The following is a 288,358-nucleotide window of genomic DNA, read 5'->3' as shown; positions in this document are numbered from 1 at the left end:
GGCTGTCCTCCAGTCTTTTCAGAATGATTCAGTGATGAGAGGAGGATTAAATATGACAGAGGCAGTGAATGATAACACTTTTACTGACAATTTGAACAGTTACTATAAAAACCCTCTTGGCAAGATCAGGTGCTGGCTATGTTTTATCTGACTAAGAAACAAATAGAACAGAAAGCAATTGTCTTATTAAATTCTACATGAACCATTGCCCAGTTTTGTCATGAATTACTGTTTATAATAAGTACTGTTTTTTCTGTCTCCATAGTCAACACTAGCTTTGTTAATTAGCACTGACTGCAGTTTAAAAAGTGGCATACATTCAAATGGAAACATTTCCAATATGGCACTGGTTCTTTCCTCTCGAATTACAAGTAACAATGAAGCACCAACATGTAAGCACAGTGTTTAAAACTGAAGAAATACTGTACTAAATTTGTCATGAGTTTTTGAGTAGAAGAACAGTACACATATTTTACAACTTCTTACAGTAATATATTTTCACAAGGTTTCATTTCATATTTTATTTTGTCTATTAAATGACTTTGTAATTTATTTACACTGAGTGGCCATTTTTAAAGGTGCAATTAAATAAGCCACCAGAACAGTCTGACATCTCAGGGTTTGATTTCTACTTTCTGTTGGGATCCAGCTGTAAAATGAGCGACATGAATTTCAGACAGGGTGCTTCTTTTGTCAATAAATGAGTATAAATATTGTGGCAGAAAGACTAGTCCTTTGAACATTTTTTTTTATTGAAATCTATTTTCTTTTCTCCCCTTAGGAGACAGATAAAAGGCAAAGACAAACTGACTGCTTGTGATTATTGATGAGTGTTTTTAACATCTTAATAACCTTGTCACTGTCATTTGGGTCACATATGTCAACAGAGCAGATAGGTTTACTCAAGGTTATATAACTTTATCAACCACAATTAATCCAATTCAGGGTTGCCTATTCTGGCAACACTGGGTGCAAGGCAGAAGTCAACATTGGCTAGAGTGTCACTCCATGGGAAGATTTGCTAGGCCTCACATTCACATTTACATTCAACTGATACGGAATCACTAGTTTGCCTATGCTGGTTATCTTTGGAGATGTGGGAGACACATCTACGTAGACCCAAGGAGTAAATTCCACATAGACAATGAAGCATTAGTGCTAATCACTGTGCCATAATGACACCAACTGTAGATTTTACTAATACAAAATTGAAGCATGACAGTCTCTATAATTATATCCAAAATTGTCTTTTTAATAGCAGGTGCTACTTCTTGCTGGGATTTAAACAGGGAAATTTTAAGTGGATGAATCTAGCAATTGAGCTGTTACTGTAGTAATGTCTCATTTTGTCCAATAAGCGGGATGGCTGTGGCACACTGAGGCCTGACTGGGCTGAACACCTACATCTGTGCCAGTCTGAGGCATAATTAAGTATAGTTTGGTATATGCCAATTTACTGAGCTCATTAGCATATCAACAAGACAATAGTAGGAGCTTTGTCTGCATAAACGATGACATTAATGATGTCTACTAAACCTGACTGGTCTTTTAAAATTGAATGTCCACTCACCTAGCCATTCTAGCCTGTTCTGTAGAATGTTTAAAGCATTGATTTAATCTGCTGGATCAGACTCCTTGGATTCTGAGCAAAGTGACTGTAAGCAAATTTTATTTTAGAATTAACTCACATTCTCAGATGTGTACATTGTGATGGACAGCATGCATATGATTGCATCCCGGTTGGGATGGATTCTGGTGCCTTATCTACCTTCTGGTAGGATGGAAGGACAGGGGGAGACAACCTGGCAAGACTACGGACTCCCCTGACACAATAGATGGCAGCCTCACTTTGCGATGCTACAAGTGTGGACACCTGCAAGGCATGCTAGAGTCCAATAGAGTAGCCTTGTTGTGTCCTGTGGATGCCACCAAGGGTTGCTGTAGGGATACGTGATCTCTACTCTCAGTGACTTCTGATGGACCTAGAAATACTTCCATCATGCTATGCTCTGACACACGGAAGTACCCCCAAGTCCAAGATAAAAGGAACCACCCTGCCACATAAATGCAAAACTAAGTCAGGAGGAAGGAGGACAAAGCTAACCTGAAGGTATGGAGGAGAGGAAGAAAAGAAGGAAAAAAAGGTATTGTGTGTATTGGAGACCCATTGTGAAGGCTTTATTAAATCATTTATTTGAACTGGAGACTTGTGTCTGTGTGGTGATGTCTGAGGTTGAGGTGCTCCAATGCTTCCTACTGGTCACAATATTTATTCATTTTACCTGATGGTGCTTTGCAAACCATATTAATATCTACAGTGTGTCCACAATTCTTTATGAGAACACAGGCAGTTTAAATGACTCATGTTTGCAATGTGAGTTAATGGGGGGGGGAGGTGGGGGGATGGTTGTGGTTGGGTCACAATTGGCCATCTCTTGGTGTACAATTCATTGCATGAGGTGATTTTCAACTGGCAAAATCTTACCAGGCAGCACGGTTTCCTTAAGGATGTTATAGGGTAGTCCTGCAAACAATGTCTAGCAAAAAGGGTGCAGTGCCAGTGTTTTGCAGAAGGTATGGGCTGAGTCAATGAGAGAGAGAAAGGTAAAGCTCAGCTGACATCACCTGCAAGCAGTCTGCATGCAGTTGTTGCAGGTTCTTAGCTAACTATGGTACAGTTACCACAGTCCAACATGTGTAAACTAGAACAGATTATGCCAGACAAGGGGGCTCTGCCCCCTGCTCGCTTCGCTCGCCTACCCCCGGCGTTGGGTATCCCGAAATACATTAGTCGAACTCGTTCGTTTTGGAGCCGTGCCCGCTTTGCCCGTGGCATTTCAGACGTGCATTGTAGGGGCCTGCGTTCATTGATTTTATCCAGGCGGTCTCGTGTTTGTATATCCGTCAGTCGAGCTCGTTTGTTTTGAACCCGTGCCTGCTTTGCTTCCGCGTTCATTTTGAACCCGTGCCTGCTTTGCTTCCGCAGTCTCAGACGCGCGCTGAAGGCGCCTGCGTACATTGATCTTATCCAGGTGGGCTCATGTTTGTATCGTTGAGCTGTATTGTGTTTGAATTTGGTGTAAAGCGTTCAGCGGTTTGTACAATCAAAAGCAGCACATTATTCCTAACTTCTCTCTGCAGTAGTGCCACTCACAATATGGTGGTGACGCCTGCGCCTTCACTCCGCAGTAGTGCCACTCACAATATGGCGGTGACGCTTGCGCCTTCCATACTATGTCGGGTTTCACTATGCCGTGTAGGTGCCTTTGCCTTTCGTACTTTCCCGCGCCTTCCGTACTATCTTTGTGGACCTGTGGGGCCTCCGTAGCCTCTTCCGTTTGAATCTGGGCTGCAGCGCAGAATCCTCTTTTTTGTGTGGCCATGTCGGTAGTCGTTAGCTATGGGTGCGTTCTTGCTTCATTTCTCATTCACGTCAGTTGAGCTCTTTCATTTTTGGGCCGTGACTCCTTCGTGCGCAGTGGATACGACTTTGCTTGCGGTGTATGAGACGTGCGCTGTACGCGCCTGTGCAGTACATCTCATGGTCCCATCGCCGTGTACCTGCGTCCATGCCATCCGGTTTACCATTCTCGGTTAGTAATATGGATATTACAGGTTCATGGCTGACTCCTGGAAGTTAGTAAAAAATGTGTGAATAGTAATGGATCAGTTGGCATAGTCATCAACATTTGCATATTTTAACTGGAAGGGAAAAAAGTTAGGACACTGTAAAAATCCTCCCAAAAGATGCATTATGGATATTAGCCAAGTACTCCTAATTTTCATCTTGCAACATATCTCAATATCCAGGTAATTTTAAATATGTTCCTTATATGCTCATTATGAAAATTAAATTCAAGTGGAAAGTGAAAATTACATTGGCAGTACCAGCAATCTTTTTAAATTCTTATTATGTTTATACATGAATGGCAAACATGTATAATAAAACACAGTGGTTTTTATTATGCTGTGAAAACCTATGTTTCTTTTACTCTAAGAAAAAAGTAAAAGAACACCCATATTAATAAGCAATGGAAAATGGGAATAATGAAAACGAGTTACTGTATAAAATATCAAAACAAATATTGTATTTATCTTTGTGAAAATTTAGCATAATTTGTGTCATACATCACACAGAATTATAATGATATCAATTTACGCATAAATACTTGAATCCTAATTTACAAGAACAGCATCCCTGCTGTGAAGTAATAATGTTATTTTGCCAACCACGAAACACACGTGCTTTTATTTTGCTTTATTATTCTACAAATGTAAAGTGAACAAGCAATACTATGTAAAAATTCATCTCTAATGGCTTTTGCCCAATGTGCTTCACAGAACTCCCTGTTGTTTGGCAGCATTATCTTTAAGGAAGACGTTGCTTAATAAATAACTGTAGCAAAGCACATCATAATAAACCTTCAGTTATATGGTGATATTGATAATCCTGCTTTGATCATAATAAAATTAACAGAAAAGCATACTAGTAAAGCATACTAAAATTTGACAAACTAGCATTTTTTTTATTTCAAAGATTATTACTGATGCACAATGTGTTGCATTGGAACGTTTTTTAAATTCAACACTGTGAGTAGAGGGGAGTCTGTTATGAGTGATACATTTACATTATTTTCCCCACTTTGAGGTGTGACTTAAATGTTGTGCTCTAAAGTAATGCACTGTAAAGTGGCTTGTGTGTTCTAACTAGGCTATAATAGACAGTGTGGCAAAGGTGCTATATAGGCATTGACACGACACAGACTGACAACTGAGGCACAGGTACGAATAAAAAAAAAGATTTTATTGTCTTCAGCTGTGTGACATGTCTTCCCCGTGTCCCAGTGGCCCTACACAGTCCCCAAAAGAAAACACCAACACACCACAAGATTACTCTTCCTTCTCCTCCACTCCTCCTAGGCAGCTTTGTCATCGTCGTCGTCATTGCTGTCATTGTCATTGTTGTCGTCGTCGTCCTCCTCCCGACTCTGGTGACCTGAGTAGTGGCTGCAGGCTCCTTCTATAGCCCTCCCAGAAGTGCTCCAGGTGGTAATTAGGCTGCACTTTCAGGTGTGGCTGCATTCCAACCTACATCAGCTCATTAAGCCATGCAGCTCCTCCGGGTGGTAGCCACAGAGCCCAACAGGTCTGAGCCATGAAGTCCCATGTCTGTGGCCCCGATGTAACCCAGGAGGCCTGCCACCATGTAGTGTACGTCCCATGGCTGTTCCCCTGGCCCCAGTGTTAAAGGGGCGTCCCGGCCGGGCACGAATCCCGGCAGTCCGCCACAAAAGGCAACAGAAAAATGATTCCTGGATCTGCAATATGACCATAAATTCAGAAGACCCCTCTAGATCCTTTTTCTGTTGTTACAGACAACTGAAGACTGGAATTTATTGTTCAGAGAACAATCTCGACAAGAATGTAATCGATAATCTGGTTAAGTCTGTAGATGATCAGAAACTAGGAGGAAGGACAAATAATGTAGAATCAGAGGGATTTGGGTAGCGTACTTGCCTTGGCAGATGGGGGACACATGAAAATGAATGTGAGTAAATGTCAGATATTATACATAGGATGTTGAAATATTAGAGTTCAGTACACAATGGGAGATCTGAAATGTAGTACACCTCATGAGAAGGACTTGGGAGTTATATATCATGATGTAAGTCAGTCAGTCATTATCCAACCTGCTATATTCTAAGACAGGGTCACGGGGTTTGCTGGAGCCAATCCCAGCCAACACAGGGCGCAAGGCAGGAACAAATCCCGGGGCAGGGCACCAGCCCACCGCAGTATATCATGATGTGTGGTGTACAATTCAAGGGAAGTTATGCTTAAAATATATAATGCATCATTGAGGTTTCACCTGGAATACTGTGTGCAGAAATGGCACAGCAGCACTAGAGAAAATCTAGAAAAGAGTAAGTAGGTTGATTCCAGAACTTAAAGGATGTGCCATATTGTACTCAGCCTGGTATCCTTATGCAAAACTAGCAAAATACCCATGCTTCGCAGCGGAGAAGTAGTGTGTTAAAGAAGTTATGAAAAAGAAAAGGAAACATTTTAAAAATAACGTAACATGATTGTCAATGTAATTGTTGTAGGCTTATTTTAATATCGAGAGTGAATTTAATGATTGTAAAGAGTTTCATTTATGATTGTAAATGTTGTGTATGAGAAATACACATTTTTAGGCAGGGAGCCAACCACGTGGTAGGTGCGTGGACAGCGGCCATGCAGAAGAAGGAAGAGGGACCGGGGGCGGCCCTTGTGCGTCTTTGTCATGAAATAAATCATCTGTTAATGAAAATAAGGAATGAAACTGCCATAAGGAGAGGTCAGTTCCGAAAGTTCCTTACGGCATAATGGTGAGAACCACCTAAAAGAAGTAGTTATTTTCGAAAGTTTGTTATGGGGCACAGTTCGAAATGAAACATACTTAACATTTGTAAGTACAGTGTAAAGGATGAGCTTGGGAAATTTGGGCTTCCTACGTATATTAGAAGTCACAGAAATAGTGAGGAAGGGTTTCCCCTATCTATATATACAGTTTAGGGGGTACACCCTTTTTCTCTCCTTGGGTGTTGCAATAGGACATGAAACATACCTAATGTTTGTAAGTACACTGCAAGGAATGAGCATGCAAAATTTCAGCTTCCCACCTATATGGAAAGTTGGAGAATTAGTGATGAGTCAGTGAGGGCTTTGCCTTTAATATTTATAGATGTGTGTGTTGCTGTTATAGATTGTGTGCTCATCAGCTGTGTACACTTAGTGAGCTGTTCTTCTTACATCATGTAATTAACTCTGGTTTGACAGTTTCCATGTCTCTCAGTGGCTACTTGTGTGATGCTGACCTTTCCAAAAGTGCATCTGCTGTTGTTGAATTCGCTAGTAGATGTCCACATTTCTATGTTTTATTGCATTTATTTGTCCCTGATTATGTTAAATCTTTTATTACTGGGAATGTAGCTTCTTTGTGGTGCCTTCATGTTAGTTTTTCTTTGCAGACACCACAATTTTGTGTTGTTGATGGTTAGTTCATGCCATTGCCATCATGTGATGAGACTTTGTTCTGACTTCTTACATCTGAGCATCCCCTTATTTAAAGTAGACAGTATGTGGTTTCTAGTATCCATTTGTGGGAAAAAGAGGCATGTCTTTCTATAATGTCTTTACGGAAGGTCTAATGGACCAGTGTATTTTTTCACTCGCTCATTTTTGACTTATGGAATTTTTCCATATATACACTTTTATGTGTTAATGCTATGTAGCCAGGATAGGTAAATTGTTTGACTTGGAGCCTATGGTTATCTTTAATTGCGTTAGTGATGACAAATCTCCCCTGGGGACAAATAAAGATCTATCTATCTATCTATCTATCTATCTATCTATCTATCTATCTATCTATCTATCTATCTATCTATCTATCTATCTATCTATCTATCTATCGGATAGCTGGGCGTAACCACAAATGATTAATACTGGCAGGTGCAGTTAGCTGTGAAGGGGGAGCAGTTCACACTGGGAACAGAAGGCAGAGGCACTGTCTCTAAAAATCTCTGAAGACTTCCACCTAGACTTGTGTTTATAGAGTAAGAGAGAGAATTTGAGAGAATTACCAGTGATCCTAACACGACTGTTTATTATGCCGGTGAAAGTGGCTACTGTTTGTAACAGTGCAGGCGGAGAAGCAGAAGATGATGAAACAAAGAATACAAAAATATGAATTTATGAACACTGAATGAGTTTAGCTTTGTAACGAAAAAATATGCTGATATCCCTTTTAATGATTTTAATGATGATTCCTGTTCTTAGTTCATACTTGAGATTGATGTCAAAGATGATCCATAAAACTCCCCTCTGGAAGGGCATCCAAGTTTATCTAAGCGACATTCCTATTAAATTATGTCATCGTTTTATTAGGTAATACAATAACTAAGTTTTTGAGTCAGGAATTCACATAGACAAAGCTGAAAGAAAGATATATTTAACAACAAAGTCATTGTTATGGACAGTCTTACATTTATTCATTTACAATATATGGTGATTTCAAAGAGGGTGGGAGAGTACATATGCAGGTATTTAGGCAAGTGTGTTAAACTTCAAACCACAGCTGCCAGTTCAGAACTAATGTTTGTCTCTCATTATGACTCAAGTCATTTAACCTTCTCATGGTTGTAAAAATGTATATAAACCCCTGATTTTCTACATGTTTAAGGTTGGTGAAAGTAATTGCATCTAACAAATAAATAAAAATAAGCATAATATAATATGTATATGATAGGATTGCCATTGTGAAATATTCTTTGTTGTTTATCAGTTAAAAAAGAAACATCAATAAAATGACCATGTGGCCAGAGCTGAAATAAGCATCCATTCTCCTGGTGGTCAAAAGCATGCTGACATGGTTCCTGTATATTATCAAGAGGTCCTCACACAGTGCTCCACTACTTCCAAGTGTCTGTGTTGGTTGTCAAGCAGGAACAGTTTTGCATCAGCGACTTCTCTCTTAGAGCAAAATGTGGAAGTCTATGGGTCCAAAGCGGCATCTGTCTAAGACACAACATGAAAATTCATCAGATTCCCAGAAGAGAGGTAAAGCAATTGGTTTGTAGTCAATGAAGTAGTGTGGCTTGTCATTTCTTTGAATAGTGGAGGATGTTTGAGGTTTTCCAATGCAGTGGGACTTGGCAATCGTCCAGAGAGCACTCTCACAGATGTAGTAGAACCCATATTGACCTGTTCAGCCAGAGGTACTATCTTCTGGGATTTATTGGTTGGGATGGATTTAAGCAGCTTAGCACATCATGGTCTTGAAAGATAACGATAAGAGAAGGACTTAGACTTTTTAAAATTCTCTTTTGTTAGATACAAGATCATATCTCTCAAGTACACAAAGAACCTGTTTAGCTCACTGGGCAAAACGAGATCACTGACCCTGTTTAAACTCACATGCTTCATTCCAGTCTTCTTCACAGCGGCAAAGATTTTAATTCCTTACTATGATGAATGAATTCTCTTGCTTAGTTTTCCATTCAGTCTTATTTTTTCATAAGGTATAGCTTGTGTAATTGCAAGTTTAGCACTGATTTTAACCTGCTTTTATATTTCAATTTTTCTGCAAAATATACTTTTTTCTTATTTTTCAACTTACTATATATATTCTTTATGTGACTGCTTAAACATTTATGACTGAATTAAACATGTAACTAATGAAATTAACATTAAACATATAAATTAAATGGTAATCAAAATGTTTTGACCCTGGCCTATTCAGAGAAACATCAGTAAATCCAAGAAAGTTATCTATGTGAACACCAATATACTTATTATAACAACATTCACAAAGCTTTTTTATACCTCACAAGAAAAGTGTTGTAACGTCTGTACTACAGATCATCTGACATCTTCATCCTTGGCATAGTCCATACCTTGGTGCTTGGTGGTAGCCCTTCAGATTGGGAATAGGTGGGAGTCAAATAGGGTGAGGTCTTAAGTATAAGATGAGTGTTGCAGCACTTTAAATCCACAGTTTTTGTAGATCAGGCTTTGAAGCCTACCTTGTGTGTGAGGAAAAATACCGTGAAGAAGTGGGATAGTGAATAGCTTTCTTCACTACTTTGACCTGATTGACTGTAGTAAATGCACATCAGTTTATCATCGATCTATTATATGGACCTTTTGAGGCATGTAATTAATATGAACTACACCCCCCGCGTTAAGCCAGCACTGGCTTGAACCTTGTATTTCTTTTGGTGTAGGAGATTTACCACACTTCCATTATTTTGATTGTTATTTCAAATCTGGGTCATAGTATTTAATCCAAATTACATCCTTAGTTATGCAACACTTCTTAAATTTCTCCAAGTTTGAATTAATTATCTTGAAATGCTAAATGCAGTGATGTTTCATTTCAGGAGTCAACTGACTCTTAACTAACCCCTATAGTTATCTCATGCACCATCAATCTTCAATTTTCCATTACAATTGGTTAATAATTTTACCTGACATCTTCAGGGATCTGTATTAAATTTCCAGACTTGGAACTATCTATGTGGAGTTTCCAGACTCCAATTCCCATGCCACCCTGCGAGTGTCCTAACTAGGTTCAGCCCTGAGGAACACCAACACCTGCTGTAGGGCCTCCTGGCCAAGCAAGAAATCATCCAGGATGTCTGTCTTTCCTCCATGGCACTTACATTAGGTATGTTAATGTGTGCAAAAGTTTGTATTGTAATGAACTAGCCTCCCTTCTAAGGTACTAGCATTTCAGTTTAAACATCTAAAATGCTGACATATGTACTCTGGGTTTTATGATAAACTGAGTTTATGGTCAGTCAAATACAGTGAAAAGTCCAAAGGAAATGGAATGTACAGTTTATTATGCTGTAAATGTTTGTGATACAACTCCATCACTCAGTTGAGCCTGGAATACATTTTCAAAACGTTTTCAGCAACCTGTTTTCTAAGGGGAATCAAACTGACATCAACCGTGTTTAAGTTTTTATATACCACCCACTGAAGAAAAATGCAGACTGTTAAATATGATTTGGAGTCCAAGCACTGTGACTGTGTCATTATTGTGCTACTTGATTGTTGTTATAGTTCACTAACTTCACAAAAGTCTCGCTTACCAGCTTAGACCTTGCAATGATTAGTTCTGATCAATAAACAAAGTGTCACTACATCAAAAAAGAACACAGTAATAACAAAAACATGATAACAATTCACTGGAATATTTGGGAGAATGTTTTCAATGTAATGAGTGAATATTTTGCAGAGACATCTGCAACATTAGATACATACACAGCTTATGAAGGGAGAACTGCGGACCTCCTAAGATCTTAATAATATACTGTAATAACATTGCTATATTTTTATATAAATTGTAACTGCTGAGTTGAAATTACAAAGATTCATTTATGAATGGAGAGGTTGAAAAATGCAAAGCAATGAAATATGAACTTATGATAATAATTACAGACTTAATTTTATTGAGTCATTCAAGGCCCTTACAGACACTAAGGAACATAACTGCTTGTTCCACAATGTGATATTCTGCACACTTGGGCTGAGCAGAACAAAATTTCAAAACTGGATCCAATTTCCTCTGCATTTCTTGACCTTGGAAGTAAGATCTATCACAATCATGACATATGCTGATGATACCACAATTATAAGACTTATCTCATATTAGCATTAAAAGTCATATTACCAGGAGATTAACAAGAAAAAACACTATAGATTATAGACCTAAGAGAGAAGTGAACACAACACAGCACAAAATTAAATCCTTCAGTTTTTACAAAATGTACAATGGCTGTAAATGTAAAAGAATATTTCTTATGCCGAATGCTCTTTCAAAATCTGTAGTTTAATAATTACTTATAATAAGTCTATTTATGGACATTATTATGTAATATTATAGACATGGGGTACTCAATTACGGTCCTGGGTGTCCACAGTAACTGCAGGTTTTCGTTTTCACCAGTTTCTTAATTAGAACCCATTTGTCTATCTGCTATATAATAAAACACTAAGGCCTGTGTGGCCAGTCCCTCTGAGTAATCCAATTGGTCAGTTTGTCTTTGGTGTGATTGGTCAGTTTGACTCTGGTGGCGCAACAAAAGAAGAAGTGCAAATGTGACATACATGAATAACAGTTAAGGAGTTAGGAGGCGTGCTGAGAGAGTTGCATTCAAAGACAAGTATAAAACCAGACTGGAGGTGAGAAAGAATTCTTCAAAATAATGGCAGAGTCTGAGAAGCAGGCTTTAGATCAACATGCTCAAGAGGTAAGAGACATTCACACACACAAATACAGAGGAAAGATACTGAAGGTACATGTGGGGCAAATATTTTTAAATTATTCTATTACTTGACTTTAATAGATACTATAGCTAGTTTGCCAATAAAACAACATTTTCTTGGGTTTAGTTTTAGTTAACTTGCTTGTTATAATTCAAAACTCTTAATTGCCTATTTTAGTTTTAATATGCTTCATTAAGGTTTTAATTGCTGCTTGTCTTCTTAACCAGTCATTAGTTGATAATGAGGTGCAAATGACAAAGGAGCCACCAACACTCTGGCTAAACTGCTTCCATTTAAACCTGTGTACATGCATCATGAAGTACCTGTGTTAACAAAATCTTTTGAAAAAAATGAGAGAAAAGGAAAGGATCACAAAACATTTGGATAAAGTTCTCAGAAAACAAACAATATACAATTTTAAGTTTGGAATAATGGAACCACTAACAAGCCATATCATTTAATGCCAAGTTTCATTATCTTTTATGCCTAGCTCCTAATTAAAAATTTGGTTGGAATGAAAACCTGCAGCTACTGCAGATCACCACTAACATACTGTGTGTTAACATGCACACACATAAGGTGAATAACCCAATTAAGACATAAACCTCGTTTCTAAATAATCCATATTTACATGCTCAAGTAATCTTCTGGGGTTCTCTTTTTGTCAAAACGCTCCAACATCATTAAACTGTGCAAATAAGGGTTAAATGTCATCATCGTGAATCAGAAAATAAGTATTAAGCCTGTGATAATTTTCTTGTATTTTATAAATATGTTTAGTCAAATTGATGCTTTATTTATAGGTTTCTGTTACCAAACTATGTGCAGCACACTCTTTTCTGCTTGGCTGTCCAATTGAGCCCTGCAAAGGACCCACTACGTGTATTTCTTGTCTTACACCTAGAAGACATAAGTCTTCAGCAAGCTGAAAACATTCTCAACTGCTACTGGAATAATAATAACACAGGTATTTTAACTTCAATAAGGCAAGTATTGGGTTAGGTTACTCGTTACTTTAAAACATAATCAGACAACTTAACACACACTACTTTTAATGTGTAACCTTACTGGTCTTGAGATTATGTTATAGAGTTTAGCACTGTACATTCAATTCAACAACACAAATTGAGCAGTTTCTGAAATATTGAGACAGTTTATTTTATCCAGGAAAAGGAAAAATGCAATTGCCCAAACATTTGCATCTGGACATTTATTTTTGTAAGCTTCTACCCACGGCTGCTGAAGACATGTGTGGATGGCAGAAAGACACAAATACACAGACTACAAAATCCTTATTAGTATCCTGGATAAGGGTTTACATAGCCACATAATCGGGTTATTCACAGAGAAATTTACCTCTGTTAATCCGATTTCTCAGAGGCCAATAATCATAATTCTCTAATCAGAATAAGGTTTTACAAGGCATTTTAGAAATAAGGTTTCTGTGAATAATTGGGTTATTGAAGTACAAGTAAACTCACTAATTGTCAAGGCTATATATATCTTATATCTTTATATATAATACGCTACCGTGGTTGTTCGTTTGTTTGTCCAGGATTTTAAATCACCTGTAGCTCGCAAACCGTTTCACCTATTGACCTGAAATTTGGTACACATATACTACGTGATATCTACTACCTGCTTTCAGGGTGATGATTTTTATTACTCTTTTTATTTTTATTTAACTTTATTGTAGAATCAACTCTCGGCAGCATGCAGCAAGGCAGCCATGCGGCGCATGCGTATGTGCATCGTTCTCATTCCCTAAATCGCAGGTGTCGAACTCCAGTCCTGGACGGCCGCAGTGGCTGCAGGTTTTCATTCTATCCTTCTTCTTCATTTGTGACCAGTTTTTGCTGTTAATTAACTTTGTTTTAATTAACTTGACTCAGACCCCTTAGTCGTCTCTTTTTCCTTAATTAGCGGCCAAACAATAATGAGACACAAAACAAGCAGCCACATGACCAGCTCACTTGTACCCAGCACATAATATCTGACAATAATGAAAGGTGAAGGTCTCAGTAAGTTTGATCTCTCAGGTCACCAAAACATTTTGATGATGTTCTTAGAAAAAACAGAAAATTAAAAGTTTTAGAAATGTCTGCCGTGGTAGAATGAGAGCAGCATTAATGAGGAGGTCTGCAGCTTTTGCATGTCCTGCATGTCCTGTTATATATATATATATATATATATATATATATATATATATATATATATATATATATATATATATATATATATATATATATATATATCCTAATAAACAGGTAAGGTGTTAAAAAGTCACAATGAAGAACATTTAGAAAGATTGCATTTTCAGAAAATTAATTGCCTTTTACTATGCAAATGGTTTATGATGTGGTAGTGTAATCCTGTAGTCTGGTGAGTACCTATCAAAATACAATTGAAAAAATTGTACTATAGCTTCGTACTTTCATTTTGCCTAGAGATGATATTCACTACAGATAGGCACTAAAAAAAATACAGATTTCCTGTTGCCTACTTGAAATTTACCTCCACACATACATAGACATAAGTCTTCAGAAAACTCAAAAAATTCTCAGACTTGGTTAATCCATTCATGATAGATGGGTGCCAAAGCATATCCTAGTAGTATTTAGTGAGAGTCAGGAAAAAGCCCTGGAAGAGCTGCCAGTCCATAACACGATTCACTTTCCCTTACACTCAGGTGAATCCAGAGTCACATAATAACCTTCACACACATAATTTTGTGGATGTGAGAGAAAAACCTATGTAGACAATGACAGAGTGGAGGACTGGAGCCCAGTAGGTGACAGGGTGCCAGTGAGATGGCAGTACTACCTATTTTTATTACGGTATTATTATTTTTATAAATTAATTGGTTGTGCATATGGGTTTTTCTACTATGTTGTGAAAGCATGAATAAACAAATAGGGTGGGAAAAATATTATTTTTTACAAAATTTTTAATGATTTAATTGTGGCAAGGCAACACTATATTTCCAAAGTGTAACATACTGAAGAATTAATAATAATAATTCATTACATTTATATAGCGCTTTTCTCAGTACTCAAAGCGCTATCCACACAGGGAGGAACCGGGAAGCGAACCCACAATCTTCCACAGTCTCCTTACAGCACTACCACTGCGCCACCTGTGAGGACAATTATGGAAAGCCTGTTGCCATTTTCACAGACTATAAATAGTAGCTTATCAAAGACTGTAGATTTTTATTGCTTATTTCATTTAACTACTCAAATTTCAAATGTATTATGAATCAAGTGTACAGTACTTTTAAATCATATAAACACCATTGAGGTACAAGTTCAATACTAACGCATTTTATTGTGTGAAAAATATTTTTATTGTAATATTTCTTGTTATAGATATATTACAGTTAGAGTGAAGAATGCTATTAATATATATATATATATATATATATACAGTATATATATATATATATATACACACACATACTGTATATATATATATATATATATATGCATTCATATATATACTGTATATATAATCAAGCTTTTTGATACTTTGTATTCTTTGTAGCATTTTTAATTTCAATTATGTAACATTTCATGGATGCCAATATATTTGAAAGTCACTTCCATCTGCCACAAACACATTTTAAATGAGAACCATTAGGTACAGAGAATGGTCAAAGGTTAACAAAAGTAGGAGAAAACAGAAGTGCTTGATATTCCAAGTAGAGTTAGACACTTAACCCTTCAAATTAGGGACATATGAGTGTCAGGCAGACCGGTCTTATTGCTCTGACCCACTGAGATCAGTGAGCTTCTCTGATAGAGTGATGGCTGATAATCAACAAACATGAGGAATGGACAGGGAACCAAAAATAATTTTTGTTCAACTGCTAATGCAGCAGAATTAAGAAAAAAAAAACATGCAGTTTATCTCATAGCTGCCACACATAGCATGCAACCATTGATTACAGTGATATATAGGGATGGTCTATATAATCATAAATTACAACAACAATCTCATTAAATAAAATCATTAATCGTACCTTATCGGTAGACCAGCTCACAAGCACAACTATTCAGTGCTGAAGTCAGCCATGTGGTAGATCAGTTCAAATTGAAGCAAAAGATTTGCAACTGTATTCAGTCTGCCCAATCCATTGTGTTACCAAAGAAAGCAGCTGATTGTCTTCTGCTTACTGAAAGAGCTCCATGACTCTGCCTTAGCTCAGCAGGCTTTTCTGTCCTTTTGAGCTCTGTGGAGACGAATGGAATGTGGGTCATAGAAGATTTGCGTCTCAGATTTTTATACTTTTTTCCAGTCACTAAACTAAAACATACCATTAATGTTGTAAATTAAAACATATGGTAAGTGCATTTAATAGAAAGACAAAACACTTCTATACTGTGGAAAAAGGAACAAACCTGGCAAAAAGCAGTTTCTTAAGACACATCTGGATGTGATAAACTTCACTAAATATATTTAGGAATTTATCAATGATCAAGAAAGAAGCTGGATTTTTTTTTCTTTTCATCTGTCCATATAGCCCTTACTGTTTGAATGTCATCCCTTAGACTGCAGGATTCTCTCTTAATCTTGCTTTAATTATTTTAATTAGGTGTTTTGGATGGTTGTTATTTTATAAAATCAAATGTAAACAATTAAGTGTTCTACCACTGGGAATAGAATAAAATATGACAGTACACTGGCACAACAAATGGATCAGCCATTGTCTTCAAACATAAAGTATTTAAGAGTTTATGATGAACAAATTTTAATTGTGTCCTCTCCAAAGCAAACAAACTTTTACAAAAATATTTTTGCTTTCCTTCTATGCTATGTTGTTTCATGTGATTCCTTTAATTAGACCCTAATATAATACATCAGAATTTGAGTATGTTAGGCTTTCTCTTTATTGTATTTACTTTACTGCCCAAGCCTTCATATCTATATTTCAAGACTAATGTTAAAATTATAATAGTTTTGTCATCAGTATACATTTTTTATTTTTTTAAAGAATATATCTCCTGCATTTTTTCCTTGATTATCATTTGATTATTTCAGTTATGCATTCATATACAGTATTGCAGTTTCCTATATGTTTATCTGTATGGTCAATGACCATGATTTGGAGGTTCTGGCTCCTATTCTTTGTTTTATGTTCAATCCGGCATTTTTAAAAAAATTTTTTTTTTATCATTTTCAAGTTATTTCTTTGAAGACAATGAAATACACTGTAGTCAAAAATTTTCCAGAAAAATGAACAATGCATTAAACATCTGACTGAATTAGCATTTTTTTCATGTCTTTCAATATTAATCTTATTTGTTTGAGGAATATACAGTAATTGCAATTTACAATGAATTAATTTTTTTGTTTGGTTGGTATAATTTTTCTTATGTGTCCTCATTTCATTGACGATCAAAGCCTAAATGGAGTCCTAGGTGAGCATGGGGGAGAATTTGGGTCCTCTGTGTTTACAGAGTGTGCCGCTTGAGTTACCAAAAAAACATAGAACTCCCTGTCCATTGCGTGGATGTTGGGAGAGAGTTGTGAGGACAAGAAGTTCCAGAGTATATGCCTCTTAACTTTCATAAATGGCACCTCTAGGGTGACGGCTCCCTACGTGGCCACTGTGTCACCTAATGGGTTGACCAGCTCTGCCTCATTTAACAGAAGACAAAGTACAATGCTGGGTATTCTTCAGGATTTATCCACCCACTAGAAAGTGCATGAGATGCACTTCAGTTTTTGAATTAATTTCCGCAACAATGCAGCTTTACAGTGTTTGCATACATGCCTTCTTGGCTTATCAAGAATGATTTCTTTTTGCTTTTATTTATGTTGATTTTCAGGGACAAGTATAGTAAAAACACTTTTTTGTAGATTTTTAGATAAAAATATTGATGTATGACTGGTGTCATTTCAAAGATTGGTGTCTCCACCCAGTACTGCAAGGATGTAGCTCCAGGAAATAGACTGAGGGAACATTTATATCTGGCATTTGTTTTCAGATCACCGTATTGTAGTCCTCAAATTACAAAAAGACATCACGCCTACTATACATCAATAAGAACTTTTATGGACGGTTGAAACTGAGAGATTATCATTGCTGTGTCTGTCAAGAACTTTGGGAAAAAAGTCATAACTGAAATCCTTCATAAAATAATTGCAATACATTCTTCAGCTAGAATGTTCCTTTATTTCACAAAAACTTTTGGATATGACTTTAACTGCACTGACATCTAATAGAGCTTGACTGCCATGATGATATGTGCCTAGCAGTCACATAGTATTAGACATAAAATGGAGCCACCCATAAAAACCAGAAACACAAAATAGCTAAATTCATAAAAAATAAATACATGAAATGGCCGTGACTATGGAAAAATAATTTTATAAAATGCACCCTCAAAATGACATCACCATCATAACAGTAAAAGTATAAACAAATGAGAAGAAATGAAAAGTTTATTACAAGCTCCTGACAAACGTCTGTAATATTTTTCATATAAATATTTATATGTTAACCAGGGAGATGGGATCAAGTTTCCAGATTATTATGTTTCTTGTGCTAAAGTTTAAACATTGGAGAGTACAAGCAAACACTTTTCAGTTTTCCTTTGAAATTACAGTCTTGTTTATACAGTATTACCAGAGAATCTGTTTAGTCTTTAGGTGGACAAGATCATTGTTGGATCGCATGGTGAAACAAAGCATAGCCACAATGGCTCACCACTTCAGGAATCTGGATTAGATTCTAAACCTGGCCAATGTATGTGTTGATCTTATATTTTCTTCCCCCAGTTTGCACAGGTTTTTTCTAGGCACATTTTATCCTGCATCCCAAAGTCATATTCCTCAGGTTATACTCTCTGAGTGACTATGGATGAGTGTGTGAAATAAAGTCTGTGATAGACTGACTTCTCTTTGTCAGCCAACTCTTATCTTGTACCCTAAGCTGCCAGGATAGGCTTTGACGCTCAATAATAGTGAAATGCACTTGGGAGGTTTAGTTAATGAATGGATGGATGGATGAAAAATGATTGAAAACATTTATTGAAAGTGTCAAATCATTTTTAACAGTGTTTGATTGTCATGTGAGTATAATCTTTGATAATAGATGCAGTAGTACTAGGGTGTTGTGCCATGTTAGCCATTATGAATGTAGTGAGAAATCAAGCAAAATGACACCTTTTACCTTTTTAAAGATTACAATATGCAAGCTTTCGAGGCAACTCAGTGCACTCATCAGAAACATCAAAAGACTTTGTTGGACAGTTATCTTATCCAAAGATCTTGACCATAGATTGTTCTCCTCTCTTGCTAAACGAATCTTAGCCTGGAGAGGTCTATTCATTTTTTACATTAAGTGAGATGTCTCACTTAAAGGTTTTCCAATGTGTATCTGTCCTAGTGTCTATATAAACATGGAGAACTGCAGTTTCTTTATTACATCTTGCCTGAAGAAGGGGCCTGAGTTGCCTCGACAGTTTGCATATTGAAATCTTTTTAGTTAACCAATAAAAGGTGTCATTTTGCTTGACTGTTGCAGTAAAGACAGCAGCTGTTTCCAAGAAAAATTTTTATGGTTTATGTTCATTTTTATATATTACTACTTAAAGTTTTCTCTGTCTGCAAAATTCTCAAACCTTGAATTCTGACAGATTTTTCTCTGGGTGGCTAAGGTAGAAGAGTTTTTCAGGATCCATTGCTTGAAGTTGGCCAATTTGCCATCGTGAAGAGAAAACAAAATCTCTGTCTGGCTTCTTAAGAAACTCTGTCTCCTTTTGTATCTCAATGACATCTTATCTCTGAAGACACCATAGAATGCTAAGAGGTATTCATGCTGATGGTTAAGTATATTTGGTTATGGCAATACAATATACTGTTTGTTCATTTTCAAGACACTCTTTCCTGTTTTGTTTCCTGGCGAACTGTGTCATTCTAGTATATCTTGAAGAATACTAACGTACAGCTTTAATAAACCAGAAACCAAGTCAAGTAGTACATTAGCATTAAGGCTTTTGCATTTCAAGGAAAGCACAGTCCGTTAACCAGAACATACCATCCTAATTAAAGCTGTGACTCATTCACTTAAAATGGGACTTCACCTCCATCAGCATGCAAAGCATGCTTCTGCCTGTTAAGTTACGCCTACTTATTAAAACCTGGAAGGATATATGTTTTAATTAGCAGCACCTCTTGTGAATTACACCCAGGAGACAACGGCATTTAGTAAAATTTAATTAAAGTGACAAAAAATCCTAATTGTTTTCACACCACTACTCCTTTGTGGGTCTAAAAATAATAATTCCTTTATACTTGCCATAACCTTACATTCTGTTTGGCCTATTTTACAACCTTTCAGAGACATTTTTCTCTTGTACTTTTAGCTTCTGACTTGATTAGTGTGATTTCTAAGTAGAAACTTTCAATTCTGTTCTAATGAAGGCTGTTACATTTAAAACCAGTTATTTACCTGCCCTTGTAATAAGTTAGCTGACACTTTCAAGATGCTTGATCTATTTGATATTGCATGTACAGAACCAATTTCCTTTGAATCGAAGAGTAACTGCAGTATGTGATTACCAGTGGTGGACGGATGCTTCATTCTTTTTACAGCATATAATGATGCTTTATTTAAAATCATGCTATACTTATTTTAAGATTGATGCTTATTATTTTTTCTCTTTTGTAGACTAGATCTAGATGCACATTATCTGTGTATAAAGACTTGCATAATTTGTCTTATAATTTACGTATTAAAAAACATTGTAATCACCATTGTAATTATTTCTTATTACTTTAATGGTTTAGGGAGTTATTGTCTTGCATCAATGCAGTATCTACCAGGACACATGTACTTTGTCCAGGAAAAAACATGTTTAGAAAAAAGATGGACAAAGGGATATATATATATATGCAGTATATATATATATATATATATATATATATATATATATATATATATATATATATATATATATATATATATAATATACAGTATATATATAATCATAATAATAATTACGAACACTTCTAAAAAATGTTTTATTTTGTCTTGCTAACTCTGCAGCAGCAGATTTACAGTGTATCTGAAAGCATTTGTAACAATTAGGATACTTCTTATTATGTCTGCATATGGATTGCACTGCAAGTATGAAATCAACAAAAAAAGAATAATACTAATGTAGATGGCTGCTGGATTTATTTAAAACATTTTAAAAAATAAATATAAAGAATATGATGGGTACCATAACAAATCAAAGTAATCTTCTTTATTTTACTATGAAATATTAGTTTAATGCAGTTTTTTTCTCATCTTATTAGAACAAACTGTTCTACAAGGTAGATGAAACTTGTAGGTATCCATGTCTTCAACTAAATTTTACTCTAGCTTATTTTGCATATACTGCATTTCAAGCCAAGCGAAAAAAATCATTTTGTTTTTATACAAGCAGAAAATGTGCTACTTATTATTAGAATTATCCAAATGTATACTTTTGTATTTTTTAATTACATTCAGTATATTTAGAAACAGAATGATATATAATAAATTGCTAAGGTCTGTCCATATATCACGCAATTGCTCACAAACTACAGGGGCAGGAACCTTGATCTTTGTCTTAATTAAAAGCTTATGATCTGATACATTCTGGAAATTCAAAACATTTTAGATAGCAACAATCTCGGCAAAGTAACCTGTGGTCATGTGTTTATTACAGCAAAATGACCACAAAACCAGGTGACATGGAAGAAAGAAGAAGAGCAGTGGTATCTTCTGAGCGCCAAACAAACTGCAGGAGCTGATTATTTGACAAAGAACATCATAATAAGAAAAAGAACAAAAAAGCAGTGATATCTTTTGAGTATCAAGTGCAGAATACAAGAATTACAACAAACTGAAAAAAGTGCAAAATTTTACAAAGCAGAAGCCTAGTTGCCATGACCTGTTGTTGTGTCTTAATGACAAAATGATCCAGAAACCAAGTGATAGTGTCTCTAACCGATCTGCTTTACCTCCCTGATTTGCTCAGAGCATGAGTGAAACTTTCTTGCATGCGTACAGCTTATTACCTTTCATAATACTGCACAAGAAAGATCAAGAAAACAATCTGCTGAAACACATGGATATGCAAGAAGTAATCCTGAAAATAAAATTTTAGGTAGCGGCAACCTGGTGGCCATAAATTATGGGAAAGTGACCTGTGGTAATGTGTATACAGCAAATGTATATAGCCTGATATGTTCTGGAAATTCAGAATGCAGTGACATGGTGGCCACTTGACTGATGCCCAGAAAAGTTTATTATAATAAAAGCATGGTCATCACAAGCCCATCTATTGATAATTTTTTAGGACATGGTATATATGTATTCAGAATTCATAATCAAGTCTATGTGTTTTGTTTATTGCTCATTGAACATTAAATTTTGTTACACATAAATAAAGGACAGCAAGGTAACCTGTAGTTGTGTGTTTACAGCAAACAGTCACACCAGGGGCATTTTAAAGCTGGCAAATGTTATGTACCTTTGTTTGGGCAGTGATCATATTGTTCTGGAGGGTATGGCTTGGCAGCACTGCATTTTCCAAAATTTTCCTCTGAGAAAAAAAGCAATGCTTCAAAGTCACAGTCCACAAACGTTTTCCATTTCCAACAGCTGGCAGAAACTGACCCCGTTTTAACTCTATCTAGGTAGCCCATTTAAAGATGTAATTAAATTGCCCTGCAATACACACTCTCTCATTGATTTAGGATATAATGTTTTCAATGTTAAAATCTCAGTATTTTAAAAATGCATTGCTGTGACTTACAGAAAGTGAAATATAAAAATGAAAGAACATGAAATGTCAAAAGTCAATAAGCATTCTGCATCAAGCACTGTCTGTAAGCACAAAAGGTCAGTTGCAGTGTACCTGAGATAGATAGTACTGTACTTAGCTGTGGATAAAGACCAGACTATGTAGTACGATATTAAGAGGAGACGATTCCCTGGTCTAAGTGCTGATTCAATAAACAGTGGAGCAAGATCAATGCCAAGCTTAACTAATTCAAAGGCAGTCTTGTTTTCGATTCATGCTTCTCCTTGGTGTGCTCAGTTGGCCATCTGATTACTGATTAATGGCAGTGTGTTGGCAATTTCCTTCTTGTCCTCTCTCAGTTAATGACAGGCTGCTACACAGTCCTCTCAGTTTAAAGTGACAGAGTACAAGGAATAGGTACAACCTCATGCAAACATTAAAAATTAATTTCAATTGTTAAGCTACATTAGAACGAAATGAGTGTCACTGTTGCTATTGCAAATGCTATTTACTTTCAGCATATAAAAAAGGCCCTGAAATCCCTTTATGGGGAGTAACGATGATGAAAAGTAAATGTTTGTGGAATCATATCTGAAGCAGAATTGTCTCTCTCTAACACATAGGAAGATCTACCATCAGGGTGAGCTGGGTGCACACTTTGGGGCCCTGGAATATACAAGAAAAAAGTAAAGCCAGCTTTTTTCTGTTTCAGTGCTACCTTGTGCTCTTCCATGCAACACAATTGCATGCTTACTATTATATCACTTTGCTGCCCCCCAATCTAACGTACAAGTGACAATTGGCTCAAATCTCCAATGAAGACCATCCCCCTGGCTCATTTTATTTTTATATATGATGTTCCTTGAGAGTAAATATATATGTGTGTCATCTTGAGGTCTGTGGGGGTCTTAATATGGTCTTGCTGTAACTATTCCACAATTACATAGATAATACAGAAATACTGATACATGTTATTAATTATGTGCCCAGCTTTTACTAATAACTTAATTATTTCAACAGTCACCAAAGTATATAAAATACTTAGTCAGAGGTGGGACAATATTTGTAAAGAATGGCTCATCACAGCACAAACTTCACAGTAGAGCTTAAGCTCTATATAACACATACTGTGAGAGATCTGGACAACACTTGCAAAGATACAAGTGCATCCGGAAAGTATTCACAGCGCATCACTTTTTCCACATTTTGTTATGTTACAGCCTTATTCCAAAATGGATTAAATTCATTTTTATCCTCAGAATTCTACACACAACACCCCATAATGACAACATGAAAAAGGTTTACTTGAGGTTTTTGCAAATTTATTAAAAATAAAAAAAATGAGAAAGCACATGTACATAAGTATTCACAGCCTGTGAATGCGCTGTGAATACTTTCCAGATGCACTGTATCTCCACAATACTCAAAAAGAATTTAGCATTAGAAGAAACTAGCAGCCTCTTTTAACTCACACTTTCCAAACTCGCAGCCAAGTGATTTCTTAATTAGGGACACATACTCTGTGTCTTTCTTCTGAAGATTTAATGGGTAAATGTAGGGTGATCTGTATTTTTCTACTGCCTATATTACACAATAAAAATATTTCCATGCATCACTTGTATTTTTCTACGGCACTGAGTTAGAATATATTTCATTCAGTTTAACTCTATACTTCTGTTCAAATATAAATACAAATATAAAATATGTTTCCAGCTTCATCAGCCATCATTTCATGTACAGTATCAGAGGCGTTGTAATGCCTGGTTGCATCTTAAGATTAGGTTGTTGTATGATTGTATGATTTAATCCTAGCCTTAAAGACTGAAGAACAGTCGTAGACTACTAAGCACTGTTGTAAGTCGCTCTGGATAAGAGCGTCTGCTAAATGATGTAAATGTAAATGATTGGAAGAATTTCTGTCATGTCAGAAATTTCAGTGAGCTGTCTTATAGTGTGAGCAGTCTCGACTTTCTGATGTTGCTATAAAATTTCATTTTGCATCAATCACAGTATTCTGTGAACTGGGTATTGCCATTCACGTCATCTAAAATCTAAATTTCACACGGCAACACACATACAACTAAATGGCCAATAACAAAAGCATCTTAGAAAGCCTTTACTGGAAGAACCCAAAATAAACACACACAACGATAAAGTATTACGTACCTCCAATTCGCCCTGTAAAAAAGACAGACAGCGCCTCAACAATCCTTGTGTCCAGTTATACCTTTTTCTTTTTTATTTACTTTCAGTGCACAGTGTGCCAAGAGTCAGGAATGCAACTCATTTCTTTTTTGACATTTGAAAAGCCTGTGGCCATCATGTTTTTTTTAAATGGGTAAAAATGTCTGTTAGAGCCATGTACAGGTTTAGTCTGAGCACCCACAGCATGGCAAGTAAATAGGACTGAAGGTGTCTGTATTTTGAACACATATGCAACAGGCGACTCAATCGTGCAGTATGAGTAGTTATTTGACCAGGACTTGGACAGGTAGAAAGGTGAAGTTCATGTGTTTTTTTCTTATGGAGATACAGGATTCTTATAGCTTCTTACATTAACTTACAATGCAGGTAAAAAGGTAACAAACCACCCTATTTTTAACAGCAATTTTAGAGAGATTAAGATGATGTAACTGTGCAACTCCTTGTTTAATGTAGTCTAACCCTGAATAGAAGCAGCTGTGAAAGCCTGGTAAAATCAGCTCTTATGATGTTTTTTGGAAGGTAAACTATTTCCATTTTGAAAGTTATTCTTTCAGTATTTCCTCTTTATTTAGCTTGTGTTTTATTTTTTTTTTAATACTTTTATGAGCTAAATTTAGTACCTTATTTAAAGTAGACTCTGATTTTAATCCAGCAGTGAGTCTTGTGTACTACTAATAAATATTGTTCTTTTTTATTTTGTACCAAATGGGTCATAACATACAGTGCTACTGTTAGTTGTTATGCAGTAAGTTTTATGCTGATATAAACTGCAAATATGTGTATTTAAATATTTTTCAATTGTCCATTTAATGTTTACAAAGAGATTGGCACAAGTTAAAACTGAGTCTTGGTTATGGTCAAAGCTAATTAATTTTTATGAATGTTGCCAAATACTGCAGCCAGTCTGCTGAGATTGGCCAGTGCCTCCACACTAAAAGGTGATTTATAATATTCTCACTGGCATGAGTTCAACGTTGTTTGCAGACTATTGTGAAACTCACCCTTGTTCGTTTTGTTTGTCTTGTACTAGGACATTGTAGGATATCCAGTACAATTGTGGTCACTATACAAAATATTTTTTTGAATATAAAATTATGAATGTCTTACAGCTGGGCTACATTAGCTAAACTCAAGTTTTATTTATTGATCTGTATAAGTTATGCTAATTTATATATCTATATAATTGAAATTCTAGATTTGTTTCCTCTATTTAAGGTGGATACAGCAGTACAGTTAAATATCAGATATGGCTTAAACTTATTACACCACAACATAAGTGAACTTTTGTGTGGTTAAATCATTTTAACCACTTTTCCAATGGTTTTAGTAGCAGACACTTTAGTGTTAAACTGTAGATAGGTTCCATGACAAGCAAAGCTAGTTTTTATGTTAGGCGACATCTATGCCTCATCCAAGGACAAGCCCTCAAATTTAATTGGGTTTTTCTATAACAGACTTCAGTGATAAATTTTAGGTGCCTTCATGGCTAGTGATGAGCGAACCCCTTGGAATTTGCTTTGCCTTAGGTTTGGTGAAATTACAGCAATGTACTTTTTAGGTTGTGATAGCAACGATTTTACAGTAGGCCTGTGTGATAGTTCTGTGCAAAGCTGCTACAGCTCTCTTATGCCATGCTGGCTACACAAAGCATCATGGGGCACTGGTAATAAAAAATGTTTGTCTAAGCCAACCCAAGGTGAATTTCCAGGAAAATATTTGACGAATAAGATCACCGGCGATCACAGCGTATTTGCTGCAAAAAACACTCTGACGAATTTTGCCGCTTAACTTTTATGGTTTTCCAACAAAGAGCAGTGTATCTAAAATAAACAACAAATGTGTCACATGTTCACAGCTATGAATCCAACACCACTCTTCATCGTTACTATGACTGCAAATAAAGACAGTGACTTAATAAGCATGCATTCAATTATTTGTGTAATTTACCTTTACTTTGATATATCAATAATCTTACATTATATTACACTGTTTGGGTCCCATGGTATAATTGCATATGAAATTTGACTACTAATTTTCCTCTTTTTACTTAGATGCCAATCAAATTATGACCTAAAATTAAGGTACAAGCCAAGCAATCTATATTTATGGACTGTTACATTCTCTTATTATATAAAATTCTGCACTCCTTTTATAAGAAACATTTATAGATATTCTTTATTTGATGTTAAACACACACATTACTCTAAGTTAATTTTAAAAGCTGTAAATAATCTGTTTAAAAAGTGTCTGATAAGTATCACTTTTTATACACACGTTTTCTTTTATTTGTTTGCTTTTCTAAGTTTGTGATATATATGTTCTGTTAATTAATTACACCTATTTCTCAGCATGGGTGAATTTTTGGTACAAGGTGTTTAAGTCAACATGCGGTATGTGTTTAAATGCAATTTAAGGAAAGAGCAGAAACTCCAGCTTCTAGGTTCTCATCCAATCTATCAACTAAATTGCTTCACTGTTGTGTCTAAATTTCAAAATCAGATACAATCATGCTAAAGGCTCTTCAGTGAAGAGAGCTCTGAAGCTCAGATAATTAATCATTCACTTCAAATAGATGATGAGTGCTTCATAAATATCCTTTAGGTTCAGACTGTGCCTAGAATTAATGTTGCCATATTTTCTATCCTTTTATTGGCTTCTGGAAGTTTTTACAGAAAATTATATGTATGAGAATGGCACCATGGGTGGCACAGTGGTGTAAGAGTAACTGCTTCTGTCTTACAAATTACAAACTCACAAGAGCCCAGTCACTGTCTGCAATACATCTGCAGTCTCCCTGACTGCATGGGTGTTCTCTGGGTTTGCTGGCTTCCTCCCATAACCCCAGCATGTGCATCTTACATTTATTGGCGACTTTGCACATTGAGTCTGGCCTGTGAACAACTGCTATCCTGTTAAAAGCGGCTACTGCTCTCTGTAACCTAGGAAAGAATAAAGCAGACTAAGTGGAGGTATTGATGAAGTGTCTGATTTTTAATATCCGATAGTGTGCACGATAATTCCCATCACATGTTTATCCAGGCAAATAAAGGGAGTTATACCATGGTAGGAATAGGTGCTATATGATTTATTAATATTACAGATGTAGGATATACAGTGGAATATACAAATATTTTTAATTTATTTGTAATTCCTGATACCTGCTGACATAGAAAGAATACAGTTAGGTCCATAAATATTTGAACAGAAACAACTTTTTTCTAATTTTGGTTCTGTACATTACCACAATGAATTTGAAATGAAACAACTCAGATGCAGTTGAAGTGCAGACCTTCAGCTTTAATTCAGTGGGGTGAACAAAACGATTGCATAAAAATGTGAGGCAACTAAAGAATTTTTTTAACACAATCCATTCATTTCAGGGGCTCAAAAGTAATTGGACAAGTGACTCAAAGGCTATTTCATGGGCAGGTGTGGGCAAGTCCGGCGTTATGTCATTATCAATTAAGAAGATAAAAGGCCTGGAGTTGATTTGAGGTGTGGTGCTTGCATGTGGAAGATTTTGCTGTGGTGGATGATCGCAGAATCATTTCCATGGTGAAGAGAAACCCCTTCACAACAGCCAACCAAGTGAACAACACTCTCCAGGGGGTAGGCGTATCGATATCCAAGTCTACCATAAAGAGAAGACTGCATGAAAGTAAATACAGAGGGTGCACTGCAAGGTGCAAGCCACTCATAAGCCTCAAGAATAGAAAGACTAGATTGGACTTTGCTAAAGAACATCTAAAAAAGCCAGCACAGTTCTGGAAAAACATTCCTTGGACAGATGAAACCAAGATCAATCTCTACCAGAATGATGGCAAGAAAAAAGTATGGAGAAGGCGTGGAACAGCTCATTATTCAATGCATCATATACTACATCATCTGTAAAACACGGTGGAGGCAGTGTGATGACTTGGGCGTGCATGGCTGCCAGTGGCACTGGGACACTAGTGTTTATTGATGATTTGACGCAGGACAGAAGCAGCCGAATGAATTCTGAGGTGTTCAGAGACATACTGTCTGCTCAAATCCAACTAAATGCAGTCAAATTGATTGGGCGGCATTTCATGATACAGATGGACAATGACCCAAAACATACAGCCAAAGCAACCCAGGAGTTTATTAAAGCAAAGAAGTGGAAAATTTTTGAATGGCCAAGTCAGTCACCTGATCTTAACCCAATTGAGCATGCATTTCACTTGTTGAAGACTAAACTTCAGACAGAAAGGCCCACAAACAAACAGCAACTGAAAGCCGCTGCAGTAAAGGCCTGGCAGAGCATTAAAAAGGAGGAAACCCAACATCTGGTGATGTCCATGAGTTCAAGACTTCAGGCTGTCATTGCCAGCAAAGGGTTTTCAACCAAGTATTAGAAATGAACATTTTATTTCCAGTTATTTAATTTGTCCAATGACTTTTGAGCCCCTGAAATGAAGGGATTGTGTTAAAAAAATGCTTTAGTTGCCTCACATTTCTATGCAATCGTTTTGTTCACCCCACTGAATTAAAGCTGAAAGTCTGCACTTTAACTGGCATCTGAGTTGTTCCATTTAAAATTCATTGTGGTAATGTACAGAACCAAAATTAGAAAAAAGTTGTCTCTGTCCAAATATTTATGGACCTAACTGTACGTTTTCAAATGTTTTGGCATTGACGATATCTTCAGTACTTGAAGTTTTATTTCTGAAATTTCCTTGTTAGCATTTCCAATTATAGTTTTCAAGTGCTTGCCTTTACCATTACTGCCTTCTTTAGTGAGCTTTTCCAAGGTGCAGTCAGGTATGTCCTGATTTACAGAGTGACCAAGCCATCTTTCCTTCAATGATATTATGTACTGTGCATGCAGTAATCTTCCCCACCAACCGAGTCTGAAAGCATTGAATTTGGAAAGAAAATGAATCAACCACAGACTTGAAACACCTCTGGATTTCATTATCCTGTCTGGCATTATTAAATCTAGTTCAGGTTCATGGTGGCCCGAGCTTGTCCTAGCAGTACTGGGTACAATGCAGAAACAAATTCATCACACAACACACTCATGTACACATGTGCATTCACACTCCACCAGTTTTCAGAAACCAATTAATATGTGTGTCTTTTATGATATGGGAGGAAAAACAGAGCATCTGAAGGGAAACTTACATGGAGAACATCTGAAGACTCCACATAGAGAATGGCCACTGGGGTTTAAACACAAAATTATAGAGCTGTGAGGCAGCCGTGCTAACCAATGCACTAATGTGCCATCCCTTGTCATGACCACCTTTTCCTAGACAAGGAACATCTTTTAATGTAACAACAATCTTTATTAATGAGGATATTTGAGTCCTAGAAAATCAAATATTAAAGAATTTTAGAATTTCTTACAGTATTTTGTTTAATTGGTGTAAAAAGACATTTGGCCTATTGTTAATGAAGTAATGTAACATTCTCAAACTTGTTTACACAGCACATGGACCCAGGCAGCCAGCACCAATTCTGACAGCATCAGGCACAAGTTATGAACTAACCAACGACAAGTTGTCAGTCCATTACAAGACCCATACTGAGCTAATTTATAATATGCAATTGACCTAACTCTTTGGAGAAAAGCAGGGTACCCCAAAAACCCCCACACAGGCATATGGACTACATACAGACTCCACACAGACATCAAAAGGGTCCAGCACCTAAAACATAGGATGCTGGATCTCTCAGGCATCATACCATGCTGCATTCCCTTAACTAAGAAGTATTGATGAACTCAATTTTCTGAATGGATATTTTTGAATAAACTTTTTCCAGAAGTCCCCAGCGTATCCTAAGTCTGAAGTTAAAACTCTTCTAATGCTCGAAATGAAATCCTTGGCTCAGATTATTATCCCGTGCATAATGAGCTGCTATAAAACCCTTCAATCTACAAGCATTCCTTTTGGCATATTGAAGAAAACGTAAGAGAAACACAAAAGTCAAACTGCCCACAAATGGCACAGCACAGGTCAGGATTCAAGTGATGTGAAGAAGGAACGCTAACCAACAACTGCTTCTTTGTAGTCTGCATGTATAGTGAGCTATCTATTAAAAGGAGGCATAATGAATGTTATTCAGCAAAGTCCAAAAGGACAACACACTTTTAGCAGATTCAACATAAACAATGTTATTTCTCCTATCCAAAAGTTAGAGGTTTTCAGTTTTAATTAAGTCTTGTAAAAGATCAACTAATGCATATTTTGCATTTTCCTATTGAATATCAACTGTGCCCCAATCATTAATTGAATTCCTTGAATTTAAAAAGAACAAAACATTAAATTTGCTATAACCCTGTATTGTCCTGATGCCCCATCCATGTGTAGTTTCTGCTTTATGGGACCTCCATGTCATTGAATTGGATTAAGCAGGTTTGGGATGGCAAAGTTACTGTATGCTATGTTTTTGCTCTATTTATGTTAGTATAGCTATGAGTATATGCAGTAATTAATTTTAATTGGTTAGGTTTAAACATTTATTGCTCTAAAAGACAAAACATTTGTAATGCCATGAGAATTTCCTAAAGCATTACCAAAAATACTATTAAATTAGATACAAGCATACCGGTATTTACACAGAGACACCCAAGTTAAACAACAAATTCAGAATTTGCATAAATGTACAAGGGTGGGCCACCAAAGGAGAAAATAGTAACCAAAAATGGATTTCAATACTTCTCAATAAAAAAAAGCTGGAAAGCTAGAATGCTTTGCTGTATTTTCTACTCAAAGTCATTCCACCCAGTGTGCAACACTGATATGAATACCTAAACAATCTTGGCCACTACTACCAGCCTGATAGACAACCACTGTATCCTGCCTGCCATAACTGTGCTGTGTGTCTAGAGGCAGTTTTCCTAAACTCTGAATCTCAGAAACTTCCAAAGACAGAACGTACACCATTATAGAGCTTTGCTCTAGTTGTATTGTTCATGTGAAGTCTGCTCCTGTATGCAGTGTGAGAGGTGGCTGGCAGTTTATCCTGGCCAGCTCCCCCAGGCCACTGGATGGAGTCCTCCCTGCAGCATGGAGATGCCACAAATTCCCGCAGGGCATCATGGACAATGGAGTTCGGATTCACAACCCTGCTGGATACCATGGGGGCTGCCAGGGGACGCTGCAGGGAGGCACAGGGATTTCTATTCTCCCTCTAGCCTGGAAGTACTTCCAAGTCACAGGGACAGAAGAACTGAAGTACTTCCGGGCTGAAGAAAAAGAAGAGTTTTCGTCTGATCCGGAAGTGCTATGGAAACACATGGACTGAAGGACAGAAGCACTTCTGGGTCAAGGACTATAAAAAGGACTGTGGGAAACCCAGCAGACAGAGTGGAGTTGGAAGGACGTGCAACAGAGCTGCTGGGTGGAGTGGAGGATTTGAGTATTGATTTATTGATTATTATTAATTGATGATTGAGTATTGCTTTGTGCACAATTTTGTAATAATAAATTCATTATTGGGACTTTTACCTGGTGTTTGGGCGTGTTGTCTGTGGGTTTGGAGGTGCGCCAACGCCCCCTACTGTCACAGCAGCCTTGTTTATGTTAAATGCTGGTGGTTGGAACAGTATAGTGAAATAATTAACAGTACTGTGCTACAGTGCTATGGGGCTGATGATTGGTAGTTAAGCCAATATTTTTTTATTTTTTAAGTAGAACATCTTTAAAATTACTAACCATATTTGTAAGAGAAATGCTAAAATGAATATTAGACCATTTATGACTAGAACAATTTTGTCCACTGCTCTGTTCGCCTAAGCCTTGAATTAAAACATTAGAATAATTACAAAAAATGGTAGACATAGTTTATATTTCCTAAAATGTTTACTAAGTTTATTTTAATAATTAGGAGTATTGCTATTAATCATTAAATTGCTGACAATAAGCCTATTGAGCCAAGTAAGTATTTATTGGCTCATTCATGTGAAACTGTTAAGATATATCTATTTCCATTGAGAATGCATTTGAGGTGAAGAATCCTAAACATGTGCCGATAGGTTTGGTTGTAGAGTTTATGTTATGACACATGGAATTGGAATGATAGACATGCCATTCAAAAAGTTACCTAATTCAGGTTAGGTGAGACTTCAGGATAAAATATTAATTATATTTCTCTTCATTGACACCAATAACAGGGAATTCCAGATGTCTAGGAACAAATATTATGGTCATCATTAGCAGTGGAAATGCCTTGTGTGCAGTTTAATAAAGAGAGATACTGTAAACTTCATCAGCATTTCAATGAAACTTCATATGTCTCTCATATGATTGTAAACTGTGTTTTGAGAATTTTCAGGTAAGGAAGACACATATTTTGAGGTAAGGTAGTTCTTTACACAGTTGCGCCAGAGAATGGCTATGTGTTACAGGTTGATTTGGCACATGAATATAATGACCCAAAAAATCTATCATTCACTCCACACAGTTCAGCTGCAATTGCTAAGTGAAGTTTGAAATGATTTATTTACTTGTTACTTCCTCAGTATGCAGTATATTTCCTCCTGCTGTATTAGCTACAAATTTCATATAATGTCGCTGTCTACATGGTAATGCAACAAGACCATGGGGAGACAGTTTTAAACTTGTCTTTCATCATGCAAAGAACCACAGACACATGGAATAAATTACTAAGTAGGGTGGTGGAGAGACGGGCTTTAGAAACCTATTTTGGACAATATTGGTGAATAGGATGGATTCATTTATTGATCTGAGTACCCTGTTTTGTTCACAATTGTTTTAATGTTCTAATATTAATTAAAAAGAGTACTGGTCAGGACACTAGGAGACCTTCTTCAAAGGATATTCATCTTTGTAGTCTATTTCCAGTACATTAACTACACTGCAATCCAGCTTTGTATGTTGCATGATATAGACGATCAGAGGTGTAAATAGGCATTAAAGATCTTAACAATAATTGCTTCACCTTTTTCGGTTGATTGAAAGAGATTAAAATTAAAATTTTCTAAAAAATTACCTAAGTTTTTATTATAACACATATATGCTGCTTAATACCTGGAAGCACTAATCATGCTACAGTCACATGAGAAATTGGACATTGATCCTCAAAAATATCACACTGCTATAAAAAGAGAGCTATATTTTATTCCATATCCTACTTCATTCAAGGTTGGTTTCTGACTTCTGTCCAGTGCTATCTAGAAAGGTTAAGTAATTAGCTGGAAGGGTTCCATTTGCCCACCTAGAAAGTTTTTTTCCATAGAATCTTTGTTTTCCAAGTTTCAGGTAGTGGGGGCATAAAAACAGGATTAAGGAGTACACCAGGTAAGCTGATTTGTGCTTTAATTAAAATAAAGGTATGCATTTTAAATACATTCTTTCTTATCATAACTACAAAATGTACCAACATTTTGCATGATGGTAGTACATGCAAGTAAGAAATTTGCTGTACTCTGTACCCAGGACAGTACTGTATTACTACTACTTTACTTTCACACGGTACACAAAAATTATCATACTGGTTCAGAGAATTGCAATTGACAGTTTTATTATTTTTACTAGTTTGTCCCCTTGACAATGTTTTTATACAGTTTTTATATATCTAAAAATGGCAAGAATAGTCACTAATTTATTTTCACAAAAAAAAAAAATAAAGTTTCAAAATCATCTATTGCATATATTCCAAAGGGAATGTAAGAATACCAATGTAGGAATATTTCATTATATGTAATGTTAGGTTTAAGTTCTATATACAGTATATGTTCTTGATGTTTTATCAGATTGTCAAAAACACTTTAATTACACTATTATAACCTCTAAGTCAAATGTGACATTTAAGATTCAGAATCAATGAACTGATTGAGTGGAATTGTTGACATTTACTTTACATGCATTAAGCTACAATTGTAGGATATATATTGTAGTGTCTACAATATACAATGCTTGCAGTTAAAATGCAAAGTTAAGACTTGAAACTGTCTGCAATTCCCAATATGGGAGATTTCAACTCTGTCATCCAAATCTTGTTCTTGTAATTGAAAAAGCACACAATCAACAAGAACTAATGAAGAAAGACTGGTTCATTACTTGTCCATCTGAGCTGTTGTCTTTGCTTATTTAGAAAAGTAATAAAGCATGTGAAACCTCATCCCTTACAGTGCCACAAGCAATCAATTAACAGATGAGCAATAATCGAAAGTTGGGCATCCTGAGAGAGCCATATGCTTTAATAGTGTAGTTGGTATGAACTTGCTCTGGCTGTCACACCTCTAAAATACTAATGTCATTTTTACTGAATGATTTCATCATATTCTGATTGAAAAAGTGAATATTTACGTATTACTGGCTCAAAGGGCAGAGACTTTCCCTTATAAGAGCAGTTCTATTAGCAGCAAGTTTCCTTGGAATTGTTAAATTATTTAGTCTCTGCTATATTATTCTAGTGTTTTATAAATAGAATGTATGCTGTTGTATAAAACTCAATTATGAGAGTTACACATGAGACATTTAAACAGCCAAAAAGACAAGAAAGAAAATAATTTTGCTTCTAATTTCAGTGTATATTATATACTGAAATAAAACATTTTAAAACCTACCTAATACAATTTGTGGTAATAGCAGACCCAAGCCAATAATGGCAGCATTGAGCACTAGTTCATCATATTGCCCACTCAAGTACCTAGGGCCAGTTCACAACTAACCATTATCCTAAACTGCATGTCTTTGGGCATATGTATTAAAAACCCTCTCAGACAAGTGAAGAATGTAGATACTCCACAAGGACAGGCAAACTCAGGACACCTGATCCATGTGGCATCATCACTGCCTACTGCACCATTTCCCCACTTAATATTTATTGAAGACATAGGACATTAAAATTCCTGAACACATGCAACAAATTATACCTGTCACTATTAAAGAATTGTTTAATGAGTAACAGCAGAGACCATTTACTCACCCATATTCACAGATGTTTTTTTGACACTTTAGAGTATTTGTATACCCCACCTCTTCTTAAATCAATTCACTTGGCTTTTCTATTCACAAAGCAGATGGAGACTTAATGAAATACTGGAATAAATACTTGGGATTGGCCTGAATGTATATATGATATTTGTGCAACTTTGTGTTCACTACTTGATATTATACTACGTCTGGGCATCATTCTATATAAATTTAATATATATTAATGTGTAAAGTCCAAAACAAAAAACGAGCAACTTAAAACCATATTTCTTCCAGAAAACAATAATTGTTTGCTTTTTAAAAATATGCAATGCTGAGGGAGGAGGTTAAAACAAAAATGATAGCTGGAGCAGATGCTATAAAACAAATACTAAGGATTTCCAGGTTTGAAAGACTTGGCATTTTACATTAAATAAATGTGTTAAAGTTATAGTCATTGAAAATACTTAGTAGATAAAGAAGGGTCTTGGGACTTCGTTATAAATGTACTGTATATAATTTCAACATGTATGTCCTTTATTTAAATCTGCTGGTGGAGGGGAGAAAGACCCCTCTATACTACTCTCAAAAATTTTACTCTGGCTGTTGGCCTTTCTCATGGGTGGGATTGAATTGAATTTAGTTTTGTTAAGTTTGACTTAATTGTATGGAATGCTATATGCTTTAAATAAATTCAATAAAGGTTAAAAAATAAATAAATCTGCTGGCGGAGCCCCATGTGCTTTCTTCAATGTGGCAGACTGAAGAAATTTAATAGAATAGCTTCCTTTAATCAACTAGGTTCATTTACATATAACAACTACAAAGTAATTTAAGCACAGCATTCAGCATACATATAAATGGTATATTTTTGAAACACCCATCTGCATTAAGAATTGTGTAAAATCCTGAACAGTTATTTATTAGGAGAAATGGGTAAATATCTGGTTAAAAGAAATAAAACTTCTTAATGTAAGCTGTTATCAGAGAACAAAATATAAGGTTTAATGTTATGTATGATCTCATTTTCTAATTTAAATGTACTGGTACAAATGAGGTAGCATGTCCTAGTTTAACAGGCAGGCAGTTTCAAGCACTTTGTTCTTTTCCCTTACAATTATTCATTAATATCTAGATATGCTCCAGTGTCCTAGAATGTTTGATGTAGCAGGTATCATCACAGTTGTGGCATCGTTCTTCCTTTTAATGAATGTATAAATAAATAAATGCAATGTTTAATATATAGGGTATGTGATGATACAGAAAGTCTTACAGTATCAATGTGCTATACTGTAAATAAACTATATTCATACTGTAAATAATTGTGAAAATGTCAAATAAAAAATGCTTTCAGAAGTTGTTTTAAAAGTTCAAGTGCACTAGCACAACATATTTATATTGGTAAAATATTACAGGTTTTTGGTTTATAAAAGCAAAAAGCTGTCTCAAGAATTCTTTTAAGGTTCACTTTTACAGCATTGAGAAAGCCAGATGTTCAAAGTTCTGCAGTTACAATTAGGGAAGTATGGGAACTGACATTGTGAAATATTGCAAGGTGCAAGATTTTTGGGAGTCTTGTAAATTACTAAAAATATTTTAAAATCAATGGAGCTAATACAGGTATTTTTTTTTCTTTTTGGTTCAGATTTCTCTGCTGCATTTTGAACAACACAATATATTTTTCTAAAAAATTCGTAATAATAGTGTATTACAATTGTGAAGTTGGCTCAGAACAAAAGTGGTACCAGCAGCACTATTTAAAGTTTTTTTCTGAGTTTTCCTTGGGCTTTAAATACAAAGCTGTGGCAAGCGGCTGGGGGTGGCACCCATCCGGGATGCCCGGAAGGACCGGAGGAGGGATTACGCCTCCTCCAGGCCACGAAGGGTGCGACTGCCCTGGTGGCTTTGGGGTCCACGGGAACTGAGCTTGGAAGCTCAACCCTATAGGGGCCCGTGGTTACCGCTGGGGAACACCCCAATGCCTGGAGAGCCCTGGTCCTCAGCACTTCCGCCACACCTGGAAGTGCTGTGGGGAAGACAACCAAGGACACCCGGAGTGCTTCCGGGTGCGCAGCCGGTACTTCCGCCACACTGGGGAGTGCCGGTGGAAGATTATCGGGAGGCACCTGGAGCACATCCGGGTGATTATAAAAGGGGCCGTCTCCCTCCGTTCAGTGGCTGGAGTAGGGAGGACGAGAGACAAAGTCTTGGAGGAGAGGAGTGGAGGAGGACATAAGAGAGAGAAGGGCATCATTGAGAAGGCCTGGACTTTGGGGAAGTTTTGGGGATGTATGCACCTGTGTAAATATTAATTTGTATAATAAACATGTTGTGGGTGATTATACGATGTTTGCCTGTCAGTGTCTGGGCCAGGTTCCACAAAGCGTAGATTTAAAGTAGAGCTTTGAAATATAATAAATTCATATTTAACATTTATATTTGTTTCTCAGTTATTTTTAACAATGTAAAGAAATGAATCACCTTCTCCTTGGAAGCCATTTTGTTTTTGGGATGGCACCACCATTTTGTGATCATTTGTTTTCTGTTCCTATGTTGTCACTAGGTAGGGTCAATTAGAATTGTGTGACGCATGACCTTACTTGTTCAAAGATACATGGTAGTTAGCCGTGTGAATTTCCTGGTTGTCCAAAATTGGATTGCCTAAACGTTTCTCACATGTTTCTTTGTTGTTTGACTTCATGCTTTACACTTTTATTCAGAATCTGCTTGATTATGAATTAGGGTTTTGAGTTTGACTCTTTGATCGCTAGACTTTCTCATTATGAATCTGGCCCATTTCTGGCTATGTTTCGTCTTCTGATCCTGTACTTTAAAATCAGTGCCACTTCTATCATTGCAGGACTGACACAAAGTATTTTCTTTCTTTTCTTCAACGGAAAGTATCTTGTTTGGCATTTTGTTTTTTAAAAAGAGTAACCACTAAAGTAGGGGTCTCCAACCTTTTTTCCCCTGAGAGCTACTTTTACAAAATGAAAATGGCAGAGAGCTACTCATGTTTTCTTACATTTATTCTGATAGCTTATTTTGAATATTGAATTAAAACATTAATGCTGTCAAAACAAAACAATGTGATTACAAATACACAGATATTACTTATTCATTTGTCATTTTGTTACATGTCACTGTTTCACTTCACAAGAGTATTCACATGTCCAGTTGCACGTGTGATGTGTTTTTTAGTTAGTGAGATGATTGGCACTGCATGGAGTCAACAAGAGAGGTGATTGGTGGAGTGTGGCCACTTAGGTTCACTCTTATGGACTCATTTAAATTTTCATCTGTCAGTCTTGTTCTGAACTTTGATTTCATGACATTCATGTCAGAAAAGTCAGACTCACAGAGGTATGTAAATCCAAACAAAGCAGACATTTTCGAGCTGCTTGGTGAAGATTCTTATAGTTATCTGGCTCTACTAAGCTCCAGAAATGCTGAGAATGCTGTTGAGACTTTAACTGAACATTATTTTGAAGGTTTACTAATATATAATATATAAAATCCAATGTCTGTCTGTCTGTATGTCTGTCTGCTTTTCACGGCATAACTACTTAACGGATTTAGATCGGGTTTTTTTCTATAATTTGCTTGAACATTCCGGTTGATTTTGCGACTTTCTCATTACGCTATGTATCATAGTCGGCTTGAGGTACCGATTTATTTGTGCGAATCCGAGAAACACATAGCAGGCTGAGGGGAGGGGCCTTCCTCACTCACTCGCCAGCTTTGGGGCATGGTCCTTAACTCCGCTTACCTAGCAAACGAGAGAACAATTGAATTAAACTTAGGTTTAATTAGGTATTGATGAGTTTGATTCCAGATATTCTCTTAAGTGTATGCCACATTGAAAAGATAGCCTGCAATTCAGATTGTAGATCGTAATTTTGTGTTAAAAGGATCGTGATATGATTTTTTGTAAAGATAGCCCACCCCTAATTTGACTAATCAAGTTTTCAAATTTATGTAGGATTCATTAACCCTTTGGCGAGCTACTTGGAAAGGGGTTGCGAGCTACTGGTAGCTTGCGAGCGACGTGTTGGAGACCCCTGCCCTAAAGTAACCCAAACATTTAAATTATTTAATATTAATGACACTTCCTGACATTTTCTAATAAAATTAGAAATTTTTTTTTTTGTGTGTTTGTGTGTTTTTTCTCTAAATAAATATTGATGAGCTTGGCCTTTAACTGTCTTGCAGTGTACTTCAGGGATGGACTGACTATCAGGACATTTCCTAGTGGACCTCTCACTGTGCAGCTGTGCTTTTTGGCCACAAACTAAAATTGTGGAAGTGAATGTGAGAGAGAGATGTGACCTTACAGGCCCACACTGCCATCTCAGTGCACCTGTCCAATCTAATGTTCCCAAGCTATCCCCTACAGTCCTAACCAAACCACCTAACTGAAGCAGAAATTAGTAAAGCTCAAGAAATTTTGCTTAAAAATTAGAAAGGTGGCAGAGAAATAAACAAAAGGAACAAAGAAATTAAATCATCTCAACAAGAAGCAGTGACACATAATAAAACGATCAATTTATGTTTGGGGACAGCAGCACAGTTATTGCAAAGCAAAATAACCAGCATTAAGCCAACTCTTGTAGTGTAAACAAAACCCTTACAGAAAGTGTGTTTCCATACACTGTATACATTCCAGATGTTAGCACTGGTAAGTATGCTGTGTGTGTTAAAGTGGTCAGCTCAGCAGCCTGTTTACTGTCACTACTTATGAGAGTTTGTGAGCCAATGCAGTTCATCAGAACACTCAAACTAATTGTCATTTTAAATTATTTATTATAAGCAGCCATCGCTGTGCTAAAGAGTGAATTGGAAGCTTAGGAATATGTTGTCAAAGTGTGGTGTTAAACAAGAGAATGTCATAGCTATCTGACTTCTGTTTGATTGTATTTGCTCTACTGTAATGTACCTAATGATCTAAAACTCTTCCATGCTTTAATTTACTAGGATATCATCCTTCAGACATATATGGAATGTTGTTAACATTAGCTAGCAGGCAGTTAACAGAAGTTTAAGTAGGACTGAAAGTTACTTCTATACAGGTGTTAGACCTTTGCACATGCATAATCTTTGTTAAGATTCAGGAAAGTATGGCATCTGCAAAGGAGGAAAGCTTGGTTGGTGAGCGGCAGGAGAACAAAGCTGCTGCAGGCTTTTTAGAGAGCCTGTGCTTTTATGTATGTCAGTATACAAAATCTACTTTATCTAGAAGTCAATAAGGAATTTTACACATACAATATATCCACTGAAGGGAAGGAGCAAGAATGGTTAACATCTCTCTAATTGTGGTAGGCTAGTCTGGAGAAAAGTCCAGGAGCAATTTTAGATCCCAGTCTGTTTAATTTCTTATGGCAAAAAGGAAGACCAAACACGTGATGCATGTTACTTGTTTTTATTATGGTGCATTTTATATCATTTTCTTTATTTAATCATTTTAAATATGCTAATCAAAAACCATAAGTATCACAACATAATGACATAATAAATTAGGATCACAGTTCATTATACTAATCATTAACAATGAATATAAATAAACAGAATACAAAATTAAGGTAGCTCTTCTATCTTCTTGTTTGGGTTGAGCACTGTGACTGGTGTTTAAACAAATTAAAAAAAATATTTAAATACTTGTTTAATTCAATATTTTATTTTTCTCTTTTTTTAGTAATTCAGTATAGGAATGCTTGCAATGTACTTCACTTAAGTATGCATGTCTCATTCATAACACTACATTAGCTTTCATGGACGTAACTAAAAGTTTGGTTTAATTTATTCTTAAAAGTAATGGCTTCACGAAGTACATACATACTGTACACATACATGTAAAAGAAAACAGCTAAATTAGGCTTCCAGACTGTTCATAATTATTTAAGCCATCATTTGAGCCTACAATCCAGGATTAATTAAGTCAGCATTCCCAACCTGTGGGCAACAGCGGCATTACAGGTAGGCCACGGCTGAAACTCTAGGCTTATCTTGGACGACCTCCCCAACCCCACTCTGATGATTTTGGTTGATTGACTAAGGAGGACGAGCATTGGCAATCATGCTTGATTCATTTAATGTCCTAATGCTCTGGTGATCCCCCTGGACCATCACCCCCCTCACACTTTGAGGATCGCACTGAATTAACAGAAGTGAGACCACCACACTCCCCCCTGCTCAGACAATTGTGCTAAATTCACCTCTGTGGGGTCACAAACACAAAACACCACAAAGGTTGGGAATCACTGAATGAAGTAATTCTGAAATGAAGAAAGGTAAGGTATGAGTTTTTGCACAATCGTTAGAATAGAAAAATAAATAATTGTGTATTTCTGAATTTACAGGCTAAATTTACACAATAATATCCACATTTTTCATTGTACAGAAATTTTGATGATGGCAGATAACCATTTCTGCCTGGTTTGATACATTTAATGTTAACACTAAATCATGAATTTTTCACCTGACATGCTACACTACAAAAGTCATTTACAATGTGGGATAACTGAGGATTCTGCATCCTGGTCCATATTAGGGACTAGATTCACTATGAACAACATATAGTTTCTAGTTATCCTAATAACAATCCCCAGAGGAACATTATACAAACACTGGGAGCTCTTGTCAACTTCAGATACTTAAATACTCAAGTATTAAGTGAATGATTTTTTTTTACATTACCATTGCTTAAAGGCATTTCAAATACTTGTATTTGTATTATTGTGTTAAAATGCTTTCCTTTATATTATCTGATATTGACCAGCTTTCAGTAAAGACCAAAGCAGATTCCCCTACCTCTTCTCTTTTAATAATAGTTTAGTATTTCAGTGCTCAGGAAGCCTATCCCAATTTCTTTTCTTGACAGTGTAAACAAACAGCAAAAACGAAGCACAAAGATTTAGTGTTCTCTGTTTATTTGTTGAAGGCCATAAGAAAGGGAAATACAATGGTGCAATTGCACAGTGCCGGCAGCCATTAAGGCACGATCAATAGTCCCAAAGCACTTTAAAATTTTCTTATTGCTCTCTGTTACTTTCACTCTATATTTTAAAAAGTTTGCCCCTTCTACCTTCCTGCGTTTAGTAACTTCCTGCTTTGTCACTCTGTGTCAATTCTATTTTTCTCCCATGCTGCATCTCACATTTGACAACATTTTTACTGACATTTTATTATTCACTTCTACCCTTACTGATGGACCAAATAGTTATGTTGTATATTAAGAAGCAGTAACCTTCCAAAACTCTTAACTCTGTGTATGTTCTTTCCCAGTGATGGAATGTTCTCTTTGTATTAGCCATAACACATAATATGAACCCCTGGAACAGCCCCCCAAAACTTAACCTGTTTCCAAGTTTTTTTTTCCTTACAATAACAACATTTATTTATATAGCACATTTTCAAACAAATGATGTAGGTCAAAGTGCTTTACATGATGAAGAAAGATATAAGAAAATAAAATTAGGGAACACTAATTAACATAGGATAAAAGTAAGGTCTGATGGCCAGGGAGGACAGAAAAAACAAAAAACAAACTTCAGACGGCTGGAGAAAAAAAAAAAATCTGCTGGGTTTCCAGGCCACGAGACCACCCAGCCCACTCTAGGCATTCTACCTAACAACAGTGATCTCAATCAGTCCTCATGGTTTTCAGGCTTCACTTGGAAGAACTTGTTGATGAAAGTCATGTGGACTTCTGGCCTTTAATCCATCAATGGAGGGACATCACAGTTCTTTGATCAGGTGGTGGTGGTGCAGATCGCCACCACAGAAAACCAGAAAAAGAACAGAAGAGAAAGTAGGGGTTAGTACGGATTTCAGAGCCACCATGAATGATAATGATAATTAATTGAATATACAGAGTATCAGGATTTAATTAAAATGAAGCTATGAGAAAGCCATGTTAAAGTAATGTGTTTTTTAGCAGTTTTTTAAAGTGTTCCACTATATTAGCCTGGTGAATTCCTATTGGTAAACTATTCCAGATTTTAGGTGCATAACAGCAGAAGGCTGCCTCACCATTTCTTTTAAGTTTAGCTCTTGGAATAATAAGCACACATTCATTTGAAGATCTAAGGTTACGATTTGGAGTGTAAGGTGAAAGACATTCTGAAATATAGGATTATTTAAGGCTTTGTAAACCATAAGCAGAATTTTAAAGTCAATTCTAAATGACACAGGTAACCAATGTAGTGACATCATAACTGGAGAGATGTGGTTGGATTTTCTTTTCCTAGTTAAGATTCTAGCAGCTGCATTCTGCACTCATTGCAATCGATTGATGTCTTTTTTGGATAGTCCAGAGAGAAGAGCGTTACAGTAATCTAGCCGACTGAAAACAAAAGCATGATCTAATTTCTCAGCATCTTGCAATGTAATAAGAGATATAACTTTTGCTATATTTCTTAAGTGAAAAAATGCTGCCTAGTAATCTGATTAATATGTGATTTAAAATTCAGTTCAGAGTCAATAGTTACCCCTAAATTGTTTTCCTCTGTCTTTAAGTTTATTTGTAATAATCTCATTATATCCATTTTTGCCAATCACTAAAATTTCTGTTTTCTTCTTATTTAGTTTGAGAAAATTACTACTCATCCATTCAGAAACACAAGTAAGACATTGTTGTCAGTGAATCAAGAGTATCAGGGTCATCAGGTGCTATTGATAAATACAGCTGTGTGTCATCAGTATAGCTGTGGTACCTCACGTTTTGCCCCAAGATAATCTGGCCTAACGGAAGCATGTAAATCAAAAAGAGCAGTGGACCCAGCATAGTGGAACACTATATAGAATATCATGGGTCTTTGAAGTATAATTACCACAACTTACAAAGAATTTTCTACCTGCCAGGTAGGACTCAAACCAATTTAAGACATTGCCAGAGAGGCCAACCCATTGACTAAGGTGATTTCTAAGAATATTCTTATCAGTGGTATCAAATGCGGCACTCAGATCTAAGAGGATGAGAACAGATAAACAGCTTCTGTCTGCATTTACTACTTTAAGGAGTGCAGTTTCTGTACTGTGATTTGTTCTGAAACCCGACTGAAACCTTATCAAGAATAGCATGTTTATTGAGGTGGTCATTTAGCTGCATAATGACTGCTTTCTCTAGGATTTTACTTAAGAAAGGCATGTTAGAAATAGGTCTAAAATTTTCAAAAGCAGAGGAGTCAAGATTATTTTTCTTGAGCAGGGGTTTAACTACAGCAGCCTTAAGACACTCTTACAGCAATAATTATATATATGCTTTATGTAAACTATGTTCTTCCTCTGAATCTATGTCTGTATGTTTTTGTTGTGCATAGTAGATTATTTAGTGACTCTGCACAGGCCTGGTTTGTGTGTTAGAGCCTCCTTGACAAAAAGTTCCTGCATTGCATTCTGCATGGGATAGACTCTGCCCCAATGCGACTATAAAAATGGGTTTACAAAACAGTGTATGTCTTAGCTTTAATAGATTTCTGCATCTTCTGTAGTGTGAATACGCTAAGCCAGTTTTTTATTATTTTAAGGACTTTGTTTTGTAGGCATGTAGTTTCTCAATATCTAATTGAATTACTGTATTTCTGAGTTTGTGAACAAGTACTACTGCCCAACTTTTGGCTGAACTAATTAAAAAACAGTTTTGAGTGGAGAGCACACTATTTAAATATTTAATGCCCAATATTAAAAACAGAGTGAAGATCATTTTTCTGTTTTGATAGCACTACAGTTAAATTACTTTAATGCTGGATTTCAGAAATTTGGCATCACATTCTGCATACAAAGCTGGAGATAATCAACCCATTGTGATAGTTTGACACAAATACATATTATTCATTGTGGTAATGAAATCTCTGGCAAAGTACTGTGTCTCTGTGTTAAGGTGTCGTTATATTTTATTACAGTTAATGGATTATGATGAAAAGGACTAATTAGTAGCCACTTAAGCAAAATGGACAGAGGACTGTGTGTCCCCGTGATTTTTTCCCTGGGTGCCTTCAAATCTTGCAGTCTGTCAGTTGCTAATGATAGAATGAACTTTAACATTGCGTATTAGCCCCTGAGGAATGAGGCAGCCGAGGCCTACTTAGACTGTTACTAAGATGAGTGATCTATTGATTGTTAGGAATTATAATGTGTTTTAAAAGTTTTTTTAAAGAAGTATCAATGGCAGTACTGTAATTTTGATTATCATTCTAGAAATTATTTTTATTAGTTCACATTAACACAAAAACATATAAGGGAAATGTTGTATTTCTCTAAGGTTGTTGTCTACTATAAAAAGGGACATTACATTAAAGTCACATTTATTGACCAAGTATACTCACATATAAGGAATTGTGATGCCCATGTGCCTTCTGCCTTGGCATTACCCATATCCAGAGACATCAATAGTCATGTACTAGTGCAAAAAAGACACAAACAACAAGACTGGAGTGAAATGTTTAGTGTAGTTTTTTTCACCAAAGAAAGCAGTATCCAATAGAAAGTGCAGTGCAATTCATAATTTGTAAAAATTAATGGTCTTGTTTGAGATAAAATTAATAAAGAAATAAACCCAAAAGATTGTTAAAGTCAAAATTTAAAAAATCATGTTGTCTGTCTCTCTCTCTGAGCCCCAGTGCATTTCTCTATCCTGTCTCATTTGTTCACCCCTTCAGTCTGCTCAGCAGACAGAGACACCAGCAAGCATGGTCAACAATCTTTCGGCTATTATCCCAGCCACCTCAGCTGCTAACCTGCTGGACACTCAAAGCCCAGCTCTGTCATCCTACAACCATCTCATGGTGTCCGAGGTGAAGCTTTTGGCCAATTCTGCTAGCTTCCTACGCACAGCAGGAGTGATCCATCCCTGGAGTAGTGTTCCTCTTGCTTCTTTGCCTCTTGTCCACTGCATTGGCACAATCTCCTGATTTTTCTCCTTGATCACGTCAATCATTCATCCTTGATTTTCTTCCTTTCTTTTTTCTTTCATCAGGTTTTCTTCCCTTGTTTTTCTTTCTTTTTTGTCTTTTCCTCTCTCCTGTCTGTCTTTCTCAGATTCCTTATATACTCTGAGAGTATATGTGCTTGCCTTAACAATCTGCTGAGGGTCAATGAGGAGTGGCTGGGCTCACCGCATTTGCATGTGAACAAGCGATCAGCCAATTTCTCCATTGTCAACTCTGCAACTGCATGACTTTCCACGCACACATCCACATCCTAAGCCACACTGTTTTTGTTTAAAAAAAATCATTCACCACCATGAACCCATGAAGCTCCTAACCACACGAATCTGACTCCAGTTTTTTTTTTTTTTTTTTTGATAACTCCCTAAGTATAGTTATACTGCTTGAGAGTTTCTGAGCATGTATATCCTGAACAGTTTCAAATATTCTCACTAGAAGGGTAAATCCTGTGAAAAAAACTCCTGCTAGTAACACAAATGGCCATGTAGAATCTTTATAAAATAAAGGATTTATTCTTAAGAAAATGCTCTGAAATAACATGAAGCTCCATAGCGCACAAAAAGGTAAAAAGAGGAATTGCCTGAAGAGAGAAAGGCAATCCAAGGTGAACAAAAACCCAATACAAAGTTGAAGGCGAAGTCAAGACACAGAGTGCAGGTTGAAAACCAGAAAATCACAAAAGCACAAGAAAATAATCACAAAATCCAAAACTCACAACACCAAGAGTGAATTCAGATGAACTGCCAGGAACTGTGGGAAACTCTCACCTTAATAGGGTTGAGGGCAGTCTCTGGCAGTGATGGGCAAGTGGTTCCACCTCTTGGGTACCACCTACAAAACACATTGAACATAACATAAGATACGTAAATACACAGAAACGAAGAAAATAATATTAACATATTTCAGGAGTTTGACAGTTGGGTCCTTAGAGGAACAGTCATTAGGACTGAGGAAGAACAGCAGGGGGCAGCAGTACTGAATGTATAGGAGCTAGATGTGAGTTTCCCCAGTTTCCGCTGCTGTTTTCTATTTTTCAGGAAGTTGGTAAATGTTTTTTTTTCTTTAGAAGAATATTAAATGCAACAAATACAGCCTGCTAAAACAGCCCAATTCATGCTTGTTTACCGAAATGTCACCCCTCAAAAGAGTATTTCCATTAGACAGTCGTACAAACACAGTTGCTATAAGTAATCAACCACCCCCCCCTCGTCATTCTCAAACTGTAAATTCACTGTTTTGTATCCACATTCTTCATACTTCGCTGTCTCCAGTCCTGGCTCCAGGTTTCAATTTACATATCTGGCACTGATGATTTCACTGAAAGCAAAGGGAGTATTGGGGTGACATTTACAACTTCACCTAGGGCAACAAAAATGCTAGAGCTGGCTTTGCTCAGTAGGCAAACTGAAGGGGGTCCAACATATGGAACTAAGGCATCCCTCAGCACCACACAGCTAACACCAGTCTCTCAAAGGTTTTCATGACCACAGATGCCAAAGCAATAGGCCTGTAGTCATTCAGTCCTGTTAAGTGGGTTCTTCGGGATTAGTATGACTGTGGCTTGTTTGAAGCATAAGGGATCTTCTTACAACACTAATGATTGAATTTATTGAAAATCTGTGTAAAAACTGGGGCCAATTGATCAAAACAGATTTTCAAGTAGAAGAGTGAGATGCAACCTGGACCTGCTGCTTTCTTAGTATTTTGTCTCTTGAAGACCCAGGACTCATCCTGTTCACAAATATTTAGTGGTAGGTGAATCGCAGAAGGTATGGGGGAAATGGTCATGTTTGTTTGTATGCTGCGAGGGCTGGAGTCAGTGTGGGGTGTGACTTGGACTTTTCAAACCAGCAGTAAAACACATTCAGGTAATCAGCCAGTTGATATGATATAATGTATTTCATTATGTTTCTAAAAATGAAAACTGAAAGGATAATGTATAAATTCAGCCAAGTATTTTTACAGTTGAAATCACGTGAAAAAGCTAATGAAACCAATGAAACTATTTGAACATAAAATGTAATATACTGTATTATAATTTTTAGAGGAAATATAAGCATGGAATGTTCTTATAGGAAATATGCAGGCATAATAAATGCTTCCAGAAAACTGGTATCTTATATCAAGGCCCTAGAGAACCATGACAAAAATAATAACAAAACAATTTTCTATAATGCTAAAGTAAACTCAACATGAACCTTTGCTTCCTGAACTTGGTGAATTTATGCTAATTCAGGTTCAAACATCAATATTTTTTGAACAACATTTGGTTTCCTCCCTGAAATCAGTTCCTTATCATTTCTCCACAAAAACCATCATGAACCTACTGTGGTGAAGGCAAAGCCATAGGGCATAAAATTCACATAAAAGGACAGCAACAAGTAAACTATCTACTTACCTACATAATAAAAATAATAATCAGTTACCAGAGGCTTGTGGATTTAGTGGATGAATGCACTGTTGATTCAGGTGGAGTATTCTGTGTCAACATGGTCTTGTGGTGTATATTCACTGCTTCAAGAGATTTAAAAATTAAGAATCATTTTGCCAGCCAGATATAGTAACTGATTATCCTGCTTTTGAAACAAAAGAAAATATCATTTTTTATCAGCCAACGAAAACGCATTTTTAACAAAAGAGAAGTGTCGCTAAGTGGAAACAGGTGTGATTCCAAAGCAAATGAATAAAAATACTAGGGGCAGAGAGAAAGAGCATAGCAGGCACAGCAAAGTGGATCAGGAGCAACATCCATCTTTTCATAATTACAGAGATAAAATCTGCAGATCTGAGCAATAATTGGATAAATTATTAGTTGGTATTCTAGGGGAATGTAAGTGCAATACAAAATGGTTTCCCAGCATTTTTGCAGCAGGATCTATCCTGAGCCCACAATTATGTGATGTACATATATCTACATGTGGGTTTAAAGATGTGTATGAAGACATGGTTACTGTTATTAAAAACAGAGTAAGAGACAGAGACAGACAGTCAGAGATATTACCAAAGGAAACAGAGTGTAAAGAGTTTTATAGCAGAACACATTAAAGATTAAAAGCAAGCCAATTCACATACAATAAGCCATACTTCAGTCACTCTAGTTAGTCACACATCACTGTTCTATAGTTCAATTTATGAATAATAAAACCCACATCAGTGCCATCTTGACTACCAGATATTTCATTTGCAAAGAGATACCTTCATATGTAAATCAATCAAGAAGCTATGGTCAAATGTTTGAGCTTGCTGCAGTGCTTTCTTCAATAATACTTAGATTGTAAAAATAACTTTTTCTGAACGCTATGTTCTGTGATGTAAGTTTATAAAATAAATAGGACTGAGTTTAACACAATGAAGAAGGAATCGATTTATCTCATATTAGCAGAGAGTGAGTAACATAAAGTGATTGACGATCAGTAGATGTGACAAGTAAGGACCAAAAGTGTGTGACTAAATTGAAGAAGGGGTAAGTGCTTCAGATTTGGTCTCTAAACATTCCAGTTTACATTTTAGATAGAATTTAAGAAATTTTGTAAGTCTGCCAGTATTCGAAGGGGGGGGGGGGGGGGGGGGGGCATGTTTAATAGCTCTAATCAGATTAATATATGGGATTAGTATATGGAATTGTATTAATCTTGAAAACAGGAAGAAGAAGGAATAAACTGACAGGATGCTTTATCTGGATATGTAAATATGTTGGTAGTAGGAATATTCGGAGGTGCTCTAAATCTGTGGCTGGATGTTAGGAGTTTAAATATTTCTTTGTAACAAGGTATGTTTGCAATGTTTGAAAATATTCAGAGCATGTAGAATTCATAGGGGTATTAATTTAAGATAAGTGTTATCATTATATAATAAGCTTTTATAGGAAAAATCGTAAAATAATTTCTCTAGTAAAAACCTTCAGCCATTTACTTCAGTGAGTAATGTTATATAGTGTGAGTGGTAAGAGAGTACTGCCTTGATAAAAGGCTTTCTGGATGGGAAAATGATGAGGAGACAAAGCTGTGTTGGTTGAAATTATAGCTAAAAATAAGTAATACATTGTTTCAGGTTTTATTTTACAAAGTTCACATCAAAATTCACAATGTCAGTAAACTTTCATAAAAACTCCTTCTTTAAACAATCCACTGTTTTCTCTGTCTTAATAAAAAAATTGCAGAACATTAGTCAGGGTGTTTAATTAACTAAATTACTGCTCATCAGTTAGGAGACAGTAGTAAGTATCATAACAAGAAATAGAAAAGTACAGCTATTCTAAATTTCTACATCAACATCTAACCTAGTTGAGAACCAATTTTAAAAACCTACTTTTATGACACATGAAGTCATAAATTGCTTCGAACATGTATCTTTTCTATTTCTTGTTCAAAAAGTATTCTGAGAAAAATAACACAGCTTCAATGTCTTAAGCGATGACAGCTTGCTCCAAGCAAATCATCATTGTATAGGCTAAAGTTGACTTACACTACAGCTGAAATTCTCTTCTAATCCCCTGTCTTGCAAGGAATAAGCATTTTCTTGTCAGGTATAGAAAATCTTTAGGAATGTTATTAGACGTGTTTCAGTGTTTGTGGGAATTGGATTTGAGCTGAGCCTTATTTGGTTTGATTGTTGTTTCTTAATTAGTGAAATATTTTAATCACCCCTTATATAAGTTATAGCCTAAAGTGAAATAATAGCGGCATAACAGCTGAAATTATCTGCAGTATATTTGCACAAGTAGTGAAATCATTATAGACAAATAAAACTGAAATATTAAAAGCTTGTCTTTAAAACTACATAATTCAAATTAGATCTTGGTAATAAGTTGTACACAGCCAGAAATGCATTAAGATTAATGTCATATTTTAGGATCATGAAAACAAAATCAAATGGACAACAGTGTGTAATGGTATCCAGTGTTAAAATTGACAAAATCTTCTTCTTCTTTCGACTTCACCTATTAGGGGTTGCCACAGCGGATCATTTTTTTCCAAATCTTCCTGTCCTCTGCATCTTCCTCTGTTACACCCATCGCCTGCATGTCCTCTCTCACCACATCCATAAGCCTTCTCTTAGGCCTTCCTCTTTTCCTCTTACCTGGCAGCTCTATCCTTAGCATCCTTTTCCCAATATACCCAGGATCTCTCTTCTGTACATGTCCAAATCAACGCAATCTCGCCTCTCTGACTTCGTCTCCAAACCACCCAACCTGAGCTGACCCTGTAATGTATTTTCTAATCCTGTCCATCCTCATCACACCCAATACAAATCTTAGCATCTTTAACTCTGCCATCCCCATTTCTGTCTCCTGTTTTTTGGTCAGTGCCACTGTCTCAAACCCATATAACATAGCTGGTCTCACTACCATCCTGAAGACCTTCCCTTTCACTTTTGCTGATACCCGTCTGTCACAAATTACTCCTGACACTATTCTCCACCCATTCCACACCACCTGCACTCTCTTTTTCATGTTTCTTTCACAATCCCTATTTCTCTGTACTGTTGATCCCAAATATTTAAACTCATCCAGCTTTGCCAACTCTACTCCCTCCATCCTCACCATTCCACTGACCTCCCTCTTATTTATACACATGTATTCTGTCTTGTTCCTACTGACCTTCTTTCCTCTCCTCTCTAGAGCAAATCTCAACTTCTACAGGGTCTCCTTAACCTGCTACCTACTCTCGCTACAGATTACAATGTCATCAGCTTGTCTAATCTCATCTGTCAACCTGTCTATCACCATTGCAAATAAGGAAAGGCTTAGAGCCGATCCCTGATGTAATCCCACCTCCACGTTGAATGCATCTGTCACTCCTACCACAGACCTCACCACTGTCACACTTCCCTCATACATATCCTGTACAATTCTTACATACTTCTCTGTCAGTCCTGACTTCCTCATGCAACACCAGAACTCCTCTCGAGGCACCCTGTCATATGTTTTCTCTAGGTCCACAAAGACGCAATGCCACGCCTTCTGGCCTTGTCTATACTTCTCCATCAACACCCTCAGAGTAAACATCACATCTGTGGTGATCGTTCCTGGCATGAAACCATAGTGCTGCTCACTAATCATCACCCCACTTCTTACACTAGTTTCCACTACTCTTTCCCATAACTTCATGCTGTGGCTCATCAATTTTATCCCCGTCATTACTACAGCTCTGCACATCCCCCTTATTCTTAAAAATCAGCACCTGTACACTGCTTCTCCACTCCTCGGGCATCCACTCACTTTCCAAGATTCCATTAAACAATCTGGTTAAAAACTCCACTGCTATCTCTCCTAAACACCTCCATGCTTCCACAGGTATGTCATCTGGACCAAAGGACTTTCCATTCTTCATGCTCTTCATAGATGTCCTTACTTCCTTCTTGCTAATCCATTGCACTTCCTGATTCACTATCACCACGTCATCCAACCTTCTCTCTCATTTTCTTCATTCATCAGCCTCTCAAAGTACTCTTCCCATCTGCTCAACACACCCTTCTCGCTTGTGAGTATGTTTATATCTTTATTTTTTATCACCCTAATCTGCTGATTTTCGTTCCTGCTCGGTCCCTCTGTCTAGCCAATTGGTACAGCTCCTTTTCTCACTCTCCTCATACAACTCTCTCTCACCTTACAGCTTATCTCCTTGTACTCTTGTCTACTTTCTGCATCTCTCTGACTATCCCACTTCTTCTTCGCCAACCTCTTCCTCTGTATACTCTCCTGTACTTCCCCATTGCACCGCCAAGTTTCCTTTTCCTCCTTCCTCTGTCCAGATGTCACACCAAGCACCGTTCTTGCTGTCATCCTTACTAATTCTGCTGTAGTTGTTCAGCTGTCTAGTAATTCTTCACTGCCACCCAGTGTCTGTCTTACCTCCTCCCTGAACTCAACCTTCCACTCTTCATTTTTCATTTGATCCTTGGTTCTGTCCTTACTCTCCTCCTTGATCTTCAATGTCATCCTACAGACCACCATCCTATGTTGTCTAACAACACTTTCCCCTCCCACCATTTTGCAGTCTTCAATCTCCTTAAGATTGACTCTCCATCATAAGATATAACTATCTGTGTGCATCTTCCTCCACTCTTGTATGTCACCCTATGTTCCTGCCTGTTCTTAAAATACGTATTCACCACTACCATGTACATCTTTCTTGCAAAATCCACTATCATCTGACCGTCTTCATTCCTTTTCTTAATGCCACACCTTTCCAACACCTCCTCATCTCCGCTGTTTCCTTCATCAACATGTCCATTGAAATCCATTCCAATCACCACTCTGTGTCCCTTTGGTACACTGTCCATCACTTCATCCAACTTACTCCAGAAATCTTCTTTCTCATCCAACACACACCCAACTTGCAGGGCATATGCATTAACAACATTCATCATCACACCTGCAATTTAAAGCTTCATAATCTTCACTCTGTCTGAGACTCTTTTCACCTCCAAAACACTCTTGACATACTGTTCCTTTAGAATAACCCCTATCCCATTTCTCCTCCCATCAACACCATAATAGAACAATTTGAATCCACCTCCGAACCACCTGGCCGTACTCCCCTTCCATTTAGTCTCTTGCATGCACAATATATCAACCTTCCTTCTCTCCATCATATCAGTTCTCTCTCCCCTTACCAGTCATACTGCCAACATTCAAAGTTTCTACCCTCAGTTCTACTTTTTTTACCTTCCTCTACTCCTCCTGCCTCCAGACACGTCTCCCCCCTCTTCTTTTCCTTCGTCAGCCAACAGTAGCCCAATTGCCGCCAGCACCCTGTCAGCTAACAGTACTGGTGCGGGCGTTGTTAACCCGGGCCTCAACTGATCCAGTATGGAAATCAGTATTGTTGTCTGCATATTGATCTGGCAAAATTTTACACCAGATGCCTTTCCCACCTTAACCCTCCTTATTTTTCTGGTCTTGGGACTGGCATGAAGAAACACACTGGTTTATTAAAAATGATAAAATGATGAAAGAAATAAAATGTGAAACATTTACTTAAAAAATATATCAAACATATATAAGTAATTGCTTTTAGACAGAGAGAATTCAAAATAGTGGCATGCACCACTTCAGGATTAGTTAGACAATTCAACCTGCATGATTAATTTAACTGAACAGCTTCATTTACATTAAAAACACATAATTTTCCTTATTCATGGGTTGCTATTGATTAATGAATTAATGACAACATTTCTTTTGTTGCAATTAAAAAAAACTTATTGGCTTCAATTAAAGTAATTAAAAATATTAGCTATTTTAAACACTGCTAGTGTGTGCTGGTATGCCAAAAAGAACTTGGAAGAGACTTTTTTGAGGAAATAAGAACTTTACTAAATGTATTCAAAGAAATATGCATAAAATGGAACATATTAAGGTGGTATTCTAAATACAGGAAGCTACAAAAAATATATTTTATCTGTGAGTGAATATTGAAGTGGTACAGTGCTATCTCACATCTTCAGAGGATTAGTTTGACATGCTGACCAGTTTTCTACTTGCGTGCAGTTTACACATTTGCAGTGATTTTTCCTCCCAGGCACCAAAGATGTATATGACTCTAAACTGGCCTTGTGCGAATGTATGCATCTAATCTGGACCCTAACTTGCATCCAATAATTCAAGAGAGATCATCACACCTTCTATCCCAAAAACTGAATTAAACAAGTTCTGCAAAGTAAGGGATGGAAAAATGTTTTTTATTTTCTTCAATAAAATAATGTTTTTTGCTGTTGGGGTCTTAATAGACCTATAAAACAGAAAATTGTAATGGATCTTTGCATTGCTTACTTCAGTGATGCAGCCCATGGTTTGCCATCATTTGTTTTGTAGTAATTTTCCTCTGTTGTCAAGAACTGACACTGTCCCAAGTCCTTAGGGCTGCATTCTTGTACTTGCTCAGATCTGTTTCAGTGGTGTCCAGACTGCAAAAGACAGTAATATAGAATATTTAATAAGCTGTACTAACTATTTAAAGATGAATCTCCACAGAAAACAAAAGTAACATAAAAGAATTCCTCAGTGCTGACCCTACTAAGCGTCAGCGAGCATCTAAACAACAAAGTGTCTATACTCTGCTCAGCTGTTTCTATACAGGATATGGGAGTGACTCACTCAAAGCAACTAATTAACATGGCTGCATTAAAACAAAGAAAAATTGTTGAATCGTGTCCACATAGCAAACTCAAGTGCAGGCTCAATCTCTGGCATTTGCCTGATAATGAATAAGCGTGAAATCTCTTCTCTTTCTTGGAGTTGAAGGCCTTTGATAAATATATGGTATTTAACTAAAAGAATTCTGCTGAATCAGTTTAATCAATGACTTTAAGACATTGAGGATTTGGATTAGGCCTCCACAATGCCTTCTCTGTTCAAGCCTAAAGTGGCTTAACTCTCTTAGTCTAACAGTGTAGGACTATGGATGTTATTGGTGGGGGTTCTCCTACTTTTGTAGTATGTGACCAGAACTGCACAATACTCCAGCATATTAAAGAGTTTTAACCTAATGGCCCTGGATCATATTGAAGTTTTTTTTTCTGTTTGTTTGTTTATGAAAGCCTATTATTTCATTTTTAATGAATTCTCATTATATAAAGAAATACAATTACGCAGATTTATGTAGAACATTTTCATACAACATTTAATTCTAAGTTCTTTGTTATTAATTAAAAAAGAACATTTACAAAAAAAAGTAGAAATGGAAGAAACCCTGACAAGTCAAGTCAAGTCAAGTTGGGGAGCATGCACCAGTGCATTGCTGCACCCACTACATGACGAAACAACTCCCAGTTGGCAAACCCCAGGCAGACACATGGTCCAGTCCCACCCTCCGGAAGTGACCCTCTATCTGGATAGCGTCCATGTCTCGCAACCATATAGCAAGACAGGAAGCACCAAGACTCTAAAGACTTTGACCTTTCTCCTTTTGCATAGATATCGGGAGCGCCACACACCCCTTTCCAGCGACTTCGTGACCCTCCAAGCTCTCCCAATCCGTCTACTGACTTCATAGGAAGAGTCACCAGAGACATGAATGTCACTGCCAAGGTAAGTAAACCTCTCAACAAGGTTGACACTCTCTCCACAGACAGACACATTGCTGATGGCTGTGCCCAAGAGGTCATTAAAGGCCTAGATCTTGGTTTTTATCCAGGACACTCGCAAGCCCAGACACTCAGATTCCTCGCTCAGTCTCTCGAGTGCCCCGATCAGAGCCTTCATTGACTCTGCGAAGATCACAGCATGATCAGCAAAGTCAAGATCTGTGAATCTTTCTTCACCAACAGATGCCCCGCAGCCACTGGACCCCACAACCTTGCCCAACACCCAATCCATACAAGCATTGAACAGAGTAGGAGCAAGAACACACCCCTGACAAACCCTAGAATCAACTGGGAAAAACCTAGAGGTTCTGCCTCCACTCTGCACAGCACTCACAGTTCCAGTGTACAGGCCGGCAATGATATCCAGCAAGCTCGAGGGGATCCCGCAAATCCTCAGGATGTCCCACAGGGCAGCTCGATCAACTGAGTCGAACATTTTACGAAAATTGACAAAGGCTGCAAAGAAACTCTGCTGATATTCGCGTTTGCGCTCCATGAGAACCCTCAGTGCCAGGATGCGGTCGATGGTAGACATCTTAGTTATGCCTGTACCCGTCACTAGTAGGTGAGCAAGTGATCACTTATCCTTTTGAGGATGACCCTAGCAAGGATCATACCCGGCACCGAGAGCAGTGTTATTCCCCTGTAGTTGCTACAATCCAGGCGATCACCCTTCCCTCTCCAGATATGGACAACAAGTCCCGTTTTCCAGTCAGTTGGGATGATGCCAGTCTCCCAAATCGAAGAAAATATTGCTTGCAATGCCAGGAGGACAGCCTTACCACCAGCCTGGAAAAGTTCACCCCGGATACCACAGATCCCTGCAGCCTTTCCTCCCCTCAGCTGGTTCACCACCTGTACAATCTCAGTGAGAATGGGTGATTCACAGCTAATTGGAGGATCAGCCTCAAGAACCGTGGACCCAGAGATATCCAATGTCCTAGCCGGAAAATCAGATTTGAACAACTACTCAAAGTAGCCAGCCAAGCGGGTCACAACTGCAGTGTAATCCGTAAAGACCATTCCATCAGCCGCCCTGACTGCAACTCTCCATGGAACATATTCGGATGTGTGTAATGCTTCGACTCTGTAAGTAGGACGTGGGTCGCTAGACCACAGATGGTGTGTCACTTGCTCACAGATTCCTCTCCTGTGGTTATGGGTGACTTCAATGCAGCCACTGGGACTGACAGGGCTGGCAATGAGGATTGTCTCAGTCCCCATGAGGCTGGTGACCATGGTGAAAGTGGCTCCATATTCCTTGACTTTGCAAAAGGTCAGGGGCTGCAAATTGCTGTATCCTGATTCCGGCGCCCAGAACTGTATCGTTGAACTTGGTACTCCAATACTGGTAGTGCGATGAAGGAGATCGATCACATCCTCATGGGCAGACGCTGGCGGATCTTGCATAACTACAGGGTCTACAGAAGTGCCCAGTTTGTGAATTCTGACCACAGACTTGTTGTTGCTACTCTTAGGATCCAGCTTAGGTCCAGTAGGTTACCACCTACTAGGAAAATGAGCCTGGACTTGGCCAGACTCCAGGACCAGGCTGTTTCTAATGAGTTTGCATGCAGTTTGTGTGAGGAACTTGCAGATTTGGGTGCAACTGCCGATCCTAATGTGATGTGGGGGATGTTCTGTAACAAGACCCTGTAGGTTGCTGTGGGTTGTGTTGGTGTTACCGGTGTTCCCAGAGGGAGGTATTTCATCTCGCAGGGCACCCTGAATATCATTGAGAGGAATTGCAGCGCATAGCTCAATGGCAACTCTGGTCTGTACCAGGAACTGAGAGGCCTGTATCTGACACAGATGTAAACTAAATTAATTTGAATATGGATAGTTCTAAAGTCTGTAATGGCTGAAATGGCCAAAGTCAGCCTCTGATTTGATAAAATACTGTATGCAATGGTCAGATGTCCAGCTGGTGTTAAGGCTGAAGAAAGTAAACTTCTAGCGGTTCTAAGGCTAAAAGAAAACACAGCATCACTTTGGCAATCTACAGTATTTAAAAATTATTCACTATTTTCTACATATGATGAAAAGTCCCAAAACAATAATGTCTAAGAATAGCCGAAAATTATTTCATATGCTGTTAGGTTCTTACTTGGCATTCAGAGTGGCACAATGGTTAGTGCTGCTTCCTCGCAACTCAGAGAGATGGAATTAAAGTCAAGGGAAAAATTACTTTTTCTGTGGAATTTGTCTGTTTTTCGAATTTTGTTCCCACTTCACAAAGACATGTATGTGAGCTCAAATGGCAGCTGTGGCATTTCTGATTATGAGGTTGTATGTGGGTATGTCCTCTGATGGACTGGCACCTCTTCTATAGCTGGTTTTTACCTTTCACTTTGTTACATGATTAGTTGCAAACTCCTTCAACCTTGACTATTATGAGAGTGTACAGAAAATGGATGAATGGAAAGGTATGTGTTACAGCTATGTGGATATGAAGAGTGACTTTTAAACACATTTTTGCTTTTACAGAAAAGTAATGCTTAAGAAAACACGTCTAAAACATGTATACTTTGACAATTTGCTCTTCACCTGAGAAATATCTAGTGAGAAGTTTGTACCTGCATTACATATATCAAAGGAATAGTGAAAGAGTTAAAGGGATATCTCCAAGTTATGTACAATTAATAGACAGACATCATTTTCATATGTATATTGAATTACATTTCTGCTAATTAATGCTAATTAAATAGCGCAATTCACTTTATTTATGTTGAATTAATGTTTAAATGGCATATTAGCAAAGCAGCTACATTTTACTTTTACACTACTCAAGCAAACAAGCTTATATATTACAGTATATATTGTAAAGTTCTAAACTTTAACAAAAACTAAAGGGAATTTCTTAATCATTTTTGCCTACAGTAGTGAGACAAAGAGATTTAAATGTCTTGCTTGCTACAGTACTCCATAATGGCAGTCCCTTATTTCTTGTTCAGTCCTCAGAGCAAGCACTCCTGTGTAGAACAGTTGAAATGAAATTCAATATTTCCTACTGGATTCAAACAGTACAGGACCTTTTGAACCGAATACCACTGTACTACTATTATTTCTCTCTCCTCCTGTCCACCGAAATAAGCCAAAAATAACTGTTCCATGGAAAAATATTTGAATATTAGAATGAATAAAGCACGTATTATATAAATATTTTAATCAATTGTGGTTACATATTGTGCTCCTTAACCAAGGCATACATAATTAAATGAGGAATATAAACTTTGTTTTCCTCTGCTAGATAGGTTTCCATTAGATATAAATTAGCATACAACTGGTGTAGTCAGATTGTCAGTTTGGTGTACTCAGCTTTTGCTTGTATATCTTCCACCATGGAACAGCTCTTTTCAGGATGAATATGATTAACTGCAACACAACTATGTTTGGCATATCACTCTTTACAACTAGCAGCAGCCTGAGCACTGTTTGATTTATTTCCATATCTCAAAAGTATGCATGTTAGATTACTTAGTGACCTTCAATATGGCTATTTATGAACATGTGCCCTGTTGAGCTGGCATCCCATCCAGGACTGGTTTCTGCCTCAGGCCTGGTATTAGCAATTTAGATTCTGAATTCCCACAAAAACAAAAAAAGAGTTTCAGAAAAACGGATGGATAATCAAAAGACAATGTGGTACAATATTAAGCCAAAGACATATGGAAACATTCTTAAAATCATCTTAATATAATGTAGTCTCATGGAACTGCCAAGCACTGAGATGATTACAAGACATTTAGGCATGTAAATGGAGAAAAACTATTGGAATTACCAGCCAATTGCTTTTGCTTATCTTTCATCTTGAAGAAGTGTTCACTGTTTCCTGATGGCTCCACTTATACAGAGACAGCCACATGGGGATGACAGTAATATCATTTTGTAGCTTAAGTAGCCACATCTGGAGTGTTTTATGGTCCCATTTCTTCAGGAGTGGTGGGTTTTCCTCATCAGAAATGCAAAGTTTTGTGAGGGGTATGCTAGAGACTGCCCAGTTTTAGTCTTCAGGCAATCTGCTAATGAGCACAACACTCCTCTGAGACAGTCTTTGGAACCTAATACACTGGTAGTAATACAAGCTTTGTCAATTATCAGAAACTCAGACTGAATAGATAGGTCTTTAGACATGCTTCAAACGCTGAGACAGATGGAGCCTGTTTGATGTAAGCTGATGGATTGTTTTGCAGCTTAGAGGCTCTTTCAGAAAATACTCTTTCTCTTTTAAAGTGACAAGCATGACAAGACCTAAATGATCAATCTGGCTTTTATGAAATTAGATGGAGGTTATCCAGCGTAAGGTTTTATTAGTTATTCATGTCATTTTAAAATCAATACAGTAATTAACTTGGATCATTTGGAGTGATGCTAAGACTGGGGTTACATGAGTTATATTTTATAATTTTAAGGTTCATGGAACTGTATTGTAAATTAAATAAATGTTAAATAAATTATAGAGAAAGCCTGTGTGGTGCCTTGTACCTGTTGTTGGCAGGATAGGCTGTGTATTCCCTCGACCTTGAACTGGATTAAGAGGGTTTGAAAGTGGGCCTGAAAACAGATGAATGGTTAGGTAAATGGCCTAGATTTGGAGTACCTAATGATGAAACATTACAGTATTCGATTCCCACTGTAGTACTGCATATATTACCTTTTCAAGTGGAAATAAAGGTGATGTTGTCTTTATTGTCTTTTGGTTTTATTATATTAAAATTGAAGTTTTTTTTTAGTTAATATTAGTGATAACTGAAAATACACATAAAACTATAATACTGGGGGCTGGTTATCCTATCTATAGAGGGATCTATAGAGTAATGTGCTAACATACTAAAGTTTCTGCTGTTTCAAATCCATAGAGTTTCCTTCTGGAATTCTTTTTTTTTTCTCATTTTGTCTTCTTTTACTACACATATATACCATCACAGAAGGAGGTCACTCAAAACCTGGGTTTGAGATTGCCCAGGCCAGTAAGGTGCAATGTGTTATATCCTCACAAGAATACTGCAGCGCAAACCTCTGATGTGAGGCAGGAATATGTGGCGCCGCTATTGGGAGTTCCAAATGTATGGGTGAATACAAAAGAACATATTCACGACTAGAGGCTGCCTGAACACAGTCAGATTTCTTTCCACGTCCCAAATATACAGTATGCATGTAATGGTTAACTGGCAACCTTAGATATGGCTGTCTGTTTGTATGAGCTTGTGCCCTGTTGAACTGGCATGCTATCACATTAATCTCAGTGGTATCCCATCCCATTCAGCATCACTGCCGAGTTACCATCCATGAGCTCTGCAAAGAGGCTAATGTGCAGGAACACCTTGTGCTACTGCGATGAATAATACCTATACAACATCAGAGATGATATTGGGGGGACTCTAGAAGTGCTTAGGGTGCAGTATAAAAGAGCTTTGATTCAATTGGTCCACAGAACTTAGAGCTGGGGAGTGGCTGGTGACCAGGGCTCATCTGTTTAAAGGGAGACATTCACTGGTTTGATGAGACAAATATTGATTTCTTTGGGCTGAACTCTATGCTCTATATCTTGTGAAGACCAGATACTGCCCATCAGCGGTATTATACCATCCCTACAGTGAAATATGGTAGTGGCAGCATCTTGCGTTTCAGTTGCCGGGACAGGGAGACTGGTCAGAATTGAGAGAAAGAAGAATGAAACCAAATGCAGTGAGGTTCTTGAAGGTACTTACACTAAAGTGCATTCAACCTCAGACTAGGGTGATGGTCTGTCAACACAACAATTAACCAAAGCAGTGGAAGAGAGGTGAAAAAGAGAGTGCAGGCAGAGTGGAATGGGTAGAGAAGAGTGTCAGGAGTAATTAGTGACAGATGGGTATCAGCAAGAGTGAAAGGGAAGGTCTACAGGACGGTAGTGAGACCAGCTATGATACATGGTTTGGAGATGGTGGCACTGACTAGAAAGCAGTAGACAGAGATGGAGGTAGCAGAGTTAAAGATGCTAAGATTTGCACTGGGTGTGACAAGGATTGATAGGATTAGAAATGAGGACATTAGAGGGTCAGCTCAAGTTGGACAGTTGGGAGACAAAGTCGGAGAGGCGAGATTTCGTTGGTTTTGACATGTGCAGAGGAGAGATACTGAGTATATTGGGAAAAGAATGTTAAGGATAGAGCTGCCAGGTAAGAGGAAAAGAGGAAGGCCTAAGAGGAGATTTATGGATGTGGTGAGAGAGGACATGCAGGTGATGGGTGTAACAGAACAAGATGCAGAAGACAGGAAGATATGGAAGAAGATGATCGGCTGTGGCAACCCGTAATGGGAGCAGCTGAAAGAAGAAGAAGATACAGCCAAGACAACGCTGGAGTGACTTTGGGACAAGTCTCAGACTGTCCTTGAGTGGCCTTGCCAAAGCCCAGTGGTAAACTCCAAGAACATTTGTGCGGAGACCTGAAGATGGCAATTTACAGATGCTTCTCATTCAGTCTAATACAGCTTGAGAGGATCTGCCAGGAAGAATGGGATAAACTCCTCAAAACCAGGTATGCAAAGCTTTTAGAGACTGACCCAAACAGATCTGAAAGTACAATTGCTGCCAAAGGGGCTTCTATACAGTATTGAATTAAGGGTCTGAATAGATAGATAGATAGATAGATAGATAGATAGATAGATAGATAGATAGATAGATAGATAGATAGATAGATAGATAGATAGATAGATAGATAGATAGATAGATAGATAGATAGATAGATAGATAGATAGATAGATAGATAGATAGATAGATAGATACTTTATTAATCCCAAGGGGAAATTCACATACTCCAGCAGCAGCATACTGATACAAAAAACAATATTAAATTAAAGAGTAATAAAAATGCAGGTAAAAATAGACAATAACTTTGAATAATGTTAACGTTTACGAATATATTACATGAAAAAGATTTCTGTTTTTTATTTTTAATAAATTGGCAAACCTTTCTGAAACACATTTTCATTTTGTCACTATGGCTTATTGAGTGTAGATTGATAGCAAAAAATGGGAAATTAATTTATTTAAATTTAAATCTAAAACACAACAAAGAGTACAACACGTGAGGGGTTCTGGATAATTTCTGAATACATTGTATATTGAATAGCCTTGTGGGCTTTCTTTCTCACTGTAATCCAAAACTCTTACTTTGGGTTCTGGTCATGTCTATTACTATGTGTCACTCTATGAAAGGATTTTATCCAATTAACTGGAATTGCACTCTTTCAGAGATTTGTCTGCATTTAAAAGAATACATATTTTTTCCATCATGATATTTCAATCACAGAGTCATCATTTCTAAATTCTTGTCTTATATGAGAGTGTTTGAAACATCAGTCCTTGTTTTACAATTAAAAGATCTGTTTTAAAGATATGATGATTTGCTTGAGGACATTAAAATCTAAAGCTGCTGAATATGAAATGTCAAAAATCTTCTTTACTGCTTAATTAAAGAATGTTAAATAGTGAAACTAAGTAATGCCCCAACAATTTATAATACCTAATAACAGATATTATATCTGCCTTGAAGGTTTCTAATTTTAATTAATTTAAGTATTTTCATAAAAATTTCTTCAGGCATACTTCTTAAATATTTTTTAGTAAAAAATCAAATATTGCAATTCCATTTTGAATGCAACATGTTTACAGCATTACATACCATACGTTCAGAAAGATTATTGTAAATATGATTAGTTTGACAAAAGACACTTTATGGAACTCATTAAGAAAAATTAAAACAAAGATATTCATATGACATGAGTGCCTAGCATTATTTCAGTAATAAAGAGCATTCTGTTTTTATTGTTGCGGGCATGTTTCAGTACGTAATTTACAGTTTAATTTCAGATAGACATAACAATGTGATCACATAATATTCACTTATCCTGCTTATTTTAAGGTCATGTAAGTGTATAGCTGATGCAATGGGCTATCAAGACTCTCTGGTGGCTTATATTCATGTTTCCTGTAAGATGTTAATGCTCCAATTGTTTATACTCTCAGTTTCAACATTGACATAAATTATATGAGTTCATATCCAGCACTCTTAACTTGAAAGGTAGTTCAAAGAAAACAAAATAAGACACCTCTAAAATAGGTGAGAGTGTTTCCCACACTGTTAGCTATAATACAGAGTGGGTTAATGCACTAACATTTCACCTCTGGATTGTAAAACTACAATCTACCATCTTCCAAGTGAGCTCCAGGTGCAAACGAATTCTGTCTACTCCACCACCACCAGTTATATTGATAGCAGAAAAGGCCTATTGATTAATGGCTTCTAGGGATGCATTTGACACTTTTTTATGGATCAGAGAAGTAAGACGCAATTTGTGTCTGCTAGAGTACATCCCTTCTTAGCAAAAGAAAAAAAAAAAGCAGAGGTCATAGACATTATAGAAATCCATGGAGAAACATTAGATTAAAATTATTCTCGTGGGCATTATAATAGTCTGTTTGGATTCTCTAATAGAGTGAAAGATCAGTTACCAGTGATCAGGCTGAATAAAAGAAAGGACACCACAACTGGGATAATGTGAAGAGAAATCTGTGCTTTTAGAGAGTAACTTGTACCAGCTGTGCTTCAATTTCATCGAGAAAGAGTATCTCTCTGACAAGACAAATGAGCTGGCCATGCCTACACTCAATACCATTTGTTGCTGTTGTTTGGGACTTTTTCGGCCATTTTGCAGTGTTCAGTAATGAATTCTCCACTGTACCTCTGCTGCCCAAAAGCTGTCAGGAAATAGCTAATGATGAGTAAAAAGACATTCATCATCACCATCCTCCAGCAACGTTTTTCTGCTTCACCAAACCCTGAAACTTTTTTTTTTGGTGTCCTTTGTCTGTAGGATTTCTTATGTGTTTAAAGTATGAGTTTCCTCATTCTTCCCATTACAGAACTAGAAGGGCTAGTCATTTCACACCTGTTAAATGATTATTGCTAACAGCAGTTTGTTTATGAGCAATATTTCCAAATAAACTTTAATTGCTCATGTTATTTTGGGTACTTCTCATGATCTGTCTGCTTTGTGGACATCTAGCTTTAGATTTCAACATGAACCTCATTGTAAGGCATCTTCAGCTAAGCTAATTCAAATGTTTAAAAGCATATAACATTACAATTTTTTTTAAATGCACTTCAGTAGTGACAGACGTCAAGCATAGTACCACCTAAAAACACCATTTGGTGCTGTTTGCTCAGCTTATTTTTTTATACTTTGCTTTTAGATCATTCATTTATTGTTTTGTAAGTGGCCTAAATTTACTTGTACACCAATATGCACAGCTTGCTTTTACATCATTCATGTATTGTTTTGTAAGTGGCCTGAATTTATTTATGCATCAATATGCACAGCTATGGTACCAATCTGGTGAAGCCATTCTTGTAAAAGCTTAATAAATGGGCACCACAACTTCCTTACATTTAACACATCAGCACCTATTGGTCCTCAAGCAGCTGCTATGTAATTATTACACCACATTAATAAAAAATGTATAATAAATGTGGTAATCAAAATCTTTTCAAATATGTACAGTTAAATTAGAGCATTTAATCATACACTAATATTAAACACGATTGTAGTAGGGGTTTTACATTTTAATTAACTAAAACATTTCAATAAAGCCCTGCGGTGGGCTGGCGCCCTGCCCGGGGTTTGCTTCTTGCCTTGCGCCCTGTATTGGCTGAGATTGGCTCCAGCAGACCCCCGTGACCCTGTGTTAGGATATACTGTAGCAGGTTGGATAATGTATGGATGGATATATTTCAATAAACCATAATTGTTGTTATACCCCAACATCACATTTCCAAGAATAAGAACTGACACCAAAATACTGTTTGTATAAAACAGTTATGTAGTACTTGTCTGTAGGTTAACAAATATATTTTGGAGACATTATGAACGATTTACATGGGGCACCTTTTCCTTGGTGTGGAATCGTGTCCACCTAGAATCTGTAACAAATTGATGAGCATATTTTGCGTAAGGTAGCACGTATTATAACAATCCAGAATCTATTCTACCACATGTCAATCATATCAGAGAGACTAAGAAACACTTCACTAAAGCCGACGTGGTCATTTCACCAGTATATGTGCAAGACACTCCTCATTAAACGTTTTTAATATTCAGTGATTCCCAGATCTGTTGCTGATTTGTATAATTGATTTCCAAAAAGCAATGTGAGTAAAAGCGTGTGCTGCATAACTACTCACAACTGTCTTTCAGCGCCATCAACAGTGTCTTCTGCAATTTAAGGAAAGCATCGGGATTTCTGCGTTACAGAGACAAAAAAGTTGTAAAGAAACTTTGTGAATTCATCCAGAGGTGGACATAAAGATCACTCAAGAACTGACAAGAAGGAGCAGCTGGATAAGCATATCTGGAGCCAAACTTTCAAAAAAGCACCTGACTTTGTCAGCAACATCCTTTCCTTGTGAATGCATCTTATCAAAGGCTGCGGTGGGGGGTAAATAAGTAATCTACTGAACTGCAGCACAACAGAGTAAATCATTGATGTAAATAGAATTATTGAAAGACTAAGCTTTTGTCGTTTCTGTATTCTTAAACCATCTTCCAGTTACACAATCCCCCGCAGTCACTGTCACATTTAACATTCCCTGCTCCTTAACCTTTTTGTTACCCAAAGCATCAACACTCAGTTTCATTCAAGGCTTTACCATCCTTCCTTTCATAGACATAAAATAAGACACACATTTCCTCTACATACGTGTCCAATAATAATAGTAAACTGGCAGGAACAAGAAAAAGCACAAGATAGGAATATTCATGACAAGGGTGAGGATGTGCCTTGTCACCCATTACGTGAGCTCGTCTGCCACCCCTCTGTTGCACTGGCACATGTTACCCTGGGGGCAAATGCAATGGAGAATACTGACAATGTATACCTTCAGAAGTGGAATAAATCGACTGTATAAGTAGAACATTTCAGATAAATGAGGAATTTTGTTAATCACAAACAATGCAACATAACTATTATATGTGTTGTTACTTTTTTATTTATTATTTATTCTCACCAAACATTACATATCTACATGGGAAATGAACATGGGTAATATGTTTATAATCATTCTCATTAAAATACACTGTCAAAATATATTAATGAGCAAATTGAGACACATTGGCCTTTAGGAAATATAAAAAAGCGTGTGTGCTGTCATTTAGGACAGAATGCATTGTTAACGTGAGGCACTCTCTACTGACACGATGTCCCGAAAAAAAGAAACAGCACAGTCCATGCAAACTCATATCCTCCTTGATTTTTGACCTTTTGATTAATTGTCAATATCAAATCAATAAAGTCATTTTAAGAAGATGACAAGTCTGCTATAGTCGGTTCAATTAACGCTCCTTTTAAAAAGTTTGCTTATACAGAATATAAGACAGAATCTCAATGATGTGGGACTCGGGAATAGTAACGAATAATATGTGACACTGAGAAATTATAATTCCTAATAACGGGAACAAGTAAAAACTACGACTTCCTAAAACGGACACTGTAAACGTAGGCATTTCAATAAATAATTTAGGAGGCTTATGTGTGCATTTCAATATCGATTTAAGAACTAGGTAGGCCACTTGTTGTACTATAAATGGTAGCTCAAGCAGTACTTAACATGTAAACAGTCTAACAGGACAATGACTGACTGAAACGAAGATGCTGCGCCGCTACAATAAAGGTTCACACTGTCATTCTGCATGTTTTAAAGGCGCTGATTGGCTGAAACTGTTTATAGCGAATTGTCCCAAGTTGGAAGTGCTGTATAGCGATCAGAAACGAAAAGTCACATTTAGGCATGTTGGACAGTAGTTTGTTTTTCTACAATACAAATTCAGTACGACACCAGGGTCTCCAAACACACAAATATGAAGCTTATTACATTTTACAGTGAAACTCTTTACATACACAATATAATTAGGGATGTGTGACCCCTGGCTGACTACAGCAGCCCAACCTTCCCTCGATAGCTTGATTCGCTCACTGTCAGTCCAAGTTCGAAATTTTTGTTAAATGGAGGAATTGAAAAAAAAAACCTTTCACAAGAGGAGGATCAACGACGCGAACCCCTGGTGTTTTTACTGAGAAACAGTTGCGATAGCATTGAGCCACCTAATCGGGATAATTAACAAGCTCCACACAACTGACATATGCACGTTAAATTGGTTTAATTGACATGAGAGTATCATTATTGTATTCTCCTAATGAAGACAAAAAATTATATTTATAGATACAGTATATACTATATGACGTACGGTTTTGAACAAAATTAAGCGTTCCATAAAAAGGTTGCACGATTTACCTAATCTTTTTATATATATAAAGTTGATACAGTAATCCCTCCTCCATTGCGGGGGTTACGTTCCAGAGCCACCCGCGAAATAAGAAAATCCGCGAAGTAGAAACCATATGTTTATATGGTTATTTTTATATTGTCATGCTTGGGTCACAGATTTGCGCAGAAACACAGGAGGTTGTAGAGAGACAGGAACGTTATTCAAACACTGCAAACAAACATTTGTCTCTTTTTCAAAAGTTTAAACTGTGCTCCATGACAAGACAGAGATGACAGTTCTGTCTCACAATTAAAAGAATGCAAACATATCTTCCTTTTCAAAGGAGTGCGTGTCAGGAGCACAGAATGTCACATAGATAGAGAAAACAATCTCTAGCAAACAAATCAATAGGGCTGTTTGGCTGTTAAGTATGCGAAACACCTCGGCACAAAGCTGTTGAAGGCGGCAGCTCACACCCCCTCCGTCAGGAGCAGGGAGAGATAGAGAGAGACAGAGTTTGTTTTTCAGTCAAAAATCAATACGTGCCCTTCGAGCTTTTAAGTATGCGAAGCACTGTGCAGCATGTCATTTCAGGAAGCAGCTGCACAAAAGATAGCAACGTGAAGATAATCTTTCAGCATTTTTAGACGAGCGTCCGTATCGTCTAGGTGTGCGAACAGCCCCCCTGCTCAATCCCCATACGTCAGGATCAGAGAAAGTCAGCGCAAGAGAGAGAGAGAAGAGTAAGCAATCTAGCTTCTCAGCCATCTGCCAATAGCGTCCCTTGTATGAAATCAACTGGGCAAACCAACTGAGGAAGCATGTACCAGAAATTAAAAGACCCATTGTCCGCAGAAATCCGCGAACCAGCAAAAAATCCGCGATATACAGTATATTTAAATATGCTTACATATAAAATCCGCGATGGAGTGAAGCCGCGAAAGGCGAAGCGCGATATAGCGAGGGATCACTGTATATCACAATATATCGTTGACACTATGTATCAGACAAAGGAAATCACAGCAATCCACAAGAACAATAATGAATTCTCAGCAACTACCTGAATTGTAGTTTCAGGCTATCACTTAACTATATCAACTGAAGTGTGTAATGTCAGTATGAATTACAAAATATAACTAGAGAGTATCAGATAGACTCTCAAAAATATAGAGGTCAATGCCTTTGAGTGTGTTGAGGCTTCACAAAGATTCAGTAACCAGTTCGCATGTCTGCTCGAGGCTTCAAAGCCTCTGTTAACCCAGTGCGCATGTCTGCTCGAGCTTTGAAGCCCTGTCATGATGAAATCTCAGTACGCATGTCTGCTCGAGGTTTCGAAGCCCTGTCATGATGCAATCCCAGTACTCATGTCTGCTCAGTGCTTCTAACCAAGCTTGACGATTCCAGTGCACATGTCTGCTTAGTGCTTTGAAGCTCCCGTTTGATGTTCATACTGTATGGCATCAACAGAGTTCAAAAACTCGACAGAATTCCCAGGTAAAATGAATGTTTGTGGATGATCAATACATTTTAAATGATTGTGCCCAATAATACTTTGTGGCAAAAAATAAAACTGTAAATTATACATCATACAAATGCCGGCTTGTAGAATACATAATGCTGCAAAGAAGAGCTTTAGTAATACAGTTGATGACACATCTCTCACTATAATACTCTCATAAATATCCATTCTTCGCCTCATGCAACATTTTCATGCAACACTGAACGTGTGTCATATAGTATACATCTATATATAATTGTTTTCGTCTTCATTACATACATACATACATAAAAAAAACATACATTATATACATCAAAGCTGCAGAAAACAGTAGTGGTGCAGTGGTAGCGTTGCTGCACCATATTAAGGCATGCATGGGTTCGGGTCCCACATCCACCCACTGTGAATTGTGACCCAAAAGAGTCTGTTTTTCTTTTTTTTTTTCATTTCACCTCTATAACTGGAAGATTGCTTAGGAATGATACAGACTGGACAACTCTCATATGTGTTTCAGGAAATGTTTTATTATTGCACTATGCTGTGACTAAGACAACTTTTTGCTGATCGCCTATCTGGACCATGAAGATGTGTTCACGAGGGAAGGATGCTGCTGTTAAAAGCAAATGCTTTTTCGTCAGCAGGTCCAGATGTGTTTATCCCGCTGCTTTTTGTTGCCTCAGCACTCAAAAGGATCTTTAATGCCGACCTTGATAAATGCAATGCTCACTTGATTCATGCACTGCTCACCTTGGAGTGTCCCGTGTGTGTCTGTGTGTCGGTGTGCCGGTGACTGATCTGCGCCATGTCTCTCAGCCTCTCTGATGTGCTCCAGATTGACACCTTCGAATGTTTGGTGCAGCAGAGCAAATTCAACCTGATCTACCACAGTGGGTTTGTTATCACCTTATTCAATGGAGGGGTTCATGGACGTCAAATGGCAATGAATAGAAGATGGGTTAATGTAAATACTTGAGCAGCCTTACGCAATTAGTCATCGCATTTTGATGGCGATTCTAAGTGGGGATGATTCCCGAACAGATCTCTTATGCGATCCTTCCACAGTATCTCTCAAAATTATTTAGTTCAAATTGGCTATAAAGATTTCACTCCAGATCATTTTTTTTATAATTAATTTTGATGAGTCTTTAATTTGGATCGAACTCGGGCTAGCACTATGCTCAGAATTTGAAAAGCAACCAGCTTAGTCAGTTGAGCCACTGAGGGCGTCTTTTCTTCGTAGTGAACTCGTTACTTTTGTGCTCCACAAAATATTCTAAAGTATTAATAAATGAAATATTTCAATACTTTATCGAATAATAACATCTGTGATTTAAGGAGTTCACCTTTTCTTTCCCAAATGTGCTTACCTATATCATTGCAAAATACAGGGATAAACCTTTATTTTCCGCCTATTCCGTTTTAATTGTCAGAACAAAGAAAACATTTAAGGCTATTAAATGTGATCTCAAGAAAAGATGAGGGTTAATTATAATACGAATAACAGGAATGATTATAATGATACAGTGCAAAAGTAAATATTAATTGAAAGAGCCGGGATCCATGAGTGAGGCATCTTATTTTGTTTAACTCTTGCTATCGTATAGTGCATTCTGCCTGTTGGTGTTAGTTATATATATATATATATATATATATATATATATATATATATATTTATATATATATATATATATATATATATGGTTGAAAATAGTTTACTGTCAAATAAATGCAAAGAGTACACGACATGTGTTTCGCCCTCATTCTGGGCTCGTCAGGTGTACACACTCCACTGCACTCCCTCTCGGGAATCGAACCTCGGCGCCAGAGGCGATGCCCCTAACGTTGCGCCACGGCGTGTGGTTCGTTTATTTGACAGCATGTAGATCGGGGTAATTACATTCACGGCATTCGAAGTCTGTGTCACAATCTGATTGTATGGGTGGTTACCTACCAGGTAACGCTTTGTGGTTGGCCAGCAACCTGCTAACATCCGCCACGATGCCCACAGTTTGTGAAGAGCAGATCATAGAATGGTTGAAAATAGTTTACTGTCAAATAAATGCAAAGAGTACACGACACGTGTTTCGCCCTCATTCTGGGCTCCGAGAGGGAGTGCAGTGGAGTGTGTACACCTGACGAGCCCAGAATGAGGGCGAAACACGTGTCGTGTACTCTTTGCATTTATTTGACAGTAAACTATTTTCAACCATTCTATGATCTGCTCTTCACAAACTGTGGGCATCGTGGCGGATGTTAGCAGGTTGCTGGCCAACCACAAAGCGTTACCTGGTAGGTAACCACCCATACAATCAGATTGTGACACAGACTTCGAATGCCGTGAATATATATATATATATATATATATATATATATATATATATATATATATATATATATATATATATATATATATTTTACACATCAGACACTAGAAACTGCTGACGAACCCTTCTCTTCGTTGTTAGTCTGTAGCAGCGAAAAAGTAAAAGCAATAAGAGTTTTAACAGATGTCATTGGAGTGGATCATGAGTTTGTGTAACGTTAATGAAAATGGTCAGGTGTCACTAGAGAGGTGAGTGTCAAATGCTTTGAAGCTTCGATACGATTTCCGACACAATTGCTTCAAACGTTTAGATGCTTCGTGAGGCTTCACTCCGCCCATCACTACCTGTAGGCCTCCAGGTAGCCGTTTGAGCGTGAAAAGTTTGTGCAGCTGCCAACTTGGCTTATGACACTCATATTATTTATTTATTTATTCTAAAAACAGCTTGAAATGTATTATACTTCTAGTTTATGCAATTTCCAAGATCAGCTGTTTGAATATGCAAGTTCAGAGATTTTGGAGGCTTATTTGTTATTTTTATAGTGTTGTTTCCATATTTTAGTTATTACCTATTTTTTCTTTTATATAATTTTTGAACACTTACAGCACTGCACATTTAAGTCATCATTAGAATCCACTGCAGCCATGTTTCCAAAGTGCCACCATGCCATTGCATCAGCCCACATCACATCTTCACTGTCTTGCATGTCCTGTGTGTAAATACATTTACAAGTGTGATATTGTGGATTTTCTTGTTTTGGCCCAGTCAAGTTCCAAATTAAATTATCCAGGTTTTCCTTTGATAAAAATACCCTTTTACTAGGTAAGTTCACATGTTGCCAGTAGCAGCTCCTGATATTGATCACTGAGTGCAAACCTGTCTAAAACCCAGATGGACATAAAAGTAAAAAAAAATTATTTTTGAAACATTTTCTATTTGGATCATTACATTTAGCATAGTGTTTATTCACTTCCATCCATCCATTATCCAACCTGCTATATCCTAACTACAGGGTCACTTTATTTTATCAAATTACCGTTAAGTTTTGAAATAAAACTAACAATGATAATGAAAAAGAAATTCCTTAAATTAGTGCATATGTTTCACATTAAGAAAATGTTTTGATATTTATGATATGCATATTTCTTTTCACATTTGAATCACTCACTGGCAGGTTATATCTTTTATTGAAGGTCACACAGTGAGTTTATGGTGGGTATATGAATATTATATATTTCATGATATAATGGTATTGAGATATTTCAAATGTGAGTTAACAGCTGATATTTGATTGCAATGCACATGACTTAAAATAATTTGATATCCAATCCAACAAAATTTCAACCCGAAACTTGTAAAAAAATGTATTCCTAAAGATTTATCATAATAAAATGTACAATAGCATTACATAAAAAATTTCTAACATATAGAATTTAATCCTAGCATATTTTATTTCTTAGGTGATTATATAGATCAATTGCATGTGTTGGTCACACAAATACTGTAATTCAGTCTGCTCTTCTCAATCAAAGAATGTTTACTCATAATAGGAATATAATTTAAATTTCATAATAGATAGTCTCACATGTAGAAAATTATTCTGATATGAGTGAATGTGTGTGCATGACTGTGCCCTGATATGAACTGGAACCTTACCAATGTTGGTTTTCACCTTGAGCTTAATGTTTTGGAAATGAGCTTCAGCTCCCTGCAACCCTGACATTGGAATAAGCAGGTTCAGTAAAAGAATGACTAGACAGATCTAGCCACTCAGTCTAATGAGGCTAAAGGCCTGTTTATACTTTGCATGTTTGTTTGATGTAAATTTCATCAGCAGTCATGTTGTGCAGACATGCGTGTCTGTGAGCACATGCTTCAGATTTTTGTGTTCAAAAGGTCTTTTGCTCGCCTGTGTGAGCTGACTGCACATGTGCTATAAAACAAAATCTAGATGTGTTTGAAATGTGTATGTAAGGAACAATTCTGCATTGGTGCATGATCACACACTCACACACATACACACGATTGTACTGTAAACAAAACATGGTGCGCATCTTCTGTCTGCAATCACATCCGCAGCTATCTGTGTCCATTTAGTTTTGAAGTATAAGCATTCCTTAAGAGGGCAACATCTTTGATAATAAGTTGTCACACACGTGTGCATGGGAGCCAGCCACAGGGACCAAAAGAAAGGAATTCCATGCCCAGCCAGAGGGTGCATTCAGCCCTCTTATTTTGTCCCCGCAGACCAGACACGAGAAATTCCCACATGAATATGAAAATGTCACTTCCGCCTCAGTTCTGAAGACATCACTTCCTGTCCCAGCCCCGAGGACCTCATCACTGCCCCAAACCTTTGTCTTGTGTCAAGGCGTCTTATTTCACAAAGTACATTCCAAAACTAGATATTTTATAAGTGTCTTGATATCCTGTCCATGAGTGTAGGAACAGGAGAACAGATAAGATGAAAATGCACTCAAGACAGAGTTCCATGTTTTCATAGAATGGAATCGGTTTAAATTCATGTATGTGAACACAACTCTCATGCAGCAGTGGCCCCAGAACCTCACATGTTTGAGTGCCTGTTACAAGATACTGTGGAGTGTACTGTTGAAAGTTTTTTCTAAGTACTTAAAACATCTGTTGACAGCATTGGCAAAGTGATGTGCCCCCTCCAATATCAAAGACAAAAAGATTTTCCATTTTTCAATGGCCTGGACAAAATGTTCATTTCACCTCATTGGTCTAAGATACAGCAGTTGGATGGAGTTTCTGTTCCAGTACCCATTTTCTCCAAGGTTTCACACACAATGGGCTTTTTTTGCTGGCATGCAATTTATGTCTGCTGGGTAGATGGCGATCAGTTGACTCACATCTTTAGCAAGACAAAGTGTGGCTTTTGTACAATGTAAGGGAAAAGAAAAAAAAAAAAAGAATTTAAACTGCCTGCCTATTAAACTAGGACATCCTGACTTCATTTGTACCAGCATATTAAAATTAGGAAATTAGAGTATATAAAACATTCAACTTGATAGTTTTTCTCTGATAACAGTTTACATATAAGATGTCCCATTTCTTTGAACCAGATATTTACTTAAGATTTTTAATATGTTTAACTAATTTAGAACTTTATATATACTTGATGACATAAACGGTGTTACTAGAATATACCATTTATCTGTATGCCGATTGGTGTAAATTTTAAATTTATTTAAATGGGTCATGTCAATGCATCTAAATAACATTTCTTCAGTCTAGCATGTTGCATTGAACAAGAGCACATGGGAACCCAGCTGTTGGTATAAATTAAGGATATCAATTTTGTAGTTCATTTGTAACGATGACTCAAGACTCTTTATCTGCTAAGTATTTTATGCAACATATGATCTCAATGTTGCTTATGTGACTTACTTTAGGAAGGTTTGGAATTGTGGAACCCTTGTCCAACTGCATTAAAGATGGTCTTGCACTCTTTGAGTCTAGCACCATGTTGCTCTTCGAAGTAAAAGGGATCACTCTAGCCTTTGTTGTGGCCACACCCCACGCAATAAATGTCCTTCTAAACAAAACAGTGTTATGAGTTGGTTTAGAGCAGGGAAAACATATAAAGAGAGCAGATCTGGTGCTTGCATGGGTTATAAGGAAGGAGTAGGTGTTTTGCCATTAGTTTCTCAGATGCACAAACGCTCAACCTTTTAGTTAACGATAGGTGCAAAGTTTTGTCCATCAAGGTTACCAATCATTGATTTATGGCTTGGCCTATGATTGATCAGTCTAATCAGATAATCACAGAATCCATATTCCAAAAAGGCCCTGTGGGGAGAAAACTGAAACTGGATCTAACATGAAGAGAGTCTGGCAGCTGCCTCTTAAGCAAATAAAAGCACCGAAGAAAAAAAAAATGGGTAACGCCAGTCCGTTGAAACAATTGTGAGAGGTGGACACACCACTTTGGGGAAGAGTGGCAGGGAGAGGGCATAGAAAGAGAAGGAGGAGCATAGAATTCAGGGAGATGGAAAGTCAGGAGATTAAAGAGGGGAGACAGCAATTAGCAGTAATTACAGTAATGTACATCATAGGAAAAGACTCCATATAAATGAAGAAGGGCAAGTTAATAGGGAGACAAAGCTCATCGTATTGTTTTAGAGGTGCACGCCTTAGCCCAGGGTAACAGAGGCACCATTTGTTACAGAGGTCCAATTAATAGTAAAACAATGAAGCCCTCTAGGAAATGATAGTCCTGTGTAGCTTATATACACACTGGTCACAATGACAAAAGTATTATCAAATGGACAGCTTAATATGATTTTTTTATATTTATCAAAAATAGGCAGACAGTAATAAAGAGAATGCAATAGCTTTAAAAGTATTCACTTTCTTCATTAAATCTGCAAGTAACATTCTTTCATATAGTCCTTCTGTTGTTTAATATTTCATACTGAACATTTAGGGGATGTTAAATAATCCAGTACAATCTTGGCTTTTACTACGGTATATATGAATTAAGTAATATATTCCAGTTTAGTAGAAAAAGTTGCTGCCAAAAATGTCATCTGTTACACATATGGCAGACAGGAGCTAGGGGTTTATGATATAAAAAACAGAATAGTTATTTCAGGTTTTGGAATGGAAAAATACAGCCAACATCTAATGGGCCAATGTAGTAATGCTGTTTTAGGTAGATTATCTTATTTAATAGCTACAATCAATCTAGAGAGTGTCATTACTTTTCATGTTTTTCTTTTTTCGTTGAAATATTATCAAACTGTTATTCCTTAAGAAAGAAAGCTCCTCAAAAACAAATTAGTGCCTAATTTACTATACGGGAGAGTTCAGTGCTTTCAGTGTATGTAAACTTTGCTAGTTTATCTGCAACACAACATTCTAGAACAAGCTCACTGACACAGTTCACTTTGCCTTCTCCTGTTGGACACTCCTAAGCTACAAGGAAAAGCACTTGAAAGGTTTTAAAACATTGAATACCTCCTAGCATCACCTCAAGAGCAGGCCTTAAAGACATCCCCAAGACAAAATCATTTAAGTCTGCAATAAATTAGGAAAAAATTAATGGTGCATAAGAAGGGTTAGAATATTTCACTACCTCTATTTTGTCGTGGGGTGGTTGTGTGTCACACACCACAATCCATTCAATGAAGACACTTGCACTATGGTAACTGGCAGATGACATCCACAAACCTAGATTATAAATGATGCCATAAGCTATAGAAGAACTCCTATGGTCTTGTGTAGAGACTGCCTCCAAACACTGAAAGTGGTGTGTGTCCTGGTGACATGAACTGAGCTCTCCTTCACTCAGCTCCCACCATTTCATGCAGCACCAGCGAGCCATTGCAGCTTATTTAAGCAGACTCATCAGAACCAATTCCAGTTTAATATCTTTTTGACTAAGACAAGAACTCATTCCACGAGTAGAAACACAAGGAGGAAACAAAAAAGGGTTTTGGAAATATCTAAGTGTCAGTGTACTTTATGGAAGAAGGAATGAGGTTTGGCACTATGCTGGCAAGGTGCATGTGATCCTTATTGTTCTACTTGTTGCAAAATAGTCTGTCCTATCTACCACTGGGATTTTCAGACTATACATACATAGAAGTGTGTCTTTGTATTTGTAGTCTCTCTTGGAGTGATTGAGTGGTCATTTTGAAGACAATCTATTCTCATAAACAGCTGTGATAATCTGGAATTAACAAGAGTTATGACATTGGAGATGAGATTCTCAGTAAATTAAAAAAAATGTCTAATTCAGATGAGATATTAAGGCAACTTAAGGCCATGTCTCATTACATGAATTTTCCAGCAATCTTTATTTAGATACAGTAATCTTAGCGAGTCGAGAGCTCCCTTGAAGTTAGTTGCCTAATGTGACATGCTCATCAGTTCATTCCAACTAGTCATTGGGGTGGGCTCTGTGTGCATCAGGACTGGCAAACAACGAATACTCATCTGGAAATACAATACAGTGCAGCAACCTCACAAACTGAAGGGAAGCTCATCTATCTGATGTCTTGTGTTTTACATATCTCTGCAGAAAAAAAACAGAAAGCAGAAGGCCTAAGATTACGGCTGAACTCACTGTAGCTGTTAGCCCCAAGAACAGACTCAGTCAAGCAGCACACAATTGGATGTCACAAAAATGAGACATGGGCAGTGATTTTCAATTATTTAAATTGTCACAGTCTGGCAATGAGATCAGCATCTGCTTTTGGCAAACCTGGCGTACCCCATGACATCATCTTTATACATTACCTAGCCAGGTAAGTCCAATGGGCTGAATGACAGTATTTCATGTGTTAAATATCTTACTCTTTTTTTATTAAACTCCAGATTGTACTTATTTTGTAACAGGCAGTACCTCAGTCCCCTAGATCAACCATCAGCTTCAGAAACAATTTTTGCTCAAAAAAAGGTGCATTTTAATGACCACCATCTGTTAAGGGTGACTGACCAACATCTGTTAGCATAATAACAGTGGAATATTCTGCTTTTAAATAAATTGTGAAAACCGGATGTCATTATCTTCATTTCATGTTGTCCTAAGTACACACTAAGCTTACTTTGGATTAAGCGTGTTAGGAAATTTATGGACCGATTGCCTAATGTAAATTAGTTGACAAAACTTTTATTTTTTAGAGATATTAAGGAACATATTGCAAGACACAATATTCTGTATATCCATGAATATCAAACCATTACCAACCATAAATGGTGTGAGTCATGCCATGACAGTGTTAAGTAATTGCAAGTAACATGTCTCTGTAAAGAATGCTGATTTAAGGGAGATGCTGTATTGTACAATGGAAATGTCAAGTAACATTTAAGTTAAAGAAATAATTTATCATTATGACTTTACCTCGATTTTAGAGTTTTGCAATCTACACAGTAACTTATATAATAGTCTCCTGATGCCTTCTTTTATGTATGTCAGCATTTTTTCACCTGTGCAGACATCCCCAGCTATTCTCTTCTAAAGTGACTGGATTTTTAGAAGACAAGCATCTCCTAATCCAAGTTATTTCAAGAATAAAGTGAATCAAAAATCAGGTAGCATAACTGTCTGGAACAAATGTTATTTGTTATTCCAAACTATTAAGTGATGTACACTAACTATAATAAAGACTACTGGCAGGGGTGCCTGATGAAGGCCGGAGTAGAATAAAGTGCAGACGAGGCCACTAAATAAATTCCCCAGTCAGAACAATTTTAGCCCCAAGTCAAAATTTCACTGATTAAACTCACTGTGGGGAACACACTTTGCAGTCCTCAAAATGCCTTCTAAGGGTACTTACAATGAGCAGGTGTAGTCAAATTTTGGAATAAAACACAGCCTGTGGTCTTACCCTGTACACATGGAATATGTGCATAACTTGTGTGAGAGAGGTGTGTTACAAAAATGTTTAGTAAACAAATGTGACAACTAAAAAATGTAAAACGTTTGTAAAAATATCACTAAGTCACCAAACGTATCTGAATGTTACATCATTTAAACAGTGTAATTTTGTCCAAATAATGCTGTAGAAGGTGTATCAACACAGTTTGTTCCAAAAAAATGAAACTGAATGAAGTAATCAACAAAAATGGGACACCTGAAGGAATTATTTGTTTCAAGATGTAATTAACTAAGTTCTTCGACACGTTACTTGTTTCTTGATGATCTTTTTGTATAACTCTGAAAATGACATTATTTTTCACTTTTTTAAATAACAGTTGGAGCCTCAATCAAGGCTGTTAACCTGAAAATTGCTCCAGGGGCACTGTACAAAGGTTGACTCTGCGCTGTGACCCCGAAAGTTAATGTGAAAGATAGTTTCCCTTTGGGGATTAAGAAAGTATATCAAATAACCTCTGGCTGTTTACTGCTTACCTTTGTACCATTTCAGGTTATTCTTTAGACGTGAATCATTTAAATTTAAACAAAAAGTGGAAAAATGGGGTGTTCTGAAACATTTGACCAGTAGCAGAGGTCTAGTGACAAGATAAGCAAGGCAGGCAATTGCCTGTCTCCCTGAACTGGCAGGGGACCAAAAGGGCACCCATTTACATAGGTACACATTACAATGGCAAATCTTTTGGAAAACCTACACTACAATGACACAGTCAGAAACCTCCTTGGGCAGTATCCGTGGCTAGAGTGTTTGTGATGAACATTACCAATTGTAATGTTAAGTGTAGGCAGTGCTGTTTTCATGATTTATGAAGAGGATTTACATGTCTGGAAGTGAAAAGCAGAAAAAAAGAGCAAGAACATGAGGAATAGAAAAGCAGAACAGTGGTAAATAGTGGAGAATCTGTAATTTTAATTTTATTAAGTAAGCCATTCTTGATTCAACTTCAGTTTCTCCAGGACTGACTGTAGTCAGTGCATGGCTAAAATCAGCAGCACCAGTTCAGCCACAGGGTATGTGGGTAACAGTGAGACAGGGGACAAAATTTAGTCCCTAGGCACCCAAGTCACCAATTTGGACCCAGAACAGACAGTCAGCACTTTTATTTACTTTTTTACTTATTTAGATTTTTAAAATGTACTTTATTCTATTTTTTGTTTTTTGTTTTCTATACAAATGTCATATTTATTATACTGTTTTATTTATACAATGTGTTTTTCACAAAATTAAAATACTTACTAATTTACAATTTATGGTAAAATAATGGTACTAAATTTTATTGTGTCAGGACTCGGGAGGGTGAGATGGAGAGCCCCATGGAGTTTTTTGCCTAGTGCTCCCAGAGTCCTTAGAGCCACCTCTGTCCTTTAGTGTATTTGTGTGTGTGTGTGAAGCAGAACTATAGTGTAACCCCAGGGTTTATGTGCGCTGACTTGTATAGATAAGTATGGGTATATGTATGAGTATGCCTTGCGATTAGGATTAACATCGCATAAAGGAGCATTTTCCACTTTGCACCTGATTCTTTTAGGACAGGCTTATCTTTACACCCTGTTATAGAACAGTTGCATTTAGGGGACAAAGTGTATGCAGTGCTGGTGTTAATGTGCAGCTTTAAGAATACTCAATAGCTAAAAGCTATGGGGGACTCTGTCCGTATTGGTTTTTTAATCGGAGGTATTTATTTGAATTATATGCTTAGTTATTACCTTATTTATTCTCCCTTGGTCTTTTTCTTGAATAAAAAAATAATAATAATAAAACAACAGGCACACAGGCACAGTGCTTCATAGATGCAACTCAGAACCCTGAGATCAAATATCCCACAGGGAAAATCTGCATTTATCATCCCAAACTCAAAAATAATTAAAGTTCTCTGCCAAGCTTGAGGTGATAAAAAGTGTCATTTTTTGTTTATGCAGGTTCTTGGATGTGTATGCATTGCATATGAGACCTTTCCAACAATGGCAGTGATTTTACAAAGCCTGAGTTTTATTAAATGTTCCTCCATTATTTTATTATTGCACCAGCTGTTTGATTAAATTTCATGAAAACAGTTAATCTCAGTTTTCTTTTTTTGGACATTATTCTGGGTTTTAATAAATTAAATTTTAGGAATTGGGTTTAAATGGAAGTGGCTAAATATGACACAGTGTTACAGTATGACTAACCTACATGTGACATTTACAACGATCTTATCTATTAGGGTCGATACTACTTCATATCACTATTTGACAATAAATTATAAATTGGTCCAACTGTAAAATGCATTCCTTAACATTTTAAATAGTGATTTACAAAATGTGTAAGTAAATAAATCATTCTTGAAAAGAAAATTCTATACAAAAGAAGAAATTGATTACAATTTTTAAAACTTTCTTTTATAAAAAGGGCATTTATTTCAAAGTCATTGCTTCTTGGACTGAAGCACTTAATAAAGCAACAGTACAATGCTCATAAAATATAAGTGTGATGTCATAACAATTTCTTACATGTTGAAATACTGATATCTGCATGTATACTAAAATAAGAACTTTTAAAATTGTACAAATAGGTACCATAAAATTGACATAGAAATTAGGTGCCTTTCACATGACAGAACATTTGTTTTTCTTACTGGAATATATTATTTAATGAAATTTACTCCAGTGAGAAAAAGTTGAAACTGAAAGGAAAAAAAAAAGAAAAAATCCCATAATAATAATAATAATAATAATTATAATAATAATAATAATAATAAAAAAAAGATTTACAGGAATCAAGAATTGCAAGTTCAATCTTTTGTGGACATACTTGCACACTGTACTGTACATGTGTTACATGGATTTTAGTTTGCTTCAAGATATATATTTGTATTTCAAGTTAAAAAATGCACTGCGCTGCAGGAGTGTCCGTTAATTAAGGCGATATTTGAGCTCACAGCTTTCTCTTTGTGATTGATAACTCATTTGGTGGGAGAAAGGATTTTGTCTTCTGAAATTTGAAAATAGAGAGGATAATCTCTTTTTCTGTCCTTCATATTAACAAAGAGCTATTGAAAGGAAGGATAGTTAATTTAGATGAAAGGAATACTGCAGAAATAGTCCAGCTTGTTCTCTTTTTAATGTAAGGCAACCATTTTTTCCTTTTGTGAGCTCCTTCACAGTATAGAGAACATTTCTTTTCTTCCTGTGTTCTGATTCCCAGCACCCACAAGGCTTTAATAAATAAAGCCACCCCTTATAATAAAAATCATTACTGTAATAGTCAATATCATAAAAAAAGAAAATACAGAGCTGTTCTTTGTCACAATGTCTCACACACATTTTTCTTTTTTATCAATACATCCATCCAAGATTTGTCTTTTGGCTTGTCCCTAGAACCTCTCTCCTTTCAAGTTCAGTCCCCTTAAGAGATCAGTATGCCAACAGGATGCTGAAGCCACACTAGTATACTATAATTTTACTAATAGTATATTTGTTGTACACTCCATGTACTACATTTTCTTAAGGGTTCAAAAAGAAAGAGTTCCGAGCGTTAAGAATCTTCATTGTCAGCCGTGTCTTTGGAACCATACAGGTCGGCCAGTTTCTTGAACCGTGGCCCCCAGTTTTGGAGGTAGTCATAATCCAAATCAGAGTCTGTGGTGGTAGACTCAAGAGAGCTTAGGGAGCCTGCAACTGAGCCACGACCTTCATAGCCATAGATCTGAATGGAATCGTAAGGTGGTGCAGTGGGATCATTGTCTGCTTCAGAGATGCGTGTCTTGATGAAGTCATCTACATCAACACTGTTTGGCACAGGTCTAAGGCCAGGCCGGAGTGGATATTGCATTTCTGGCTTAATATCTTTGCGTGGAAGGAAACCATTAGCACCATCCGGGTTTTGCAATGTTGCAATGTCAAAAGCCTCCGTGTCTTCTTCACCACCCCCTTCATCATCGTAAGTTATGATGTTTTCTCGTATATCCTCCTCCTCAAACACAATCAGTGGCTCTTTCTTCTGACGCCTCAGTGCAACAAACAGGACCACAATTACTGTTGAGAGACACAAGTAGCAGAACAAAGTGAAATAGGATGCTTTTATAGTATTCATTTACATATGTTGCTTGCAGTATAATACATTTAGTATTTTTTTTATTTCTATGTTCTTTCTTTGTATTTTAGACCTATTGCCACAAAGTAATCACTTTTTCTTTAGGTTTTATTAGGTTATCATTGTCTACTGTGTGTTCTAAGAGTATTTAAGTGCTTCTCAAAAAATCAAAACAACTGCCTTCACCAAGAAACACATCTTCTGAGTTACACCTATAAACCTATTGAATGACTTCTTCATTTTCCTGAGATCCACATATACTTCCATCTGTTTCATTTTACAGTTACCAGCTGTTTCAGCTTGGGTTTCTTATGGTATTGTACCAATTAATGTAGATGGCATCAAACAAAATGTACAGTCTGTTATAAGTTAACTTTCTAATAAGAATCAAAGTGCAAAAATTACCTAGCAAGATCACAATACAGGCCAGAATAGCAATGAGAGCTCCAGTGCTCAGCCCTGCAGGTAGGACATAGGGTTCCGCATTGCAGGACTGCAATGTGCCATCACTGTCACATCCACATACTCGCACTGTTAGTGTGTTAGTGCTGCTCAGGGGAGGGATTCCATTATCATTTATCTCAATAGGCAAGTAGAAAATGTCATCCTTTTGACGGCTGAATCCTCCACGACGCACATAGATCCCAGCTGTATTATCTGTAAAGAGAAAATTTTTTTTAACCCTACTAAACTTCTCATTTCAAAGTGATTTTAGGATAATTATCTGGTCACTTTATTCCAAGAATGTTTTTACTTTAACTAAATAGGTTGTCTCCACATTTTCATGTCTTAAGACAAAATCTTCCTTTAAAGTAATATATACAATCATTCTTCCATGCCTCACACTTTCCATATTCTATATAAATTGATTACAACCTTTTTATATCTATTCTAGCTCTTGTTTAAAACATACAGTACATCCAAAGAAAATGACTATAATAAAGAAAACATTATGTATTATCAAAGCACACACATTCAATACTGTTTCTAAAACTTTGAAATATATTTCAAATAAACTTATAAATAGTTTTTACATTGTGCTTTTGTGAATCCTGATTAAACAGCAAGCATACTGCTACTTGTATGCTAAGGTCATCAGAACTGTAACTTTTGACATTTTGTTTTAACCAACTGTGGACCACCCCGAGGCTTCTTTTGTTCAGAGATGCTACAGGCTGGAGTTTTAAGTCTCTGGCAGTATCCTAATTATATAATATCAATGCAACCTTATATTGCCATAATTCATTTTTCTTAAATAACTGAGATTCAAGTCATGTTTACCGTGTGTAGCGCAATTTGCACTCAACCTCAATTGTCACTTCATTTTTATTAATCATTCAGATTCAGTTCTGTTTTATTGTATGTTTAATGTAATCTGTGAGTTTATGTATATAAATGTCATATGGTTCAGCAAGTTAGTAGTAATAAATTATTAATCACAGCAAAATTACCTGTATTAATCAACTATTCCACTTTTAAAGTATCAGTTAATAGTATACATATGTAAAAGAGAGTTTCCATATTTAAACTTTCAGTGTTAATGTAACACTGACAGCTTTGTTGGAAAGTTGTACAGATTTGAAAATACTCAGCCTGTACTCAGTGATGAGCCCTATACAAAAATTAAACTAATTTAGAAATATGTCCATTTTCAAAGTATGCTGGAAAGCCTACTGTATTAGATGGTACTTTGACATACCCTGAAACGTTTCATGTATCATTACATTCTTCATCCCTTTTAATCCAATTCAGGATCCTATGCTGAAACCGATCTCTGTTGTTATTAATAATATATTATTACTATTATTCATCCATCCATTGTTAAACCTGCTTAATTAAGTTCAGGTTTGTTAGAGCAACAGAAACACTGTGTGCTTGGCAGTAACCACCCCTGAAATAGAGTACAGAGTATGCATTGAAACATGCAAACTTTTATTTGGAGTCTTTTTAAAGTCTCCAGAGTAAAAACCCAAAGCAATGCACCACTCTGATTGGCTCATTATTAAAATTGCTTTATACGTCAAGGAAACTGTTAGTCTTGAAGTCTTGAAAGCAGAAAACTGTGTGGTAACCTAATAAAGGTCTTCTAAACTGTGGAAGGTATAAATAAATTTGATTCAGCACAATTCTTAACAAACGGATTGTACTTTTAAGTCAGAAACATCAAAACATTCTTTCATGGATACTTGCAATGTGCGACAAACTGTGAGCACATTTACTTGAAGCAAATACATATACATACACTATCTTTATAAAAGTATGTCATATAATAATTTGGACAAAACACCTTTTAGATAACAGAAAGAGCCTTATGGTTTGAGGAGTCTCTCCAAATTTAAAAATAAGTTTTCTTTTTTTTTTGTTACGATTGCACTTGAACTATAAATGCAAATTTAGAAATCAGGCAATTAATAATGAAAGTCAATGCCAGCTGAAGATATAGCTAAGTATATGCTATACTTGCTAAAAAACAACAGTGAAAAATGTTAAACATTAAAAAGCATTTCACTTTTATTAACATGACATTTCATTTCACTGGACCAAATAATGTTTCTTATATTTCATTTCCACTGGGAAAAGAAACAATTTTTAGGCATCATTTTTGATATGCCAAAGGCTAAATTTAACACAATAAAATACTTTTAAGCATTATAGTTTTTCTGTTGAATAAAGCACATAGTAACTGACTTATTTGCATGTAGGAGTGACTACCCCATTATGAAATGTCATTGCTAACACTATACAGTATGGCAAAGCAGCCCAAAATCTTAACCATAAAAAATATCATATACTGTAAATGTAAAAATATCAATTTTGTTAAATGGCTCAGATTGCTAATAATTTAATATGGCAGCCATTTTCAGAGGAGAAGGTATTATTAAATATACAATTGTCATAAAATAGAGCATATTTTTTCAAGTGAATGGCACACTATGATTATGTAAAAATTAGTACTTTCATTTAAAGAGATGTAACTTAAATTATTCTGTTATGCTGGGGCTGATATTGCTCTGTTCTGTAGCAACACCATAGCTATATCTATGGGTTGCCAGACTAGAATTTTAATAAGATAGTGTGAAACAAATGTTTACAGCAAGCAGTTTTTATACATACTTCTGTGCTATAAAACCATCACTATTTTTATTTTATTATAATAAAATAAGATACTGTCCTGATAAACTGTACCCGCTTGTTGACTGCTATGTGAATTTCCCCCTGGGATTAATAAAGTATCTATCTATCTATCTATCTATCTATCTATCTATCTATCTATCTATCTATCTATCTATCTATCTATCTATCTATCTATCTATCTATCTATCTATCTATCTATCTATCTATCTATGACTAAATGTTCACAACATGATATCAGGCTGTTACTCTGAAATACAATTTTTTTGCCCCGGCTCTCCCAGCATTTTGAGCAAGTGGCTATATTATTATTCTTTCATGATTAAACAAAAAATAGTATTTTCACAATTCTTTCAAAGAAAGAAAAATCATTCAAATTATTTTCTTAATATGTAAGTACCATCAAATCTTGGTTAGTCAGGTTGAATATTAACATTCTAAAAGAATTAACCATACAAGAACAAAAAACAAGATAGAGGTGAGAAATTAGATTTGTAGGTTTGTGTACAGAGTTGGATAAAATTCCCTTAAGGCTGAACACAAAGCCAGATGAGCAGTGCATTGCGCACTAATCCTTTAAGTGCTAAGACAATGCACTGGAAGATGAACATCTCTTGGATTTGTAGTGCAATAAAAAAGAGTGCAAAATACACAAAGATGCTGGAGATTTCTCACATGTTGTAGTATCATCTGATATAAAATGAGAAAAATCAAATATTTGAGATCTTTTTCTATCTAAATCAAACAAAAAATCTACCCTGAGCTGGCTATCTGATAAAAAAATGTATTAAAGAATGCACTGAAGCCCATCCAACTGCCAATTCTGACTGGAGCTCATCTTTAAACTACCATATAAGCTCTTCAAAAGAGAAAATGAACAGATCTTGAATCTCACTTAATCTGGTAGTGTATTCCTATGTAGTTTTATTCTAATGTAATTGTATTAAATATTTAGCTGAAATGAAAAGTGCACAGTTTATGCACAGCAGGCTCAAAACTTATTATCTCTCAGTTTCTTCTCTCAAGACGGCTTCATTTGATCAACTTTGTTATAAAGATAGGCTATTAAGAGGCCGGCTGTAATTACTAACTTGGAGTCTCAGTGTGTAATTACTTTTAGCAGCTATTAGATGGGATCTCCATTAAATAGTAATAGTTGGAACTTGTTCATTTTGAAGTTCAATAATAGCACTCAACACATCTTTCAACTTAATAATAGTTAATAGGAACTAGCTATTGTGCTTTGTGTGACTTGACCCTAGCATCGATAATCCAGGAGAAATATTTAGGACCTCTACAACTGTAGAGTGAGACTGGCTTGATTAGAATTGCAAATCAGCTTTCTTTACTCTGTGACTTTCAACAATAGAAGTAATTATTACAAAATTTAGTAAAAGAGACTGCATGAAAAGCCTAATATGTGTGCAGATAGTTAGAGGACTTGCTAATTTTCACATTTGCTGTAAAGTACTTTTCCATAAAGACAACAATGCATCTATCTGAATGTACACTCCTTATTCCAACTGCAAATAACCACTCTCCCTCCAGAAAGCCTATATTTTTCAAAATTGTATTTTCAACATACGGTAAATAGAAATTCTTGAAAATCAGCTACATCACATAGGAAACCTTGTTCCACCGACAACCCCATTTTTTGCATCTGATTTTCTGGATCATGAAATTGTAAGAGTTGTGCAATCATGCACCTTATTAAGGCAAAGCTCTTTCCTATCATCTCTAGATGACAAGAAGCACTCGTAGTGTCATTGTAATTATACAACCTTGTCGTGATTTAGCAAATGCTAATCACAAACAAGTATGCCATTCTGCTTTCCTAAATAGTCAAACATATTACAGTTTTAACCCAGATAAAACCTTGAAAGTCCATGCACTGCTGTCTTCTTAGATGTTCAGCCTACAAGAACTCAACTCATTGTGACTTGCTGCACAATCAGTAGTGTACATATAACTAACACACATGTATATTCTGTCAGACTGTACATATACTGGACTATTTATGTCTCTTTGTATAAGCAGTGTGAAAAATTGCAATGCAAATTTCAGCACAGCTCTTTAGTTTTTAATTGCTATCAGCAAACCTCCACGTTCATTCATTGTGCTGATAGGGCAAAAGTAGATTTGGTCCTGTTTTAGGGTCAAGGAAATTTGCAGATTGCTGTTCATTTTTTCCATTCACCATAAATTAATTTAAGACTTAGCAGCAGGGCAGACTTTTCGCTTAGCAGGGTTTTAAACATCTGAAGAACCATAAAACATTTTCTCTGGTAGTTTTTTTTAATTAATATTATCTGTGGTAGGCCATGAAAGGAAAGACAAAATTTTTTCACCAGCTTTTTTATTATTTTATTTGGTGTCATCAAATCAATACATTATTAGAGAGACTTTTTTCCATGTTTAGATTCTTCCTTTTTTCCATTCTTGGTACTTTATTATTTTGTTGCCTTCGTCAGTGTTTAATTTTGTGTACTTTATCACCTCTACCTTCTCATGTATTTAGATAAACTTAACATTTTCTTTTATTTGCATTGTAATAATTTCACATTGTAAGTTTACAAGGTAGCATTTAAGGACTAGTACACATAGGCATTGAATTACTCTACACAGAAAAGCTAACAGAAATGTAGCAAAAATATAAGGATGGAGTACCTAGGAAGAAATTCAGGGGATTGAGAAAACTGGACAAATTGTACAGCTAAATATTTTTCAACAATTCAAATGGCAGCTAACTCACTAACCCTTCTTATAAAAAAACTGATCAAAGTAACATCACCAAACTCAAAATTCCCTTTTCTCTGGTCCATTGATGATTTTAATACTTAAGTGATGAAACATTTGGTATCAAGTGTTTAACTCAAACAGTGTTACTTATATGGTGTCTAGTTGCCCATCCATCACAACAATATTTGGGGCTATAGAACAGGTAATTTTACTCTATTACATGCCCTAGAGAGAAACGTCTTCTCCTCCCAGAGGGCAATGCAGGATTTCCCAGGGCTTTACATTAGTTTCTCTCAGTTCAAGGACCAGTATAATGGAAATAGTCCTCACAGTGTAATTGCCTTCTAAATACTGAGAGTTTAAACTCAGCTGCCTAGTTATCTTGTCGGAGATGGTATGGTGCCTGTCTTTGAATGATTGACTGAAATAGAAACTGGGTCACTTTAGCAATTAACTAGTCCAAAAAGAAAAAAAAAGAAAGATAGATACAAAGGTCTCTATTAATAAATGTTCTAATGTTCTTACATTTTTCATTGTACTCACTATGAGGGGGTTAATACAGATAGAATGACTGACAGAGAAGATGCTTTTAGGAACATTTTCACACAGATACAGAAAATGTTTGCATTCATTTCGGTTTATTTATTTGATGAACCTGACTGAGTATCAAGTATTGTAAAGGACCGCACACATTGACTGGAGTCCTAGCCAGAACAGGTCCTATTCCCTTAAATGTCCAGGAGGCCAATGTAACAAAACATGCCTCCCCGACCCACTAGATGGCAGCATCCCTGGGCTTCGGGATCAATCTGGATACCCGCAGGGAATCTTGGAACTTGTAGTGCAGTGAGGCAACCCTACTGGGATACATGGGTGCCACGAGAGGGAGCTGCAGGGAGTTGCTCTCCCTACATTGGGTAATTTCCAGTTGACTTCCATCAGGATATGTCTTGGCACCAGAAGGGCTCCCAGGTCAGGATAAAAGAAGCCGCTCAACCTCATTTAGTATGTCGAAGTCTGGAAGAAGACGGCAACACTTGCAGGAGGAAGTGGAGTTAGAGGAAGAAGAAGAGAACAGAGAGAACAAAGAGAATTCATTGTCTAGTTGTAGCAAGGTATTTGGAAGAATAAATATCATTTATTTGAACCCGTGACTGTGTGCATGTCAGTTGTGTCTGGGGTTTGGGGCTCGATTGTGCCCCCTGTCTTCCACAGTATGCAACACAAGCTGACAGAGATGGGAGTAGATTCATACCTAGTTATGCGACTCTTCAATTCCACCCGGGGGTGTAAACATTAACATTATACAAAGTTATTGTCTGTTTTTTACCTGCATTATTATCAATCTTTAATTTAATATTGTTTTTTGTATCAGTAAGGTGCTGCTGGAGTATGTGAATTTCCCCTTGGGATTAATAATCTATCTATCTATCTATCTATCTATCTATCTATCTATCTATCTATCTATCTATCTATCTATCTATCTATCTATCTATCTATCTATCTAACACAAGACACTGAGGTGTACAGTGTTACAGTGGGTGTGTACACAAAATTAGAAAAGAAATGTGCAGTTCTCTAGTTTCAGTTACACCTGTTCACATGCTAATCTTAAATTATTTAGCCGTTTAATATAGTTGTTTACGGTGGATATATTGTAGTTTTTTTCTGATCAAGGTCATGGGTGGGAGATCTTGACTCGGCAGCAGCAGGATAAAGGTTAGAGTCAGCCAGAGACATCATTCCACTGCAAGGCACAGTCGTTATTCAATAATCACACACCAGGCTTTTTGTAGAGTGGAAAGCATTTTAAGTATTATCGAGTGTTAAGAAACAAGGCAGTTAATTGTTAAGTGTAAATGAACAAAAATGTAGAATAATAAGCAAGAGTGAATTGTCAAGTCTCTATAAAAATCTTCGTTCCTCAGTTTTCTGTTCCTTGCAAAGACAATTTGGTTAAGACAATTAGAGTGTTTACAAACCATGGAAACATATTTGATGCACTGCTCATACCTGGAGAGTTTTTTTACTATGAGCAGAACAGTAGACTGGAAGCTGCAGGACATTTCAAGAAAATACTGTTATTAGAATATAATTGTCTGACATTGGATCAGCTTAGAGAAGTTTCATTTTATGTCTGCAGGTATGCCTGTATCAGGCTACCATCTTAATTGATGAAGTTATTCACCGAGGAGGATGCACAAAGTTTGTTTCTATTAGTCTTGTACATTCACAAATGAGAAGTTAAACATTTAGCACATGACAGAATGAAATGTTATTTTTAGTAGACCTTATTATGTTAATTTAAGGCAATACAGTTTGCCATTTTTCTCAGATAATTTTTTAAGATACATTTATTTCAAAATTTATGTTTAGCTTGTCACTTGGTAGAACACTATTACTTTTACTAAAACAACTATAAAAACTTGTAAGGAATTAAAGATCTTTTAAATACCTAAGGATCACCAATAAAATAAGTGTTTACTCTCAATATAAGTAAAGCATAGCTTTATTTTGGTATGTCTTTTGTGTTCAGTTTGCCTATCACATAAAGATTGGAATGGAATGCATTATCACCTGGACAAAGCTGGCAGCACTTTAAGGATTATGGTTTTTGATTTTCCATGTGCCTTCAATGCCATTGAGTCATTCCTTTAATGGGGTAAGCTCAGAGATATGCAGGATGGGTGAGTATTGTGTCCTGAATAATGGACTATGTGTTGGACAGACTGTGGTTTTTGAGACTCAAAAGAATGTGTTTCTGATATGGATGTGAGCAACACTGGAGCATCACAAGGAACAGTCCTGTTTCCTTTTCTCTTCACTCTGTACACCTCTGACTATAAATATAATACCAGGTCATGTCTCTTAAAGAAATTCTCAGATGATTCTGCACTAATGGGGTATATCGATATAGGGAATGAGACAGAGTATAGGAGTCAAGTGGAGAACTTTGTTTCTTGCTGCAAACATAATTGTCTGCATCTTAACATCAGCAAAACCAAGGAACTGGTTATTGACTTTCACCACACCAAACAGGCAATAGCTGTTCAGGGAGTGTATGTGGAGGTGGTGCACTCCTACAAGTACTCGGGGGTCCACATCAGTGACAGGTTTAACTAGTCTCATAATACAACAGGAACTGTATAAGAAAGAGCAGAGCAGAATACACTTGTACCTTGACTGACATCTTTAATCTCTATTGGTATTAGTATCTGCACACACAGAAATGAACTGGCAGCCACTGACATATTTTTGGTCTGCTTAGATCCATAACAGCAAAATGGACAGTTTAATAAATTAAATAATAATCAAAATGCATAGCATCAATACATTCATAGAAACAATTTACTCCCATTTGGAAATTAAATACACTGCAATATATTGAAAAATATGATGAACAGTTAAAATACTGAAAAATGTTATTTGCTTTTTTATACTTTTTCTTTACATTTATTTCAAAGGTATCAGACATTTTTTTGATGTGTTTTACTAGTTCAAGCTTTTTCCAATGAATAGTATGCAGCACAAGCTAGCAGAGAGGTATAAAAATTGCACCACCATTTGCCCTGCCCTAAAGGTAACCACAACTATTTGAGAAAGGCAAAAGCACAAATCAATATTAGGAATGCCTCAAACACAAGACATTATGCTGATCAGAATGAGCTGATCAGCATCTTGATCTTCATGCACACTGAGAAGGACCAAGAGTCTTGTGTAATGTATGTGGCATACATGTTCTTTCCATGTTATTGTGACTTATCCTTTGTCACATATGGCCAGGGACCCTGCCTGGCCGGGATGCCAAGTTTACAGAAGGAATGAGGGAGAGAGAGTGGTTAGGGCATTATCTCCCCCGGGTTGCTAGGAAGCAGCCCCACTTAGTTGCTGTGGTGCCATGGATTCCTGCAGGACTCCATGGGAGTTGGAGTTTGGGACAGCCCTGTTGGGTTCTGGGAGTGCTGCCAGGGGGTGCTGCAGGGGCTGTGGAGCCCTAGTTCATTGGGGTTCTGCCTTACTCAGAAGTGCACTGGAAGTACTCCTATGCACTTGGATAAAAGGAGCCAGCAGCCACTACTCTGGGAGCAAGAGTCGGGAGGTGTGGGACGAAGCTTGCCAGGAGGAGTGGAGGCAGACCAAGAGAGAGAGAGGAAAAGGGAAGAAAAGACATTGGTGTGTATCATGTTTGGTGCTTTGGAACTGTGTTCGTGTTATACAAGTCTGCACAAACAAAGAATAACTCTGGTATGTCCCTTCCCCAACGTTCATACCAAAAACATCACTTAGTGTAACCAGTATCTGCAATTACTGCTTGGATTTCTGGAGTTGCAGACAGGCTCTATTACTGTAAACATGGCACTGTCCTGCTGAGCATTTCAAATTAAAGTTCTTGTCATGGCAGCATCATGGTCTACATACTCCCTCAGCTATGCAGTTTTACAGTTAAGTATTGTTGGTAGTGCTATTGTCCCATGTTATAGAAAAGCTTATTGTATCCTGCCTTTCATGGTGAAGTTGTTTATACCGTAAAAGGTTAACATTTGCAGTTATGATATAGTTATTTCTACCAGTCACTGGAGATTGTTAGACTCTAGACATTTAAATGCAATCATCCATACTTAACATTTGCCATCTGTCAGTGAAAGCAGCTCTTTCTAAGGAGTTTCTAGGTTGTAAATGGAGTCAAAGTTTTCAATTGCATCAAAATGTAGATAACTGTCAGATTACTTTTTGGGGCCCCAGATTGTAGCAGAAACCAAGAAAATTTTGCAATGCTGTCTTATTGTCAAAAAGCCTATTTGCCTATATATTGATAGTGTATGATCTAGTCCTATGGTCTAAATGTAGAACTAAGCACTTTGTGCTATACTTTTATTTAATATTATTTCTTTTATGACCTATGAAGTTTCTAATGTCTTACCAAATGGCTAAGTGTATTGTTATGTATTTTGATTTTTGTATGTTGCTTTGGGTAAAGATATCTGCTAAATAATATTAAGAATAAAATAATAAATAACTTCATATCTTGAGAATAGGCAAGGAAAACAAAAATTCTGCAAACTCTGCACACAAAGTATCTAAGGTATCAGTCACTTTGGATGTATGTTTCATTTAGTATCCTAAGTATTTTTTAATGCATATCCTTTTCACCTCCTGTTTGATTTTTTAAATATCATTTCTTTGCAGGTCTAAGCATAAATAAGATGAAGGAGCCTAAATGAGCAATGTTCAAGAGGCAGGTATCTAAGTCAGGCTAGTTCGATAATATTTATTCAGCTATTATTGCTTACCTCTGTTGTCTCTGAGGGTGAAGTTGGGGTTGTTAAGAACCTCTTGTGCCAGTCCAAAAATGAAACGTGGTCCATTGGCAGTTTCATCTTTATCCACTGCACTGATTATTATAATAAGCTTTGAAACAAAAACGAACAACAAAATAACGACACCAAAATTAGTTTGTGAAAGGTGCCTCAGCTTTGTACAATTTTGCATTTTTTACCAAACTTCATTTTTAAACATTAACTATTCCTTTTAAACACACAAAATATGATATATTTTCAAATACAAAACATATTCTCAAATTGGAATATAAATATGAAAGTTTGGAAAATTTTGTAATTGGCTGCTTAAATTATTAATAGTAAATACAACCTATAATCATCCTTTTTCTTTGCAAATTATTTAATAGATTATAACTGATGATAAAACAAAAACAAGCTTAAGTTGTAAGTAAGCTGAAACTAAGGCATAACGGAATTTGCTGTTATCGTACCTTACCAGGCTGGGAATTTTCACAAACAAATGCTTCATATTGCTCAGCAAATTCTGGTGCATTATCATTGACATCCAGAACTTTGATGGAAACATGAACACTGGCCTTTTGGTGGGTGTTTTCTGTACCAAAAAATAATAATTTTAGTTAATATATGCAACCTTTTTCAGTTTTCAAAAAACATAAAAATGGTGTATTGCTACTTAATGTTAGACTGTATTGTTACCTAAAAACAATTTTAGTTAGAAAATGAAAATTGATCAGGGAAAACTGTAAAAATGGATCTTAAGGTTTGAAAACCTACTATGAAACTAATAATATATCATGTAAAACTTCTTGAATGGCTGAATTATACAGAAATTAACTACAATATCAAAATTTTTAGCCTGAACCTGAAAGTAGTAATGTTAGCCTCTTGTTTTGTAAGTGGCCAAAAACTAGTTTGTTTGCACTAAAATATGTGACTTACATGTTTCTACCAATTGTGGATTATAGTTTCATGTTTCAACTTATGCTGAAAAAAGCACTATTAAGTATCATACTATCATTAACTGTAGCAGTAAAAGGGGTCTGTCCAGGTTTGTTTTGAACTGGTAAGAATGAGTCTCCAAAGGAATATTGCTTAGGGTCTAGAAATTTAATAACAGCATGATGCCAGGCTCAAAATCCTTTATGGATGACTAACAAACTGTACAGCCAATCTAACATTATTTCCATGTTTAAATTATTTAATTTGCTCAAATAGAGAAGTCAGGAATTCACTAGCCAACTCTGAAATATGAGACCACGTTCATGCAGTACTATTGCCACGTAAAATTCTCGTCAACAACTGTTCTCATCATTAGAAATCACTCCTTGTGTATACTGGACTAAATGATCTAAAAAACAAAGTGCTTAAGATACACATACGGTTTTCTTCAGCAATGATGGTGATGTTGTGCCATGCCATGGCTTCACGGTCCAGTGGTTTGGTTGTCTTGATAATACCCTCTTCAGGATGGATATTAAAAAAACGATCTAGGTTTGTGTGCTGATTAATGGTATACCTGGTGAGAAAAAAAAAGCATCATATCGTTTCTTATTTCACTTTAGATAGTACTGAAAAATGTGGCATATCTGTATACAATTAACAGATTATAATATATTAAGGAATTAACTGATATTAGTAAATTTGCCTATTTAAACATTTATCTGAACAATGTATTGCTATTATATTGAGTTGCCATCTTATTAGTTACACATAACTACTTGCAGGCTGGTCACCCATTTTTCCTTTGAATAGCTTGAATTTGTTGGTGCAAGATCTCAAAAAGATGCCAAGAATAAGTTGCGGCGATGCTGGACTTCTAGGCTTATTGTGGCATATAGTGTTTGAATATTATCTGTTGGAAGGTCTCTTCTCCAAATATCTTGTACACCAGAACTCACACATTTGATTAGATTGAGATGTGGTGATTGAAATGGTGAATGAATGTATTAAACTGAATTCACTGTGTTATTTCTGGTCCTTCCTGGCCTTGTGACATGTAGTGTTATCATGTTGAACACGCTCATTTTTAAATTAGTACAGTGCTGCCAGAAGGGAGGTGTCAAATTACTAAAAACGTTCACACATAATGTTGCATTGAAATGTTGCTCTATCTGTAATAAGGTCAAATCAAAAACACCTTTACACCTGCGGGCACTGGTTTTTATTTTCCACAGTAGGGAAGATTGATTCATTGACTCATTTAGATTTTAGTATATCTAAGCCCTTTAATCATTTTGCATTAGTAGGATATTCAGACCAATACATTTTTTGCTGTCTTCCAGTGCCCAGTGTTTGTCTACTCAATGGCAGGAGTGGAACCTGGTAGACTGATTAGCTACCATAGTCCCCATAACAAGGTAAGATGAGTTGTTAGGCCAGTTTTGACACCATTGTTGGAGCCAATTGTTACTTGGGTGACTGTAGTCTGTCTGCTACTCCCCGCAAGACAAGTGCACTTTGTCAATGGCTATCATTACTGCTCTGCTTTCATTTAGAAGACCAGATGTTGTCTGGATGTTTTAGGTGATGACCTTTTCTTCAGTCCCCTGTGGCACTGTCACATTTGTTGCAGGGCTGTTCATGAGAACTTAATGCTGGCATGCCCAGCTCCTCTTAACCTTATTGTCTTTAAAATATTTTAAATATTTAGATTCACCATTTGTTTTTTCAAATTGCACACACCACTAATTCATTGGTACTCTAAGTGAGAAAAACTAGTATATGTAATAAAATGAAAACTGTGAGAATTTCAGATTACAATTTTATTTTATGCCATTTCAAAAGTTGAATTAGGCAAGAAAGAAAGAAAGAAAGAAAGAAAGAAAGAAAGAAAGAAAGAAAGAAAGAAAGAAAGAAAGAAAGAAAGCATCATAGTATTATGCAATACAATAAAAAACACTGTTTAATATTCTGTAGTTAGTTGAATGCCATATTATAATGGGATACATCTCAACAATCTTTTATATTGTTGTGGTCTAATTTTAATCACCTACTTTATTGGGTTGTTGGAGGAATCTGTATCTTTGGCATGGACTCGTCCCACCACTGTTCCTGCAGGCGCGTTTTCCTGTACTTCCAGACTGTAGCGTGGTGATGAGAACACTGGTGGCTCATCTGCATCTTCAATTGCAATTTTCACGGTTGCAGTGTCCCTAAAAGGCCCCCAGCTGTCAAATCGTTTGTCTATATAAGCATTATACGCCTCCACCTTCAGACTATAGGCTTTTTTGGTCTCAAAGTCCACATGCTATAAAACAGAACCATATACTCAATTAATCATGGTTTTCTGAAAAATTTCATAATTTCCTACAACAAAAAATAAAAAAAAATAAATTTCAGCAAAAATGATGTTTTTTACACTTTTGTTCTGTACTCATAATTAACACATGTTGAAATGACTACATTTTTTTCAGACAATCAATACATCTACTATTTATAAAATGAATAATTTTCCTAAGATAAGGAAATTCACTACTAATTTTACACTTTTTCTTTTGAAACACTGGCATATATTACAGTCAGTTTAACATTAAGACTATGAGCAAATAAAAAACAGAAAAAAAACCAATGGACACATAAATAGACACACAACAAATGCTAAGAGTTGTCTTTTAGCTAGGGTAGAAATAGAGAAATGGAGTGTTGATAAATGAAGGTGTAGGATGACTCTTTGATGGATGATAATGGAGCCACTTATATATTGATTGTAAAAGGGGAGAGGGAGAAGGTGGTGAAATTGCACTCTCTGCCAGAAAGAGGCAGTTGACTCTGTGTGTCTATTAGTTTGAAGAATTAAATGAGCATACAAGTGGGGTGTGTGCCTAATAATGCAGGACAATTTCTCTAATATATTTTTGCTTTCATAATAAATATATCGATAATTTTCAGATAGGTTAATAGGCAGGAACACTTGTGGGGGCAAACACAAAAGGAGAATAGACAAAAACAGAGATGCACACCCATTTAAACATGCACAGCATATAAATATCCATTCATTTTCTGTATCACAGGCTTCTACACAGTTACTCACTGTTTATAGTCTTTAGTACTAAACAAATATTTGTAAGCAGAGAAATTTTAAAACAAGGTTCAGATGCTCTCTGTTTTACCTGGAGACAATAATTTTCTAACAATGTTCAAAGCGTGCTGTCTGGTTATTTGGTACTTAATGTTTTATGATGTTTAATCACGAGAAGAGGAGCCTGGGTGGGAAACCTAATCCAGGCATTTAAATTCCTCAAAGGCATTGCTAAAGTAGATCCAACAACATTCTTTCAGATTAAGGGTGAATCACATACTTGAAAACCAGTGGAAATGAAGGGGAAGTGGATTTAAGACTGAAGATAGGAAGCACATCTTTACTCAAAGAGTTGTGGGGCTCTGGAACAACCTCGACAACCTTTAAGAGGAATCTGGATGAGATATTGGGACAGCTTAGCTAATCAAACGGTCTTGATGACCTGAATGGTTGCCTCTCATTTGTCAAATTTGTATGGTTTTTATGTTTCTAATTACCTGTGTGTTAGTACAGTATGTTTAGCCTGCTCTGGGACTGACTGTGGAAACATAATACAGAAAATGAATCAAAATATGGCAAATCTAGCCTGGAAACAAACTCTAATTAAAAGAGACACTGTTTTGTGATTAACATTTTTAATATGAAAATGATCTTTTACTTGGTAAAAGTTGTAATTATTTTCTGTATTTTAGTTGTGAATGGGGGTTCCCTCATCTGTGTTACAAAATACCTACAGACAGGTAAAAAGTCATTTTTACTTAAGGTTATGGACACAATGAACACACAATACATGCTTCTGAGCTCACTATGCAAGCTATCATCAAAGAATTAATCTTCTATGGTGCCATGGCTGAAACTCTGTCCTAATTATGAGAGTCACTATCCTATTCTTTGCCCTACCTACTGTCATGCTGACTCTATCTTTAAAGACTCCTGCTGTCCTGATGTCTTCCTGTCTGCACATTTCCAAGCTATATGAGCCAATAATAAAATTAAATTACCCCCATTCACCTGGATGCCACTTGCACATGGCAATTTACAAAATCTGCCGACTCTGCAAGCTCCTGAGACATAAAGTATATATAGCAGTCTCTACCATATACCCATGATGAGACCCTCTTTTTTCCTCTCTATAAAAGCTTGCTGAATAAAAATAAAATGATGTCACATGCCATATTTTACAAATTAGCACATGACAATTAGCGACCTTATGGAAGTCTAGAAAAGGTCGACTTTTATACTCTGGATACCTTTACTTTTTAAATGATATCACAATATACACACTTATAATTTTCATTAAAAAGGATATCCTTTGAGGTTCTTAAAAATTATTTCACCTTATGAACATTTGCTGAGTTCACCTTAATAGTGTAACAATATGTACTGATTTGTTTTAATAGTTTTTCTTCTGCCAATATTATAAATCTACACAATAAAGAATCCTGAAATACAGAAGACAAGAATGACCTAATTATTTCATTCGGCAGGTCTAATGGTGCTCTCCACAATGTCCCTCGATAAAAAAACTGGTCCCCTTCAATCCTTTATTTTGGCATCTAATAAGTTGGTTGCTGAAACTAATCAGCACCAGATAATAGCCACAATAATACGAAGCTGTCTCTTAATATTCAAACAGCACTGCCTGCCTGGAGTTGAAACGGAATACTTGATTAAAACCCCAGCAATTCTGTCAGTAATTTCGACTTTAATTTTCAACATGCTTTGAAGAGCAAAAGGTGATGATTTCCCAAGGGATATATCAGGGAGGCATTATGTTATTGAGTGCAGCAGCTTGGCATCAAAGTGATTGTTGCTGGCAGTCTGCATTGTCTGTGTCATCGCCATCATCAGTTGAAAAATTGTACAGTATATCCTGGGATAGCCTTTCCTGCACTAGGCCTCTTATTTGCACTGATTTCTCATTATGCCATTTCTGAGTCATCATTTTAAGAAGTCATGATGTTATTTTGTTGAAACTTTAAAATTAACCAATTGATTTAACTGTTTAGCTGTCATACTTCTCACAGTGAAAGGTAAACAGTGCATGTTTCAATTTATACAAATTACTGTTTCTTGCTGAAATAACCTTTGAAGGTTTTGTGATTTCTTTTTATGAGTTGTAAATAATAGGGGTCCTGTTATACACAATTCTCAAACTCAACACTAATGCAAAAAAGGGCAAAAGTATTGAGAAATAATTATTGAGAGGGACAAGCAAGGGGAAGCCAAGTCACATACTACTAAACCAAAGTGGCTCCCTGCTCAGATGGGGCATGGGTGAAAGTGTGCACGGCATGTCCCTCCTGCTCTCCAGCAGACAGAAAGAGACAAGAGAACCGCTGTGGAATGCATTGCTCTGAAAAGCACAGATGACTGTGCATACCATAATAATGCAGATCTGAGTGAGACAGAGAAGAAGGCATGTTGGTAAAATTTTGACTGTTTTAATTTACACCTGTCTGTGATCCAAAACAAAAAAAGATCATAAACCCGAATTGGAAAAAAAAAAAAAAAAACTAAGAATCAGAAGGCAAAGTAAACTTGATAATTAGGCTGACTGCATTTAAATATTTCCAAAATGGGACACAACTCATTCAGTGAGTGAATTAGATTAAGATTCTTTCTTCTTATTAAAAACTAGGGGGCTTTTCCCCCTGCTTGCTTCGCTCGCCAACCTCCCAGCCTGTGCTACGCGTCAGCCAATTTGCATCTCTGCCGCTCACGTTTGTGGATTTCACTTTCACCAAACAACAAATCTTTTAATTCTCACAGATACGCCTCTTCATTGGGAAGAAACACTACTTTTCTCTGATGGCAACACGAATTGGACGATCTACAAGTCTCCGACTTAAAGTTTAAATTGGAACAATATATTCAATCTCTTTTCAATATTCTGTTATTTCACCGAGTAATAATTTCCGTTTGTTTGAGCTAATGCGATCTTTACTATCATTTTTTTGAGACTTTCGAATTTTAGTACTTCCATTATCTCTAACCTGCTCTGCATGTGTATCGCGCCAACATTTAGAAACCTCTTTACGACGTTCTACTTTGTCATCTACTATTTGTCTTTTATTTCCGGCCTCGGGCATGGTTAAATCTCTTGGCACAAAGTCACGTTTCGCGGGACTTGAAAGTATCTCTCTGTAAAAGTCACATCTTGTCCCAGGCTAAAAAGTCCCGTCCCGTCCCAGGATTTTTTTATATAATAGAGAGATGTATATTAATTTGAAGAGTGATTTGTGGTGTAACTCTGAGTGTTTTGTGAATGTAGTAAAAACGCATATTTAATCGAAGACAAGGGGGTCGTCATCAGTTTTGTGGTTTTGTGTGCATTGTACAATTATGTGTATTAAGCCGAATAGTAAATTTATTCAATAAGTGGTTGATTAAAAATGGGAAATCTTGTTAAATCTTATGATGCATTGGATAAAGTGGAACTAAAAGGCACCCAATTGACTATCTAATAAATGAAGTAAAACTTAAAAATACACAAAGCACAAACCATAAAATAATGGGAGTAACACAATGTTCAAGTAAAACTCCCACAATTGACTGCTATAAAATAAGCACAGCATAGTAACTGATAAGTAAACTGATATACAGAATGAAGGGCCGAGTAGGTGGGCCAGATTATTCCTAACAATACCCCACCTGCAAGTAAAATACCTTGAGTACTAAACACTTCCATTCCATTCTGTCTGTGTCAAGAAGAGCCACAAATACACATGCATAATGCCTCACTGTGACAACCAAGTCAGAAGTTTTCTTGTTTTCCATAATGTGTGTCTATATTTATTTAATCATCTATTTATGTAGTTATTTAAAGAGCTTCTGTAAAAATATACATTTCCCCCTTGGGAGAAATAAAATTCTAATGTTCTAAGTTCTAAACTTCACTTCACCCCCTTCCTCTTACTGCTCTACTACTTGCCCAGAACATCTCACAAAGTTTAAAGTTTACACTCTGGACACAACGAGGTTTTAAACCACACACTGGGGTCACTGGATATTCCAGGCTTCCCTTCATTTCTGAGGCCCTGCTCACTTATTAGTAGCCAAGACTACTTGATAATCTGCTCCCTTTAATATACAGTACAGCAGGTGTGTATATTTTCTCCAACAAATCACAATGATATTGATATTCGTAATCCTCCTATACTTTCACCCATCCTCCAGCCATCCTTTTAGTCTTGTGGTCTTTAAATGATTAGTTTGGTGACACTCTCATAATATAAATATACTACACAGGCTCCTGGCCTCGTTCCACATTGTCATTAAGCATGAATATTTCTGCAAGTATAGGATTCTTTCTGTGAATAAAAGAGCTTCTGAAACCTGCCTCTCTTCAGCCCCTTAATGCCCCATTCACCATTCATCATTTTAAAATATCTCAGATAAACACATTTACAGATGGTAGTGTGAGTTTCATCTTGCCATTTTACACAAAAAAAAACTTAAATAAGGGAATGTCAAATGATAGTAATCAACCAAAATGATATTAATAGTGATTGATCCTAGGCTTTCCTCTTTCACCTTTGCAATTACAATGAAGTATGTGTAGTTTATTATATTAAATAAAACAACACCAGTTAAATGCTGTATTACAGTTCATAATATATTCATAATACTTGTGTAGCTGTCTTTTCAGATGCCATTCAAGCATGCCAGTTAGAGTATACCACGGGAATTAAGAAAATATAGTTGAATGAGTACAACAATATGTATTCGTATAGCAATTCCAACATTGCTCTGGGCCAGGAGTCTGCACAAAGAAGGCACATAACAACAATCCACTCAGTGTTTACATGTGTAATGTTCACTTTTATGAAAGCCTAGATTGGTGATACACTTTGGTTCCCATGACACGTCTTTACAGGTGACACTAATGACCACTTTAATGCCTAAATGTATGTATCCAGGAGTGTATATGAATTGCAAATATTTCCAGGTGACTGAATATTTGAGTCACACATATTTCCAAGTGACTGATGTTGACAGGCAAATGTTCTTACACTCACCTGCTGCCAGTCGTTTGTATTTTTATTAGTACCATGCAGGAGAAAAAATAAAAGAATACTGTGTTCCTCAGCACTTAGGCATCAGTCATTTTGTTATCTCTTTTCTCTGTCCAAACAATGTGTTTTCAGCATTACAACAATGCAAACAGACTTTCTGTTATTTAAAGAAGTGCTTATCATAATTAGTGCTTTTCTGCCCTGATTTTTACATCCATAGACTACTATACTCGTCCTTATGCCACAATTGTAAAACAAAAAATCATGGAATTTGTCTTTTAATTTTTTATGTGTGCATTTTCAAAACTGAAAAATTTCACCATTAGCCCTCACTTCACAGTATGGCATAACAGTCATTATGTAAAGAAGACCAATGCTCAATGACTGCTTGTCATTATTTCTATTATATTATAATTACTAGTACCTATCCTATAATCTTACCGTAAAGCCTGCTGTGCTGCACAAATTTAAGTTTAATTTATACATGGTTTAAACATTTCATAAAGATTTTATCCTCAGGGTATAAATATATGAGCATTATACAATTAAAATCAGAAATTTTAAAGAGCCACTAATTGTCGCAGCTGTGCCACATTACTAAAGTAAATTTGATTTTCTATCCAAAATGTATTCAAAGCCCCAAAATGATTGCGTAACATTTTTCAAATTATCTTTGTTTTCTTCTACAAAGGATGCCAATAAAAAATGGTATTATAATGAGACCTACCCTCCAAATCATGATTTTAATTTTTTAAACTGCATCATCTTTCACTTATTGCAAATAAGCACTGCAAAAGCTTTCAAAATGTAATCTTATTTTCAAAGCTTAGTGAGACCACCAATGTGAATCCTCCTTTAAATCTTGACTTTAAAATTATTTCTGTGCTATATTTAACATTATTTTAATTTATGAATGTTTTCAGTTATTTATAGTGCCTTTCGTAGCTAACAGTATGACTACTAGACCAGGTTTTGATGCAGATATTTTCAGTTTGCTGTAATGTGTCTGTTACAGCAAATCTACACAAAACAGGCCCTGTTTTCATCAGTTCATGTATTCAAATGAACTACACAAAATTAAAATAAAAAAGTTGAAATTATAGAAACTACTTAAATAGTACAAGAAATGTGGCTTGCTGCTGTTGCTGCCGAGCTGTATGTTCTGCTTGTTGCACTGCGTGTTGATCATTTAAAAGCCTGTACAACAGTTGTCCTTTTGTTTCACTGCCTTGTCTCGTGGGTCTGAACGCACACCAGAATGACAAAAAATTATGAAAATTAAAAAGAAAGAAAACTTCTGATTTGACAATCACAGTTAACCCCAGTAGAGTTTCTTGACACACTTCTACTAAAGAATTTGAATAATCTTCAGACTTTGGCTGAAAGTCCTCAGTGTTAATGTGTCAGAGAGAGGATGTGCAGTATTGTTCATAATGGCACACAATTTTGTTTTAATTATCCCTTCGCTACTACCTCCATGGGGTCCAGAGTGCATCCTATAGCTGAGCCTGTCCTTTTTAATTAGCTTGTTGAGGTGATGTTACCACCCCCAGCATAGAAAATCGCAGTGGCTATCGCGGAGTTGTGGAAGATGTGAAGGATGTCATTACCCACATTAAAGGAATACAGTGTCCTAAGGAAAAAAGAGCCTGCTGTGCCCTTTCTTTTGAATCATACGTCTTATACTGCCAGAATGTCCTTTGTGGGCAGTACCTAGCTAACTGTTTCTTCTGCAAGCAATAAGAATCTTGACTACATGCCGCAAACCACATCAGCTGGCTCTTGTTAATCAGGATATGCAGTGTTCTTATTTCAAGGTCCTCTTGTACTGAAGACTGTCTCACCTTTTAATGGAGTATTAGTCCGGTAAACATGTGCAATAAACTCATTTCAAGTCAATAGATTCCTACAAGCACTTAGATTTCACTTTACCAGTTTACCAGCTTGATTTTAGAATGTTGATAATACATCCTAGAAATTAACATACTGCCTTGTGCAGGTTAGATTGAATCTATTATTGCCTGCACGTCACTACAGTTTTTGGGGTCTGCAACCTGGTAACATTTTAGAATGAATACAATTCTAAAAAAAAAAGTGCCAGTTAATTGTGGGTTTGCTCAAATTGTTAGAATTATAAAGCATCAAGTTGTTGTGTTAAAGTGTTTTGTTTGAAGGCTTAAGTATTTCAGTAAGCATGCTGAGAGTTAATGCAGACCTTTCACGTACTTGGTGCACATAGAATACTATAATCCAAACACAAAACAACCAAAAACCAGACAAAACTAGACAAAAACCAAAAATATTCATTACATTCTTATTGTGCATCTTTTAATTTTGCAAGATGAGGTATATTGTTAATCTATCATTTATATTTCTTTCATCGCCTTTGTATATGATTGTTTTCCATCCATTGATCAAATGGTTTTACTCAGACTCAGACATAGCCAAATACTTGCTTACATTGGGTATATTTTGAGATTTGGAAAAGTAGGAAGAAATTTTGCTCCTCAGAAGAATGAAAAACAGAAGGTAGAAAAAAAGAATTGTAGGGCGAAGAGTGCATTCACTTGACAGAGTTCGAGTGGGAAGGAAACTGCAAAAAAAAGCCGTGGAATCAAAGTTAAAAACCCTAACCTTAACTAAAACCTTTATCCATCATTATGCTCTAGTACAGCACCCATTCTTGTTTCTACATTATTTCAATACTGTTAATACACATATTCAAGTATACCAATGCAAAGTTAACAAATGTTAACAATTTACAAAGACCTACATAGCCAGTTATATAATTAATTACAAATCTTGACAAAATAAAAAACTAAATTGTATGCCAAGTAACTGCAAATCATCCTGGAACCGTTTATGGCAACTGCATACAGATAAAAGAAAACATCACAACATGAAACAAGATTATCTGCTTGGAGACAGTCAGAGGAATTTAAATAGGAGAATTATCATGGCTGGATATTCTAATATTATTTAGGCCTGCAGCGAGTGAGAATCACATAACAATACACAAAAAAATTAGCCCATCTTTTTTTCATATCCATCTGTAATATGTTTTGTAATTTGCAATCTATTCATTTTAAGAGCTATACTATCAATATCTTCAGTTTGGAAAATTATTTCAAATTCCTGGCAAACATTGCTCAGTTTTGATAAACATATTGTGAATTATTTTGTTCTATCCTACTATATGCCTAATAATAGAAAAAATAAAAACTGAATTTTCAGCTTCCACAGTTAGTACTAGGGTATGACTATAACTGATCTTATTTCATAATGAAAATTAGTGCATTCATTAAACAATATTAATGCATGTTCACCCCTTATTTTGATTCCAACTGATCTACTAGTTTTCAACTCATCAATATAATATATATGTATATGTATGTACAGTAGATAGATTTTAATTAACTTATTTTCATTACCTTTGAGTTTACATATTATAAATAAGCAATTGAATTATTTTAGTTGACAAAACAGAAATAGAACCCCAGTCTTATGCAGGAAATCTGCTAGACCAAAGCAAAAAAACATTATCTTAGTAAACTGCACATTACAATGTTCGATGATCTCATATCAGAAAAAAAACACAGTTTTACCTTTCTAAGCTTTATGACCCCTTCTTGAGTCTGGGAATCTGTAGTAACTTCAAATATTTCCACCCCATCACCTTCAAGGACACGGTATGAAACAAGGCCATTTTCCCCTAAATCTGGATCTTTTGCTTTAATCCGGCCAACCACTTCACCAGGAACTGAAGCTTCAGAGATGGACATTGTGTAGACACCTAGTTAAAAAAAATAACCACAGTTAGTAAGAAACAATTTATTTTTTACAGGAAGAAAATGAAGATTGTATATCCAATGTTAATAATGATGGGTCATCTTTTAAGTAAGTTAGGTTAGCACATCATGCATTAAGCAAGAGGCTCATTAAAGTCCGTTTACAAAAACATCAAAGCATTAGAAGGTGCATGCTTCAGCAGTGACTTTCCCAGATATTCAGTCTAATCTATGGTGAAGAACCTGTTCTATGCTTTCTTTGTTGTTGTCTGAAGCTTAAATACCATCCATCTGCCAAAAAATATTACACAAAATAAAAGCACATTTTTCCCCCAAACTGCTTGATTATCCTAGAATCAGAGTCACATGCCATGAAGCAGCTATCAGATTATAATGAGAAAGATAAAATAAGTTTAAATGTGCCATAGATTTCTACCACTACCAATTCTACCACTTCAAATAAAATACCAATGTCACTGATCATATTTTAAAAAAACTTGGATGGAACACATAAAAATTAAAAAGCCAGTACTTAAATTAAGCAAGAAATTACTTCTTAAGATAAACCACAAATGGGTAGCCAAACCAAGGGTCTTGAGTCATACTTTGGGGTACTTAACTCATTTGTTTACATCACTATGAGTGTTCTTCATGTCAAATTTCTCTAAGCATACCCACTCTTGCACTCATTTGAAAAATACATATTTGTAATAAAGTATTTCTGACAAGATGTACAAGTCGGCACACATTATCTGCAGGTACTGTATATGGTTCCAGGACCCCCTGCGGATGTGCAAAAGCCACAGATGCTCAGAACTTGTAAGAAAGCATAAAGATGATGGCACGCATGAAGTGAACCGAAGGGTAATACAGTGGGACTGGGGGTTGGCTGTGCTTGGATACACTATCACTGAGCAGCATCCTGAGCAGAATCAACCTACGCATGTTATTTCCTATGCATATTTTGTGGGCAGCACTGCACACAGGAATTTCAAATGTTCATTTTAGAGAGTATTCTGGATTTTGCTTTTAATAATTTCAAAATGCAGTTGCTTGTCATTGATTTAGTTAACTGAAAAGTGAAGTTTGGTCTCTCTTGGTATTTCAAGCGTTACAATATTTTACATTCGATCAAAGTGTGGGGAGCAGAGCTGGGTGGCCATGCAATAAAGTAACATTATAAACAAAGACTGGGAGAGGACCAATGTCATTTCAAGTGCCACAAAAGTTAACATTACATCAAAAAATGGGGAGAGGAGGGTGGAGAGACTTTGAAAATTCATGATGCATGCATTCTTGAAAACAATGCTGGTATACACCAAACAATGACGGTATACAATGTATAAAAACTACAAATTGCTGGTTCTCAGTACAGATGTGTACCGGCCCACTATACACTATGTCTTGGTATATGCTTAGAAGATGCTCAAGTAATAAACTGACTGACAAACAAGCATCTCATACCATTCCTAATTAATAAAATACACATCCGTAATGAAGAAATATATCCATTTCTTTATAATAATTTTGCGATCAAAATGTTTTTTGATTGTTTAAAGAAATGCTCCAATTATCAGATTTCCTACAACGCTGCTCAGAAAAAAAACAGCTTTGGAAGATAGATGGATAGATAAATGGATACTCTGAAACCAAAATAAAGATCATTCTTATAAAAACTCACACCTACACTAGCATTTAGTCACCAGACCCAATAAAAAAAATAATTTTTATTTAGGTTAGAAAACTGAAAAAAGATAGGCATCATAGTGTTACTTTAAGTAACATCAGACAGTCAAATGTGAAAATTTCTTGATTTCTTTTTGACATGTATCTTAGTATATTTTACAGTATCTTATACATGGTGCACATGGACTAAGTAAAAAACTGGGGCATACCACCCTTAAAAAGTAGTCAGTGACAAAATAAATGTAGACGGTGGACAAATTCCATTATTAGATGTATTGTAAATGAGTGCACATTGGGATTTTGCACTTCTGTGCACATCACTACAAACAAATTACAACTATGTATTTAAAATTGTTCTCTACATTTTGACTTAGACTCAGATATCATTTAATGGCCTGCAGACATCTTGCAGTAATACAATTTTCTTGCTCCATCATTAAGGTTTCATACGAAAACTTGTTAGAAAATGATTTCCAAACATCTTGAAACTTTTAGGAAATACATGCCAAACAATGGGAATGTTTACCTAACTCTTATTATAATTTCTACTGTATGTACTGCAGCCTTTTTATGAGATTACTGTGGTTAAGTAAACTATATTAATTCAGAAGTGGCATTTACTGACATTTGGCAGCTTTGTTTATTGACACCTTCATTTTAGATTAATTGGTGACTTTAAATTGTCCCTGTGTGTGTGTGTGCATATGTAGCCCCTGCCATGGACTGTTGCCCTGTCCAGGGATGATTCCTGCCATGCATCTGATACAACAAGGACAGAATAAAGTCCCTTTCAATTCTGAAATAGATTAAGCAGATCTGAGATTATGATGTTACACTTTATTTATGATAGAACTAGCTAAATTAACCAGGCTACAAAATCTTTTAGCATTAAAGCTGTCAATCTACTTTTATCCTACACAATGTACAATAATAATGACTTCACATTTAGTTTATGCCAAACTGCAAAGAATTTAGTCTTTTCTCTTAAATGCTCTCTGTTAAAATGTGGAATCATTGCATTAAATAAATTAAAAAAACAGATTTCTTGTCATTTTCCAACCTGCTTCATCCAGGCCAGGGTCACGTTGGGGGCTGGAGCCTTTCCGTGCTAAGCATAGGGCACAAAGCAGGAATAAACCCTGGACAGGGCTCCAGTCCATTGCAGGATGAATATACACACACCAAAGCATACTAGGGCCAATTTAGCGTTCGCCAGTTCATCTACCATGCATGTCTTTGGACAGGGGGAGGAAACCCATGCAGACACCAGGGAGGACATGCAGACTTCATGCAGGGAGAAGCCAGGACACAAACCCAGGTCTCCTTACTGTGAGGCAGCAGTGCTACCATCCCAAAAGACAGATATGTATATTCAATACTTTGCTAACAGTACCTATAAAGACAGCAAACTCTTAAATGTTTCTTTTCTTTTTTTAGATGGATCATGGAACAGAAACCTGAATTACTTCTAAAATGACAAAAGAGGGGGCTATCTGATAGCTACAGTATATTCATAATAGATTGTAGTTCCTCCCCTTTGCTTTCAGACAATTAATATTATTATGTGTTAAACTTTTACATTTTTATAGTTACAAAGGTACAGGGTTTATTTTCCTGTCTCTCTGTCCCCTGTCAAAGTCTCCCTGTCAAATTCAATTACCTGGTCCTAATGAGGATAAGTTTTTTTTTGGGCTGTTCTAAACTATGATAACATCAGTCCTCTTTTTCATTATAAAAGTGTGAATTATACCATCTGTGTGGTTTAATCGATGGAGACTTTCAATTAAAAAAAACAGCCCACATCAATCCTTTAACAAACAGGGAGGGAGGGCAATCCACTGCCATGCATACCTGTAACCACACTCGAGAAACTACAGTTTAGAGTCCTAAGTTAACCCAATATCAGTTTGGGTTGCGTCAAGATGGAGAGTATCTTAAAAATGTACATAGGGCAAGATTGAAAACTTCACAGACTTGGAGTCAAACCTAGTTCCATGGGGTTGTGGGGGCAGCAATGCTAACCACCATACCATCCCACAGCATGATGTGACAATATAAGGTTATTCTATGTGCACATCTCCACACAAAGCGTGATGGTGGGTGGATCACAATGCCTATCTGTAGTAGCACAATAACTTCGCACTTTACATGTCTTACTATGATTTAACTGATTTATTTGGCATTTCTGCCTTTCGTTGCTTTTTGTCTGACCTATGCACAAAGGGCCTGTGACTTTTCCCCTCCATTCACAACTAATGTTCCATGTGAATGTTACTTTTTTGCTGCTAGAAGATCGACAGGGTAGATTTAGGGTATCATCATCTAACTGAAAAGAAAGAGATACTTTACATATTTAAAAGTTCCTGACGTGCAATAAGTATTATCCATTATCAACAACTGATAGGACAGAAAATCAGTTTGCTTGTGATAGCGTGTAGAGTATAATAAATACACAGGCACACACATGGGATTACTCAGTCTTTTTCAAATCTGCTTAATTGAATTTTAGGTTATGGGGGTGGGGGGTGTCAGAACCTATCTTGGCAGTAGTGGGTGCAAAGCAAGAAACAAAAATCTGGAAAGGATACAAGTCCAATTCAGAAGGATATGTTTCACAACTCAGATTTAAAAAAGGTGTCAAAATTGACTAATTCGCTCTTTACTGATGCTGCATTGGCCACCTTAATAGCCTTTGCATTTACCACTCAGCCAAATACAAAGTCAGAAACCCTGCCAAAAAAATCTTCCTTGGAATGAGATCATTTAAAAATGTATAAAGGATGACATGATTTCCATGTTTGTGCTAAGCATCAGTGGCTCATTCCTGCAAACTACCAAAATACAAGATAGGAGCCTGCTTTCACCACTCAAAGCTTTGTACCCTATATAGCTAATCTGCATAAACTGTTCACAAGCTATTCTTCTGAATTACATTCAGTATGACTCACTCTGAGGAAATTTGGGAGGGTTGTCATTGACATCAGTTAGTTTGATTGTCACTTTAGTTGTTCCAGATAATCCTCCCATGTGGCCTCCCATGTCCTTGGCTTGAATGACAACATTGTATTCCTCCTTGGCTTCTCGGTCCATGTTAGGCAAAGCAGTCCTGATAATACCTAAAAGAGGAAAGACACTTGAACATGTTAGATAAGAACTTTGAAAAATGTCAAAAAAAATTTTATTTTACAATGTTTAAAGTCATATTTATAAGTTATATCTGCATGTAAGCAATGATGAAACTGTTACCTGTGTGGATACCTGTATGTTGCCTCAATAAAGAGTTGTCCATATATTAATACAATATTCAGCATTGTAACTTACTTGAAAAAACAAAATCCTCACATTATATCTGCATTGTATGTTTTGCAGAATATTTAGGCATGATTTGTAAACTGTACAAACGTCTTGGAAAAATGTAATAAAATTTCTTCTTTTGCACACTTAAAATAATGTAAGACACTACTTTGCCCATTTCACAAAAACATTGAGATTAGTTTGAAAAACTCAAGCACTTGTTTGGTGCAAGAGTTATAAATATTTCAGACACTTTCAGTAAAATAGACTAAAGGAAAGCTTGCTACCAGATAATGTTTTCATGCTGAATAAATTAAAATAAATTTAGTGATTTAGTTGATATCCAAGATAAAGGTGAGAATCTATGAAAGAAAGGTTCAGCATCTGTTGTTTTTCTTGTATAAGAAGTGGTACGTGTGTGTTCTTGATTTTTATTAATTATGGATCTGCACCATGCTTTGCACACTGGTAGTTTTACTTAGGTCTTGAACAAAACAAACAAAAAAAAGCTACATCTTCATGAGTTCTGAGCAGAAAACACTGATGTTATCAATTCTGATATAAGAAGAAATGCAGTAACAAAAAATCAGGACTTTTACAGGATTTCACTTTAGCTTGTGACCTAAAATATTTGCCTAAATATTAATGCAAGGTTATACTCAGCATTGAAGTAAACTGTGTACCGTGCACAAACACTAAAAGAAGGAAGATTATTTTAAAATTGAAGTTTAAATAAACTTCTGAGCAGCCACCAAATTTAATAGCATTAAAAACAGCCATTTTCTGAACTTTTCTAAACTGGTTTCACTCATCAAGTTGTTTAATGTAAGCAGTACAATTTTGCGCATCTCACTATATCTAAAGCAAGCATTTTTCTTTCAATTAATGTATTCTTTGTAATTCATTAACAGTTTTCATGAAAAATGAGCAAAGAGTGTCATCTAGTGGAACAACAACCAAAAATGTGAAACCTTAATTTTAGCACTTTTCTCTAACAAAATATTCTCACTTCCCAGCATTTTTTGGTAATTCTCCACAGTGCTGACACATTTTTACACTCAGAAAGGAACAACTGTAACTTTAAACTTCACCAACATCAACAAAAAATAGCACAATGAGAGTAATCTACCAAAAAAGGAAAAAAGAGAAAAATTGAACAGATGGGAATAAGTTGAATAAATCCTTATGTGAGCCTTAAACAGATGCTCTGCTATAAAAGGATTTAATAAAACAGACGCAGACTGTAGACATTATTGAGTACAGCGGAAAACGATTGCCTCTTGGGTAATAAAAGTGAGTGACACTTAGAAATTAGAACTCACAATCAATCAAGCCTTTGACATTTGGTGAGGTAGTTTTTCATTACAAACTCAACCACAGTCCAATGTACTTGTACAATATGAGGTTCTCGACTGTATTTCAGAGTTTTAATTTACTTGTGATACCTTTCACCACTATTATTGTTTAGTCTGGATTGGCAGATAAACAACAATCACTCTTTACAAATATTAGACTCTTAAAATGATACACTTCCTTAATTTACAATACATTGTACACCAAAAAAATTAAAATAAATAGTAAATAAATAATGCAAATTAAAATAAAAGTAAAATAAATAATGTTAACCATGACCACTCTGGTGACCCAACTAATGAGTTGAAGGGCATCAGGTCAAAATGCAAATCAGTGAATCAGCAGAACTGGCATACATTAAGGTCCTGAATCTCAAGCCATCTGGGGTCAATGCCTAATTCAATGCCTAATTCAATGCCTAATTCAATGCCTAATTCCAGGAATGTATTTTGCTCCTATCAGGATTTTTTCTCTCATTAGTTACTGCTGATTTAATGCCAGGAGAATGACATTTAACTGCTTATTCTCCTTTGTAACACATTGTGCTCAAGCATATTAAATACATTTAAAATAAATGTTTAATAATCTATTTTAACAAAAAGAACCATTATGTACAGTGTGTATATTTACTAGGATGACAGTTATCTGATAAGAATGGAAGAAAAGTTCTGCTCTACGACTGCATATATCTATATACAGTATATATATATCTGTAGCGATGCAGATATTCTTCTGTAACACTTAAAGAAGTACAAATATACCCTGCCCTACCCTAAAATTATTATTTTATGGTGTAGGAAACTGTAGGTAAGTGCTCCATATAGGGAGGTGCCAAGAATTCTACTTTCCATCTATAATGGTGCAGTGTATAAATGATTTGTTTTTTGATGGCACATGGGGACTTCATTTAAATGTTAAAAGTGTTAGGATAGCTTGGATTTGATGCAGAGATTGATCAAAAAGGTTATTTTTGCTAAAACAGTTTAATTTCTACAAGATCTGTAGTAGATTATTTTATATTTGTTATGGTGCCAGAAGAGAATAATAATACTGTTCAGTAAGAAGGGAATAACAATGCACAATTAGGTTATCTCTGCCAGAGATGCAAGCTACTTTTAATACCATTAAAACAAGGAAAAAAACAGCAAAACACCTTAACATTTGTGAAATGCTTAACACATTATGCACATTTAAAATTTAATTATTATGCGTATTTATAATTTCATAGCATTGAGAACATATTTCATATTTAGATTGATTTACAAGTAATTTTAATTGTAAAAGGAACAAGTCTGAGTGTCACATTTGACTTAATCCATCGATATATTTAATATGGATTTATAATATTTCATTACACATAATATTTATAATAAAATCTCTCATTATTTCTTAGAAAGTTAAAAACAAGTCATTTTAGAAAAAAAATACCTGTTTGGGGTTCTACTGAGAAGTAAGGCTGCCCTTCCAAAATACTGTATACCAGCTTTGCACTGTTCCCGTAAGTGGGGTCATCAGCATCAGAGGCTGTCACTTGCATGACCGATGTACCTGCAAGAAAAGAAAAGAAAGCTTAGTAATTTTCTAAAGAAACAACAAGTCAACTCTTGCACTTGTTAGTGTAGCCTTAGAGCCATTATTCAGTATTGGGCAGTATAAATAAGACTGTCTATGAGCATTTTATAGTACTGTAAGCATACCTGAAACAGAAGTCCATCTTGTTCAACAAATAGTGTGATACATTAATGATTATGTTCCATGCTTTTTCCTTCAGCTTGACAAAATTAGATTACTTAGAGACTGTCTAATAAATATCATACCTTTGGGTCACCCATTTTGACCTTCTGTAATATGTAGTTATTAATATTCACAGCCTCACGCAAGTAAAGTTATAAATCTGTCTCATGAATACCCACAAATTTTGTTGATTTCCAAGTCAAGGTAATAGTTTTATTAAAAAGTGGAAATGATTTGCCCAGCACTAGTGTATTAAACATTCATTAATTTTCAGTTGCCCTATTTTTAAATAAGCCAGGTCACAGAAACAAAATGAGATGCAGTTTGGTCTCAGCTGCAATCCAGCTTTTGCCATCAGGGCGATAATAGTGGCCAGAAATCACTTTCTACATGTTTTGTCAGCAGTGGCTTCTAAATGCACTAAGAAAAGCAACAGACAATGTTTTTGACTGCACAACTGTATATTCAGCATTTGATTTGAGTTTTCAAAATGCAATGATATTGGAAAAAGAAGACACTTCTCCTGAGTCTACTTCCACCAGATAAGTTATTCTTAAATGCCATCTAAAGTGTTTTTTCTTTCTTTTTTTAACAAATAAATCTACTAATATTGCAGTTCCTGAACATCACAGTTTTATCTTCCATTTAATATTTGAATGCATTTACTTTGTCTTGTATGGCACGAATAATTTAATATTACTTTAAGGAAAGTAACTTTAAAAAAAGATTATTTTTAACTGTATTTCTTATGATTTATGACCATTTGTAACAGGACAGTGTTGCCCAAGTATCTCTCCAAAATAGAAACATTTCAAGACAATTACAAAGTTTTAAAAGTAAATGATGTTACTACATGCAAATGAGGTAGGAAACAAAAACATATTTTACAGCATAAAAACGATGAACAAAGCACTATTCACTTGGTCTCTGGGTTGGGTTGATTCCCCTTTGCCTTGAAACTTTGTTGGTTTCTTATCATTCAGCCTTCCTCTTTATTGCATGGTTAACCATTGAAATTATTCTTCCAGAACAGGATTAATCGTACTTGAGATAGCTGTGCAAAAATCTCTGTTGTGTACCCTCAGGTGACAATTGGTGACCCTGTACACAAGGTAAATTACTATTCAGTAATGGCCAGGCAGCCTGACTTGCCTTTCTTTCAAAATCTGTAGGACAACCCTTCTTATCAGCTTCTAGAGGTGTCTATAACACAGGCCCCCCTGCTTGCAATGGCATCTGTTTACTGCTCCCATTGCATGTGGAAATTTTCAAATTTCCCCATGGTCTGTGCCATTTTTCTAATACCTTTGCCACTTTGAAAACTATTACAGATGAATTTCCAAAAATGAAACATTCATAACTCTGCATTATACACTAGTAACTGTGTGATCTATTTTTCATGGAATAAGTGAATTGTGAATTTCATCTATCTATCTATCTATCTATCTATCTATCTATCTATCTATCTATCTATCTATCTATCTATCTATCTATCTAATGCTTCTAATTACTGTATGTGCTAACGATTGTGAAAAAGTCAATTTCAACATGGCTTAAATATTTACAGTTATGAAGATTAAGGTTTCTATAGAAATTAAAAAGTTTTTAAAAGATTTTGATTTTGCTGGATATGTAACAAAGTACTGCCAATCATGTCTGTTTTTATAATTTTAATTTAACAACATATATATCTAGGATCTTCCTAATCAATCGATGTAGCATGTTACTTTTCACAACACTGATTTTTTGTTGGCTGTTCTGTTTCATAGAGATAAATCACATTAAAATGACAATTCAAGTCAAAAATATAATGAAACCTATATTCCAGACATTTATGTTTTAAATGAAATTAAGGCAAATTTGCCAACCCTTCTTCTACCAAATTTGGAGACCTAGATGAACAAAGCACCCAATATGAAGCAGTTCCTTGTATATACTGAGGCACTGAAAAGGTCAAGCAGAGTCCCAGTGTGTTTATTTTAGAACAGAATGAATGCTTGGCAAATTCTGAAGAAGCTTTGTTCTGTTCCTAGTAGAGAAACTTTTATTTTTCCTAGCATTAGCTAAGCTATCACTTTCCCACTGAGTTATGGATTGTGTGTTAGGATTTTTCCAGTTGAGTAAAACAATACAGTGCTAGCAATATAGTATAGGATAGATACCCAATGAATGTTTCATTGCATAATGTTATTTTACCTAGCGTTAATCCAAAAGGGCTGGTGGTAATTGTACCTCCAGCACTATTCCTCAAATCATTCCCAAAACTTTTGACTCAGTGAGACTTACACTTGATGATATTATTTATAATTTGAAATAATTTCAAAATAGAGTTTAGCCAATTTGAGTTGAGATTGATGTGTGAGATATTTATTTGAGGTCTTTCATCACAAAAGCTATATATCCTTTTTGGACAAATTGAGAAAGATGACAACCACTGTTGTGAACAAATACAGCGGAGACTACTAACAATCTAAAGCCTGTTATCTAGATGTACGATTATTCAGTTATTCCATCTTGGTGATCACTACAGTATGCTCAAATACAAATTCAGGAACAGGATATTGTTAGGGAGTTTTATTTTGGCCTTCTTTACTCTTGAAATGTCAGTCTTGTGTCTTCAGTTTCAGCTGCAGTGTATGAAGTAGACATTTTAATGCTTGTGTCTAAATGCACGTGTCATGAAAACCTGCTGTTCTGCATGTGAAAGCCTGTCAAAAATTCAAGGTGGTGTGGTTTCCGTTTGCAGATTGCATACCCATGCATGAGGTGACTTATCTACTTAAAGATATTTTAAAATATTCACATTCTAAATAACTGACTGCACAAGTATCTAAGTGGTATCATTTACATAGCTAATTTATTGTACATACCTAATTAACACAATAAGATTTCAGCCAACACTGGAAAACTCATGAGACCCCCTGAATACTATGGGGTATTTTAGGCCCTGTTTGTTAGTATAAATAAATCTTAACAAGTAGCTTATAAAATATATCAATACAGAAACAAACCCCTAATAGGATGCCAGTCTATCTACATATCTATCTACATAACACATTCATGCACACACCCACACATGTTATATTTCTACTAAGACGTCTATGCACATGTTTGAAATGACAGCGGTATATTCACAGACAAGGCCATAAAGACACAGGAATAACATGCCAACTTTACACTTGCAATATAGGCTGAAGTAAAAGAATGTTACTTATAAAATTACAACTTTCTGAAAGGTATTTCAAAAGAAAAATAGCACAAACAGAATTCTTAGTTACAAACAGCACTACCTTGTCACCATAGACAGAGTTTGACATTTAAGCTGTCAGTGTCATGCACAAAACTGTGAAATTTGATAGATAGATAGATAGATAGATAGATAGATAGATAGATAGATAGATAGATAGATAGATAGATAGATAGATAGATAGATAGATAGATAGATAGATAGATAGATAGATAGATACTTTATTAATGTAGGCCTATGTGTGAATAATGGTTAGACACACATGCACACAATGACAAAAATAATGCACAGCTTGTTACATTAATTCACAAATGTCCTACGTAGTTTAGAAATAAACATCTTTTCTTTCGACTTGCCATGTAATTGTCTGCTATCCTATTGAGTGACAGCTTTGCTTCAATGTGAAGTACTGCGAGAAATAAAAACCTTGCTTGGCTCATAGTTGACCACAGCCAGGTCCAAATCCTTCTCATTGCTGTAAAACGTTTTTTTGATGAAACTAATCTGATTGGTAGAGTCAATGGGGTTTACAGATTTGGAAAGGTATCCTTCACCACATTTTGTAATTATTTAAGTGAAACGGTTTTGGCTGTGGCCTTAACAAAGTATTATTTCTGCTTGAACAAGCAGGCGTCACAGGCTCAGCGTACTTCTGTACCAGAGGTACAATTCCTTATTATCCATATCTAAACACTGCAGCACATACCCATGTAAGTTCTACCACTTTTCCAGTGAATCACTAATCCAGTTTGGAAATAAGGATATCCAGTAAAGGGAAACAGATGTATGGCTGAAACTTCATTGACAAATTCTCGGATTTAATCGGGTTTTCTGTCACTTTTTGAGTGCAACTTTCATTTATTTCTCTGGACCTGAAGTAGTCTGGCCAGAATTTGACAAGCAACCTTCTTTAATTCAATAACCTTATGATGGTTTGACACAAAAACTAAAAACTAAATACAGCTTGTCAAGTACATTTAAGAATGCTTTAACAATATGGTTGATTGTAAGTGTTTAACAAGCACCTGCTCAAATTTGTGTGCCATGCAGTATATGTACACTGAGTATGGATGGGCCTACTTTCTGGGAGACTGCACCCCTGAAATATGCCCAGACATTACAGAGGTGGCATTGTAATTCTGGGCAACAATTGGCAAGTTCTTAGGTCCTTGGATTTCCAGTCACTTATTAACTGCATTTACAAACCTAGCAGGATTGTGGGTGTCAGAACTATAGATAAAACACAAAAAATATTCTTTGATTCTCAAGTTTGTCCATGTACCTGGGTAAACTTTTAACTGCTGGGTTTTGGATGACTTGGCCTCATCTGTGATTAATGTAAAAAATCCAATGTCCTGAACTTTTTCTGCAATTAGCTGTGCATATCACTTCATTCAGAAAATCTTTGTTGGTAGTATCGGAATACACGGACAGCATAATTTAAAATTCTGTGTCATGCTTAGAAAAGCAGCTGCTTACTTCATGTTTGAATATTTCTGTCCCAGTGCCCATGGAATGGCAACCCAAGATGACACATTAGAATCACTATATCATCACTTTGCACAGACATGATTTTTTGTAAAAGTTTCTGTCTGATAGTTTTGCTACAATAGATGCTCTAAAGTTTTCCCATTTACACAGGCAGAGGCAGAGATGAGCCTGTGAGGTAGCATGGTTTGACAAGTCTAGTGCTCAGTTTCTTTCCAGTCATTCAGACTTTCTTAAATGGATCCTTCCCAACCTTGTTTGCAGTCCAGAAAAGGTAGGTGAAACAAAAAACTCCTTCTCAAAAGGGTAGCACATCCAAACATATTGTAAAAAAAAAAAAGTGTCAAAGTGTCAGTATTGTTTTTGACTAGTGCTGCAAGGACTAGTGGATGCACTCTGGGGTCTTTATTCATGGTTGCTACTCCTCTATGTGGGACTTAGTAACTTTACCAGCTTTGGATTGTTCAGAGGCTAGTGTGAGTTCTATAGCACATACGTCTCACATTTAGCTGGCTGTTATGTTGATTTGCAGTTGTGGTCATTGGATGTAGTCATCTCACTCAATAGTGGATATTTATGATGGCCTGAATGTCAGCAGTTTCTTAAAGTCAACCACCAGCTTATCCTAACACTGTTAACGACTTGAGAAAAAGGTCTAAACGCCATGATATGTTGATACAACTATTAGTGAATAAACATGCTAAATTTTTTCATCTAGCCAACATCAAAAGGGGTGGCCTCAACAAACAGATTTTGGTTAATAATTTTTAAATGATAGTAAATGTTCCATGTTACTTCATAGATTGACTATAATTGTAGCAATAAAGTACACCCCCAAAATTTGCGGGGGCTACGTTCCTAGAGCAGCCGCAAACTGTGAAAAACGTGAATTTTGGATGTGGTTAAAAAAATGCATATTTTTATAGTTTAAACCCTAAATATGCCCCCAAAACACTTTAATTTAATTTCAAACTCAGCTTAATACATCGCCTAAAAAAAAGAATGTAAAAGTAAACCTGTATACTGTACTGCTATGTCTCCCGCAGTGCTAGAATGTAAAAAACCGATGTTACCGCTATATGTACTGTAATTCATGCAAGCGCGTTGTCATTGCCAGAAGCCTTAGAAGGTGCAGGATGTTTCGGTGGCATCTTGGGGCTTTAACCCTTAAACTGCCACATACTTGGGGGTTAATGCATCCCCGGACGCCAAATACTTTTTTTGCTGCAGAAATGTCACAATTCACAAAGAAAAAGTGAAATTTTTATAGAACACATTTTTTTTCATGCAAAGAGCATCACAATTACTGCAACACTGATCATTTTACACACTGCTAATGAACTGTAAAAATTATTTTAAAAAACTACTGGAACAACATGTACAAGATGCAACTGACGCCATGGATGAAATTAAGTAAATCACAGAGCCAACTGCTCTTGAACTGGCAGCATGCAAACACACAGAGGTAAACGCTGACGCTGTCTCAATCCCAGAGACAGTCAGGCAGCAGTGTGTCACACTTGGGTCACAGAATTTCACACAAACACAGGAGATTGTAGAGACAGGAACTTTATTCAGACACTTCAAACAAACATGTCTCTTTTAGGAAGTAAAACAAGCTCATTATGTAGTTAGTTCTCGATTAAAGAATAGACAAACATCATAGGGGAGCACAACGGGAGCGGGACCTCCAACAAGAGCAGAGGATATCTGGGGGAGGAGAGAGAAACAAAGCAATCAGTCAAAAAGGACAAGTGCTGTTCAGGCTTTTAAGTATGCGTAGCGTCGCGCGCCAAGCGTATCACGCGACAGAGCAGCTGCAAGTAAGCCCAGCAAGTAAGGGAGCAATGTGAAAGTAGTCAATTGGCATTTTTAAGAGGGTTTTTTTGAGGAGCATCCATGTCTTCTAGGGGTGCGTTCAGCCCCCCTGCTCACAAGGGGCTGGCAGTGGTCATGAGCTGACTGCTCAATGAATGTACAGCACTGACTGATCAGCTCCTGCATGCTCGCAAATGGCACTGGGAAATGACTATAGCTGGTTGTGGCAGTTTAAGGGTTAAGAGGAACAAAATGGAAAACACAAGAACACTCAGCTGGAGATGCATCACAGTCAATCAGCAGCAAAAAGAAACGAATAACGCTGTAGCGGTCTGGTGCCGCTAACATTCATACCGTCGAGAAGACGGCAATTTATTTATTTTAATGGTGGAGATTCCAGGGACGCACCCAGCCTTGACCCGACCCGCAGGCACTCACAGAGACAAAAACAAAGCAATCTGGTAATCAAAAAGCAAATAAAGAATGTAATGAAAACAAATGAAATAAATGAAAACAACGATACCACCCCTGTTCTCCTTACAGCGATTACACATTAAATACAACAAAGCACCAACAAAACACAGTAAATCATGAAAAACGTTCATGAAAAACAGCAATGGATGAAATGTAATGATGAAAATAGACAGTCCAGAGATCCGCACGTTGAATGGGAATGTAAACATAGTCCTAATGCTAGTTCCTGAAATGGTGAAGACGGGTTCAGGAGTGCTTCTTTCTTTGCAGGATGGCCATGAATCCATTTAAAGTCCTCATGTGCACAGGCTGACGGCAGATAATGCAGACACTAAACACGAGACGATCCAGGACAAAACGAATAATTACAGGTAACCCAACAGAAGGCAGGCAGAGAGACAGGAACTTGAAACACAAATTACAAAAACTTTTTTTTTTTTTGCTTTTGGTCACCGGCCCCCTTTTTAAAAGCCGTCTGACATCCTTTGACCCCAGCACCCTCAGCAGAAGACCAATCAGAGCCACTGCAGGGACTGCTGGGAGTTGCAGTTTCAAATTCTATTGGCAACTTCCACCATCCCAAGCCGCATTTCCTCTACAGTTGCTTCCTGTTCTCTGTACAGTACTTTATTGCCACAAAAAAAGGCAAAAAAATTGTGGAGGATGTTTGCGGTTTCTGCTAACAATTATTAGATAGGTTCTAAGGAAAAATCCACGAATGACTGAGGCCGCGAACTCTGAACCGTGACTTTGCGGGGGTCTACTGTATATGCATTTTCTTGCACATGCTTAGTTTGAATTTCTGGCAACAAATATAAGCTTAATGTTTATTGACTCTGAAATTTGTTTCATGTATTAATGTCGACCAAAGATTGGCTTGATTTTTAGCTTTAACTCTTTGCTACTTTACTGGTTATATTTCTTCTCCTATTTCGTTCCGCTCTTCTGCAGTCTGCCTCAAAAAACTCTGAGGCTGCACATTATACCTGTCATTCATCAACACAGTGGATCAAATAAAAACACTGCATAGCACCTGAAACTGCTAAAAACTATTGGAGATATAGTGAAATGGTATTTGTAAATGAAGGCATCACACTCCACCTTGGTTCTAACTGGCAAGCTGTATTTGGAGCTTAGGAACAGTGTGTGTAATAGGTGCCCTTTGTAATAATTATATTTTAAATTTAGGTTTCTAAAACTGCTCAATATGAATTATGAATTCTGATTGTTTACTTTGTAAAGTAGACTTTTATCACACATATAAAGGAAAACCCGATTTGTTTTTTTTTGTACATTTAATCTATACCCCTCTGTACTGCCATACATTACAGTCTTACACCTTGATACTAAAAGAAAGGAATGTTACTCAGGTAAGTAAATCAAAATCTCTGAATCTTGCTCTGTTCATCATTTTAATAACCACATCTCAAATTTAGAAGCATCATAAAATTATCTTAATTGAATGTTGTTTTAATTTTTTATGATAATGTTATGTTAAGCTGCTAAAAATGTAAACGTTAAGGTCATCATATAAATTTCAACAAGCTTACAGTATGCAAGAACATATACAGTCGTTGTTCATTACAATAAAAGGCATCATTCTTTCTTTTATTTGTGTAATTGTGGCATGAGGTCATAAACATCCAGAAGTTCATGTATCTGTACAGTATAGCAAAAAAAGTTTTACTAAGTTTTGGCAGCAATTGTTTTGATTTGCCAGGTGAAGTTCTTTTACTACATGACAAAGTCTTTCTTTATCTTGCTATCTACATTCCAAAATTCATGCAACTGTAAAACATTGGAAACACATTCCAAACAAAAATGGATTACAAAGATGCATTGTGCAATTGTGCATATATATAATACTAATGCACTTTACCTGTTCTGGATATTTTATATACTGGTTTGTCATTTGGAGTCAATGAGTGCTTGTTTCCTTTATGCATATTACTTTTTTTCTGTTATATTTAATATACAATATGGTAAAACAAAGTCATAAACTGTCTAGTACTAAATTGAATACACTTGTCAGGGAAATTCTATAGTCAGAATATTTTTTCTTATACAAGTATTTTTGCCTGGAATATTTAATCTATAAAAGCCTTATTTTAATTATAATGCAATGCGTTCATCTAACACGTAAGAAATATACTTCACACCATTTTACAAATCTTCTGCTTCTAACTAAGGATCACAGTGTAACAGACAATTTCCTAACAGCAGAAACCAGACATAGACATGATGGTAATGGTGGTAATAATGCAGGGGACACACACCGACACTCATACATGTTAGGCCATTATGGAAATTAAACTATGAGGATGTAGGCTGTTTGATGAAAACCAACAGAAAAATGTCCAGTGTAAAAACAGGTAGTAACCTAGTCAGGAATAAAGCCCAAGTTTCTGGAGCTGTGAAGCACTGCATCACCCTTGTTAGATGTTATTTAAAAAGTTTAAATACAGTTAACGTTAAATGGAAAAGGTAAATAAAACAAAAGGAAAAATAAACAATTATAATACTTTCTTTAAAGCAGTTTTCTATGAGCATCAATGATTTTATTTGTTGTCTGTATAAACATGAAAAAAACCTACCACTTCTGATTATGCCACATATATTTACCATCATTGTTGACAGCAATCAGAAAATTTAAATATGCTGAAATTGTCCTGTTCTGAAATCCTACCCTGAACCCCCACAAGCATTATTTACATTGTCAGCTAGCAGAATCGCACTGTAACAGATCGTTACACTGTGACAAGGCTGCATTAAGGATGATATATGACTAGGAGATCTGTGCATCGGGACACAGTAAAAGCTGCAGGAGAACAGATTTGACTAGACTAGTGACTGACTTTGGTGAAATAAAATACTATGGCACATAAAAACTGCCACATTACTGGGAGAATGGTGCAGCTCTTATATGTCTTGTGAAAAACCCAGGAATCATATTACAGAAGAGAATAAGATATTACAACCTTGTGTTTTACCTATGATATTATTTTGACTCATTCAGTCTGGTTTAGGAGTACTGTCAGCCAGAAGCTAAACAGAGCAACAAGTGGTGCACAGCAGGACCAAAGCTTAATTGAGATGCCTTTACATAAAACAACTGGAGATACCCTTGCTGGCGCAGTCCTATGGTGCTAATAAAGATGATAGCATTTTTCTGGATGTGGAAGGAAACTGGATAGCACAGAGATAATCCAAGTGAACACAAAGAAAAGCTGCAGGCAACGCAAATTAGTGCTTGCATTTTTGCTTATTTACTTAGAAACTTAATAATGTTCTTAAATACATACCAACATTGGACATTTCAGGAACCATAGCATGATAAGGGCCATGTAGGAACTCAGGTGGGTTGTCGTTGATGTCTTGCACTTTGACAATGAACTCTGATGGTGGTTCTAATGGCTTGTTGGTCTCACGATCCACAGCTTGTGCCATCAGGGTGTACTGAGCTCGTTCCTCACGGTCTAGGGTCTTTTTTGCATGAATATTTCCTGTCTTGTCATCAATGACAAAAATGGAACCTGCTCCTTCCCCTGAGAGAATATATCTTATTTTTCCATCTCCAGAATCAACATCTGAATGGAGCTTGTGGAAGAAATAACACAGCTAATGTTAGGAAAACAGGTAACAGGTAGTTGACAAAGTCTGAAAGAATATTAGTTTGCTAGCAGGAGTGTTAAGAAAATATCTAAGTAGTCCCCAGTGGCACAATCAGTCAAAAAATAAAAATGTTTCACAATGCATAACTGTGAAATGCTATTTGGTATATAAATTTAGTTTGTTCTCTTGCTTTCTAAAACAGTAAAAGCTTCAGACTTAAATAAAAGTTGGCATACTACTGTTCAGGTGGAAGAACTGTAGGAAGCAACCCGGTGGCATTCAGTAACCTGGCAACAACGAGCATGTAAGAATGGAAAACCATTCAAACTTCCCAGTTCACAGGAATAGCAGCAATGTGCCTCAGTATCTCATCCACTAGGATCTTACATTAATATTCTTTAGCTGGTAAGTTGCATTTCTGCTATAAACTGAAAATCTACTGTACACTATTTAACACAAATCTACTTGTGTAAATGTACAAAATGTATGATATACACACAAGAAAAATACAAAATTAAAATTGTGCCATACACTATTTAGTCTAAATCTACATCTTCATTTGTAAAAGTTTTAAAGTACATTTACAATTTGATAAAAATCGCACATTTTCCTGAAGTAAACATAAAATGACATGCTCAAACAATCATGAAGATTCTAATGAAATACACTGATTTGTCTTACCCTGCCAACCAGCACTGGATCAGGCCCTGTGTATTCTTCAATGACAAAAAATTGGTTCCAGACCCAGCCTCTTTTGGAGCGGTGGAGGACTTGACCTTCTTTGCCTTTCTCATGGTGTCCATGAAGTGAAGGCCATCGACGATGACCGTGCTTCAGAGTAGAAGAGGCATGGCTGCAGAGCACCATACTCAGGCACAACAAAAAGATCTGCAAAGTCAAAACTTCCGACATCTTTCTGTTTGCTCTTTGTGAGTGTACCAAGTAAACACAGCTCTGCAGTCACGCTGATAGGAGCCTTCACTGTCCCTGTCACATGAAAGTCAGTATCCACCTTATTCTTGCATTTGATAGGTAACTGTATCACTCATTGCTGCTTTCACTCTTGTGGTTTATTTCAGCACTTTGCTCAGTTATAGTTCTGAAATGAAAAAAAATGACATGCACTTAGGCAGTATGCATTAAATATGCCATATAAAGCATACATTGAAACATTGATAATGTTTATGAAATGTTACTCTTACTTAAACATGCTGTAAGAAATTGTTTTTGTTAGAAAAAAGTAGTATTTCAAGAACGGTGTGCAAGTTTTGGTTTGATTTTCAAACACTGGAAAATAGAATACAACTTTTCTGGACAGGATTGTTCATATTGCTGAATATGGGGTGTCAGAGATTCTCCAGCAGTAAGTTCAAAGCAGTAAAAATGTAAAGAAAAAATTAATTATACACACCCACACTCACTCACAATTTAGAGACGCCAAATTAGAGACGTCAAATTAGAGGTGTCAAATGTGCACAGCCTTTGAGAAGGAAAGGAGTGTATCTGAAGAATAGCAGGGAACAATGTGCAAACTCCACACACAGCGGCAATGGCAGAGCTAAAAGGATAGGGCAGAATTGTTAACCACCTAATATTTATGCAAATAAAACCGTAAGCTGTTTGGATGTCTTTTGGTTTATCTGTTTGTTCACCCATCACATAAAAAGAGAAGAAATGATTTTTATCAACTTTTGCATGTGTGTTGCTATTAGTCCAACTTAAAATATAGACCATATGAGGGAGAGGGATGTGAGGAGAATAACCAAAAAGCCAGTACAGACGTGGAGACTACAGTTCCCATCAGGCACCAGGAGCATGCTGGGGATAATGGGAGGATGCCTTCAGCACACAGAAAGATTGCATTGACCAAAGCACAGTCTTAAACACCACAGGTACCTATCACATTGTCTTCTCAAATAATTAAGATAAGAATTTCATTATAGCATTTGTATAATAGTCTGTCCTTTTGTTTAAAAGTGGGTTGTGTTTAGCCATGCTGAAATTTCCAAATTTATTTATTAATGCACATGCAAGACCATATCCTTTGGCTAATAATTTATAAATGCAGAAATGCACATCTGTCATTTTTCTGAATCTGTTTGATTCAGTTGAGGACTGCAGTGAGCTGGGGGTTTTCCTAGGACCACTGAATACAAAAGAGGGATTAACCCAGAACAGTGTCACATGCAAATGCAAATACACATATACAATAATCAAATAAATAGTAGTTTGGTTGCGATTTCACATTGCAAATCCTACCTATATGAAACACAACTTACATTAAAAATTCTATTGCAGCAAACAAAAGCATCATTGCAAGAAAAAAGTAAATTGATCGTAAAATATGTTCTGGGTGGCAGAAGATTACAGCACAGAAGCTGCGATTTTGGGACAAGTGAGGACCAATTGATTGAGTGAACCTTTATAAAAAGAGAGGACCAGAGTTCATACTTAAGAGTGCTTACTTGGTAACTGGAAATTCTACTTAAATAAGTTGTTTCAGCTCAACAAAGCTCTAATCATCTTAACCGTTATGTATTTTGGTAAGTGGTTTGCAAATGCAATAGGTAACATTTTTGTTCACCTATTCTCAGCAAGTGAATACATTCCTTTTTTGAAATCTTTTAAAACTCATTCATTTGTCCAATTCAATAATAACTTTAGAGTTGGGATGAAGACAATGTTCAGTAATGTTATTTTTCCTTGTGCTTTCCACATTCCACAAAACAGCCTGTTCCACTTTGATACCCCTTGGAGAATTGCTGCTAATTGTTATATGGGGGGTTTGCTCCCCCCTTGCAAGCGGCGACCCATTACAAGTCTTTCCACAAACCGTTTGTGACCTTTTCTCATTGTTATTCCCAACTCACCCTTTCTCATTGTTATTCCCAACTCAGTGTGACCCAATTTTAGACATGATGTGACCCAAAATGAGCCATTGGGTCACAATCCATAGTTTTAGAAACGCTGGTATATATAATTAATTGCTGAATTAGTGTTGCTTATACGCGTTTCTCACGTACAGTAGTTACACACAGAAAAATGCTAAGAGAATCAGTTCTAACAGGAGGAAAGAAAATACTTCATATTTCATAATTTTGAATTCAGATTTTATAAATGCATATACACTATAGTGCTACTATGTGACATAAGTGCGTCCAAAGGTCCCTTTTAACAGTCCTCAGATTATTACATTTGCCTGGAAAAATTCTTCAGCTTTTAGTAAGTCTTATTTATGCACATGAATACTGTTTGTTTCTGAAAAGTATGTCTGTATGCCAAACATAATTACATTAAAAGGGCTCAGGCTTACTGATCACAGTGACCCATTTTTCTACTATGTTTACAAGTTACAAGTTGATCAAATTAGAGAGGCATAAGTAACAATTTGTTTTATGTTTCCACTATTCACTGGTTCAAGACCTACAGTAAAGCTTCCCTATGAAAGAAGAGGAGCAAGAACTGATGGGATAGCAAACCCATTAATGGAAGACCACAAGACAGAAGCAAGCAGAAAAGTAGACTGCTTTTGCTTCAAATGGGTTTCACTTAAAAGAAACTTGTACAGCTCTGCTGTACTTAGAAAAAATGGATAATGCATTCTGTTCAGAGTGCATTAGTAGGCTGTAAGGTTATTGCCATGTTTTTAGACTGTGGTGTGTAGTTGTTTTACATGTAACATGTAAATAAAAAAGATTTACTTAACAGTTACAGTCTATGTGAAGCTTGTTATAAGCTTAATTACTTTTGGAGATGGTTATGTCGCCAAAAAGTCTTATCCAAAACATTCTGGTAGAAATACATTATTAGGCATGACAACAGATATACAGTAAATAAATCTACTATACTGAATATGTGAGACGCATTAGAGGGTTTTATAAAATAGAAATCTTGTCTGCATGTCTATGTGAGAAACTATTCTAAGGATGTAAAAATATATAGGAAAGTACTGTATGATAATACTAAAATGCCTTCCTTTTTAAAGAGTTTATTTTTACTTTGAAACAGATTCAACATTAACTGATTAACAGCTAACATAGATAGATAGATAGATAGATAGATAGATAGATAGATAGATAGATAGATAGATAGATAGATAGATAGATAGATAGATAGATAGATAGATAGATAGATAGATAGATAGATAGATAGATAGATAGATAGATAGATAGATAGATAGATAGAATACTTTATTAATCCCAAGGGGAAATTCACATACTCCAGCAGCAGCATACTGATACAAAAAACAATATTAAAGATTGATAATAATGCAGGTAAAAACAGACAGTAACTTTGTATAATGTTAACGTTTACCCCCCCGGGTGGAATTGAAGAGTCGCATAGTTTGGGGGAGGAACGATCTTCTCAGTCTGTCAGTGGAGCAGGACAGTGACAGCAGTCTGTCACTGAAGCTGCTCCTCTGTCTGGAGATGACACTGTTTAGTGGACGCAGTGGATTCTCCATAATTGATAGGAGCCTGCTTAGCGCCCGTCGCTCTGCCAAAGATGTCAAACTGTCCAGCTCCATGCCAACAATAGAGCCTGCCTTCCTCACCAGTTTGTCCAGGCGTGAGGCGTCTTTCTTTTTAATGTAGAAACATGTAGCACTCTGGGTAGGTTTATTGCTTCAAATCATTATGCAGGCTTGGATGCCTCATGGAAGGAGTTTGTATTTCTATTAATATTAATGTGGCTTTCTCCAGGAATTCAGATTATCCCATAGTAGAAGTACAAAGGTTGTTGGACAAATCTAAATTGGCTAATATGAGTGACTCTGTACCTATATATTCTCTGAAGAATTATCATCAGATAAAAGCTCTAAGTTAAAAATAATTTGAAACTAGAAAAAAGGAGGTTTAGAAAATGGATTGCTGGTAGGTAGTTGAAGTAGAGTGGGATAAAGATGGAAAATTCTGTGATGGTTGATGTGCATTGAAAAAAAATAGAAATGGTACTTAGGAACATTATAATGTACATATTAATATGAATTGTTTTCTTTGAAATTTAAGTTTATCACTTTGATGCATTCTGTTTTTGACAAACAAGAATGAACACTACTCAAGTTATTAAAGTTTAATGAACATTTCATTGTAGAATTCAACATGATCAATTCCTATTTATCTTTTAGATTTTTAAAACTTTAGTTAATTTATAATGAAACTCATTCTGTAATCACCACTTAAGCCTAATTAATGTTCTTATGCAAACATAAAGTAAATGTGGAGTCTGAGCAAAGAGTCAGAGCTACCTGACCTTGATGTGATGGAATTATCACTAATTGCAGTAACAGATTTTTACACTACCTCCCAAGAGGCTTGATGTATGTTTTAATCTTATCATCAATAATAACTTGTTCCCAAAGCCTAAGCCAGGCGTACCAACATAAAATACATTAAAGACAAACTAAAAGATTAATTTTGCAGAATTCCTCAGCTCAGTTTGTTTATGAGCTCTAATGTACAAGTTAGTTTTGAAATGGGAACAATATATCAAGATATCCAGATAGATAATGCTAAGCATGAGTTAAATGCAATTATTAATTTACACCTTTTTCCACACAATACAGAGTTATTATATACTTCAAGTATATAGTAGACTTTGTGAGCAATATACAAAGTTATTAATGATTGTAAGGCATGAATAAGGTGCTGCATACCTCGCTATTGACTGTGTGACACTAAGCATGTTGTTTAAACTGCCTGTGGTGTTGACTGTATGAGATAAGGGATATAATAAAATAGAGCCATCAAAATGTACCTCACCTGTAGACAGCTTAAAACATTGTGTTTCCAAGTCTTTATATTTTTAGCCATGGAATTTCCAGCTTTCACATGTTGATTTCTTATGGCATGTCTGCCAGGGCTGGTTCTTGCCTTGTCCTCAGTACTGCATGGGTAAACCGCACTTCCCTATGACTCGGTAAATGGGCAACAAAATGGACAACTGGACGGATACTCCCTCGATGAACATGATTGAGGAGACTTGATATATGTATTTGTTCTTTTTCAGATGCTTGTGGATTAGGCCCTTTACTAATTCTGCTGTGTATGTTATGGGAATAGAACATTGATATTAATATTGTTGCCGTATAAAATAAAGATTTAAAATGAGCAGCCAAATTTGATACTGGTGCTGGCAAAAACATACCAAACTGATAGCATCTGACTAATTTTGGAGGGCAGTATCAGTTGACCACATAAAACTGAATCTAGTAATTAATTGCCACAACCAGAAGTTTGCAAGATTGCCCATTGTCTGGGTGGGTATTCCCAACTACTCCAATTTCCGTTATCATCAGAAAACATGTGATAGTCTTATTAAATGGTGACTTCTGTTTGGAAATGTATGAATGAGTGTGGCTTTGCACATGAATAATTTATGTGATGGAATGGTGTACTGACCAAGTGTCATCAGTGCACATATGGCCAGTGCTGAAATGATAGGTTCTGGTTCCCTTTGAGAGTATATTGGATTAAACCATTTAAGAAAAAGAAAGAATAAACTGATTAAAAGAATGCTGGGGGCAGTCTCCTGCTGAGTATTCTCTAAATATATGAAACTGAGTAGCTACAAATATACAAGTAACACAGTATGGCTGGTATAGTGTGGGTAATCGTTCACTGTTACATGCACATTTGATTGTAGAATTGTTTCTCTTTTTTAATGTTCACATACTGTGTTTGATATAGTGAAAAAAGCAGAATAGCTTTTCTGTAGGCATGTGAGGAAGTCATTAGTTTTGCTCTTGTTGTTTGTCTTGTGGAGAGTTGGTGACCATTCGCTTTTATTTTTATCTTCACCAGCCTACTCACCTGCTGTAATGCTGCATTTGCACTAAGTGATCTGCAAGTTTAAAAACAAACTTACTACCATACAGTTATTTAAGTCACTTGTTACAACTATATTCTTCTAAGTAATCAGAGTCTGCATCTCTTAAGAATTACAATGACAAAATAATCACAAAAATTAAGGACTGATTTTCTTGAATGTTAAAAGCATACACCCATCCATCTTCCCTTTTTCTAAACTGCCCATTCCAATACACAGTCATGGGAAGCCACAGGCTATCTTTAGCAGCACTGGGTTCACACCACAAAGAGACATTCATCTTTTAATATATATAGTAGATATGTGGATAAAGGGTTTCCATCATCCATTTGCTGAAAAGTAGATGAAATTCACTAAACATTAGTTTCACAGTTTATTAATTAGTGCATAGATCCATTCAACCATTTTCTATGTAGCTTATCTGTTAAGGATCATAAGGTGCAGCATTCTGTCAGCATCCCAGCTATGATTAGTACCCTGCCCATGCTTTAGGCTTTGGGTATAAGGCATGAACCCCAGTCTGTTGGGTGCACATAAGTCCCGTTGAACCAAAAGCATAATCATACTTATACCACAAGTCACTCACATGCTGGCAATTTAGAGTTGGCTGGAGTTTCTAGAATAACCTTAAACACTGGAGCTATAAAGCAGCAAGCTAGCCACAGCTCTTAACGACAGGATGTGAATTTATATTTATCATGTAGTCTAATGGATATAAAGCCTAAAAGTGTACTATACCTCTCCCTAACTGTATATGTCGAGCTATCAAGGTGTTCTCTTATCAAGAACTACTGAGAATCTAAAAATACTATTACTGTTACATTCCTCACAGCAGAGAAGGAAGGTATAAATTCTTTTTATTATATACAAAACCATTTGCAGGATTCAAGAGGAAAAGTGGCAGGGTCTGTGTTTATTATTGTGAAGTACTTATGCTTAAAAGGTTTAGTGACAGTGAAATACTTTACTTCTGTTTAATATCTGGAGACAGAGCTAAATTAAGTTTAAGTTTCATACTGAGTTTTATAACATAAGCAAGAAAAAACAAAAATACTGTATGTAACCAGCCTTCATTTTGATGACAAAGCATTTCCAAGTCCATGCACTAAAAAAAAAGCGTATCATGGTTATGAACTAAAGAAAATAAAATGAAAATTCTTCTCCTTACATTGAATATTGCTACTAGTTACATTTAGGTGGTAGTAATATTTTACCAATGAATGCTAACTGAGGTATATGCCTGAGACATCACAAGTGTTTTTTCAGTGGATATGAGAATTAAAATTTGTAAGGTTCTCTGACCTCTGAAAAATCAGACATGGAATATTTAATTCTTATTGTGCTCTTCCATTGAACCTATGTTATTACTCCATTTAAAGTTATCAGGAGGGGTAATATGACAGATATGTTTAAAATTATGTAAGTAGGGGATATAGAGGCTGGCTTGTCTGGGGTCATACAAAAGCTGGGCTGTCAGAAAGTAGCACATCATTGAAAAGTCTGAGGTATTTAAGGCAGTCACTGATCCTAAGCTATATGAAGAATGTGGTTCCATGCATATAATCATATTGATGAAAAACCAAAATCCTTCCATCCATTTTCATAACCTGCTAATCCAGGGCAGTGTTGCAAGGCAGTTGGAGCCTAATAATTCGGTGAATCTATTATAACGTTGGCTCCAACCACATATTTTGCAAAAAGAAATGTGACTTTGCTCTTTGTAAAATTATTACACACCGAGACCCTGTCTACGCAGTCTAGGCAACTGCTTAAGGTCATGATACGTATGAACAAATCCCGCAGCCATTCACTGACAATGAATAATTCATGAGACTCCTCCTTTGGACAAAAAATTGAAATCCCAGCCCACACAAACAGAGCAAGAAGTAAATAGAGCTGTTTTACGGGGCCTATGAAGGACCGTCAAGAGCATTCAGTACAATGTAGATGCTTTATTTGGTATTTTAGTTATTTCATTTACAAGTTGCTCAATAAAATTTTCTGTTCAAGAAATGTTTGAATTTACAGGACCTATTTAATTGAACTATATGTATATATCATAATTTATGAATACACACTTACAATACATCTTAATTATCCATTATATCTCTCATTGAAATATCTATTAGTATGATTATTGTTATAATTATTATTACAATCATTGTCATCATCATCAGCATCCAAAAGTGTGCAAGTTAAATTGCTTAGTGTCTTAATGTTGAATATGAGCATTCAAGTTATTGTGCCATACTTATGATGGGTTGGTATCCTGTCAAAGGTGGCTCCTGCCATGTGCTAGATGCTGCTGTAATAGATTTTGTATCCCCACAACACTGTATAGGAATCTTCCAGTTTTTAAAATGAATTAATGAATAATTATGCATTCCTTTTAGGGTTACTAATATTAAAATCTATAAAAATAATGTAATAACTGTAGCTCCTAATTGTAATATACAGTAAGCATTTTATCTTTACAAGTAATGTCTGTTAGTTCATATAAGGCTTATCAACTTTTATTTTCCAATTTAATGTCTTGACAAGCTTAAGCTAGCATGCACATGAAAGGTTACTCTGTAAGTGTAAAACAAAACTGCTGTGAACTTAGAACGAGTTAGAAGAATACCCAGTTTCAAAGGTTTGCTTCAGTGCTTGTTACTAAATGAGCATCAAAGCAAGCATCTGCTTGTCACAATGATTAAGTCATGTCTTGACTTAAGCTTGTGCTTTAACAGAATGAAATGCTAATGTTTGAGTCACCGAGGTCACAGTTCATGATGCAAACAATACTGGAAATGGATGGAAGGATAAGATGGGGATTTGTTTCTGTCATGTTTGACTGAAAAGAATTATTTAGGAAGTTTGACTGTTGAGCCCTAAATCAGTACAAGAATTAGAAAAAAACAGAAAGATGACAGCATCAAATACATCCCTGAATTGCAGATATGCTGTATAAATAAAGGTTACATAAATATTATATATACAAATTTGATACAAAAAGGTGTCAAAATACATTATAAATCTGTTAAAAATCATTGTAATTTAAAGTTTCAAAATATACTACTTCTTTATCTACAAAGTCTTTATTAAGAGCAAGAACACTGAACATTCAGCATACTCATTAGTTATTAAATTAAATACCTAAGAGGCTCATTTTAATTGTTTAGTATTGATGCACTATAAGCTTAAAACAGCAATGTAAAATATGATCATTTTATTGTACAATTTTAAAAGATAAGCATTTTTCAGAGAAGATGAAAGCACCTTGTCCCAAAGCGTATGCAGATAATCGTTTTGGATCATGTAGTTTCATTTTTTGAAGTTTAGCATCTTACATGGCGCAAAAAATGTTTCACGGAAACCCCTATAAAGTTGAAAAATTTCTCATGTGCATCAGGCAAGTGTGTATTGTACAGGTGTGAGATTTACTGACTCGTGTCTTGATTTTTCTTCTCACCATTGTGCTGCACCTTGTTATTGGAATTGACTCATGAAAATAAATTGAGTCATTGTTGACAAATGGAACAATTCTGCTAGAAAGACTGAACTGATAAAACACTCCTGGATAATGTAAACTTGATTGCATAAAATATCCTAACTAACGAAACTTAAAATTTGAATGGTTTTATTTCTAAAGAATGTTTTATATCTATTCCTAATTACAACTACAGTAATCCCTCGCTATATCGCGGTTTGCCTTTCGCGGCTTCACTCTATCGCGGATTTTATATGTAAGCATATTTAAATATATATCGTGGATTTTTTGCTGGTTCGCGGATTTCTGCGGACAATGGGTCTTTTAATTTCTGGTACATGCTTCCTCAGTTGGTTTGCCCAGTTGATTTCATACAAGGGACGCTATTGGCAGATGGCTGAGAAGCTACCCAACTTACTTTTCTCTCTCTCTCTCTTGCGCTGACATTCTCTGATCCTGATGTAGGGGGATTGAGCAGGGGGGCTGTTCGCACACCTAGACAATACGGACGCTTGTCTAAAAATGCTGAAAGATTATCTTCATGTTTCACCTTTCTGTGCAGCTGCTTCGTGAAGCGACATGCTGCACGGTGCTTCGCATACTTAAAAGCTCGAAGGGCACGTATTGATTTTTGATTGTTTTTTTTTCTCTGTCTCTCTCTCTCTCTCTCTCGCTCTCTCTTTCTCTGCTCCTGACGGAGGGGGTGTGAGCTGCCGCCTTCAACAGCTTTGTGCCTTGCTGGTGCTTCGCATACTTAAAAGCCAAACAGCCCTATTGATTTGTTTGCTTTTCTCTCTCTTTCTGACATTCTGTGCTCCTGATGCGCACTCCTTTGAAGAGGAAGATATGTTTGCATTCTTTTAATTGTGAGACGGAACTGTCATCTCTGCCTTGTCATGGAGCACAGTTTAAACTTTTGAAAAAGAGACAAATGTTTGTTTGCAGTGTTTGAGTAAAGCTCCTGTCTCTCTACAACCTCCTGTGTTTCTGTGCAAATCTGTGACCCAAGCATGACAATATAAAAATAACCATATAAACATATGGTTTCTACTTCGCGGATTTTCACCTTTCGAGGGGGGGTCTGGAACGCAACCCCCGCAATGGAGGAGGGATTACTGTACTTTTACTTCTCAGGATTGTATTGCTTTAGTCATCATTCCCACAACTTATGTAAAATAATGCTGCTTAAGTATTACAAAAACACAGAAAACACAGCTTTATTTTCATTTTGTACATTCTAGCTTTATTTTAATTTTGCACAAAATGTGAAGATTATATTATGTCAAACTAATGGTATTAAACCTCTGTAAAAAAACATGTTGGGTAAATAATTTTTTATGGTCCAATTGAAAGCAGACAGTATCCTTTATTTATTCAGTCAAATCCAGAAAATTCCCATATCACACAAGGCAATTTTAATGGAAAAAAATCTATCTATCTATCTATCTATCTATCTATCTATCTATCTATCTATCTATCTATCTATCTATCTATCTATCTATCTATCTATCTATCTGTCTGTCTGTCTGTCTGTCTGTCTGTCTGTCTAGCTATAAGTTGTTTGTATGTCATGAACCCCTTGTCCTTGAAACTTGATGTTGGTTTAAATCATCAGCTTATGATACGCGCAACACAACCCATAAATTTGACATGTGGGCTACAGATTCAAATTCTTCTCATGGCAACTACAGACACAAACATGCTCCTTGGCTGATAGGAAAAGTATGGCTGCACATGCTCAGGTTTTTCTCATGGCAGGCAGTGGCATGTCTGCATGCGTTACTGCAAGCAGCAATAATGTGCAGAAACAGCACAGCTGAAGTTTGCCATGGTTGACAGGAAAAGCACAGCGGTGAATGCCAGTGATAGGAACTGCACAGCTTGGTCTTGTGATTCTTCTCATGGCAGTCAGCAATGTAGCCATGTATCTCACAGCAAGCTGTGACATGGACACGCACTATTGCTGTGAGGAAAAGTTCAGCAATGCACACCATGGTGACAGTGAGGCACATTGTACAGGCCAGCTGAAAGTTACACTCTGAGCAAAACAGGAAAGGTCCTAGGAGCACACAATGTGTCTGTCAGGAAAAGAGCTGTGGCAATATCAGATGGCAGTGAAAGACATTGCAACATGCTTGGCAGAATAACCTGGGCTGCATTGCTTTGTGAGATGTGCATGCACCTCCTTTCTTTGAGGAACATAGGTCTTAGTATCTAGTATAAGATTATTTTACTAACATATTTTTGATGGACATGGCATGACCAGAAATGAAAGGGCAGGATTTAAGCTCAGGTTGAGCAAATGCCCTCAATACAGAACAGATATAACTAGTCAGTAAAAAATATTTGTCCCTTGTTGGATAGGCTAGAAGGAGGGAAGCTGACAGAGAATGTGCCCTTGAATGTACTGTTGTATGACTGAGATCATGTCAGGGTGTTTCCTAGTAACTGGCCATAAACACAGAGCTATTAGGCATGCTAGACCTTTTATAGAAAAGATTATGATTATAGTGGACCCTAGACATTTAGGAATATTTGTGCAAGATAAGGTCTAGGGCTTGAAGTGTCTACCAAGACAAACAAATTGTTAAAGGGAGTCTAAAGAGTAGTACTTGACCCCTGAGTAGTATTACTAGGTTCTTTCTGCAAATAAGATATTCCAGTCAGGAAGGAAAAAGAACCAAATAAATGTAAATGTTTAGGTGTGTGCATTATATTACATAGACAAACAGGCAAACTGTTCCCTGTTTCTGTTAACTTCAAGTATACGCTTGTGGGATAGATTTTTAATTTTTCCTATTGTTGTTCCTATGAGAACTTTCTTTTCATTATAATGCGGCTGATTAAATATTTTTTCGAGTTTCTTATCTGTGTTCTGGAATACTTGTGATTCTAATGGAGAAGTGCCATGACAGAAAATGTCATAAAGAATAAAAAGATGTATCAAAAAACATAACTGTGCAAACATGCACTGCTGACATTGTATATGAATTTTTAATTTAAAAATATGTAATGCACAAGGTGTTTTCAAGACAGATTAAATTTTATACCAAATCACATTTTGCATTCATTCATTTTCTGAACATGTTTTTTCCATTACAGAGCTGTACTGAGCTGGAGTCTATCACAATATCATCTAGGGCAAAGCAAAGACCATTCAAACACACATCCATACCAGCACACCCTGGGACCATCTCAACATTTAGATCTTTGCGGTGGTATGCTGTATGTAAAACTGTATATGTACAGAGTGAGAGAATGCAATCTCGACACACACATTTGCCACTTAAAAACACAGTAGCATATAGACAACTGTCTGAATTCCAAGAATTCACTTTTTCATATCAATGAATTATTCACTTAATGCATGCACTTCCAAAATTTTTAAGCCAAGCCCATCCCAAAATGTTCTACCATCTGGTTAGCACCTCCCACTAATATTAACCTTAATGCAGTGAAGTGGAGCATAACCATGGATATTGGTTACTGGTTAAAGTAGTCACATACCATGATATTGGATAATAGCTGATCTACTATTCAAAGCAAATACTTAACTACAACAGAATATTGACCCATGTGATAAAAAGATGTGTGGTACCAGTAGACCAGGGGTTCTCATAAAAAATAGAAAGCCTAAATGTCTGTACTTTTAATTCACAAAAATTATACAGCTAGATAAGAATTCAGATTAAAAGATGTAGCAGAATAACTCTCAACCTGCATACGACTTCAAGTAAAAAAAAATAAGGAAAATAATAGTCAATGTGAAAGTTGAGCCCTCTTCATGGCTGCAAAGTTCTGCTTATATGTTTAGCCTGCTCCTTTATTTATCTTTTAAAGAAATGATGAAAGTTACTTTATATTGTTGATCACTATTATTAAGCACTAAAACAACATGTTAGTTTTATTTTATAATTAATAGTTGTTAACCTATTTCTTTGTTCCTTACTCTATGTTGTTCTATATTTGCCTGGGAATATTTTAAAGTGTTGTAAAAATGGTACACAAAATAATTTTACCAATCTAAAAATACTCTGACCTGGGACAGAGAGAGAGAAGAGAGCTGGTGCTATGAGCGACTAATACAGCATTAATCTATAAAGACAATTTCTTTCACAAAAATCCATTGGTCTTGCTGCGATTCTGGTATAGATTAGAACAAACAGGGAAGGGGGCAAGAGAGAGCTGTTATCTCAGGTCTCATGTTAGCAATGGGACTTCAAATTGATGCAAGCATGTTGGAGTCTTGAGGCAGTATTGTTAAGACAGTGCAGTGGAACTGAAATGCAGCCTATTGTGGAACCAATGGCCCTGTTAAACACAGTTTTTCCCAAGCTGCTTGTTTATGTGTTGTGTTTCCCCATGTAACACATGAAACTTGCTCACATACCGCACAGATTGAGAGCCACAGCTGTACTCTAATACAGGACTAGTCTTATGCAACAGGTGAACATTTTGAGTTATATTTATTTAAAATCTTCATAAGGCAATTTAAAGAAAATGTTTAAAACTTGACTTTTGTTTTTTAAGAACATTAGCATTACCAGGACTACTGCAGCCCCCCTAAGCACAGCTTCTCAAACATCAGTTTAAAAACCACTGATTTAATGGAGGACATTCCAAAAGACAGTCAGGTTGAAAGTCAAAAAGGAGGAGAGCCTGGAAATTGTGTTGAGTATATTTGATCCCTGTTGTTCAAAGGGTTTTGGCACATTTATTACCAGAGCCCTATGTCTCAGTACATCAATACAATAAGAAAACCCCAACATATGACATACTGCTCAACACATATTGATGTCTAGTTATGCAAGATATACAGCTTTTCGGGGTTCCCTCCTATTTTTGGCTTTCTAGTAACAAAGGGCCATTTTTGGACCATACTTTGTGAAGGAAATCACACCTTTATAATAAACAGTAACCAATATGTGTCTTTGACACAAATAATCACAAGGACTTGAAGTCCTGCAAGACACATCGAGCAACACCAGGATTTCACCAGATAACGTGATAAGAGAGGTCAAAGTTACTCCTTTTCACAAAAAATTGAAAAATGGGGATCGGTAGTATAGGCACGTGGACTGTTGTTTCATGGTATTTCGAAATTGCTGATTGCAAATATAATATTTTTAATATTTCATTCTTTACCGGTGGTTATGGCCGTTTCAGGAACACTACCTGTAGGTTAGAAATGACAAATTTAAAACATAAACATGTGGGGTATAATTTTAGACTATTTCACTGTCATTAATTACAAATATGATGTTATTTTTGATTCTTTATTAGGGATCTTAACTTATATGGACCTCAATCAGAGGGTGAAAAATGACAAGTTTCTGTTACAATTTAAACTTTTAACATCTAAATTGAAGCACACTTTTAATATTTCAAATATCTGATGCAACTATTGTTTATTATGTACTTCTTCCTTATGAAGTATTTTATTACATTTGTTATGCACACCTCAAATTAAGGCAGCTTATGCTACTTCAGACTTTTTAAATGTTGCAGCTTTCCTTGAAATCAATCCTTGATAATAAAAACTAGAAATTTTGAAACCATGTAAGAGAAGTTTATCAAGCACTTAGGCATATTTGTCCCATCAAAAAAAATACAGTTGATGGAGGTGATTTGACTTTTACACAACTGATTTACCTTTTTATTCCATAAAAAATGATTACATCAAGAAAAATATGGATCTGTTCAAGCCTATAAAGGATAACCTTCTCCTTTCTTATCTGACAGTTCTAATGGCCTGTAAGTTCACTTGATTAAAAGAATTCAGAGAACATGGAGTTAAAGTAATTTCTGGTTAATTTGCACTGTATTAATAGTTCAACAACCAATAACGTAATAACGTATGCAAGCAAAAAAGGCTTGTGGATTCTCATTATTAGTATTTTCTTTACCAGTGGCTTTTAATAGAAATTGTATTGATCGGGAATATAGGAAGGAATCCAAACCTTAATTGGTATTCAATTACAAAGACTAATCGGTGTAGGTGTTAGAGAGAGAAGAATAATGGGAGTTTGGTTTTATGCACTGCAGACATGGAGAGCTAATTTGTATTCAAACAGGTAACTGATGTAAACTGTCTCCAAGTGAGAAGGATTCATAAATATGCAAATTAACTGATCATTGTCTGCACAAGCAAGCTACAGGTGAAAATACAATGCTGTTGTTGCTTTGGGTAACAGACTTACTGCAACCCAGGAACCAAGAAGTGGTTAACTTAAAAAGAGAATAACAGTAGTGACATGTAGTGAGCTAGAGGCAGGGAAGTGACATGCTCAACAGTTGAAGGCCAAGCACTATAGGGAGGCATAGGCCACCTGACAAAAGCATTCTTTTGACTATAGCCACTCAGGTGTGGGGGCTGCACAGGAGTCAGGACATAATGCTGATAAAGTAATCTGATCATAAGCATACATACTGGCAGGATGAAAAGTTCTGACAATTGGCATAAAAATAATGTTAAACAAATGCACTATTTCCAAAGAAAGACTATCAAGCATCATAGTCAGGTTTACCAATACACCATATGAGATAGAGGCAGCCAACAGTACACCATGAAATGACTCAGTTACACATGTGTCTCACTTGCCTTTACTTCCTGCCTTAAGATGCTTGTGTTGAAATTAATGGTGCTGGAAGGCAGCTTTTATTCAGGGCTACAAGGTCGCAAAACCAAACATCAAAAAGAAAGCTGCTTACTCTGTTTCGAAGCAATATGTTTATTTTTCTAAATTAATTTCCGCCATCCATGTATCTTGGCATGAAATACAGCTGAGCTCAATAAAATACTCACAGGGTCACAACAAAAAATGTCTTGCATCCATTGCAGCTGTTCTACAGATGGCAAAACAGTTTGATTCATCCGTTTTCCTGAACACACTTTTTTCACTTGAGTTTCAAGTGTACCAGAATCTATCCCAGCAGCACTGGTCACAATTCAGGAAACAGCACTACCTTATATGGCAAATCCCTGATGCACACTACCATCCACTTGCACTCATCAACCAAAAATGCATGTCTTTGGGGTATAAGGCTGCATCCATGTAACCACCCAAAGCACTATGTAGCTCATCTCTGTAAAACATTTACAGAGACAATATTTACAATCTGTCCTAAATTTTTACAGAAAAAATTGTTTAGATAAGTAGAGCTTATCCAACTAGGATTATGAGTTAAACAAAATGCTCCTTCTACCTCTTAATGATATCCCAAGCTGAGACCAATGTTTCCCCACCCTCTCTAGTATTAGGGTGTTGTACCGTGTTAGCCATTATGAATGTAGAGAAAAGCCAAGCAAAATGACACCTTTTATTGGCTAACTAAAAAGATTACAATATGCAAGCTTTCGAGGCAACTCAGGCCCCTTCTTCAGGCAAGATGTAATCAATCTTACAATTAATCTCCCCACCCTCTCTGAACACAGTCTAGGCCACATTCCACTAACACTTCTTGAGTCAGCAAATGGTTTACCAGAATTTTTTAAGGCCATCTGTAAGCCATTCTCAATAGCCTGACCAAACTCCACCCTAACAACCCCCTATTGCTATGGCCACTGCCACAGCTTCCAGATTTTTAAGTTGTCACGACTTCTCAGTTAAATCTAGAAACCTGTAGCATTACACAGAATGCCTATTTCTTCAACTTGATATTTCTTGCAGCTTGTGTCCACTGATGGTTCCTATTTTTCCTGCCTTGACAAAACCAACAATGTTTAGGCCACAGATACTTGCAGCATCCACTACTGGAATTTTGAGCTGGGTACACATTGTATAGCTTGTACCTGACTGACCTCTCCTGAGATGTAGTAGCAGTTCTCTGTAGGCAGGCGTTTGAACTTATACTGAATGCATCTCCAGCTCAACCACATACTTGTTTCACTCTTCCTGGTCTGTCCAATGCACACTTCATCTGAGCCAGCTCACCACCAAGTCATGATCAGTTCAGGGGTCAGCACCTCTCTTTACCTCAGAACATAGGGCCTCAGATTAGATGACATAACTACCACCTTGCTTGTTGACCTTTGTGCTGTGATTATAATTCATACAGACATTTCACATTAAATAAAGAAAGAAAGTGGTTAGTTAAGAGGGTATTGTGGGAACAGGAAGGGTTTGTATCTAGAATGCAACTGATCTAGCTGCTCCACAAAATAAACACCAAAAATCAGTGAGTGATATATGATCTAGAAAACAAAAAACAAAAGAACAAAGTTTTTCTAACCAAAGTAACACACCAAGCATGCAACTATGATTTTCAAATTATCTCCCAGCAAGGATACTGACCCTGCTTTATGGGTGTCGTATTTTTTCAATGTCAAATGACTGGTGACAGTCATAGCGATGTTCAAACAACAAGCCAACATAGTCAGAAAATGTTGGCAACAACAACAAAAAAAAAAAACCACAAAATGTGTTTGTCAGTATAATGATACAATTATATACAGTAAATGTTTAAAAAACAAAATAACATTAAAAATACAGAAGTAAACTTAAGAGGCAATCATTTAGAAAACAAGAATACAGAAGGTGCAGTGGTACCAGGTACACTTACTAGCAATCTTACGTTCAACCATGGTGTTTTTTATGGGGAGGAGAATGAGGTTTCAGGGCTACTGCTGTATGTCATTTGGTCTCTATAAATGTGGAGTGAGAGTTGCTTTTGCATACTTGGTATTAAGTCTAATCCATTAGATGTGGAATTTGGGATTCTTGCATGAGTTCATCTGGTCTCCTCTACTGTTTATCATTTTCATGGACAGAATATCAATGCACAGCTAAAACTTGGGTGTCATGCAATTTGGGAACCTAATGGTTGTATCTTTATTTGTTTGCATATGATTTTGGCCTCTTGACCTCAACAGATTATGATCTCCAATACAAACTTAAGCAGATTGCAGTTTAGTGCAATATGGCTGAAAACAAAATTAGCACATCCAGATTTGAGTTTAAGGTCTTCTTCCAGTAAAGAGTGGTATGCTCCCTGCAGGTAAGAGGTCAGTAGTTGCCCCAAGTGGATGAGTTAAAATATCTTGGGGTTCTTGTTTACAAATGAGGGTAGATTGTGAGACTGACCAATGAATCGATGCAGAAGCAACATTTTTATGTTGTAGTACACCATTCTGATGAAGTGGGAGTAGGAGTCAGGTGGGAGTCAGGTTCATGGAGAAAGCTGTCTATTTAATGGTCATCCTCAAATATAGTCACGTGATCACACAAATATGATTTTGAGTATAAGTAGCTGAAATTAGGTGCTTGCACATGGTCACTGGGTTCACTGTCCATAATAGTCTAACAGACTGAGAAGCTCAGCAGATATGCACAGAACTGCTGTTTTTCTGGAATGTGGGTAGCCAGGTAGTCTGCATGTAGTTAGGATTCACCTATGGCACCTCTAATTTGATGTCTACAAGGCACTATGTGAGAGAAGACCAAGAGGCAAATCCCTGACACAATGTAGTGATTCAATATCTAGATTGTCGGAGGGCATGTGGATATTCCCCAGTAGGTTTTGGTCAAAAAAGATAGAGATTTTGGGGGGGTTGAGGGATTGGAGGGGTATGGGTTTGCAAAGTTTGGAATTGGGGTTGGGGTGGTTTGTTGGACAGCAAGATCATTCCGCATGTAACCAGAATGACTTTACACCAGAAAATGACAATGATGATAATGAATTAGTCTGCAGTTCTTTTATTTTGCTTTATAGAAAATTCTCAGCCAGTTCTCATAAGCAAATAATATGAAAATAATAGTAAGATTGTTTACAAATGATTTTAAAGTATCATAATCTAAGGCTCTCAAAACCCCTAACGTGGATATTACACATTAAGAACATTATAACATACTAAGTGATTGGCAGCAATGAAAGACCGCTTGTGAGAAAAAAATTGATTGGGTGAATTCTGTGAATACTGTAGACATTACTGGATATTTAGTAAAAGAAAAAAAAGAAAAACTGATATTCCAAATATATTGTAAATGTTTTAACATACTTTATATTTTCATAACATGATGAAATTTAATGTTCCTTTTTTGGATCTTTTGATAGCAACATGAAAGTCTCCATTCATTACTCCTTTGCCACAGCTAAATTAAAATAGTGGTGCAACAGCATTTACACACTTTTGTTTTGGACTCTGAAAAGAACTACTCAAGGAACATTTTTACAAGAACTACTTGTTCAACGACTCAGCTTCATTTTCAAAAAGATAGCTCTACAAGTCACTTGGCAACAACAAACAGCAGAAAGGGTCTTGGGGTTGTCTTCGTTTCTAAGTGATGGGAGTACACAAGAGGTTTTGTTGTGGGTACATAAGAGAGAAGTTAAAAAATCCAGTAATCTTTCAAAAGCAATTTACTGGTGACTTTGCAAACGATTAACATGAACAAGGAGGTCATTTCCAAGGGCCAGTACTCTTAATCTCCCATAATTCACTAGTTACTGCTAATCTGTATGCAGAAAGCCTATCAGCGCTTTGTGGCAATCTTCTACTTCAACAGAAAACTTTTTTGTGAGAAAGAAAAAAAAAAACTTAAAAAAAATAGTAAGATAAGAAATGTTGACAAAACAAGCCATTCAGCGCAAACTAGCTATATTCACCCCACTCTTTGAAAAAAATCTGTTCAGATTTAACTGTCGCCTAGGTCTGCTGTCTACTATACTGTTTTGTACCACATCCTATTCTATTATTTTCTTTGAGAATAATGTCTCACCCTAATGCAAAATCTACCTCAAATGCCAATTTAAATGTCCTTATGTTCTTGCTGAAGAACTAATTTTAAGACAGATAATGTTTGAATTGTGATATAAAACAATCAACTGTAGGCGAGTAGAGTGGTTAGAAAAGCTGTCTCACAGTCCAATCAGACTGGGTTTGAATGCTAGACACGTCACTGTCCCTGAGGAGTTGGCACATTGTTGCTATATTTCCAATGCCCATTGAGAGACATCCTTATTTAATATTGCCGGGATAGGCTCTGGCTCGCAGAACCCTGAAAAAATGAATTAGCAGTTTCAGAAAACTGATTGAAGAATGAATGAGTATGGGATCAGGGAATTGTGCTCTGCATTGGAATTGCATGGCAATCCATTCAAGGTTGATTGGTGCCATGTACGTATTGTTGCAGAAAGAGAGTGTGGCTCCCATCAACCCTAAAAACAGATTAAGCTGGATCAGAAAATTAACAGATGAATTGACAGTCTACTTCAAGATTTTCCAAAGTTTGTTTGCACTGTGACTAAATAAAACCTGTTAAGATATTTCTCATCTTTATTGAATGTGCCTTACTAATTGGAAAAATGTCAAAACTCAGCCTAATAAAACCACATTCAAATATTCAGGCAATTTTACTGTACATACTGCCGCTTGTTATTAAAATATATCATTCAGACAGAAAGTAATTAACTTCCCTGAGCTCTACAAATCTATTTTATCAGGCTGGAATTTTTCTCTTAAGGATAGGAAATGAGAGCATTTGTTTTCCAACGACATAAAAAGATGTGCATACCACTAACTATAGTATAGTTACATATCTCTTTGCCTGTAAAATCCAAACCTGGACAGCTCTCAAAACAGCCATCATTCCCAAAGGGAACGTGAATGACAGGAAGTACTGAGAATTATGTTTAAATCAAAGCATAGAAAAAATAAAATTATTGTAATGTTTAAGCAGGCAAGAGGGGACAAAGGGCAACACTGGAGAATGGAAAAATATTTCTGAAGCTAAACCATTCACGCTGCAGGAAAATCATAGTTAGTCAAGTTAGAGTAAAATTCAGAAAGTCTGTTGTGATTAATACAGGAATATCTTATTCTATTAATTTAACATGCTCCCTACTAGATAAACTATTTTTGTTTGTTATAAAATCTATCTGCATTATTTATTAGTTATTGAATTAGAAAAGGAAAGGTCAGTTAGGCACCCTGTGATTAAATTCTTGAAGACGTGTACAGAGTGGTGGTAGGAGAGGTCAGAGGATGTGAACCACAAGTGGTCTGGAGAAGCAAACATAAGAAACAAGTTAGAAACAAGGCTCTCTGTCAAGAAAATCCATTTATATTTAAACACTTGGAAGCTGCTTCACTTTAGTTTTGCCATGGTCATTTGTTGCAAATATTTAAAATAAGCAGACACTTGTTTTTTCTGCTTTTATAAGGTTTATTCCTCCATCTAGTTTTGAAAAAAATGCTGCTTAGTCATAAAAAAATAAATGTAAGCTAAGGCTCAAATGTCTCATTCTAACAGGTTAACCATGATTGTATAGCTCTCCTCAATCTGTCCATAATATACATTGTTGTATTAATTTGAGTTGTTTTTACAATACTTGTAGAAGTTATGTGTGTTGAGAATGTATGCCTCATAACAGACTGGGGAAACAATGGGCTTTGTGCTTTGCTTCTGGGAAAGGCTTTCACTCTACTTACAGTATAAGAAGTTTAATAAAATGGTAAACTCCTCTATCTATGCATAGTAAACGTGCAATTTTTTTCAGATACATTTATTGTAAAACAGATTATTCTGATGTGTTTTATATGTGTAATTTAATTAAAAACGATATAGAAATGAGATTGAACCAATTACATACAGTATAACTGGATATAATAGCAAATGTTGTATGCACTCCTGCAGGAATTTTTGCTTCACTTTGAAACCCAACGGACACTTCTCCCTCACTCTCTGACATGTAAAACATTCACTATATTATTCATATAAAAGCTCAGATGGAAATTATTAAATCAAAGAGGAAACAGTTTGTTGGCAGGATGTATCACATTCATGCACACTTCAAAAATTTTGCATTTGCTTTTGGCATAAAATACCTCTAGAAAAAAAAAATGCTCCCTGGCACTGTATTAAAAGTGTTGGCTCTTAACATGCTTTTTATTAGCTTGAGCTGGGTAGACTCTTTGCAGTGCTTCAAAATGGATCAAAATTTTTCCTAACAGTGTGGTCCATTCATACAGTTTCATACTGATGTCACTGTCCTGAGAGGTAATAATCCACGTCCCAAAAAGTCACTTTACTGTTTTTCGTGAGTTGAAAAGGTGCCAGGGCATGTGTCAAGTTAAGGTACTTTCACCCTTGTTGTGAATTATAAGCATACGTTAAGAAAGCATTCAGTTTTAGTTTTTATTTTGACATCATTATTTTTAATTATTTTATATATAAAGATGCAGATTAACATACTAGTACAAGCAGGCAGCATACATGGCAGCATCATCACACGTGGATCTGAAGTGAAATTCCAGAGGATGTGCTCTCTGTTGGAGGTCTAGTAAAGCTGCTGTCCAAAGACTTAAAGAGTCCAAAGCAAAACTATGTAGTTTGGTCATTTGTACTACCCACAAACGTGGTTAACAAAAAGCCCACACCCATGTTGGTATTTCCATGTTTTGATAAAGTTTCTGCTGAAGGAGGTGGTGGATCTCAAGCATGTCATGAGAAAAAGATGTAAATATTGGATACAGAAAGTTTAGAGAAATGTTTCTGGTGTTTCATTTTCCTAACCTTGATATACCAAAGATAGACATATCCTAACACTTCAAAAATGTGTGATGTTTGATAGTGCAGTGTAGTTACTGAGGCACTGGGCTTTTACACTTTCCTGTGAACTGTGAACAAGTATGTGAACAATAAGTAATCAATACAGATTTTGTAAGATGTCTTAGGTAAAGGTGTCAGCCAAATAATTTAAAATGTAATGAGCAGCATCAGTCATTCATAATTTGAAAGATGCATGGGACATTTATCGTGGACCCTTCACATAGACACTGTGGTTAAGAAAGCTCGCTAGCGGCTCTACTTCCTAAGGAGGCTGAGGAAGTTTGGCATGAATGCCAATATCACCTCAAACTTTTACAGGAGTGTGGTCGAGAGTCTGCTAACGGGCTGCATTACCGTCTGGTATTGGAGCTGCTCTGCCAGCAGCCAGAAATCACTACAGAGAGTGGTGAAGGCAGCAGAGCACATCACGGGCAAGAGTCTCCTTGCCATTGAAGACTTTACCTCCATCGGTGCTTGCGTAAGACAAGCAGCATCATAAAGGACCACAGCCATCCATCACACCAGCTGTTCTCCTTGTTACCATCTGGCAGACGATACAGGAGTCTGGCTGCTCGGACTACAAGACTTAAGAACAGTTTTTAATACCAGGCCGTTCGACTCCTCAACAGCAACACCTGAACACTTACATACACTTACATTACACCTACATTATATTACATCTACATTGCACTACTCACAGACAAACTGTATATGCACACACTCTGAACACTGACTGGAACATGCATCTGTACTTATAAAACATTATCTGTGCAATAACTGTCATTTGTACTTGCTGCTCATTCAACTCATATTGCTCTGTAACTTCCTTTAAAACGTACACATTTTATTTTATATGACTTGTCTATTTTTAACTTGTAATTTTTTTAAAAATTATTTTTTAGCTTTATTGGATCTAGGCTGAGTGACTTGTTTTTCTCGTCATACACATTTCATTGTATGTTGACCCTGTGTTAACCTATATATGACAAATACTGTAAACCTAAACCTAACCTAACATTTTGTGTTTATGATGGCAGTGACTGTTAGACATGTGGTCTCTTAAACTTTAGCATTTATATTATATTTTTGGATCAATGGCTTGCCTTTAGCACCCTTATTTATTTACATGCTGTACAAGTGTTTTTATATGTCCTTTGAGTTATATTTGAAATATGGCAGCTTGGACATCACCACAGCATGCACGTTAAACAACCACTATGTGGAACTCTCTGACCTTATACAAAAAAGTTTAAAATATTTAACTCTCTGACCCTTTACAAAAAAAGCTCAAAATATTCCACAAACGCCTTTATTAGAAACATTTGAAAAAATGGCAACTAAACTGGGTCAGCCGAAATAGAGTTCTGTTCTGCCTATTCTAGTGGGATATTGTCTCCATTTATTCAGCTCAAATCTATACGCTTCTGGTATGAGTTACAGACTACATTCAGGACAGCTCTTTTAGCACTGAACTTTCCCTGCTTTGTTTTAGCTTTTTTGCCCCTCTTGATGAACTTTGCTCAATGCGGAGTTCATCATGATATACATAGTATTAATAGAAAAACTATGATGTACAGCAGGAGATCTAAAACAAATTAATCTATGCTGTAGAATTTGAAGAGATATTCAGTATTTTCTTCTTTTGAGAATAATGCTTTTGGGAAAAATATGGGTGCAACTACTTCTCTTACTTGCTGTTCAGTAATATACAAAAATAAAGCACAGAAGGAGTACAACTGCTTCTTACAGTTAATATACTGTAACAAATAAACACATATACAAATAAAAGGAGTACTTCTACACTTACTTGCAGATACACAATAGTAAAAAATAAGTAAACTACTACTCTTACTTCCAGATAAGTAACATATGTTTCTGAAGTGATTAATTATGTATTATTTCAGGTGGTAATATACTATTTATACAAATAAACAAGACTTTGACAGTTTTGACTGTCAGTGATGGGTGTAATTCTGAGTGATGGCTCTCTGCAAATACTGCATTCAACACACAGTATATTCAGCAGTAAGAAACTGTCCAACATACCTGATCTGAACAGAAGGTAAACTTAGAATTAGATGCTTACTAATTCCTCATCCTGTTTAATACCTGCGGATCTGAGTGATTCTCTCCATGTATAGCAGAGAACCGACACAGAGGGGAAAAATTCTGTGTACTCATTAATTATGTAGGGATTTACATGACATCTGTATGGGGATGCTTTAACTTTTCAAATGACATATTTCAGGTAAATGGCTGAGGCCTAAAAAGCTTACAAAACTGAAAAGATTGACATACATTCTGTGGAAGCTAAAAGGCAATGCAGGACCTTAGAATGTTTTTATAGCCAGTCTTTATATAGCTTTTTGCAACATTTGATTTGTATGGCAATCAAACTTGAGCTTGTGTAAAAACATGCCTGTGTTTTGAGAGAGGGGTTGGGTTTGAGAAAATGTAAAAATGGTGTGTGTGCTTAATTAGGATGAGATGGGGAAGACAGTGGCTGTCTTTCTATTAGAACTTTTTTCAGAAACAGTTTCAGTTCAGTTTTTAATTTTAGTTCAGCTAGTGCTTTGTTGTAAAAGAGTAATGCTTGCTTCATTTGTTGCTTTGGTAAGAATCTTTCTGTTCACTTTTGATTAAAGCTATATAATCTATAAACTAAAGAACTGGGCCATCTGAGAATGTATGAAGACTGCAAGAACACACTCAGGTGGTATAATTCTTTATATTGCTTATACAGTATTTTCTGCTATTGGTTATTTTGCACATAAATATTATTTTTAAGCTTAAACTCAAGGTCTCCCTCTGATTATTGATTACCAAGTGTTGGATTGTCATTCCTTGTCTAGTTAGAGTCACTTAAGGTAAAAATTGACACTTTGTAATGTCCTCTATTGGTGGTAAACTGGGTTGATGTTAAGGAGTGAAAATAGACCAATTCCAGTCAGTGAGCAGTCACTTAGGGTTTAATATAAGGGATTCAATGATGAAAGTTTGACAAGTAATAAGTTGCAGGATACAGTTATATAGCTGATTTTGACATTTCTTTCTATCTCCCATTAAGAAGAGAACCTAAGAGATTAAAGTTATACCTTTGACGTTAGAGACACTTCACAAGAGACCTGATAACATGATGAAACAACTCCCCATGCTATCCTTACGTATCCCGTTGCCTATGTATACATAATAAGGATGTTTTGAGTTTCTTATATTCCCTTTTGCTATATTACAAGTATGACAGCTTGGCTATGACCAGAGAATGCTTATTACAATTACACATATATACATTATACTGTAATATAACACAGGGACCATCACCATGTGTTACACTGAGTCAGTACAAAAGTTCATAATAATTAGAGTATTTTTAGTAGTCCTACCAAAATACAGTTTTGTTCTCAAAGTTCTGGTGAGGGGATCAACAATATATAGAAGTCCAAATGCATTTACAAATACCTGCTTTAGAGCTGCTAGCACTCCTACTAATTGAATTACATTCCGGGAAACAGTTGCTACTTCTCACATCCTGAGTGCATAGTCAGGTGAGATGTGTATGTCATTTTTAGTAGTTTGTCTCAGGGTGAACAGAAGTAATGTAGTAATGTTATACTAGTAGTAATAGTAAAACAAATTGTTACAAGAACAGAGTAGATAAGTTATCTATCTATCTATCTATCTATCTATCTATCTATCTATCTATCTATCTATCTATCTATCTATCTATCTATCTATCTATCTATCTATCTATCTATCTATCTATCTATCTATCTATCTATCTATAGTGAAATTCTTTTTGAATATTTGATCAACATTCAACAAGACACCATTCACTAGCACCAGGTATGTGTTAAAGCATATTTATACAAGAATTTCATAAGACAGATAGCATTAACATATGTGGAAACTTTAAATGCAACTGTATATCCCATTAAATAGGCATTTGATATTATAATGCTGTAAAGCAAAAAAGTGCAATAACTGGTCATGTGGCACATTCATTGTTTATTTTTAAAAGTATGAAATCCATCCGTCTACCTGTTTTCTGATTGTTTGAGTGAGGGTCAAATTGAATATGTGAAATATCCACTCATCCATCCTTCGATGTACCCAACTCCATTTAAAATCAGATCAAGGTCAAGGAGACTTTATCTAATCCCAACAGCAATGGACACATGGTAGGAACCCAACAATACTTATGCATATACCTACACTAACTTGTACAGAGGCAATCTGGAGTCAGCAGTTAATGTAACATACATATCTTTAGGATATGGTTAAAAACTATTTGTATTTCTAATTTAATAAAATAATCTTTGTATAGGTACAGTTTTAATTAAAGACATGATCAATTATTCAGACAAAGACAAAAAATATATCTTCCCATGTTGTATAAAGCTTTTAAAAAACATGTTAACTGATCTGTATATTTTACAGATAGAGTATAAAATACATCATGAGGCTTAGTCAGCTATTTCAAACATAACCTGTGCTCTAAAGTCAGTAAATCAAAAAATACACTGACTGTACATTTGTGTTTAAGTAATGATACCATAGATCACATAACATCAACAGCTAAAGACACAAGTTGATGAACCATGTTATTAAGTCAATTAAATCCACCTTGAAACCTGAGGAATCTTTTTGGAGGAAATAATCTATCATACACTACCTTTCATACATTCTGTAACAACTAATTGGACACAAATTACTTATCGGTTCTTGTAAATGGCTTTTATAAAGATAGCATTTATTTAACCAAGTCCTGTTAACACCTGTGCCACCAGTCATAAAAAAGAAATATATATATATATATATATATATATATATATATATATATATATATATATATATATATACAGAAAAATGAAACCTTGGTGCAAAAATTTCTAATACATATCATTGAGGGCATCCATCATGCCATTTATTATGCAGTAGGCGAGTATATTTTTGGAGATACGAGTGTATGAGTTTGCAAATTATAATCAGTCATCCTATTTGCTTCCTTATTTTTTATAGAACACATCTGTCATAATATGGCATCATACAGTGGAAAAATGATGAATGAAAGGTTTTACCAACAAAAATGTCTCCATTATTTGTCGTCCTTTAGTCTCTTGTTCCGCAGTATAGCAGAATCTGAATGTTGGTTATTTTACTGGAGCATGGCAAGTTTAATGCTTCTTCTTCTTCATTTCATCTATTGTCCACATCAAAAGATTTTTTTTTAAAGTCAAACTTCCTTTTTTCAAACTAAAATGATCCCTTAGAACAGGGGCGGAGTGGCAATCAGGAATACTGGGAGATTATATGGTGGTCCTGTCAAGTGCATACCTTTACAAAATTAACATAAATAAATGCACAAGCATTTAGTAAATCAATAAAAAGATGGCTCCTCCCAAAGTGGTATAACCCTGCTTGGGTCACAGGCATTAATTCTAGGGTAAAAGGAGGTGACTCCTCCTCAAATAGTACAATCCTGCACACGTATCTTCTTAATCCGGGTCACTGCATTTAATCATTTTACAATGGACATGAAAGATAAAATAAAAAAGAAAGGTGGTGCTGAGAAAGCAAGTATCAAGTGAAAAAAAATAAGCATGGGAGGAAGATGCAGTGTAATGTACTAAAATATCAGATTCAGTTAGAACAGGTAACAAAAGTTGTCATCCATTAACTTTACTACACTGCATTAGTTTATGACTTCAGTGGCACTAGGTGACAGCAAAATAGGATAGGCTAGCTACAGCATTAGATATGATTGGCCTTATAGTTTGTCATATTGTCTAAAAAGGACACAGTTTCTAGCATTATTAACACGCTGTGTCCAGCTGACATCGATATGCGGTGCTTCATTTGACAAAACGGTTAATGTTAGGTCACTAAATAATTTAGAGGCCAAGTAAAGTTGTGACTAGGTGCCACTACCTAGCTTTCATTGGTAGCTTTAGGATTTAGAATTTAGGCTATGTGCAGCCTATTAAGAAAAGAAAAATGTTTGGTGAATTTACATATGCCAAGTCTTAAGCAACTGAAATGCTACCTGCTATGAATGCTCATGGAGAACAAATCGCTGTCTGTGTTTCATAGTTCTGCTCCAGCTAGAAGCTACAAAGAGTCAGTCCAGTGATGCTTTTGAGGCAGGGGAGAAGGTCACAAATAAAGAACAGCAACGGTTATGTGCAACATGGTGGTGTTGTGGTGTAATAGCAGGATGTAGGTTTGCAGGTATTTTTCAGTATTACAGAAAATTATATTATCAGTGTGAAATATTATTGAAACTGCAGGATATGAATAAATTATTCATGAAAGAATATGCAAAAATGTATTATACCAAAACAGTCATCATGTATTATGTATAGCAAAGTTATAATTAGCCATGGTACACAGTAGTGCACACTGCATAGTAGTATTCCTATTAATTGCTTATTTTATTTGTTACTAAAGAAAAGGCTGGCCCTGTGGAAAGTGAGTAAGTTAGTTCAACTGCAGGACCTATACTATAGACATGAGGAGATTATACTTTTAGGTACATAACAGAGGCAAAAACAGCTGAGGAGGACAAAGAAGGAGATACCCAGGCAGATGAAAGCAATGCAGTGAAGGCTGCTAAAAGCTTTGTGACTTTGGACATTAACAGTCCAAAGATCTTGATCTGTTTTTCTGCTACCACCTTCAATCCACAAGGACAGAGATTGTTTTTATAATAATAAAATCTATAATCTACAATCTCTTGACCATGGCAACTTGTTGCCCCAGCATCTACATTAGTTAATTGAAAAAGCAAGGAACTGCTGATTTGGGAATATGTATGTCTCTTTTCTTTAGTTGTCAATTACCATGGCCATCTAGCAATTATGCCCCACTTCAACCCTCTGGAGTTGGGGTTAGCTGGCCTGGATCATGTTACATCAGGACTGAAAGACAGATCCACTCCGAACCTGCTTTGAAGGGTTATACTGTTTAAGAAATAATTAATACACTTTGTGCAACTTTTTATTTAGATTTCTTAAAAAACATAGCACAATTCATTGTGGCACAATGTGTTTTTTCTTTTTTTTTTGTAATGCATGTCAATGCACGTAACCCCTGGCTATGTGACTGCTTATTCTAACCTGTTTTAGCTAATATACAGTATATTCTTGTTCAAGTATTCCCCTGGCTACAATGAGAAAGATGGTCTCACTAAAAACAAAATAACAAGAAACTTCCAACTGTGAATTTTTGTCAAATCTTATTTTTCTGTAATTTGGACTACTGTGGAATCTGCCTAAATGTAGTCCTACGTGAATCCTTTTTGTTACCATAAATTAAAGGATACAGAAGTTTTGTTAATTAAGGCAACAGCAATAACTGCGATAACTGATCACTTTAATTGTATTCATTGTAAATGGTAGCTTATTTTGTTCAAAAGTTAATCTTAATGTTTTGTTAATGTTGTTCTAATTCCAGTCTTCTTTTCTATTTTAGTGCATACCACTATAATGCTTGATTAGGTAAAGAATTATTTTACTACCTTATATAAAATGTAAATATCATCCTAAATTGCTTTGCTAGTACAGAGCTGTAGTACAATTTTTAATTTATAATTAGTTCGATTGTAATCCAGGAGAGGCAAGGGTCTAGGATGAATCCATTGAACAATGTAGTTTATAAGCTAGTGCCTTACTGACAAGAACACTGTACCTACTATTTAAGCTTTCCTTTATTTCTTTTTTTTTATTTTTTACTGTTTTAACAAAATTATGTTAATTTATTATCTCATCAACTAATTGATGTAAACATAAATACAGACAGGGAGAATATATTTTTATAAAAGTAATGTGGAGAATCCTGATGAACACAAAGAGAAAATAATGGACATAACTATACCAGCAACTTAACCGAAAAGATTGACCACCTATATCTATGGAGAAAAGAACCTATCCACCTCTAATATCTCTCTGTGCATCAATTTTTAAACATGCTTAATCTAATTAAGGATTGAATAGGGGCACTGGCAGCATCACACACAATGCTAGAACTGGTCAGTTACAAAGAAAACCTATACCAGGCTAATTTAGAGTAGTCAATTAATATAATACATTCAGTGTGGTTTTGAGATGTAGGCGGAATAGAAGACACCTGGAGCAGCAGCAGCCTTATGTAATGTACAGACTTCAGATGTAAATCAAATTCACTGTACTTGGACCTGTGAGACAGCAGCTCTAAATATAGCATTTCAGTGGCAACTAAAATTCTATAACAAACTAGAAACAGTTGGTTTTCTTTAGTCTTGAGCAGTAGAGTCTTTATTAATTTGCCAAAGTATCAATAATGATAATTTATCATATTTGTTTCAGCATCTGATGACATCTGGGGAAAATTAAGGATGTGAATTCAAAACAGAAATCAGGGAACACTTCACTCCGTATCCACCAAGCAGCACATTTTGAACAGCTATCTAATATGATTCTAAAAAATATGACTGAAACACTCAAATGAACAGTGTTCTTTCAATTGTAATATTTATATTTTAGAGTATAGATTTCTTCTATGCAAATGCACTATACATACATAACACATAATAAATATTTATATATATATATATATATATATATATATATATATATATATATATATATATATTTTGTGACGGGACGCCCCTGCTGCATTTGTTCCGTGGGAGCAGCCTTGGGCTCCTCAGTACATCCAGTACATTTCCACAACCCTGTGGGGATCTAGGGTGGCCGCCAGGGGGTGCTGCATGGATCCCGGAGCCAACCTGGACACCTCTACAACCCCGCCCGGAAGTGCAATTGGCAACAGGTGATCAAGCACCTGGAGCACTTCCGTGTGGGCTATAAAAAGTTCCAGCATCCACCACTCAGGAGCACAGAATTGGGAGGAAGAGGACGAGGTTGCCTGGGAGGAGTGGTGGTGCCAGAGGAAGGATTAGATTGTGTAGTTGGTCTTAAGTGCTTTATTTGAGACTGTGTTGTGGCTGGAGGGATTACGGGGAAGACATGCCCTCCAGCTGAAGAAAAATAAAAGTGCTTGTGTGTTTTTTACACATGCCTCTGTGTAGTCTGTGCCGGGTCGGGCACTATAAAGCATCCCTTTTACTATATATATATATATATATATATATATATATATATATATATATATATATATATATATATATATACTGCTCAAAAATTAAAGGAAAATTTAATCATCATAATCTATCAATGGGCGGCACGGTGGCGCAGTAGGTAGCACTGCTGCCTCGCAGTTGGGAGACCTGGGGACCCGGGTTCGCTTCCCGGGTCCTCCCTGCGTGGGGTTTGCATGTTCTCCCCGTGTCTGCGTGGGTTTCCTCCGGGCGCTCCGGTTTCCTCCCACAGTCCAAAGACATGCAGGTTAGGTGGATTGGCGATTCTAAATTGGCCTTAGTGTGTGCTTGGTGTGTGGGTGTGTTTGTGTGTGTCCTGCGGTGGGTTGGCACCCTGCCCAGGATTGTGCCCTGTGTTGGCTGGGATTGGCTCCAGCAGACCCCCGTGACCCTGTGTTCGGATTCAGCGGGTTGGACAATGGATGGATGGAAAATCTATCAATTTGTCCAGTTAGGAAGCAATTGTGATTGTGAATCAAAGTGACAACACATGTACTGGAGAGGCAATAGCAAGACAACCCCCAAAAAGGGAATAGTTTTGCAGATGGTGGCCTCAGACAATTGCTCTCTCCTTATGCTTCCTGACTGATTCTTCTCTAATTTTGTGTGTTGCTAGTGTCCTTGTCACTACAGGTAGCACGAGACAGTACCTGCAGTTGATTCAGGTTGCACAGGTAGTCCAAGAAGGTTTGCTATGTCTCTCAGCCAGTCTCAAGAACATGAAGGAGATACCAGGAGTCAGGCCACTGCATGAGGAGAGCTGGACAGGGCCATAGAAGGGCCTAAACCCAGCAGCAGGACCAGTATCTGATCCTTTGTGCAAGGAAGGACAGGAGGAGCATTGCCAGAGCCCTACAAATGATCTCCAGCTGGGTACTGGTGTGCATATTTCTGACCAAACTGTCAGGAACAGACTCTATGAAGGTGGCATGAGGGCATGATGTCTTCTAGTGGGACCTGTGCTCACAGCCCATCACCATGCAGCTCAATTGGCAATCGCCAGAAAATACCACAATTGGCAGCTCCACCACTGGTTCCCCATTCTCTTCACAGATGACAACAGGTTCACAATGAACACATTTACTAGATGTAAAACAGTCTAGAGACGACGTGGTGAATGTTATGCAGTAATACCACTCAGCTTTACCAGTTTGGCGGTGGGTTAGTGATGGTCTGGGGTGGCATATCTTTGGAGGGCTGCACAGACCTCCTCATGCTAGGCAACAGTACCCTGACTTCTGTTTGGTACTGGGATTAAGTCTTCTAAACCTCTGTCAGACCACTGGTGCACTTGGCCCTTGGTTCCTACTGCTGCAGGACAATGCCTACCCTTATGTGCCCAGAATGTGTGGCAGTTCCTGGATGATGAAGGCATTGCTGCCATTGACTGGCATGTTCCCAAGAAATGAATCCAATTGAGAAACTCTAGGAAGTTACGTATTGGTGCATCCAATGCCGCCAAGTATAACCACAGAATGTATAGGAGCTCACTATTGTTCTGATCCAAGTCTGGTCTGGGAGGAGATCCACAGGACACCATCTGCAGTCTCATCAGCAGCATGGCCAGACATTGGTGAGTGTGCTTACAGGGACATTGGGGCCATACAGACTACTAAGACTACTATACAGTATATATATATATATATATATATATATATATATATATATATATATATATATATATATATATATATATATATACTGTATATATATATATATATATATACACACACACACACACACACACACACGCACACACACAATGTGTTAAGCTCACTCAACTCTACTTATCCATTCCATTTGTATATGTTGCCAAGGCCATTCATAGTTACCAAAAAAAGTCTTATTTGTAAGTAGTGTTATAATTAGAGATGTTAGAATAAACCTCCTCCTGGTGAATAACCCAAAACAATAAGGTGACTGGTCCTGAATAAGATGCTATTGATGCTAACCTACTGTATGGGATTAGAAACCCCTACTTTCTCTTCTGTTCTTTTTCTGGTTTTCCGTAGTGGCGATCTGCACCACCACCACCTAATCAAAGCACCGTGATGTCCCTACATTGATGGATTAAAGGCCAGAAGTCCACATGACCGTCATCATCAAGTCCTTCCATGAGAACCCTGAATACAATGTGGACTGATTGATGTCATTTATGTTAGGTAGAATGCCTAGAGGGGGCTGGGCAGTCTCATGGCCTGGAACCCCTGCAGATTTTATTTTTTCTACAGCAGTCTGGAGTTTTATTTGTTTTTTCTGTCCTCCATGGCCATCGGACCTTACTTCTATTAGTTGTCCCTTATTTTAATTCTTATTTTGTCTTTCTTTCTCTTTCTTCATCATGTAAAGCACTTTGAGCTACATTATTTGTATGAAAATGTCCTATATAAATAAATGTTGTTGTTGTAATCTATCATTTCAGAATGGTTTTCTAACGAATATTGATTCTTTTCTCAATAAATAAACATTTTCTTTGTTTAAAAAAAAATATGGTTTCACACCTGCATTTTTTTTGTATGCACTTGCTATTTCAGAATATATTAAAGACAAGAAAAATAAATGTTTTTACCCTGGTAAATTAAACCTAAACCATCTTGGCCTCATTGCAGCCAGGCTTTTCATACGAGTCACTGAAATTAATAAGATATTAATGTGACAGATATCAAAGAAAGCTGGGAAATCCTCTTTTCTATTCTTGCGAGCTGAGAAATGAGATTGTTAATCCTCCAGGGCTTACATTTGTTTTCCATATCTCACAATTTGATTCCTTTGGGATTTATAAACCACGGTAATCCTCCAGATAGCTAGAAAGAGACTTTACTGCCAGGGTAGCGGTGGCATTGTTTGCTGCTGTCACCTTGTATATTTAGACCAGCTTTTATTACTTTTCCATCCTACAAAGCATCTGTTAATATCAGTATGTATTAAGCATCTTTCATTAGAAACTGATTGTAAAATTTAAAAAAATAAAAAGGTACCTGATTATATTCTTTTTTTTATTCTGTAAACCTGTAATATACAAGTTACTGGTATTTAGATACAAACTTTGCAACTGTAAAAATACAAATATTTGACTATGCATGGATTCATATAACTTCAAAGTCTGTAGCACTTTCCAGACTCTTGGACCTCAGTTTCCATATCACGTTCAATGAACTGAGCAGATTAACTGACTCAGTGAAGGTCAAACTATAAGTCAGAAGCTCAATCAAAATTTGAATGAAGAATCTCTTGGGTTTTCAAGCTTTTTCATTTAACATGTTGGCTTCAATGCCATATATATATATAAAATATGTTTATTTATTTTCACATTATTTTAAACCCTAAAATAAATCTGACAATTCCCTTATTGCTTCTGAAGCCTGCAGGAAAACCTGATGAAAGCTACCACTTTATTTTACATGCATGTTCCAAAATAACTCAAGTTGTTCATAAACGTATAAACAGTGCCTTACTTTAAATTTCATTGTACAGGAGATAAAATGTGCTATACAATTAAATGAATTAAAAATATGAACACGCTCTTTAAATGGATTTAAACAGCCATTCTATTGGGTAAATGTTGTATTTAGGTAGCCACAATTTTTGATAAATGTAATGAAAACTGAACAGATTAAAATCTAAAATATGCCCCTGTTAGTAGAAGGCAATGCAAAGTTACAAAGAAAAATGTGAATGGAGAAAGCATGAAGAAAAACATTTGAGAAAATGGCACAGAAGAAATAAGAAGTATATAAAATGTAAACAGAATATAAATAGACATTTTTATTTGTGGAGTAGTATATATTGTATTGAAAAGATCGAATGTCTCTTATTTGAAATAAATAAGTGCATTTGTTGTAATTCTGACAGCTTCATAATTCAATTGTACTCCACTTGTCTTTTGTTCAGCTAATTACAGAATTGTATATCTACAGTACACGTACATGCAAACTAAGGTAGCTGACAGGTAATACATTATTACATAAGGTTGCCTAAAATAAAAAGAGTTCAGTAAATGATACTTTGCTTACAGAGCACCAAGTGTCAAGACCAAATTTATTACTTGCCTACCAATGGGAAAATATATATATGCAGTAAGATTTTTTTTCTGTATTTAAGTGTCCCATATGGGACTTTCATAGCCCCATTTTACAGTACTTAATGTTAAAATTTTCACCTTGTACACTTATGTTTTATGAAATTATGCTGATAGAACTACATATGAGACTTCTAGTCATCTTAAAAGAAAATCAAGTTATGTAATTTTAAGTGAATTATCTTCTAAGCTTTCTTCTAATGGTACTGTATGTATGATTTACATATATTTCCTTAAACACACTTTTATCATTCTGCCTTTTTCATTCTCTTCTTTAGTGTTTACATTAAACAACTGCAAAATCCCTCTATTAAAATTTTCCTATCTTTGCCTTTCATTAAATTTCTATTTTAATACAAAAAGCAAGTCAAGTTGAAAATGTGCAGTCTCCTTGTGCGTGCAATTCCCAATTCTCCTAGATTTAATTGCCTCATAATTTATGTTTCTTGAAACTGTTTTTTTTTCTTTTTATTATTTAATATGAAGTTAATTAATTGTTTTACCTGAGTACAAGTCAGCATTGTGTGCTAACAGATTTCAAGTATTCGATGTGACATTTACTAGTGATAGCCACTTCACTTCCTAACTATTCAAAATGTAATCAAGTCATTAAAAAGCTGTGTTATCAATAAAAGCTATGAAACATGGTGGCATCCAGTACAAGTGTGTGTGTATGTGTGTGTATGTCAGTGGAACCTATGAGGGAATGGCATCACATCAAGGGTTGGTTCCAGCCCTGTCACTACTATTGCACTACTATACTATTACTATATGAATAAAGTCGCTATTACTCTTTTGTGTCACAAATATTGAGTAAAAGGACTGGAATCGGGAAAGACATCTGGCTGTAAAACCTTTTGCTCGATTATCCCAATATTTGGGAGGCAACCAGCCTACCTGGCAGAAGATTTATATTATGGTGACATCTCATTGTGCCTCTAATAGCATATGGAACCATGGTTTTAACTTTTAATGCTTGGAAAACAGTACTTTTGCTTTCATTATTCAATTTGACTACTTATAACACACATAATCTGATAATGGGATATGATAATTTAGAGCAACTACTTTTTCAGGAGGTTTCTTTGATTCATTAATAAGAAACTAGAAGATGTTGGCTGATCCGGGACAGTAACTAGGGATGTCTAAGCCATGAAGGAGAGTAATGAAGAGTGAGACATAACAGCCCATTGAGTTTCTGCTTTCAGTTTCCAGTAAGAACCAGCTAACTATGGTAGAAGGCATGGTGATTTGGTCATCAATGACAATCCAGAAGTCTAAATGACTACTGTACCTTGTACCTCAAAAACAATACTTTTGAAAGCTTGCCAATCCAATCAACCTGATTTCTCTAAAATAACATCAAGTGTATTTTACTTCATGAGGCAGAAGTACATTATAAACAAGAATATTTGCATGAAATATTTGAAATATTAAAATGTGTACTTTGATTTAAATGTTTAAAGTCTAAATATTCACAATGGTAATAGTAATCTGTAATTTTTCCCCCATAGAAGGCTAGATTCCTAGTAAAGGATCAAAAAATAACATCACATTCATAAACACAGATGATGAAATAGTCAAAAATGACTCCCCACATGCTTACTGTATGTTTGATATTTGTCACTGTTAACCTTCTTGTAGAGGCTCTTAGATTGCTAGGAGTACTTGCAAAGAATTAAATATCAAAAATATTAACATATTCATCTTTGGCAAATTTCAAATAACATAAAACACCATTCCACATGCCTATATTACCAATCACCATTTCTTTGAAGTTTTTTTGAAAAGAAGTAGCTTTGACCCCTTGTATCCCTCTATGGGTTGAACTCCAATGGTCAGCTGATGTGGCATACAAAACTTCAAGTCTTTCAGATCATTTTTGCTGAAGGCACCTATTGGTTTACTCTTTATAATAAATGGGTAATTTCCTGCACACAGTATGGTCCAAAATGGCATAAATATAAGGGGCTTTTGTTGTCTAGAAGGACAAAAATAGGTGGGAACATAACTAGGCATGTCCTGCGGTGGTTTGGCACCCTGCCCGGGATTGGTTCCTGCCTTGTGCCCTGTGTTGGCTGGAATTGGCTCCAGCAGACCCCCGTGACCCTGTGTTCGGATTCAGCGGGTTGAAAAATGGATGGATGGATGGATAACTACGCATTAAGACGAGTCCAACGGTATATCATATGTGGTGGTTTTCTGGTACCAGTAATTCAGGAGGTGCTGGACAAAAAAAAAAAACTGAAGTGATTTAGGAACAGATAAATATTAATCATGTAATTCTTTTGTATACCTTAGATATTTATGTTACTGTAGGTGGATTGGCAATTCCTAACTGACCCAGCGTGGGTGTGTGCCTGAATGAGATCTGTAGTGGGGTGACACACTGATTTCTACCTAGTGCCCAATGCTGCCAGGATAGCCTCCTGACCACCACAACCCTGAAAGAGGATAATCAAGTTTCAGAATATTATGTTAAATTAAATGGAAGACCATAGAATAAAGACAGTGTCAACAGTTTTTGTGTGACACTTTTGTTGAAAATGAGAACAGCTAATATTAGTTTGATTAACCTTTGCAAATTTGCATTTTGTTTGTTCCTGGGGGACATTGTAGGTATGATAAAATTATTCTGCTCAAAGAATGAATGAGAACAACCAGTTTGAATATATTTTTTAGAATAATGCAGATGGGATAACCTGAAATCCTATTCATATAAAGCAGATGTGTGAACACCCTGGCAATAACCTAGTTGTTGCAATTAGTGAAAACCCATTGCATCATTCCCCAATGTTGGCTTGTTAAGGTTGACTTTGCTTTCATTAAATTGAATCAATGACTCAGCACTGTGGTACTTAAGGACAAGGAAAGTGTCAGCTAAGTTCAATTTATGTACAGTATTCATTTTTAACATTTCCACATTTCCTACAATGGTATTATGATATTGATTAAAAATACACTATTATATGTAATACTAAGTTTATTTTTAGAGTTTTCATCTTCTCTGAATGGTTTATGTGGATGTTATTACTAGGTTGTTGGTACAGGACAATTTCACGTTTATGTTCAAACTGCCATGGACAGAAACCACATTCAGGATGACTTCTCAAATTTTTGATATGCAAGACAGATACTGCATTAGGTGGTTAGAAGTGAAAGAATAATTTGTACATACAATGCTTTTGTTACTGCTTTCAATTTTCCATATGCTAAATGCTTTTCTTTGTCTCAAGATTTCTTTTTTAGTATTGTGCAAAGCCAGCTATACAGTAGAGAGTAAATACTTTGTTTTCTCCTTTGCATTTTTGATTCACTTTAACTCCACTATTTTTGATACAAAAAAAACCATAATTACTGTATGTGTACTGTAGGGAATTACACTGATGAGGCAAGATTTCCCAAGTTCATTCTACCTTTAAATTATTAAAAAAAATAAAATTAATGAGTACTCCATTCAATCGGTTTAATTTTATGCCAAAAGCATGTCCATTTTCCTAAGACATTTCCAATCTACAGCTCAAAGTAACAAAAAAAGTCATACAAACCTATCTTCATTCTAAAATTACAATAATATTAAAAGGCTTTCTTCAGTCTACCTATGCTAATTGTTTATTTCTAATAATTGTACACAGTCTTCTCAAAATAACTCTATTCTGAATCTTACCTACTGTATACTGCTTATTTATACTGCCTTCTTTTACTTTAGATGGATTTTCTTTTATAAACCTTAAGGTGGTGTATTGATTATTTTGCTGCCTCACAGCTCTAGAGCTTTGGGTCCCTATCTGGCCCCAGGCACTGCCTGCGAAGAGGCTGCACATTCTCCTTTGATTTTTGTCCAATATCATAAAAGCGTACACGCAGGTTAACTGGCAATTAAAATTTGACACCAGAGCAAAACACTGGAACCTCATTTGGGGTTTAGATAGGGCTAAGTTCTCCATGACCGTGAAAGCAGGATGAAAAATAGGTAATGGCATCCATTCTTAACACACTTGTCCTAATTAGGAACATAAGTGCTGAACTCATTTTGCTTCACGGGTTTATATTATGGGCATGTTAATGGAAGAAAATTTAAAATCATAAAAATTGTGACTTACAGATGAGAATCCACAGTAATATTTCAAGAATGTATTTCACAGACATGTGGATTACTGACATGAAACTACAGTAGTTTGGAAAATAATGCTTGTGTTAAGTTAGACATACATTTCAAATACATATTTTTACGTTAATGGCATATTCAATTTTAACTGGACTGATGATGAAAGACTGAAAGAAGCAATTGGTCCTGTTGATCATTTTGTGTAGAATTCCAAAGCAACCAGAGCGTGTTCCTGTTTTTCCAGCTTTTAACACAAAAGACTATCCATCCATCCATCCATCCATTATCCAACCCGCTGAATCCGAACACAGGGTCATGGGGGTCTGCTGGAGCCAATCCCAGCCAACACAGGGCACAAGGCAGGAACTAATCCTGGGCAGGGTGCCAACCCACCGCAGGACACACACAAACACACCCACACACCAAACACACACTAGGGCCAATTTAGAATCGTCAATCCACCTAACCTGCATGTCTTTGGACTATGGGAGGAAACCCATGCAGACACGGGGAGAACATGCAAACTCAACGCAGGGAGGACCCGGAAAGCGAACCTGGGTCTCCTAACTGTGAGGCAGCAGTGCTACCACTGCACCACCGTGCCCGCAGGCCTTTTTTTTTTTGACTCTTATTAATTGACACAATTAAATAAAATGCAAAATCGGCAAGGCAATTAAACTGAAAATGAAACCTAAATGATGATGCGTATATATTAAAAGCTGCAGCAAACATATGGCACATGTTAATATGCTTCAGTTGGAATGAGTTTACAAAGGAAAGCTTTGCTGTTTATGAAGGGACCATCAGATTAATTTCAGTTGTTTTGATAATTTGTGAGGTTTGCTTGGAGCCATCAGAAAACTACTTGGCAGTAGTTGAATACTGATTTGAAAAGCGGCTTTCTTTTTTACTTTTGTGCAATGTCATTGAATGAAATTGTAAGGGGTAGTTAGTTAAAGGATGACATTTTAGTGAGAATGAATAATATGGCAGATGGATATATCCAAGGTTACTTACAAAACATTACAGTTATACATTGTTCTTGTTTATGTGGCTGAACCAGAAATCTTGTAGCTTAATGTTCACCACCGTAGAAATTGAGTAACATTGATCTAGGTTGCATTTATCCATTATTTTGTCCATCCAATGCCACCTGTGACTTGGATGCCTGCATTGGTTAGTGGCAAAAAACTCACGGTTATAGCCATGTACAGCCTTTCAGTGTACTGTTCTGCTTTTCTTTAAGAAGTATTAATTCAATTTTCATCCAGTTTGTTCACCTTTAAATAGACTTATGTTTTGTGCCTGTTTCCCATATGCAGATTTCTATTTAAAGTTAATGACAGCTGTACAGACAATAGTCCATTTTATATATATATAAAACTTAGAAAATGTCTAAATAAACCATCTAAAGAATTTAGCAGGATTTTGACATTTATACATTCCAGGAAACCATACTAGGATAGTAGCATTCATATATGAAAATCCAGCCAAGTGGGAGGATAATCCTAATGTTGTATAAAGTCTATGAGCACCATGCCCGCAATTGTTGTTGTCTTAAGGATAACTGGCTATTGAACTGGTTATTTCAGCACACAGATGAAGACGATCTAGAGTTTGTTTGTTTTACAACCACCATCTTCCAATCAAATGACTTTTTGCACAGTGTACTGAAATATAAAGATACAGTACATTTGATGTATAAACAACAGCATGGATGTGATACTTAATAACAGAAGAGCTAAATATAAAGAAGCTTGGAAACTGGGGCATATGCAAGTCATTTGTTATTGTTCTTGTACAAGGCAACGTTTCCACGGAATGAGTGATAAGCACCGTCTTGTTCACCATCACTGTAGTGTAGCACTCCTATTGTTAACATGAAAATAGATGTGAAGCTGTAGCTGTATCTTATGGTAAAAGAACTTAATACTTTATGTCTCAGCTCAGATGGAGAATACCCCTCGGAGTCTATTCAGTTTCTCGATGCATTTTAAACAGCTAACCGTGTAATACAAGTTACTGCAGTCATTTAGAAAAGTTATTGTGGAACCATTCATTGCCCAAGACTCTTATGATTAGTTTATTCATGTAAATGTTTATAAATGTACAGGAAATACACAAGATCTTAAATTGCCAGGAAAATCTTGAAAAAGAAGCTGCTGGTGCATTGGAAGTGGCGATACCACACCTATAAATAATACATCAAATATGAACATCTTGCCAATTGTGTATCCCCTCAAACGTCTTATTAAGTTGAAAAAGTGCAAGATGAATACTTATTTTTTGTTATGTCTATATTACTTGCCAAGGTCTATAACAATGTAAAAATTAAAAGCTATCTACTAAAACCAACGATACAGCTTATTCATTAGCCTGGTTTATTCTTGATTCAGTAATCAAAGGCACTTCACTGTTTACTTTGGATCTGCACTGACATGGGCATTGTAGACATATGGAACAATATTTAAAACTATCCATAATAATTTCACTTGTGACAATTGTTATCTGCTTTAACATTTGCAGCTTTAACCATGTTCAGCCTTTGTTAGTAACGTTTAAAATGAGGAAAAATCTGCCTTTATAATATTAAAAAAAAGAATTAAATATCCATTCTATGGGAAATTGGTTCCAGTGCCTTGGGCTGGTTGCTAACTTGAGTCTGATGGTTCTCAGAAAAAGTGGGTACAGATTAAGGTTAGAATAATGGTATTCAATATGCTAAACTAATACTATCCAAAAATCTCATTGGAAAAATTTCTATCTATCTATCTATCTATCTATCTATCTATCTATCTATCTATCTATCTATCTATCTATCTATCTATCTATCTATCTATCTATCTATCTATCTATCTATCTATCTATCTATCTATCTATCTATCTATCTATCTATCTATCTATCTATGTTAGCTCATTATTACATTGTAGCCTTGTACAGAAACAAGTTTTCTTTTGAATTTCCAAATTAGCAGTTAGTCATAATATGAAGCATACTTGTTTGTTACTCTCCTATGCTTCTAATAATGTCTTTATTCTTTATCTCATCATTTGTTTTGTCAGTTATTCACAGAGTTCAGCGAGCAAGGTTACAATGGAAGAAACAACTAAGTTTCATTTTCCATTTAACTGAATAAATACATTGCTCTGATAATCTGTATTGTGCTATTTTTTTGTTTTGCAATGACACTGTAAATAGAATGATGTATAATCATAATTGATTGATTCCAAGTATGGTCCAGCAATAACAAATTTCTCACTGTCACATGCCAAGATTTCCTGTAATTGTCATGGGCTAAGATAATCCCTTAGAAACAAAGGAGAAACACCAAAATACTCTGACTTCAAAATATGGCCCATTCATTGTCTGTATGAAATTTGCATGACCTCCCCATATTTTTGTCATTTTTTTTTGTGGATTTACAGTAAATCAATATTAGAATGCATATTAGATTAAAGTCCAGGTGAGTGTGTAAATATCACCTGCTGTATCCAGAGTTTGGTCCTACTTCACACTTGCATTTGGGATAGAATCTGTCAATCAGTTTTTCATTTAAAAAAAGGCTAATTCAAATGTTGATAAGAAGGAATTTGATTATTATAAGTCATCTGTTTTTCTCTCTCTCTCTCACTGTGTCACCCTTTTTATCTGAAGAACATCTAACAGGATGCAACTGAATCAAAGTACTGCTTATTTTTCAAAACCTCTGATGCTTTTTGCAGTGAAACTTAGATGATGATGCACTAAGTAATGACGACCTTTTCTCTTTCTTTCCTGCTCCATATAACAGATAATTGCCATTTTCTTCAGCTGATAAGGGATGAAGAGTGGCTGCATAGGCAGTAACACAAGAAGCCTATCTCTCCCTCTCTTCACTATTTTCTCTGCTATATTTATATTCCACACACTTCTCCCACAAGCAATGTTTATGAATAAGCTTCTGAATATGTATTTACTAAATTATGAGCTTTATTACTGTATTGCCATGCTTTATTTTATCTGAACGAGGTCACACACCTCTGGGTTTCCTTATTCATGTTTCAAACTATTTCATATACTTCACACTAAATTACTTTGAACGAAGCACTTAAGCACCAAACAACCTGTGTAAAACACATTATGAAGGTTGTTTTACCAATTATTATTAAATCCCTTATTGCTGGCTGTATTACTATAATGCTCTTAAAATTCATGCTTGAATGTCTGGAAAAAAAGCATTATAAAACATTGGAAAATTTTGCTAATTGGAAAATTGTTCTAGGATAATAGTGCTAGCATAATACTACTCCAGAGACTTTGATTCCTCCTCTGGCCATTTTCTACATAGGGGTTGTACATTCTCCCTTTGTTCTGTTGGACATTCTCTGGTTTCTCAGTTGTTTTACGTATTAGATTAATTAGGTAATGACAGGATCTGATGTTGTATCAGACTACTGTGGTTCTTCCACCATCTACTCAAAAATGAACAGATGGATGTGACTTTTAAAATGATGAGCAACAACTTCTCTCTTTCTGGAGTAAAAAGAAAATATATGATTACTTTAGGTAAATTAATATTTTCTGTCAACCAGCTAATTACTTATGCTATACCTTAAAGCAGAAGAACATTATAGAAGTATTTATAATGACTTTTGGAAAATCTCCTTACAAATATAGGCAGGGATCATTATTTTGTCTCTATAGACATGTTAAGACCTAAGGATGATTTGTAACAACAAGCCTGATGGAAATGTATGCTTCTTGGCAGCACAAGTAATTGAATCAGACATTTAGAACTCCTTATAAAGCTGTTGGTTGTCACTGGCAAGGAAAGGGGATTTTTGGTATTATTCATCCCATCCAATTGTTTAAACTTTGTCCATAATGGAAAAAAGACAAAATCTGGACTTACATATTTCCTTAAATACGTCACTTACTGTAAGGACACTATGAATCCACTCCTTGGACAAGAGCAATACAACATGCCAATAGAGTGCTATATTCTGCTTCTAAAACTAGTTTCTGATGGAATTATTTTAATTTCTCTAATATGACCCATATAATGCCCATTTCAACTGGGAATTCTAACAGCTTTTCAAAACCTGGCACTTTTTGAGATAATCTTAAAAGAGAATAACAAAAATACTTACAACCTGGAGTATACTTGAATATATAAGGAGTATTCCATAATTTAGCTTGTTACCAGATGTCTAGGGACTAAGGAAAATTAGGAAAAATATATCTCTTAGATGTTTTATTTATTTATTTACTTAGTTATTTGCTTGTTTGTTTGTTACTTCGAGGTTTCATTATAATAGATTCCACATATGACATACATCAGTATATATTATTCAGATAGACAGCTTATCTCCTGACCATCTAGACAGCACGGAGAGAGAGAAATTCTGTGAGAAATACCAAAATATGTAGAAGATGAGCAATTGTTTGGCATGTTCAGTTAATCGAGAACAAGAGTGACAGGGTGCTACTCTGAAAATAGCTCTCAGAAGATTGGAGATTATTGTGATCCCATGACTGTTTGATGAATAAAAGACAAAAGACATTATGTGTTGATGTTGGACAGTAGTGAGGTTTAGTAATTAATGTAACTTACTTTAATTCCGTGTTCATGTGGGTTTTGCACAGGTATTTCAATATTCTTCCAGATGAGCAAAAGATATATTGGTTGACTAGATTAAATTGGAGTGGTTTTTTAACAATAGGTGAAGTCTCTTTTTTGTGACCAAAACTGCTAGGAAATTTCCCTGTAATAATGAAATTTTGTAATTGGATCACAAAAGTAGATGGATGAGTGCTTTGTGTCATACACTGTCTTCTATCAGTGTATCTAACCTAAAACTAAAAAAAGCTAAAAAAAAAAATGGGCACAGGACTTTTATGATGTTAATAAAATTGTTCCAAAATAAAATATTTTTTCTTTATCATCACATTGCAGTACTTGCTGCCTTTGCAATATGATACAGAACAGAAAATGTAAAATTCTTAAAAATTCTTAACAATGTTTTTTTCTTTCTGATCATGGGGTCTATTCTGTAACTTACATCAAATCTGCTGAGGTGTGGAGCTTCTTGTCAATAATAATACTATGACATGTAAAGACATCAGGACTCTCCTGATCCTGAACTTTCCTTACCCACAATTTTAATTAAGGAGACCACTATTTGCTAAAGCATTTTGTTCCAGAATTTGAATGCAGCAGTAGAATTTTACAATAACAAAATGTCACTTGGATGCTGTCAATGCAGCTATTCTGGCACTGCTGAGTCACATAAATGCTGTGATATAAGATACAGTATGTTGTAGCTGCAGCATTAAAGCAGAGGCATGTTAAATATTGTAATGTGGCTGAAGGTTCTTGATGAAGTTGTGCTTCACAGGTAAAGATGTATTACTATTCTGTTAATATATTGGCTACTCTGTTGAAATACTATTAAGTAACTTGTGAAACATCATGTTAAGTATTTCAATCATTATAAACAGTAGAGAATGTCATTCATTTTTTTTATATTTGATTATATTTACTGCCTGTACAGTTAAGGACTTGGGAGCCCACTCACATAAGCATCTACTGTATACCAATAGTTACTGAGTAAATGAGCCTAGCATTTACCTCTTGGAATACACCAAGTAAATTAAGAATTCCCACAGTGACAAATAGAAAGCTTAGCCATGTTAGCAAACAGGCTTGGACATAAACACAGGTCCGTGTGGCCCAATTCTAGTCAATTAATTTCATATTTTGAAGAATAATTAATTTCTGTTGGCTTTACCTTATCTTGTCACAGTGACAGAAGAAACTGATGTAAATTCTTGTTAACTTTTCACCAAATGTGTTTGATTTTGTGCACTGGCTGTTTTTATAGTTTTGGAAAGGCATGTTTTACAGTGTTCATTACTCCGATATTCCTAGGCAATTTGAAGTCTGTTCATATAATACAGAGTAATAAACTGTGGGGTTTTATGTATTGGCATGCGACAAAGGAAATACATTGTTTAAGCAGTATAAACTCTTCATATTTAGAAAACTTTAAACTTGATGAAATGCATTGCTGGCCATTTTGATGTTGTTCCTATAATAACTTAATGTTTAGTCAAAACTTGCCCATATTTCATCTTTTGCATAGTGTATATTACTTTTAAATAAATTCAGTAGATTGTTAAAAAAGTTTATATCAAAAGAACAAGCTATTAAAAAGCATTAGATATATTTTATGATTAAAAAATGTGTATTGAATTTCTGAATCTTTCATTAGCCTTTTAAAGCAACTATTTAACCATAGATTATTTATTATTAGTTACAGTGTCACCTTTTATAAAAGTTAAGGAAGCCGGAATAGCACCTTTTATAACACAAGGAAAAACAACCTTTGAAATGCAACATTTTTTTGTACCTGCCAAATGTTTTGGATACAACTAATCTTTTGTCAGCAATGAATGGATTCTGGTAGCTACAGGCCATAGCACTTAACATTTTTACAGTAGGTCTGGAAAAGAAGTTCTTTAAGTTACCATAAAACAATAATGGTATATTATCAATATAGTCATTTAAAAAAAACACATTTCAGTAAACTGCAAATATGTACAGTATAATAAAGTTGACAAAGTAGCACTTCTGATAGATTTGGTCCATCATAGCTTCTGAAACCCTTTTTTAATTCTTAGTTAAGTTGCCTTCTGTGTGGAGCTTACAAGTTCTCCCTAGTGTTGCACGTTTTGTTGAGTATTTTAGCAACATTTTAGGTTAATTGGTGACCTTAATGTTGCTTTTTCATTAATAAAAAAAATACTAAAAACAGGAGCAGGCGTATGTCCCCATTTAACATTGTTGTCTATTATAAGCAAGAATGTTAAAGGCTACTTGTACATTGACAACATTAAATATAAGCAAAGAAAATGTGTATATTTATACATTTGGGAAAAAATGTGATTTTCACTATTTTTTTTTTTTTTTGCAAATTTCACATTACATTTTTTGCCTATACTGTCTATGGCATGGGGTGGGGTGGTAGCTCTGAGGCTAGTGGTCTGTGCCAACAATTGGAAGGTTGCCGGATTGAGTTCCGTCAATACCAGAAGTGACTCTACTCTGTTGGGCCCTTAAGCAAGGCTCTTAACCTGCAATTGCTTGATGTTAATCTGCATCCAGTCCTGCAAGCATGGAAAATTTGGGGGATGGTGTCAGGATTGGCACTCCAGCCACCTTAAAAAACCTCATACTGTTCCAGTGTGGTGCTGAGGTGTCAACTGCTACACTCAGGTCAATCCAGGTGGATCATCGTGTGGTGGGCACAGCAACACACTATCAGCACATGCTCCCAACCTCTATGTGTAGAGAAAACAACTGTAAGTTTTTGCATTTTCTTTGTAGCTTAATTTGAGACCCCAATTTTCACAAAAAGGCAGTGCTGCTCAAAATATAACCAAGCCATGCCACCTCAGTAGGTATAGTATTTAAAAATGGTGCTCATAAAAACAATGTTTCAACAACAATCATTTTGTGTTTATAAGAATCACATCAGCTTTTTAATCCAGTGCCTTCTAATTCACTGGTAAGAGAAACTCCTCACATACGATATATTATTCAACTCATCTTAATGTCTGTTTTTGCAAGTTGTTAAGCTTTTTGGGGTCCTCTCTATGTTTTTCCCCCTAGACCTGAAAAACCCTCATTTTTAGGCCATTTTAGAACACATTGTGTGCTGTAAATTACACCTTTATGATAAAGAGTAAGCCATAGGGGTCTTCAGCAAAAACAATCAGAAGGACTTGAAGCTATGCATGCCCCATCAACTGACTCCACGGGTTCATCCCCTAAAGGGATACAAGGTGTCAAAGTTAGTCCTTATCACAAAACTTCAAAAAAATGGAAATAGGTAACATAGGCTTGTGGAATGTCGTTTTATGCTATTTTGAGATTGCTGGTTACAAATATAATATTTTTGATATCTAATGCCTTACCAGTAGTCCTAGCCCTCAAAGAGCTACTTCCAGAAAGTTCAAGATGACAGAATGTCAGTGATTATGAAAATTATCCATCCATCCATCCATCCATCCATCCATCCATCCATCCATCCATCCATCCATCCATCCATCCATTCATCCATCCATCCATTATCCAACCTGCTATATCCTAACTACAGGGTCACGGGGGTCTACTGGAGCCAATCCCAGCCAACACAGGGCGCAAGGCAGGAAACAAACCCCAGGCAGGGAGCCAGCCCACCACAGGGCGCGCACACACACACACACACACACACCCACACACCAAGCATACACTAGGGACAATTTAGAATTGCCAATGCACCTAAGTGGGAGGAAACCGGAGTACCTGGAGGAAACCCACACAGACGCGGGGAGAACATTATGAAAATTATGTTACTTTTTTTTTTTTTAATTCCTTACTGGGGATCTAGCCCTTTACGAACCTCTATCAGAAGGTAAAAACAGACATTTTTTCTGTTACATTTGAGAATATTTAGGCTTTAAACATTTAAACTGAAGTGCACATTTTAATATTTCAAATATTGGATGCAACTATTCTTTTTTTATTGTGAACTTCTACCTCAGGAAGTAAATCATTGTTTCTTATGAACACCCCAAATTACAGAGGCTTCCACTAATACATACTTTTTGTCTGTTAAAAACACTGGCATAAACCAATCAGTAACTGTGTTACAGTATATGACCTAGATTAAGACAGTTTCATCAGCAAGGTTTCTACATGTGAAACTTGAACCAAGTGAGTTGAGGAAATCTCTTGAGCGGTTCCACAAAGTCTGTGTCCTGGTGAAGAAAACATTCTAATTCTTAAATGAGTGTGGATGTGCGCCCTGAAGTTAACTGGCATCTGGACTTGCAATCTTTGGCTTCATTCTTGGAAATGAGATTCAGAAAATATATGGATGGCACTGGATAAATTATGATTATTTTTTATTATAAATAAGGTTTTCTCAAAAATCCTAAAATAATTGAGTGTTATACTTGCCTTTAACAATTTTGGGTTAATTCTTGTGCTAACATTTGAATCACTGAATTTCTACTAAACCGGTAAATGTCTGCATTAGTTCTTCAGTAACAAGGATATGGTGGAAGAGCAAAAAGCATTGAATCCATATACAATCATCACTAAATAAATATTTTGGTGTTATGAATTGGAGCATCAATCCCAGTCCATCTATATGACGTGCAAGGTTGAAAAAAAATTTGTGTGGACAAATGAATACTTCATAGTGAAGACCAGAGTTGCTTTCAGAATCTAACAACCTACTCTCTCTTCTCATTTCATACCATTTACTATTCACTTTATTGCATCTCTCTGACTATCTAAGTAAGACAGTCACTCATGTTTCACTGAAACAGCCATTATTTTCTGCTCTAATGCATCTCAAAATGTCACTCCATATCATCACAGTATTAATATTCCTATCTGAGGTTTACTATAGTTCATAATGTAATGTACATAATAAACTTACAGAAATAAAAAAAATGTATATGCAATAAATTCCAGGCTGTGTGGCAGAAAACCAATCTGCCTGTTATTAGTGAATCCCTTCAAGTGACATTGCAGGCATTTCAGTGACACTTTTATTACCTCCCATTTTCTTAGTGCATTTCCTTGTTCATTCTAAAACATTGATGTCACTACATTCTGCAGCCTTGTCAGAGATCACATATTAGTATATGGGTGTAAAGATGAGAAGGAATTAATAAATATCTAACTGTTTGTCATGGAACAGGAAAACACCCTAGACTACTGGTATTAATACATCAGTCAAATATGCCCTTAATTTGTACTTACAAGACAGGGTGAACAATATGCAAGTGCACTACCTGTGTTCCTCCCCAGTAGAGTAAATGTATTACAGATATATTGCATCATAAAATGACAAAACACATATTGCAAATGTGTGAGGGAAAAAAGCTCCTGATCCATGCACTAAATTATTTAATGTGTTACGGAGAGTAGAGGAAAAAAATATTTTTTATATCACAAATACATGAACATAAAACAAAGTTGTAGCAGGCCATTAGACCTCCTTATTTCATCCATCCATTGTGCTAAGCCACTTATCCTGGGCAGGGTTGCAGAGCAGTTGGAGCCTATACCAGCAATCATAGGGTGCAAGGCTGGGTGCCAGTTAATCACAGGATGGAAAGACCCACCCAACCTAAAGTGTATGTCATTCTGAGTAGTTCTAGATCCAAAGTGTTTGCATCTTAAAAAGATAATTGTATTAACCAAAACATATATAGAGGCAGTATCCTTAAAAATAAAAGTAAATTTTACATTTACTTACAGTATTTGGATGACTCCTTTATCCAAGACAACTTACAAAATTTATGATAAAATTGGTTACATTACTTTTGGTTTTCCAATTGGAGCACAGGCAGGTCAAGTGACTTGCTTATGGCCACACAGTGTCAGTAGCAGGATTTAAACCGACGATCTCAGAGTTTGAAGTCCAAAGCCTTAACCTCTACATCACACTGCCTACCTGAAATATTCTTTAATGATTTGATTTCACATGCACCTTGACAGTTGCACAGACCAGTAGACTGTTCCTAAATCTTTTCATGCTGTTTAACTCAAAAGTCACTGAAATGGTTTTTATCCATCAGGTGAAAACAACTAGGTATATGTGGGAAACAAAATCTGTTGAAAGCTGGTGCCTTTGCATAGTGTAGGTTTCTTGAATGACTAAGCCAGGTTAACAATCACAAGCGTTCAGTGTCATGGCTACAATTTCAGGGTAGGAATTATGCCTAAAAAATGGGTAGCATGACTAGACGCTAAGGCCTACTGCATGTTTTGAAGGACTTTCAGTGACAGACAGCCTTTGTGGCATACTGTGTCAGGTGATTCTGCATGACCATCAGAGGGCAAAACAATAAAGCAAGTAGAATTGGCATCTAAACTTAAAACTGAAATTATATTTATTTATATATGTGACGGACGGCCAGGTCTCTGGCTCAGCCAGGATGCCCCTTCGATTTGTATTCAGGGGGAGCAGCCCTGGACTGTGCACTACCTCACCCTGGACACTGGATGACTGCCCCCCTGGGTTGGAGCGGTCTCTCGCAGGGCATCATGGGAAATGGAGTTCTCCACAGCCCTGTTGGAGTCTGGGGTGGCTGCCAGGGGGCGTGGCAGGGGTCCCTGAGCCCACCTGGACTAATCTTCAGCCCCACCCGGGAGTGCAATTGGAAACAGGTGATCAAGCACCTGGAGCACTTCCGGGTGGGCCATAAAAGGAACCAGCAACCACCACTCAGTGGCCAGAGTCGGGTGGAAGGAGGACAAAGCTGTGGAGGAGTGGTGGGGAAAGAGAAAAGAGAGAGAAGAGTGTTTTGGTGATGCTAAGTGCTGTACTTGGGACTATGTATTGCCTGTGGGGTTCACAGGGGAGACATGCCCCACAGGTGAAGAAAATAAAAGTTCCTTGGCTTTTATATATGCCTCCCATGTCAAGTCTGTGTCGAGTCAGGTGCAATATAGCACCTTTCTTGGGACTGTGTATTGCCTGTGGGGTTCACGGGGGAGACATGCCCCACAGGTGAAGAAAATAAAAGTTCCTTGGCTTTTATACATGCCTCCCATGTCAAGTCTGTGTCGAGTCAGGTGCAATATAGTGTCTTTCTTACAATATATAATATGTATTATTAGAAATTTGTTTAAAAGTAAAAAGGAGGTTATTAATGTGCTGTGTTGGCAATGGATTATTTTTTACATTTTTTATATAGTCTTCAGATTATGGCATTGTTGTTAAACAAGCAAAAGGTGGTTTTGAACAGAGGTACATTCATGTGTACTGAATATGTGTGAACTCTGCAATTCTCAAACAAATGTAACAGGCATTCTTAAGCACCCTTCTACACAAAGCATCTTGGTACTTCTGAGGCTTTCTGTGCTTCTTCTGTCCCATTGGACCTACAATTATATTGACCCTAATAACTTTTCACAAAATAGACTGTTAGTTCTTATCTAATTTTGGACTAAGTGCAGTTCTAAGCTTGTGTTGTACTTGTTTGTTTCTGCCCTTTCTCCTCTTTGTACTTTGCTTCTGTTTATCCAAGTATAATAATTTTGTTGTCTTTTTGGATAAAGATGTCTGCTAAATAATAAGAAAGATAAATCACTTATTGTTTCTTATGATATGATCATTCATGCATGCAGGTGTTCAGTTTGTGAAACTGCCCCCACTTTACATAAAAAGGAGGGACAGTTCCAATATACATTCTAGCTTCTGGCAGCACACCGAAGTTTTGAAAAACAAAATGAATTAAGGGATGTGTATAATGTGCTTCACTAATTACAAGTACAAAAGTAGCGCAGCTTAGCTGTGTGCCACAAGTAGCACAAATACCATATACATAATGCAAAGTGGTAAGTAAGCCTTCAAGCACATCTCTCCGCAGATCTCCACATAATAGCTAGCTATACCACGGAAAAGGAAAAGTTCAAAATTTTCAAAGGAATTAATAAAGTAGATCCAGCTTAATTCTTTTGACTAATTGACAAATGACATACACAAGGACACCAGTGGAAATTAAGGGAAATTGTATTTAAGACTGAAACCAGGAAGCACTTCTTTACTGAAATAGTTGTGGGGATTAGGAACAAACTACCGAGACACATAGCTGAAGCAGAAACCTTGAGAACCTTATGATGGACTGAATGGTCTCCTCTCATTTTTCAAATTTCTTATGTTCTAAAAGGATATTCTTTCTTATTGGTTCAAAGGCTATCAATTTCATTAATGACATGGAAGCTATCAAAACAAAAATGAACAGATTATTCTTGGAAATGACACACAAATAAGAGAACATGATCTGAAATTTTGCATAGTGCCACATGGTTGTTGGAAATACTCTGATACTCAAAATAGTGCAAATCACATTTGATTTTCTGTTTTTTGCAGCTGAAAGAATTTTTAAAAATACCTTCAAAGTACACTCATCTAGTGAAATGCTTCAAAGGACTAACCTGGGACAGGGTGACCAGATTTTCAATGTAACAAAATGGGAAACTTGTGTATATGCTGATTAGATTGGCATGGTTCCAAAATGCAGCACAACTCATTTAGCCAAACTGTCGCTATCTGTGTGAAATTTGCATGGCTCCCGTTATGTGTTATTTTATCCATATATCTGCATGGACTTTCTTCTGGAACTTGGGTTTTCTTCTTCCTGAGTTAATGTCAATGTACATGTGTGTTGCTGGGATAAGCCTATGACCCTGAAATGGATTATATGGGTGTTTGTATGCTATATTATACAGTACATATGTTCTGTGTCAGATAGATTGATTGAATAAGCATAACTAATACCTGTGAGACTTGTTTCATGACAGTAAACTACCTATTGTACTTTGAGGAAATCCTCTTTGTTACTCAAAAAACTACATCAAGAAAGTTCCGTCTACTAGTAAAGTTGTATAAGATGTATATCAGATAAGTTATTTTTTATTAAAATAATTCTATAGTAATAAATTCTTGTTAATTATGGCATGATGTAGCATGTTGGTTGGACATGCAAATAAGACCTCAACTGTATTCTGTATACATCATACTGCTACTACTACTACTACTACTACTACTACTACTACTACTACTACTACTACTACTACTATAGTAAAGTTCTTACTGAATGTCCTATCAGCAAGGAGTAAAAAGACAAAGAATATAAGTAGTTTGGTAAAGTTCTTACTAAATGTCATATCAACAAGGAGTAAAAAGACTAAGAATATAAGTAGTTATAAATTAAGATCATTATGTCCACATAATAATTCAAGACTAAACAGGAGTTCTAAATATTCTCATATTACTTTAACTCTTTCAGGGCTGATGTCGACTTTTGTCAAAAGGAGGAGTTGACGATGGTAATCAACTGTAAACTATGAAAAAACGAACCATTATGTTTTAGTTGGACTCTCGTTACTAGAAGGAAAGTTAGCTTCATTGGTTTGACCGAGATTTCGTGCACTTGTGTGAGTAGCAAGGCGCAAACAAGAGCAAAAATGGCACTGACATAATAGTGAGAGATCAAAGCAAATGTGTAAAAGCAAAATATTCTGTGGACGAAGTTTTACCTGTTATCTGTGAAATGGACTATAACTTTCCGCACTCCAATTTTGATACAAGTGATCGAAAACGAATGTGAGGTTCCAGCTTCAGCTGACTGGTCCCCAGCTAATCGTGGTGATGAACAGGTTCATGTAGTTGACACGCCTATGGCAATGTTCGCCAGGAGGACTGACACTTAACAATAATAAGAGGTAGAAACCAGATTGCAAAGCACAGCGACCATGACCGGTGCTGCTACTGCCCCAGCCATGCGAAGACAGCCTGGCAGCAAGCCTGCCGCACATTCTTGGCAAACTGGCAGCCACAGCATGCAGCAACAGATGTTTAATGATTATTATTATTTATATTATGTGAAACCATTGCTTTTCAGAAACTGTTTTTTGGAAACAATATTCAGCCCTCAAAGAGTTAAGTCTAGTGTATTCACAGGGAATTTTTTTTCCCTGAATGGTCCACAGTCAAGCTGCAGCAAATGGGCTTCTCAATACACTTGACAATTAATGTTGGCAAGTACTGCATAGCTAGAGACAAATACAAGAGACCTGTGCACAGTAGATACATATGGCATGGTAACATGAGTCATCCTTAACCATATTTTCCAGAAAATATCAACTGTAGATACCAAAATAGTTTCACAGGCCTGAGCATGTGCTTCCAACTACCATAAAAGGATGAGCTTAATTTTTCTATTACAGTTTCGGTGCACATATCTCCTTTAAAGGCAAGATCAGTGTTAATCAACACTTAATGATTATGAATAAGCACACTGTTTCCCTTTGCAGCATTTCTTTCTTTCTTGCTCTTTGGGAGGGGTGGCTTTTTCGATGACAGTGAACACTTGTATAATATGTTATAATAAGCATGATAACAAATGTATCCATTTAATAATGCTCTCTTGGCTACCAAGAATGAAAGGAAACAAGTATTTATGGGATCATAAAAAGATATCTATAATATATCATACTGCAAGTTCATCAGAAAAGAATGAGCTTCTGGTAAATTGGCCTTTTCTATGCATCGTACACACTGTGATTAAACCAGGGTTTCCGGCTGGAATAGCTGTCTTGAATAGGAAGACTGTGAAGAGTGCAGAAGGACAGTGTAACAGACAGACAGAAATTTCAGGGATGAAATGTGAAAAGAGGGTTTGAGCAGCTCACAGGCATCAGTAGGTTTGTTGTTTTAGCATCAGTTAGGTTTGTATTCCCTGGATAGTTGGGAGTGAGAGTAAGGCATGTGTCAATTTGGGCATAACCTGGAACAATTAAAAAGCCCTGGGGGCATCTGCAGTTTCCCCATTAATCAGGTTATTGTGTTCTTTATTCAAGAATATATTAGAATATCAAAATGCTGACAAAGCATTTATTTTTCTCATTACAAAATATGCCCATAAACCCCACTCCCCCACCCTAAGTTGCCTCATCTTTAAGCTGTCCAAATCTCTTGAAGCATATGTACACAAATTCTAAACATCATTAGATTGGTAAACGGGATGTGCCTTGCTCATATAATCCTTAACTAGCCCTGACTGTCGATAACCTAAGAGTGAAGTCTTTCTTGCAAGAGAGAAACAATTTTTATTCCTATAGTTGGATTTAGTGGGCTGCCACAGGCCAGCCATAATCTGTTATTGTTTCCCTGAAACCATGTGCTATTAATTTCTCTTTTAAATGAACTGTCCAAGCTGCTTTAGCCATGGGAGCCATGATGGAGCCGCAATATAAATGGTTTATGTCATAGCTTTTGTCAAGTGCCTTTCCCCTGCAGCTCCTGTATATAATTGAAAAGCCATTTCAGAATAAAATAAGGTGACTGGTTGTGTTTGCTGCATGTCAACAACTGAGTGGGGAAAATAGTCCTTGAAAGGCACCAGCCGACTAGATTCAGCTCATTAATGTGTTGGTGGCAAGTACTCTTCGAACACAATCTCACTTGAATTTTCGAAAATTGTTCCACTGAACCCTTTAAGTCGTGGAAAATGTTAGGGGCACAGAGAAGGATATTTCTCCATCCTATTTAAAATTCCAATAGGCACCTTGTGGGAAATTAAACAGAAGGTTTACAAGCAGATTGTAAAAATGTGTCTCAGTCGGTGTCTACCATGCAGTTTCCTGTTTTAGTGCAAGTGTCAGACCATGGATGAGTATTGTGTTATTTCAGATTTCCTCCATAATCCACAACATGTTTTCATTTTTTCTACAGCATCCTAACACTTTTCTTTCTCATTCTCTTTCATCCAAATTGTAAGCTGTTTACAGTGTTAGCTGCCACACTGTCTTGATAACATGCTGCAGTAATAGTCCTGAAAAAAATAACCAAAAAAATCTTAGAAGTCTGTAAGTTAATTTTTGCACTTCTCACTAAGAAAGCCTTATAGACCTTATAAACCTAAAACACCCAAAAAATCTTTAAATGAACATCAAGAAATGCTGAAAAATAATAGGAGGCCCTAAACAATTCACTGTTTGCTTTTTCTTTGTTTATGAGCCATGTCAAATTCCAATATTTTATATTTTTGCTTTTTTAAACTCACTTTTTTAAGATTTATTTATCCTTTAACTTATCTGTTGTTTCCATGGCAACCTGCCTAGACCTAACAAGAGATGGAGCAGATAGGCTCTCCAAGGACACGCATGCAAGTCAGCAATTCCTGTTAACATAAATCTAACAATGGGCACACGCTGCATTGCAAATGTTCCATAACTGCTCTTTCTCATTTGTTTTCTGAAACGACACAAGACAAAGACTTTAGGTCTGGTATCAAATTATTTTAATCTATTCACAGAATGCCAACTTTTTTGCTTAAATGATCTTACTTCCCAAATCTTTATTGCCTGTCCTGCTTTCAGTAATAGCCTTTTTTTTAAAGATTTCTTCTCATTTCTAATTTAAACTAATAAATCTGCAAAACCCAAAATCACTAACGGAAGCATTATTATGAAAATGTGCATTAGGCTCCACAAGTTAATATGTATGAGTAGAGGGTTTTATTTCTCTAGGCAAAACTAATTGCATTTATATGTCCTGCATGTTTTTCATGATGTTCTTAAACTGATAAAAGCTATGGCACTGCTCAAACGGCAGTGACTGGTAAGATTTCATTTTTCACGTGTATTAACAATACAAATCTGCTGTAAAAGAAAAAGGGTAAGGATTTTCTTGCTTTCTTTCAAACAGTGTGGGACAATTTAAGGAGCATATGGAAATGTTCTGGTTCATACACGACAGCCAACAAAAGCAGAGCTTGTTTGTCCTTTGGGGGTCTTCTGAGAAGGACTGACAAAGTGGCCAGTTTTTTTGAAACTGCTCAGCAAGAAGCAGTTTGCTGAAATGTTTATTCCCAGGTTTATGACACTCTCCTAACTGTCATGGTAATGAATGAGTTTGAGGTCTCAAAGGAAGCAGTCCTGAATGCAAGTGCCACCTCTTTCCCTAAAACATACTGCAGTTCTGTCATGTTTTTTTTTTCCTCTCTCTCTCTCTCCTCATTGTTAACAATTAGCATTGCAAGGGAAATAGGTGAATGGGTTGCTGTTTTAATTAGTGGGTGCCTAGGGCCACACAAGCATTCTACCTACATGGGGAATGTATTTAGATTTGGTCTACAGAGTACTTTTATAATTCTTTGCCATTTTTTTCTCCTTCCATTAAATTCAAAAATTTTTCATGTTTTGTTTTTCTCATGTGATTTCAAATGGAATGTGTATTCATGAAGAAAATAGATCTCTTTAAATACTCTTTAATTGAAAATAATTAATTTGTTTATAGCAATCTTGATAGTTTAATCAGATATAATTAACAGTAGTGCTTCCTTCTTGCATTCGCCCAGCATGTTTTCTAAAAAACATAATGAATGTATTTCTCAATTGATTATCAACAATCAGACATTACACATGCAAACAATCCACAAACATCCTGCATAATAAATACACACACACACACACACATATATAGACATATATTTACAATATATGAAATCATTCTGAATGCACATTTCACATAAAGCATGTTTTTTTCACATTTCTGTTTAAGGTAAAATGAATCAGGCAGATTTGTATTTTTCTGGACTAAGTAAACAGGGAACAAGCCAGTCTAGCCAATGCATTTATTAAAAAAAAATGTACTCAAGTACATTTCCAGTTAGTGATGGAAGTACATTTCCATCTAATCAATGGCATTCTGAGCAAGCACCATGTTAAACTGCAAGCAGTTTTCTATTAGGTGTCTTTTTGGATTGTGAATAGACTTACTGATACAAAGTTTCTTTGACACTCTGCATCAAAGAAATCAAACTATAATGGTTACGGGGCAAAGTCGAAACAAGTTTATCTTTCTCGTGTCTTTTGCCCGATGTCTTTCAGCCTTAACTAAATAGGAGTTGACAACCTGAACATTTCTTTAAGTCTTACTTTTTGGCCCAAGGGTAGCCTTTGGTCACTATAGGCCATTTCTTCACAATATTGTACGCTAAATGGGCAGCCCTGGGGATGCAGAGTGGGGTTGAATCCCTCATTGTCATTGCTTGATAAAGAGATTAGGTCTTTAAAGGGGGGGAGGGGCAGAATCTCACAGCATCTGAGATTCTTGGCTGAAAGGGCCTTTGTAACTTCAGCACAGATCCTGCTTTCCCTACGCACTTGACAACCAAAACAGCAGACAATAGAATTCTTGTGTCCAACAAAACGCTCCTTGTCTGCTCATAGGTTTATCTGCTTCATTTACAAATGTATGCCTTTGTGCCCACATAATTCCACATTACCAAAACTATTAGAAGCAGAACCAAATAAACAATCCACAGATTTCAAGGCACATTTAAAGGTTTTGTGGTAAACCGTACTACTCTTATTCATGGGAATGATTTTTTACAAGAGACACAACACTTAAGAACAATAAGACAAAATATATAATAGAGGCTAAACTAAAAAGCAAAATTCCAATATTCAGTCTGTTTTTTGGGTTATTTCAAAGGATGGTCTTTGAATATTGTTTATGGTCTAAAATAGGGCCCAAAAATATTTAATATTAACATTAAAATTAATATTTAAATTTTTTTTTTTAATTAAACATGTAGACTGAATGAATTTTGGAAATGTTTTGTTCAGTTTAAAAGCCATTCATTCTCTGAACTGTTTTTCTACTGTAGTGCTGCTGGGAGGCAGAAACAAACTCTTGATGAGATGCTATGCCAGGCCCATTCAAATGATGGCTCATGGACCACATGTTGCCTAGAAGCATCCTAAGAGTGGTCTAGCACCATGGTCCTGCCAGAAACACAGTGAAAAAAAGAGAAAAATGTATTTTGTGAGCCTACATACATTCATACAGTAGTGCATCCCATGAATGCAACACTCCGTGTAGCCGAGCAACATGCAACCCACAATGCTGCACAGTGTTGTAGCTTTGACTACATATTAACAATTGTATGCGGAGTCTCAGTTGTATTCCAGTATCATCAAGTGAGTGTGAATGTGGGTTTTTACAAATAAATGTAATTGTTACTCCAATGGGAGAAATCGTTACTGACAAGCACTGTCTCTGCACTTCTCTTCATATGATTGGTTGGCCCTTCACTCACATGCTTTGATCCTGCGTATTCATGGCTGTTACGAGCACAACGATCAGCCATTGACTTGACACTCAAATCAAAGAATGAATTAGAAAGGCTGCATTTGATGAAAACATGCAAAAGGTTTGGAATTTTCTTTAAAACTCAATTAAATTAAGCACTGACTGTTTTGCGGAACTACTTAACCTTTTTGTAGAATGTAGAGTTTGTTATTAACCTACTGTTAATATTCTTCGATTTTGGAAATTCTGTGTTTGTAATTTTAAACTGTCAAGGACAATATTATGCAGTATAGCACATGGCATAATGGTACCGCCGCTGCCAGCCAATAAATTGGTCATGGGTTTGCATCCTGGGTCCTCCCTGCACAGAGTTTGCAAAGCACTTTTTGTTGTGAATAAAGGGCTATATAAATGTAAAGAATTATTGTTATACTTAAAGTTTGTCAATTTCAAATTTGAAACATTGTTTTTTCACAACATAAAACATGTAACTCTAGGACTCTTGACCTCTATATACCTTCACAATACCTCAAACTTGATCCAAATGCAACATATGTGTACCGCCACCTTTTTGTTTACAATAAAGGCACTGTAATCACACATATGGTGATTTAAAGCAAACCTATGCTCCCTCAGTGTGCAGTAGATGTTGTATTCGTACACAACAAAGGGATCACATCTCCCCCATTTTAGCCTCTCTCCACTGGCTACTGGTGAGGTGTCACATTGATTTTAAAATCTTCTTGTTTGTTTTTAAAGCCTTGCATGTCTCGCTCCAAAATATATCTGACCTCCTTCACCCCTATGTGCCACCAAGAGCACTGAGGTCATCTGGACGACTGATCCTTCTAGTGCCAAGATCTCGGCTGAAGTCAAGGAGAGACAGAGCTTTTTCAGTTGTTGCTCCTAGGCTTTGGAATGACTTGCCTCTGCACATCAGGTCTTCATCCTCAATCGAGGTTTTTAAAAGTCGGCTTAAGACCTACTTGTTTTCTTTTGTCTTTCACTGTGTATGATGGGATTGTCGTGGATGTTATAATTGGTTGTTTTATTAATCTGCTTTTGCATGATTGTTTGTATTATGTTTATTTTAATGCTTTTTCGTACAGCACTTTGGCGCAACCTCTGTTGTTTTAAATGTGCTTTAAGGTGTGAGCAAAATGTTTATTTGTTTATTTTAAAAGTGGAAAAAAAGTATTGCTATTACCTCAGATTCTGTTCAGGTATAGCTTTTTTATGTTTTTCATGCAGTTTTTGATGTGTCTGTGTCAGATATGACCATTCATTTGTGTTGCTAAAAATATCTGGCCCAGCTAAATTTCTTGGGTTAAAAATCTTGCCCAACTGAATTTGCAGTCGAATAACCCAGTGCTACGCTATCACAGGGTGCTTTCTCACACACACTTCCACTTACTCATGCCAAAAAATGTATAGATGCCAATTCAACTAACTCTTCATCACTATGCCTCCAACAGTATAATACAGCAGTATAAGCCTGATAAGTTTTTATTTCTCAAAATGCGCAGCTTTTTATAGCCCTTAGCTTTATTAATAATGAATAAAATAATGCATGTTAATGTGCAAATTATTTGAACATGTCAGCATTGTTCTAACTGTTAAAGCTTAATATTTGCAATACTGCTTCATACTCATATAGACTTTTTAAACAAATAATACTTATAGAAATACAGTATATACAGGTAAACAGTGTGTATATATATATATACTGTATATATATGATACTTAAGAAGTAGCTATTTCTGGCTGTCAGTCAGAGTAATTCAGTATGCTAATGGGTGGTGGTTCTTCTGAAGTAATGCAAGTAAATCTACGAAAGTGCTGACTTGCATCCTGTTACACTGTTAACATTAATAATATAATATAATAATAATAATGTTGATATTAATATATAATATTTTTGTGCTTTGCCACTTATTATTGTTAATATTGTTTAATATAAACTCTGTATTAGCTTTTGTGAAAAATGTAAAAATACATTTTTCTTTTGAAGCTTACTGAAGCATATGAGCAGAATCTGAAATAAATTAAGTGTTAAGAAGAACAGCAGAATATTCTGATAAAGCATTTAATAAAAGGCAGTATGTTTTTTAGACCCTGCCATTTTAAACTTCAATATGTAATTTACATTTAGCAATTTCATTGTAAATTGAGGAGTCTAAATTGCGAAAGTGTAAAGCGTTCTGTCATTCACTGACACTTGGATAAATGGGATGTATAGATCTTTAAGTGTAAATAATGTATGGGCATGACTGGAAAGTTTAGGCAACCAGGAATACAGCAAGTTGCCAAGAGCAACAGTTACAAATGTACTTTCAGCACACCACATACTGGAGCTCCTTTCAAGTTTCGGCAGCAAGACAGCTTAAATGTCAGACTGTCTCAAAAAATAATCAGCTGTAAAGTGCAAAATGTTGTTTGATTTTGTTTACTTCTTGGCTGCTTACAGTATATCTTAAGCATAGGTTCCAGAAATCTTTGAATCAAATGTATGTCTTGAGCATGTCATTGCAAAGTGACAGCCCATTGATTTCTTCCATCCAACTTGCAAACTTTGGCTACCAATGAATTTCCATCAGAGTTGCTGTGTAGCATGTGTTGATAATACTAATGAAATATTTCATTATATTGAAACATTTTTATGCCCTTACTTTATATACCTAAAGTTGTATTTGCTACTGTATAAACCCTTTTATATCCATACAATTATTTTTAATGTTTTAACACATGCTCTTGTTCTAAATAAAAATATCATGCTTTTGAATCTATGAAATACAACAACAGTAACATTTATTTATATAGCACATTTTCATACAAAAAGTAGCTCAAAGTGCTTTACATAATGAAGAAAAGAAAAATAAAAGACAAAATACAAAAGTAAAATAAGACAACATTAGTTAACATAGAAAGGAGTAAGGTCCGATGGCCAGGGTGGGCAGAAAAAACAAAAAAAAAAACTCCAGACGGCTGGAGAAAAAAAATATAATCTGTAGGGGTTCCAGGCCACGAGACCGCCCAGTCCCCTCTGGGCATTCTACCTAACATAAAATACTGTACTTAACTGCATTAAAACTTGGTTATTCTTTCCCTTAATATATATCCAAACTTGCATTTGCAGTTTCTATATAATCACTGTTATATCCAAAGATCATTAAACTCTTATTTAAGAAAATTTAAAATTCTGTAATGAATTTTGATTTTCTATCTAACCTTCCTATTTTCTTTGCAGTTTTTATTATATGACAGTTACAAGGTTTGCAGTAAAAACAATTTTGGTATAATGTTTAAAACTGACAAAAAATTAAACGAACTCTTTGAAAACACATCAGATCTCAATGGGGAAATCTGGATATCCATACTGATATGGACTGGGTAATGTGGTAGGAACAAAAGGATTCCACATCGTTTGATGGAAATGAAAATTATCAACCTACAGAGGGCTGAATTCAAAGACACCTGGAAAATCAATGTGAAAAAATGATGCGACAGGCTAGTCCATTTCGAAGCAACTCCGAATCGTACTCAGTAGTTTGAATGGTCCCCACATGCTTGTATGCATGCCTGACAACATCAGGGCATGCTCCTAATGAGACGATGGATGGTGACCTGGGGGATCTTCTCCCAAATCTGGACCAAAGCATCACTGAAGCTCCTGGACAGGCTGAGGTGCAACCTGTGTTGGATGGACCGAAATGTAATGTCCCAGAGGTGTTCTACTGGATTTAGGACAGGCGAGCGTGGGGGCCAGTCAATGGTATCAATTCCTTCCTCCTCCAGGAACTGCCTGCGTACTCTCGCCACATGAGGCCAGGTATTGTCGTGCACCAGGAGGAACCCAGGACCCACTGCACCAGTGTAGGGTCTGACAATGGGTCCAAGGATTTCATTCTGTTACCTAATGGCAGTCAAGATGCCATTGTCTAGCCTGTACAGGTCTGTGCATCCCTCTATGGATACGCTTCCCCAGACCATCACTGACCCACCACCAAACCGGTCATGCTGAATGATGTTACAGGCAGCATAACATTCTCCACGGCTTCTCCAGACCTGGTCATGTCTGTCGCATATGCTCAGGGTGAACCTGCTTTCATCTGTGAAAAGCACAGTGCGCCAGTGGTAGACCTGCCAATTCTGGTATTCTATGGCAAATGCTAATCAAGCTCCACGGTGCCAGGCAGTGAGCACAGGCCACCTTCATGAAGTCTGTTTCTGATTGTTTGGTCAGAGACATTAACACCAGTGGCCTGCTGGAGGTCATTTTGTAGGGCTCAGGCAGTGCTCATCCTGTTTCTCCTTACCTAAAGGAGCAGATACCGGTCCTGCTGTTGGGTTAAGGACCTTCTACAGACCTGTTCAGCTCTCCTAGAGTAACTGCCTGTCTCCCGGAATCTCCTCCATGCCCTTGAGACTGTGCTGGGAAACACAGCAAACCTTCCAGCAATGGCATGTATTGATGTCCCATCCTGAGAGAAGTTGTACTACCTGTGCAACCTCTTGAGAGTCCAGGTATCGCCTCATGCTACCAGTAGTGACATTGACCATAGCCAAATGCAAAACTAGTGAAAAAACAGTCCAAAAAGATGAGGAGGGAAAAATGTCAGTGGCCTCCACGTGTTAAACCATTCCTGTTTTCGGGGTCGTCTCATTGTTGCCCTTCTAGTGCACCTGTTGTTAATTTCATTAACACCAAAGTAGCTGAAACTGATTAACAAACTCCTCTGCTACTTAACTGACCAGATCAAAATCCCACAAGTTTCAATGACTTGATGCTATACTCTGATTAAAAAGTGTTCCTTTAATTTTTTTGAGCAATATGTATATATATATATATATATATATATATATATATATATATATATATATATATATATATGTGTGTGTGTGTGTGTGTGTGGGTGTGTGCGTGTGTGTGTGTGTGTGTGAATTTTTTGTGTTACATTATGTAAAGTAAATACACATTCATTGTCTAGTTTTAGCTTATGCTTGAAACCATTTTTGAATATGGTTTTCATTTGAATCCAAGAACAAAGAAATGAAACAGCCTTTAGCTTAATTGATGGCAAACAAACAATGATCACCTCTTGTTGACTGTTGTTCACTGTCTACGGAATAATGCCCTGTCTCTGGTCCATTAATGAAAGTAAGGGCAGGTGTAGAGAATACATAATATTTAAAGGATCTCTCATTTTATTTAGCTTTAAGTTAATTATATGAAACACCCAGAACTACAACCATTACTCATTAAAGCTTACATTTTAAATTGTTCTTTGAGTAATGGGTAAGTTAAGTGCTACTGTTACTTATACTGGTAACTGGCATTCATACAAAAGTTTATAGGAAGATAAATATTTGAATAAGTGTATATAAATGAATAATTTTATTCACTGTATATAAAAATATTAACAGTGCACTAATAAGTACAATTTCCTCTCACTATAGTCACCATGAAGCAATAAATATGCATATGAAATACATTATCTGTTAACTTTTATTTTATAAGATCTCCTTTGGCATGTAAACCTTTGAGTGTACTTGAAGTATAGTCCTGCTCTTGGCAATTTCATTTCAATGTGGGAATGACTTTTTGCCAATCAATCACTGATCATTGTGGGTACCATCAAAGAGCATAGAGTGGAAGAATGGTGATAAATTACTTGCAAAACAGCACACTGTATAGCTGAAGTTATATATACTACACACATTCTAGAAGCAACATAATCAAATTGAGAGTCGCAAGGGACTACAGCCTACCCTGCCAGCACTTGACACAAGGCTGGAGACAGTACTGGGCACACTATCCCACTAAAGGGCTTAGTTGAAATGCATCATACCTTCAATTTCTGGCCAGAAACTAATTTTTTTCCACACCATGTTATCCTTTAACATGTATACAAAAACGTATAGTACTGTATTGTATATTCATCCAGGGATGTTCATTGAAAACTTTTCATCCAATATGAAAATAATACAAATTGTGGGTACAACAATCCGGGTGCATAAGCCTTATTTTAGGATTTGGCTCTAATTTCCTTCAACTCGAAGAATACAGGATGACATGCAGCTAATGAGAGCAAAACGCCAAATCAGACACAATGACTTAGGCTTACTAGGATTTTTGCTATTATTTTTACTTTGATTCAAAAACATGTCATTGTAAATCTTTGTATGCATGTGGAGTGCTGTAAAATGTGATACAATATAGTCCCCTCTACAATTTCCATGGAAGATACTTGCAAAAGAATACAAGGAGTTTTAACAGCAGATAAACAAAGAAAAATGAAATTAAAAAATCTAAAAATAATTCAGATAAGTAAGAATTATTGTAGCAATATTATAAACTGGCTAAAATATCAGTAAATTAGATAACTGGTAAAAAGTCAACATGCAATGCCACTCTCAGGCACCATGATTAGTGAGTATAACTACATTACTTCAATTAAATAATTATGTCCAACGGTTTGTTAATGCAAATGAGCTGCTACTCCAAACAACCAATTTCAATGCATATTGCATGCACTTCATTGGGAAGCTTAGTTGTTTGACCACACTTTGGAATGGGTTATATATGTGATCTAGGTGTCTTTATAATAATTGGTGCTGCCAAACATGCATCTCAAAACCCGCTGCCTACCTAGGACTTTCACAAATTTCAGTCACTCAAATTTACAGAAAATGGGGTGAACACATCCAGTCATTGGCCAGTTTGTTAATTATTTACAGTACAGTAAGTGTTAATAAAACCAGATTGAATCTGTTTACTCGCTATATTTCTGCCAAAAATGAAGATACCCTATTTTTTACATATAATTTACATAGTACTGCAAGTAAATGCTAATTATACAGTATTTCAATTTTTGGAAGCCATTCTGTCAGAAGAAAAAAATCAACAAAATGTTCTCTAATACTTTTGTTATAGCTTATGGGCTTTCGTATTAATTACAGCCACACTTTGCACTTATTTTGTATATTATTTAGGTTTTTGCAACTAGTATGAGCTGTAGTTTTACAAATGTAATTACAGTATGTAAGAATATAAGAATGTCGATTTTTTTTTACAGCTTCTAAAACCAAATGAACAAAGTAGAACCACATGAAAAGTATGAACTATAAAAAAGTTACTTGATTTGTGTATAGAACAATATTAACAAATTATTTTTATTTAATACATTTTATTTTAGGAGGAACATAATTACAAAGTACACTGAATGTAAAATACATTGATAGGCTTATGATATGTTACAAGTAAAAGTTATAAAAAATATACAAATGTGAAGAAAACAGAAGGCATAATATTTTTAAGAGAACACTGCAAAGAGAACAGAGTCATTTGAGCAGATGATGCAGGCTGGTGACTTATAGCATACTCACTTTATATTATGGGAAATGTGAAGACGAGATTAATGATGTAACTGCAAAGGTGAAGAAGTAGTTCATCAAGTGATGAGAGTTGTTAATCAAGTGTATGAATAGACAGCTCAAGAAGATCATTTAGACAAGAGTGTGGCATATTAAGTCACATTGTTCAGCCACATGAAATTTGAGAAAAAGAAGAAATACGGAGACGAAAAATGTTTCAAACATTGATGTAAAAGAACATGGAGATAACAAAGTGGACTGATGATAAAAAGAACCAACATTTGAAGAAAGCAAATCATAAGGCAAATAAGAACAATGTGTTTAGGAAATGTAGAAATGAAAAATATATATATACACAAATACAGCAGGATATCTCATAGCTACTACCTTGCATCTTCTGGTAAGCTGCAGTTCTTACAGTTTCCCTGATGTGATGCATTGTCATCTTAATATATTTAACATCTCTCTCTCTCTCCCTCTCAAATTTTAACTGAGGGGCCCTGGACAGACATTCTTGGATAAACTGGCTGTCTTCCGTCTTCTTTCAGAGACAAGTATGAAGAAAAAGTAATTTTTTTTTTTTGGTCAACTTCAAGTCTGTCTTCTTAGCTACCGGCCACAAAACTGACTTATACATTAGAATATATTTATGATATACCGCATAGTTATTTATAAATACTCTTAAGATATTTGTTGTTTTTTGCAATCAATGCATATAAAATTGGTACAAAATAATTTCTTATACTGCAGCTTTCCAATTTAGACTTCAGGCGGTCGACAGGATAATTTACAATCATTGATCCAGACTGTTTTACCTAATTGGGGCAGTACTGAGAAACTTCAATTCATAAGAACTTCATAGACTTAAAAATTAATTGAAAAGTCCTCAGGCGTTTAACAGGTGGAATTTTGTGAAAACAAGGAACTCATTTACTCTGAATAAGCAGACTTAAAAGAAACTACAAACATCAGAATTGTTGTTAGTATCTTAGAATATATAAAAACACTGTATTTACTGCTGAAGTGTGTGCACTACTGAAAAAGTCGCAATCATTGCTTTGTAAATATATAGAAATGTACAATGAATCTGAATTTAACACATCATCTTTTGGGTCATCCCTCCTTTCATCTGCTGACCTATCCATATATCAATCCGTTCATCCATCCACTTTCCATTTTTGGGTTCACTTTTTTGAAGTCAGACACACCTTTTTATTCTTAAATGTCAGGCATCTTACAATATTTTCAATCAAATGGTTCCAGCTTCCTGGAATTCAGTTTAAAAGTATTAGGTGAGAGTCATGACCTAATACTAAATTAGGCACCGGGTAATCACAGGTAGGCAGTTGCCTTGAAAGCTTGCATATTGTAATCTGTTCAGTTAGCCAATAAAAGGTGTCATTTTGCTTGACTTCTCACTGTATCCATCATAGCTAACACGGTACAACACCGTACTACTACTTCCTATGTGTAAAACTTTACATTTACTGACATTACATTTTATCTGCCACACATCTGCCCGAGCCTTTATGCTGTCCACGTCCCTCTATAATCATTCAATCTGCCAATCCACCTATCTTGGTATCATCTGCAGATTTAACCAACTTGTTACTTGTGTTCCTATCCAAATCATTTATATATATTAAAAATAACAGCGGCTCTAGCACTGATCCATGTGGAACACCACTCTTACCATCAGCCAATTCTTATAAAGTTCCTCGCACCATAATCCTGTGCTTCCTGTCTCTGAGACAAATTTGCACACATTTATAAACATCACCCTAAATTCCCACCTCTTTTAGTTTGATGCCAAACCTCTCATGTGTCACCTTACTAAATGCTTTCTGAAACTCCAGATAAATAATATCATATACTCCACTTTGATCATACCCTTTAGTTGCTTCCTCCTGGAATTCCAGCATGTTAGTAAAACATGACCTCCCTCTTCTGTACTCAAGCTGCCTGTTCAGTAAAACTCCTGTACTTGTCATGTGTTGCTCAGTCTTATCCTTAATGATTCCTTCCATTAAATTCTCTGTGATGCACATTAAGCTTACTGGCCTATAGTTGCTTTGGTCTGCCAGATCACCCTTTTTATATAACAAGATAATATTTGCCATTTTCCAGTCCTTTGGAATTTCCCCAATGCACAGTGACTTACTAACATGCGTCAAGGGTTTATATATGTGCTCGCTAACCTCCTTAAGTGCTCAAGGGTAAATATTATCTGGTCCCGGAGATTTGTTTGATTTCAGCCTAAGCAGTACTTCTCCCCCTACAATTTCTAAATCCCTCAGTACCTCCTTATTAGTCCCTTTTACCGCTGGGAGGTTTACTTCCTCACTTGTGAAGACTTCAGAAAAATGCATGTTTAGAGCATCCGCAATTTCACAGTTTATATTTTTTAAATCCCCTATACTCTTCCTGATGCACTTCACTTCCTCCTTCATTGTTCTTTTACTACTAAAATACTGAAAGAATCCCTTTGGGTCATCTTTCACCTTATCTGCTATATTACTCTCTGTCTTTCAGCCTCCCCAATATCTTTCTTAAAGGTTGCCATCATGTTCTCATATGCTCTACGATTCACATTGGAGCTATCAGTCTTAAATGCCTTATACAGACTTTTATTCCTTTGCAGCTTATTTTTTAATTCTTTATATACCCCCTGTTGAGTTTTTTAAAATTTCCAACAAATTCCAAATTTCGGTATGTATGTACCTGTCCTGCATTACATGTTAAACCTGTTCCACTGCTCCTCGACTATCTCCACACTTAAAAGTCTATACCCTTAGACATTTGCATCTGCTCAAAATTTGCCCTACCAAAGTAAACCGTTTTAGTCTTTGCATCTACACTGTTCCAAAACACTGAGAAGCACATTATATTATGGTCATTGAGCCTAATGGTTCAATCACCTCTACACCTTCAATTCTATCCTGATTAATGTAAAATACTAAATCTAGTCAGACTTCGTCCCACGTTGGTGGTTTAACATACTGTGTTAAAAAACAGTCACTGATTACTTCTAAAAAGTCCTTCTCTTTTGCTCCACTATTTGCAAGGTTATCCTAGTTAATATTTGGGTCATATCCTAGACTGAAATTTTTTAGGTTCTCTCTATGATAGTCTGGTTTTTCACTGGGTACTCAGTTTTTCTTCACACATTCCAAATATGTGCAGGTTAGATTAACTGGCTTAGTATGCACAAGTACTGTATGCATATGTATTTTAGTGTCCCTGTGATTCCCAAAGCTGATAGGATAGGCATTGGCCCCAGTGAATCTGAACTAGATATAAGGGTTACAAAACAAATGAATAGATTCAGTGATTCACGCTACATTTAAATCTTAATTTAAGAACTTTCCTAAAGGGAGTGGCTCCTGAAATGGCAAGTCTTCCAGTGTTACAGAAAGATAATTTAAGATAGGCTAGTAACCTTTGAAAGTGACCACTCATCTTTGAAAAGGCCTGAGAAGTACAAAGGAAGAGATTAGGCATATCCTGCTAACTAGCTAAAAGGCAAGACCTGAACTTTGACAAGATTATTCAAACTGTTTGTTAAATAAGAGGACAACAAATGTTAGTTTCCTGGATACATAGTAACAGATGAGTTACATTCTTTTGCAACAATCAGACAGTATACAGAACCAATTAAGGCTAAGAGGACATTATATTATATAACAGTAGTGCTATGTTTAAAATATAAGACAAGTCAAGGTCTCATTTCAAAAACTGTGTGCATTTGTGGCTTCTATATTACAAAAATGACACAGAAATGCTAAGGAAAATGCAGAGAAGAGTGACTAGGTTAACTCCTGGACTTCAATGTGTGAGTTACAGAATGAAGAATGCCTAAAGGAGATTAACTTTTTCAGTTTAAGCAAACAAAGGTTTAGAGGTGACATGATTGAAGTTTTTTAAATTATTAAAGGAATTAGTATAGTAGATACCAGTTATTTCTTTCAATTATGTTCTACAACAAGAAAATAGGGAAATAAAGAGAACCATGTTAAGGGTAGATGTTGCACAAACAAATATTTCCTTCACAGAGAGAACCATCGGCACATGGAATAAATTAGCAGGCAGTGTGGAAGAGATTGGTATTTTAGAGACTTTCAAAACTCTACACCATGTTAATAGGATCGGCAAGCTTTGTTGGGCTAAATGTCTTGTTCTTGTCAAATTTGTTCCATGATCTCATACTCTAATGTTGTAAGTGATACTTGAGATGTGTTACATTTTTTTATTCTAAAGCTCTTCAGTAATATTCTGTATTTACAATGCCTTTTCAACAGGATAAAAAGACACGAAAGGAAAGAAAATATATTACTGTAATAATAAGACCCCAAACAACCAAGGACAGAGCTTGGAAAATGCAAACCTATCCAAACAGGCACTATATAATTCTCAGTTGGTGATGGTATCAGATAGTTTCTGCCCAAAGTACTACCAGATAACGTCATTCTTGACTTCCATGAATGGACATCACTTCTTGAAGGTAGCCCTGTTTCAACATACTATTTACACTTCGGTCTGTTTTGCTGAAGATACTGTAAGCAATGTGATATGTGAGAAGGTATCTACTAGATCATACCAGGGTTGTCTAGACCGTCATTTGCTTCCACTTATTTTATAGTAAGTTAGATTGTTCACTATAAAACATTAAAAAACTGGAATAAAGCAAAGAGAGGTTTAACAAGAGATTTTAAGGTGCATATATACAGTATTTTGGAATTTTTCCAAAATTCCTCTCAGTATTCATCTAGAGTTTTGCAATACTTTCTTGATCTTTTAACTACACTATTTCCTGTAACACTGTATCTGAATGAAATGAATGCTCTATGCCTTATACATAAAATTGGAACCAAACCATATCAGGTCAGTACGTCTGGTTGAGGACTGTATCCAGTTCAAATACTGGAATATCACAATATTAATTTGACATCCATTTTGTAAGTTTTCACAGATATCAAATATTCATTATTATGGCTGCTTTCATATATGGAACCTTTCCCTATGCCAATAAAGCTGACTAATTTTAAATACACATCATACTGAAATACAGTATATTAATTATGGAGGGTACAAAATAATGAAATGCATCAAAATATCTAAAGTTTTAAAAAGAAGCAAAGCTATTCTTAAGACCTTTTCTGAATAATTGTAACATGATTATAGATACGACATGATAAAGTTGTAATATCCAGAAGCACTCTTATCCAGACATTCTAAAAGCAAGACTCTTGTCATGCATAATGTGGTAAGAAACATTGTTAAATGTAAGCTAATAGTTTTGGGCTGTTTTTATTATACCTGAAGCATATATGTGCATACATTTTTATTTATGTATTTTTAATATATTGTTTAGTTACATAAATGATAAATGTTTAAAAGTAAACTACTCTATGGACTGGTTTATAATATACAGTAAGAAACCAATAATGCTAAATATTACTCTGTTCTGTCGCAAGCACGTGACTGCCAGCTAAATTAATTTCAAGGCTGACTGCCTTAGGTCAGATTACTCAGAAATAACCCTGACAGTGTTAGTTCTCACTTAGGAAGGTTCTTGATTACTAAGCAGTTATCAAAGTTTTGTGAGCCCCAAGATCAGAACAAGATTAACGATGTTAAAGTGAAACTTGATTCTTCACTGTTTTCCTCTCACTCCCTGCTGCTATGCCACATTTTTTTCAACTTGCTAACCCAAGTAGAAAACTTCCATTACCTTCCTGGGGCTTCCTTAGAATAGCATGGTCTATTTTAACTCCTGTTGTGTCTGGAGGGCAGCAAAAAGTGCCAGTGGTTAGTGCTGCTGCTTCACAGTTTCAGGTACCTACTGTGGGTTACATTTCCAGCTTGGTCCGTGGCTGTGTGAAATTTACACATTATTCTCATTTTCAGTTTTCCCTAACATCTTTTGCAATGTGTGCTAGGTTAATTGCATGTTATCTTATACCAAAATAAAAATGTACTCTACTATATTTTCTATTGGAAATAAAATCTGTAATATTTATCAGTTAATAGATGTATAAAAGGCATTTTTTCTGAGTACTCAGCATTAAGCCTCTCGAGTTTCAACCAAAAATGCAAAAATATTATTGATTTTTTTTAATTGCTAAGAGACATTTCTCAAATTTCCACCTTGCATTATTTTTTTATTAGTAGAAACCATGAGTGATGTTATGAAATAAAATAAAAACATAGACTTTAAAACTTAGACTGTGCCAATCCTCAGACTGCCAGTGGTATGTTAAAGGATAAGACAAAGTGCAGCAGAGAGCCTTAACTGATTATGTAAATGTATCACCATATGCCACCAGATAATGAATAAACCCTGTGCACTTAATACTTTGATTGGAGTCTATAGGCCATTGTAAATTAAAAATGTTGGTGCTGTTAGGTAAGGAGTAAAGGCTGTTGGGTTGGGGGGAAGTTGATGGTGTAAGTCTAACTTCTGTTTGATTGATTGTGCTGAAATAAATGCTGTTCTGCTTGACGTTTTCTGTAGTGGGGGTGGAGGGGCAGGGTGAAATGACTACAATTACACTGGCTGAGGGAGTGCTGAGTTAATGGAGCATGTTATTACTAATCAATTCCTCCTCCCTCCATTATGATACTGAAGTTAAGGCTAGATGCTAAATAGATTAGCCACATTTCACTGAAGAAAATCTACATAATAATAGAAATCCAGACACTAGCACAATCATTTGGCTTCTTTATGATAAAAATTGAAAATTAGTATTTTTTAAATGAATTTTGAAAACTAGTTGTAATACTTAATAAAAAGGAAACTTTACCAGTAAATGAATGGGAAAATGAAATATTCTCAGTTATCATATTTAATGTTGAAATCTGTGTTCAAAGGTTCAAACCCAAACTTACAAATGCTGCTTTTTAAAATCTGAATATTCCAAACAATACACTGCTCATCATTCAGATAAGAATAACAAAGAGCAGAAGTATCTGACAGCTGGTTTTAGTCTGGTGTGTTGGCAGATGTTCAACTTGTTGGAACAAGTTCAAGATATTAAAGGACTTTTTAAAGCTCGTTGCAGTCAGCTCCTAAGACTGCATTTTTTGTAGTATAAAAGCTCTGTGATGTGAGTAAAGAGCATGTGACATATACTACAGTAAATATCCTGTTGCCATTTAAGCAAATATACTGGTACTTTACTAATTCAATAAAGTAGTTACCTACTGCAAATTTAAAAGATGTCACAAGTACAAAAGGTCATTAAAACCTAAAATAGAAGGTGGCATACCAGGAGGAGGATGAAATAATGGCAGCTCTCCGTCCCTAGAATAATGCAAAAGAGGCAAAATATTTATACAAAATGTGTTTATTGCCAAAATGTACAGGGAGAACAGAAAAAGAATGGAATCCTTTTACCATTCTGGGCCTATGTATGCAGTGGTTCAACTCCGTTCTTAATAATGGAGACTTACCCACTGCCCACCTTTTTAAGGACCACCACAAAGTACTCCATGCATTACCTCTGTTTTATCTGTCTTTTTTTCGCTCATGGCGCAGCCCCATCCTGCTGCCAGTAAACTTTTTTTGTCCAACTCACCTCCCAGCTATCACCTCACTGATCCAATTGCTAGAAGCAGCTTTTAAAACGCTTCACTGAGATCACTGTTGTGGTGAATGGTGGATCAGTATGATCCCAAGGCCAAGAAGCTAGAGCCCTTTTTTAGTTCCTGAGACCACAAAATGTGTAAATTCTGTTTTGTTTTAAAAGATGGTGGACTATAAAGTAGCTTCTGAATATCTTGTCTTCTTAAAAGAGTAGCATGGCTTCCCAGCAACCTGGAGGACATGTATTAGCCCCTTGTCAACTGCTCAAGGCATTTCTATTTGTCAAAGTCATTTATCTCTAGCATCTGCTGGACCACCTGCCCTATAGTATCCTAGTAGAACACTGCACACTTCTTCTTAGGTCACTTGTCTTTCATCCTCTGTATCTCCTTCTCTCATACGGGTGCTGTAGCTTTCAATTGTCTCTCTGTGGCACTCAGTAAACTTATAGGGCTCACCAACCCCTGGCAGCACCTGACTTCTCAGACTGGCCTGCTGGTTTTCCAGTGTGGGCTTTTTGTCTCTCTCTTATATTGCTCTATTGACTTCACATTTGTCCTGTACTGGACTTTTCTCTCAGGCAATTACTTTTCTACCAAGCAACCAATAACTTATGCTATGTTTTGGTAGCTGAACCTGATGTTTACTTTGATATAGTAAAGATCTGACTAAAGATATATTTCACCTTCATGTATGCCAAACTGCATTCCTCCTGTTCAACCATTTGGCCTGAAGTTAATGATATAATTGGGGAATACAATTAATGCTCCTATTTTGATTTCAAGAACAGGAATTGAATAATCTGTTTCAAACTAAAATAGACGCTAATATTTTTAAAAAATCCATTTAAAATGAAAACCTTTTCTAAATGTAGTAGTAGACAGTTCACAAATATGCATTTAACACATAACTGAAACTATGGATGATAAACTGGACAGAGACAAATGCAGAGCTGCCAGAATCCAAACAAATATACCATATTGATTTAGTGTGGCACTATGTTAGCGTGCATCTGCAAAGGAAAAAAATTTAAAGGTTATTTACATGTTGAAAAGGAAATAAGGTTAAAGACACAACATTTCAGCACCAGATGAAAGCTATGTAGTTGAAATGCTGAGTCTTTAACCTTCATTCCTTTTCAGCATATAGATAATCCTTAAACAAGAGAAATACATTACCTCATCTTTTTTACTGCCATTGAAAGTTATTTAAAGTCTCGTCTGTTCTTTTACTGCTTCATTAGTGATCTGATATTTGAGAACAGAACAATTTTTGCACAAGAAGAGTTAGTGCCCGAGAAAACTTTTGCTGCTGGAAAATCCATTGTATCCATGTGAAATTTCCCAGTAGGCATTACTGGTGGTCTTCAAACAGTGTAACTCTACCAGATTCTCTCTGCCACTTGTGCCCCTGTAATGACCCTAGGACATTTATGCATATAAAATAGTTTTCATCTCCAGTTTTGGCTTTCTGGACTCTAATCTCTTACTCGCTGCCTTCAGTGCTACTACTTTCTATACCCCTCTTGCCACATATTTTTATACTCAGAACTTTCTGGCCTTGTTCTGTCAGGACATCAGTGCAAATTCTTATGTTTGGGCACTGTGGTTGCTAAATGTCTTCTTCCCTCCAAGTGGAAGACACCAGATCTAATTACACTGAAGAACTGTCTATCTAACTTTTACAACCTGATCCTTCTGGAGTTGTCTGCATTACGAATTAATGGAGCATTCAGTGAATCCATTCACAACTGGGATTTTGCTGCTTTCACAGTTAAGAGACTTGTGATGTAGCTATTCCCTAGGACAAGTATAGTGGTGTGGTTGGTTGGTGGTATGGCATGGAATGTGAGATAGGGTAGCAGGGGTGGGTGAGAGGCACCATGTAGATTTATTTCACAGGTTGATTGCTTCTCATTTTGACCGACTAATTTCTTTTTTACTTTGTTAAATAAAATAAAAAACACATCACAAAAAAGTATCTCTACTTACATATCTGAAAAGAGATAGATTAATGTGCATTTCAAGTCTTAAGTCAAAGAATATTAAGAGTTGAAGGCAAGTATTTAATGGTATACAAGAATAAGTTCAAGTTATTTGTGATAAGGTATGTAGCATTTCCCAAAAGACAGGCAAAGAGTTAAGCTCTACAAAGGAAAACCTGGCTTAATGATTTTTTTGCTTTCCAGTCAGTGCTATGATTTTATCTCCATTTTGGCATAGTGAATCAGAGACATATTTTAATCATGTTGGGGGTGTATTAAAACTGCCTTTACTATATAATAATAGTATAAAGAAACCAATCCTGCTGCTTCTCATTGTGTCACTTTGTTAGATGGATCCTAGACATACTTTTTGGCAGGCAGATAACAGTCGGGTTGTCATTAACTTGATACAAATCCAGTCAATTAATAATACTTTATTTAATATAGAGTCATTCACACCGAGATCTATTACAAGCACTTTACTGCTCAGTTCATACTGCAGCATACATACAGGCATATCTTTGCACTTATGATTTCATAATTGTTCAGACTCAAAGAGTAATAAGTATCATGTTTAACATTATGTGCATATATTCTACAAATATCACATTTTACTGATAATGTATGTTGCAACACATTTAATTACCTGTAAGCCAAACCAACAAATTTTATTTTCTTTGTACAAGGTATAAGAATATTGATTTTTGTCTATTGTTTTTCCTTAAAATATAAAGTACTTTCAAACAGACTCTTATTTAAAGATTCTGAAATAGTTTTGTACAGTATTACTACATATCTTTATTTTCTCAAGTCAACACAAGTGTATCTGGCATCTCTCTCTGTTGAATATTATGTTAAGAAAAAACCCTAAATGTCAAAAGTAACGGTTTGTGTATACTTAAATACACCAAATAAGGATGTTTATAGGGAAATACGTATTATTTAAAGAAAAGTAAACCTGTGGCATCATGAAGGCACTAGTTGGATGCATTTCCCACTTTCTATCCTTTTAATTTATGCCCAAACACTTTTTTATTTTCATCTTTGTTTTGTCTGGGATTAACATCTGAGGTACCCTATGTAACAACATAACTTAATGACATCTGGTAATGCCAACTTGTCCACACTCGCACAAAGATGAGTTTTGTGGACTTCTCTTTCTCTGCATGGCCTTTGCTATTCCTTTCCCTTGTTTGATGCTATGTTTGAGGTCTCTTCCAAATGCTGTCACACACTGACACACATGCAATATTTTTTTTTTGTCTTCCAAAGATGTATAACTTAAGTGTGTGTTCTCACTGTGATGGACTGGTGTCCTGTCCAGGTGTTGGTTCCACCATGCTCCCAGTGCTTGCTGGGATAGGCTCTAACTACCCCAGGACCCTCTCATGGATAAGTGGGTTAAGAAAGTGAATGAGTGGATGCATTCTACACTACTAAGAATCTGGATTTACTGTTTCACTATTCATCAGTTTGATTAATTTGATACTGTATTACATCATGTAGTCCTTTACCAAAATGGATTATTATGAATGTGTTTATTAACCGTGATCTAAATGAGGATTATAATGTACCTAATACTTTACAGGGATGTTTATGAATAGTGTAAGGCTAATGATATTCTGAGGTGTGATTACGTTAGTAAAGGCTTAACACACATTGTAAATTGTCAGAAATGCTATTGGAGAGGAAGGCACTATAGATCAAGCTCTGTTGATATTTGTTTTTTTTATTTTGCCTCTTATTTATCGAACCTCACACTTACACTTGATTGATCTGTACCTGATCATTAAACATATACTTAGACTAAAAGAAACTCACACAAATACAGTAAATTTTTAAACTTAACACCAAAGACACCCCAATTAAAAACAATGTAGGGTGCAAACACTGTGAGTTGGCAACACTATAAATTGAATAATCAGGGTGTTTTAAATAAGCTCTTTCAGATCTACATTAAGAAACATGAAAGTGCTATTCATCTCACAGTACCTAAAGCAGAAGTTTGTAATTGCTTAAATATTTTTTAAAACTGCCACAGCTCTACAGTGTACGCAATTTATTGATTATATGAATAGCTTTTAGCATAATCTGTATTGGGCAGCTTCAACATAAATTAGCACAGATGCTTCATGAAATGTATTTTTCCTCATAATATCCCTGCAACCCTAAACTGGACTTAGTGGTTGCAAAAAACTAATCGATGGATGGACACTATAGTTCTTAATGAATTATGGATACATATGTATGGACGTTTACTTAAAAAACCAAAGGATAACAAAAACTATAAAAGTAATATAGACATTTCACTAAAATAATGACACCAATGATAATTTAAGATACAGTACTTGGCCACTGTTCTATCAGATAGATGTCAACAACTATTTTATACTACAGTATGCCTGCCTAATTGCCTTTCGTTTATAGCAATAGTGCTTTTTTCTCTTTATTAAACTGACCAATACTATTAAAGATGAACCAATAATTATATTGACATATATCTATATTTAACAATGCCATGTTTTGAAATGTTTTGAATTTGTGCTTTCCCTTGCTCAATAAAGTAACATATTCTGGCATTCTCAGTTCCACGTAATCCATTTCAGATTGGAATGGGTGTGAGCAACCATTTAAAGTGAAATTTAAGATTACATTTTCTAAGTTAAGGCAAATGTGGCTTAGTTTTATATTACTTGCCCACTAAGTGAACAGTAGGTCAGCAGGACTACAGAAAAAAATAACTTTTTATTGTCTAATCAAAATGTTAACATTGGTTGAAAGTGCGAGTTATTCTGTTTCAAATGGTGTATAAGCTCTTAAAATATTAAACAAAAATACAAAGTAACTATTGGAAAAATAGCAAAGCTGACAAGCGTGTTTTGAAAAAGGTAAGTAAATAATTAGATGCAGATAATACAAAAGAACAGTGCTTATTATCTACATGAGTTTCCAGTTAATTCAGAATCATATTCAGAATGTGTTTTGCTTTAGCTCCCACATTTGCACACAAACTAAAATCCTGATTAATAAAGTAGCTGCAACTACTCAGTGCCTTGGAGTCTAAATGAAAATTTAATTTATACTGATGTAAAATGTTATTTATGCAGGAAGCAGAATGGCATGCTTTTTTTATCTTTGGAAATTCTGAACATTTTAAAATCTGCTTTGCGATTAATAGTAGGCCAAAAGACTGAACTGTGAATTTAGTGCCTCAGGACTGCCAGTGACTCCTTTTTAAAATTATGCTTGTTTGAAAGGAGAAGAGTTATTTTTATTAGAGACTCTGCTATAAGTAAAACAACAATGATTTCAGTATTGTTTTAAATATAATGCACAGTTTATTTAAACAAAAGATATGAACTATTGATTTACTGTAGAGTCTGAACAGGTTAATTGGGACTGTTCCTAGATTTTGGAGACAGAAGGCTGAACAAAGACCATACTGTATATTTATTTGATAGGATTTAAAGTGTTGCTGAGCACCATGACATCACTAGAACTGAAAAACTCAAAGAGAACTGTAAATGATCAACTTTCTATGAAATATTCATAAAAAAAACCAAATCATAAGTAGATGTTACCCAACACTTTTTGTTTTCTTTTTAATGTATTTCTTTATTAATATTTATATATGAAGGTGGCTCAGTACTTAGCATTGCTCTCGAACAGCTCCAGGAGATTAGGCTGGCCTGCTCACTGTCTGTGTGGAGTCTGAATGTTCTCCCTGTGTCTGCAGAACTTTCTCTGTGGGTCAGTTAGCACATTTTAAAAAGGTCCATTCCATGTGACCTGTGATAGACCTATGTCCCACTCAGAATTTCTTCCTGCCTTGCACCTAACACTCTCAGTTTAGATGTGAGCTCCCAGAAAAACTGAAAAAAATAGACCAAGCAAATTCAATGGATAAATGGATGGATTTACTTAAGGAACTCATGTTTTTTATCCGTAGTTGCATTTGATTAGGACCAAAATAAGTGTTCTAGCCCCTTTAGTTTGCTTGACAGACAGACAGATTAGCATTTTATATGTAAAGAATTTGGGTAAGAGTAGATTAGGAAATGTTCACAATCATATAGTCAGCATTAAAGCTGCATTTTGTCATTTTATTGTCAATTTCCTTGGCTAACTGGCATTGTTAATATTCCAGTTAAGGCAATAAAATTAATAATAGATTGTAATTTATTAACAAGATGTTCAGTAGTTTTAGTTGTTAACAGAATTTTTATATTCGTAATATAAAATGTGGCAGACTCTTCTAAAGGTATTACTTCAATTACATTATGAAATAGTTTGCTGTAGTACTCACATTTGAAATCACTAAAACATGACTTGACTGTGACATGTGCAGAATTTTTTTTAATTATCATATTTAGCACTTTTACTGAAAAACACAGGTACTAAAAGAAATACTTCATGAACAATAGAAGCCTTTGTCCGATATGGAGGTCTTTATATTTAGCCAATATGTTACCTAGTTCAGTAAGCTAAGTCAAAGTTAAACATACTTTCTATTCAGTAAAATGAATATCTAATTCATAGGCATCTCCAAAGCATAGGTTTGCACGAATACCTGTACAGTAAATATTTTTTGTGTTTAAGATGGAGAGAGTATAAATGTTGGGTTTTTTTTCCTAACTTCGGGTGATAAATGATTCAACTATGATCACACTGTGTATAATAAACAACTTGTGAACTTTTTTTATATTTTTGTGGTATTTCTCATAATGAGCAGCACTGCAAAGCAATAAAAAGCAAATGCAGAATAAATTAATGCAGTGAATATCCATATGGATAGATACATAGTATTATGCTGAATTTGAAAAAAATAAAACACTGAGTGTAGTGGAAAAGCAGTTTTCAAAATGTAAAGTAAAGTGGATCTGTACAAAAGGTTTAAGGGACCAGCTTTTGCAGAGGGGGAATGGCACCAAACTGAGTGACATTTCTCCCGACAGCCATATTATAAGAACTTCCCACAGAGAGACACATTTAAGTGGTCCCTATGATAAGCAGCATTCTACTGCAATTGAATTCCCAAATTTATTAGGCTCATAGAAGACCTCATAAGCCAAAACCCAGTGTAGTACAGGGTGTATTGGGGGGATTTCTGTACTTGAAGCTTTTAAAAAATATATATTTAAAGCAATATATAACACTTCAGCAAAATTACATTCAATATCTGTTAATACATTTTTGTCATTGTTTTTAATTAGTTAAACTTGAATACTGCATACACTTTTTACAATACTACAAACAAAATATTTTAAAGAAGAAATTCTTTAATATAGAGGTAATTTAATTTTACAAGTATAAAAATAAGGTTCTCTTTGTTTACTCGAGTATATATCATTTAAAGCAATGAAAGGAAAGGCTGTGACAGACTAGAATTGTTTTGGTTGATTAAGTTTTATATACATTTTCATTTCTGGCTGAGCGCTTCCTTATTTTTCCACTTAACCTAGCATATGCCTAGCATTAAGCTTTATGACTTGTTTCTTGAGTAACCGGCTTTACTGAATTACAGTATATTTACACAATCTTTTTAAAGCTGCTTAGGTCTGAGCTAATTTTCTGGGAAGAATTTCTTAGTAAAAATGTAATAGAACTTGGTCAGAAAGCTACCGAATGCTTTATCTACGGAAAAGAACTTCAGCAAAAGTGAAATTCAGACCAGAAGTCTTACAGAACTGTAAAAAGTTTTAATGAAAGCATGTTTCATGTTTGTATCAAAGGTGCTCATATCACAAGAAATGTTAGCCAGACTTTATTTTATATAGGCCTATCTCTTTTCAAAAGATCATTCGTCAAGAAAATACTGAAAAAAAAAAATTGCCGGTAGGAACGTGAAATCCGCCACACCGTGTTATTTTTAAATAGTATATGTGTCTTGATGATATTAAAAATGATGATTATATCTTCAGTTCAGAACTGAAGGGTGCCCTTTTTCCATTTTCCGTCGCACGTTGACATGCCATATACATGGCACACTCCAATTCAGACGCTTTTTCCTTTTCCCTAAACTTTTTTTTCCTTGCAGTCCAAAGTGGTAATGTGACACTGAAGGTAACAGAAGCCAGTGACTAGAAATATGTTAATCCTGACAAACTGCCAGAGCATTAGCCTGAGCCACGGCAAGATTGAATTCTGCTTCCCGGGAGACTTCGGGCAACACCGGTGGTAGCGCTCCATCTTTTTGAATGCCCCTCTGGGAGTAGAGCCACATGTGCCAGAAGGCAGGCCTCGATTCTCGAAAGAGCAAGAGCCCCCTCTAGCGAAGCCACATTACCAGTACAGCAACCGAAAGCGCCGAAGTGGAAAATAGGTGCGCGCACTTAAAGGGAAGAGGACGAAGGAGGAGGGATCGATTGCACCAAATAATCAACATGTGGGCATACAATCACAGTAAGGCGTTGCTTTATGTCATTTTTCCGCGCAACAATCAGTACGTTTGACGCACTTAAGTAGTAACTTTTTGCAATTTATTGATGTCTAAAAAGACATTTACATCCACTTCTTTTCCACAACTAGGAATGAATTTACAAGAAAATAGTTTCCATATCGCTCCATGGAAGGTTTGTAATGCTGTTCACGCAAAAAAAATCGCCATCAACTGACCAACAAAGGTAGAAGCAAGACGCCCATCCAAGCGAGCGAAATTATAAGCAGACAGATTCGAGAAGAGAACGTCCAAAACACAGCAGCGGCACAGTGCTTCTCCATCAAGGGCAAGAAAACAATGCTGTTTACTTGGAGCGGCTGATGCATCACTTCATAGTTCACACAAAAGCTTCTTTTTAAAGCACAAAGAGTCGGGAAAACTTCAATGATGTATTAATTCGCTTATGCGTTATCCAGAATTCTTAATTAGAATTCCTCACGCCTATCAAACAACTGACCGTTGCTGTATATCAGAATTCTGTACAGCTGCACATTTTGAATGCAAGCAAGAAACGAACGACGCGGCGGAGTCTTACATATGCATTATGAAATTTTCATGAAGCAATTGCTTCTGCTCCTAGAAAGATAACTTAGAACACCAGCTAAATGGCAGCGTACTCAAATATGGAGGTGGAAGCAAAGCAGATAAACACAGGATTTTCCCCTCGGGCTCTCTGACCATTCAGCTTTTGTATACAACACACTGTAGACTCGGTATAATCTTCGGAGAAAGTGTGACGTGCAGATTGGCTCGAGGTGCAAGCAGTACACTAAACCAGGATATGCTGGTAGTTTAACTAACACACAGGAGCACACACACAGAGTGAATCCTCGCCCGTTAATTGCGTAATCAATTTGCCTGACAGTTTACTGCAATTAGCCGGAATATGCAGTGATCAGGAATAGATATATGAATTTACATAAGAAATGAGCTCCAGTCAGTTCGACGAGAATGTGTAATTAGCAAGCAATTACCTATGACATAATGCGAGACTACATACAGGGGATTTTGCTTATAATTAACATCTTTTGGCGACATATGCCCCGAATCGTTTCAAAACTGTATCTTTGATATGCAGTAATATCGATCACAAATAAGCCAGTTATACATTTTCAATTGCCTTTGTCTCTGAACTGCATTTATGCCTTTTTATTACAAGACAATGCTAAATACATGAGATCGGGCAACTATACGTTGATTGGTGTTCATTACCTTTGCATAGACTAGCAAAGGTATTGTCGCTTCACTGAAACACGTCAGCAAGGCAAAAGCGGCTTTCAGAAGAATAATCCTTTAGAGGGAGAGAGAGAAAACAAAACTAATATATTGGATGAAATAAAATCAAAGGAGCTCCAGTTACAGATGAGCCATTTTACACATGTAAATGCTGGATGCCCTGCGCATGTGTTCAGTGCAATGTACTGATGACTTTTACCGCATACGTTTACGACAATATAGAAAAGTTTTTAATATCACACAGGCTTTTGGCGTCTTCTGTGATTAACAATGATGTCTGTGAGTTTTCCATAAGCTGGCTTCGTGAAAAAGATATTAGTTGCACATACGTAAATGCTAAAATTACAAAACTGCGGCAAAACACCAGAAGGAATCCGTAAACCTTGATCGACGCGCGTATTTTACTATTTTTCAGACCTTCGGGAACTTTAGAGGCCTTTTTCATAACGGTGTAAGGCGGTCCTGTAAAATAATGCGTTATCAGCAGTGCATAGTTTTGTAGTCCTTCAACATTAATACTGGGGGGAAAACATCAATAACACATTTTTGAAGTGCAGCATATAGTCACATACAACGACGTAAACATTCGGGGCATATTTACATATCCTGCGGAATGTCTCCATACAAATAAATGTTCATGAAGCTATTAAGTTTGGCTCCGAGTTAACCCTATTTGTAGACATAATGACCTCTAAAAATACAGGGATTACGGAATAAGTGCGTTTTCTAACGTTCTGCAAAGGTGCAGAAAGCGTACTGCTTTACACCAACGTCTATTGCCATCAGTTTTCAGCACAATAAATTAGCTCCATGTCGACAGAGTGTTAAGTGCATTAAAAACCTTAGTTGTGGTTATTGTGCGTGATTAGGTTATCTAGTGCCTGGTCATTTATTACATATTGTAAACGTATCAATAAAGAGGCCAATACTGACTGCCCTGTGCCACAATATCCAAATGATGAGGCAAAAAAGGAAAGAAATGGATGTGATGTGCGTTCATTTTTATTAATGTATAGTACACGGCAGGGATTTCTCTATCAATAGAGCAATTCTTGAAACTGGATAAAGTGGGTTCAGAAAATGGATGGACGGGTCGTTTATAAAGGATTCACTATATATAGATTGCGGAATGCCCACATTATGACTTTTGCACACTTCACACGTTACTGCCGCCTGCTATTTTTCCTTTGGTTGTGCTTCTATATCTTCTCATTACTCGCGTAATATAGTATACACTAAATTACCTGGAATTTTATAGACTTCTGACGTGCTTAGTGTTGCTAAAAAGTTGTGATCTAATCAGCAGAGGAAAAAAATAACGATGAATGCCATTGAAAGACCCTAAGAAAGCAAAAGAGAAGCAGAAAGAAATACATAAAAACGCAAAATAAATTTAAGAAGTATACAGAATCCAAAACGATGTTATCAAAATAATAAAATTCCTTACCTTCCAGAACGATTTATTAAAAGCTTTGCCAGCGCAGAGTGAAAACGGGCAGTCCCATTAGCAACTAGAGGCTCTGGTGGTTACTCTTCGGGAAAAGGGAAGAGCATCCTACACCTTCAAGTCGTGTATATTAATACTCCAGGTCCAAGATTGTCATCCGAGCCAAAAGGTAGGAAATCAATACGTACGAATAAGAAAGGAATGGAGAAGACAGAAAAAAAGGCAAATGAGAATATAGGAAATCAAATTGTAGTATCCCCCGATCTATCCAGTAATGCAATCTCTTTATTCTTTCTCTGTTCCTCAGTCTGTATGCGCCTCTCTTTCCTGCTCCCTCCGTTTGTCAGACACACTTCAGAAAAAAATGCATGTATCATTGGAGGCAGTTACACTGGCGATACCGTTGGTGACTAAGTAGAGCCTGCCCCTTCCCCCTTTACATATATATATATTTCCAGATGGAAGCAGTTTCTCAAATGTCACAATGATCCAGCCAGCACAGAAATAATAGCTTCAATGGTTAAACTGGCTTCAGAAACCTTCGTCCAATCAGAGCACAGGGATGGAGCCAAGATCCTCCCTGGGGACCCAACGGCCTTCCAAAGGGAGAAAGAAGAAAAAAAAAGAAGAAAGAAAGAAAAGAAAAAAAGAAATAATACTTTAAAAAGAAATTGTGACAAAACCCAAACACGAGATGAATTGCAATAGCGACAAATCTGTGTGAAAGCAACGAGTATAACACAATGACACGTCCTCGATACGTAGCGGCGAATTAAGGTACGTGTCAGAAAGAAAAGTGGAAGACTGGAACTGATTCCAAGACAGGATTTGTGCCGAAAGAAAAAAAAATCAAGAACATGTAATTTTCTATTTTTCTTTCGTTTTTCTTTATTATAGTGTACTCTTCGTCCAATTTTTATTTTTTGGGAATATTTTCGTCTGCCCATCATGTTTTCAGAGACGCCTAACGGGGAAAGCCGCACCGTTACTCAGCCTGAAGTGATGCTTTCTACTTATACAGGGCAGCGCGTCTTGTTAACGACACCCCTTTGAGTCTGAAAACACTAATCAGTTAGCGGGCATTGGGACTATGAAAAACAAAACATGAAAACACTAATTCTGAGTTTCGGATTCTACGACTTAACTTTTTTTAGTTAGCATGTATCAACCGTCAGATCGGAAGTCATATATGTAGAAGGAATGCTGTACTCCCTGTCTCATAATCAAAGCTATTGGTCTGCTCTGCATGAATCTGTCACTTGGTTGTCGTTTTCCCTACTGATATCACCCACAAAAAACGACTTTAACTCAGTTTTGTATTTCGTTAATCCTTACACTCCTGCGCATCAATGATCTAGGGCTTGCTGGGCTCACACGCATGTACACGCCCTGAAACCACGAGTCAAGGCGCATTTTATTTTTAGGTTCTTCAGAATTTTGATGAATGCCTGCTGCGTTCAGGCTGCTGGAATCGCGCGTTGCTTTGTCGTTTGCGTCATATGCGGAGTGGCAGTTCATGTTTCACAGATCTGCACAGAAAGCTTGGATCCACATCATGCCAACGTGTTGCACTAAAATGTAATCAGCTGCTGTGGAAGTGATATCTTCCTCAACCACTGCATACAAATTCGATTTTTTTGCAAATATGTCCTTATCAGATGTTTTTGTGAATGCAATCTCATTTGGTTTCCGCGCTGGTATTTTACTGACGTTTTATACTCCAGTGGCAGAATTGTTAAGGGGTAAACAAGGCGTGACTTATTTATGTTGCAATTCATTTCTTATATTTTGACATTGAGCCCTACTTAGTTGTCTCATTAAACAAGTTAAAATACTTTAAATAAGGTTTGATCACCTTAGTATAATGTTGCAACAAAATAACAAATTCAGTTAAATTATTCAGACAATAGCTTTATCAACCATAGCATCAATTTATAAAGACTACAGTACAGTAGGCAAGGCGTCCTCCTGAACGTGACACTAGGTTCCAAGACTGCTGCTGTGAATGTAAGAGGATAAAGGAATTTGGTCTTGTCATGAGACACCCCTTCATTAAGAGGGCATTGTGTCATTACCACCAGCTTTTATTAAATGAAAGGCACAAAGATGGGTGGTAGTAGTTTAACGCTTATTGCTGGTCTTTCATGAACTGTACTTTTTTGTAGCTACAAATACATTTAAGTTTGCAAAAGATAAAAACGTGTTGAAACAGATGATTCCGGTATGTGATTTTTTTTCTTTCCCAAAAAAGGAAAATATGTCAGATGTGATGAATTTAAACAAAAACATCCTTACTTTAGTAAAAGTATGTTATTAACCATACAATAAATGTTTTTAGTGCTAATGCATGTAAATAATTGTGAAAAGGGATGAGGATATTATATTGAACATTTTGAAACAGAATGTGCTCTTATAATACTGAAGATGCACTTTATATTTAGTAATAGGTAAATAGTGCATATCAAGTAAGTATAATGTTATGACCTTATTCAGCCTCTTGTTATATACTTTTAGGAAATACATTCAATATATTTATGAAGCTTTTTTATGCTGCTTCAGAATATATGCCTAATATCCGAATGAGGGACTGTGTTAAAGATATACAGTAAAAATGCTTATCAAATCCATTTTTTCATCACCTAAAAATAAACTTTCCATAACATTTAGTGTAATTTGAAAATTTTTTCAATATTTGAAGCAGCCTCGGAAAAAGCTATATATACAGTATATAGATATATATACTGTATATATATATATATATATATATATATATATATATATATATACAGAGAGAGAGAGAGAGAGAGAGAGAGAGAGAAAGAGAGAGGTTGGGAGTATGTGCTGAGAACACTGATACATTCTGTTGATGTGAAAATTCAGTTCTTGCTATTAAACCCTGTTATTTCTTTGTTTACATTTTATAATTTATTCTTAAAATGCGGCTTGAGTTATGTGATAAAACAAAAACAAATAATCAATATAACATTCACAAGTGACATACTAAATGAAATTAAAGAATGAAAAAAAGCAGAAGGATAATCAAAACTGTAGATGTAAAGATTCAGTACAATTTGTAAAGGTCATGTAGTCGAGAGATCAGGGCTTTAAATCTGAACTTCATCTTTTATAACCTTAATGTTAAAGAGCTCAGGGGTAGATTATAATTGACTAGAAGCTGCCCAAGGGAGGTGGTGGTAAGAAATCGGGAATTCCTTAGCTCACTGCCCCAGTGACTCCAAGTAGCTGGAAAGGTGTCCTTCTGAATGTATCAGCAGCAGTGCCTGAATTGAAATGAACAAATGACACCAGTGCATGATGGGACTGGGACCTGAAAATCCGTTAAAGGCTCTTCTTCTTCTTCAGGTACATTAAGTATAGCTGTAGAGTATGGGCTTAAATGATTTATTTTGTATCCTTAGTATACATTGGTTCTTCTTTGTTGCCAATATAGTGGCTTAACTCTGGTATACAATATTTACTGTCTTCTTTTTAGAAAAAATGTACATGAACGAGAAATGATTCAGTAACCAACATTAATTCCAAGGACTGTGGAAAACACAATATCTGGCACCTTCAGGACCAAGTATGGATGGGTGTCAAAATCTGAATTGGATTGTTTTACTTGTCAGGTATCTATTCAGCTGTAGCAGTTTGTCACTGTTAAATGTGTGCTTTCATTGCTAGAATAAAGAAAACCTATTCTAAAAATAAAGATGTATAAGACATTTTCCACTTAAATATCTGTATTTTGTACAAGCAAAAGAAGAAATACTTTGCTTATGACACAATTTGATAATTCCATATAGTCCATGGGTGGCACAGTGGCGCAGTGGGTAGCGCAGCTGCCTCACAGTTAGGAGACCAAGGTTTGCTTCCCGGGTCCTCCCTGCATGGAGTTTGCATGTTCTCCTCGTGTCTGCGTGGGTTTCCTCCAGGTGCTCCGGTTTCCTCCCACAGTCCAAAGACATTCAGGTTAGGTGCATTGGTGATTCTAAATTGTCCCTAGTGTGTGTGTTTGGTGTGTGGGTGCATGCGTGTGTGTGTGTGTGTGTGTGTGTGTGTGTGTGTGCGCCCTGCGGTGGGCTGGCACCCAGCCCGGGGTTTTTTTCCTGCCTTGCACCCTGTGTTGTCTGGGATTGGCTCCAGCAGACCCCCGTGACCCTGTAGTTAGGATATAGAAGGTTGGATGGATAGATGGATATAGTCCATGGCAGTGGGCCTTCAGCGTTATGGGCCATTTATTCTCTCTACACGAGACAGAAAGAGAGATATGTTTTTTAAATGGAAGGGCCAGAAGATGAGACGTAATTGCTAAGCAAATCAATTTCCTAAAGTAAAGACTGGTCGTAAATTTCATATAACCCGAAACAGTAAGGTAAATCATTGTCAAAATTCAGGCAGATAGATTCTTTATACAGTAAGTGAAAATAAGAGAAGTTTATGTACTGTGGCACGCGGCTGGGTGTAGTACCCAGCCGGCTGCCTATAAAAGGGGCCGCCTCCCTTCATTGAGGTGAGGAGAAGGACGAGGTCTGGGAGGAGGCAAGGAGAGGCCTGAAGAGAGAGAGAGAGAGAAGGCACAGGAAGAAGCCTGGACTTTGGGGGAGTCTTGGGGTTTGTCTGTGTGCACTGTTGGATTGTAAATAAACGTGTAGTGGTGCATAATATCATGTCTGCCTGTCTGTGTCCGGGTCCCGTTCCACAGTACCAATGATCAAAGTTTTGATCCATGAAATTTGATGATCAGGATGTACACAATTCTGCCCTGTGTCCCACTATGGCAGTAATGTCATCTGCAGTACACTTACAATTCTGCAAATAAATGTAACTAGAACTGCGTCACAAAAAAGATGAACAAATATTTTGGCTATGGCACGGTGGCACAGTGGTAACACTGCCGCCTTGCATTAAGGAGACCTGGGTTCGCTTCCCGGGTCCTCCCTGCGTGGAGTTTGCATGTTCTCCCTGTGTCTGCGTGGGTTTCCTCCCACAGTCCAAAGACATGCAGGTTAGGTGTATTGGTGATCCTAAATTGTCCCGTGTGTGCCCTGCGGTGGACTGGCACCCTACCCAGGGATTTGTTCCTGCCTTGTGCCCTGTGTTGGCTGGAATTGGCTCCCGTGACCCTGTGTTAGGATATAGCAGGTTGGATAATGAATGGATATTTTGGCTATTTTAAATAATGATAGAATCACTTAACAAAATCTCCAAGGGAAGAAATGATACAAAACAATGTAAAAGAAATGAAAACACAACGAGGACTATAACACCAGTTGATCACAGCCTCACTAGATGTTGAGCGAAATAACTAATAAACTTCCTTCAGTAGTTTAAAACATTACTAACATGTTTATAACATCTCTTAGTTTTTTGCAGTGCAACCAGCAAAGAGTAATGAAAAGTTCAGTACCATTTCATACTTTTAAGGCTTCCACACTAATTTTGGGAAAAAAAGACAGATCAACATTAAGAATTTATCAAGCACAATACATTACTCTGACCAGAATGGAGCTAAATGGCATCTTGATCTTCACCCAGTACTGAAATGGACCAGCCAACAGTGCTAAATTTAAAAAAGCCATCATGGAAGTCACATTACATGACTATTAGTTGCAGGGTATGTCAGATTTGCTGACTAAAGTTGCTGATTGTATCACTGGACCATGTAAGTTTAAATGCCTGGAAATCACTGGGTATGCCTACTTTACAGATTGAGTGCCAATTTTCTAGTGCTATCATGCTTGCTCCTTTTCATGACAGTACTGTACGAAGGGTTAACAGCTTTGGTGAGACCAGCCCCAATCATTGACCTTTTTTTGTTTTCTTTTTTCCATTCTGCCATGGTATTTAAAACATGTGATATCAGACAGATGAATTTCTCTTCCGTTTGTGTGGTCCAAAGCACCCATGTTCTTTATCCCTCATCACTTCATTATATTCATTGTGCTTCCAAATGAGCATTCATTGGTTGTCAGCGCGCATGCATTCAGAGCTGGCCACTACGACTAAAGACAAAATCAAACCTGTTTAAAATTATCGAAGGGAGTCACAAACTAGTTGGAGTGAGTCATGGTGCATACCACATTATACAATGGACTTCATGGAAGCATGCTGTCAACTGCCTCTGACTCTCTAAAAATATGTTAATGAAGGCTATGACTGAAAATCGCTGAAAAAGTCATAAAATGTGACAAAGCCTTTACATGTGCTCCTCTCACTGGGTGAAAATGAAGGCTGCAGTATGACGACTCTGTTTCAAAGATGCACAGAGTTCTGGAGGGGAAGAGCAGGTATTTAGAAAATCCTTTTTGCAATTGTCTGTTGGCCTCATGCTGTCCACCAAACACGTAGGTGTACGGTGGTTAGGTCTGTAACTGGACCACCCCTGATTCTTGTGTTTGAGATGTGCATTGTGTGTAGTCTGTGTGTTTTTTCTGTATTATTGTGGCTTGCCATTTTTCACCACAAAGCTGCCTAATTTTAACCATGACATATTACTGTTTCGATTTAGGGAGTTCTTAGGTACTGTAGTATATTTTCCCATGCAACAAGTGGTTATGTGGCTTTCAGCTTGCTTAATTTTTAAATCAGTTTTACTGCATTTTATCAAATGATGATGATGTCAGAAGGAGTCACAATATGATGCCAATTGAAACAAACCAGGCACCAGCATGCCATTCATTGTCTGACTGATTATTTTTGTGATGTGAACAGTGCATGAAATTTCAGATCTCAGTAGTCAGAAGAAGAAGGACATGTGTTATTAGTTATGTAAGTTGATGTTAACTAGCACTAGAGAATTCTGGACATATAAAGGAAAATTTTGGCATGACTGCAGCAGAATTTTATACGAAAAATGCCGCAGAGTATTATTATGTAAAGGTGATTCTGGACAATGTTGGTTACAAAGCTTGTAGGATCAGTACATTCTTTTTGGCTGTAGTGGATGTCTCACAACCCCAAACACAAACACAGGAGGCTCAAAAATGACAGAAAGCAAAAAAAGACGTTAATATCAAAATCTAAATAAGTAATACAGGGGAACAGCAAATTACAGTAAAAGGCAGAAAATAATAAGCACCTCTGCCCACATTGCCTAACTAAATGGCAGTGAACCCGACTCACAACTTTGGCTCTCCTTTCTCCATCTGACCAACAGAGCTTTTGTTGTGAACTACCTCCCAACTCAAAGCTCCCTGATCAAAGAAAGCAAGACCCTTTTATGTCATGCTCCAGTCTACAGATGGGTACCCTGCTGTAAGCACACCTGGGGTGCCGGCAGACATCATTAATCTCTGGTGCCCTATGGGTAAAACTCCCTCTAGCAGCACCAGAGATTCCTGCACAATAGCCTCACTACAGACGTGTACTGAAGAGGGCCAGGTTGGTTGTCCTCCTCAGTATTCTTGTGAGGCTTCAACACATCACCCCCTACCAGTCTGGGGAACCTCAAACCCAACAATAGGGCTTATATTATGAGCTATTGTGTCTTGAATGACCACCTGCTGTGATGCTAGTATCCTCTGCTGGTCAATAAGTATTCCTGTAAGTAGTTTAACTTCACAATATGTATCCGTCTGCTCTGAATGCACGCTAGAATGTCCAATTTAAGGCAAGTTTATTGCCATGTGTATCTAATTCAATCAAATTTGGACATGCTAAAATACCTGTGTTATTACTATCCTAGAAGCATGGGGTGTAAAGCAAGAAGCACACTTTACTAGTGTGCTGCTCCTTTAGAGGGCTAAATCAAACAGGCAACCAGTAAAGAGTGTCCTGCATACTAACAAATATATTAAAGTGTCAATTTAGTTTTTATGTTCCTATTTGGTGTAGATATGTTGAAACAGTGTGATCTGGTGGTATAGTGACCAGTGTTCTTACTGCGAATCATTAGTAGCTCAGGTCGAGAATGTAAAAAGGGGGTGAATGTAATTTACTTCAAAGTATATGAAGGATTACGTGTATTTATTAAACACAAGAAAGGTTTTGTGTTTAGCTGTGTTTCTGGTGACTTTCAAAGGTTCAAATATGAGCTTAGATTTTAATAACAAATGCTGGCCTGTCAAATGTGATGTTTTTCATAGAAAAGCTAAGACAAAAGTAACACAGTGTTTGTAACGCTTTTCATTTTATAATAAGTAACTAAGTTACATTTAGAAGTAACACTTCCCATGCTGCTCAAAAGACATGCTTTTGGATTCCTGGCAGTCGATGATATTTTCTTTTAGCGTAATCCTATGCCAATTGAATGTTTTGCCAAAGGAGAGCTCTGCAATGGGAGTTTTAAGAAGTCAGGTTTCTGCCTACTTACCTTATCCTGGTTTTGTATGTAAATACACTTTATGTGGTTTTATTCTGGTGTGTGTGAGAGTGCCCTCTGCTGGACTGATGTCATTTTCAGGAATTGTTCGTCTTTCGCATCCAGAGCTATTGGAACAGGCTGCCATATTTCCTGAAATGGCCCTACATTTGAATTAAGCAAGCTCATAAAATGGACTGCTAGAATTTTAATGTATGTCTAAAACTATCTACATGTATCATATTTGTTATCACTTTAAACAATTACTTCATCTTAAAAAAATCTTAGCATAACCTATGCTGAACATTAATTGGCACAGTAGGGTTTAGTTGGGATGATTGCCTTAATGGTATTTTTGTTTCAGTTTAGTTCCATGCTGACATGCATTCAGTATGTAGTTTGTATCATTTCCCTGTTTTTGCAGGTGTTTTTTCCCTGTTTTGCAACTATAATTAGGAGTTAGCGTGTGTACTGTGTGTGAGTGTGTCCTATAATGGATTGTCAGCTTATTCAGAGTTAATTCCTGTCTTAAAGTGTTGTTGCTAGGTTAGGCTTCTCCACTCCACGACATTACACTTAGCAAAGGAACAGATACAGTATATCTTTGGAATGTATACTTTTTAAATGGTTAAAGTCTCTCTATTATAAAAAAAAAATCTTGGAAAGCAAAAGCAAGGCGACGATATGTGAACTTCTTGGAAGTTCTCCAAAGACATTTAAAAGACCCACAAGATAAAAGAGACTTGCCACGGAGCGTCTCGCGGGGACCGTAAACATGAGACTTGGTGCCAAGAGATTGTCCCAGGGCCGTCTCGCGGGGACGTGGAACATGAGATTCTTGCAAGACACGCCCTACTTACAAAGGATATCATATAAGAGCATGCCCATTAAAAAACATTCAGTCGTATAAAAGCACGTAGTACACACAGATCATGTGCTCTCAGCATATATAAAGCGTATAAGGACAATACGGACAATAGAGACCCAAAGGTGTTGGAGAGAAAAAAAGGCAGATAAGAGATTATGAAAGCAGTGGAAATCGAAAGGCTCAAACAAACGATGGCGCGATACACATGCAGAGAAAGGTACAAAATATGAAAGCAGTAAAATTCGAAAGCATTGTAGTGTCCCAGCCAGGTCGAGGGCTTTTTGGTTTTAAATGACTGTTTGGTCCGATGGAGGGAGGGCGGAGTACAGCATGGAAGACTGATAGCAGGGTATTGATTGATGCGGGAAGGGGGGGGGGGGGGTTGGATAGGGTGCTAGAAAGTTGTGTTTGGGGTTAGGAAGTCGGCGATTGTTCAAGTAAAACTTTTCTGATACTTTATCATGTCAGACGCTACAGTATCAAAGAAAAGATAGAAAAGATCGCATTACCGCAAACAAAAGGTGATTAATCATCAAAACCAGGTGTAATTAAAAAATAGCAGGACAAATCGAGGTCAGAAATAAAAGGCAAAGAGTAGACAACAAAGCCTTTTCGCATTCGCAATTTTGCATTATTCAATGCACAAAACGTGGATTTACACAATAATGGACCATACGCTATGAGAATCTGTGGTCCCGGAACAGTTAAAGCAATGACAAGTTAAATTTCAAAGAATACACAATTCGGCCAGGTGTATATTGATGATCACGGAGAAGCGATGCAAATTTTAACAGGCAAAAAGAAAGGTAATGTATATATTCCACGAATAACATTACACACCAAAGGAGATCGTGATATGCCATTCATATTAAAATGTTTACAGTTTACCGTGAGAATAGCTTTTGCTATGACAATAAATCACAGGGACAAACATTAGAACATTATTTATTAGAGAAACAGAAACAATATTCACTCACGGGCAGTTATACGTTGCGTTGTCACAATGTGTCTCCAAAAAATATTGTTTTTAATGAAGCTTTAAATTAAAAGTGCAAATAATGAAATTGAAACAATTCCAAAGAAAAAAAAATTTAATTTGTATATCTGATAAACCACTGCGGTGGGTTGGCACCCTGCCCAGGATTGTTTCCTGCCTTGTGCCCTGTGTTGGCTGGGATTGGCTCCAGCAGACCCCCGTGACCCTGTGTTCGGATTCAGCGGGTTGGAAAATGGATGGATATCTGATAAACCAAACACGAGTTGGCGAGCAAAGCGAGCAGGGGGCAAAGCCCCCTAGTTTTAAAAAATATAAAGTAAGAAGCATCCTTTATAATTTTAGCTGTGATCATGACAAAGAATGATTATAAAGGGTGCCTTCTGGGACAAAATACGAAGGTTTCTGATTGATTTCAGATACTCTCATTCATAGGTAATATCTGTCTGAATCATTTGTCATGACCTACACTCTTCTTTGAATCCATCATTAAATTGTGGATGCATAACATTTATGAGTAATTAGAAAATATGGGAGTATTGAACGTTCCTAGTTTATTATAAGTAGGGTGTCATGGCTTTTATCTTTGTCAAAAATGTGAGGACAATTATTTTATGCTATTGCATTTAAGCCAAGCAATTTAAAACAAAGTATACTGGCCCCCCAAAAAAATTTGCTTTCATACTTATTGTTGTTAGCGACAAGTGATAGTGTGACATTTCTTACTAAACAGCATTTATAGAATATTTCAACAAAAAAGTAATAAAATGCTTGAAAAAAGAAAATATTTTTTTGCTGTTCAATAAACCAAAGTTTCATTGCTTTGTAGATAAGCTAATGTTCACCATTCTATTTGATGTGTTACTTACCATCAACAACGAAAGGTCACTACTCAAAATGGTAACTGGTGGATGTGGGAAGTGAACCAGCGACCTCTTGATAATGGGTCAGCAACTCTTACCACTGCAACACCCAAGCTGTTATGTCTGTAGCTTACCCTAAGCCAGCTTCTTTTTCTTCAGTTATATTCTTGAATAAAAGCACATTTGTTATATTTGTACCTTTTGTGAAAGTGTTTATTTGATATTTGGACTTCAGTCTTCACACATTATACACTTCATGTCTACATTTTATCAATTATTACTAAAACATGGAAAACGTTTCTGTTTTAGCGATGTGTTTATATAGATCGTTGCAGACACAGAACACACATAAAGCGTATGTATCCCAAATGACGATATACTATTTACCCTATACAATTCTAGGCACCTCACTCCCAGATAAACCACTTGAGCACTGAGAATCTTCATGGCGACTTGAGTTGCGGAAGTGGTATTGGGTTGATGGGATGCTTTCTGCTTGAGCTGATCAACACATTTACAACACAAAAGATGCTGATGGAGAGGTGCGAAGGCATTTAAGGTGGGCCAGGATTTCAAATTTTTCTGTAGGCTTCAGGGATTCTAGTGTTAAATCCACTAATTCCTTTAGAGGGCAATATCAATGGCAGATGCCTGCTATTGAGATGAAGTTAGAACCATTGGGACCCCAGTCTATTGTAGGGCATACTCCTACATAAGCATAAACTTATTTGAAATTAATATTAAGTGGACTTTAAGAAAATAAGTAAAATCCACATAAAAGGATTTAATCTTGGTGGCTGGAGCTGTAAGGTAACACTCCTGTGCCACCCCATAACAAAATGTGTATTATGTATATATGCCAATATAATAAGTTCCATATCACATACTTTTGGTTGTTAACTGTTTTGATCTTCTACTCCATCAATTCAGAATTCCTCAGAATAGGCTAACAACTAACCCTGAATCACATCTTTCCCTACCTATAAATCCTTAATGAGTTACATAGTGTACAGATGTAATCCTTCTTTTCCTAAACAAACACTTCATGTTTATGATACAGAGGATACTAATAGCCCAATCTAATTTGAGAATCATTCTCCAAGCAAGTGCAACCCTCCTGCTTTCCACTGTTAGAGAGAGGAACTGTTGAGTCCAGGTAGTGAAACCTCTCCAGCTCTTATAGAAGGTGCTGCTGACTCCACCTAAGAGTGTATTTTGGAAAGCAGACTCTTCTTGAATGTATTTTTTCATGTTTATGTGAAAAATAAAACCTTTCAAGAGATACTTCACTTTTTCTTACTCTGGTCCTTCACTATGTACAAGTAAAGTGTTTTTCCCTGAAGAAACACACAGTTCTGGTTAAAAGTTCTCCTCTGAGATAGCCAGAGGAGAATCAGCACATTAGAAGATGACACTAAATTCTTATAACCTGAATAAGCTTTCTTGTGGAGTCAGCTCACTGTTTTGACTTTTGGTTAGGGCGTTGAGGTTAGCTATTACATTATATTCATTTAGCTAACTGTAAGTGTGGTTATGTCCTAAGTTAATTTCATAGTTCAACCTTAGTCAGATTTATATATACTGTACACAAGTGTATGTTTATGCATAGTTATGGTTCATCCTGCCTTCTTGTGACTTCATGGGAATGAGTATAGAGACATCTGAGGAGAGAGGTCAAATAACTCCAAATACCACAAAACATGTTCTCCTCCCAGTGACAACATCTCCTGGAAGATTAAGATTCACTTTTTCCAGACAATGTGATCTTTGACTGAGAAAGAGGAATGGGGAACCAGAAGATCCCAGGGCAGTTTTCTCAATTTCAAATTATCGATACAAGCTTCAAGCCACAGCTTCAGAGTTGAACAAATACAAAGCGGCTACAGACAAAAAGTCAGCGATTGGAAGCTAATCTATACTTTCACTGAGTGCAGGCAAAAATATTTTAATGGCAGAGTGAGAAAACAGACACTATGGGAAGCATGTGGATCCAACAAAAATCAGAAACTGAAATAATTTTATATCTGTCCAAAACAATGAAAAAGATAGAAAAATAGAATTTTTGAAGAAACTCGATCAGACAAAGAATGAAAATGTAACATTCATATTCTATGGGACATGTAGAAAATATGATTTTCTCAGTGGGAAATTCCACATGAAAATCCTTTGAAATGTTAGCTCCCAGTGAGACAATTTGCAGAAAACAATGTTACCAAAATTAGCCTAATTATGGCATGATATTTAACTTTTACATAATTCGATAAAATAAAATAAAAAATAAATAATAGCATGGTTAGCCAAAAATGGTATTTTGTGGCTAAATTATTTGGGAGTAATACAACACACTTTTATTGTACTTAGTGTGTTTTTTGTTTCCATGAAAAAATTATAGCTTATCTTTGTTGTTTTTTTGTGTATGGATCAAGTAGCAAAACAACAATAATTTTGCATTGCTCCCAAAATGCTAACCGAAACTCATATGAACACAACGATATTGGAAGGAGAGCCCTTACTCAGAAATTCTCATAGCACACGAATGTGGCTTCATCAGGAGTAAAAACAAGCAAGTTCTTTGTTTATCTGAGTGTAATATAATATAAAAGACTTAGTCAAATTCTTCTTTGAATGAAAAAGTATCCAAAAACACAGAAAACCATGGGTCATATATCTATAAACGTGTATGCATAATAAGGTAGTGAAATTGCATACCTTAACTTATTGATTTAAAATGTCAAATATGCTGTTTTCAAAAAGTATATGAACATACCACATTTCATCTAAGATTTCTCTTTCCAATATGCTTAAATAGCTTGCCTCATTCTTCTTCTAGTCCTCTAAGGTGCTTCAGTCTAGAATTAGATATTCTCATTTTTGATGCATGCATGTACACAAATCAAAAGGAAAATTAAGAGATTCATCTGATTATTTAGCTCTTGCTCCTTCAACACTCTCCCATGAAACACTCCTGAAAAACTTGAATGCAAGAGGGAATATTTGATCATTGCTCAAGAGAATGGACAAAATTTAATTGTTTCTGTTATCTTTAAATACTTGTTTGTATCTGAGCACCTTCTGCTTTAGTTCATTTGAGCGATCTCTGGAAGTATCTTATTTAGCAATACTTTTGTAAAAATACATGTATTTGGAACATTGTGAGCATACAACTGGATAGCTTCACATGTGGCTTACTGGACATGAGTAACGTGAGATTTTATTTCAGAGATTTCTTTTATATAGCTTCCTGTTGTCCATCATCAGTCACATTGACTTATATTGCATCAGAAACTTCCATTCTTCATGACAATATGAAATTAATTTTTTTTTCTCAGCCCACACTACAAACTACAATAACATAAAAAATATTTTTTGGGTAGAGTTCCTTTAAATTTATTTGATTTTTTTTGTAGAGGTCAATGGTGAGTTCAAAAACAGCATTCACTCTGCATTTGGAAAGCAAGATCTTATATTTATTTTTAAAAATAGTGATAAACCACTACCCGTGTCTCACAAAGTCCAGTTCCTGCCCCAACTTTTCCATGCAAAATGTCCATCTCTTTTAATATTTCTGCCCTGATTTTATCCACTCCTGAACCATTTGAACTGCAAAATTTCACAATCAACACAGTCAATTTAGCCACAGAGATTGAATTAGTCCTTTTAATACCTCATCTGAGGATGCCATTGTTGTCTGTACCAGACATGGAATCCAGACCTCATCATGACAACAGTCCCTTTCTATGGCATAGTATAGGAAAATGATATGTTTATCTATTTTTTCTTTCAAATAGAGAAAATCATGTTAACTCATATTTAGCCACATTTCTTTATTTCTCACAATTTAAAAAAAAATCAAAGTTCTTTGAAATATGACACACTGATTCAGGTGTTCTGCTTTAGTCAATCAGTATATGAAAAGTTAATTTTGTGCATCGATTTGCAAATTGACAGCTGTTCACGTGATAAAATAAATGCAGTTACAGTGAAGAAAGTTTATTTTCTCTCTTTTCTTCCTTTTGCTCCCCCTGCTTGCTTACTGGACTATTCCATGCTCCTCTGTCATCTCCTCCTGCATGATAAAAGTATGATTCATCTTTTTTTTAAAGGTTTAAAGCACACCTCAAAAGCAAAGGCTGAATGCTGGCAATTCTAGCACTTGACTTAAAAGTGTTATTTTGATGTAATTTTTTTCAGAATATCTGCCCACATTTCTGTTTTTTCCTTAAAATATGTTAGCATGAGTCAACTTCCTACCATCTATGTACTGTATTATTTTTGTATTCCTCTAGCTGAGAAATTATATACTTTTGTTGGCTTAGCCCATTGTGAATAAAATACCTTCAAAAAAAGACATTCTTAAGAGAGAATCCACTCTATTATATAGCAAGCACACATGATTTCTTAGTAAATAAATTTAGGAAGACATTTTAATTTTCCTCACTTTGTCAGTGTGTAGTATGCCATGGATTTTGTTGGATCTACAAGTACGCATGTAGCTAAGTGTAAGATCTGATCTTGGTATCTTGCGCTGTTGACTAGTAAGAAGGTGGTAGCCATAGTGTATATAAGCCTGACAGGTAATATGTAAGTACTGTATGTATGACATTTTTAGGAATGACTTTAAAACCAGATTTACTTGGGTCAAGTGGCAGTGGTAGGCAGAGTGCAGAAGCTAATCACTTCATACAAATGCAGAAGTATCCTAGGGGATTCAACTATCCAGGAACTAGTTATTTTTCTCTATTTGCTTTTAAACACAATAAAGATTAATAGATAGCTCATTTATTTTATTCATTTTATTTTATTTAAAGTGCATTGTCCTTTATATAAATAAGAAAGCACAAAGGCATTTATGAATCAAAGGAAAGTACTAAAAAGAATGAAGCATTCACAAAGAGTGATTCAGAGCACATTCAATGACATATACTGTATATTTTGTACTGTAAATATAAGCAAGCAATCAGCTGGCTTCATACTAAGTGTGTGATGAAATATTAATTTTCTTCCTTGTGTTCTGACATCACCTTCACATTGACACATTTGTAATTCATCCTAATGGTATCTTAAACGTATATAATCAGATGTTACAACAAAGAAATCCTGATGTATTGTTTCAAGAATGATGATGGTGACGCAGTGAATAAAAGCTGTATTGTATAAACATATAGAGATGGATTCAAATAATAGTCTTGTCCATTTTCATCTTTCTGTGTATTACATGGTGTTAATTTTGGATGCAGTATATTTAAATCTTGGTGTATGAGTTTACATGAAAAAGGTAATAATAAAGAGGGCAGCATTACTCCTTAATTTCTTGACTCCAGACATTTGCACACCTACAGTATATAAAATAAACCCTTGATCCAATATGCAATGGTCATGGTCTGCTCTGACTTTTCATCAAAATTGGACATAATCTGTGACACAGCAAATGACCTCTGTGACACTGAATTGGGTAAGTGATTTTAAAAAATTGATGGAAAGAATTTTTTTTTCTTTTCATTCTAATGGCCCAAAATTACCCGCTCACACAGAAGGGCTTTTTTCTGCTTCATGCCTATAAATGCACTGTGTTTGCTTGTGTTCTCTAGTATTATTACAGCAGAGAATGAGTAAAAAGAGTTGGACGTGTATAGATCATTTACAACAGTATGAAATTTGCATCCCTGGGTTAGTGCATACTGCATGGCTTACATGTATAAGCAAGGAAGAGGGAGTTCTACTTTAAACCATTTGTGGCTTTTACCTCCTTTGTGCTGTGCTGTGATTTATAGGCCTCCTCGTGGATAAAGTTGTATCGGCTTCTGTACAGCATCAAGGATTACTGCAGTAGTGCATCGAGCAAAGAATGAAGCTGCAGGCATGTATAAAGAGCTCAAAAAGACAATCATATTACTCTTTCATATTGGCCTGTCAAATTCTGATATCAGATTGGATGCTGTGCCTTCACTACAGTATTGTAACTATTTTGTTTTATGTCAGCATTGACAACATATTTGATATAAACTGTATACTTTTATATAAACCTTGTCAAGACTGGCTAAACCAACAGCTCCACTGATCAAAAATCTATTTAAAAAATGGAAAGATGCACCTTCACTTTCCTGCTTTAACCTGGTGAACCAAATCTTGGGTTCTGGATATTGCAGTCTGTTTATGGCTGCTGATTGCATGTGGGTTTTGAACAAATAATTTTAGCAATGTAAGCCTATTGATTTAAGAAATGAGTACTTCATTAGAAGCTTGCTGGACTTCAAAGCCTAAAAAACAAGCAAACAAACAAAAGCAGCTGTTTAAAATTTGCCAAAAATCACTGAACTTAATCTGGTAGATTTACTGAATGTATCCATCGTGAATGTGCTAAAATGTTAAATGGTGCAGTATGTGAACTAATTATACTACTGACCATCCCCAGAATGTACAGAATGATTACCAGAAAGCATAAATGAGTTCTAGCAGTGTTTGCTGAAACCATTTTACAGACTATATGGTAAATTCCAATAAAATTGTATATGGCCTAGAGAGTTTTGAATTTAGTTTTACTTTTTTTTTTGCAGTGGAGAGAGGGACCAGATCTTGAGTAGACCTATTTAAGAATAATACTTAATGGTGTAATGAAGTAGTCAGTGATTAAAATATACAGAGCTTTGCACTAAACTACACCAAATGATTTAAATCATTCTGGTGAACCAGAGTTCCTGTCATTAGACTGTGTACATGATCTGGACCACCAACTATTCTTTTCCATTCTGTTGCATTGATAGAATACAATGTAAAACAATGCAATGCAGATAAAATATTCTTCATTTGCTATTCACTGTAAACATAGTCTCTCAGAGCCTGACAAATAAGACATACATCTGGAGACAACCATGATTGAATTTGGTTTAAAGGTGGATGGGAACAGTTAGTTGGCTCACTCAGTTTGAAATTTCTAAAATAACCCAATACCTCATGATGGTAGAGCTCAGAGTAGGGGGGAGTGATTTGAACAGCAAAGAGTAACAGTGTGCTTGTTATCCTGCTCCAATAGACAGGAAGCATGTGGTCACAATGGATAAAGTTATAGTGTGGATACTCTACTAAAAAGACCTCTGTTAAACAAATAAATGTGTGTTGTGTGTGTGCACTTGTTAAAAACAAACATAACCTATTGCAACCCCTTCTGTAAAACCAGATTATTGCATTCAAAGACATCATCACAGGGCTAGTGGCAAAAGTGAACTGCCACCAACTGTATACTCTGTCACTCTCAGTTATGACAATACTGCTGCAGTCTATATGAAGTTGAAATAAACAGCAGATGTATCTGCAAAAAGGTCAGCTGTAAAATATAAATTGTCACACACGGTTAAAAGGAAGTAAAAAAAACGGCCAGAAAGCAAGCTGTTAAAGAAGTGCCACAAAAAACCCAACTGTCAGTCCTCAGTACACTTGAAACAGTAAATGTGCCTAACAACACTGACACCGCTCCAGAAGAACCATGGATGAGGCTGCACAGCACCTACACATCTAAATATCACTACACAGCTAAACAAATTACTAAATTAATTAAACATTACTGGCTACAGTAATTGGAAATGCCAAACATGCCATACCTGAATATGGTTGCAGTGTGTTAATGATATATAATTACTTATATGCGTCAGAGGATTGCCTTCTGGGCTCATCTATGGTATGTAACACCACTCCAGGATGAGAGCTCACAATGTAATCTCCATTTACCTCCAAAGTGCCAAGAAGACACCCAATGAGGGCAACTGACCCCTCCCTTTCTGGTCAGAGCCCCGGAAGGAGGAGTCTTTCTTTGGGACCGAGCAGACAGCAAGACGGAGCTCCTTCAAATACAGACCTGTTCAAGAGCCATTTAACCTCACTATTTAACATTATAACATTAAACATTTAACCTCACTATTTAACATAACGTTAACATTATACAAAGTTACTGTCTGTTATACCTGCATTTTTATCACTCTTTAATTTAATATTGTTTTTTATCAATATGCTGCTGCTGGAGTATGTGAATTTCCCCTTGGGATTAATAAAGTTTATCTATCTATCTATCTATCTATCTATCTATCTATCTATCTATCTATCTATCTATCTATCTATCTATCTATCTATCTATCTATCTATCTATCTATCTATCTATCTATCTATCTATTTTTGAGTATGTTTTATAGACCTTTGCTGTGCCAATGTGAGCTTGTTTTGTTTAAACTGTTGTTAATTAAATGGGATAACCCAGTTGGTGCCCTAACATGTCAACAGTTCCCTCACCCAATGACTATGTACAGGTCAAATCCCATTATAGTGAATACCAAAGTAATAAAATTTTCAAAATATCAAATACTTTTTGTTGTCCCGGACAAACGTTCATACAATGTCATGTTTAATGGATTTCATTTTAACGAAATGTAAATTTCAGTATAACAAATGTTTTCTCAACCAAAAATGGTCACAGAAGATAATAGTGCAACGCAAAAAATACTTGATGCCACAACCACACTTTTACCAAGTCTCTTTATTGTCTGACCAAAAGAAAATGACTCTTGCAAAATTTGCAGTCATGGTGAGGATCAGTGGGATTGTAGGCGCAACACCGTACAGGTATAGCTGAATTCTGAGTCAATGCTCCATTGAGAATCCACATGGGTAGTAATGTTATGTACAGATACTGTACTGTTTGAATTTCATAGCGCTTTTCAACTTCTCAAAGTTTTCTTTGCGAAGAGCAAAAAAAAGTGAGGAACAGTGTCCCTTTACACTGAAAGAAAAATCAAATATCCTGAAAAAAGCTGATTTTGTAATGAAGAAAAATGATGTGGCGAAAGCATTCGGAATAGTTCCTTCAACACTGCCAACAGTTGTGAAGGATCAAAAAAAAAAAAAATAGAAGACAATGTTGGATTGGGTGTTGGGACCTGAACGAAAAAAAATTAAAAGCACATTTGTATTTCTATAAGTAAAAAGTTACATCTAACATCCCATTTACAAATAAAATATTTTCTCCAGTTTAAGAAGCGCTGTTTTCTTTATGCAGGTATTGTCAAGCTTCAGTTACAGAGTTAGTTGAAAGAAAGACAGAAAGGTGAGTCCAGGTTCCAAGTAAAATACAGGTGTTTTATTACTGTATAGACAAGGCAGGTATAGTCTCAAGACTTTATTCAAAATATTTGCTGTTACTTCAGGACTCCAGCATAGGAGATAGGAGCACACAGGCAATCGTCCTGCTTTAGCTCCCATATTTAGATTAGAAGAAAACCATTGGCTTGGAATCATCACAGTGGCAGACCAGCACAGTGCGAGGAAGATTAGGTCCAAGCCCAGTGTTAAATGTTCTAAACATTGTGTGACAATTACTGGTTACCAGACGCAGCAGAGCAGCTGCAGAGCTGTCCTTGCACCACTGCCATTAGAAATGGCGATAGTATACTTATTTCCCCATTTTTGTTATAACAAAATATTTGTATGGTCCCATGAATTTCATTGCAATTGGATTACACATGTATATGCAATATATACTTTACAATCTGTGTATATACTATATCTCTCTCTATATAAAAGAAAATCCTGGAATGGAAAACAAATACAAGGCTACGATACGTGATAATCTCGAAAGACATTTTAAAGACCCGCGAGACCAAGGAGACTTGCCACGGTGAGTCTCGCGGGGACCGTAAACAAGAGACTTGGTGCCAAGAGATTGTCCCAGGACAACGGCTGTACAGGATTTAAAAAGATCGAAGGGCAGAGCGACAGCAGCTACCCCAAATGAATGTGAGCAGCGTTATACATCCTGCAAGAAAGAATTCAACCACGCCCGGGGCCAGAAATAAAAGACAGGTATTGCTTTTACAATGTCACGCGAGACCAGGAAGTGAGCCATCATTTAAAACAAGTCAACAGACCTCTAAGCTAGCAGGAAATAAAGAAACAAGTATTGTTTTTACAAATGTTTTTAAAGAAAATGTGAAAATAATGCATATGTAACAATTCACAAGAAAATAACAATCTCTTTAAATTGTAGCTTGCCTGCCTAAGGTAAAGTCATCCCTGATGAATGGGACATAAGAATGAGGGGTCCTTTCATCGGATTAGGGCTATTTCAGATGTGGAATGGCAAAATGGGGGAGGCAGCTTGATGAATGAGGTCTCCAGGACTTAAAACAAATCCAAATCATATTATGTGATATCATCTAATGTGAAATTCTACTCCGTACTTCTAGACTTTTTATTTTTATACTGTATTGAGGATTTATTCTGTTCTATGTATTGTACTGTATTGTATTGACCCCCTTCTTTTTGACACCCACTGCACGCCCAACCTACCTGGAAAGGGGTTTCTCTTTGAACTGCCTTTCCCGAGGTTTCTTCCATTTTTTACCTACAAGGGTTTTTTTTTTTTGGGAGTTTTTTCTGGTCTTCTTAGAGGGTCAAGGCTGGGGGGCTGTCAAGAGGCAGGGCCTGTTAAAGCCCATTGCGGCACTTCTTGTGTGATTTTGGGCTATACAAAAAATAAATTGTATTGTATATCCGGTAAACCAAACACAGGGGATGGTGAGCGAAACGAGCAGGGGGCTCCGCCCCCTAGTATATATATAAAAATAAATGTAGTACCTGCCAAATAATACAAAGAGTACACGATACATGTTTTGCCCTATTTGGGGCTCACCAAGTGTATGCCCTTTTACTTCTCTTTGCGGGGATGTCAGCACCTCAGTCAGCTGCTTTGCTTATTTGTCAGGGTGTGGATATATATAAAACATACCACAATGCTTTTCTAAACACTATTTGTTGCTGTTATGCAATGTAGTAATACAAGAGTCAAAATGACAGCAACATATATAAATTAATCATTAAGCATCACATACTGTGCTCTACTCGTAAGTTATTTTTACTTTCTATTTTCTCTCAGTGTGAAGTCTTTTGTTCAGTTTCATTTTCTCTCTCCCTGTCTTTCATAGTTATTTTATATCATTTTCTAAAGCATGAGTAGAAATGGGGCACTGAAACCTCTAATGTTTAAAAGTGCACAGACTGGAGAAAATGGGGTGCGTGATTTTAGGAAGACATCCTGTGAGCATAACCTTTCAGGCATCAGATTTTGCTGCTATTCACTACAATCTTTTTGCAATGTTGTCACCAGACGTTTGTTCTCATTTAAGAATATCGCCTGGCCACACAAGACTACTGGAAACGTGAATAAGCAAAAAAATTGCTTCTGTGCAAAAGACGAGGATCACAAACTTGTCCTACTCCTGGAATGTTTTGTGTTTGCTAAAATGAGAAGTTAAGTGAAGATAACAGCAATTTTGTGCTGCTATAACAGGAGGAAACAAACTACAGTTAAGTTCAGCCTTTTTTGAAATTCTGTTTTCTGTGTTTTCTTGTTAGAAGTCTGTTATTGATTAATATCTGGGCTGAGGACATTTTGTCTATTATATCCAAAATCCACTAAAGCAATGCACCTTGAATCGAGAGCTTATTGTATGTAGCTATCCAGGTGTACAGTTAAGAAAAGTATAAGCAACACTACAGTTAATTAGTTTTGGAATCAATTAATATACTCATTGACTTTCTAAACCTGTCCACAAAATTGAAGTATTATACTACCTAAAATAAACCACAACTACAGTATATACAATGGAGAAATATAAATATGAAAGGAATATTTAGAATCGAGCCCATCGTCACATGAATATAACAAAAAAGCTTTCACCCAGTGCATCATCTACCAATTACTTTAAATGATCTGTCAGCCTTCTCTTATTATTGAAACTGCATACATAAATGTACCATCTGTAGTTTAAATATAATAGTAAAATACTTCACCAGCAGGATGAATGTTAAAATAACATTTGGATAAATATACTCATTCAGCTCCTCCGAGACTGATGCTGAATGAATGTTAAGCATGCAATGTTAGCTCATATTGTGTTGAAAAATAGTCATTTAAATTACAGTTACCACCTTCCAAATTAAGTGCTCACATATGTATACAAAATACACATTTGCATTATCACAGTCGATTGTTTTAGCTATTTTAAATATACGCTACATACATATTCAAGTTTATATTTTGTATCTGTTTTGCTGTACAGTTTATCCTTTCCAAGACACAGGCTCCTTCAATGGCTTTTAAACAGTGCTTAAACTATTAAAGTCTCAAACATTTTTTAGGGATGTTGCCCTATTTATAACAATTTTTTTATCAGTTCCTTGAGCTATACATGCAATTCCACCGTGGCACATTGCAGTTTTATTACTTCTTGTTATATACCGCTGTCTTACATTTCAGAAAGTTTAATTTAGCATGTTTCTTTGTGTTCAGAAAGTTAATGCTAAAATGTCACATGACTCTACAGGATATCCCATTTCCAGCACAGTTTCACATTTACAAAATATTGTTTGCTTGCCCCTTTTTCTGACAGCCAATAACACCCTTTGTGACAGAGCCAGTGATGTAGAAATGCTTTCCTGTCACAGCAACTTCAGCTACAATCTCAAGCCTTCTTTTCATTTTTCTACTCTGTTGTAGTATGTAAAAACACAGGACATCAGATGAACAAACCTTTCTTCTGTTTGCAATGTCCAAAACATCCGTAGTCTTTATTCTTGGGATGTCAGACTGCATGACTTCTTCTGACTTGCCAAGATTATGTAGATAAAGTCTGCAACTGAAAATTGCTAGAAAAATCATGTAACGTGACAGGGATCTGAGGAAGCTGAGAAATCGTAGATCAAATAGCAACGTTTCCTCGGACTAACTACGAGAAGTCATGATTACAAAAAAAAATTAGCCTATCTGAAATATAGCATACTTAATGGTTATAAAAGTAATGAATTATTCAGTAACAATAGCTGTTCTTAAATAAGTTATTCACATAGCAACCAATCACGATATCATAACATTCAAGACAAAGCTATGATACTCTCCTACTGTGAGTGTTTGAGCTTCAGAGCAGGGACATTTTTGTGTAGCTACTGTATTTTCATTGATGGTACTTTAACTAGTAGTTTTTTTTGTTATTTTATGCAGACGTTGCAGTTGGTCTCTTTGCTTTTCACATGGGCTAACTAATCAGTAAAGTGATACCATTTTTGGTAACAGTGCAAAATACCACCCAATATGCTTCCATTCTAGTCAAAAGTGTTGACTTCACAGTCAGTGCAGTGACTTTTCTGTTGTATAAGACTTAATCTCTATACCTTTTGTTTACAACAGCTATGCGGGTAAGCACAAAGTGACCAAACTGTCTGAACTTTAGACATGTGCAGTTAGCACTGTGTTGCTTTCATAGTTGGTACCATAACATGTCCACAACTACAATTATATTGTAAGTTGTCAAAGACAAAAATGGGCAAATGGGAAGAGTCTACACCATTAGTAACAAAACAACTACCTGACATTCTAGGAAGTCAGGGGCTGCTAGGGTGCTGCAAACCACGTCTTAAGGTGGGTGCTGTGGTCTTATTACAACAGAATAGTTGCGGTTATAGATGGCTGTCAAAAGCCTTTAAGGTCATTAGAGCACATCAGAGGATTTCAATGTGTAGAGAGAGAGAGAGAGAGAGAGAGAGAGAGAGAGAGACAGAGAAGTAGAAATGGTCATCGAAGACTCGCTGGAGGCCAGGGTACTACCAGGCTGCTTCAGTACCAAACCCTCAATGTCAAGTAGTGTATGAAGTTGGAGTCTAATTAGTCCTGAGAAGCAGTATGTTTGGGGAAAGAAAAGAAATATATTTGGTCAAAACAGCTGAAAATCACAATTGAGTACTGAGTATATTACAAAAAAAAAAACAACTGCTTTGCTAGAGAAAGAAAAATAGTGGCTTTATCTAGTGTAAAACCTACACGAGCGTATGGAACAAAGGTCAATGTTACTGAACAGTAGATTTGAAGAAATTAAATTCAGATTATGACCTCTTTTTAATATTTAGTAATGATATAAACCACAATGAAAGAGACATAATTTAGTCAATACTTTTTATGATATTTATCTTCCATAGCAAGTTAATATATTCTGGAAAGCGACAGTATGTGAACAAAAAGCCCAATGTACTACTGTATATTAGTCTCTCCCATATGTTGACACATCAAAGCTTGCCATTATGATTTAAAAAATGGTTAAGTTAGTCAGCATTTGTTTATTATTTTTCATAAAATCTACAGCCTTTACCGAATCCTGTTTTTGCCATATTGAATCTAATGAGCCACTGTACAGCATAACTTCTTAATATTACTGTATTATACATTATGTGTGGAAAAAGATGGGGAATGAGCAGCTTTGCTTTCTATTTTAATTTTCCATTATTGTTTTCCCTAACAGCTGGTAACATTGAGTATTGCATATGGTGATGATAACAATGATAACCTGTAAATAAAAATCGTAGAATACATCATTTTGAACCTTAAATCACAAGAAGCTCAATGAACTGTCTTTGTCTTCATTTATACAGTAATACTGTCTGTCACCAAGCCATGAGCCTTGCCACACTGCTAACATGTGGCACTGATTACCTTTGTAATAGATGTGGTGCCATTTTTTTTTTGAAGAGTGAGCATAAACGACTGTAATGAGTAAATTGTTGCTTTATACATCAGGAGGGTCGGCTGAAAATGCCCACACTGCATGTGGGTGTGGTTTTTATTTTACTGACTTTACTATAATGAAAAACTACTTATTTTTGCATTTAATTATGCTGCTTTTCAGTGCAGTTACTATGAAATATCATTTAAATAAACTTGTTTTTAACAAAGTAAGGTAAGCATGCACCACCTTCTTCACTGTGTCACAAATAACACATTGTTTGCCTTCTGACTTTTAGCTACACACAATCATTAAAAAAATATACCATATACAAGTTTGTATATATGGTATGTTCCATTTGTTTGGAAGAGAGTTTCCTCTTAAAAGAGAAATAACTTAGAAAATACAAAAGCCATAAGCAACATAGATGAAAAAGCCCTTCTTCAAGTTCAGTGTCTTTCAATTTCATAGGCCTAAAACTTGACTCCACCAAAAACTGTCATTTGGTAAACATGTAGAACTGTTTGTTCCTGTGAAAATGTGATAACGATTACATCTATTTGAAATATTATTTGATTTAATTTCATATTGTAATGTAATTATTTAAAACTGTATTAACAATAGCACTGGGACCAACCACGTGACTCATCTCCCCTTATCACATGGGTGGCATACAACTAAATGTAGTGCACTGGCTGAAAGAATGATTGAAACAGTAGAAAAAAAGAAACATACAGTATGTCAAGCAGACTACTGTTTAGTAAAACTATGGGCATTACCAACTGATAAATGTTGTATGAAAATTCAAAAACAAATAACATCTGACTATCATACTTTAACTGGTACCTCCTTTTAAATATGCTACTTCTTACCTTTAAATTCTAACTAGGATTTAAAAACTATTTTGGATTTTGTTCAGCTTTATTCCTATCTTAAAACAGTGTTAAAATCTTAAATTGCAACTATTATAAATGTTTTGTAGGACAACTTGCATTTAACAGGGTTTGACTGAATCAGATTGCTGCATATGTCTTAGTTTGGGAAACATTTTCCCCTGCAGTTGGCATAATTGTAGTCATTTGTTTACATCTGCCAAACACAGTGGTAAAGCTTAAAATATCAATATTATTTTGCTTTTCTTAATGCAGAGGGAGTAAGCAGCTCTAATGTGTTGTACTGCATTTTGAATATACTTGAAGTGTCCGTGCAAGTATTCAGTATTACTGGGAATGCTATGAAATGAACCAATTGGTCATGTTGAATGCTTTTGATCTATGTCTCGTGTTAAATCAGCTAATTAACATCTTATTGATGAGCAAGAATGTTTAGGTAGTCTTACAGACAAATTAGTTTATGAGTATTTATATATATGAAAAAAGAAATCTGACAGGGTTAATGATGCTTTGAATGTGCACAAATTAATCAAGATTAGAAAATGTCAAAAACTCCCTTAATGCATGAAGGTAACTGCAAAAACAGAATTATATATACAAAATGATTATAGAGTCCTATATGCAGCATAAGAGTTCAGCCCTGCGTTTTTCTTTCCTCTTTGGTAACTTTGTGGATCATAAGGCACCTATATTAATGTACTGCAATTCTAGCATGTGGTGACCACATGTGACAGTATTAAAACTGGCTTTGGGTTACTTTTGTTTAGCTTTTGGCACTGTGTCGGTAGCTTTCTAGCAGAGAACTATACAACACAGGGAAGGGTTAGCCACTGAATTTTGTCGAGGCAGGGTTGCAATTCAGCTGGGTAACTACATCCTCCACATGCCTTCACCATCTCTAGTCTTCCTTTCACAGTTTTGTTCCTTCCTCCTGAGTTGCAGCTCCCTGTTTTGATACTGGTAGTATTTCAGAAGGGCGCAGGATGAAATTGCTCTGATTCCCATTTGCTGTATGGCACAGCTAGAACTGTTTGCTAGCAGTGGGCATAAAAGCTTAATTTCACTTAGCTTACTCCCATTTATTTGTGTAATGTCTCATTTTTCTGCTGCCCTGTTATTCTTCCATGGTGAATATATAACTACAACGTTAGACTATGGAAAGTGTAGATCAAACCACTTCACAGGTTGACAGTAGGCCCTGGGTGGATTAATACCACTTCCCATCCAGCAACACCTCACAAAGCCTGTTGTTCGGGTATTATATTCATGCTGTGTATGTTTCTGGATCCTGAAGTCAAGCTAACCTTATTGCATTTTATAAAATAGGTTTGATCATGTTTTGTAGAGGCTTCTTAACACTAGTTTTAATAAACTTCAGCACACTCAGTTGTCGGGCTAATTACACCCATCCAGATCCTAGCAACACATTATCACCATCTTTCAGAAATCTCTATTGGCTATCTGTGAAGGTTAGAATCCCATACAAGTTTCTTTTATTAAATCACCTTGTGCCAAGGTAGCTCTTTGTCGTTCTTCACTATGTGTTCTCGTTCCATAGTCTTCTTTCATCTAATTTTTATACTTTATGTCTATAGCTACTAGGTTAGGCTCTGCCTTACCACAATTCTAAAATTCAGCAAGTGGATGGACGAGTGAAAGAATTATGAGACAGTCAGCAAGTGATCTAGCATTTTCTGCAGCAACTCTAGTTATAAGAAATAATCTCCTTCTTGTATTTTTCAAATGACTTCTTAAAACTATCATTTTATTTTATAATTTACTCATTTTACTGTTTATAAACTGAACCACCTGTTTCATTATTTATATACAGTATATTAGAAACTTTACATATAGCAGTTTAGCTATACTTGAGGTTACAAAGGTCCAATATAAATCAATAATGTTATTGTTATTAGTGTGACTCTCTTCATTTGGTGATAAATTTAAGTAGGGCCAGCACGTGAGGTGAGGCAGCACCTCAGGAGGCACTTTGTTCAGAACAGTGTTTTTCATACAAGAGTATTTTTTAAATATTAGAAAATAATATAACAAAACATGAGATATGTATGAATAGTAAAACTCATAAACATATCAAGTGCCCAATTTATATATACTGCTTTTAAAAATTGCTAAGAATTTTTATGTTGTAAAAGTTTCAAATGTCTCAGCACTGCAATTTGCTCTGCTTCAACAAACTGCAAGTGTCCAAGCAAATGAGCATTTTGAAGCTACAGATCATTAACTGATACTGGCATTAATTTCCCTGATTTTTCTCATATTGTATTGTGTATATTTGATTATGTCATTTTGTAAAATTTTGTTAATTTCTAGAATGTTATTGAAGTGTCATTCAAAGGTATAATGTCTGTTAAATATTAAATGCACACATTAAGATAGAAAGGTCATGCATGTTTTAGTTTTCAAGGCAGTGGTTTGAAAACTGCTAGAGTGTTTAGCAAAGCATGCAGGATGAATGGACTAGCAAAGTTTTGTTTCACGTTTGCAGTTCAGCTTCAGATTTATTGACAAGTATACAGAAAGAAAGACCTTATGTGTGCCATAATCACAGAGGGTTTCCTGCCAACTCCAGAAAAGGCATATCTCTATATAAGGGCTTCCCATCAGTGAAGGAGGCACAACCTGAAAATGATGGAAGCAGTCACTGAAGTCCATCTGCTGGCATGGTGTATTAACAGTATAGAGGCAGCACTCCATGGCAGGGCTGATGTGGACAAGAGGTTCTTTAAATGGCTCTATTACCTGCAAACGTGTCATTCGTTGCTCAGTGGCACAATTCTTGCCAGGTATGAATTTTAGCCTTTAAACTTCTGTTTTGTTTTTTATTAATGAATGAACCATTCAATTATGCATAAACCCAAATCACATTGCAAGCTGAAGGTTAGATTTTGATTGGTGACTGTCAATGCATACGCAACTCCCTGTAAACTGCAGGTGAAAACTTCCAGATAGCAGTTTGTGTGTATGACCTTTAATGTGTAAATCTTTGAATATGTGGTTTGGGAGCTAAAATTCAGTATTGCTTGTTAAAAGATTTGATTCTACCAATATAAATAAAATATCCTGATGTTTTGTATGCAAAATGCTAAATACATTGGATTTAAATATTATTCTAGAATATTCAATGAAATGCTTAAACATACTATTATGTTACAGGCAGGGTTTATTCTCTGTCATGTTTTTTTCATTCTATGTTCATTTTTGTTGTTTTTTAATTTTTATTTAATGATTTTTGTTATTATTTAAATTTTGTTAATATGTTTATTATTTCGTATTTATGTATTGTGTGTTTTTTAATGTCTCTTGTGTTTTGAAGATGGCACTCCCAAAGGGCAAGGCCACCACAATGGCACTGTAGCTGTCACCACTGTCTGACTTTATATTTAGGTGAAAAAAGTGGTATCAGGAGAGGCTTAGTGATTGTGTAGGAGTATTGTGGATTGCAGATTTGTAAGAAAACATCTCTTGATTTTCTGATTATAGTGGATTTTGTTACTTTTTATATTTTAATCCTGAGCATTGGATAATGCATTAGACTTGTTAGCTTTAGGGTACCTTTTAAAACAAATCCCTTTTGCCTCAATTTTGTATTTTCTCCTGTATTCCTTATTCTTGTGTTTCTTTTTTTTGTTTATATAAATTCTTTATTTGTAAAGATTAATTGCTTTCCTTGCCTCCCTTGAAGGCCATTTTTGTTCATTTTGAACATTTGCAGTATTTTTTAAACTTTAAAAACCTGTGCCTCATTATGAACCTGTGTAGGCCGAATCCTACCTATGGAATTTGGGGCCAGGCTGCCTGAAAGGAGGCCTATATCTAGGTAGGCAATGAATGTCCAGGGGCCTCATGTATAAACGGTGTGTATGCACAAAAATGTTATATACTCCCATTTTCACGCTCAAATCGTGATGTATAAAACCTAAACTTGGCGTAAAGCCACACACATTTTCACGCTAGCGCAAACCCTAGCGTATGCAAATTCTCTGCTTGGTTTTGCAAACTGGCGGCACCCAGTGTCAAAGCAGTGCTTTTGTTCCAGTGTGGTTTCCCTTTCTTTTTTAGATCTATATCCCTGACGCGACTTTATCATATACACTGAAATCAACCGCATATTGTTTATTAGTTTAAGGCATCTGATTGTAATTAACCTGTAACAATATAATGGTCCTCTGTTCCAAATACCATAGCTACTTTAGCGTTGTTACTCTCACTGCACCTTCTTCTTCTTCTTTCAGCTGCTCCTGTTAGGGGTTGCCACAGTGGATCATCTTTTTTCATGTTACTCTCACTGCACCACTCGGAGTATTTATATCACTGTATCTGAGTGTGGAATCACAGCTCTACAGCAGCTGATCGGAAAGAGAATTATCGGTATACAGCATCTAGCACACGCTGCCTCAGCCATGCTGCCTATTTGAACTGCTCTCAGAGCCTTTCCTGTACTGACCTCATGGTTCTGAAACAGTTTCATCCCAAGAACTATAAACACAATCAATCAGTCCATCAAGTGCTCCTTGTAGAACTGTTTGTACTTATAAGTACAATTACCTCACTGTGAACTTGCAATCGTTATAATATTGCACAACCTGCGCTACTTTATAAAGCGCATATTTACATATGATGACAATATCATTTTTAAGATGAAATGCAGCAAAATATTTTTATTACATTATACAGATAAAATATTAACATCATTTAAATAATCTATAATTTTAATAATTAAACATACGAGGACATGGTGTCGCAGCGCTAGCAAGGAGCTGGCGGCCCGTTTAGGGAATGTTCCTGCCTCACGCTGTATTCTTGCTAGGGCTGGCGCAACACTGGAAGGATAGATGGATAGAATAATTAAACATGTACCACGAAGATATTTCAATGTTCCTTAAGAGTTTTGAAGAATCAGAGTTCTAAGCTTACAGATGGCTTAATGTCTATTACTGAGCTGATTGTGTGGCGATTGGGTACTTGGAGAAAGAAAAGGAAGGACAGGAATTGGGGGTTAGTACGTTTGAAAGAGATAGTACTGCTGCAATAAATTATTTCATTGAAGGTCACACACGGCACAGCAAGCATCTTGTGTGAGGTAGGAACAATCTCTGGATGGGGCGCCAGTTTGTCACTATCACTGTGCCACCGTGTTCCCATGTATAATACATGCTTTAATTGGTATGATATGAATACTGAAATATTAAGTATACATCTCATTATTTAAATTATTCAAAGAACTGTAATATCACGAATATAATGGATTCTGTGTCCTGTCAGAGGAAGAGAAAGCCGGTTTAAGAAGCACACATTGATTCACACACATAGAGCACATAGAAGATCAAATACAAAACAAAGCATTTAACGTGCTACTTTAGTTACGATGGGATTTGAAAAACTAGTAAGTTAAACGATTTAAAGGTGAAGTTTATGATATTCTACTTTAATGACAAAATAAACTACCTGATTAAAGTGGAACTTTTGAGATTAAAGTTAACATTTCGTGCTTTTTTCCCACTCTGTGCCTATTTTTTTCTCTGTACCCTAATAAGCTTTCATATGACACTCAGACAGTGGGCTACAACTCGCCTTTTCACGGTAACTTTGATATTTGACAACTTATTTTTTATTTCAGGCACTGTGCGACTTTGCGAACTTGAGTTTTCGAGTTTCTCCGACACTCTATGTCACTCGATCAGTTTCCTTTTGTTGTTTATACCACTGTTTAAACCAACAAATGTACGTTTTTCCTTACCTCCACTTGGTATTCACTGAAATTCTTCTATTTTCCCCCGTGCTTTTGCCATTGCCTTTTCACAGAACGCTGAGCTTAAGGGTTATTAATATTGATTTGCATATTCAAAGAGTTGTAATTCTGTGGGGAGTTGGAGAGTGGCAGCAGGAGCGTGCACGTGTGTTACTTTTCACGCTGACCAGGATTTACGTAGCAGAAAAACGTGGAAGTTGGCAAACGCACAGATTTATGCATCTGGATTTTTTTGTGCGTATGAATATTTCCGCTTTTGTCCGTACACCATGTTTTAGTGTGAATTCTACACACAGCATTATGCATGAGGACCCTGGTCTGGTTCTTGGAATTTTTGGAGCCCTTTCACCTGTTTTACCATGTTTGCACCATCTGCTTTTTATATATACAATAGCACTATTATAAAAAAATAATATATATATAAAGATGTGTGCTGTACAATAAAAATATATGCTGTGTTTAGCCCAAGTACATTTTACCATTTCAGTGGCCATTTCAAAGTATAATTGTTTGTTTTATTTTAATGTATATAACATTTAACAAACATATTGTAAGATAAGTCTGATTCCAGCAAAGTCTGTCACAATGCAGTAGATATTTTTGCCACCATAAAAGCTGAAGGCTTGACATATTCAGTGTTTTACATGAATCATGTAACATGTCACTGAGTCTATGCTGTCTTGTGTTTATGTGTTAAAATAGGAATGTTTTAGAGAGGTTATAAAAAGAGACTCTAGTTTCAGCAACCTCTGTACACCTTTGTATGTTGTTTCAGGTGGTGAATCCAATAGTGAAAGCAAAAAATACAATGAAACATTATTTGCCTTGAATTTAGTGAAGTACGTAACCTCAGGCTAATTAACTTCAGCTACACTTTATTTATAACCAACTAAAAAAATTACTACATGCATTGGAATTTTATATGAAGTGTTTAAATACAAAAAAGGAGAAAAAAAACATTGAAAATACATAGATAAAATGTAAAAGTACAGCTTAGTTTGCTTGTTTTATACAATATTGTTTTTCTTTTATTTTTATACTTCTGAGTCCTCCTGTTTGATTAATATACATTGATTAGTTGTTTTTGTGTTTCTAAACAGCAACAGTTCTGTTGACTTGATCTTTAGGAGAAGGTAACAGTTGACATTAGGGAATAAAAAGGAAACAAATATTTTCCCATTAAGAGACATGTGTCAAAAGAGTAAATCGATTTACTTAAAATGTGAGATGCTACTGTTTTTAATGAAATCCAGCCAACAAAATACATGCCTGGTGCGTCTTGGCATGCAGGAACTTTATGCAAGCACTTTCAGCTGCATGAGTTACCTTTCAAATGCAGATGAGCCTCAAGCTACAGAAAGTGAGTGAAGGTTCATGAAAGGAAGGTTCACAACAATCGTATTTCTTTCACAGAATTATTTTAAAAAATTGAACTCTTTCTGTTGAATTTTAATGAGAAAAATGTTAAATTGAGTAAATAAGAAACTAAACCCTAGCAAAATGGGACATTATATTGCCTGGCTGCAGGCTACCTAAAATATTATTGTTCATCTTTATTTAGGCAAACACCTTTGTCCTAGGTGACATACACAAAAAAATCATTCTGACTGGGTATTTTTCTGCCACTTTTACCCAAATTGACTTAGAAGATTGAAATATATTAACATTGTTTCTTTATTTAGTTATATATTTACGGAGAGCACCTTGCCTTATATAAAACGTTCAAAACCAAGCTCTTTATCAAAAATTATAACTTGTTAAAGAACACAACATAAAATGAAGGGATACGTAATGGGACAATTCAAAATAACAAATCAGTAAACAGAAAGTAATTCCTGTCTGCCCTTGGGGGCCCAAGTAAACACATTTAACTCAATTTCTTTCCCATGGGGTGAATTGTTCACTTGCCCATCAACCAATATGCAATGCACTCTTTCCCAATCTCCCTCTCTCTCTCTGACCTCAAGCTTTGGCCTTTTATCTAACTCACCTCTTCACTCTAAGCTTAGATGGGTAATGTGGCTGAGACAGGACTACAGCCCATCCTGGGCCCATTTCTGGGGTAATTCCTGCAATCTCATCCAAGATTAGGAATGCTAGCAGAAGATCATGTGTCCTGGTGACTCAAGGTCTTCCTGCATTTCTGAGCCCCATGGCACAGTTAAAGGAACAACCATGTTTGAGGGCATAAGTGCTGCCTACCTTTCAAAATCTGCAACAAGACACCATCTGTTCCATACAGGTGCCTTCTGTTGTCAATCTGTGATTCAAGTAGACTCTCCCAGACTCCTGTTAATTCACTGTAACCTTTGGTCTCCACTTGTCTTCTTGAACCTTCCTAGACTTATAAACTGTGACATGAATGTTTCAGCCCTGTATTTTCATGGGATACAGAGTTCAACACACCTGTATGATATATCACTATGAATCACCCCCCCACCCCCACCCCCCAGCCCCACCTATCTTCAGGGTAATATGCTGGCTACAACAATACAGTTAGCATCCACGACCACCTGTGTGTTGATACTATGACATCGGTTGTGATTCACATACATATATATTTGGTCATCCACACTTGGGACAATGATTTTTTATGTGCGTAGAGATTTGCATGAATACAGTTTACTTTAACATTACCTTATATGGCGTGGTAGGGAATGATATTCATCTGTTAATTAATGTCATTGTAAGGGCATTCAAAGTTTGGTGCAAGATGTGAGAATTAGTTGGTTGTGACACACCCAAATCATCACTATTGCAAAGCTACATTTTACATATAATGTTATCAACACTTTTATTTAGGCAAACACTTAACATACAAGATTTGTTACAAATACTGTGCTATCTCTGTCAAATCAATATCTTTTTACAATTGCATTGTTTTCCAGTTTTTCCAAAAATATATCACCTTTCCTGTCATGTGCACATCAATCTCTGCCTGAATTCCGTCTTCCAATGTCTCCTAGTGAGGTAGGAGAGCTGGTGAAGTTAGTGGTGAAGCTAAGCATTATTTCCTAAATAAGGAAACCTGATAAAATGGTTTTACTCCTTCTCCTAATTATAGGACTAAATTTGTGTCACTTTGTGATTTTTGGACTGTTGGGACTGCTTTCCTACTGTGACATGCTTGTTAAATATGGGCACAGATCTTAGAAGGGTGTAGAGATGGGAAGACTGGTCAAAACTATACAGTGATAATATCCTGCCATGCCAACAAAGAATTAAGTAGTCTCCATTACAGATTGTGATAAAGGCGCTATATCACGCCCAACCCGGCACAGACTGACACAGAGGCACGTGTAAAAAGTCACAGGTTTTTATTTTTCTTCAGCTGGAGGGCACGTCTTCCCCGTGAACCCTCCAGCCACAACACAGTCCCAAAAGCACTTAATATACACAAACCAAGCACTCTTCCTCTGGCACCACCTCTCCTCTCAGGCAACCTCATCCTCTTCCTCCCAATTCTGGCCCAGATTGATGGTTGCTTTTTATGGCCCACCCGGAAATGTTCCAGGTGCTTGACCACCTGGGTCCAATTGCACTTCCGGGTGGGGCTGAAGAGTTGTCCAGCTGGGCTGTGGAATCCCTGCAGCACCCCCTGTCGGGCACCCCAGCTCCCAATTGGGCTGTTGAGGACTCCATCTCATATGGAGCCCTGCGGGAGGTTGAGGCATCACCGTTGGCCAGGGAGGCTGCCACCAAGTGTCCCAGGGGAGGTATTGAGCTGCCCATAGTTGCTTTCCCAGAACACATATGCAGTAGGGGCGTCCCGGCCGGGCATGGAACCTGGCCGCCCACCACAAGATGAACCCATCTCCAACTCATGATCAGACTCTGGTTTGGTTAGTTTTCAAAAGAAATACATACTTTGTGTATGTATCCCCAAAAATGAGGCTAACAGACATTCAATCATAGACTCCGAGGCCAGAAACAGGGTTTATAAATGAACTGTAGTCTTTACTGAGAGAGAGCACCAAAACTTGCACAAAGATATTCCCCAATTCCACTGCAACACCACCTGCTGCCTAGGAATACTGCAAAACATTATTACGTTCATCTCAATACATAACAAACAACAACTTCTATAATAACAAAAGCGTGCTCATGTAGCACAATATGTTGTTGTCCAACATTGCTATTGCCAATTGTTTTACAGACAGTGGTATGTGAATAAAAAGATAGCCGTGTTTCCTGTATGTCTTAGCTTAAGTCCATGCATTGTGTTTTTTAAACATTTAATTGAATTTATTAAAATTAAATAACATTGCATACAAGCAAGGTAAATTTTACAAAAAGAAATCACACAACATTCCATACAAATAGATCAATTTTTACAAAACTAGGTTTGAATCAAATCAACCCCCATTTATGAGAAAGATAGCTAGGCCAACAGAGTAAAACTTAAATAGTAGGATAAATAAATAAATAAATAAAATAGAATTTTAGAAAAGGGAACAGAATCCACTTCCTCAATTTAAATACTTATCCATCCATCCATCCATTTTCCAACCCGCTGAATCCGAACACAGGGTCACGGGGGTCTGCTGGAGCCAATCCCAGCCAACACAGGGCACAAGGCAGGGAACCAATCCTGGGCAGGGCGCCAACCCACCGCAGGACACACACAAACACACCCACACACCAAGCACACACCAGGGCCAATTTAGAATCGCCAATCCACCTAACCTGCATGTCTTTGGACTGTGGGAGGAAACCAGAGCGCCCGGAGGAAACCCACGCAGACACGGGGAGAACATGCAAACTCCACGCAGGGAGGACCCGGGAAGTGAACCCGGGTCCCCAGATCTCTCAACTGCGAGGCAGCAGCGCTACCCACTGCGCCACTGTGCCGCCTTAAATACTTATTCTAAAATGATATTGGTTTTGTACAGATCCTCTAAGTGAGAATTAGATTTTTTCCAGTTTCAAATAGTATATAACATCAGTTATCCACTGACTTAAAAGAGTTGAGATAGAATTCTTCCAGTTCAGCAAGATAAATCTATGTGCTAGTAGTACAGTAAAGGCAATTACAGTTTGTTTGTTCTTCTCCACTTTAAGCACATCTGGAAGTACACCAAACACAGCTGGTAGTGGATTAGGAGGGATTGTGAAACCAAGGCTGTCTGAAAGGCATTTAAAGATTTTAGACCAGAATGATGTTAATTTGGTGGACACTGTGGAAGAAAGATGAAGAGGAAGACAGGAGTGTAAATTAATCAATGTTAGTTTATTTAAAAAATGAATAAACAGGTGCGTAGTGAGCATGGAGCTTTCTGCTTGCAAGTCAGAAAGACTCTCACTTCCCCTTCTTCAGGCTGCTTATATAGTTTTTTTTACCTCCCTGTGCCTTTTACTTTAATCTTTTTTACACTTATTTCAGTGCTTCCTCTTTTTTGCAAGATTTGTTCTATGTCAGCATATTTTATTTTTAGACATACTGTAGACATAGAACAGTCTGTTTTGTTAAAGGTTACTTGTAGGAAATAATAAAAACACTTGTTTGTTAACAGTTGTTATCACTCTGCTTTAAATATTCTTGCTTACACACACACATATAGTAGTCAATTGCTTATATCAGTATATCAATGTCAGTAAAACAGTAATAAATACATTATAGCATTGTATTATATATTGTAGTTTCCACAACACCCAAAGCATGTGGCCCACTGAGGCTGGATCCTGATTGCAACGCTCAGAGGTTGGATCTTGCCCTGGAAACATTTTGAACAATTTTAAACGAGTCAGATGTGCTTGACAGATAATTTTAAGTTGAATAATTGTATGCTTTGCGCATATGGAGCTCGAGTGAATTCTGTGCATTGCTACCTTCCACTCCCTTTCTGAAATATTGATTAAGAGATCCTTTCCCCACTGTATGCTGGGATCTTTGAAAGGGACTGTAAAATGTTTTTATATATTACGGAAATGCTGTCTGAGTCCTCAAGACTGATCAATATTTTTTCTGGAATAGAGGTAGGTGGGAGGTGAGGAAAATTGGGCAGGTTTTGTTTAGAAAAGTTTCTAATTTGGAGTTAGTAAAAGAAATATGTTGCTGGAAGGCTAAATTTGGAGTTTAATTGTTCGTAGGATGCATGCATTGTGGTTTTATGTCAAAATTACAGCTGATTTAAATTAGCCATAGTCTAAAAAGGATCATTCCATAGGCCAATAATGACAATTTAAGATAGATAGATAGATAGATAGATAGATAGATAGATAGATAGATAGATAGAAATTCACATACTCCAGCAGCAGCATATTGATAAAAAACAATATTAAATTAAAGAGTGATAAAAATGCAGGTATTATAGACAGTAACTTTGTATAATGTTAACGTTATAATGTTAAATAGTGAGGTTAAATGGCTCTTGAACAGGTCTGTATTTGAAGGAGCTCTGTCTTGCTGTCTGCTCGGTCCCAAAGAAAGACTCCTTCTTCCAGGGCTCTGACCAAAAAGGGAAGGGTCAATTGCCCTCATTGGGTGTCTTCTTGGCACTTTGGAGGTAAACGGAGATTACATTGTGAGCTCTCATCCTGGAGTGGTGTTACATACCATAGATGAGCCCAGAAGGTAATACTCTGACGCATATAAGTAATTATATATCATTAACACACTGCAACCATATTTAGGTATGACATGTTTGGCATTTCCAATTACTGTAGCCAGTAATGTTTAATTAATTTAGTAATTTGTTTTAGCTGTGTAGTGACATTTAGTTGTGTAGGTGCTGTGCAGCCTCATCCATGGTTCTTCTGGAGCGGTGTCAGTGTCGTTAGGCACATTTACTGTTTCAAGTGTACTGAGGACTGACAGTTGGATTTTCTGTGGCACTTCTTCAACAGCTCGTTTTCTGGCCGTTTTCTTCACTTCCTTTTAACTGTGTGTGACAATTTATATTTACAGATGACCTTTTTGCAGACACATCTGCTGTTTATTTCAACTTCATATAGACTGCAGCATTAAAAACTGCAGTTGGCTATTCACTTTTTTGCATTACAAATACCTTTCCCAAGATCATTACCAAACATGCAATTTTTTATGATAGGACAAAATTATCTTATTTTTGAAAGGCTATTCACTTGGGCAGTTTAAATAATTTTTTCATTATTCATCTAGTAAGCTGGACATTGTTTTGGACTATGTTGGTGTATGTCTTGATTTTGGTATGATTAAACATGCCACCCATTGTTTAATTCCATTGTAAGATCCACTTCCAGTGTTGCTATGGGTGTGGCCTTGGAAGACATGACCTCTGTGTAATCGATGCAATGGGAGAACAGAACAGGTATGAGTTTAAATTCTCAATCCAAACTGCAAATGCCAAAACTCTAATGAACTCAAAGTTTTTCATTGTGAGGTTGTATTTACTTTCTGTTTTGACCATCCTGTTCCATTGTCTATTACTGTCTCTGTATTTGGCTTCGGCTTTGTTTTGCTTTTTACCTTTGTTTTGTTTTTTATTATTATTATTTATCATCTCCCAATTTTCCTCAGAAACGTTATCTGCCAGTTGACTGACAGAACAGTGTGTATGCCAGGGATATTATTGCCTTTGTCTTCTGCTTTTTATGGGGGGTTGGGGCATTGTAAATATTTTTTATGTGTCTTTTTTGTAAATAGTTTACTCCAAAAAAACATTTGAAATTTATTTTTAGTATGGCATTTTATACCAGACCCGACTGTTTATCTAACGTAAACAAGTCACTGTTTCAGATAGTGTGAATCTTAGCGTCTTGGGGTTACTACAATCATGTGCTGAACGTTGTGCTGAAGTTAAGAATACAAAAAAATCAACTGACTGGGAATCAAAGACCTAATTAACAGTTGTAAAACTGGGTTGAAAGTTTGTGGAATTAAAGGTTTGTGATCTTTATTTTCTTTAAAAAATTCATTTAAAGATTTTCTGCCATTCCTTCCCAAACATCAGCTAAATTAATATAAATGCAATGCAGACTTTGGTGGTCAAGATTACAATTCAGCCGCAGAAGTACAACCGCAATAAACAGTTAAACAGATAACTTTCATACACAGTAGAACACAAATCCTTATGCAATTCAATTGCTCCTTGACACATCTTGCCTCATTGCCACGTGGTATCCTCCAGTCACTGTAGTCTTATTTTTTAAGTGTTCTTTTTCATGGTCCAAAAACCTTAGCCAGATGGTGATTTGATTCCTGTGAAAACCCAGCGTGATAACTTTTACAGGCTGATTAGAGGGGTACTTTACCAAGATTAATTATTAGCTCTGTATTTACAGCAGCATATTCATGATAACGGTGTTATTTTATAAAAAATCTTGTACTATTTTGCAAATGTATTTATTTGTGTTTTTCTCTTTTAGGAACAATTAGAGATGGAGACTTATCAAGGATGCTGTGGCCAATACAGAACTAGTAAACCAGTAACTAAGTAGAAATCTTGTGATTTCTGCATGATGGTCTGTGTAATGTATCCTCCAATTCAGTACACAACTCCAACTTTGGCTCTAGGAAGTCAAAATAGGTGAGTCAGTCATCACCACAAAAAAGGACACAAATAACATAAATGTTTTGTTACGAGGAATGTGATGGATATTTGCTCAGACTGACATGCCTCTGTTTGTACAAGCAGGTGAAAGTCACAGACATGTGCACTACCATTTTAATTGTTATAGTGCTGACTAAATCGATGATTTGTTTTGCCGACAGGAGTCGGGTATGTAAAACAAGTTGAAATAACCTCCCTCAAGTTATATCTGAAAAGGTAAACTTACCCTCAAATTGAAATTGTACTACTGTACGTACTGTATTTCTCTATGTTTAAAGAACTGGTAACATGCAAATGAGATTTTCTTCGGACAGGACAGATTATAGTATCCGTTGATCACTTAATTATCTAAACCTGCTTATCCAGGGCAGGGCACAGCAGGAACCTATTGTATCGTAGCAGACAGGAACAATCCCTGTACAGAACACCAGCCCATCACAGCAAAAAATCCCTTTTATTTGAGTCTTATTTTAGTAACATAGTGCATCTGTTCGGGGAAGGAAGCCCTCACAGCCACTCCTTAAACTCCTTAAACCAAATGGCAGTAATACCTCAAATTTACATTCACTGAAGTTTGTTTCGTATGTTTTCCTATAGTTTGAAAGTAAAGAACGTGAATTCAGGAATGGGGCCAAATCTATATGGTAATTACGTCATAAATGTTCAATTTTTTTTAAGCTATATTTGGTTACTGGAGGGAGGTGACGGGGAAATCCTGTGCACAATTTCTGATTTATAAAGAAACTTAGCACAGGACCTGGCATACCTACAATTTTATATATCCAATTTTGTTTGTTTTTGTGCTGTTTTTGTCTTTTTCTAGGTAAGCAAAAATTTTGTATGGAATCTAAGCAAAGCTTTATACCTGAGACCTCTGTAGTTTTTGTTTTCCTCTCTTACGTTGCCATCTGGTCATACCTACCATTAAAATAAGAAACTCATGACTGTGTTACAGCATCATTTGTAAAATAGGCTAATTACCTTGCTAATGGCTTTAGCAACTTTTCAGTTGCTCTGTATATTTTATTTACTTTATTTTTTAATATTATCATTATTGTTTTTATTATTATTATTATTGTTTTGCGGCGTATTAGAATTACCTATTCTTATATTTATTTTTACGGTGACCAGTATTGTAATTTTATTTCTGTAAAGTGCTCTGAGCTACATTCAAATTCTGAAATGTACTGTATAGAAAAATAGCTTTTATTGGGACAGTGTATTCATCCTAAGCTAGTATTTATTGACTGCATACTGTATATGCAAATGAATGTTATAATGCATAAAATTATGTTTTCAAACCTCACTCAATCCAATTCAGCTTCTCACAGCAGCACTGAGCACAAAACGTAAACCAACCCCGAAAGGAGTTAAGAGTGCACTGCAGTGTCCACTCACAGACATGCACACCCATCATGGGGTCAATTTAGAATTGTCAGTCAATTTAACATGCACATTTTTGGGATGTTAGAGTGTGCTATTTGATTTGATAAAACCTAATTAAACTTGGGTCTGCAAGTCACACGGCACTCCGGTTTTCCTCTAAAAGCAATAATAATAAGCTTCAAATTCTTTTACATCAAATAAAAGAAGTCTCATTTGTTTTGTATAGCCCCTATGCAAAATGTAACTGTTTACATTCACTTTATAACAGCTAAACGGGCCACCTACAGTAAATGAATTGCACTGACTCACACTGCGGAGTAAATTGAATTTACAGTCTCTAAGTTTTAAAATTTAATCTTCCTGCCAGTAAAGTGAAATCTGCAGAATTCACTTTTTTACAGAAACATAGTTTTTATAGTCATCCTGCCTTTTAAAAAGTGCTAAAGATTTGTACTGTATGAAAATTAGACCATAAAGTTACAATGATTCATTACTTATTTCAAATAATGGCCAATAGTCAAACCCATACTGATGTTTTGTATTCAGAGTGCTTAATGTGCATGTTTTCAGCCATTAAATTGGACAAGAAACCCTCTAAACCTGTCTGTAAAAACAGTAAGTCCCTTGCAAAAGGTCCTTACTGGGTTCTGTCAATAGACTGTTAGCAAACAAACTTTTTTTAATTGTATATACCAGTCACTTATATGTGCATTTAACTGTTGTTGAAACTGTTGTTATAGTACTGTATTTCTGTAGACACTTATGCAAAGATATATTTCTAATATAATCAGTTCATTTCTGGCTATTATTACTCTTTGCTTTCTTCTTTGAGTATTATCTCTTCGCAGTGGAATGCATTAATATTTAACCAAATATGTTAAAAGGTTTATAAGAAAGTAAAAAAAGTTTCAACATGAATAGGCCAACTGTCAGTGCCTCATGCATTTTTATTTTCCCAAAGTTTCCAAGTGAATATAGAGTCAAAATTTGCATTTTTAAAAAATGTGGAGACACTCATTTATAGAAAAAATAGATTTAATAAAAGCTTATAGATAATACAGTTTCAATATGAGAAATAGACTCAATGGCTTTCACATTATAGGCTTTAAGTGTTAACCTTTGCATGTACAAATATTTAAAATATGTTGCCCTTATTGACATGTTTCTCCAATGAATGGAAAAATCTTTACATTTAAAAAAATCACTGAAGCTTGTTCATTATTTAAGCATGTTGTAAACATATGTTTTCTTTCTTTAACCTAATTACTTATCGATGGACTGCAATCTTAATATAATACCTGTTCTATCCACTTACAATGATAAAGCAGATGTTTATTGAAAAGAAAAAGCAACAAAGCAATTCTTATTGAAAGGCAAACTATAATAATGTTTATGTACAATGTGTCCGAGAGCAGGATTGAGAAGTCGCAGAAAGGAGGAAAAGCTGGGACACCAATTGGGTTGTCCCATTTAATTGAATAAAGTTCAACAATATTTTGAATAATTTCAAGTCTTGTCGTTTTGTACAAGGAGCCATTTGGGCAAATACCATCAAAGGTATTTGGCTCTTTACTGCAGAACTGAGGGTCATTTACTAGAGTTCCATCTGCCGGGTCGCTCTGATTGCAAAAGACGCCTCCTTCCGAATAATCGTTCTTCTTATGATCACACACATTGGAAGGGGCAGGGCTAAGTGCCCTCACAGGGTGGTTTCTCAGAGCTGCCAGGAGAGAAGGGAATGTTAGCAACAGGACCCACTCTCGCCCCTGGGGTGTTATCACATACCTCGATTGAGGCTGTGAGGAGATCCTCCGATGCACATGTGTAACAACATGCAAATCAAAATACCTACAATTTTAAAAAGAAGCTGACATCTCAATATGATTGATTGATTAATTACATAACATTTTCAAATCATCTAAATCCATTTCAATGTCGAAACAGGCTGGAGCTTATTGTGGCAGCATTGGATGCAAGGAGGGCATAAACCCAGGATAGTGGGTCGATTGCAGAGCACACTCATAGACACACCGACACAGGGGAAATTGACAAATGTGGGAGAAAAACTTGACCAAACACAGGAGAAATATGCTCATTACACATAGAAAACGACTGGGCACAGTATACTGTATCTGTGAGGTTAAACTTTGTGCCTCCATGCCACATGTGATTATTTAACATAACAATTAAGCCAAATACAGTCTACAATCTAAAGCTGAGGACACAAAAGCAATCAAATGAAACAGCAGATAATTATTTTTTTTGTTCAAAGCACAGACACCTGTTACATATACCTTGAAAGATTTGAAGATCATAAGAAATAAATCTGTTTTATAATTTTGTTTCTGTGAATGAGACTAATAGATAAATTTGTAGTTATCTGTACCCATGATGTTTCATTAACACATAAGAGACTGTCACATTTTTTAAATCCCTCATGGTGATTTATTGCTGCAGTATCTTCATTCTTTGCATCCCAGCTGATATGCACTTGGATATGTCCTTTTGAGGCTTTTTTAATATTAATATATTTAATAACTGCTACTAGCATATGCAAATGTATTTTATATGAAAATGAAGTGTTCTGTGCATTTGCAGCCCTGAAAGAGCAGAGACAAGCAGTAATTTACTTGTCAGTGTGTGTTTGCTTGCCTACACTTTACCTCTGTGCAGGCCTGTTCTGTTTAGATTCATAGAGTATGTATTGATTCAAATAGTTGTATACATTTTAACATATGTAAGCTGTGGTGTTCAATCATTATTGAGAAGCAAAAAAAAACTTAATTATTTAAAGAGAACTTTGAAAAATAAAGTGGATTTCACAAATTAAATTCACTATCATAGATTTTTCTTTTTAATAAGTAATAAAAGTTAGCATTATGTGTAAAATTCCTACTTAAGGAAAAAATGATTCAGTAAGCATAATGTAGGCTTAAAATCAAACTTCTTATATGTAAGTCTTTCAAAATGCATTTCAGGTTGGTTAGCATGATTAGTTTACTGTAAAATGAGCAAACGTGTAAGAATAATTATTTCGACTTAAAGATGCTACCAGATCAAAGACTTTAGTGATGAACAGTTTAATGACAAAACAGCATGTTTGTTCCTTTATTAGGAGACACAAGGAACAAATTATTTCAGCTCATTCTATGCACACACACACACACACACAGTTTGCCCCTTATTAGCCATTTGGTAGAAGATACGATGCACAATCAATTACATACGATTATTAGCCCGTCTGATAATTGAATCAAGCTGTCAGGAGAATAATGGATTTAGTGATCACACTGCAGCACACAGTACAACAGTGTTGGGTATGGGGGTTGGGAGAATGGGTGACAACTCAGGAGACCCTCCGAATCGACTGGCTTCAGATTCTCTAATGCAACACATGGAGATTGAGCAGTTTCATGTGGCTGATGTATTATATACCTCTGTTTTCATTATTAGAGGATATGTATTGTCACCAGATTTATCTTGTTTGACAAGTTCTAAGCTCCTTTCTCTAATGTATTATACAAATGTAAATTAAGCATTGGTATATATACACAAAAACAAATTTAAAAGTATACAGGATAAAAAAAAATCCACCTTTTTTGAGTAATGATGAAACCCATTAATAACATTAGAGAGTTAATCACAGGCTCAGCATGCTTATTCTAAAGCAATATTAATGAATTTCTTACCATGTTTTTAAAAAGTTTTGGACATATCCTCTAAGAGAGAACATGATTTTCTTTAATTTCAAATAATATAGAATGTTGCTTACCCACTTAGTTATAGAGGGTGGGTTATGATTCTTTCATTTGAGTAAGATAAGTAAGTCTGTGTGTTAGTAGATAGATAGATAGATAGATAGATAGATAGATAGATAGATAGATAGATAGATAGATAGATAGATAGATAGATAGATAGATAGATAGATAGATAGATAGATACTTTATTAATCCTCAAGGGTTGCCAGTTCGAATTCCGTAAATGCCAAAAAAGAGACTCTCCTCTGTTGGGCCCTTGAGCAAGGCCCTAAACCTGCAATTGCTAAGCACTTTGAGTTGTAAAAAAAGCACTATATTAATGCAAAAAATTATTATTAAAAAAATTATTATTACTCCAGCAGCAGCATATTGATAAAAACAATATTAATTAAAGAGTGATAAAAATGCAGTGCAAGTTAAAAAATGCAAGGTGGAGAGTGCGAGGCAGGTATAACAGTCAATAACATTGTATAATGTTAACGTTTACCCCCCGTGGAATTGAAGAGTTGCATAGTATGGGGGAAGAACGATCTCCTCAGTCTGTCAGTGGAGCAGGACAGTGACAACAGTCTGTTGCTGAAGCTGCTCCTCTGTCTGGAGATGATACTGTTCAGCAGATTCTGCATGATTGACAGGAGCCTGCTCAGCGCCCATCGCTCAGCCACAGATGTCAAACTATCCAGCTCCATGCCTACAATACAGCCTGCCTTCCTCACCAGTTTGTCCATGTTTAACATCTTTAATTGCTTTCCTGAGTTTATCCTTAAAGGTTGTCGCATGATAATTAAATTCAGATCAGGTGAGCAGTTTTTCAGATGATTCTAACATTTGAGGTGTTTCTGTTCCATTACCCACAAGTCCCTATTCCTTCCGGGTCAGGGTAAACAGTCCTTATCTTCAACCCGGGAGCACGTCGTTACTTCCTGTCATGGGATGATGACGCACTTCCGGGTTATAGGGCATATATGAGTCCACGAGCCTCCCTACAGCGACTCCCGGTGGTCCCCAAGGTATCCAGCAGGGCTGTGCATAAAAACTACATAGTCCATGAGGCCCTGCTGGAATTCGGGGCCCGTCCATGCTGTCGGGAGAGCTCCTCCTGGCGGCCTGGGGGTGAGGGCCGGAAACTCTCGCCGGCCATCCATCACAATAGATAGATAGATAGATAGATAGATAGATAGATAGATAGATAGATAGATAGATAGATAGATAGATAGATAGATAGATAGATAGATAGATAGATAGATAGATAGATAGATAGATAGATAGATAGATAGATAGATAGATAGAGACTTTATTAATCCCAAGGGGAAATTCACATACTCCATACTGATACTGATACATACTGATAAAAAACAATATTAAATTAAACAGTGATATAAATGCAGGTAGTGAGGTATATAGGCTATTGCAATTGATTTCCTCCCTTTGCCCACTTTAACCCCACCTGGGAGTACACCAAATATCAGTGTTAATGGATTCGAAGTGCTTGTGACACCAAGGCTGTTTGAGGCGTATGTAAAGATTTTGGTCCAAAATTATGTTAATTTAGTGCTTTCCAAAAATGTATGGCCTAATGATGCTGGAGCTTGATGGCAATGCTCACAGGTCAGGTCTTGTCCTGGGTACATTTTGGTCAATTTTTAACTGATGAAATACTTTTAGGTGCTGCACATAGAACTAGAGTGTGCTCTTATGTATGGCTGAGTTCCACTCTTTTTCTGTGATGTTGATTTAGATATCTATTTCTGTCCTTTCCCTAGCATCTTTGAAGCATAGATTAATTGAAATATAAGTAGTGTTGTGTTTTATTAAAATTATCTGAGTCTTCATCAAGACTAATCAGTATGACCTCTAGGATTCATAAAGGTGCAAGATTTGAAAAGTTACTGGTAATTTGTTTTTTTCTTTTTGTCCTTTTTATCTGTGTCTCTCTTCCTTTAATCTTCTTATGGGTGGGGGTAGAATCTTGTTTTGCTTGTTTTTGTTGTTTTTTTTCCCTTTGTATTTCTGGTCTTCTCTTATTTTTATTGAATTGAATTTGATGTAGAGCGGCATAGTGGCGCAGTGGTATATTTACTGATTAAATCTGTCATTAATGTATTGATTTGAATACACTTAATCCAATTTCTTGCCAGAGGAAGTCACTGTCTCTTAATCCAATTTAGGTCATGGGAAGCCACAACATTATGCGCAAGATAAGATAAAATCCTGAACCAGATCATAAGTCCTTTCCTGGAGATGGTTATTCACACATACTTTTATTATTTGAGTCATCAGTTAAATTAACACAAGCATTACATCTTTTTATTATGGATGGAAAACCAGAAATCCACACAGACTTGAAAGTGAACATACAGGCTCAGAACAGTTAGTAACCAAGCAGGGATTCAAAGCCTATCTACTATGTTAATTGCTGTGTAGCTGAGTTGTGCCTTGATTAAGTCTATTATTACTTCAGCATGCTCCCTTTTTCATATCAAATCTTTTATCTATTCTTGCATCTATTCAAGGCATTTGTAAAAAGAAAGATATTTAAATGAACCTCAAAGGAGGAAAACAAGGTGGACAACAGTAGATGTCCTTTGCATACAGTACTGTCCCAAACAGAAGCTGAACACGCTGTCTGCTAGTTGGAGTATCTGCTCTCTTTTGCCTTTAAACTCCAGTAAATTTTTCACCTACTCTCCGTCTTACGGTTTTCATCTGTCTTCATTACTCCTTGGCATTTTTGATATCGGGAGACAACCCCATAGACCATTGGTTTCTAGGTTCAGTCCCGAGCATCCCCTGTGGCTGCAGGTTATTTTTCCAGCCAGTTTCACAATGAATTACTTGCTTTTACCTTTAATTGATCTCATTGTTTAATTTGTTATTCTTTTTATTTCTCTTTTTTTTATTTTGAGTACATAATAGTACATTAGTGTTAGATTTACATTCATGAGAAATTAGGAAATATTTGTATTTTTACCGTATCATTTAATGCTTAACTCATGAAGTCTTTTTTTTAATTGCATCTGAATACTGACATTTAATGACAAGCAGAGTAGACACGATTGCAAACAACACTAAACCTTAAGTGCTACCCAGTTGTGTAGTTATTGCTAAATAATGGCCTACATAACCAGAAAGCTATATGAGTGTTCTTAAAAGCAAAATGTGAATTCTTATCCTTCTAATACAGAAACTCCTTCATTCAGTAAAATATTAATACAAATTTATGTGATGACTTGCTTAATTAACACAGCAGTGCAATTAAAAGAAGAAATTGGTTGGAATGAACACCTTCAGCCATGGATAGCCTCCAGGACTGAACTTGAGAGCCACTGCCATAGACTACACCATGGAGCAGGGGTGGGCAGATTCAGTCCCGGAGAGCTGCAGTGGCTGCAGGTTTTTGCTCAAGTAACACTTCTGCTTCACGTTAGTGGTCTCGCTTGTTAAGATTTTGAACCCTTATTGCTTATTTTTAGTCTTAAATAGCTGTATTCTCTGTTTTTAATTTCTCCTTATTAGCAACTTAGATGCAAAAGACAAAAGAAACCAGCATTTCCCCAGTTAGCCTGTTACCATTTACACCTGTGTGTATTTATCGTGCACTATTTGGTTTAATTAAATACTTGGAAGGAAAGTGAAGAGAAAAATGTGAAGGACTGAGAATTACTCACCCATTTCAGACTTTAAATCATTTGGATGATACACTTAGAAAGGAAAACAAAATGTAGAATATGAGAATGACCTAACATGGCAGAGTTAAAGCACTAACAAGCCATGAAATTAAATTATTGGCAAGGATTGTTTTCTAATTAAGCAAATTGGTTGAAACAAAAACCTCCAGCCACTGTGGCCCTCCAGGACTGATTTTGCCCATTCGTGCCATAGAGGAAGATCAAGGGAGCTCACATTCTTGGTTTTGGACTCCATTACTGGACAAGGCACTATACAACATAAACTCTTTTATGCTCCTTAGATTTCTAAAAATGTTTCTAGGATGGTTTCTGTATGGAGTTTTATTGGTTGAAACAACACAGATGCTCCACTGGCTGGTTAAGAGTGATGAAAAGGGAATAAGCAGAGTTGCAGGGAAAAGGGAGAAAAAAGAAAAATCTGGAGTTGAGACTGAAACCTGCTGAGGGAGCGTAACAGTAGCAGTACTAGAAATAATTGTAAAATATTTGTAAGCATAGGATGCAGAAAGATCCTTTTTTTTTCTTTACTGTACACTTACACGTGATTTCTGAAACCACAGCTCATTTTTCGAAAACTCTAAAAACAATCACCATAAATGCTCACACACAAAAAAATGTCAGACATTACTAGTAAAAGCACACACGTTATGAATTCTTGAAAAGCGATTGTTTTTACATCCAAAATTCTACCCAAAAACCATTAAATGAATAGCTCATTCTAAGCACCAACTACACGCTGATGGGATAAATGCAAAACACGGCAATATTTTTTGCATTTTTACTGAGCAGTGTACATCAGTCTGCTTCACAGTTTTAACCAACACACATTGTCTACAATATGATTTAATCTTCTTGTGCTTGAGTAAAGAGCTTCATTCTACAACCTTTTGGTGGTCTTCCATGAAGTCTGCAGAGAGAAAATTGTTTACTGTGTTTCCTTCTCTGCTCATTACCTATATTAGCAATGCACTACATCTGATACCTACCTGCTTGGTCACTACTGTATAACCTTTTTTCATAATGTGTCACTTTAAATGTTATCCTATCAGCATAAGCTCTGTCACTTTATCTTACTTTAATATTATGTCACTTTATTATTATGTGACACCTGTCACTTTGGTAGTAATGTTATTTACACAATTCCCATTGCACTGGTATTGTTGTATGCATCATCTACAATACCTGTATTGGACTGTAGGATTACAACCCCAGTGTAATATTATTTGTATAGTGTGTACTGTAATGTTTGTATCTAATTTGGTAAGCTACTGGTGCTTAAGTGTCCCTCGGGATCAATAAAGTATCTATCTATCTATCTATCTATCTATCTATCTATCTATCTATCTATCTATCTATCTATCTATCTATCTATCTATCTATCTACATAGACAAGCTATAATTGTGAAAAATGATAAATGTCCTAATGATTCCAGCAACGGTATAGCAGCTCAGACTGGACTGAACTACCTGTCCAGTTTCTCTCATGCTCAAGCAATGGTTGAATAAACTGTCAACCAATATTGCTCTTATCTCATTAAATGAAGATATTCTTAACTACACCTCTTTCTCTACCTCTCCCCTTTGTGATCTTACTTATTTCATTTTGTTTCATGAATTTTACTAATGTCACCTTTTAGAACATGTAGTCATTTTGGCTGATTCTTTTTTCCTTAGGTGATGTGTGTTTCCATTCTTTAGCTCACTGTGTTTTACTTGCTGACTGAAGATTTTCTGCATGCACCAGAATTGCAAACTATGTAAACTCAACAGGAATGTGTGTATAATTGTGGGGATAAAATATATGATTCTGAGATGTTAGCATTAGCAATAGCTTACCTGGTCAATTCATTCACTTACAGTAATTAGAAATTGAGAAAAACTCTAAATAGTTCCAAAGATTTTTTTCAAATGTGAATGAATGTAGTCAATATAAAGCACAAGTACGAGGGGAAGATCAAATTATTTTTCTTAAAACAATACATTTTTACTCATTTTTGGGCATGAACATTAGGCTTAAAGGTAAAATAAAATACAGAAGAAGATGGAGGAAACTGATTTTTTAGGTAAAAAAAATGAAAGGAAAGAACTAGAAAGGAAAAATGAGGCTACATCCAGTCTCCTGTCTGGGTCTGACCACATCACCTTATCTACATTGCAAGCAATGTTCTCTCTGCCAAGACAGTGGGGGAAGAATTGTGTAGAGTGACATATCCTCCTCTGTATACCCCATCTCATCTTAATCCCCACTGACCTTCTTCTTTGCCTGGAAAAAGGATATGCACCTGTGGGGTTGGCAATCATGCAACTTCCACCTCCATGATGTGAATGAATGATCAGCAGGATGGCCTGGATTTCATCTGTGATGGTTCTCCTCTGTCTTGTCCCATGTCCTTATCCTCATCCTTCTCTTATTCTCACTCTTCTTCCACTAGCTTTTTGAGCAATATTTGCCTCCATTTCTCACCAAACAAAGAGAACTAACCTATTTCCTATTTATAGTGCTCATGTGCTACTATCTAAGTAAAGAAATTGGCTGTACAGTAGGTGCTTTCACACTTGAGAATTAGGTGTAGGGGATAGGCTAATGAGTTTGCCATTTTGAATGGTATTTTTTTTTTTCAAATTTTAATAAATGAGATTTCAGTTTTAGATATTGGGTCTAATGTATAGAACTGTATGTAGGGCTTTGTGAAATGTACATTTTGAAATGGCAAAGTAAGTGCTAAGCTGACAGTGTGCTTGCAGTTCTGCAGGCTTGGTTAAAAGATTCAGTACACAAGTAAATGGTTTTAGTGATTGTGCCTCAATCACGATCAGAAAAAAAACTAACCAATTAATCGTACTTCCATATATCATACATTTCAAAAGGCTGAAGAAAGGCTGTCGATTCTCAAGCCGGCTGAATCCTAATTCATGGTCACAGAGGGTTTTAATCTGTTTTTGTTTCAGAGGACACAAGTCAGGAAACAGCATGGATAGAGTGTCACTCCGCTGTCAGGTACACATGCACACAACCACTTTGTTCACACTGGTGCAAATGCAAAGAACACTAATCTACCTAACACACATCTTTAGAGTTGTTGGAGGAAAACTGGGCAAGACAGAGGAAAAACCCTGCAGACCCACAAGGAGAATGTGTACACTGCACACAGACAACAAGTGGGTACAGGGTTCAGACCCAGTATGTTGGATCTGTATGGCTGCTATACTAACTGCTGTGCCACCATGCTTCATAACTTGGCTTTACAAAATGTGTTAAACTATAAGATATAATTCACATTTATTTTTAATTACGTTGCTGTTTACAAAAATTAAACTATTAAAATTATATTATTAAATTAGTATGTAAAATTTGGTTTAATTCTCTGGGACCTAAAGAAAAAAGCCCCCCATATGGCTAAAAAATACAAAAAAGTAAAGAAAAAAAAGAAGTAAAATAATGTATTAGGCTGAGATCTTATAAGTTTATAAATTAAAGGGTATAAAATATTTTACTATGACAAAAGAAGGTAATGGCAAAAGCTGAGCAAGCAGGGGTAATACAATCCCTTAGCAGTCTTTCCATTGATCAGTGAAGCAGACAACAAAATGAGAAAGCGTATCAATCTCATCAGGTTGAACTGCATTGCTTATTGTAAATAGAGCTCAGACCTTCAGAGGTAGAATCAATTCTCTGTAAGATCCATGAAATATTCCATTTGGCTAGTTGAAAGGAGGAAGAGTGGTGACCTGGAGGGGTTAACGACTGTGACCTTTGTGTATGAGGTAGCTTGAACTGAGCTCATGACTTGCTGCCCTCAGATCTAAGCCTGTCAGGTGAGCCTTAGCCTTGTATATACAGCACTTCAATAAAATCATTACTTTTTTTTCCTCACCAGCCTTTGTAGCAAACCAATAAAAAGTGCACAGTGAGAAGAATGTTGATACTTCTCAGCACTGTACATATTCTCAGCTTTTAACACTTGTGAAGTAAAATCTAATAGGAAATAAAGGATTCAGATTGTGTTTCTGCTTTGCAAAAACTTAATTGTTTTATATTTATAGCAAGTTATTGATACACATATAAATTTAAGCTGAGGGCAGGGTGTGCATGGCAGTCCATTTAAGTTTAACTTTTTTATATGTGCATAAAAGCCTAAAATGAGTTTTTTTTTTTCTTATTTTTTCTACAGATGACAAAATTGACATTTGGCTTTGCATGTTCTATGACAGTGCCAAATTAATGAATATTCTCGATGTATGCAGTAGCATATAAGACATAAGTTCAGCATTCTTGGAAAGGTAATAATCATTATAACAGAATATTGTTTTATGCAAGGTGGACCACTTCTTAACTCAGGGAATGCAAAGAATGTGTTTTGTTTCATATTCAGTACAACAGATCTCTGTTTTCTTGAGGGTTTTTTACACTTCCACAGTTGACATAAAACAGAACCTTATTACATTTCTGACAAGATGCATCAAAACTGAGAGCAGATTATCATAACGTGTGTCTTCCTTCATTACACTTTGTTCTTCCTTTTTAGTACCAACTATGACATGAAATGTCTTGACATGAAAACCTTTACTTTCAATGCAAAAATCGACTGGTAACCATCTCTCTGTTCATTCTTGGTGGAACAGCACAAGGTTTCCTGTGTTTTTGGAAAGGTGAGGAAGGTCAGCCTGCCTTAAGGCAGACAGAGGAGATAAGGCTACTTTAAAGCTCAGTTGTTCCTTGGTAAAAGACATAAAGCACACTACTGTTTCACAATGTGCAGAACTATGAATAAGTCTGCTTCTGTCCATGCAGTGCTAATCTAATAAAACCACAATTTCTTGTCTTGTTAAGGTGATAGATTAACATAAATTGGACTGGATGACAGGGCTTATCAAATGTGTACTGTTAGTATTTTAATTTTGCTTAAGAAAATTAAGAAATTCACCAAAACAAACTTAATAATTGGATAAAAGATTATGTAAAACCTTACAGTAGCTTGAATTTGATACAGAAATTCTAAATTCTGGAGTTGTTCTTGGGCATTGGCTGTTTTCACTTTAATTACGCTGAGTCTCTAAATAGCCTGAAGTCAATATATATATATTTTTTTGTGTGTGTGTGTTCTTTGTTCTATATTGTGTTAAGCAGTATTTCTTTATTGACAGACGTATGCAGTGGTCACTTCCATTTTCAAAAAAGAGAATCTGAAAGTTTCCTTGATTTCTGAAGAATCAGTCTACTCAGCCTTAGTGGAAAAGTCAGTACCAGTTTACTGGAAAGAAGACTTTGCCTAAAATCAAACAAAAAGAGCAATGCAGAACAGTAAAACATTATTTTCTACACAGATATTGGTAACACTTTATAATAACTATTTTCATTATTAAACAATGACCCTTATGATGGATGACTTTTAAAAGTTGATTTAAAATTAATGAACACATGGTTTTTAAGGACGTAAAGATGCATTGTCTAATGTCTGTAATTGAATTAATAATGGAAAATATTATAAACTGTTCCAATAAACTGTGTCACGCACGCGCGCTTAGGGGGCCGCAGAAAGACCCAATGAGCAGCGTACAGCAGTCTGCCAGGGGATGGAGACGGGGCACTAACCTTTCTTTCTCTTGTTCCCGCAGAAAACCAGACGCAACGCCGCCTTAAGCGCCCTCAGGACACTACTAGTCCACTCGTAGCCAGTTCCACATTTCCATCCCTTCCTCTGGTCTCACCCTGATGACATCATTAACCCATAAATCACCTCGGTTCCTCCCAGCATTCCAGTCACCAGTTTCCGGTCCCACCTCATTTATGTTCCCCTCTGCGAAGGGATGATTGTCTTGTGTTGGACGAATGTCAGAGAAACTGACCGCAATTTCTTTTCACTTTTACAGTATACGGGGCCGGAAACCCCAAACCTTTATGACTGTTTTGTCTGCTTATTTACAGTGGCGTAGTCAGCAGGATTCAATAGTCCGAAGATGAGTGAAGGACAGGACCTCAACAGTGTGTTGACTAACCTGGTGGGCCAGCTGCACGTCCTGCAGCAGGAACAAGCCGCCACCAAGCAAGAGTTGGCGGAGACCAAAACCTGGCTCGCAGCAGCCGAAGCAGCTAGACTGGAGCCCGCGCGGCCTCCCCCTCCTCCCATTGTGCCGCTTACTGATGCAGATGACATAGAGGCGTACCTCTCTACGTTCGAGAGGACTGCCTCTCGTAACCAGTGGCCGCGCGTGGACTGGGCGTCTGTAATGGCACCATACCTGAAAGGGATCGTGCAGAGGGCCTATCATGACCTACCCGTCGAGGAAGCCGCCCAGTACGACCTCCTTAAGGCTGAAATACTAAGCTGCTACGGCATAATGTCGGACCAGCAGGCGAGTGAATGGAGGCAATGGAGGTATGACCCCAATCGCCCAGGCCGAGCCCAGGGCTTCGAGTTTTGGGGCAAAATGGGACGCTGGCTAAGGCCAGACATCAATCAGGCTCGACATATTGTCGAGCAAGTAGCCTGTGAGGGCTTTATTAATGGCATGCCAGACTATCTCACCCAGCAGGTCTGGCGACACCCCTTTGCAGATATGAAAAGCCTCCTGGATGTATTGGAGCGTCAGCTGGTGGTGAACTGAGTCGGGGCGGCGGAGAGGTCTGCTCGTGGTGCCCAACAGGGACGTGTCGCTACCCCTGAGCCCTTCCGTCGCAGTGCTGAGACTCCAGGTAAGCAAAAGGAGAGAGCCCCGGCTTTGCCCCGCTTTTTTAAGTGTGGTGAAGTTGGGCACACCCTGCCCGCCTGTCCTCAAAAAGTGGAGCCCATGGGCTGAACCTGGGTCAAAGGAGAGAGGTATTGTGCTCTGTCTAATCCCTTGGCAGTTCCAAATACGGTAGTGATGTTAATTAATGGGCACTCGGTAGTGGCACTGTTCGATTCCGGGAGCAACATTACCATTGTTGCTCGCTGTTTTGTCTTACCACAACAGTGGGTATCCCGGTATGTGAAGGTTACTTGAGTGCACGGAAAGACCAAGTCATACAGTTCCGCTAACTGTTTTATCACATGGAAGGGTGAACTGAGACGGCTCCGAGTTGCCGTGCTTCCTAATCCACCCTTTTCAGTTATATTAGGACAGGACTGGTCTGAAAACAACTGCGGTAAGAACATCGCCACTCCCACCGCCGGATTGGGTCTTGTTATGGACGGACAGGGCACCGTCCCCATGGCTCCCACGCTGTGCACTGCGGCGACTGTTGATGACGTGGAATCCAGGGGGGAGATATTTTGGTGATGGACCCTGGCCTGGGAGTTCAGACAAGGCAGGTCAGTGTCATCCCCCAGGATCCCTTGTGCTGTGTGGATAACCAGTTTAAAGCCATACCGGCATTGTTTAAAAGAGAGCAGTGGAATGATGACTCTCTAAAGTTTTCTCGGAATGCTATAGCTTTGGTTGACGGCAACACGCCGCTTGTTCCCATACCACCGGGACCCTACTTTGTTCTGGAGAACGATCTACTGTATCGAGTCGCAGATCACGAAGGCGAGGTACGGAAGTTGTTGCTAGTGCCATGAACCTACTGGCGGGAGGTCTGTGAACTGGCACACGCCCACCTCCTTGGCGCCCACCTCGGGGCCGACAAAATGCTGGAGAGGATTAAACTCCGGTTTTATTGGCCCGGAATTAATGAGGAGGGCCGTCGTTTCTGTCAATCCTGTCTGGATTGTCAGCTACGTCAGATACCCCGAAGGGACCGTGCTCCTCTCGTTCCGATTCCCCTTATTGATATTCCATTTGAGAGGATCGTAGTCGATCTTGTAGGCCCCCTGCTGCCTTCGACCCATTGCTATAAATATATTTTAGTCATGGTGGATTACACGACTCGGTACCCAGAGGCAGTTCCATTGCGCCCTGCTAATACAAAAAATGTTGCACGGGAATTGGTAGCCCTTTTCTCCCAAGTAGGTATACCTAAGGAAGTCCTCACGGACCAAGGTACACCGTTTACTTCGGATACTTTCAGGGAAATTCCCAAGTTACTCCGTATTATGCATCTAAAAACGTCTGTGTATCATCCTCAGACGGACGGGTTAGTGGAACGGTTTAACCAGACCCTCAAACAGATGCTCCTCAAGGTAGTCGACGCGGATGGTAGGAACTGGGATCAACTTTTACCTCTGGTCCTTTTTGCTTATCGGGAGGTACCACAAGCCTCTACGGGGTTTTTCCCCTTTGAGTTGTTGTATGGCCGCCAACCCGGGGAATATTAGATATACTGTACTTAAAGAAGGATGGGAAGGAGAGGCACTTCCCACCACCAATATTTTGGAATACGTTGCGCAACTGCACGAACGGTTAGAGTAAGTCCGGCCTCTCTTAAAAGAACTCATGTCGAAAGCTCAAGCTGCACAGGCACGTAATTATAACCGAAACACCACCCTCCGGGAGTTTCAGCTGGGGGATCGTGTGATGGTACTGGTACCTACTTCCCCCTCTAAATTATTGGCCCATTGGCTGGGCCCTTACGAGGTAAAGGAGAGAAAAGGGCTCGTGGATTATCTGGTGAAACAACCAAATCGTCGACTGAGCAAGAGGATATACCATGTCAACTTGCTGAAACCATGGAGAGATCGGGAAGACTGTCCTCTCCCAGGGAACTCCCTCTCCCTTTTCTCACAGAAAGTAGACCTTAACCTTGGCCCCCCAGACACAGGAGTTACAGTCAGTCATCCTGTCCATCCCGGAAGTAGTCAGTGAGACGCCAGGATGCACCTCGCTGATTGAGCACGATATAGTGACAGACCTGGGGATGGTAGTGCGGGAACGCCCCTATAGACTCCCGGAAGCCGAGATGGAGCTGGAAATCCAAAAAATGCTTGCATTAGATGTAATTGAGGAAAGTCACAGCTCCTGGTCTAGTCCCATCATCCTCATTTCTAAGCCCTATGGCTCATGGAGGTTCTGTAACGACTTTAGGCGTCTGAACCAGATCTCCAAATTTGATGCCTACCCTATGCCCCGAGTAGACGAGCTCATCGAGTGCCTGGGTACGGCTCGTTATTTGACTACCCTTGACATGACGAAGGGATACTGGCAAATTCCCTTAATGGCATCCACTAAAGAGAAGACAGCCTTCAGCACCCCTAGCGGGCATTGGCAATATAAGGTTCTCCCATTTGGGCTGCACGGAGCGCCAGTGACCTTCCAACGTCTGGTAGACAGAGTGCTAAAGGAACACCAGTCCTACTGTGTCGCCTACCTGGATGACGTAGTCATCTATTCCGGCACCTGGGAGGAACATATTCTGCAGGTTTATGCCGTCCTCTTAACACTAGCGAAAGCTGGCCTCCGCATTAATCCACGTAAATGTTTCTTTGGATTAACCGAGGCCAAATATTTGGGCTACCTGGTTGGCAGAGGATTGGTAAAACCACAATGCTCTAAAATTAAAGATCTCCTGGAATGGCCCCGTCTGATTATCAAGAAACAGGTGCAAGCTTTCTTGGGGTTAGCGAGCTACTACCGCTAGTTTGTACCTCGTTTCTCTGAGAGGGCCGCACCCTTGACGAATTTGACAAAGAAAAGGGCCCCTTTTTATGTGGTATGGGATCCCCTAACGGAACAAGTATTTAGTGACCTAAAGATGGCCCTGACCACGGCACCAATATTGAGAACCTCTGATTTTTCTCTCCCTTTTATCCTCCAGACCGATGCTTTGGACACAGGTCTTAGCACCGTGCTAAGCCAAAGCATCGATGGTGTCGAGCACCCTGTAAGTTACCTGAGCCGGAAACTGCTGGATCGGGAGACCAGATATGCTGCGGTGTAGCGGGAAGTCTTGGCCATCAAGTGGGCAGTGACTCATCTGAGGTACTATCTGTTGGGTCGGGAGCTCACCCTGGTGACGGACCATGCCGCTCTCCAGTGGATGGCTGTCCACAGGGAATCGAACCCCCGGGTCACCAGGTGGTTTTTGGACCTTCAGCCTTACAAGTTGACCGTCACTTATCGTCGGGGTAACCTGCAAGCCAATGCTGACGCTCTCTCCCGGATTCACGACCACTCGGTTCGGGCCGCCCGACCCGACGGGTCTGGGCTGAAGGGGGGGTCATGTCACGCATGCGCACTTAGGGGGCTGCGGAAAGACCCGATGAGCAGCGTACAGCAGTCTGCCAGGGCATGGGGAGGGGGCACTAACCTTTCTTTCTCTTGTTCCCACAGAAAACCAGACGCAACGCCGCCTTAATCGCCCTCAGGACGCTACTAGTCCACCCGTAGTCACTTCCGCATTTCCATCCCTTCCTCTGGTCTCACCCTGATGACATTATTAACCCATAAATCATCTCGGTTCCTCCCAGCATTCCAGTCACCAGTTTCCGGTCCCACCTTATTTATGTTCCCCTCTGCGAAGGGATGATTGTCTTGTGTTGGACCTGACCGCAATTTCTTTTCACTTTTACAGTATACGGGGCCGGAGACCCCAAACCTTTATGACTGTTTTGTCTGCTTATTTACAACTGTTAAAGATCTTTATATGAAAGTTAGGTAACACTTTAGTTTAGGTACTGCAAAAATGCATCTATTACTTATTAACTATTATGTTAACAAGGTCTTAACATACACTTATTTGGGTACACTTCATAACATTTACAACACATCAGTAAAGTGTTTATTCATGTCTGTAATGTGCCCTACTAACACAACTTCACTTTGAATTTGTCTAAGGAGGCTTAACTCAGACAAACCTCTCTTGATCTTACATATTTCACGTTAGATCTGTGTATCCTTCACAGTAACAAGTTATTTTACCATCATGTTAGTATGTCACACTGCACAGAGATGAATACCTTATCTACTGATATTTTATAAGTGTTACAAAGACCAAAAGGAGCCTTAGTTAAGGTCTTGTTACATATAAGTAAATGAGTAATAGATGCATTTTTGTAGTACCTAAACTAAAATGTTACTAAAAGTTTTTATGAAGTGTTCCCCAGATTGTTACAGGATTGCGGGAGGATATTATCTCTGTCTTAATAGGTTTTATAGACTGAGAAGAGGATTATGGTCCTGTGTACCCTAAGATATGTTATGAGAGGCACTAGAAGATGTTAAGCATTCATACTTCCAGCCCAGCTTGAGGTTTTTATTAACTGAATGTGAAGGTGCAAATCATGTCTGAAGGGAATGCCAGTTTGGGGACCTTAGGGTTGTATTTCTGCTGTTTTTAGATGTCCTTTTGTTCTCAGTTGACTTCTCACTCTCATCAGACTGGTTCACAGCTGAATGAACAGACAATTAGTAATTTTTTATCTGAGATTAGGGTTTACACTTCTAAAAGTATGGCTTCCTTTCTGCATGTAAGGAGGAAGAAGCTCTCCCCAACATGATGAGTTTAAGGGCCTCAGCACCTTGATCACAAGTAAAGGCAGATGACATCCTGACATTTATCCAGTGTAGTTTTGTGGTAAGAGTGAACCTTGTAATAGTATGGCACCATGCCTAGGACCGGATCCCGCCTTGCACACCGTACTGTTGCTGGGATGGGCTTTGTCATCCTTGACTTTGAAATAAATGAAACAGGTTTGACAATCTTATGCTAAGTTATTTTACCAATGTCTCTTTGGTTGTAAATTCTGTTGGAAAAATTGCCACAGCTACAACACCTTGGCTAGGTATTGAAGCACTTTAGATGCTAGTTTCTCATTCATTTCATAATCTTGATACAACTATTTGCTTCCAAGGCTTTAAAATCAGTCATAAAACATTCTGTTTGTTATCACATTTTATTACTTTGTTTACTTTGGCAAGAAGTGTATATTAAATATTAAATAATGTTTATTGGGTGAATACAGTAAATATTACCAAGAAAAAATGTATCTTAATTATTATTTAAACTGCTCTCTTTCAAATAGATTTGTGCCTTTATTTTTGAGTGTTTTCCATTTTTTGGTTGATTTTGTAATTCTCCCTACACCCCTTATCTTTTCAGTTTTAACAATATAGACTGGAAAATGAAATATCATGCTCACAATGCAAACCTGCTTTCCTCTGTCAGACAGGCAGAATTTAACCTTTCAAATCAAAGAAGATCCAAAGCATGTAGCCATCTCAAGGGCATAGTTGCTTAAAAAGGTGCAATCAGTGCCTTGTGCCAGGCAGAACGCAAACCTAGTTCCTCACGAGTTAACTGAACTTTGCAAAATACAGTGGGGAAAAATTGTAGAACCCAAATGTGCTAAGTTTATAGCAACGTATCCAGACTGACTTACTGATATAATTAAAACCAAAGGTAATTAAACAAAGAAGATTTTAAAGGGTTGCACACCTAAACATTGAAGGTACTGGAAGTATGTTTTATTATTGTCACTACTTTTCCTAAAAATGATCCACTTTTTATACAGTTACATATTGTTGTTTCCAAAATCTTATTAAACAATTTCATATTTAAGGAACAATTGCCAGAATGAGATGATTCTTTATCAGGCTATGGTTCTAAGAGGAAGCACACAAACCAATAAAGTACATTTAAATAACTATTTTCTAAGGTAAATACTGAAAAATCTTTACCAAAATATTAGTTATTGTGCGATTATATTTCAAACAACATTAAACTTCACCACTTCTGTGATTAATGTACTCGTATTACTGCCTTTGCATATTTTGTTGTATGATCAATTGATAAGCAAACCAGATAGAAATGAGAGAGTGGACTGGTGGTGGCAGACAAATGGAAATTGCCAGTACAATAAAAACAACAATTCATGTTTCTGCAATATAGAATTACGTAAAAAAAAAAATGTGTCAGCTGGACCATGTACACCACATTTATAATTGGTCTCTAGAGTAGAGTACAAAATGTTAATTTGATAATTTAATCAATAAATGATTACTTTACCCAATTTAGAAAGACAGTAGACTAAATCGATGGGCTAACAACAAGCAATCAATCCAAAATGGACAAAATAAGTCAATTATTCAAATTTACAAACATATAGGAAAACAGCTTTTGGTCTCAGCTGTTCCTCAGAGTACCTATGGAACTTTAAATCAAAATTGATTTACAGTATTTACTCCAGTAGGTTAGAAATTGTACAACTACTAGTTGTATATTAGGTACAATATGTGCTGTTTTAAATTTTGCCTCGCAGTAAGGAGACCTGGGTTCGCTTCCCAGGTCCTCCCTGCGTGGAGTTTGCACGTTCTCCCCGTGTCTGCATGGGTTTCCTCCGGGTGCTCTGGTTTCCTCCCACAGTCCAAAGACATGCAGGTTAGGTGCATTGGTGATCCTAAATTGTCCCTAGTGTGTGCTTGGTGTGAGTGTGCCCTGTGGTGGGTTGGCACCCTGCCCAGGATTTGTTCCTGCCTTGTGCCCTGTGTTGGCTGAGATTGGCTCCAGCAGACCCCCGTGACCCTGTGTTGGGATATAGTGATTGTGGCACCCGGACGGGGCTCATGCCCGGCCGGGACGCCCAGGAAGACAGGAGGAGGGCTCATTCCTCCTCCAGACCACGAGGGGGCGTCCGCCCTGGTTGTATTGGGGGCCACGGGTACAGGGCTTGGAAGCCCAACCCTGTAGGGGCCCGTGGTCACCGCCAGGGGGTGTCCCCCTGCCTGAAGGACCCTGGACCCCAGTACTTCCGCCACACCAGGAAGTGCTGGGAGGAAGAAAAGAGGGAACTCCCGGAGTGCTTCCGGGAGGACAGCCGGCATTTCTGCCACACTGGGGCGTGTCCTCGAGATTGCCGGTGCACACCTGGAACACATCCGGGTACAGATAAAAGGGGCCGCCTCCCTTCATTCGAGGCTGGAGTCAGGTGGAAGCAGAACAAGGTTCAAGAAAAGAGAGAAGGAGGCGGTCCGAAGAGGCAGAGTGGTTGGCCTGGACTTTGGGGAAGATTGGGGTTTGTGGCACTTATGGACATTTGTACATAATAGGTATTGTAAATAAACGTGTGTTGGGTGACATGAGCGTGTCTGCCTGTCTGTGTCCGAGTCAGTCTCCACACGATGTTTGATGATGGATGGATGGACTTACTCCATTCATTAATAGCATTAGCATTTGTTGCAGAGATAACAGAAACCCATAATATAATGTATACCCTAATTTTTCCAAAAAAAGTTTCAAGCCTTCCATGAATTAGTAAGTCATGTTCATTTCAGGATTTTTAAATGTTCCCTTAAAGTTCTCCAGTTTTGACCACTACTGAGTTACCAATATTTAATATTTTACAATGTACACTAAACACTATTTTCCTAAAAAAACTTGATGTCACATAGTAGTAATTAAGGCTTGAATCCCATTTACTTTTTCTTGTGGAATTAATATTATGAGAGCATAGAAACTTATATAATACTAGCTGTGTAAGCCTGTGCTGTAAAAAGCCCGGGGTCCTAGAAGCTATTGAAATCGTCAGAAAAAAATTGAAACATAGAGACGTCAGGTAATTGAAAGGAACTCTCTCTCCTTGGAGGATTCGTTTTGCCGACGTGCTTGCATCACTTGTGCATTAGTGGCGGGAGGAAAAGTAAAATGGGTACCGTTTTGCTGATGTTAGCGGCTAAGCGACTTTGTCTTTCTTCTGAGGTTTTGTTATGCTGATGTGGCTAAGCGAGTTTTCTGTTTCCTCGCAGGTGGAGGCCTTACCCTGACTCCACCTCTCACTTCTGGGCCAGATAAACACACACACTTCCATGCATAGACGTTTATATATAAGACTAATTGCATTCACAAATGAGATCAAAGTAAGAAAATGCAGAAACTCAAACGACAGCAAAAGACTAGGCTTGAACCACAGTGCCACTGACTTGCAGCCAGTATATTACCATCTGCAGTGTTCTGGAAACACTCTACACTGGTGCTAAGATTGTAATTTCTGACTGTTAATTGTGAAACATCATTGCAATTTTTCCAATTTGTCACAATTAAATTAACATTTTGGTGTGGTTGCATTTTTCTTTGACTCTGAGCCACCAGATTAATCCATTAGGGAAAACCATTTTTTCCTAGGTTGTCTGCAAAATATCAAGAATTTCTTGTCAGACAGGCAGTAAGTCAATCAGGGTCATGTAGCTTTAGATATATATAAAACAAGCAATTCCCACCACCACGGACACAAGTATATACAGTAAACACAAGATAGAACACTCTTTGCCTTCTTTCTCTCTCTTGGTCACTCTTCGACTACGTTTTACACTCCTCTTTGCAAGCACTCTCCACCTTCCTCCTGACTCTGGCTCCTCCTTGTGATACAAGCAGCTACTTTTATCTCAGTGCCACTGGAGGAAAGGGCCACAGTGGCAGCCAAGTGGTATTCAGACGTTTACTTGCCCAAAGATTTCCATGGAATGAAGAAAAATAGTCCCCAGTTGCCCCTTTTTTTGTCCTTTCTTTGACAACATGCCTGCACACACTTGCCAGCCTTGCCCATGGGCTCCATTGTGATGTGTAGTTGGTGTAGCCTCCTCTCAATTTGTGCTCTGTGCAATGTCAAAGATCCTTTGTGTGGAGAATTTTACGAAATTCACAATGAGCACAATGAAACTGCGAATGGTGAGTTGGACAAATTACATGAGGAGGATTTTTTGTCATGCTTTCACCTTTGGATTAAGTGGCAGAAAAAATACATCAATGTTTATAACCATTACATTGAAAAGTCATGAATAAATTAGCTGTTCTGGTGGCTGAAAAAATTATCTTCTCATGTTATTTTTTTCCTTGAAAGTTTCGGGACTTTTTAAATACCCCTTGTAATTTTTTAGGTGTGTTTTTCAAGAAGGCTCTCTGCCTTAATGATGCCAAGAAGGTCAAATTATATATAAAGAAAGGGATTTTCATAAAAGCAAAAATATAGTAAGACAGAAGAAAACAGGGTCTTGAAGATTCTGGTACAAAATGAAGGAAAAACAACAAATTAACAGCTTTCAAGGTCTAATTAAACTGAGGTAAAATTCCTTATCTTGCTTTGATAGTGGGGTTGGCCCACTCACTTTTTTGTACCTCTCTTTGATGCCTCCTGGTTGTTCTTATAATCGTTTCCCATCCTTCTTTTCGATAAAAACTCTCTGTCTGACTATATGTTCAAAAGACATTTCGACAGCAAGGCTTTTTAAGTCCTAATCCGGGACTCTTCCAGAGAACAAACCCAAAAAAACAAAAAAAAATGTTAGTGTGTTGTCCTTTCAGAGAACCTACTAACGGCCCTGGTTTCTATTGAAATAAAAGGCAGTATGCTCAGCTAACTGTCCATGCTGGTACGGTTCTTGTCATCACCCACTGCCCCAGACTTATACTGGTACTCCTGGAGTATGTGTCTCTGGCACACCACAAATAGTATTGAGATGCTGCGTTCCCTGTCTTTGATGCCCTCTAGTCACTGGCAAGTGTACCTGTCACCTAGGCATCTTATGACCAGCCCTCGTCATGCACTATGCCAGTATCATTGCAATTACTGTAATTACCAGGTCCACTTTTACCCTCAGTATTCCCCACAAGAAATGTGAAAATATTCAGGCAATGGCACAGAACGCTACATAGGGCTGTTTACTGCCTTATGCCACCCCTGATCAAATATGCTTGTGCAGTGTACTGAATTAACAGATTCTGAAAATGGACCAGTCCATCTCAGAACACACTCGTTCTTTAATCCAAGATCTATTGAATATTAAGAACTTTGAGCATGGGAAAGGTGTTGTGAATGTAAAATGTATTATTTTAATTTTATATAAATAAAACTTAAGTCCCTGGAGAAAAATGGTTTTATAAATATTTTTGTCTCTTTCTTCCTTTTTAACTAAAAATGATTTTTCTTTCAGAAATTTCATTAACATAATTTCTTTAAAGTGAATATATTTTCCCTATTTATGCATATTCCCTTAAACACATTTTTAGCTACAGTATATATAACACTCTGAATTCCTCACGCTTTATGCTATGTATAGGCATATGAAATTTTTATGCATTTGTGTAAGCAAAATAAATGCTTGAATCATCACTGCTGGCAATACCGTCCTGAAGAGTATGCAGTAATATGAAACTGACAGATTTGGTTACAGGGATTTGTTAAAAATTTTCTTTACTGAAGAATGTTCAAGAAGAAGATACCCCTCTTTCAATTATTCAAGACTGTTTTGAAACAATTAAAACTCATCTACCTGAAAAAAAAAACAGGTGGGATCCCTTTTTCTCTATCACATTATCTCATGTTTTTGAAACACTTTTTTGCACTCTCTGTCACTGGTTTGCAGTAAAACTTACTTTTTAGAGTTTGTGCGGGAGAGCATCATTAGCATGTCTAACTTGTTCCCTTTGTCAGTTTCCCCAATGTCATTTATACCATGCATTATACATCTTCTTGTTTAGGTCTTGGACAATCTATTTAATGTAATGGTAAATAATTTTCTGTTTTTTTTTTTATCTAAACATACATTTTCCTTCACAGAAATAAATGTGACAATAAGTGCTTTACTTCAAGAGGAGATAACTATTTTTAACCTTCAATTAATCCACCCCTTCATTTTATTGTCCATAGTAAGGTCATGGGGAAGCTGGAGCATATGCCAGCAATCATTGGGTGAAAGGCAGGAACAATCCCATAAGACAATGTGCACACTAATAATTAAGTGTACAGTAGCCGGTTTAGTCTTCTAAACACAATCAGTTATTAGCTGCCTTCTGTCTGCTGCCCATCTCACTACCTTGCAGCAGCTATTTATGTGTTTTACTTTTTAATTTATTCACTCAGGAGATGCACAGTCCTATTGTGTCATCAGCTGGCCAGTCCCATTTTAAGTGTCACTTGCCTCATAGGTTCCCAATTCATTTGAGAGAAATTTTCTGTTAGTGTATCCTGCAGCTCCATCTTGTTTTATCCCTAGAAAGTCACTGATATTTATTGTTTCAGAGCCTCTGCCATCTCCTCTAACTACAGTTGTATTTAGTATTTAGCCACTTGACCTCTGCTATTCACAACGAAGGCATCAGTGATCCAAAATGTGTTTTTTTGTTTCTTTTCAACAGGACTGTGATAACACTATTGCTAATAAAAGACTAAGAACACACATGACCAATCTTGGCGATGAATAACTAATTAGAAGAACAAGCGTCGCTTAGAAAACATTACTTTGAATCTGCCACTGTTCAACATTCCCCCTCCAATGATCCAGATGGGCATCTCTTGGTTACTCACTTGTCTTTCTGTCGGTTTATTAGGATACAGACTCTGGCGCCAGATTTAACTAACAAATTGTCTGAGTTAGCTGACAGCATACTGTAAATTACTATTAGATGCAGTGGCTCTGAGGAAAATAGATCAATGCAAAAGATCAAAACCAATCATGAATCTCATCAATAAAATGTGTACATTTTGGAAGGTAAATAAAAATCTTAAAACATACACTGTATTGACATGGTGTCAGAATCATAACAGATGCACTATGTCCACATCAAAACAGAAAATGGAACAGAACTTATTGTGTCTATGGATGACAAGCTGCACATTAACGTTAAGTTTAGTGCAGCGTTCAGTGTGTTACCTCCAAAGGAAAAAAGTGTTGTATTGTTTAAAGATACTAATAAATAAACGGTGCAAAACTTCTCTAGACTTTGGCAAGAATTCATTAATTCTGTCCTAAAATAAGCCTGCTGGGCCAATATTTCTGCTCTTTTCTGTCTTTGGATGTTTTAATTTGTGAGTCTTTTGTTCAAATAGGCTCAACAAACTCAGTATGGATGGAACTTTAAGTGCTGATTATGCTTTAATGCATTTTAATTTCTTTTCTTTTTTTCAATGTTGTGTTGTTTGTATTTTTGATTGAATTTTGTTTTACATATGGTAATGTGGTATTTAATCTCAATAAAACTTATTAAAAAATGGTCTTAGGGAAAGTGTAAGGAATTTTAATGCTGTGAGGTATTGTATAAGCTATTTGGGGAAAAGCAAATACGCCTTTTCAGTAAGGCCTATGCACAAATAAAAATAATTTGAAATACTGTAATAATTTGAAACAGTTTTAAATTTGTTAGTTCATAAATAATGATTACCAGAGTTCTTTTTTATTACCTGACATGAAAGAACAGCAGATTTGACAAATATATTTATGAAAACATAGTACAACGTTTTTTTTTTAGTTTTAGGCATTCAGAATAAAGTCTAGACATGTTAAACAATAGTACAAATAAGTGGTCCCTCAGGAATTTCGAAGAAGTTGAAAATTGTCAACTAAGTGATATAGCTAAATGAAAGCAGGCGCAAACACCTTTTTATTTTTAAGATAAGCAAACCTTGGTGGCCAGGAATCTGTATGTATATGCCCATAACAAAGGCTCAACTATGTTATGTTCATAATGTCCATAAAAAATAACACTCTCCCCTAAGGGAGAGGGCTGACATTTACCTCTGGTCTGCTCAGCAAAAACGTATTGTTTTTGATGAGGGATTGCTGTAACAGCATATTCTTTTTACAGGGAGGATATAACTTTTGTTATATAGATCATACATTTTTGGATCATCATTTTATTGGACTACATAATAATTATGTCAATTTTGTGGGAGTCACTCAATAAAAATAAATACATGTTTTCTAATCTAACTGCACAATACAATATAATCTCTGAAGTCATACTTTCCATAAAAATGCACCTAATTAAAGGCAGGAGAGAAATAACAGTATTTAGTCTGCTCAATTGTGTGTGTGTGTGTGTGTGTGTGTGTGTGGTTTTTTTATTGTCTGTTTTCAGAGGCACATTACCTTTTCAGTCTCAAAAGAGCATTGTTTGTCCTGTGAGAGTATAAGCAGCAATCAAAGAAAAAGAAAAACATTTATCTTACTGAATTAAGCCAGATCGATTCTCCTGTTAATTGTTTTTATTGTGTTCAACAAAGTTGGCATCACAAGATACCTTGCTTAAGGCTGTTGCCGGGGCTTGAGTTCTGGCGGTATGGAGTTTGTCAGAGGTCTTTCTTCTAGTATTGTGTTTTACTAGCAAATTCCAAAAACATGTTAGGCCATGACAATATTTTTTGGCAATGCTTAGCACAACTTAGGAGCTCTGGATGTGATAGCATGCTATTATAGGACACACTCCTTCACTAACATTCATTCAGAATGGGTCAACAATGAGTTTAAAACTTACTGAAGTGTATTTAAATCTCAGTGCAAGCAAAAAAAGAAAACAAACACACATACACGCAAAAGCAGGGGGGAAATGCCACATGTGCTAATGCTACAGAAAGTAGTAGGTACAGCACAGTTTCACTCATATATCAAGAAACTGCAAGTAAAAGTTGTTCAGCACTTCTTGACATTATCTCCTCATGTGATTTTCTAGAATTGCAACAACAAACTGCAGAGCCTGAACAACTCATTGCCTGGCATATTATTATCAACAACAAAGCACAAATGGGGAGCACCATAACTTAATACTCTTGATGGGGTATTTTTGAATGCCTTCCTCTATATTTTTTGTGTTCAGAAGAATTACTTATGAACATACTGATATCACTTCATTTTTCTTAATCCGGTGCCTCCTGACTCACCAGTGCAAGAAAGTCCCCACATGTGATATACCGTTTGACTCGTCTTGAAGTCAAGTCATACACTTCTGAACCCCAAAAATTAATTTCCATACCATATTCTGTGCAGGAAATTACCCCTCTATGAGAAAGAATAAACAAATAGGTGTCTTCAGCCAAAATAATTAGAAGGACTTGAGATTGTGCTTGTCACATTAGCCAACTCCAGGGGTTCATTGGATTAAGTAGATCAGAGAATGTTTTGGTATTTTTTTCCCTGGTTTAGGGCCATAGGAAGCAAAGGCCTTTCCTGGGAAGCATGCACACAATACAGGAATCATCTTTATATTGAATGCATTTCCCTTGCAGTAGATTGATTTTGTTTTGGTTAAATAAACACGTTTCGCATAGCTGTTGAAATGAAAAATGAAATAAACTTAAATTGAAACACACATACTATTTGTGAAAAAATGACTAAAAGTTCTCTAGTAGGGCAAAATTGGCTCCAGCAGACCCCCGTGACCCTGTGTTAGGATATAGCGGGTTGGATAATGGATGGATGGATGGATAGTGGGGCAAAAAGATGTGATGATCATAATAAACAAAGTTTGGCATTGTAAAATCATTAAAAATGATCTGAAAGGACTAAGAGAGGGGCTGTTGGATTTGATATTTGCCATCCTTTCACACAGTCGTCTTTTCAATTGTGGCAATCCACAAAAAAAGGCATTTCTTCCCAGCTTAGTAATATGATCCTTTATTTATGTCCCCTTAATTTTCACAAAGACATCCTTTATCAATGAGCTTTCTCCTCCCACTAACAGTCAGCCACAAGTATTAGAACTGCATGGGGGCTCTTTTCTTCAGAGACTTGACCAAAACAAGATTTCAGTCTAATTAGATATCTCCCAGGGAGACACCATGTTGTTTACTTACAAGAGCCCTCCTTATTCAGATGGCCATATCATCCATAGACTTATTAACAACTTCTGCCTAACTTTCATATTGTGTCCCAGTAGAATAAAATTCTTTATTTTCACAAATCTATTACTTGTATGAACATACTGCTAAAAACAAACATACAAAACCTAGTACAAAATCCGTTTGTTTTAAATGTATAACTTACAATGTTTCAATCAGAACAAAAAAATCAAAGATCTTATGGCAAAAATAAAATGCTGAACAAGTAGTGGCTGTGGTTTCCATTGTTACAGGTTTTTTCATTATACAAAAGAGACTGAACATTTCAGAATTTTATATGAAAGGTCAAAGGTGACATCTTACAGTAACTGGAACCAACCCCTATAAAGTAAAGATCTCAGTCTCATTATAATGCAAGTCTACTTTTTGTCCAGAAAAATAAACAGAATGTTAGAAAAACAGCTCATTCACATACAAAAAAAAAAATCCTGTTACACATTGACTATTCTTGTCAGAATAAAACTTGATAACAAGCCCAAGCTTTTCTGAAGGTCAAAAGACAGCTTGTATATTTCTAAATAAAGTCTTTGTTTACTTTTATTTGGCTTACATGTTTACCACTTCAAAGCAGATGCTTCTCGATAAATTCTTAAATGATGCATCAATTAAGATGCAACTATTGTGCTGAGTTTACCTCAGTGAGGTTACCAACTGGTATGTGGTACTGCAAAAAATGTAAAACAAGATGTCATTTTCAGATTTTTAGGTGTAAGACACAAATACTTTTAACTGTTTTTCTCCAACATGATACAGTAATCTGCAGAAAATGTAGACAATGGGCCTGAATTAAACCATATCTCTGTTTAAGAGGGACAATAAAAGAAATGACTCTTTTTCATTGGAGTCTGACCAAGTTAATTGCATTTAACATTCATGATCACAAGGTTTTGAGCCTGACCTATTAAGAGAAAATGGAGTTAAACCAAACAAGCTTTATCTTTCAGCATAATTCTGCTGAAAGCTAGTACACTATGTAGCAGATAAGGCTTTTGTCCACCTCTTGAACCCTCAGGTACCACTCCAAACACCAGGTGAAAGTACAATTCTTCTTTATTGTACAACTATACTGTGCACAAAGCACCCTCCACTCCACACTACTCATATAAATCAATAATCAACAACAATACACTCTCCTCCTCGCCCAGACACTTCGCCACCCTACCTCCCAGCTCAGCTCAATGTCTGGGCTTTCCCATAGTCCTTTTATACACCCTGACCCGGAGGTGTTCCTGCCCAACAGTCCACAGTTCCTTATTCCTTCCGGGTCAGGGTAAACAGTCCTTTTCTTCAACCCGGGAGCACGTCGTTTCTTCCTGTCATATGACCATGACGTACTCCCGGGTTATAGGGCACATAAGAGCCCACGAGCCCCCCTACAGCGACTCCCAGTGGCCCCCAAGGTATCCAGCAGGGCTGTGTGTAGAAACTACAAAGTCCATGAGGCCCTGCTGGAACTCGGGGCACGTCCATGCTGTCCGGAGAGCTCCTCCTGCCGGCCTGGGGGTGAGGGCCGGAATAAGAAGCCGGCAATCCACCACAACTATAATATTCATGAAGCTGTTTTTATGTCCTTTACATAAAACATTTTGGAGATATCCTTTTAGATTGGGGAACTGGTGGTAGTGAAATGGGGCCAGGTCTGTTAAATAGTTTAGATGTGATGTTTATTCAGATTTAAAGTTTCACAGAGTAGCCTTAGGAGTGTGAGTAGGGATATTGGTGTATAGCAGAATTACAATGGTCAACTTCTTTTGTTACAGCTTTTCTTTAATCAATAGCCACAAACTCTACAGCAAGTAGGCACAATATTGATAAGTTATGTGACTGTTTGGTAGCATGTAATTAGTATAGATTGCAGTCCTTAACATCAAAAATAAAATATTATGCATATGATTTTCCCAGCACTGGCTTGGACCCTGAACTTTTCTGATATGATGAGCATATTTTTTTATTGTTTTGACTCTGAATAAATCTACAGAAATGAAGATGGAACAATGAGTTGAAGTATACTGTAGTACTACCTGAAATTGACATTGAGATGTAGCAGTAACATGTTTGCAGGAATTGTTTTCAATAAGAATTTTAGTACCTGAGATCTATAAATCCTGTACTATGGCGTGGAACATCAAGGAGACAAGGATTTTACTTGACTTCTTAGAAAGTCAGTGGCTGGGGTACTGTCAAAAAACAGAGCCCGTTAAAGCCTTTGAGTTATTCCTTGTGTGATGTTGGCCTATAACAAGAAATAAATTATTGTTGTTGTTGAGAACTGCATTACAAATGTAGGAATGGTACATTTGAGTATTGGCAGCATTGTGTGTCATAATGAACAAGACCATGGCTATGGTTTTATAATAAAATAGCATTCTTACTGATGT

At 36.5% G+C, this 288,358-nt stretch overlaps 1 protein-coding gene across 1 annotated transcript; it reads right to left on the bottom strand.

The window, feature by feature from the left end:
• Nucleotides 1-82,648: 82,648 nt before the first annotated feature.
• cdh11 (cadherin 11, type 2, OB-cadherin (osteoblast)) lies at nt 82,649-215,929 on the bottom strand. Its single transcript, XM_028809637.2, has 12 exons — nt 214,938-215,929; nt 127,730-128,147; nt 126,739-127,033; nt 116,104-116,223; nt 112,977-113,144; nt 108,160-108,347; nt 98,512-98,765; nt 96,898-97,034; nt 95,989-96,110; nt 95,510-95,627; nt 84,753-85,004; nt 82,649-84,289 (listed from the first exon to the last, which is right to left on the bottom strand). Exons 2-12 carry the CDS (start codon nt 127,958-127,960, stop codon nt 83,790-83,792), a joined length of 2,385 nt encoding a protein of 794 aa, XP_028665470.1. The 5' UTR covers nt 127,961-128,147; nt 214,938-215,929; the 3' UTR covers nt 82,649-83,789.
• Between the last annotated feature and the right edge of the window lie 72,429 nt (nt 215,930-288,358).

Source organism: Erpetoichthys calabaricus, chromosome 9, assembly GCF_900747795.2.
Source record: "Erpetoichthys calabaricus chromosome 9, fErpCal1.3, whole genome shotgun sequence".
In the NCBI taxonomy this organism is placed as follows: domain Eukaryota; kingdom Metazoa; phylum Chordata; class Cladistia; order Polypteriformes; family Polypteridae; genus Erpetoichthys; species Erpetoichthys calabaricus.
This window is presented reverse-complemented; position numbering and strand designations above follow the sequence as displayed.

Coding starts and splice junctions, on each gene's coding strand:
- cdh11 (XM_028809637.2), bottom strand. CDS start 127,960: ATGTCGGAAGTTTTGACTTTGCAGATCTTTTTGTTGTGCCTGAGTATG. Junction 113,145..116,103: donor CTCAGTAGAACCCCAAACAG/GTATTTTTTTTC, acceptor TTCCTCTTTTAG/GTATTATCAGGACTGCTTTG. Junction 97,035..98,511: donor TCCTCCAACAACCCAATAAA/GTAGGTGATTAA, acceptor TTTTCTCACCAG/GTATACCATTAATCAGCACA.